Here is a 288,358-nt window from a genome sequence, read left to right on the forward strand (position 1 = left end):
TCAGGTTCAGTCTGGGTTGGTGAGAGCATTACCCCCAGCATGGCTACATATGTGCATCTCCCACATGCTGTAGTGTCGTATGTTGGGAGGTGAGCATTGACTGTGTACATGAGACAATTGCTCTATTGCCACATGTTCATCATATTCGTCATATAGACAGGCAATAGCACTGGTACGTGACAGTTGGACATGCCTGTATATTCAACCATGTCTCACAAGATATGAGTTACGTGTGTACAACAGCTGTTGTACTGTAAGCAAGCTGGAAATATAAGGACAGGCAGTGTACTTGTAAGAAATGAGTTGGAATGGGTGCTATAGTAATTAGTAGCTCACAAGTTATGAACAAGTGCTGAGCATGAATATGCAATACAGATAGGGTGTTGGATAATATCAACCCACTGCAACCCACAAGTGGAGACGACAGTCATAACTGGAGGCACTGCACTATTACCTTGCTGAGTATGGTCTGTAAGTCTATGAACCTTTATCAATGTAGATGTTAGCAGTACAGAAGTAGATGACAGTATGGATGATTTCACACTGCATAGCATACCTGTGACAGGTCATAGGACATCATCACCCATGCCGTGTTCCAGCTACACTGAGTATACTAGATGTACCTTTGTATGTCACAGGAGTGTTCTACCAGTGGCCTGTTGACAGAATCAGCACTACAAAAGGTGTCAGAGTGACATGTGCATATCACACCAGTGACAGCTACAGTAAAACAGGGTTAATGTTTTGTACACCCCCCTCATTGTAGCCCATACCACACAGACAAATGAGAGGCATCTGTGTATGTAAGGATGTGAATGGCCATGACCTAGGAGCAATAGCTGTCTCAGTGTTGTGGAGAACATACAGAATGGGCTTTGTGGGTGAGGTGTGTGACATATGTTCACAATCTGACACCTGATAATAGCATTGTCACCACTAGGTGAATAACCCTGTACCCATTAACTACCACCTAGGCAGCGGTCAACATTATGGACACTGTGTAAGGGATGGTGCTGTGCAGTTCACCTCCCTGAGCTGGTGACGTCTCCAGGCCTATTAGGCAGTCATACGAGGCACCCATGTCATGACAGGGTGCCATCCATGAGTATGGAGATCATTGGACAGGCATACTCAGCACTTGGATGACCAATATCGGATCACATATCACCTTTAAGGGGTATTGGCCATGCGTGGATGGGCGATACCAGCCTTCACAATCCTCACCTCCACTATGCAGCATGCTGGCTACCTTGCATAAAGACATGTGCTACACTGTGATGTTGGACGTACATATCCTGATCTGAAAGACATACTTCATGGACAGCGACCGTCCTACTACAAGGATCGCCACATGCTGGACAGATACCTGTGCCATACATGTTACATACTCCTGCCATACCATGCAACCCTGTCCATCAAAGCTGCACATGTCATCTCTGTCATACATGGTGTGATGACCGCATGGTAGATGTATTATTAACTGTCTGGATCAGTAATGTGGCACTGATGCACCTCGCGGTGGCAAAATGGCTGTCGGATACATCTAGGAAACCTTGCCCGTACATGCTATAGTTGATAATCATCCCTGCGAATGACGTCCAGCTAGCCATTGTCCCATGTCTATCACATGTGCAACACAGGCGATCAGTGGCAGGATGTTGAACTGCTGTACAGTGCCGTGTAGATGTATATGGCAAAACACATGCATGTAAAGGTTCTGTGCGTATGTGTGCATTGTCACTGCTCATGTCCATTAAGGCAGTGTATGTGTTGATATGTGACATATACACAGCATCAAGGTCAACAGCATCCCTGTGAACACATCCAGGCATGTGCTGATAGGTAAGAACACCAGTACAGGCAAACAGACATGCCCACATCAAGACAGCATTCACATGGAGTATGAACAATGTAATGAGGTGACACACATATATGGTGATGATATCCAATGCATAATGGCTGTTACATGTGTGTGACACAAACATGTCAGTTGTGTCAGTGTCATGATGATTTGCAAAGATAACTGTGCAGATGTACTAGATTTAATACAGATGTATGTGCAGCTGTATCTCTGCACATCTGTGTGATACTGTGACCTGTCACCATCATTATGTCTTCCAGATAATGCCTCATTCATGCCTGCCAGCATACAGCCGCCAGGAGGATGATGTCCTCATCCCGTACCTCCATGAGAACTATGAGGTGTTGTTCAGCCATGTGCCACAGCATGCCCAGCAGCATGATGACCTGTGGCAGGACCTTCCCAGGAGGGTTAATGATGTGGGTGGCCATAACCGCACCTACCAGCAGGTGCGCAGACACTGCACGGACTTGATACGACATGTGAAACAGCGTGCCACTGCAATCACCAGGGAACAAGGTGGAACAGGTGGTGGGCCACCAACCCAGCCCCCACTCATACCCACCGAGGAGCTACTGGCCAGCCTGGGGACACCCTCAGAACAGCATCCACAAACACTAGCTGCCATCGTGGAGGTGGGTGTCTCCCAACCAATGAGCCTGGAGTTACTTGGTAAGTCACTACTGCATATATGACTATTATATCCCATTTAGTTGCATGTGACACTGTACAATATGTAACGTAACATCATATTCAAGGTATGTTTACACACATGCTGCATACTACATTATGCTACCCTGTGTATGCACACATGTGCATACTATATGCTATTGTACAGGCAAGTGTGTTAACATGCACAGTGCACCCTGTGGCTGTCATACAGTCATGGATAATGTTCAAACTGCTGTGTCACCCGTATACAGGTACCTCTGGTGTGCCGCACAGACATCAGTCCGTTGCAGGTCAGACTGTCATCAGTATCAGGCATGTTAATGCATATATCTATTCGCCATGTGGCCAGTTAACACATGTACACATGATGTATGGTCCAGTCACGATATACAGGTTGCATCTCCCATCATTCACACTGGCTACCCATGTGCAATATATAGAAATGAAATGAAACACCAACATGAAACCACAGTATCTGTCATTGCTACATGTGCGGACAGCTGTGCATACAACGGTGGAGGTGTTGTTCAATGTAGGCATATGTACTATACATTGGAACAACACATGTGTGGTACGCAAACAGTACCACACAGTGAGCTGGGATATGGGCAGCCCACAGGAATCACCATTGTGTTATATACCCCTGCAATGGGTGCACACATTGTGATGTGCCATCTGACATGTCCCAGACATGTAGTGTTCTGGCTGCAATATTGTTACACTATCCCATAACACATACCCCACATACCAAACATACAGCCCGTTGTTTGCCTAGCCCTGTGGATGGTGACATATCTGACATCTATGTGTGTATGTCATATGGGACTACACAGACATGTGAGATAGACGGACATCACAAACATTTGGCCAACACATGTTCACACATGGCCATGGAGGATGGCCAGAGACATGTAACCACACAGTAGATGTGATGTGTATACACCCTGTTGCACATTGTCCACACATGGTCCAACTATAGCCTTAGTTGACTGATTATACAGTTGATGTGGTACACTGGACATCCTAAAAGCCTGTGCACAGCTAGTGGAGGTGTCACGTAAGTCGACCATATAAGATGTGTTGAACATCACGACTGTGTCATAGCATGACAGTAGTCACCTGTACGGCTTCCACAGACATTGACACCACATCAGGCCACAGATACTGTACATTTCCCTTGCTGCTGTAGGACATCACCGTCAGCTGTGCACCTCGTGTGTGTGGTACATCAATGTCATGTGGGACATGGTGTATAGACAAGTCTGCCATGTGTGGACATGGTTGCCAGGCAGCTAAGACTCTGTAGTAGTTGTGCAGGGGTGTCATCCATAGGTCTTCCAGTGACCTGTCACATGACACAGCATGGTTTGGTGTGTATACACCTCAGCAACGTGGGTCATAATCCACAGTTATGTCATGTGTATGTACGCAGTTATGGCTATGCAATGTGTGCATATTACACACTGTATAGCAATATAGATGCCTCATGATGCCATGCAATGGCACAGTGTCTGTACTTCACATTGTATAGCAATGTAGATGCCTCATACTACCCTTCCATGCTCATGCACATTTGCTAAACGTGCATTCTATCTGTAGGGCATACAGAAAACACTGCAATGTGATACCCATTACAACACTGTACATGTGTCTGGACACCATTGTGTCAGACATGTATACATGTCAGTGCACATGTCAGCAGATTACATGTCAAGGTCACTTCAGCCATGTGTACTGCTAACCTGTGCTGGTCCACATGGTGTATCACAGGGATGCATGCTTACTACCATGATTGTGTGAACTGCATGGCTACTGATATGACACCTGCTTGCTGTTGTGTGCAACCCAGGGAGGTATGGTAACTACCACTATTAATGTCTGAGCTGCATGCTGTCTGTTGTATCACATGCATGCTGCATGTCGTCTGACAAATCACATGCATAGTGTGTCTGTGTGTGTGTGTGTGTGTGTGTGTGTGTGTGTGTGTGTGTGTGTGTGTGTGTGTGTGTGTGTGTGTGTGTGTGTGTGTGTGTCTGTGTGTGTGTGTGTGTCTGTGTGTGTGTGTGTGTGTGTGTGTCTGTCTGTGTGTGTGTCTGTCTGTGTGTGTCTATTGTAATGTAGAGTCTTTCTTTGCATTCACAGGTGATGTAGGTGCATTACCCTCCTGCGGTCCGTCTGATGCTAGTGTCCCCACAGATACTAGCAGTGATGAACATATGCATGAGGTACAGGCAGGGTTGTCAGGGGCTGAATCTGTGCCAATGGTTGCCATCTCAGCTATGTCCCCCTCTTCCCTGCACACAGTTCTCATGCCAATACATTCCCCATCACCAGTGGCCATACAGGAAGGACAGTCAACGTGTGTTAGCTTGGAACAGGAATGTGTGGTGGCTACAGAAGGTGTGTATCCACACCATGGTGTCAGTGTAATGACTGCAGATGTGCCACACAGGCATGTGGCCAGTGGTGCTCATAGGAGGACCTCTGGCAGACATGCACCTGCAGGACAGAGCGCAGCAGCTGGTGTCACCAGACGCATGTTCCAGACTGTAATGGCAGCACAGGCACTTGCTGAATGGCAGAACAGAGAAGGGCAGAGGCTTCAGAGGGCTGCTATCCGTACTCTAAATGACAACATCCAGGCATTGGCAAATGCTCAACAGTAGATTGCTGATGTTCTGGACAGGCGATTGGGTGACATGGTTGGAATCCTTGACTGTGGCATGGCAATCAGCGAGCGGGAGCTGTCTGTGCTGGAACATCTGGTAGGAGTGAGGCATAGGCCACATGGACGTAGGCCAGCTACACCACCTAGTGCAGGTCAACATGAATGAGCCACCTCACATGCCCGCTCCCATAGTGCCGGTAGCAGTAGCAGTGCAGTTGGTGCTGTGCTGTCCACATCAGGACACAGCAGGCCACGTGCACGTGGCCCTGGACATTCCCAGTGGGGACACAGTTCCAGTGGACATGTGTCATTGGACAGTAGCCAATCTGTACCTCCGCCTGGTAGTGCCCGTGCAACCCCTGGCAGGCACAGGTCACGTGGCGGTGGCCGGACACAGTGAGCTGTACATCCTGGTCTGTGCAATCTGGAGCTGTCAATAATACCCCTGTGTAGGCCTGGCAAAAGGCAGAACTGTGTGCATTCATACACGCACACAGCAAAAACATCTGTAGCGCACCGCAACATCCACATGCATAACGACCACACATGTCCAATCAAATCACCGGCCCTTACCCACACACATGATGTCATCCACTGGTGCAGCCGATGTCCCTGGCAAACATTATCACCCTGTTCATATGATGATGCCTGTGCCGCATCCCTGTCATCCACACCATCGATGCAGGGACATGCTCAAATGGTCTGATGCACAGGGTGAACAGAATAGTGAGAGAAGTGTATATTACATTAGTTGTGTACTGTTGACACGCACCAGACATACCTTATAGTACAGGTTTATAATGCATTGTTATATGTTCACAGTATGTGTCTTGGAAACAACAGTAATAGCATGTTGGTAATGATGCCCTGGTTCCCTCCTTATGGTCTACTTGCATGTGCCAACAAATAGCAGTGTTTCCAGTTTCCCATGTGTAAATGTGGAGTACTCACAGGCATGTATGGCAATACCAGCATGCTATACGTAGCCTCAACCTGACTGTTAGAAAGGCTACCATACCACAGATGCCCACACAGCTACTGATCCAGAAGTATGTGGGCTGTTTAATAGGCTACAGTGGCTAGAGACGTGACATCCATACCAGGTCACATCACAGGTATGTTGACATGGTGCAGGGGGTTTACGCAGCAGTCTGGCTGTTGATAACGTTAGGGGCCACTTGATAGCATGAAGCCTCACTGTGTAGCAGTAATACCCTATCACATTACAGGATGAGAACACACACAGACATACACAGAAACACACAGTAACATGCCCACACGCACGGGGTCAACAACACTATAACGCACACTCGATAGTGTTGAGGTGAGGACCCCTGCCTATGTGGTAATCACCCTCACAGTACTGTGCACCCACATGACGCGACACAGAGAATGAACATGTACACGTATTCAGTAACGCTGAGACCGATGGCATCAACAGGGTAGTAGACTGCATCACCATGAGAGGTTAGGGATCATGTCTGTTCTGTATGGTAGCATACACCCTCACTCCATGCACCAGACAGCCATACACACACACACACACACACACACACACACACACACACACACACACACACACACACACACACACACACTGTGGAGTCCACAAATGTCATTCACATACAGATAGCTGACATGTGTGTGATACACACACCACCCCTGCCTACATCATGCTTTCCACACTGCAGTATGTACAGATCTCTGCAACAGTCTACAGGGATGTGTAACAATTGTGATGCATTCCCCACCATATGTGGCATATGTGGTCACACAAGCAAACACACATGGCAGTACTGTGAATGATACACCTGCTATATGATGATACGTCTGACAGACATGCAGCAGTATTGGCCACATTATGTGTACCAACGCTACCTTCGGCAATTGTACTGCTATATGCACATGGGAGGATGTAAGTGTTACAGGTGTCAAGTGACTTACAGTCAGTAACACCCTGACCGCTGTGTAGGTTTTATGTCTTCACTGTCAAGTAACAGTAATATAGCATACTGTTTGCACATGTAATGGTAGGATGGCTTGTGACACACCTGTGAGCCGTCCTCGACAAACATCCATCTGCAAAGGTGGATCACCACTTTATGTACACACATCCATCCATACCTGATGTACATCCTACCGTACTGTCAGTATTTCACCATATACAGGTTTCAATGATGGTGCTGCATTGCAACTGCATGTTGTAGTAAGGCACAGATGAATTACATAGATCAGCTACTGCACATGCATGGTAGCTGCATGCACACCACTACATGTACATGTGTGTTGGTCCTACATGCCTGTCATGTAGCCATGTTTGTATGCATTGCAATTGGGGGACATGTGTGATGACATACATAACACATGGACTGTTGTATGATATGATGGGTGTCATGGGTAACTAGTACAGAGGGAATGTTTCCTCGGTCAACATTGCTACCTCATGTACTGTTAGCATTCAATAGCCATGGACCTACCTTCCATGTGCATGCGTGTGATTGCTGTAGCCACTTGTCTGCATGGAGGACAGCAAAAGCTATGCTATGTACATATGTGTTGTGTGTGTGGTCCATGCACATATCCACTGCGATTACATGTATGTCATATCCAAACATCTGTGTTCTTTGGTGTACAGTGAAAGTCATCTGTCACAGCTGTATAAGACCCAGGGCCCCGGTTATGTGTAGAGCCAACCTGGTTATGTACAGTGGTATCATTGCATTGCATAACACATGATGGAACCCTGTCAGTACATGTGTAGTCTGCACAGTTGCTGTAGACCTATGTACAGTCCACTGGACATGGGTCACACGGTGTTGTGGTAATGTATGGATGTGTGTTGCTGGTCCAAGGACATGGTAATGTCTGAGGGCTACATAGTAGAATGCGACGTTTACCACTGTGATCTGCACCTGAGACATCTGTGATGGCTCTTGAGTGTGTACTGGTCAGTACATGTGAGTGGCCTTCATGTACGTGGGGACAGTAACACCATACTGTGCCCTTCCGTGCTTAGAGTCCATGTGCATGCAAGACAGCCCATTGCTACTGCTAAGTGTGTGAGCATGCCTAGTACGCTGTTGTGTAGATGGACACACAGTACATTCCAAACTATGCCCTTCCATGTTTAGAATCCGTGCTGTTGTGTAGATGGACACACAGTACATTCCAAACTGTGCCCTTCCATGTTTAGAATCTGTGTCCATGCAAGATAGCCCTTCAGTTCTACTAAGTATGTCACTTCTACTGTGTGTGTGAGCATGCCCAGTACGCCGTTATGTAGATGGACACACAGTACATTCCAAACAGACGTGTGATACTTAGTGTGTGAGCATGCCCAGTGACACCTTGTGTCAGTGATGTGCCTCTGTGTATGGGCATGGCCATTGACATCCTGTATAGCGATGGTGGTCATCCAGGCAACAGATGTCCATACCCCACGTCAGGATGGATTCCTACATTGAACACACTGGTTGACTGTCTAGAAGGGTGTACTGTCTGTGGCGCATCTCGTATCTATGTAGTGTTGTAATAGTGCTCCATAGATAGGCAGTTGTCCTGCTCACACCACTGCCGTGTGTTTGTCTATGTTTACCTTGGGACAGTAATATGCTTTTAGACTGCTCACTCTCTATACATTCCCTATTGGCGTCTATGCCTTTGCGGATGATGTCATCCACCTAGAAGTATGCCTCTGGGTAGCGCGTTCTGTAACTGCGTAATGCTGTAGTGTGATAAGGTAGTTAGGTGTATGTTCAACTCCCAGCCCTGCTAATTGTGTGCCTGTGTGTGTGTGTGTCTGTGTGTGTGTGTTTTTCCAGCTGCCTGGGGACAGAGTAATGCTTTTAGATGGCTCACTCCACATACATTCCCTATCAGCGTCATTGCCTTTGCGGATGATGTCATCCACCTAAAAGTATGCCTCTGGGAGTGCTTTGTACCAGTAATCTTGATAGCACGTTCTGTAACTGCATGATGCTGTAGTGTGATAAGGTAGTTAGGTGTATGTTCGACTCCCAGCCCTGCCAAGTGTGTGTGTGTGTGTGTGTGTGTGTGTGTGTGTGTGTGTGTTTCCAGCTGCCTGGGGACAGAGTAATGCTTTTAGATTGCTCACTCCCCATACATTCCCTATCGGCGTCTTTGCCTTTGCGGATGATGTCATCCACTTAGATGTATGCCTGTGGGAGTGCAGTGATGCTGGAACTCAGTAGCGCGTTCTGTTACTGCATAATGCTGTAGTGTGGTAGACTAGACAAGTAGGTGCTCGAATCCAAGGCATGGCAGGTGTGTGTGTTTGGCAGTTATACCGTATGTGTTGGTATCTGTAGGTGGCTAGCTGCGGGATGCGTTCAGTGTGTTTTGTTACTGACCTATATAGTGTCCACAGCCCGCATATTCTGCCAAGACACTGGGTTGTCAACACATACATTCGCCAATAGGTCTGGTGAGTAACTGTCAGCAGCCCTACTCTTACCCTTGATACGGTCTGACCCGTGTGATGCAACATAACACACGTGCTTTGATAGTAACAACACTACATGATGCAGGTGGCACATGTAGTTTCCTTTTCATTCCTGTCTAATGCATTGCTGTCATGTGGTCCGCTGTTATGATTTAACTGCCATATCTACATATTTGTGTACATGTATATGTATATGTATATATATATATATATATATATATATATATATATATATATATATATATATATATATATGTATATATGTATACAAATAATATATATATATATATATATATATATATATATATATATATATATATATGTAGATGTAGAGGTGGACATAGATGTGAACATATATGTCTGGGGACATCAGCACTATTGAATGTTTGTGCCGGATGATCTGTACGTGATAACCTGGGATCTATGTATATCTGCCATGGCGTGGTGGTAATGCACATCATCTGTAGTGTGCAGGGCCACGGGTTGTAGTCATGTAGACACCGGTTATTTTGTTGCTGGGAAGACCATGGGACATTGAATATGGTGATACTAAGGCACCTGTTGCCAGTTGTGTACAGATCTGAGCGACACTGAGCAGTGGTTGTTAATTTGGAGGTTCGGTATGGGTCATATAACTATTCATTACAAGACTATACCATGCAGATGAAGTTGACTATAGTGTATCACATTTATCACCAGGGTGTGCTGCTGGTCCCTGGAGTGTATGCGTGTAGTCAGCCGGGTGCAGGTCTCGAATATAGTTGACAGCATGGGAGGGGGCCAGGCATACTGTACGTACATTGCAGAACTGTGCCTCGGGAGTGCTCCTGCCTTAGCACACCTAAGCTAGGGGTGTGTCTATACCTGCCTGGTGACATTGGGAGGGATGACAGCAGTGGTGGGGTAGTCAGGGTGTACAGGCTGCACAAACAGGTGTTGATCAGCACAATCAGCAGATGACTTTGCCAGCCCGCAAATGAACAGTACGGTAATGCAAGCAAGCAGCATACACACAGGTTTCGTCCGCACTCTACACCACCAGTGTATACCTGTGGGGACATTTCATGACACAGTCCAACCAAGTGAGACGGGCTGCAGCAGGCAACATATACCAACATGTGCAGGAGGCTGGGGCAGTGAGGACGTGTATGCTGCCAAACAACCCTTACTGGGGTGACAAAAGACTTTATAGACCGAAGGTGACTTACCAGGGGCTACATAGACTGGGGATGGTGGAGCACTATGGGGTGGATAGAGACCTCCTACAGCAGCTTGTTGACCTGTGCTTGCCACACCTGACACATCAAACAGGCCGAGGGAAACATATCACAGTGGATACCATGTTATGTGTTGGCCTAGGTGTACTAGCCACAGGTACCTCACACAGCACAACTGGGGATATCATGGGTATCTCACAGGCATCTGCATCCAGAGTATTGCACCAGTTCACAGACGCCATGTCAACACATGCTAGTGAGCACGTACATGTCCTCAACACACATGATTAGTAGATCAGCAATATGCATCTGTTCAACCACATGGATGACTACCCTGGGGTACTGGGTGCTATAGCCTGCACACACATACACATCGTAGCACCACCTAGTGAGTGGGGTAGGGTCTACAGTCACTGCAGGGGCATACACTCCAACAGCTAGGCCATATGCGATGGCTAGGGCATGAGATTGAATGTGTGTACTGCCTGACCTGGAAGCTATGATGTGTCCGATATATGGCTTCTGACACAGCTGTAGCACACCAGTGCCAATATGGACATCCCCTACAGTCTCCCAGTGGGGGATGCTGGGTAAACACTGGTGTCGTGGCTGATGACACCCATCAGCAATGCACACACACCTGAACACTCACACCATACTGAGTCGGATGCACAGGCAAGACATATACTTGTGCATGTGTTTGGGATGCTCAGTTCACAGTTCTGGTATCCGGACACATCCGTTGGAGCTCTGCAGTATTCACAAGCTACATGCATACAAGTTGTTATGGTATTTGCTATGCTACACAATCTTATCCTGCAGTAACAGTTGCAGCAGGAACAGCATGGGGCAGGGCCACACAGCCCAACACCACTGCCAAGTTCTGTACAGGCACAGTGTGACTTGGTGAAGGAACTATCTGAGCAGGACACAGTCGGCAAAAGCTCGTGCACAGTATGACCTGCCCTTGGCAAAGAGGCAACACAAGGCATATGCACTGACACAGTAGGTACCCACGGATTTCCTCTCTCTAACCCGCACACAGTACAATGGATGCCAAACATGACACTACCTGTGCTCGGCCATGTATAGGAGGTGCACTGTGTGCATCCGATATAGGCAGCACTCCAGCACCGTCCTCAAGTCCGGAACACACCCAGGGTATGTCTATTGACCTAACAAGTGGCAGTTGTATTAGAATGTGTAGTTACCCATTGCTATGGTATGTATGTGAGCATACAAGTGACTGCGGTTGCCAAATGTTAGGGCAGCAGACAGTAAACATCCATAGTGGCACCATGACCTCTGTAGCACATACGGGGGTCACAATGGTAGCCTCTAGTACACAGGGTGTCCTAACCCACTGCAGATTATGGGCTGACCATCATGTGTGTCCGTACAGCCCACACAAGTTCCATGCAGCTGGACAGATGTGGACCAATACAGACAAATGATATACGATGACCTATGGATATGCCCAATGAATGACCCCAACCCCCTAAGACACACACAGACTACAACAGTCCAGGCAGTTTGATGTAGGTTGTGTAAGCTAGGACATTCAACACCACTGTGCTGGTATTTAAAGCTGGGAACTGACGTACCCTGGTATCCCTCCAACCAGCAATTTAGGTAGGTCCACCCACTGACATGGAGTACCCGGCATACCAGTACAGTAGCGGCAGATGTGTACAATTGTTAGCTGTGCCCCCCGTCAAACCTACACATGTGAGAGTCATGTGCACCACCCACGGTGCTGTGTAGAACTGTGGTTGTGGTTGGATGTCCCCCCACGCTATGCAGACATGCAGCAACTGTCAATGCCACATGACCATTAGCTACCCTGCAGACACAGCATGACACCTGTCTGTGTAGAACGGAGGGGTCAGCAACACAGTACTAACTATCTGGACATGTGACACATGCAATACAGTTGACCATACTTGCTCACACACATGACGATATGACGGTAATGTTGGTCAACCACATGCGTAACAGTCATACTGGGCATGTTCACACACTGAAACACAGGACGGCCAGGCATGCATACACCAGTGGTCTGGACATATCTGCCAGTACATTGCTATACTGTTGGATGCCTGCGCTGTATGGTGTGTGTGGTCTATTGTCTGTACATATGCCATGGTCTATTGTTAATTCACATGAGCTATGTGTGCAGGGTACTGCTACCATCACGTGTATAGGGCGGTTCTTTGTTTGCGGACAGGCCGACGCCTTTGGATACAGACTGGGTAAGGCACATTCCAGCAGGTGGGAGCAGTTGTGCGTGGGTTTGCACAGTGCTAAGCACTGCTGACCTGTGGTCACAGCACCTTATACACGTTTAGACTCCACATTTCTTTGACAGTGCACTACTGGCCTACTGGTAGACAAACAAGCTTACAGCCGCTCGCTCACCGACATTTCCACTTACATTTGTTACTGACGCTGGGTGTGTGCGATCCCTTGTGATGCGTATTACATTGGACTACATGACTACAGTATCGGTTATGTGTAACCATTTTGCGATGGCAGGCGTTCGACTGTACGGACTTGGCGGCCTGTCCAGTGATGTAATCATATTATATGTGTGTTCCTCATATGATCTGCTCCCATCTGCCTGATACATGGGAACCGATACTCTGCAATGCTGACATGTGACTTGAGTTTGTTAACTCAGCTGTCCGCCAAGTCATGCTACTGCATACCTACTGCACGTTGTCCACCTTTCAGATTGCACGACGGGAGACTGTAGGGGTGACACCTTTCCCACTTTGCATGGGACAGTCCCTCATTACGCATATCTCATGTGACAATACCAAAACTCTCCACCAATCGGGGACACATTTCTACAGAATCAGGGACAGGTCAAGAAAAAAATCAGGGACAATTTTACAAAAGTAGTGCTATTAACTTTAAACATTGACAGAATCAGAGCATATGACTTAATACACATATTCTGAAGTAACAGTTGTTTATAACTCTTACTTATTGTCATTAGTCAGTAAGTGTAATTCATCACCTTTCCTTCAACAGCCACTAATTTTAGGAGGGATTAAGAGGGACAGAGTTACACTTTCAGTCAAACTCAGGGACGTACGTGACATTCAGGGACAGTTGAGTGGTATGGACAATACTCTAGCCATTGCAACTGTCCTGATTAGGGGACATTCTCATGTTGTACATGTCTGCACTGGTTGCTTGTTACAGGTCTTGTATACCTGACACGTCGATATGTCATATGTAGTAGCATAAGCAACTTTACTGCTGCTAGACTACGCTTTGATTTGTTCCGATATGTATATTTCTGTACTATGCATGGCTATAGATATGTTCTGTCCTGGTACGTCTGACATTTATACAGAGCAGGTTCCACTTTGGCCATTCAGAATGGTGGCAGCATAATAGACCCTCTATGTAGAGCTATCACATGTGTCAAGGCAACACTTACCCATAGCCAGTAGTAAACGGATGACTTCCACGGTTTGCATACGTTAAGGTTATTCATGTAGCATTATAATTGATAATACTGTTTCCTATTACATATAGCTGTTACTGATACAACAAATTGATGTCTGACACCACTACACACACTATATTGCTCCATTCCCGAACTCACAGGCCATGTGCCATAACTGTCACTTTGCAGGACACAACTGCCCAGACGGGTGTGTCCCTCACAGGCGTATGGGTGTTGAACCTCTTCTATTATGCTATCATCTACCTAAGGTGGTCAGCAACTTATGCACTTTCCATCAGTAGCAGAACTCACATACCAATGGGTGTGAATGAACACTGTATCAGGAACAATGTGGGACACATTTAGACGATTGGTTCTATTAACCAGACACATTCACAGTCACAGAGCATATGTATTCATTCACGTTTGTTGAGGTACATGCTGTTTATGACTCATACATGTTGTCATCTGTCATTACCTGTATTCCGCCACCTGTTAACCTAATATCACTAGTTCTGGAAGTGTTTAGTTGGACTTTGATACATTCTGATACATAACTATGAACGTCCATGCTAATCGGGTACACGGCACTGATTTGGTCTCTATGTATTCCCCCGATGGTTTACAGACTATCCGGTAGATGTGCTCTTCAGGTTTGGCAGGTGTAGGCATATGCTATGCCCACATAGGAATATTAATGACTTCCACTGGGCGGGCCTACTACATCTCTGCCAACCAGCACCTGCACACTTAAGCCCATTAATGCATACCCATGGTCCACCCACCTGGCACCCCTCTACAGCAGTGGTGACAAATACTTACTGCGAGCGCAGCTGGACTATGAGCACACCCCTACACATTGCCCACTCTCCCCATCTCGGGACACATGTCATACGTTTTGTCAACCCATGTATTATCACACTTGCACAACCTACTGTTTCATGTACACCTACATCCTGCTCGTATTAATGTCAGCAGATTCACACGTACCCTGAATATTTGGGGTCCCGCAAGGGACACCATTATCCATGTTTAAAGTGTAGACCTTGCAGAACTCTCCCACTGGTACTTTCCTACCGGTGGTTTGGATAACGGCAGCCTGTCTGTATGTCTGTCCGGCCTAGCTGGGCGATGTGGGGGGTACAACGTTTATTTATTGGACCTCCCAGTCACATATGCCTGGGCTGTAAATATGTTACCCCTAATTGCTGTGAAGTAACCTATTTATGTACATGTGTATATTTACACTGACATATATATGTTGTTTTGTGTGTATGTGTATATATCACTACCTGTTGTTTGTGTATATATATCTATCTATATATATCCATAGTATATCCTTGTGTGTGTATATATATATATACATATATATATATATATATATATATATATATATATATATATATATATATATATATATATATATATATATGTAGATATATGTATATATACGTTTTTATCTATATATACATCTGTGTGTCCGTTAACCTATACATTTCCCGGACATGGACACTTACACATGCGTATTTGGTTTTATCTCTGCTTCAACAGCATACTATTGCCATAGTCATTATGATACTGACACTTCACTCTGGTGAACTTGTGCTCAGTATATTGCATGTTATACAGTGGACAGATGTCGCACGTTTTTCATGTCTGGGGTGCCGCTGCTAACTGGGATGTGATACAGCGTCATTTGACCTATTACTCATATGCGCAGCCTATTATTCTTGCTACTGTGTTTGTTTCTGTGCACATTCATATTATTACTGTTGATAGGATATGTGTTTGTGTTACTGTGACTGTACGTCAACATATTGTTGTCTTCATGTAGTTGTGTCTTTCTGCTTTTCCCGGTTTGGGGTTGTCACAGCAGAACTCTGTTCCACTCATGGGTGGTGTATAAGTTTTACGTGCCGGGCAGCCAGCGCTGACGCACAACGTCCAACAACAATGCACCCATTCACGCATATATCCACGCAAATGATGCTCTATCTGGGAATCGCACCTACATACTAGCTGACCTCCATGGGCTGCTCCATTGCACCTGGCGCAACATACCCTAGCACTCCTGTGTCCATAATCGCATAGCCATAGTTTCTCCTGCACACCCGTGTTGAGTTTCCATGCATAACAGCCGTTATACACCTGATATCACAGCCATGACACAGCTTTACACATTGCCCTCTCATGAGCATTGGGACCCTACACACATTTTGTACTGCCTCGTGTATTCAAAGGCTCACCATCCATTCATATTTGCACATATGTGCCTTTCCTGGTGTTATGGATTACGAACGATTTGCGGGTTACAAATTGTAGGTGGTTGCAACATGTACTACATTCCGTCAGTTTACAATGGTGACGTAGCACTTCAACGATGTCATGGCCACTGGTATAACCCTGCATCTGGTGTGAAGAGTGGTGCTCTACTCACACTTGTGCATCTTTATGTGACATACACTGCAAGCACTTTATAATTCCTTACTTGCTCTGGATTCCCTTCACAACCCTTATGTTTGTTTTCGTCTTTTGGCATTACTTACATATATATATATATCTGTATATATATATATATATATATATATATCTGTATATATATATATATCTGTATATATATATATATATATATATATATATATATATATATATATATATATATATATATATATATATATATATATATATATATATATATATATATATATATATATATGTAGTTATATATATGTGTATATATAGATAAATATGTAGATATATAATTGCATATTCCTGTTATGTCTGTGGATATTTATCTATATACACACACCTATCTATCTATCTATCTATCTATCTATCTATCTATCTATCTATCTATCTATCTATGTATATAAAAGTTACAGCTGTACAAGACAACATACATTTGCTATGCTAATAGCTGTGTACACCCACGCAGGTGCACTTGCATCTACTTATTCTGAGTTACATATGTTTACAGGCACTTCTTTGGGATTACATGTGCCTTATTCCTTATGAAAATACCACTTTGATGCAATCCGGTTAACGGACCCATGCGAACACGGTCACCTTTACATGTATAAATGTTGGCTTTACAGCACAGAGGCATTCATTACACAATTAATATGTGCTATAGTCGTACTTGAACCGGGAATGCCTTTACGTTGGGTGGATGCTGTAACCACTACACTATTGTTGTTCTGGTTCATTTATATGTATACCCATGGTTCATAGCTACTCTGACATATGCCTCACCACTTCCCTTACACAGCAGGCATCCATTCTCCTGTTGGGAAAACTGCAGTACTACAATTAGGACATTCCCTGTTTCCTACTGCTCTGGACACGTGCTGCATGTCTACTCACTCCAAGAATATTCAGAACTCCTACGCTTATAGTCCTCGCACATATGCATGTTTGATTGTCAGGGTGTTCATGTGCTAATCTGGGTTTAGGCTTGGCTGACTGGTGATTAGAACTGCCCTGGTGCTGTTCAAAGATCAGATATAGCACATGGACAGAGTTAGTACAGATTTTAACATTCTACCTGTGTTTACTGACGCACGTGTTTGGGCACCTGTGACTACATTATTGGGTTGGTGCTACATAATTTAGGGCTGGGAGTGGTTCCACTACATAATGCTGGTTGGGTCATGGTTTCCACGTGTTTCCTTTCCCATTTGACTCTTTCATTCATTTATAGATACAATGAATATTATTCTGGACATCTGTTATAAATTCATTACGGGTATGCAATAGCCCTGTCAACAGATGTGACAGTTGGTTGGTGTACTTATGTGTACGGACCTCTGTGATACTCGGGGACTCGTTTCTACAGTGACAGGGACAAGGCTATGACAACTCAGGGACAATCACGGACACTTCTACCATATTAGTACTATTAACTTGGAATGTGTTGACAGATTCGTAATACTACTAATTTTCTGCAGTTAAATGCGTCTATTACTCTTCATTGTTGTAAGTAGTCATTCTCAAAGGTCACTGGCTTTGTGAATGGTTAATAGGCTGGCCAGTTATTGTGCAAATGCTCTGACCATTGGTAGTGTTGACATTGTCATATGTACAGGTTGGGATGTATTCTGGGGAATAGGGTTGCCACCTTTTCAAATGGCCAAGATGGGACATTTTTGGAATACACATCAGATTTTACAACCCAACACATACCCACGGTCAGTAGAAAGGATAGAACTTTACTTATTTGCCTACATAAAAGCCTATTGTTGTAGCGGTTTAGTTGCTTATTCTGTTCCTTGTAACATTTAGGTATTTTAGATACTGAAATAATTATTTTCTGCAACTATTACATAACATATGGGACATGATTATGTCCTACAATCCCAGGACATTTGCCATTTGTAATCTATTTTGTAAGGACACAACTGTCCCTCTTTGGACAGTTGTAAGGACACAACTGTCCAAAGAGGAACTGTCCCTCGCAAAGCAGGACAGATGGTAACCCTACTGCGGACACCAGATTGTTTGGGCCAACACATAGCCACGGCCAGTGCAGGTTTGGAACATTCATTTATTTCCTAGCTGTGAGCCTTATACCTTTGGCACTTTTGTTGTTTGCCTGTTTCTTCTACAAATTACATTTATTCTATCCTGATGTGACCACTTTAGGCAACTGTTACATGCAGTATGGTACATAGTTATTTCCTACAATCACAGGACATTTGGCATTGTATCATTGTTGGTCAGGTCACACCTACACACACATTAATTGTCCCTCACACAGTGGATCAGGGAGTATCCTGTTTACGTCAGTGCCTTCATCACCCTTATACCATGTGCCACTAGGCAAATGTGTGCAATATATTCTATGGCTTATTCGTGTCAGGACACGTGCATCACAGGCAGGTGTTTGATTCTGGGTAGCAGGTCCTGCATGACCATCTAGGGCTGGATAGTCTCGTGCACCACTACTGCACATTCCGACTTGTGTCCAGATATCTACAGGACTGGACTTCGTGTCTTCATACCCATTCTAATGTTTACACAGGTTACTTATCCCATGAGGGATATCCCAAAAATTGAACAAGACCAAAACAAGACAAATACCGACCATTCTTCTGGCCTTACGAAAATGTGCTGGGGGTTTTACATGCAAGGGATACATAGTTTGCAATCCTGAAACTGCCTACTACATATGTGTAGTGGTCACTATGGGTAGATGTGGCTACACCAAATCAGTAGGCCAAGTATGGCTGGATTTGGTGGATGTACAGGTATGGGAGCGGGTTGTGTGCTGTGGAGGGGATGCTGGGTAGTCCATTATGCATCCAGGTGTGTTGCATTTGATATGGCCAGTTCCATTAGGACCAATCTGTGGGTATGTGCCGGTGACATGTCTATACATTTGTCTCGCACATTTCAATATTCATATGTTTGTGAGATTGTGTTCTACAGTATGGCCTGTCTGCTTGTATTGCAGATGTGTATACATGTTTTTGTGTTTCTTTCTGCTTCACCCGCTACTCCCTCATACACCTCCAGTTCACCTATTCTGCATATGACACAGTGTCGCCTTGGAGGATTATACTATTACCCATCCTCCCACACACACATATTCCTGACACTCCATCCATCACTGCTTTGGTTGATGGCCCATGACACGGTCAAGGTAACACATTGCATACCCTACATATGTCAGGTACCTGTATGGTTGTGTGGACTACCCTGCCATGTTTGACTTTCCACATGCTATACCTCATGCACATAGGTACATGCCCATACTTAACTTTCATGACATGATTGGTATACCCGGGTAATACCCGTTCAACTGTGACACATCCTGACAAGTTCGGCTTGGACCACTGATGTGCGGATTTTGGCCGACTGTTCTAATCATTGGTAGGATGCCACCTTTTCCTATGTCCAGGATGGGATATATTCCGGACACATATCCGAATGTACTGGACAACACGTACCCACAGTCAATGGTATGGATAATACTGTTCCTTTCAGCCAACATGTTGCCTTATTGTTGTAGCAGTTTATATGCTCCTTCTGTTTCGTTTACATGCTTATTCTATTTCCTGTCACATTTGGTATGTGAAATACGGACATACCTATTGTATGTGACTATTGCATGCGTTGTAGGATATAATTCGGTCATACGGTCGCTAGATATGTACATTTATCGTGTTTTTTGTTATGGACACATCTGCCCAGCTGTGTACCCTCCGTCACAATATGGGTCAGTTGGTGACCCTGACCATTGACCTATTGGCGGCGTGCTAACATATGATGCGTGTCACTTCCACTTGGTCTAACTATCTACACTGCGTTGGACTACGGGCACATGGTTTTCAATGTCATTTGTTCGCGGGATAGGGACCTGTTATTCCCTACCATGCATTTGTGTTTGCTTCTTCATTTTGTGTTCGCAGGAACTGTCTTGCATGCTTTGCATGCCTTTCAGTACCCACGGACACTGACAGATGTGATTACTATTGCTTGCAAATTGTTATATGCAAGCATTTTAGGTTGCACGTTGACAGCTGACATTTCCATGCCTCAGTGTGGAACTTTGATACTCCCTATGCACTTGCGCTCCTTTCCTATGCACGTGGCTGTGGCGGCAGCGTGCCTTCATTAATATGCATTTGGCACTACTGTGCCATCTTTACGCCGCATGGTCGGCACAAGCCTAACATCAAGCCTTGCGCCAAGCTTCATGAATCCCGGGGACTGTCTATAAAATTTACCATTTATGATATGGACAACTTTTTTTAAATATATAGTAGAATACAAAAAACTTAACTATTTAGGGAAAACCTTAACAGACAACATTCACAATATCACAACTTCAAATTACAATAGTTGTGTAACTTCTATAAAAATCTTATTAGCAAATGAAACAAGTTTTTGTTGACTATGTAAAAGAGACTTTCCATAATTAAAATTATTATCCTACCAAAAATGTTATATATAATTAAATCCCCATCTCTTACTCTTCCTAAAAATAGTATAAAAGAGTTTAATTCATTAATCCTGAGATTTCCTTGGCATCTGAATAAGTCTAAAGTTGCTTTGAATCATCACCTTAGAGATTGGTCTTCCGGTGGCATTGGTTTACCATATTTAGAATTATATGTGCTTTCTTCAATAATTAAAACTATATTTCCCTGGTTAAATATTAATTATATAACAAGACAGAAATAGTTTCAAGAAAACATTTGGCTGACATCCACTCATTTGACAAATTTGCACTATCATTTAATATTAAACAATAATATGCACTGGCTGCTAAAAAATTACTTTTTAGGTAACAGTAAACAGTGTATCAATGTATCCTATATTTCAATGATAATGACAACCTTTAGAAATTTATATTTATAGATATCTAGAATGCAAAGCATGGCTTTTTCTCATGTTTCTCTTAACTTATACTTGGAATAGATTCTCTACTTTTAACTTATCATCAATGGCAACTCCTGAAGAAAAAAATGATATATTGGTTCCAGTTGATGGATAGTAAAAAACTGCAGTAAGTTAATTATATAATAAATACATTTGATTTAGTTAAAGACATATGGTTGGATTTTCAAAACCTTAGACAAGTAATTGAAAGTAGACTTAATTCAATGCAACCGATTTTTAGAAAATCTGTCCCTAAACTTAAAAAACAATGAACTTTTAATCATTTGGATGTAACAGAGTATACCAGGGAAAGGATTATTCTCGAAATTGTATAAAGTGGTTAATAATCAATCTCAATATTATAAGTCTTCTTATTGGGATCATTTTAAACATTAATAATACATTTACAACTGAAGATGAGAAAAAATAATGTTGATATCATCAAAGCAAACTTGGAAGTTCATGCATAAAGATTTTATCACTCCACCTAGAGTTAAAATAATGTACAATAAGAAAGTAGAATGTTGGAAATATAAATCAAATGTTAAAGCTGATTGGCAACATATATTTTTTGATTGTGTTGTAATTAAACCATTTTTGGAATAGCAGTAATCTTTTATTACAAGCTTTATTTAATGATAAATCCACTTTAACTAAATAACTAGGTTTATTTCATATCCCAATAAATGCTTGGGTTTCAAGAATAACATACCCACTCTTATGGTGGATATTAGCAGTAGCAAGAAAAGTTATCACCAGCAACTGAAAAAATAAATCTTCTCAAACCCTGAATGAATTTAAAAATCTTGCAACTGAAATTTGCCGTCAATAACTTGCAACAATTAAAACAAGAGGGGAAAATCAAATAAGTTTAGTATTTAAATAAATAATCTCAATTCAAAGAATCAAGTGTCTTTTCAATGTCTAAACCAATTGTCAAAGCTTCTTCACGTTCTCTGTTTTGGAAGTCAATAAGAGTTAAAATTCTTTTAATATTATCATGAGTATGCTGATACTGTATGAACCCAGCTTGACCATATTTGATTATTTGAGTTAATGGTTCTTTTATTCTATGATGATAGACATAAAAAAATTATAAACCTTATTTAAAAGAAAGATGAGTCTGTTTGAGTTGCAAGACTGAGGGTCTTTACTCTCTTTAAGAATAGGAGTAATGTAAGAGTATTTTCAAGAAGGGGGAACCTCTCCTTGCAGTTGTATATCAAGCAAGGTTTTATGAAAAAAAGTTATGATAGAGGATGGTAAAACCTTATAAATTTATATTATTATTCTGTGTATTCCTGGAGCTTTATTAGGTTTTAAGTTTTTTAATTTTATTTGTAATTTCATTATATGAAATTTGTGTTTGAATTTTAGAAGGTAATTCTTTTGGAATTTTCTTATTATTTAGAGAATCTAATTTTAAATTAGGAGAATTATCATCTATATTAAGAATAGTATAATGACAGTTAAAAGCATCAATAATACTTCCAATGTCATATAAAGTTTCCTTAGTGCCTTCATTCCATATTTTGTTATATTATTCATTCTTGAATGGATTTTGACCCTCATTGATACAGCATGAATATGTTTAGGTGATAAAGAATAATAGTTTTTAATCTTTCCATTACTAAATTAGTTTTATGAGCTATAATATCAAGATATTATTTGTTTAGTTCTTCACTTTCTTTGATAATTAAATTAATAGTTCCACAAAGTTTGGATCGGGCTGATAAAGTTTAGATTAGATATTTTGTAATTCAGCTTCCTATTCCTTAATTTTATTTTTAGACCAAACAAGAGTCCTACCATAAATATAAGCCTTCAAGGAGTCCCAAATCATTACTATATTAACATCAGCAGTATTATTTGTTTCAAGAAAGAAATTTATCTCTGAAATTAACCAAGGTTTAAATTCTTAGTTATATAGGCAAGGATTCTAGTTGAAATAGATAGTCATTTAAAGTCAATATGAAATTTAAAGGAAAGTGCATCATGGTCAGTTAGAGGACATGGAGTTATAATAAATAGCTATATTTTAGTGCTCAAGTCTTGAGAAACAAAAATTCTATCTATATTCTTGTTTGAATACCACATTTGTGATCCCAGTGAGAGAAGTGCAATGATTTAGTATCTTTCATTTAAAAAGTGTCACATGTTAAAAGAATCAATCCATTTTTGAGGGTTTTAGCACTGGAGGTCAGTCTTAATAATGTTTTGTTAGTATCTGAATGTCCCAAGATGCAATTAAAATCTCCCTGAATATTAAATTAGCCTTATAAATATTAGTTAGAAAATCTAGTTGCTCTTTTGCAATGTTTTCCCCATACCTGTAAACCAATAAATATTAACTATGGTCCATATTCTGTTATTAAAACTTAAGATAATAAGAGTGAAAAAAACTTCTTTGTCTTTGTACTTATAGATTATTTGGGGTATAACAGTAGTTTTCTTCCATAATATCATGACACATCTCCTCTTGGCCTTAAAGGAGGAGTGAGGTAGAACCATGAAATTGCCGGGCTTCCAGACATCCTTTTCAGGTGTTTTAAAATTAGTTTCCTGAAGAAGAGCCACTTGAGTCTTATCATTATTTAAATACCTCAACAAATTTGTTCTTTTCCTTGGATTGTTTAAAATATTGATGTTCAAGGATAATGAAGTTAAATCCTTATATTTATATGTAAATTTAAAAATTTGTCAAAATGTATTGCTAAAATCCAATAAATCTCCGTTTTGCAAAAAATAATTGTGAAACATAAATCATTAATATTTATGGGGAATATGAGCATATTTATCACTAGGAAAAAAAAAGAAAAGAAATATAGGCCTTAGGATAAAAGGGGAAAAAACAATAAATAAAACTCTAACCCCAGGATTTAATGAAATCCATGTAGGCTCTGTGAAGAGCCTACACAGACTGTATCTGTGTAAACAGCCATGGCTCCTTCTTGGCAGCATGCCACACATATTAATTATGGTTGCTGCTGAGCGAGATCACAGTAACATGGATACTGAATCCGAGTAAGCAACACTGTAGAGGCTGTCCTGGACTTGAGGAATTTCCAGAAAATGTCTGGGCAGTTGGTAAGCACAGCACGACACCTTTCAGCCCATTAACCTGGACCAAAAGGTGAACAACAGATATTACTTCATGAAATTGCAATTTAAATTTTTTTTAATGTTTATGTGCTTGTTTGCATTGTGCAGTGCATTTTTACAGCTATGGTTAGCATTGGTCACATATACAGTAGACATCTGCTACACATCTAAAAATAGAAACTGGATGTATTCAATTTTAAATAATTATTATTTTTTTCATGTGCTTTTTTGTGCAGTGTGGTGCATTGCTTAGCTATGCTTAGCTGCACTTACATACACAGCAGACATCTGCTAGACATCTAAATATAGAAACTGGATGTATTCAATTCTGGTAGTTTTGCAGTGCTTAGCAACACACAACAAAACCCACACAGCGATGCTGAGCTACACTTACATGCACCTTTGCAGTATATGTGAAGATATATGAGTTCCCTTCTCTATCCCAGTGCTTAGATAGGTTGAATTATGACCTACAGTGGAGCAGGTCCTGGGTTTGAGTCTTGAGCAGTCATACTTTTTACATTTATTGCTGCGAAAAAGTGCCAGGTGACTGAAACAGTTTGTTTTAAAATTAAAACATTGCTACAATTAGAAAAGCTGCACAATGCTAAGCAGCACTTAAACATAGTCAACAGTCTATTTCTGTTTGCACATTGCTACACTTTGCTTACACATGGTTTGTGTGAGTTTGCGTGATGCTAAGCGGTGCCGTGCTTTTTTGAAAGTTACAACATGACATGCAAGGGAAGGATGGAAGCCTATTTAAAAGCCAATAGGAGGAATTTTCACATCATTGTTTGGAGTCTTAACTTGGCTGTGGATATGCCTGGTGCTGGTAGTAAAGGAGTGTGCTTTTGTGCACAGAAGTGGGAGTGCAGGAGTCAAGAGTTTTTGTTGGACGCCTGGTTAAGAATTATGAACCCCAGCTGCTGCAGTGTGACAGTCAGGGCTCACAGTGTTAGTCTGAGGCCTGGGATCATTTGGCCAGGGAACTAACCATTGTTACTGGTATACCACGCACTGGTGACCAGTGTTATCACCACTATGACAACCTGAGGTGTAGGAAGAGGGGGACCTTGGACACTTGGGTCCAGGAGGCTAGGGCTAGACACACCCCACATATATGTAAGTATATTTTCCAGTAATTTAAAAACATACAAGCTGAATCTGTGCAAAACTGGTATGCATAATGGTTTGCTTCTCTTGCCACAGCTGCAGAAGAGAGGGCTCACAATGTCCAGTCCCATGCAGGGTGCTTGGCTACAATAAGGCAAGCATGTGGTAAATAGGAAAACATCAAAGTAATAACAATGCATAATGTAATTATACAATAAAGTAACATAGAGTTTGCAGTCTTAACAGTCAGATATGACATACCTGGGATATCTTACATCTTTATGAATGCATCACTGCCTACCTGAAATGGTAAAGCAAATTAAAGCAAGTAAGCATGCAGTACTGTGTAGTATAGCTTCCAAACATCAGTTAATGTTTGGGTCTACCCAGATTAAGAGTTACTGTTCTGGTCTGCTCTTTGTCTGAAATATGCTGTAGGTTGCACTCAATAAATGAACAGGCTATATTGGTTAGTTAACAGAAGTCATAGACAGCTATCCATGGTCTACATACCAAAGTTGAAGCAACATTAATCAATACATTTTAAAGAGTGATGGTGCTTTGATAAGTAATGTTTTCAAATAAAGTGTTTACTGTTCCTGTATTCACTGCATGTATGTTCTAATATGACACCAGTCAACTGTTAAATGTAAATGAATAAAGAATGCAGCAACAAATGCCTGAAGTAAATGTAGTGCAATACCCAGGGTAAGATTCAAGCCTATGTTATGCTCATTTTGTCTGAAATAATGCTGTATATTCCACTCCGTAAATGAACATGGTATATGGGTAAGTTAACTGAAGTCCTGGACAGCTATCCATGTGCTGAAATGCCAGATTTTAAGAAACATTATCACTAACGTTTAAAAGGAGATTGTGCTTTGATAAGTAATCTTTTCAAAAAACTGTTCACTATTTCTATATTCACTACATGTGTGTTCTAATCTGACATCAGTCAACTTTTACATATTAACTAATAACTAATGCAGCAACAAATTGCAGAAATAAATATAGTGTAACACCCAGATTAAGTGTCAAGCAATACCCAGATTAAGTGTCAAGCATCAGTTCTGATCATTTTTCCCAAAATATACTGTAGATAGCACTCAGTAAATGAACAAAGTATATGGTTAGTTAAAACAGATGTCCTACACAGCCATACATGTGTGCAACTGCCAGATTTCAAGCTGGTGCTTTGATAACTAATGTTTTCAAAGTGCTCATTATTCATGTGGTCACTGCTTTTGGTTTCCAATGTGATACCACACACAACTATGCATGTGTGAACATACGATTTCATACAAAATGTTGCTATAAAAGTATTAAAGGAAATGTTTTGAAAATTCATTATATTCAGATAAAGTGCACATTATTCCTGTAGTCACTGCTTGTGGGTTCTAATCCCATGGCAGCCAAATAAGAAATGACCAGCTGTCTAGTGTAATTAGTATACATTAACTTATCTATCAACTGTCATGATTTTTTGCAGAATGTAATGACTACTGCCCCATATGTCTTGTCCTTGATTAGCAGATAAATTACATTACTTGGAATGCAATTTAATGGCAAATCCCTTATTAGAACACCTTGCAACTAATGTATGAGCAGACTACGCAAAAATGTTCCTTGTACACGTGTTTCTGTGTCACAATTTGGTAGGGCTTGACCCATAATGTCCCATGCTAACAGGCTGAGAACTATGTACCTGCAACATCGTCTATACAATATTTGCAATCATTGTATTCACAACTGAAATCTTACATATGTAGAAGTATGTAGTAGTAGTCTGTGTAGTAATATTACCTTTGAAGTTACTAATGTTTTTTCTCTCTCTCACCCCACCCCTTTTCTTCTTTAATTTATTAATTATATTTATTATTATGATTTGATATTAACATATTATTTGTAACTACCTCTTATGTTGGTCTTATGTTTAATTTCATATTGCTCTGCTGTTAAAATACTTTCATTTACATTATTTGTTGTTCTGTTCCTCATTATATTCCTTTCTATTTCTTTCTATTAATCATTATTATCATATGTTATGTTAATACTAACATTTGTTTGGTTATGTTTATTTTTACCTTATGTGTATATTTAATTTACTACAGCACAACAAGGTAGGCTGGTTCTAACCTACCTTGGCTCCCCTGGCCACAGCACTGAGGTCCAACACATTTGGGCCACAACCTGGTGGTGCCCTCTCTACTGCCCCTGCACTAGGCTTTGCCATCGGGTAGTTCTTCCCTACAGGTTGGGAGTGGTCTCTGCTCTGGGAGTGGAAGTGGAGGGACTGATTATGTCACCTGTGAGAAACTGACAGGTATGGTGCATGGGCTCCTGCACCAAACTCTCTCTGCACACCTATACTGGACAGAGAGCAGATCATATGTGAGTATCTGTCATGGTATAAGCAGGTGTAGATCACTATTGCCACACTGTTGCATATAAGATGTGTAATCAAGCGGGGATTACTGATAGCATTCCTTAATTGCTGTATCAGTATGTACTGTACACCCACGTATGTGATCCTGACATGTGTTTCATTATTTTGTATTTCAGGTGATAACTTGCACACCAGATGTCACCCACCTTTCACTGAGATGGAATACAACCTCCTAATTGAAGCTTAAAAACAACACTACCAAGTCCTGCTGTCCAGAGGGAGGGAAATAGGCAAGAGCGACAAGCTTTGGGGGATGAACTGATCCATAACATAAAGGCTGCGGGTCATCAGAGTTGCACTTATGAGCAGATGCAACACTATGCCAAAGACAACATCCACGCAGCATGCAGACAGGCAGCAGATGTGGCCAGGGATCATCAGGTCACTGGTGGGGGACCTGCAGTGGAACAACCTCTGTCAGCCACTGAGGAATTCTGGGTGAACTTTGCAACACAGGACAGCTCCCAGGCTTCCATCACACCATATGTCATGGATGTGGGTGCCACCATTTTCACCCAAGAGGAGCGTCCAGGTATGTTTACTTGAATCAGCATTGGAATACTGTAGTATTTAGCATGTAGGGTATATATAGTCTTATGTGGGTGTCAGGTGTTTTCTGGGGTAGGGAGGACTATATTACCTGCAGTTTTAAACTCATGCAGAGATTGTGACCCACATACCTGTTAACATAGCAGCTACTGTAAATGGGGGATATTTGGTTGTAGTACCAGTGTTATACTGTATCATGTGGTGTTGTGTACATTACCTCTCCCGCAGATGTTTTTCAGGACCATCAAAAATCGGAAGAGGCCATGCCCCCGCTGCTGGTAAGCACAAAACATTTTTGTCACAGATGTAGATTTACTTCAAGGTATTAGATAAAGTGTCATTCCAGGCCTACTGGCTGGATTGCTGCACTGTCTGCATGATTGAAAAATGTAGAGATATGTTCTGACTGTACACACTTTAGGGTCATACCTAGGCTTTGTAGGTGTGACCACAGTGATTGATTTCACAGTATTGACAGGACTTTTCAGATGGCCATACCTGTAAACTGTGCAGAGCTCTGCAGAATGACAACAGTGTACATGATTTATGTATTGCTAATGAGAGTCCAGTTTAAAGAGCTGTTATTTTGAAATACTTATAAATTTGGGTTAGAAATTAATGACTTTATGTCCTACTATGTCAGATTGTGGGTTGTACAAGTCTGTAATAGTAACAGCAGTGTATAAAACTTAACATATATTGAAACATAGTACTGCAGATCATAGTAGCTCAGGTATCAATATGATGCTTTCCCCTTTATATCACAGGTGACGTGGGAAGTTAGTCTTTTGATCCCTTCACAACCTGAAGTCAGTGTCTCTTCAGGCTGTAATGATGATGGCAGCCAAAGTGAGGCACAGCTGAGGGGGTGCAGGTGCTGAATCTGTCACAGAAGTTTATATCCCTCGACTGCCCTCATTAGCATTGTACACAGTCAGTATGCCTATCCATATCTGGTCCCCTGAGGCCACAGATATTGGACAGTCGGGGGTGAGGACATTGAGCAGGGAAGTGTGGCTACTGTAGTTGCAGTGAGTGTCAACACTGGCCATAGACAGTTTCCAAGGTTCCACACAGAAGGATTGATAGGTGTGTTCAAAGGAGGCCTGCCGTCGCTCCACCACCTGTTGCAGGTGTCTCATCACATGTCACTTGGCATATTTTTAGGGCCATCATGGAGGCACAGGCACATTCCAAAAGGAACTCCAGATGAATGCTCAGGGTTATAGATGCAGCACACTCTGATATCTATGACTGCATGCATTGCATTGCTGATATCCTGGACCGGTTGACTGACACAGTGGAAAGATGCTGGTCTGAGACAGATCGCACACTATCTTCCTTGGAATGCACATTGTCTGTGTGGGAACATCTGGTTAGAGTTGAGCGTCAGATTTGTGGACATAGGTCAGCAACTACATCTGCTGAGAGTCCACATGGCCATGCACAATCACTCTCCTTTAATGACAGTATATCCAGCTCTCCAGAGGGGAGTGTGCTGTTCACACCAAGATGTAGCTGGCCATGGCCTCGTGGCCATGGGAGGTCCTGTGGAGGACATGGTTCCAGCAGACAGCAGTCCCCTGAGGTAGTAGCCCAGCATCTGACCTTGGGCATCAAGGTGCAGGGCGACTATCTGTGCAACTCCTGGCAGAGCCAGTTCTCATGTTGGGGAGCAGAGATGATGAACTGTCAGCTCTACCATACATGGCTCAAAGCTGTCCAACATACATTCATGTAGGGCTAGCACTGAGCTTGGCTGTGTTCATGCAGACACTCACACACCACTGTCACACTCAGGTCACCTACAGACCACGCCACATTTACATGGTCCTTCTTGGCTGCTCCCCTTTCTGACTCGCACACACACTTGCCAACCTATTGGGATCAGCCTAGGCCTCCTGCACCCCCATACAACACCCTGTGCAAGTGATGATACCAGTGGCAGTTCCCTGTCATCATTCTCATCAGTGCAGGGAAATAAAGCTATGTGTCTGATGCACAGGGTGACTATCTAAATAAATATATATCTGTTTCATCCATTGTTGCCTTTGACATGCTACTTGTACTGCTCAATCACACGTTTTGAATGCTGTCATTTGTAATGCATAAATCCCATTATGTTGTGTGCGTTACATTGGATTCTGTTGTAATGGCTGTGTAGTTACATAATGAAAGTTATCTCATGGCATTGTTTATGTTTCACTTTCAGGACTGTGTAGGACGCACCCATGGTTTCACATCTACAAAAAGCCCATCAACGTCAGAGCACAGGATGGAATGACAGCATAGAAGAAAAATGTCATCAGAAAGGTAAAACAGTATAGTTGCATGGCTCCATAGGTTCATATGTGTATAATAAACTAACTTAAACAAAGGTGTCTTTCATCCTAGCCATGCATCCCTAAACTCTGACAAGATCTGACACCCTTGATAAGTGTTAATAGGGTTTTGGGAACTGATACATGGACAAGCCAGGGGGTGCAAGGTGGACCATCTACAGTTCCCTGTGTTCATTAGAGAAATTTCTCCTAAAGCATCATTATCATTGTGTTCCTGATCCTGTCGTGATTTACTATTTACATTAGAGTGGAACTGTGCATGCATGCGGAGCCCCTCACATATTGGGTGTAGTGTCTGGGCTACATACCTGTCTGTCCATCATGTCCTGTTTATACCACAGTCAAGGTGTAGGTGTGTAGGACAGATAATTCTCATGCTAGTTCTTTCTTGGATGTGCAGGAGATACTCAGTGGGGTCTGACACCTCCCTGCATGGCAGGCATACACCTCCCCTCTAAAGCATGTCAGAAACAATACACAGTTACAGGCTTGACGCGGTCTGCATAAGACATATTATGTGCACTGTGTATTGGTTTACTGTAAAACCTCTGTGGATGTGACAGTTGTCAGATATGCCTGGTTAGTTACATACCAAAGGTGGCATTGCACTCAATGATAGGTGTGATGAATGTCGAATACTGTGAAACAATGACTGCCTTAGATTTACATGCCATACCTTTGTTTATAGGTTGCATAGCATAGAATGCATCCCCAAATACTACCAACCTGTGACAGTCAAAGGCTAGATCATTGTCTATGTGTCGTTAAGTCCCTGACTACTGGGTCAACTGTTGGAGATGTGCGGACAATTCGTTAGTTACGAGGGGTGGATGACTTACCAAGGGATATTATTGTGCATTCCTTGGGATTTACTGTTAGTCCATGGCTCTGAAAACAACTGAATGTTTACGTCACCCCATCCTGGATAACTGTTGAGTCAGTGTGGGATTCAATGGCAGCTCCTAATTTGAAATCTTCTGCAAATTTAGTCAGTCAGTGGCCAATGACAGTGGCCCTGAGTGCAGAGAAGTAAACGTCTAGAAGGAGCACATCTTACCCCACCCAAAACCACATCACACATACCTACATGTGTGGAGATCTTTACCAGACACATAAGTAAACACCAGATACCTCATAAACCTAAACACAAGATTGCTACACATAATCATACCTCTGTAGAACACAGTACACATAATAGCTCACCCACCACTGTCTCACCGGTTAAATACCTAAGGCAAAACACATAATCAAACATATTTCTTATAGGTGATTACATCATGAGACACATTGATGTACCTTTCACCAGGCTACATAAGAGAAAGGTCATGGTCAGCTTTCTGTGAGGTGCCAGGATACACTATATCACACATTCACTCAAGTCTGTCAACATCGGATACTATTATAACTACTCATAGTTCCTGTTGGTGTGTACAACTTGAGACATACCTCTCTGAACTGTATGCAGAGATGACTGAGCTGACAGACTATGTGTCTCTGGCAGGTATCCCCATGGCCTTGATCTGCATTTTACCATCACCTAGGATGATTTCTCAATACAAACGGAAAATGATTGACTTCAATAATTGCTGCAGTATGTAGTGTCAGTGTAAGGGGATCCACTATCTGTCAGCTTGGGATTATCTGCTCAACAGATCTCAATGCTTTGCCAGAGATGGTCTTCATCTGTCACCCCTCGGATTTTGGCTTTTGGCCAAGGCTGTTGCCACCCCTATAGTATGCATTTTAGGAAAATGTTCCAATGAGAAAACGCTATCTACAGACAACATCATGGTTGTGCTGCTAAACACTAGGAATGTCACCACTAACCTTCACTCAGCGGAATCTGTCCCCACCTTGGAAAATTTGTGCAGTCACAGACACCTGGGACATGGCTGTGGAAAGCATCACAGCCATACCAGGCTACACCTCCTTCCACACGTTCAGACCTCATATTTAAAGCATGCAAAGTAATGGAGGTGGTGCATCCATATTCATTAAGGATAGATACACATCCAGATTGGTTAGACAGTATGATTCCCTGGAGAAACTGCAGGTGCTATTGACTGCTTGTTGAACACCTAATCAAGCCATTGCCTGCTACAGGAGCAACTCCATGAATCAGAACACCAACTGTGCTTAAATGGATCTACTTGAGTCTATCAAGAAATATCAAAACAAGATGGTTTTGTTTGACTTTAACTATCCACCAACTTGGTAGATTACTTATGTTCAAACTCACTTGCCCAGAGGTTAGTTGACTTCCTTAACTACAATGCCCTGAACAAGTGGGTTGACATCTACACAAGGAGAGACAATGTACTGGATTGGGTGCTTAACAATATGGGTGACCCCTTTAGATCCTCCACTGTAAGGTCCTCCCTGGTGAGAGCTGACCACACATTGGTCTCATTCAAAGTAAGCATCACACCTGACACCTCCCCCGTTGTGGCATATAAAGTAATAAAGTTCAACAAAGCAAATTTTAACCTCCTATGGAATGGTATAAATAGCTTGAATGCCCCCCCCTAGATGGAACAGGCAACTATGCTGAGTTCTACGCCAATGTTTTATACAAGCACCTGTACAACTGCAATGACTTGCCTGTACCTGACAGGGGCAAAACAAGCTCCTCATGGCACAGCTAACCTGTCTGGTAGACAATCACCATTAGCAATCTTTACAATAAGAGATATACATTGGTGCCTCACATTAGGAGGGAGGAAGCCCCCTAAAATGATAGCACTCCCTCCTCAGCTTAAACAAGCAAATAAATGTTGTTGTGCAGTCCTGCAAAACAAAGTATGGGACAAAATTAGCCTATTTCTCAATGGAAAACCACAAAGCATTATGTAGTTACACATGTAACATAAAAGGAAAGGTCCACATAGTTGCCAAACTTGTACTTAATGATACCACATATAATGTTGGTCGACAGGTTCTGAGACAACTGCACTCCCCTGTCCCAACCACACAAACACCATGACATCCCTACAACCTGTTCCATACCTTGTGTCTCTAAAAAAGCAGGTAGTAAATGGCCTCTCTAAGATGAGAAACACAGCATCTATTGCACCTGCTAACATCCCACGCTGTGTCCTACATGGTATCCAACCTGGATTACCAACACCATTGGAAACTCTTTGCAATCATAGTGTAACCCAGTGATGGCTGGTAACTTCAAATCAAAGGGGGGCTGCAGGAGACAGCTGAATGGGTGGGGTCAATGGGAAGGTGTGCGGCCAACTAGAAAGGGGAGGGGCTATGCTCAAATCCACAAAAACTAAATATACTGCCCTGGGTGCCAAACCGTCATTATGAGAGTCTAATCAAGACAAAATGAAGTGTAGAAGAATAAAAATATTTCAATGCATTGGCTGCATGACAGCTTAATATCTAGATGGAAAAAAAAAGGTTGTGAGGCATGAAAAAATAAATTACTTTTTTTTAAATACATTAATGGAATGCCAGTCAAAATCAAGTATAAGAAAAACAAGCAGCACTCAACTCAAACCACTTCTTGCACTGCAGTTCTAATTATAATTTATATTCAGCTTTATTAAAGTACCAAGTAACATGCTGAAAGTAGAAATCTCTGATGCCCCCACTTGTAAACATGTTCCTTATCCAAAAAAGGACCTGCTGCCTGACATCTACTTGTTTCATGGGGAAAACATGATCAAAGTAAAAAATGAAAAGCAAACAAGAAATAAGCTCAAGATACATTGCTTAAAAGGATTACTGTACAGGCTATGTACCACACTAAAAGGATTACTGTACAGGTTATGGACCACACGATTGGCATTCTGTTTACGGGTAAAGCCTGCAGAGATGACTGGAAGTCTCCAAGTGTAATGAGACTCTTAAAATAATGTAATCCTGTCCTTTATTACAAATACTGGCATTTGCATTTCAATACCCAAGGCTTATACATTATCTAGTTAAGTATTCTCTACATGGCAACAGAAAGACTTTCAATGTTGGCAATTTTTTAACAGTATGCTTATTAAAGCTTACTTGCATCTTGCAATCTCAGCCAAGCTTACCTAATGGTCATTAAAGTATTGCTACTTAAACACAGAGCAACAGGCACTTTGAGTAATAAGCATAAATCAACAGTACAAAAAATATGACAGAAACCAGACCATTCTGTAAAAATCAAGGACAGATGAAAAGCCACTCTAGTACTTGTGTCTACCTTGGATGGGGATACTCTGCACATTTACACTGCATAACTACTCCTTGACTTGCTTGACACATCCAGAGTCACTACATGGGGAGTGGGGTGCAACAAGTATGTCACAGTTTGAAATGTCTCTGGCTGACTTGTGATGGCCCTGACACATTTGTCATACCTCTCAACCTCAGAGCAAGAAATCTGGACAAAGCCATACAAAGAAATGGGACAAAGGCCCAAAAATAAGGACAATTTTTATATTGCTCTTATAAACTTAGAAAGATAATAGAGGTCTTGCATTAGTATGAATTTTCTGAATGGTATGAAATCTGAAACTCAAATGTCTGTCATTATTTTCTTACTTCAGTCTTTAATGATTTGTCACTAATTTGCCAAAAAACACAATTTTATGAAAAATGGACCAAAAATGTGATGTAAAAATATAAAATAGCAACACAATACAGCTGGGAACCTGTCAAATAAGGGATACTTTAATATTAGTACTGCTAACTTGAGCAGCTGACAAAATAAAATAATCTACATGCATTTGTGAAATAAAAGTAATCTAACTGATTATTACAGTTATTTCTTAATTATAAACCCTCCATGTTTTCTTCCAAAATTGCTATTTTGCGGAGAGATCATTAAGGGAAGAGTAACATTTTGAGCCAAAATCAGGGACAGTTGAGAGGTTTGGCTATGCCTAATTCTATAAAGCAATTTATTTGCATGTACCTCTCAACCTGTTAATGCAATAAATCTGGACAAGGCCAAATATATTGGGGGAACATATAAACGGTACTAAAAATTGCTCTTGTATAAACTGAGACAGTTGATAGAACAGGTCTTACTTTAGCATGCATTTTTCTGAAGGTTATAAAGTCTGAAACTCAGTGTGTCATTATTTAGTGGCTTAATTCCTAAATGATTTGCCAGAAAACCACAAATTTTATGAGGAACAAACCAAAAATAAGAAGCAAAAAATCTATTCATTCTTTGAAAATCTGGACAGTTGGGAGGTATGGTTCAGCTGGGGCTGCCTAAGTTTGCCGCCCTCCCCCCTCACAAAACCATGGTCAAATGGAGCCTACCCCTGCAGTCATTCCAATGATCCATTACTTGGCTATTTCACTCCATTTACCATAAACACTGATGTGCATACTGATTTACTTCTATGATGATTTGAACTTCATTTGAAAGTTTTATTTTGCATTTTACAGCACAAACACTAAGACATCTGCTAAACAAACTTGGCATTAAAACTTCTCTGCCTCTGAAACTCACATTCATTGAAACAACATTGAAACCCACATTCAAAGAAAATACATTTTACCCGTGGAAGATAAAGATTAATTCTGGGCTGTTTTCAAACCATAGGCCCCTTGCATATGAAACATACATGTGTTCTTTGATACACCTTCCTATTGCTTTGAACATTTTTCCAGTAAACAATGAAACAAAACGCATGCACCAATGACAAAACTGCCCAATTCAGAACATTTCCATCATAAAAGTCTACTCAAACTTCTACAGTCCACTATTATCAGTAAATATGCACAATTCTAGAGTCCGCCATTATCGGTAAATATGCACAATCTCTGAAGTAGTAAAAAAAGTCATCTAAATAATTCCACGTTAAATAAATCTGTAATGAAGAGGTTGCTGCTAGCAATCACCTTTATATTTCAAATCATAGGCCACTTGCATATGAAACATACGTGTGCTCTTTGATACACCTTTCTATTGCTTTGAACATTTTTCCAGTAAACAATGAAACAAAACGCATGCACCAATGACAAAACTGCCCAATTCAGAACATTTCCATCATAAAAGTCTACTCAGCCTTCTACAGTCCACTATTATCAGTAAATTTGCACAATTCTAGAGTCCACCATTATCAGTAAATATGCACAATCTCTAAAGTAGTAAAAAAAGTAATCTAAATAATTCCACATTAAATAAATCTGTAATGAAGAGGTTGCTGCTAATAATCACCTTTATATTTCAAATCATAGGCCCCTTGCATATGAAAAATACATGTGCTCTTTGATATACCTTCCTATTGCTTTGAACATTTTTCCAGTAAACAATGAAACAAAACTCATGCACCAATGACAAAACTGCCAAATTCAGAACATTTCCATCATAAAAGTCTACTCAAACTTCTACAGTCCACTATTATCAGCAAATATGCCAATTTGACAGTCCACCATTATCAGTAAATATGCACAATCTCTGAAGTAGTAAAAAAGTCATCTAAATAATTCCACATTAAATAAATCTGTAATGAAGAGGTTGCTGCTAGCAATCACCTTTATATTTCATGGTTTCATCGAAAAATAAAGTGTCTGATGCCCCTGAGGAATAAATTGCCTAAATTACATTAAAAATAAGCTAGTAATATTGCAATAGGAAATGGATGGCAAACTGATAACAGGCTCATAGCTAGTATCTTAACTTTCAGTACGGCAGCATTCACCCCTTATGGGAGTAGAACCAACAACCTTTTGCATCAAAAGCAAGTACACAACCTGTTGTGGTATTAGCAATGTGTGCTGACTTAGCATAATCAGCACTAAACTTCTCTTCCCCTGCAGCTTTCAGCTCCTTGTAAAATCTACTCAATACTCAATGGCATCTCAACTTCGCAGCACAAGAAATCTGGAAAAAGCCAAATTTATTGGGGTGGGTCAAAAGGGCAAAAACCAGGGACACATTAAACATTGCTTGTATAATCTTGGAAAGCTGCTAGAATAAAATGCTGTGTTACCACCATACATTTTACTGCCAAGGCCCCTGTGCAAAAGAGTCAGAACAACATACCACTATGCCAAATCACCTACTTTGTAAAAGAAAAATGCTGTGTTATCACCATACATTTTACTGCCAAGGTCACTGTGCAAAACAGTCAAAGCAACATACCACTACGCCAAATCAGCTGCTTTGTGAAAGAGAGGAAGACTGAAACTTAAATGGCTATCATTTAATGAATTCAGTTCTCACCATAGCTGTCAACCTCTTAGCACAAAACACCTGGACAAACCCAGTAATGAGGGAATACAGCCCTCAAACATATTCAATGAATTCAGTTCTTGCCATAGCTGTCAACCTTAGCACAAAAAACCTGGACAAAGCCAATAACAGGGTAATACAGTCCCAAAAATAACGACAAATTTCAAATAGTCATCTTATAAACTTAGAAAATTGCTATAATAAAAGGTTGTGTTACTATATATTTATTGCTAGAATAAAAAGTTGTTTTACTATGTATTTTCTGAAGAATATAAAGTCTGAAATTCAAATGCCTGTAAATTTTACTTTTGACGGAACAAAAACAATTTTCAGCAGAGGCCCAGGGAGAAATACTGCAGACACATGTCTTTGTAAAATGGCAGAACAGCAGAGCAAATCCAAACAAACACAGGGATAAGATGCAGACTCCACACAGAAAGCACCCAGCCAAGAATCAAACCAGAAAACCTATAGCTGTAAGGCAACAATACTGCCACTGCACCATCAAATATGTAAGAAATTAAACATTCAGAAACCTGAAGTCTGAAATGCCTGTCAATTTTATTTAACATTTGTTAATTAGGACAGTCTGACTTGGAACAAAAAAGCAATTTTCAGCAGAGGCCCTGGAAGAAATAATTGCAGACATGTCTTTGTAACATGGGAGGACATAAAAGCAAACCCACACAAACACAGGGAGAAGATACAGACCCCACAAAGATGGCACCCCAGCCAAGAATCAAACCTGATAATCTGCAGCTGTGAGGCAACAATGCTACCACTGCACCATCAAATATCAAGCATTGCAACATTTGCAAACCACAGATATTATCAGGAACAGATCAGATCAAATATGAGGCAAATATCTGCAATTTTTTTACAAATGGTGGTGGGTAGGGAATTCAGGTCTTTAACACCTGCATACAAGGTACAGGGTTCAAGCCTGAGATATTCCCTACCACACCACCATGAGTCTAACCACCAGTATATTGCACCTGGGGCATTTTCTCACACACACACACACACACACACACACACACACACACACACACACACACACACACCTCTACCAAATCCCTGTACACACACTTACCTGCAGTAGATCTTCCAAATCCCTGTAGTAAATCCCGAGTAAGCTACGAAACCCGCGCAAATCCACATCAGACCCCATCGTGAGATCTTCCCCCGACGAGACTGCAGCAAACTCCAATCCAGACCCTGCCTGTCGCGAGATCTTCCCCCGATGAATTCCAGACTGCTGACGTTGCAGTCCGACCCTGATGCATTTTCCCAGCGAGTTCCAGGACAGTCTATGCAGTTTACAACTGCATAGACTTCTGGGAGCTCCGTTCTTCATGTTTCCCAGTCAGGACTGCTACTGAGACAATCCGCGCATGCTCCAGACTGTCTCAGCAGTAGTCCGGACTAGTGCGCATGCACAAAAGTCCGCGATTTTTAAAAATTTTTTTTTCTTTTTATTTCTTTATTTTTTCTTTATTTTACAGTTGAGGGGGTTGCAGTCCGGCAGTCCAATAGCATGGGCCGCCTCTGGTGTAACCACTGGTTGCATCTCAGCTAACTGGAAATCACCTTGCACAGAGGTGATGCGTCCACTGACCATGGGAACTATAGATCTATTAGCCTGACTAGCCATATCTGTAAGGCTATGGGGCAAATCATGGACCATATCAACAAAGATATAGGTAATCTAAAAACACTTGACCCTACACTGTTTAGATCTGAGAAAGGGAGATAATGCCTGTTAAACCTGGTGGAAATTTATGAGGCAGTCACCAATGACCTGGATGAGGGGACATCCGTGCATACAACCACCTGGACATAGCCAAGTTGTTTGACACTATCCCCCTCCCAAGAATCATTGACAAACCCACTCAGCTAGCCATCAACAGTAATATCATTAGAGGGGTCACTAACTGACTCAATGATAGCACTCATATAGTCAGACTAGGGGTATCCACCTCCAATAGCAGAGCTGTAACCAGTGGGGCTCCACAGGGTTCAGTCCTGGATACTCTAAGGTTTGGAATCCATTTATCCAGTGTACAAACACAAAGTGAATGTCTGTGGCTGACAAGGTTTGCTGATGCCTGCAAACTGGGAGTGGTCATAGACTTTCCAAATTATGTCAATATCCTACAAGAAGGTCATACATGTCCAAATGATTGTTGACACAATCATGACATTAAACTCCATGCAAATATATGTAGTATCATTTCTTTTGGTACGAGCAATGTCCCTGCTAAGTAGCACATCAATAGCAACACTTTAAGTACATACACAGGGGTAAGAATCCTGAGCACACAGACATGGCCACACAGGTTTACATCTGCCTTACCTTAGATTACCATGTTTGCACCGTGGTAAGAAGGGCATTATATCTTACTCATGTCAAAACTGAAGGCACAGTCATCTGAATATGAAGTAGTTATAACTTCCATGTCATCAGGCCAATATGTGAGTGCAATGTCCATTTTTTATGTACATTTCCAAGCACCAGTGTCAACTACAGAAACCACGTAAAAAGCTTCCCCTGCATGGAGGCAAATGCACGGCTAATGACATAACATATTCAAAAAAAGAAAAAGCCAGCAACTGTGAGCTGTAAAACTTAATTTAATGTATTATAAAGAACCACATAGACAGACCGGTTTCGACTAAGGCATTTACCTATCCTTCATCAGTGTAAAAATACAGAACTTGCTGATAGGTTCTTATATAATAAAGCTTAATTCATGACAAAGTTTCATTGGTGAGCTCATGAATATGTATACATATATTCATAAATATTCATTGAGACCAGGCTAAAATAAAGCACCCAGTTTAACAATCCATTTTTTCTCTTTTGCATTCAGTTTGGTATGCCATCCTGATTTGTTAGTTCTGTCCCCTATTATTTTGTCAATAACAATGAAATGAAAACTAGCTGTAATATGTTTGAGGGTATGTTTATATAAAGCATTATTTGGCCATTTGCACTTGACATCACTGAGATGTTCTGATATACGTAATTTGAAAGGTCTGGATGTTTGACCAATATAAAATGCGTGACAGCTACAAGAGGCCATATATATAACCCAGTCTGTATTGCAGTTTGCAAAGAACTGAACGCCATATATATTGCTTGTATTATTGCTGGAAAAGTGTTTAGTTTTTAAAACAAATTTGCAATTAGTACAATGTCCACAGGGCATACAGCCCACAAGTTTGTCACCTAGTATAGAGGTTTGAATCATGTGCAAATTTTTAGATTCTGAATGATGTTTGTAATGATTGAAATGTGCTGCCAAATATTTGCCTTTTCTGAATGAAAAAAGAGATGTTTCAGATAAATGTTGAGACAAAACAGTGCCTGCTAAGAGAACGTTCCAATGTCTGTTGATGATATCAATCAATTTATTAATATTTCTGCCATACATAGTGGTGAATCTTAAAGTGTTAGTATTTGTATGAGTTTTCTTTTTGTATCTGAGGAGGTCATCCCTATTAAGTTGTGATGCATAATTGCTAGCAGTAATGACATGACCCATGTTATAACCTCTTTCCTTAAACCTGTCAATTATATCATGACGAAAAACAGGAAATGTATTATCATCTGAACAAATGCGCCTCATTCTGATAAATTGTGACTTAGGGATATTTTTGGCTATATGTTTTGGATGAAAGCTGGATGCGTGTAGTAGGGTGTTGTATTCTGGATGTTTCCTAAATACCTGTGTACTGAAGGTGTTATCTATATTCCTAGTTATCAGTACATCTAGGTAGGTAATCTTATGTTGATCAAAATTCATCGTAAAATGTAGACCCCATTTGTTGTCATTGAGATAATAAACAAATTCCTGCAAATATTCAACATCAGACCTCCACACCATCCAGCAGTCATCCAAATACCTATGCCAAATGTCAATCTCAGTTAAGAAGAGATTGTGTGCATCATCATAGATGATTTGTTCCTCAATATATGCCATATATAAATCTGCATATATTGGGGCAAAAGATGCACCCATAGCAGTACCTCATATTTGGAGATAACATTGTTTCCCATAGTAAAACACATTCTTGGTAAGAACATGTTCAGTGAGACATATAAGGAAAGTATAGAATCCAGGTTTATAAAGTTGTGATTTGTATAACCAATATTCAATGGCATCTAAACCTGCACAATGTGGTATGTTAGTGTATAATGCACTAACATCCAAGGTGCAAAGTCACCAATCATCTTCGATTTGCATGTCATTCATGATGCCCAAAAATTCCGTGGTACCTTGGATCCGTGATCTTACCAACTTAAGCAAAGGCTTAATATATTTAGTTAAAAACTCGGAAAGAGGTTCAGTAAGAGAACCATTTCCAGCCACAATTGGTCTGCCTGGTGGATGCAAAGGATCTTTATGGATTTTGGGAAAAAAATAAATGTATTGACTGGCCGGATCAGTAATTGTAAGATGGTTTAGGGTATTAGATGAAATGATGCCATTCTCCATTGCTGAGTTTAAAAATGTGTCTATTTGTTTTTTAAACATGGATGTCGGATCTAAAGGCATTTACGTGTAATATCTAGCATCATCTAGCTGTCTATGGGCCTCAGCATCGTAATCTATCCAGTTCATAACCACCACAGCACCACCCTTATCAGCAGATATGATTACCAGTTCTTTGTTATCAGTAAGTTCTTATAAACTGTTCAAATCATTCTGAGAAATGTTGTTCAGCATAGGTGGAATCATATGGGAAGTGAAATGTAGATCTCTGAGAACACTATGTTGAAATAGACTTACACTGGGATGCATGGGTGGAACAAAGGTGGATTTATAGCATCTGAAGTTGTCAGCTGACTGATCTTGCTGTTGTTTGTCCTGAAAATGCAACTTAAGATTAAGCAATCTGCAAAATGCTGTGACATCATGTGCAAAAGTATCTTCAGACACAAAAAAATGGGAATAAAAGGAAGGCCTTTATTCAACAGAGCAATTTGTGATTCGGATAGTGATGCATCAGAAATGTTTAAAACATTGGTTTTGGCATGTACATTTATTTGTTGGTCAACAATTCCATAAGATTTTCCAAACTTTTGACCTTTACGATGTTTCCTGCCTTACCTCCTATATGGCCTAAAGGGGCCCCACTGTTGTTGCATTTGGGGGTGGGGGAGTCTGTGGTGTGTTGTATGTCTAAATCAGTGCCAGATGAGGACTCACCCTCTGATGAGTCAGTTAAAGTATTACGTTTTTTAAGAATGGACCTTGGACATTTCCGTTTTGGGGCAACACTGGTTTTCTGATAGCTATCTTCAAATCTCATCATGTCTGGATTGTCTGAAAGGTTGACCTTTCTCATAATCAGTAAAATCTCTATGGAATTTCTTGAGCTTTCTTTCTTTTAGTTGGTTTTCAAAATTAAGTAAATCTGAACTTAATTTGGACAAAAAAGTAGAAAAAAATAATTGGTCTTTGTGTTTATTATAATCATCACATAATTTGCTAACAACAAGTGTCTCTTTCTTGATGGTGCGTTCATAATAGTTAGCTAATGTTTCTACGAATTTCATAGAACAATTTTGTTGTATAAGAGCCCATTCGTTAGTTAGCTGTTCATCAGGCTCAGTTATTAGAGGCTGAATTTCCATCCTAAGTCCTCTGGGAGTTAGACCTTTAGCCATGTATGCTTTAAATAATTTCAAATGCCAAACATTAGATCTTAATGTTTTCATAATTTTATTTAGATTTTGAAAAAGTTTTTCACACTGCTGTTCTGGATGATCTATATGTATAAGATTGGTATTGTTGGATTGTTGTCCAATTCCAAAAATGGCTAGATCTTCTTTATCAGAAGAAAGACCGAGGAGTATTCTATTTAAATCCATCTTAAAAGATAGTTTAGATATAAACAACCACAAAAGGTTGAATAAAAAATCTAAACTCAATAATAAAAAGGTTAGTTATGTAAAAACTGGTTAATAAATCTATATTAAATACAGCACCATGTCCTTAAGTGATATAAAGGTGGTAATTATATTCCCAATAATGAATCTGGACAATAATGGCCAATGACTGTAAATAAGTAATATTTTACAGCTATTATGTTAGTGACATTCAATGAAGTGTCATAAGAATGTACAATAAATCTCAATAATATATTAAAGAGTGCCACATTCAGATATAAGATAAATAGGACAATGATGGTAGCTGTGATAGCTAATTCAAAAGAACAACAATGAAAAAACACCTGAAAAAAATCATATACTAAAAAGGAACAAAAATATAATGATACTACAACCGTAGTTAGATACAGCCCTGCAGCATTGTTGAAAATTTGTAATAATACCCAATTAAACACTAAATTGTGACACCAATTACTAAATAAAAGATATATATTTGAATTTAGTCTATGTATTGGCATCTGAAATTTGTGGATTTGTCAATATATAAATCAGTATAAAAATACAGAACTTGCTGAAAGGTTCTTATATAATAAAGCTTAATTCATGACAAAGTTTCATTGGTGAGCTCATGAATATGTATATTGTGTTTAATATAGATTTATTAACCAGTTCTTACATAACTAACCTTTTTATTATTGAGTTTAGATTTTTTATTCAACCTTTTCTGGTTGTTTATATCTAAACTATCTTTTAAGATGGATTTAAATAGAATACTCCTCGGTCTTTCTTCTGATAAAGAAGATCTAGCCATTTTTGGAATTGGACAACAATCCAACAATACCAATCTTATACATATAGATCATCCCGAACAGCAGTGTGAAAAACTTTTTCAAAATCTAAATAAAAGTATGAAAACATTAAGATCTAATGTTTGGCATTTCAAATTATTTAAAGCATACATGGCTAAAGGTCTAACTCCCAGAGGACTTAGGATGAAAATTCAGCCTCTAGTAACTGAGCCTGATGAACAGCTAACTAACGAATGGGCTCTTATACAACAAAATTGTTCTATGAAATTCGCAGAAACATTAGCTAACTATTATGAATGCACCATCGATGAAGAGACACTTGTGGTTAGCAAATTATGTGATGATTGTAATAAACACAAAGACCAATTATTTTTTCCTACTTTTTTGTCCAAATTAAGTTCAGATTTACTTAATTTTGAAAACCAACTAAAAGAAAGAAAGCTCAAGAAATTCCACAGAGATTTTACTGATTATGAGAAAGGTCAACCTTTCAGACAATCCAGACATGTGAGGTTTGAAGATAGCTATTAGAAAACCAGTGTTACCCCAAAACGGAAACGTCCAAGGTCCATTCTTAAAAAACGTAATACTTTAACTGACTCATCAGAGGGTGAGTCCTCATCTGGCACTGATTTAGACATACAACACACCACAGACTCCCCCACCCCCAAACGCAACAACAGTGGGGCCCCTTTAGGCCATATAGGAGGTGAGGCAGGAAACATGATAAAGGTTAAAAGTTTGGAAAATCTTATGGAATTGTTGACCAACAAATAAATGTACATGCCAAAACCAATGTTTTAAACATTTCTGATGCATCACTATCTGAATCACAAATTGCTCTGTTGAATAAAGGCCTTTCTTTTATTCCTGTTTTTTTGTGTCTGAAGATACTTTTGCACAAGATGTCACAGCATTTTGCAGATTGCTTAATCTTAAGTTGCATTTTCAAGACAAACAACAGCAAGATCAGTCAGATGACAACTTCAGATACCATAAAGCCACCTTTGTTCCACCCATGCATCCCAGTGTAAGTCTTTTTCAACATAGTGTTCTTAAAGATCTACATTTCACTTCCAATATGATCCCACCCATGCTGAACAACATTTCTCAGAATGATTTGAACAGTTTACAAGAACTTACTGATAACAAAGAACTGGTAATCATATCTGCTGAAAAGGGTGGTGCTGTGGTGGTTATGAACTGGATAGATTACGATGCTGAGGCCCATAGACAACTGGATGATGCTAGATATTACACGAAAATGCCTTTAGATCTGACATCCATGTTTAAAAAACAAATAGACACATTTTTAAACTCAGCAATGGAGAATGGCATCATTTCATCTAATACCCTAAACCATCTTACAATTACTGATCCAGCCAGTCAATACATTTATTTTTTGCCCAAAATCCATAAAGATCCTTTGCATCCACCAGGCAGACCAATTGTGGCTGGAAATGGTTCTCTTACTGAACCTCTTTCCGAGTTTTTAACTAAATATCTTAAACCATTGCTTAAGTGGGTAAGATCACGGATCCAAGATACCACAGAATTTTGGGGTATCATAAATGACATGCAAATCGAAGATGATTGGTGGCTTTGCACCTTGGATGTTAATGCATTATACACTAACATACCACTTTGGGCAGGTTTAGATGCCATTGAATATTGGTTATACAAATCACAACTTTATAAACCTGGATTCAATACTTTCCTTATATGTCTCACTGAACATGTTCTTACTAAGAATGTGTTTTACTGTGGGAAACAATGTTACCTCCAAATACAAGGTACATCTATAGGAGCATCTTTTGCCCCTATATATGCAGATTTATATATGGCATATATTGAGGAACAAATCATCTATGATGATGCACACAATCTCTATTTAACTGAGATTGACATTTGGCGTAGGTATTTGGATGACTGCTGGATGGTGTGGAGGTCTGATGTTGAATATTTGCAGGAATTTGTTGATTATCTCAATGACAACAAATGGGGTCTACATTTTACAATGAATTTTGATCAACATAAGATTACTTACCTAGATGTACTGATAACTAGGAATATAGATAACACCCTCAGTACACAGGTATTTAGGAAACATCCAGAATACAACACCCTACTACACGCATCCAGCTTTCATCCAAAACATATAGCCAAAAATATCCCTACATCACAATTTATCAGAATGAGACGCATTTGTTCAGATGATAATACATTTCCTGTTTTTCGTCATGATACTATTGACAGATTTAAGGAAAGAGGTTATAACATGGGTCATGTCATTACTGCTAGCAATTATGCATCACAACTTAATAGGGATGACCTCCTCAGATACAAAAAGAAAACTCATACAAATACTAACACTTTAAGATTTACCACTACGTATGGCAGAAATATTAATAAATTGATTGATGCCATCAACAGACATTGGAACATTCTCTTAGCAGACACTGTTTATCTGAAACATGTCTTTTTTCATTCAGAAAAGGCAAACATTTGGCAGCACATTTCAATCATTACAAACATCATTCAGAATCTAAAAATTTGCACATGATTCAAACCTCTATACTAGGTGACAAACTTGTGAGCTGTATGCCCTGTGGACATTGTACTAATTGCAAATTTGTTTTAAAAATGAAACACTTTTCCAGCAATAATACAAACAATATATATGACATTCAGTTCTTTGCAAATTGCAATACAGACTGGGTTATATATATGGCCTCTTGTAGCTGTCACGCATTTTATATTGGTCAAATATCCAGACCTTTCAAATAACGTATATTAGAACATCTCAGTGATGTGAAGTGCAAATGGCCAAATAATGCTTTATATAAACATACCCTCAAACATACTATAGCTAGTTTTTATTTCATTGTTATTGACAAAATAATAGGGGACAGAACTAACAAATCAGGATGGCATACCAAACTGATTGCAAAAGAGAAAAAATGGATTGTTAAATTGGGTGCTTTATTTCAGCCTGGTCTCAATGAATATTTATGAATATATGTTTACATATTCATGAGCTCACCAATGGAACTTTGTCATGAATTAAGCTTTATTATTTAAGAACCTTTCAGCAAGTTCTGTATTTTTACACTGATGAAGGCTAGGTAAATGCCTTAGCCGAAACCGGTCTGTCTATGTGGTTCTTTATAATACATTAAATTAAGTTTTACAGCTCACAGTTGCTGGCTTTTTCTTTTTTGAATTGCAGAGACCACAAAGGTTCCTTACAAGGGAAACTCAAGTCTTCAGCATCTGTCCTGTGGGGATCATCTGAAATGACTGTAACTTTAGTCTGTGTCATACAGGCTACTCAGAGGGGATCTCTGCCTTGCATACGAAGCAATCTATGACCCTGCTTTTTTGGTAATGCTGCATGTCAGTAAGTACAACGGTACATAGATTAATCGTTGTATGGACCTTAACCTGGTATGTGACAGCAATAAAACATGCTGGATGGAGAGATATATCTACAAGGGCTTAACAAACCTTCACAACAGACTTCCACTTAATGTCAAACAGCACACCTCATTGCCCCTCATCAGATGCAATCTGTATGACTGGATGGGTGACCACAAGTTCAACACAGGGATAATGCCTGCACCCCCCCCCCCATAGACAGGAGCAGCAGGTGCTGATTGTGTAAATACAGGTGAGAACTTAGCTAGGATTGTAAGGGCCTTAGGGCTATTACCCTAGTAAATTCTAGTGATTGTATGATCCCACAGGCCGATGTAAAATGCTCTGATTGACATCCACATACACCAACTTGGCTACAGTGAGAATGGTATCACTACCAAATAATGTTTACAGAACACTGCACAAAACACACAGACTCCAAGTTGGCTACAATGATATTAGAACCCGTAACTATCTAGTCTTACACAGTACAGATCACAGTATGTAACACATGCACCACGGATCAAGGCTGGCATTAATAAGTCATTGGGTACTCTTATACTAGATGAAATAAGCAGACCTTGTGGAGGACAGGAATTTTGAGGTCTATGTCACCTGTTACACCCAAAGTAGTGCAAAACCTTGCCTCTTTCTAAGTCAGTCTGGTAATCATATTTTTTGTAGGGAAATGCACACACACACACACACACACACACACACACACACACACACACACACACACACACACACACACACACACACACACACACACACACACACACACACACACACACACACACACACACACACACACACACACACACACACACACACACATAAGTGGTCTGGAAGGAGATTAGAACCCCTACCTTTCTATATCTAGTCTTGCATACTACAGATTACAGTGCATAACACACATGCTGTGGCTATGGCTGACAGTAAGATGGCTGCTGCTAGTCTTATGGTAGATGACATCAGTAGGACTTGTGTAAGACAGGAGTTTGGAGGCCTGCATCAAGTGCAAGGGCCAAAAAGTGCATATCCATTGTAATTTGGAAGTCAATGTGGGATTCACACTGTTTTGTATGGGGATGCACATACACACAAACCAAGTGGACTGGAGTGAGATTAGAAATCCTACCTATCTAGTCATACACACTACAGATCACAGTATTTAATGCACGTGCCACTGCTTACGTCTTACATTAAGATGGTTGCTGGTAGTCCTATGGTATATGGCATCAATGGGCCTTGTGCAAGACAGGAGTTTGGAGGCCTACATCAAGTGCAAGGGCCAAAATGTGCATATCCATTGTAGTTTAGAAGTCACTGCAGGATTTACGTACACAGCAAGTGAGCTGGAAAAAAAATAGAACCCCTACCTATCTAGTCTTACACACTACAGATCACTGTACTTAACACACACACCATGGCTTAAGCTTAATGTGAGGATGGCTGCTGGTACTCTTATGGCTTGTGTAAGATAGAGGTTTAGAAGCCTGCATTAACTGTAAGGGCCAAAAAATGCATACTCATTGCAGTTTGGAAGTCAGTGGGAGATTCACACTTATTTTGTAGGGGGATGCACATACACAAACACACCAAGAAGGCTGGAGTGATAGTAGAACCCCTACTTATCTAGTCCTACACACTACAGATCAGCATACACAACACACACACCACGGCTTAAGTCTGCTTTATAAATAACTGCAGATGAACTACTCTAACAGGATATATGCAATGTCTGTGTTGAACAGAGTGTGTGGCCTGCAGAGTGAAATTGCTTTTGACTGTTATCTGCAACTAGTCGCCTAGCAGTCAGACAACTGTTTTTTTATCCTAGCTATGTGGCAACAGTAGTCATTTTGGCCATATGTGTTTGTTTGCAGTTGGGTGAGCAAGCCTGTGGTCAAAAACAATTTGCTCTGTCAATGCATGAATACACAACATTATATATTACACAACTTGTTCACTTGGTGTATGTCATTGTCCATGTTGGAGTGAATGACTTGAGACGTACCTCCCTGGACTATATGAAAAGAGACGTGGAAGAGCTCTCGGATCATGTGGCCCAGGCAGGTATGACCCTAGCCCTGAGTAGCATTCTGCCTTTGTCCAGAATGATACCACAGTATAAGAACAAAATAATTGACTTCAACAATTGGCTAAGCTTCTGGTGTCATTCAAAGGGGATCCTGTATCTGAGATGACATGATTGACAGACCACGATGCTTTGCCAGAGATGGTCTGCACCTGTCGCCCCTAGGATTCAGGTTACTGGCTAAGGCTCCCTGTAGTGCCTTTTTTAGGCAAAGTTCAAAGGACAAAACCACCACTGTAACAGGTACAAGCATGCAGAATCTGAAGGTAATACTACTCAATGCTAGAAGTCCAAACCTCAAAATGCACTCTCTCGAGGCACTCCTAAAAATGGAGAACATCGATTTGTGCAGTAACTGAGACCTGGTTCAAGGTGCCAGAGAGCACCACTACAATACCAGGCTACAACTCTTACCACACTTTTCGGCCACCAAACCAGGACCGAAACACTAAAGGTGGAAGAGTGTCTATATTCACCAAGGATATTCACACCACCAGGCTAGTTGCCCAACACAATCCATATGCAATTCTCCAGGTGCAACTAACACTTTACAACAAAAGGAAGAAACTGTTGCAGAAAATAGAAAAATCCCAGGATGCAAAAAACTCCCTTACCAGCCTCAGTAAGCAGCTGAGATCCCTCATAAAAATTTCCAAAGCTAGTTATGAAAATAAAATTGCCAAAGATTCCAAAGACAACCACAAGGCATTCTATAGCTATGTCAAGAATCTAAATGACAATGCTCAGATCTGCTCTGAGCTACAACAGAATGGCATTAAATATACTGATCCCAAGGATATTGCCAATATCCTGGCAGATCAATTCAGAACCAACTTCACCCCCTCTCACCCCCTAAAGGGCCCATCTCAATACTGAAAGATTGCCAAATTCCAGTAATAATGGCCACATAGGTAAAAATCACACTCTCCAAAGCTACGAATACAGCATCCATGGGACCAGACAACATCCCGGGCTGTATACTACATGAACTACAGAATGAACTGGCACCTCACTTCAGTGTCATGTTTAATCATAGCCTAACCTCAGGCTCCATGCTCACTGAGTGGCACACAGCTACAGTTATCCCACTATCCCTCTCCACAAGGGGGGATCCACCTTGGATCCTGGGAACTACCGCCCCATCAGTCTGACGAGCCTGATCTACAAGGCCATGGAATGTATTATCATGGAACTTATAAACAAAGACATTGACAGCCTTCAAACACTGGATGCCACCCAGTTGGGGTTCGTGAAGGGCTGATCCTGTCTCCTGAACCTGATTGACTTCTTTGAATCAGTCTCCAGAGCTGTGGACGAGGGTAAGATGCTCCAAACAGCCTATCTGGACCTTGCCAAGGCCTTTGATACCATCCCCCACTCTGGAATCATAGATAAACTTACTATGCTGGGCATTAATCCCTACATCACTCGATGGGTTGCCAACTGGCTTACTGACAGAACCCACACTGTAAAAGTAGCTGACTCCAAATCCAGCTCCAGACAAGTGACAAGTAGAGTACCTCAGAGGTCAGACCTGGGACTGCTCTTGTTTGGCATCTACTTCTCTGAAGTACAGGCCAACACTAAGGGACTCTAGCTAAAAAAGTTCGCAGATGACTGCAAACTGGGAGCCATTATTGAATCCCCAGATGATGTGGATATTCTACAAAAGGGACTTACAGAAACAGATGCTTGGTGCCAGATGCATGGGCTCAAGCTCAATGCAAGAAATGTAGAGTTATCCACTTTAGGAAAAAAATGTACCCATGAATTACCACATAGGTGGCAGTACACTAAACACCGAAAGTGTGATAAGAGACTTAGGGACACAGTTGCACAGTGGTCTCACCTTTGATAACCACATTGCCACAACAGTCAGGAAATCCATCTATGTGGCACATCTCCTCACTAAGGGATTTTCATCCAGAAAAAAGAAGGTCATTGTTCCACTGTGCTCATCCTTCATTAGACCCATTATTGAATACAATGCCCCAATTTGGTATGTACCTCTCAAGACATCTACAACAACTGGAAAGGCCACAGAAATACCTCACTAAAAGAATCACAGTCCTAAAGCAGATGCAATATGCTGACCATCTAAAAAAAGTCCAGCTATACTCTGTCGCATATGATCTCTGCTTAACATACAAGGCCATGTCAAACCCAGAGCTGTTGGACATGCTACACTTAAATGAAATCCCAATCCCTCAGAGCCACACGCTCCAGGGATCTAAACCTTGTCATCACATCACAATGAACAAAATATGCTGGAGGGATAGGTTCCTGACCCAGAGACTCCCCAGACTCTGAAATAGACTGCCCTTATATGTCAAGCAGAGCGCCTCTTTGGCCCTGTTCAAAAGGAACCATGATGATTGGAGGGGAGATATGAAATTCACCCTGGGGATCACATCAGGAGCCCTGCTAGACAGGGGTCCAGGGAAGTAAATATTGTGGGAAGAAATAGCCAGGGAATTGTTATGGCTAGGCTTGTATAGGCCCTAGGGCTGATAGCCTAGTACCAACTTATGAACCTATGTATGGTGACATCAAGCAAGCACGGGGGTGTGTAAGTAAGTACATTATCTACTGTTAAGTACTTACTTTTGGACCTTTGATCAACATTATATATGTGTCATAGTGAAGCTTTAATCACCACAATCTGGGTATATATGTATGTAACAGGGATATATATATATATATATATATATATATATATATATATATATATATACATATATATATATATATATATATATATATATATATATATATATATATATATATATATATATATATATATATATGTGTGTGTGTATATACATTATAAAAGTCATTGTGCAAGGAGCAACAGATTTGCGCTTGGCTTAACTAAGTGTAGGAGCATGCCCAGTTGGAGTTTTGGCTAGTTATAAACTGACTCTAGCCCACACCTAGTTGTACTCCAGTCCATGATTCTGTGTATTACACAATATGACATCTGTCCCTGCTTCTATACTGTTGCACTTTTCTGAAGTTCTCTTATGTAATTAATATCTGACAGCTGTTAAAATAGTATGGCACAAACAGACTGACAGTCTGTAGACCACAAATTATTGATACTTCACATCCAAAACAAGTGGATACTTCTAGATAAGAACCATGAACACCACCACCCAAGGTGATTGCCTTAGTCCTTTAAGCCACAGAAGCTTCTTGACAGATCGAGAGTCATTCATCACAAAATCACCTGCATAAATATGTACATTGGTTATTCCTCTGTTACCTAAGACACACAATGTATGATCAGTTTCTGTAGTACTGTCCTGAAACTGAGTGAAATGCTCATATACCACTGATTAATTACTGTTACAGCAGTTACAATGGAGCACTACTTTGCTGTGGGTGGGGGAACAACACCACATGTTCTGCTGGGACACACAATAGTCTGACTATCATTTAACCCAACTGCCTAACATCTTCCTTCAATGATGTATCAGTAATCTGTTGCAGTAAGACTGCATGAATATTCCATGCATGAGGCCTACTGAATAGAAATGGAAACATGTTAGTGGAATGGGTATCTGTAGTCCCATGTGGATTTAATTTTTGTCCAACTAGCCCATTATAGTTACTTGCATAATGTACCCATTCCATATGTTCACTGACATATCATAATAATCCAGTAAACTACTGTGCAGGTTATGAACTTACCCTGCAAATGCAGCAGTTGACACAACTGTAGTTCAGCGCTGACTGTCTGATGCAAGCAGTATACAGCTAGTACATGGATAAGTACAGGATGTGTGAGTTGCCTGGCATCAATTGAAATATCTGTATGTGAGTAGGAGTAAGGTGTTAGTCCCTAGGTTGTCAGTGAATGTGCTATGCATTGTCTCTTAGCCAAAGCCAGGGTGTAGTGAGCATGCCTATGACTGCCTACAGGGACATCAACAGTGGGTTTCTCCTGCAAGTCCTCTTGTGACTGTGGCTGCGGTGACCTAGGCACTGGTGGGGGGCTGTGCATCCCTTACCTTTGCTGATCCTGCTCAGCTGTTTCTGCAGGATTAGATTGTGTAGCATAATACATCCTGTGAATATCTGTGCACATGTGGCTGGAATATACTGCAGGGCTCCACCAGATATATCAAGGCACTAGAACAGTGACTTCAGAAGCCCAAATGCATGCTCTATAATGTTCCTAGTTTGTGTGTGTGCCTCATTATGGCATTTTCCATGGGTGTGTGTGTGTGTCCGTGGTTTCAGGGCATAGCCAGCATCCCCCAGTAAATGGCCCTGTGGGATGTCACCCCTAGCAAATATCTGGTACAGCTGAGATGTGTGCCAAACATGGGAGTCATGATAACTGCCAGGGTTGCCAGAACACACATTCAGGATAATCCCCTGGGCATGGCACATGACCTGGCAGTTGATTGAGTGGTATCCCTTGCAGTTAATGTAGATTGTACCCTGCTCACCAGGCATCCAGTACTTCAGGGTAGTGTGCTACATGGCAGAAGTGTTCCATATTGCTGGCCCTTGCCTCAGGGTTAAAGGGAAAATGTGCTCACTGGCATGTGGAAGCATAACATCCAGGAATTGGTGGAGTATCCTGGATGCAGATGCCTGTGACACCCCCATTATGTCCACAGTTGGTCTTTGGAAAGTACCTGCAACTAGTATCCTAAGAGCTATAAATATCTTTGTCTCCACTGGGATTGGTTCCTCTCTAGCACTGAGTTGAGGGCAGCAGAGCTCAGTGAGTTCTTGTAATATGTCCCTGTCCACCCTGTAGTGATCTACAATCTCCAGCTCACGCAGCTGCTGGAAGGTTACCCTGGGCCTGAACACTCTTCTTCTTCTTGACCTAGGCCTATTGTCAGCAGCACCATGCAAACATACTAAGCTATCTGGAGTGCCACGCAAACACACGCACTGTGAACAAAAAAATTCTAAAAATAATAATACACACCCACCTGATGTCATCCATATCCTCTGCGAATATCAGCAATGTGTAGGAGCCTACATGAAGTGGATATGCAGTCATGGTTGCCCCTTTTAGCAATTGAGGAAATCCACCTCATTTGCATACATATCCATGCTGATAGCCCAGATACTATATGGTCCATAGCCATGTGAGCTTGGTAACAGCATGTATGCATTGTTGTATGGACCCAACACAAGGCCCTACAGTATATTTGTGAAAACCATTTGAGAAATGTTATTTTTTTTTATTCCTGTTAAGCATGTTTGCGAACTGTGGTGCATAGTACAAACATGCCGAAATTATTAAAAAAATGTATTATTAATTTTACATACTCACTTCCTTTTTCAGACATCCACGATGTGCACATATATGTATGCTAGCTAACATTTTCTAGGGAGTTGTGTCCATATTTGCAGACGTTTACTTCCCCTTCTGTCCGTGTAGACTCCTGTATGAGGATTCCACGTACACTACAGACACTGATATGGAACCTAATGGATGCCTTTTTGCTTGTTGGATCACTCCTCCTGAGTCATTTACATAAGATTCATAACTCCTTATGAGGTAATTTGCATTCCACAGAACTTTCCCTGTTTGCGTGTGCTTGTAAGCCGCTAAGTGAAGCTTACTGAATCTAAAATTGTTTGTGCTCATGTACACATTGAACTAAGATGCGTACACTAAACAATATTTGTGTAAGATTTATTTCATTCCCAACTAATGCTATAAAAATATGTAAATTTCACAACAAACATGGAATTGTCTAAATTCCTAGTCCAATAGTTTAGCAACAAATCTATCAGACTAACCAGCATAATTCGTTACCTATGCCAGGATGAGCTCTTTCTGATAAAATGATTAATGGAAATTATATTAATTTAATAAAATGATTATAAGATGACACAACACCAATAGACATAATAGAAAGAGAATTAGTATACAAGTGTGGTTAAAATAGATCTAAATAAGTGTATATATTAGTTATAACACACATACACAAACGATTCCCCTTAACTAGATTTCAGAGTACTGAGAATAAATCTAATGTTAAACCACAAAATACCAAATCAGTCTGCTTTTTTCCAGTTCCACAACTAATACTAATACAATCATTATATTTGTAAACATCAATTATACATACATAAACAGAAGTTCATTTATGTAACCAAGTCCTGTAGTCAGAAGGCCTCAATAAACTTCAAAAGTAAGACAAATTATTGAATACCTATCTAAATCTGACTTACATGTACCGTATCTAATTCCAGCAGACACATTATATTGCAGTTACCTGTTCCCCAACCATAGTCTTTGAATATTTATCATATGAATTTATTCACAGAAAAGATAATTGTATAGTTTTTAATGTGTTTGCCAATAGGAATGAGAAATAAGGACATAAGCACATTTCACCAGGTTGTATAGTTGTATAATAGATCCAAGCACAAAATTCAGAAGAACAAACAAAAATGAATATTCTTTCCTGGACAGATATCACTAATTTACAAATTAAAGGGCCATGATAGCCCTTGACTAATTCCCTAAATTATTTATAAAACTCATTGTAGAAATCAGATAACCAGAACTATAAGTGTTAATTGAGGACTTTCCCAGTACTCTGTTACCTAGACTTTAAGCACATTGATGACTGCTACTGTTAAACTTGTTTTATGCCAGAAATGTAAATATCAAAAAAACAAAATGAAATTGCAACAATGTAGAAGCTGTTATTGCTCTACTATAATTTACATAATTACCTCTATATACTAAACTTCTAATAAAGGTAACTCAACTTCTGCAGAGTCACAGTTATGAAATAAACCTATTAATTTCTATTCATCTCTAATGGTTCTGAAAACAGCACCACCCCCTGCACTATTCGACAACTTGATGGCACTTCAGTACTGTATTTGTATTGCACTGATCTAGATTATCCTCCAAAATTTAAGTTTGTTACTTAAACATGTGTATTTATTCTCATGTCCACTCCCTCACCCTCTCTCTCTTTCTTCTTCTTGGCTCCTATCCTCCTTCTCTAAATCCCATCTAGACTGCCTTTCCCTGCCTTTTTCCCCCTTAGCTAGAAAGGCTGCTCACAACAAGGCTATTTTAAAGTCATAAAATAAGATGACTGAAGAAAATACCATATCACAAAAACCTGGCATTTTAACAGGGGTGTGTACACTTTTTATATCCACCGTATGTAAATAATATGCAAGTATTACTTAATTATCCTATTTCTAAAAGCTCGCTCACTTGTATCCTTTTAAGTAACTTCTTATCCCATTGCTGCAGTTTTTCTATTGGTTTTAATGTTTATATACAATGCTCATTTATAAGGGGAAAGAATAATGGAACGATCCGTTACACAGGAAAAGGTACTGCTACAGTAGCACCAGAGACTTTGTCTGCACACTCTACTATGCAGCAAGAGCTCTGCACAGCCCAGAGTGGAAATAAAAGAAAAAACAAACATGAGAAACAGTTGCAGAGACAAAACATGGATCATCTCAAGGTAAGTGTAGAGATTCTCTGTGGAAATCTCTTCACAAAATAATGGTCAAGATGAACAGAAAAAAATGATAATATTCTTTTTACCTCCCTCCCTATGCTACTAGTCTTCCCTTTTTCTGCCCATCCACTCCTTATTTTACTCCATACAGTGAATCAGTAAAATACCAGCAATACAAGAAAAACAAAGCAGATGCCCGGAGAGAAATCTGAAAGTATTGAGAAGTCCAGATAGGAAAAGAAACACCAGTAAACAGACACACATTGCATACATCTGTTCAATACTCCACAAAAATGCCCGCAGTCAGCAAAACAGAAAATGAGACAAGAAACATCAGAAAATACTCCTACATCACTCATTTAATCTCAGTACTGCATACACCCCTTGAAATTAATAATAAAAAAAAAAAACAGGCACCAGCAAAGAAGACAGAAAGGAGAGGAGAGAGAAATACAGGGAGGAAAAGAAACATCAGTAAACATACATCACACACCTCTTTGATACAACATAGAAAATGATCACAGCCAACAAGACAATGAATAAAGAAGCATTAGAAAACACCTATAGAACACTTGTTTCATCTCAGTACAAAGCATACATCGCTCACAATTAGTAAAAGAACACAAAAAATAGAGCCATAGATAGCCACAAGGTGCATGCAAAAGTGGACATTACATGCATAGAAACCTAACATAAAAAGAGACTAGTAAATAGGATGCAATCAAGGACTGCTTTCAAACTAAGCAATTAGGTATGAGTAATAAAGCACTATAAGCAAATGACTAAATACAATTGTTAAACAAGATAGCTACCAAAAAATTTAAGATTGTGTTAGAGATGCATACAATGACTGCCTGAATGACATAAATAGAAAATGATTCAAAAATATATATTGTAATCAAAAAAGGATAGAATGACTATTGTTAATTTGAGCTTTACCCAACTTCATGACAAGAAACAAGTTCTAATTGTTAATTTTATAACCCAGAAAGGATATTGTATGCATGAAAAGACTATATAGGTAAAGTCATTTGGATGAAGATCATCTTATTGTATTACTATGTTTCAGAAGGGTACTATTCTGTTTTTTTTTTTTTTAAGGTCAGTCCAAGTGTTTTTCTGTGAAGCTCTTTTCATGGAGATTTATGACCAGTCCATGTCTTCTGGAAGGGGAATAATGTTGCTACTCTTAATATAAGACAAAGCATCCTCAAAGCTGTTAAAGATTTTTGTTTCATTTTACAGGTAAATTTTGATTTTTAGCAAGATAAATTATTTGTGCTTTAATGTTATTCTGCTTGAGAGACTTTACCAGGGGCCAGCACTTCTTTCTCATATCCAAAACTTTAGTTGGAAAGTCATTATCAAATCTAATTAAGTTCTGTTTATACCTCAATGGGGCTTTCCTCCAGGCAGTTTTCAGAACTAATTCTTTGTCAATGTAATATAACAACTTTATCACAATGGATCTAAGTGGAGAAGAAGAAGATGAAGACAAAGGTTTGCCTAATGCCCTGTGAGCTCTATCAATTACATAAAAAAGCCTTTCTTGTAAGTTTAAAATCTCAGGAATCCAAGTAGTCAAAAATGAAATTATTTCCTCACCTTCTGATTTCTCTGGAAGACAAAAATCCTGATGTTGTATCTCCTTTCCTATTTTCCAAGTCTTCAATCTTATTAAGTAACCAGATGCTCTGTTTGAGAAGAAAATCTGTTTGTGATTCTTCCTCTTTAAGACTTCCATCTATGTCATTTAATATTATTTCCATGTCAGAGATTTTTGTTTGCTGTTGCTGAAGCAATTCTTTAAAGATGTTTGTTTGTTTGAGATAAATTTCTATTAGATTTTCTAAGTTCTCTTGAAAACCATCAATGTTCAAAGACAGTTCCTACAGAGTAGAAGTTGCCATTTTTGGGAGCATGCTCAGATTATTGTGCACCTGATCACTGTCATAAGCCCAGTTTGCTCTTCTACTAAAATGTAATGCCCAATTTCAAAAAACTTGCTCTCAGTCTGTAACTAGTTAGTAGACCATATCTCAAGAACATGGGTTGAATCTAGTTATTATTTATTGGCTGCTTGTGGTCGGTACATGTATTGTTTCTATGTCATGAGCTTAATAATTCATTAATATAAGGTGGTCTTTGTCGTAAACTCTCACAAGTCAGCAGCTAACATTTGCCAAGGACCTGATGATAAGGGTATTTGTAATTAGTTTTCCCTTTTGAGATGGTTTATGAACAAAACAGAACTAAAACTTTGTCATGATATTTACAATGTTTTGTTTGATGTTTGGTCACAATATTGGCATTTTGGCTCTTTCTTGACATTTTGTAAGATCTTGATGACTTGACATACCAGATCAGATCACTTTGATGAGGGAAAACAATTATGTCTTGATGCAACAAGACACCATCTTTTTTGGATCGTTTCAATCTGGCTACATAGTAGTTTTGCACGAGGGGTTTATTTTGTGACAAGGGATTCGGCACATTTTGTTGAAGCATTTCTAGTCTACTGCCATTCACTTGTGTAGATATTTTATACTCTTTACTTAGGTGGGTAATGTCTTGCTTGGTTTTGGATATTGGTTAGTTGTGTATATGGTTTCTGGGTAAGCACATGTGAACTAACTGTTTTCCAAGAAAATGTATCACTCTGGCATATCTTCTCAGTTTTATGAGCAGCATTTGGCATCTGAGTGGCACCTTGTTTAAACAGTAAACTTTAATCAGTGGAATCAGTGGTTTGTTGTCAGTCTGGGCCTGGCCATTCTCAAGCACTAATAGATATATGGAGAATTCTGACATGGACACAATACTTGGAAGGCAATCTTTTTTGATCTGTGAGTATCTCTTTTTAGCATCAGTTAATATTCTGAAAAAATACACAACAAGACTTTATAGCTATTCATCCATTTGGAGTAATGCTGCACCTAAGCGATAGCTACTGGAACCTGCTCTCACTGTTATCACTTTAGTGACATTATAACATGCTATCACTGGAGCTGTAGTTTGCATGTGGAAACCTTGGGCTTCAACCTTTCTTTATGACCAGAATATACCTTTCTCTAACAAGATGGTTAATGGACGTAGCACAATTGAAAGGTCTGGCATGGATTTTTCTAATCAATTAATCTTGCCTAGGGATTGTCTTAACTCAATTACACAAGATGGCTTTTGTAAATTATTTATTGCTCACACCCTACTAGCATTTGGCCTCATTCTCAGATCAAAGTACTGAAGCTTAGCCTTTCTAAAACAGCATTCATTGTGGTTTAGATTTAACGTAGAAGTTTTGATAGTTTAGAGCACTGTCTGTAACCTTAAATCATATATTTCTTTATCTGAACCAAAAACCAAGATATCGTCCATAACAACAACACATTCTGGCTTGTTGTGTAAATCATTATTTTATTATGAAATATTTCAGATGTTGAGGTTATAATAAATGACAGCCTGTTGAAATAGAATATTTTCATTGGACTCTTCAAAAAGTTGCCAGCTTTTGATTATTTTTTCTAGAGATATTTGCCAGAACCCATTTGGATGCATCTAGCATGGAAAACATGCTGGTATTGACTGGTTAACATACTATGTCTTTTAATATGTCCAATGAACATTTCTTGTATGACTTCATTATTATTCATTTTTAAAACAATGCATATTTATACCAGGACAATTTTCTTCATCACTGGAACCTTTGGAACACACCATTCAGTCATCTCACCTATACCTTTTATTATGCCAAGGCTTTGCATTCTTTTCAGTTCTACCTCTACACCATTGGAAATCACAACCTTCTAGGAGTTATCAAGACATATGGAACATATTTCTGTTTTAATTCAATATTTACTAGGTTACAGTTAAGCTGATCAACTTCACCAAAAATCTCTGACATGGACTTATTTATTCTGGCAATTAAACCTATTTCTCATATCACAGTACTGCTGCACAGATTATTTATGCATGGACCATTCAGCATATAAACCCAAAACATAAGCTCATGCCTCTTTTACTCAGACATGAATAACAATCTACCACTCCAGCCACAGAGAAAGAATGGGTGTGAATAGCCTATGTTGGTTCACTTATCTTGGGTTGGGGGATGCAGCCTATGGATCTGGTGAGTTCTGTGCTGCATAAGCCATGAGATGCTTAGTAGGAGACTGTACATGTGCATGAGTGGACACGCACCTCCTGAGGGCAGTAATAGAACAGCAGGCAAGTGTTCTGTGAGGTGGGGGGACTAGGACACACTCCTCAGCAACAGCAGCAGCATCCGTGTGAACCTGTAACAGTGTCATCAGTTTCCACACTGGCACTAGACATGGGTTGGATTGACCTTGGGGAGGCTAGAGTGGCTTTGGTAGAGCCGGTAAATGAAGAGAAGAGCAGATGGCGACCGATGGTCAGCTGCAGTGTAGAAATAACTCTGCCAATACATTTGAGTTTGCCTGCAGGGATACAACATTTCATCCTTTACTTCCTGAAACTGTGTACACTTTGAGAATCTCCTATAGGTAGCACATGTTATCACAACAATATCATCCCTGTATTCATCTTGAAACTTTTGTTCAGTGAACAGGAAGTTTGCTAGTCTTCTTATGTATTTGCTTTTTGGATTGTGTACATCTTTCTGGCAATTTGTATGCCATTTCTAATTTTAAATTTGCTTTAAGTTGCAACTTTGGAAACACTTATGCATTGGCCAACCAAATCATAGTTTTGTCTGTGATTTGTTCATCATTTGTGTCATTAAACCCACAATTTTCAGCCAGCTGATCCAAGCACCTAAAAAAGCTTCAACTCTTTGCTTATACATTCTGTGAAAGTAAATACTTTCATGTATTATTTTTATTTTTAGCTCAAAATGTTCACTGAGTTTTTTAATAACCAGCGCATATGTAACACGCTGGCTCTTGGAGAATGAAAAGGCAATGTATATTGTCTCCACCTCCTTAGTCGTGGAGTATAGTAATGTGTCGACCAGGATTTAATCTGATTCTTTATCCAGCTTTGTTGTTACTCTAAATAATAATAGTATTCATGTCCAAACCATATAATCAAATGTATTTAAAAAAGTCAAAAAGCTAAGGTGAGTTAAACTTTATAATTTTTATTAAAATTGATTTTTTAGACTGATCGGTTTAATATCAGTAAAACAACCATTTTGTGAGGCAAAATTGCTTTTATTTAGTAAAACAGTTTTCTCTGGGCTTTGCAGATTCACTTGATTCCTTGGTGCAGTTGTGAACTGATATGGCATTTTTGATTTGTATTAGAAAATAATACTGCAGTCCTTACACAGTGTCATGATACATACCTCTTTAACCCATAATAACAAACTGCAGTGCAAGTAATGCCAGATTACACCAGCATTTTATTCAAACATTTAACTTGTTTCCTGAAAATGGGAGCATTGTAGTCACAGTGCTAACATATCAGACATCTTTAATACATTGGCCTTAAGTTCAATAAACAATGCATTATGGGATATTTTCCCTTCTGAAATGGCAATGCTACACAATAGTTTTAAAGTGGGAATGGCTGTAGCATATATTCACAATATATGCAAACTCCAGCAGCTTCACTTTACCTATCACCACAAGAATATAATGCAAAAATCATATAACATTGCAGCAAACAGATGAATGTGGTATATATCTTTTAGACTGATTGCAGTTACTTTCATTTTATCCTGTAGGCTCATTAACTAGACTGATTCTCAGCTGCAGACCTTTTCTTCCAACATTAGCATAAATGCAAGAATCAGCCTAAGTAGGTACTATTAGCTTCCGCTGACCAGATACAATTGATTAATTCTGTTGGGAAATCCACCAACAGCTCTGACCAATTTAACATTAAAGTGCTATAGGACAATACTTTCAAACTATCTGCATCAGTGGGTGGATTAAAAAAAATCAATTCCATTTGCAAACAGAAAGAGAAACTAATCAATATGGTTTCTTTCATATATTCAGTGGTTGGAAGTGATTTATAGCATTTTGAGACCTGTTGAACAAATAAGAGCCTTTCATGAACTCATGAAAGTTTATTTTTCTTCTGTAAATTCAGTTTTCTTGATAATGTCTATTCAGAAAGCATACATGGTGTTTTACCTTTTTAATTGTCTAATATGATGTAAGACTTCAAAGAGGTTTGGAACAGTTTATGTTCACTACATTGTTTACAAACAACTCTTCCAACTACATATTACAGTTTTCCAAATAATCTGCTTGTATACAATTGATTACTGGGATTATTGTTTATATATATATATATATATATATATATATATATATATATATATAGTAAATACATAAAATATGGTGAATATATTTGTATAATTAAATGTATTTGGTGCCAGAATTAATATAGACTGCCTGCCGTCTGATCCTAAAGAATTGAGAACTACATTATGACATTTGAATAACAGTGAACTATAAATAAGGTTGATCGATAGAGTATGCAACTGTTTGCATTACCTTAGATGATATCATTTTTTTGTTAGTGATATGTTTTTGGGGAAAAATCTAGCAACAATCCACAGCAGCAGAGACAACCCATGATAGAATCAAAAATAATTAGATGCATAAAAGTTAATTAATTCATTCATGGTTTGCAGACAATCTTTAGAAAAAAACTCTTCCTCTCCTCCAAATGTGCTCCTACATATGACTTGTTAGTTAAAGTTCAAGGACTGCTGTAGTATGTAGACGTTTGTTCTACAGAGAGTGTTACCACCTCCAAAAATGAAATAGCGATCCTCCCACCCAGAAAATATTTTTGTCGTTGTTATTATTATTTTTATTTTTTTTTCCATTTTAAAAACTTGTGTCAGACAATTATATCTGGAAAATATCTTAATGAAGAGTATTTACGCAATTGTAGTAAGTCTGTAATTAATGTAATTATGTCTTGGCAGCACTTTTGTTACACATTTACTCTTATTATCATGGACTTGTTAAAGAAAGACAGGTATTCCCTTGCATTGTTTCACTGGTGACATTGTCTGAGAATGTAAACTTACAATGCGGATAAACTGTTTTGAATAAGTGAGAGCTATGACATTTATTAAAATATGGACAGTGTGAAATTTGAAAAAATTACAAATGCTCACCAATAATATTTTAAACTAATTAAGTTCATTTGGGCCTGTGTCTCTCATAATACATTTTTTTTTTGCTGATTTTGAATGTAATTCCTTTTGGAAGCTAAATAATGAACATTAAAAGCAACCAGATACATATGTTTCTTGACACCTTTTTTAAATAAAACTGTAAGATTTCCTCTCAGATAGAAAGCAGTTGAGGGCAGATGATAAATTATGAACAGAGTAAAAGTCAGCAGTTGGTCTGAAGAGATATTCATCTCAGTAAAATTAGTCACAGTCAGTCAAAAACTTAGGACATGTTCAGAGCTTAGGACAAGTTTTCAGTATCTCTGTCACAGATGGACTAGGGCTGCCACCTTTTCAAATGCCTAAAGTGGGAAATTTTTTGTAGAAACTTGCAATTTTGCAGGACAGACATACCCACGTGGAGTGCAAAGGACAGAACTTCACTGGTTTTGTCCAAATAACAGCTTATTCTTGTAGCATATGAGTTGCTTATGCTATTTCATATAATATTTAAGTGTTTCAGATACAAAGTAACTGTTTTATGCAACTATTAAAGAAAACTTAGTAAATATTTTTTGCCTTAAAATCGCAGGACATTTGCCATTTGTTAGATTTTTTTCTCAGGACAAAACTGCCCAAAGTGGGACTGTCCCTCGCAAAGAGGGACAGGTGGTAACCCTAAGATGGACTACTGTGATTTCCTTCCAAAATCAGTAAAAAGATACACTTTTTGCAAGTGTCACTAGTGCGAGACCCCATCTTAGCAGTATTTGGAGTGTTTAACAAAAGTTTGTTAAGCACACCTAAATGCTGCTAATATCAGTTTCACATTAGCATTGGCATATGGCAAAGCAGCATTTAATGGGTCTATATTATAAGATCAATGTTTTAAAACGTTGAACAACATATGGTCGACACCATATGGTCAATGTCTTCAAACATCGACCTTATAAAAAGACAAAAAAAAAAAAAAAAAGAAAAGAAAAAAGTACCCTAACGAGTTTAAGCAGTGGGGGGCAAGCTCCCCTGCACTCCCACACCCCTGCTACTTAAATATACCAACTCCGAGACCGCACTACATTGCAGTAAATGGAAATGTCCCCTTTCGGCGATTTCCGTTTACACGCTCGAGATTCTGAGCGTTCGATATTCTCATGTCGACAATGTCAGATTCGACATTGTTGGCTTTCGAGAATATAATATAGACCCCGTTTAACAAAAAGTGTGACTGAATGATGTATCTAACAGATTTTAAAACCGTTAGTTCTGCAAATGTGCACTTTTCTTCTACCTCTGCAGTACCAACTGCTTTACAAACTTTCAAATGCTTTGAAACCCAATAAAACACTTTGTACATCTACACTTTTTTTTCTGTAACTTGTACATGGAGAAGATAAAGTTTCATGCTATATAGACAGTTACAACTGAGTCAATGATCATTAGCCTTTATTATGTGATCGTGAAATGAATGCCATAATTCACATCTTGGGCTTTGTTCTTGAAGTGAAATTCTTGACATTCAGGTCTGAAACATATAATAAGCTGGCTATGATCAGAGACCCAGTCATAATCCACTATTACAAATAACTTGCTTTCACACTGCATAATAAAGCTAGAATGTCTAATGGTATTTATTTAATACATTCACCTCAGTCTATGGTTAATTTTCTGGGTAAAAAAATTTGTTTGAACTCTGATACTGATAGCAGAGGTGTAAGACTGACATTAGAACATGCCAATCAACCAAATACACTCCAGTGCAGGGATGGACCACCGCCAAGTACTTTTAACTAAACTGTAGCAACTGATGTAGTCCAAAAATCCTTTACTAATTCAGTACTGCAGAAGTCCTGTCTGAATTAAAAGGATGAAAGATTTAAACAATGAATAAATTCTTTTTTTGTTTAATTGGACTGTTGAATTTTTTATACTTGGCGGTTGTCCGGCCCTTCACTGGAGTGTATTTCTTTGGTTTTAATACAGTTTTTACATTCCTTTTGCTGTCTTTTGGGTTATTAGTGATCTCTAATGCAGCCATCTTCCACCTGCCTTATACCTGTGCAAGTCATTTTTGTTAAAGATTGTGCCCTAAATATCTGTGTAACTTGCAGTCAGAGCTGTCCTTCTCACTATCTCAACTTGAGAGCAGGTCCACTATGAAATTTCAAAAGGCACAGCCCTAAACCTTCCAAAACACCTGAAAATAATGCCCTGAAAAAGAAGAGTGAAAAAAAAACAACTTTAAGCTGTTTTGAATCACATCACACCTCTTAAGTTATATATATATATATATATCAGCTCCACAGTGTCATCATCCGAATGAAAGGAAAAGTCTGACCTTGTGGGCCATTTTAAGCCTTGCCAGTTTCCTTTTTTTTGTGCTAGAAGTAACCTATCCCATTTAGTTATAGATTGGCCTTACCCATCACATGGCCAACAATTACATATTACTTACAATGAGAATAACTGGGATCATACCATAGTTAATTTGGGGGGGAACAATGCATGGGCTAAAGCATGTAGGAGCTGCCTTTGTCCATTATTAGTACAGGGGGCAGTCCTGGGGTAAATTTTCTGTTTGCCATCCATAGATCTAAGTAGTGCTTGAATATGGACAGGGATAAACTTTGTTTTATGTGGATGGGGAGTCTGTTCTAGAGCAGCAGTATCCTCTGTGAGATACACCCATCTCTCCAAACCATTCTATTGATGTTGTAGAAGAGATTTAGATCCCTGGACTGAATATTTATGATGTCATTTAACATGCTGTCATGCAGTAAATCCTTAAGTAAAGGGTCAGAGGATGTCTTGTATGCCAGACACAGATCAACGCTTAGTGGTCTGTGGGATACTAAGAATAGTAACTGGTCTTTGAGTCAGTCCATATAGGAAATGTTGTTGTTTAAACCTTGTATCCTTTTAGTAAGATTATCTCTTATTAAAAAAAAAAAAAAAATCACCTTCCTACTGTGACTATCTGTAGCTTCCTTCCATCTCACTTAATTGTTTATTCACAGATTTCCCTGGCCTATATACCTTTCTTACATATTTCTAGACATTATGTATACCTTTTACTGTGTACGTAAGTGTCTGTGTGTCTGTGTGTATGTGTATGTTTGTGTCTGCATGAATGTGTGTGTGTGTGTGTGTGTGTGTGTGTGTGTGTGTGTGTGTGCGTGCGTGCGTGCGTGCGTGCGTGCGTGTGTGTGTGTGTGTGTGTGTGTGTGTGTGTGTGTGTGTGTGTATGTAGGCAAAGTTTATTTAGAAGAAAAGGAGAATATCATATAACATGCTGAGTCAGCACATTGCTCAAGAAAGGCTTTAGATCCAAATAGGATGCTCAGTAATTGAGACACTGGTGGGAATTCAATAAAGCCTACACATTTTTATTTTTTGTGTAAGCATTGTGTTGCAGTGCCTACATGTCTGCAAATATTTTTAGATTCAGTAAGCAATGCTGAGCAGCGCGCATGCACATGCAAACATGGAAAATTCTGTGGCATGCAGATCACCTCATATGCAGATGAATGTCATGCAAATAAGACAGGCTGAGTGATCCAACAAGCAGAAAGGCTTCTGTTCAGACTTTGTGTCAGTGTCCGTAGTGTACGTGGAAAAATTCCACATACAGGTGTCTGGACAGACAAAAGGGGATGTAAAACTGCAGAAATGTGGACATAAATCCTCTCAAAATGTTATACTAAATACACATATGAGCAAAACTATTATTGTGGATGTCAGAAAGAAGAAGGGAATCAGTTAAATTAATATTTTTAAATAATTTCAATATGTTTGTGCTATGTGCCTCAAACATGCTTAATAGAAAAAGAAAAAAAAAGAAAAAAAAAGGATTTTATAATATCTAATAGAAATGTATTAATAGACCTTGCGTCAGGTCCATACAATGGCTGCTGCTGCTAAGGTCATAGGGCTATGAAGCATATAGTTTCCAGGCTGTCAGCACTGATATGTATGCAAGTGAGGTGGATTTACTGAATAGCAAAAAGGAGTAAACATGTCCGCACATTCCCTTTGTGTAGGTTCTTAGACCATGTTGATATGGCTGACATCAGTGGGGTGTGTCCTATCACTCCTAGGCTCTTTTAAGCTCAGGTGCTCATGTTTGAGTGGTGCTCATCATCAGGCACTACAATAGGGCCATTAAGTGATGTCAATTATACTGCAGGCAGGTGGAATGCATCATAGTTAGCCAATCACACATTCTGGACCTGCAGCAAACCTGCATAAAGTATGCAAACATGCTGCATTCTGAATTTTCCCCAACTGTGGACCATTGGAGATTATAGATTTGCAAAGTAATTCTTTTGTAACTTTTTTTAACTGACCCTAGCCAAGAACTCTTAAAAACCCCAGCAGAACAGAAAACTTAAAACAATACAAATGGAATACTAGAATAAATAAGTGTATTTCATCCAGGAACAAGGAAGTCATTACATCCCTGTACTCCTCCCTTATCAGACCAATTATTGAGTACAATGCACCCTTCAGCATGTACCTTGCCAAGCACATGCAGCAGGTGGAGAGACCAGAAGGTTCCTGAAAAGGAAAATCTAGGGACTCAAACACCTATCCTATACAGATATGCTAAAAGCCCTGTCCTTCTACTCAGTCTCATACAGACTGCTCAGAGGTGACCTGTGTTGGACATACAAGGCCATTTCAGACCCAACCTTGATGGAGTTGCTGCATGTCCGTAAGACAAACTACACTCATGCAACCCACATGCAAGGCCTTTACTTGATCTATGACATTAATAGAACCTGTTGGCAGGATAATTGTGTGTCCCAGAGACTCCCCCATCTGTGGAATAGACTCCATCTCGATGTCAAGCCGAGTACCTCTCTAGCCCTCTTTAAGAGGAAACTGGGCAACTGGATGGGAAACAGAAAATATACCCCTGGGATCCCACCTGTGTCCTTGATGGATAGGGGAAACAGGTGCTGACTTTGAGGGAATATGGGCAAAATTCTTGGCTAGGCTTATAAGGGCTTACGGGCAAATAGCTTTGTATCATCCTATGAACTTATGAACCTATAAATTGAGATAATGCTAGGGGCTGCTGCAGGTCTGCTACATCTGTGTATGCTAGATGCTGAAGTCAATGCTGCTGGTGCTGCTGACAGTAGGCCTAGGGATAGAAGGAGGATTGTTCAAACCCAGAGTAACCTTCCAGCAGCTACATAAGCTGGAGATTGTAGAGTGCTACAGGGTGGACAGGGACATACTACAAGAACTCACTGAGCTCTGCCATCCTCAGTCCAAACCCAGAGCCAACAGAGGGGAACCCATGCCATTGGAAACAAAGGTATGTGTAGCCCTTAGGATACTAGCTGCAGGTACTTTCCAAAGACCAACTGAGGACATGATGGGGGTCTCACAGGCATCTGCATCCAGGATACCCCACCAGTTCCTGGATGCTATGCTACCACATGACATGAGCACATATCTTTTTCCCTCTCCTCTGAGGTGAGGACCAGCAATATGCAACAGTTCTACCATGTAGTACACTACTCTGAAGTACTGGGTGCTGTAGATTGCACTCATATACACATCAAGACACCACCTGTTGAGCAATATAGAGTCTATGTTAACTGCAAGGGGTACCACTCCATCAACTGCCAGGTCATGTGAAATGCCCAAGGGATTATCCTGAATGTGTGTGCTGGCAGCCCTGGCAGTTATCATGACTCCCATATCTGGCTCACATCACAGCTGTACCAGATGTTTCTTAGGGAGGGGCATCCCACATGGCCATTTACTGGGAGATGCTGGCTACGACATGGAACTGTGGATGATGACACCCATCAGAAATGCACACACACTCATGGAAGAACACCATAGTGAGGCATATGCACAAACTAGGAACATCATAGAGCATGTGTTTGGGCTTCTGAAGTCACGGTTCTGGTACCTAGATATATCTGGTGGAGCCTTGCAGTACTTCCAGACACATGTGCACATATATTCACAGTATGTGCTATGCTGCACAATCTGATCCTGTGGAAACAGCTGCAACAGGATCAGCAAAGGTAAGGGAGTACACAGTCCCCCATCAGTGCCTATGTCACCTCAGCCATAGTCACAGGAGGACTCGGAGGAGGAACCCCCCGCTGATGTCCCTGTAGGCAGACATATACATGCTCAGTATGCCCTGGCTTTGGATAAGAGACAATGCATAGCACATTCACTGACAACCTAGGGACCTTGGGACTGACACCTTAATCCTACTCATATACAGTAATTAAAACTGATGCTAGGCAACACACACAACCTGTACCTATCCATGTATTGGCTGTGTACTGCTTGCATCAGACAGAGTCAGTCATGAACTGCTTACATTTCTGTCAACTGCTGCATTTGCAAGGCAAGTCTCTAACCTACACAGTACTTGTAAGGATTATTATGAAATGGCATTGTATGTATGAATCTGCTACATTTATGCAAGTAAATATAGTGGGCTATTTGGACAAAAGTAACATCCACATGGGACTAGAGATACCTAGTCCACTCTCATGTGTCCTTTAATATTCACTAGGCCTCATGCATGGAATATACAGTACAGCAGTCAAGGGAGATGTTAGACAGTGGGGTGACATGATATTCGGACTACTGTGTATCCCAGCAGAACATGTGATGTTGTTTCCCCACCCCCAACACAGCAGTGTTACCACATAACTTCTTTAACAGTAACTCATCAATGGTATAACAGCAGTCCAGGCATTCTCAGGGCAGTAACATAGAAATTGATCATACATTGTATGTCTCACTTAATACAGGAATAACAACATACATATTTATGCTGTTGAATGTGATGGATGACCTTACTCTGTCAGGCAGCTTGTGTCGCTCAGTGGACTTGGAAAGTTAGCATGTGTATTTGTGTTGATGGTTCTAATCTAGAAGTATCCACAACTTTTGCATGTGAGGTATTATTGTTGTTTTCACAGACGGTCAGGATGTGTGTGGTGAAACATTATGAACCTCTGTCACATATTAATTACATCAGACAGCTGAAGAATGCAGTGGACAATTTGAGTGAAGTGCAGCACAGCAGAAACAAGGACAGATGTCAGTGAATGTAATGCACAAAATCTTGGACTGAAGTACAGGTAGGTGTGGGCTGGAGTCAGTTTATAAGTAGTAAGAATCCCACTGGGCATGCTCATACACTTAGTTAAACAGAGCGTAATTCTGTTGCACCTTGCTGTAAATGACCTGTTATATATAGATATGTCTATACACACATACATATATGTATACATATCTGTCACAATCTCTCTCTGCCACAGATAGTATAGCTATTTCTATGTATATACAAATAGACATATACCTATACATATATATATATATATATATATATATATATATATATATATATATATATGTGTGTGTATTTATATATTATTTATTTAGATTTGTTTACTGGGATATTTCATCTGAGTATAAGCCCATTTTCAGCGGAGTCTTGGGGAGAAAAGCTCCATAAATGTAATATATAGTTAATATACAGAAAAAAGATACATTAATAAAATGAGAGAAATACAAATATACATTGACATTAAAAACATAATATGAAGATCATAGAATAGTATCATAAGCATTGTTCACAGAGTTTAAAAGTTTCTTTTTTATAAGGTATATAAAGTTATATTAGGTTAGTATAGACAGACAAAGAGAAAGAGGTAAATAGAAAAATAATTCTGATAAAGTTAATAACAGGTCAGAAAAGGTAACTAATCTGGTGGGCTAAAGATATATATACATACATATATATATATATATATATATATATACATTATATAAAAACATACATCTCAGTCTCTCCCCATATAAAATGGCTATTGCACTAGAATATTGGCATGCTGAGGGAAAAATACATGGAGTTTATGACTACATTAACTTTGGTTGACAGTGCCTTCAGGCATGACATATGATTCCCTTCTTGCCACCATGACATGGTTATCTAAGATACATTAGGTGTAAGCATGTGTGGTCAGGCCTGTGCACCCATTTCTATCACCTCTGAGTATGTACATCAGGTGTTGCTACTGATGTGCTACTTACCAGAAACATAGGTGTTACCGATGGAAATCATACTACATAGATATTTGCATGGAGTCTAAGGACATTAGTATGTCAACAGGCATTTGGTCAGCAATACTGTCTTGCAGGGTATTGACTTAACTCACAGATTCTATCACCACTCACAGTTTGCAGGCATCAGCCAATGTTGTCAGCCACAGACATTCAGGTATTGCTTGTACCATGGTTAAATGGATTCCAAGCAGTAGAGGACCCATGACTGAGCCCTGTTGAACACTAGTGCTTACAGATCAGCTATTGCAGGAGGATTCCCCTATTTTGAGTATGTGTTCCACCAGTGAGCCACTTAGTTACCCCTATAATGTTATTACCTATGATGCCTACTTGGGTGATTTTGTCAATGATGCATGAGTGGGGGATAGAGTTACATGGCTTGGTTAAGTCCAGTGGGTTGTATCCCCTGATGTCCTCTCATCCAGGTCCTTGGTGACTGCCTCAGACATGTCCACCAGGTTTAACAGCCATGATCTTCCTTTCAGAAATCCAAACTATGTACGATCAACTGTTTGCAGATTACATATATCTTTGCTGATCAGCTTCTTGATGATTTGCCCCATGGGCTTACAGATATGGCTACTCAGGCAACTAAGTCTATAGCTGCAGTGGTTGGTGGATGCACCACCTCTATGCATAGGGGTAACACTTGTTGTCCAGTCAGCTAGGATGCAGCCAGTGGTTACAGTACAAGTGCAAGGAGTTCCTAATGGTGTTAGTAATCCTTGTTGGATCCCATGTAGGACAGAGCCTGGGATGGTAGCATGTCCAATAAATGCTGTATTTCCTCTATAGAGAGGCCAATTACAATCTGCTCTTTAGATACAGATGGTATGGGACAGGTTGTAGGGATGACATATGGCACATGTGGTGGAGACAGGGGAGTGACGTTGACTCAGAACCTGTGGGACAACAGGTTAGCTATGAGTACAGACTCATTATATGTATTATCATTAAGTATGAGTTCACCAACAATCTGGGCCTTTCCTTTGAGGTTACACATGTACCTACAAAGTGCATTGTGGTTGTCCTTGTGGGGGAGGCTAATTTTGTCACATACTGTGTCTGCACGACGTCACAACAACACTATGTGCTTCTTTTAGCTGAGAAGAGTGTGCCTTCATTTTAGGGGGGCACCCTCACTCCAACTGCCACACAGCAATGGTCACCTCTTATTCTCCAGCCTGCGAATGGCAGTTGTCCTCCAAGCAGGTTTGCTGTGCTATGAGGAGCTTGTTTCCCCTGTCAAGTACAGCTTAGTCTATACAGTTGTACTGGTGCTTGCATAAAGCATTGGTGTAGAACTCTGCATACTTGCCTGTCCCATCTGAGGGGGTAAGGTGCAGTCAGGCTATGTAAACTATCTCATATGAGGTAATAAATTGCTTTGTTTACATTTATTACTGTATTTTCTGCAGGGGGGTGTAGGTGTGAAACTTAGTTTTAATGAGACTGATCTGTGATCAGATCTCACCAAGGAGGACCTCACAGTGGAGGGGCTGTAGTGGTCACCTATATTGGTAAACACCTGATGCAGTCCATTGGCTCCCATTCAGGGCATTGTAGTGAAAGATGTGGACCAACCTTTGGGCAAGTGAGCTTATCCATAATTAACCAACAAAGTTGTGGGTACTTAATGTAACTAGACCGAACAAAATACAGCCAGCTCCATCAATCAGTTTACCAATTAATATTTTAATGTATTAATACTTCATGTTAAAACACAACCTGCATACCGGTTTCGGCTATAAGTCTTCATCAGTGCATAATCACAGTCCCATTCAATCATATTTATATATCCAAGCCCCAAACCCCATTGGTCATTACAACTGCTCATTAAGCCCTGGTGTAAATAAAGCACATAATTTAATAATCTGCATTTGTCCCTTACAGTTTAACCAGTCCTCCCACATTATTATTAGTTTTAAGATAACCTTTATTAGACCATGTTTATTTGCAAGAATTTGTGAACTATTTAAATGAGAATAAATGAGGATACAATTTACTATCAATTATTACTCTAAAACTATTATGTTCCTGGATGTATTAGTTAGAATGATGCAGGATGGTACATTGCACAGCTCAATATTCAGAAAGTATCCGAGGTTTAATACCCTATTACATATTACCAGTTGCCATCCTAAACATATAATCAATAATATTCCTAAATCTTAATTTTTAAGTCTTAGGAGAATATGTTCTTCTTCCTCAGATCTTATCAATCATGAATAAGATCTGGTTCACAGATTTAGTGAAAGGGGATATCCTGTTGGTATCATCAATCAAGCATGGGTTTCAGCTAGCCGGGTGTGTAGACCTTCCTTGTTATTAGATTAGGCATAAGAAGAATATACAGCCTATTAGACTTATTACTAGTTGTGGTGAGAATGCTGCTTTAATTAAAGAGGTTATATCTAAACATTGGGATATTCTGTGTATGGAAGACAGATTAAGGGAAATTATACGCTCTAAATGTCTCTTTTCTTATAGAAAGGGGAAAACATTGGCTGGATGGTTTAACCACTATAAAAGGAGTCATGAGGAAGGTAGGGAGAAGCATCAGTTAGGATTAGATGGACAGACTAGTGGGTTGTTTTCCTTGTGCGCATTGTAATTTCTGCAAATTTGTTAATAAAGATAAATATTTTTCTTCTAGAAATAGCTCTACAGTATTTGACATTTTAGTTTATGGTAACTTTTAATACAGACTGGGTAGTATATTTGGCTACTTGTTCGTGCTCAGCATTTTATGTGGGGCAAACGTTGCGGCCTTTAAAGTTAAGGATGTCTGAACATCTGAGTGATATTCGGTGTGCTAAGTCAAGCAGTGCTTTGTATAAACACACTCTAAAACATGCTTCAGCTAGGTTTATGTTTACTATTACTGATAAAGTTTATCTTAAAACGAATAATAAATTTGGAGGGCACCAAAGATTAAATTGTAAGGAACAAATGTGGATTATTAAATTATGTGCTTTATTTGCACCAGGGCTAAATGAGCAGTTGTAATGACCAATGGGGCTTGGGGCTTGGATATATAAATATGATGGAATGGGACTGTGATTATGCACTGATGAAGGCTTATAGCCGAAACTGGTATGCAGGTTGTGTTTTAACATGAAGTATTAATACACTAGAATATTAATTGGTAAACTGATTGATGGTGCTGGCATTTTTGTTTGTTTTTTTGTTCGGTCTAGTAGGAAGTTTGGCCTTTGCACCTTTGCACCTTTCCGTACTTGTGTGGGATTGTGTTTGCATTCTGGTTACTTAATGCAACTCCAAACCATGGTGTACTGATGCATTTTGATAGATACATATACATTCAAATAAGAACAATGGGTGTCTGAATTCATGGAGCTGCTCCTGCAGCTGGCAGTGGCTTGATTAGATACCCTTCCAGTCATGAATAACACCTGCAGTGTCTCTAGGAAATCACACTGTTCACCAATCTGCATGTATATCTACCTTAATGAATATGTATACAGAACCTGCGTTACCTTGCACACTGTCAGTTTGAGGTCTGCATGTGTGGAAGGATGTGTTGTCTGGTATGGGTGTGGTGCTGTCCACAGCCTTGACCCAGGTGTCTGTGAGTGCAGAAATGTCTGCATATTCCAAGGTGCTGACACCTTCCACAGAGTGTGGTTTAGTGTTGTCATTCCTAGCATGTGGCAGCATAACCGTGATGTTAGATGAAGATGGCGTTATCACTGGAATGTTATCCCTCCAGATATTGCCTATAAGATGCACTGTGGGGGTGCCAGCAATCTTGGCCAGTACTCAACATCCCAGTGGTAACAGATGAAGGCCATCTCTGGCAGAACATAAAGGTGTGTTGAGCAAGTCATCACAGATGAGCATGCAGTGGATCCCCTTACAGTGACACAACACGCTTAGGCAATTATTGATGTCCATCATTTTCCACGTGTATTGAGCCATCATCCTAGCTGAGGGTCAAATGCAGCTGGAAGCTATGGGCATACCTGACAGCAGCACAGAGTGCCTAAGATCAGTCATGTGTCTGCATATACTCTGGTGACATATGTCCCGAGTCATACACACCTGCAGGAACTATGATATCATCAGTGTGTTACCTGATATTTATTGACTTGCAAAAATGTGTGGTATGGCATACTGTGTCAACCCACAGACAGTTAATTGTGGCCTCTCCCATATGTAGCCTGGTGACACAGACATCAATGTGTCTCATGATGTAATCACCTATGAACAATAGGTGTGATATTGTGGTTTGCCTCAGGTGTTTGACCAGTGCGACAGTGGTGCATGAGCTATTATGTGTACTGTGGTCCCCAGAGGTATAATTATGTGTACTGAGCTCGCATATGTTTTTCTGAGGTGTCTGTTTGGGATTGTGTCTAGTAAGGAGCTCCATACCTACGACTGTATATGCTGTGGGTATGGGTGGAGCAGTAGGTGAGCTGTACATGTTGGCAAAATTCTCATTGCCATATGTGCCGACTGGTGTATGAGACACCATGGAATCAAGGTTTGTAATACAGTCACATGTCTCACACTTTGTGTTTGTGTGGCATGAGAGTACAGGGGTGGAGACACTTTCCACATCTCATCAGCAGTCATTGATAATGCCATTAGTAATATAGTTAAGCTTGTGTGTACATCACAGCAGGGCATCATGAGGCAGTGTCATGACAGATGGTAAAATGTAACATGTTGTCACCTTTATGTAGATCCCTTAAGGTAACATAGCACCTGATTATGTGCCATAACATGGTTGTGTGATTAGAATGCTTTGCCAGGCATGTGGCTCTTTGATTGGCTTGGTCACAATACTATACCTACAAATGTGTCACTGTGCAAGTCTAGCAAAGTTAGGGTCATGCTGCTACACTCCTGGGGTTGACGTCCTGAAACACAGTGTTTGTAGGCACTCCTTGCAGTGAAGATGTGGATGTCCATGCATACAGATAGGACTTGTTCAACTTTGCAGACATGACTTTGGCCTTGCAAGTCTACAATGTCTGTCAAGCAACCAGACAGCAAAGCAGATGTTGTGTGACATGATATGGGAACACAGAAATGTGTTCTGGGTACATAACTGTAAAGTATGACATACTTAGGAGTTGTGACAGATTGATACACTTTGGCCAAAGGTGGCCACACCTTTGGAGTAGGCCTCAAAGCCATGTCATTCAGATATCCACCATTAAGCTGCTGAAGAGTGGGATGTATGAATTGCAATGTCAGTTTCACATAACATGGAGCACCGCCACTGCGGTGCTTGTTTGAGCAACCTTGGACATCTATGTCACCGGACATTGCACATTATATTGTGCCACTGCAGCAGTGCTCCCAATCACCATCTGGTTAGTACCCTAGTAAAACACCACCATCCCTGGAACAGAAGGCATAATACATGCACAAGTCAACTGATTTTTCAGGTTGCTAATCAAGCCATCTACCTGGAAAAGGCTATGTGAAGCCTACAGAGCCTTGCATGACATGGGACAACTATGTGGATGAATGAGCTTCATAGTAATGTTTTGTTTCTGCTGAAAGAAAAAGTATTGGAGCATGGTATTCCAGGAGAGAGTGGTTATGGTGAAAGCTGCATTAGTAGTAGCCAGACACCATCAATTCAAGGGACTCCCCCTGCTTTCCTCATTCTTCACAAGGTAATTGTGTCCTTTCAGTACACACTTCTTGAGTATTGTCCATCTGTATAGAACCACCCACCTTATCTTCATAGGGTGTACATATTACCTTTCCCTCCATTGTTTGTTTGTGCTCTGTACAGACACAGACACTTTGGATGACTATTTTTTGGAGAACATGATGTAAGTACCTGCAATAGTAAGTTGCACAGGGAACAACTAACATGCAATGCCATGCACTGTCCCCAGAACTCTCAGTTATCTGATATTTAAAACCATGGCATGAGTTATCATGGAATTGATCAGTAACAATGTCATATACCTACAGACACTGTAACAAACACAGTTTGATTTGATCAAGGATAGATCATGCCTACCCTAACCTGCCTGCTGTTCCCTGTTTTGCCTTCCTCTGGACAATAGGAGTCCATGGTGTTGATGGAGGCCTTCCAGGATTATATAATTCACGGTATCCATAAAAGAGCCCCAGCATCTTACAAACATTTTCCTGAAAGACAATATAATGGGAACACATATCAGGATCACATATGTGGGAGTACACTATGTAGAAATACAACAATAAAATAATGGCTGGCAGACTCCACTGCTTGATTACACATCTCATATTCCACAGTGTACAAACATACTAAGGGTGTGGATGCACCTAAGATACTAGCAATAGTCAGCTATTCCTGTTTGTGACATGACAGATACTGCTGTATGATCACACACCCAACACAGGAGTCCATCATAGTGTGGCCCTTAGGGGTAACCACCCTGATAATATGTCAAAACAATAGTGCCAACCAAATAGCAGTGTGTTATTACAACCAGTATAAAGGCACATTCCCAGGAGACCAGTGTGCCACATTGACAAACAACATTCCACACTTGTTGCACTGTACTTCCTCTGTAGATATAAACAATCTGGAGATCAATAGTATGTACTCATTAGTTTTCTCAGAAAGGCTTATGCTGTAATCCCCATTTCCCCTTAGTATATTCACACATACGCATCATGTTGTAAACAAAAGGGTTACATACCTGATGGAGTACAATAATCCTCTGTTGATAAGCACAGATATATAAAGGTTGTGACAATGCATTTACTGTGTGAATAAACTCTCATACAGAATGGTTCCCCTAGCTAGCTTTTTGCCTTTTTAATATGGTTGTTATTACCAGGTAATTATCTCTTAACCAATTTGTGCTTTTGAACTAATTGCAGCCAACACAGCTAATTTTCAGTATAATCAGCCAATGACATGCAACCCCTGAACAAGATATAAGGCCTCCATGTAGCCAAGAACTCCTTTCGCATGTGTTGTGCTGAAAATTACTGGGGTAAAGATACATCATCACAGAGAGTATGTCTGAAGCAGCTGCATTTTACATGCAGATGTGTGTGCTACTGGCTGAAGCTGAAGCTGGAGCTGCTGCTTTAGGCAATAGGCATAGACAGAGAGTGTGAACACTTTGGAGGTCAACAAGCTGTAAGAGTAAGTGTGGGAGCTGTGACAGCATTGTTGTTGTAAAGGCAAAGCCGGATTAAGGGTACCCATTCCACTGCAAATTCATGCATGTGTTTAAGGTGAGTATGTTAGCCAATAGCAGCAGTACCACAATTGAAGGCAAAATGGTTAGTGTGTCTTAGGGAAAGGTAAGGGGGTGGATTAACCATTATATCACACAGTTGGACAGGTGCCAAGTCATGTGGGCTGCAGTGTCATATTACTGGGCCACAATTTCAGTATATACTTCAAAATCCTGTGGAAATTCAGGATAATGTATGACCTGACATTCTCTGCACTTTCTAGTGCTGTATTAGCAGTTGTTAAGAGTGGCCATAACTGTAGTCCTTTCTGTTATATTACTTAGATGCAGACATTTCATCTTTACTGTTTTGGATGAATATATAGGTGATAAGACAGACATACACATGAAAATATATAATGTTGATATCCACCTACATGTGTTTTCATTGGTAGTGGCAGCTGTAGTTGAACCCAGGACCATGTGTACCAAAAAGTATTGTTTGCAATGCATTTTATAGAGTGAGGTACAGCGTCACTGAGATAGAAAGTGTATTTTTACATGTAGATATCATTCCACAGTTATCTCCTGTTACATACTGCACCTACATGCATACCTTTCATCTGTACATATTTTTACAGAATGTCCAGATTTTGACCTCATATTTTATGCCTGTTTTTTATTGCATTGTAGTTTTCTTGCAAATTAGTGTTAAACATTAAAGACTGAAGCCAGAAAATAATGATAGAAATTTGTGTTCCCGACTACAATGTACTTCAGAACATTCATGCTAAATCAATATCTGTTAGTCTAGCATCATTCTAAGTGTGTAAGAGCAATATTGAAAACTTGTCCCTTTGGGCCTTTGGTCCAGTTTTATTTATGGATTTGTCCAGATTGTATGGCTTTAGAATGCTGTACTTCTGTATTTTACATTAATGTTTTAGCAAGAATTTGTTACATGTTGTACATATACTTGCATGCTTACCTGCCATTGCATATCTTATGTTCATTCATTGCAGTGTGTATGGCTTTATAATAATGTATTTCCCTAGTAGAGTACTAATTACAGTAATATTTTTCCATATTTCTTAAAGCTGGTTTGCATGGTATGGTGCAATGTGCAGCAAACACATGTGATAATTAACAGCTGTTTGGCTTGGGGGGGGTTGAGCCACTGTCATGCAGGTGCCACAATCCTGGGTTTGAAATAGGGCACAAGTGTACATTTAGACTGTGATTAATATTTTTATAAGAGAATATATCAATGTAGTGGTATTTAGCATAGCTAAGCAATGCGTCACTCCGTGCACATCGCACAAAAACATTAAAGATAGGAAGAATGGGGAGATAGGATAGTCATGAAAAGGGGTGCAAGCAGGACTAAAAACATAGTGAAAGACAGGTAGGGATGTACAGGATGGGTGTAGGAAAGATCCATGGCTATTAATTTCTTCATCAACAACTGTGCACTGTGAAAGAATTTTCAGCTGAATTTGGATTGTCACCCCCCAGAGATGAGTGATGACAACCTAACTGCATTGTCAAGCCAATTGGGACAAATTAAATGTGTTCAGTGGGCATCTGTGCAAAGTGGAGAGCTATGTATGGGGTGATAATTTTTTTGTGGGACAGGTGTTCATTTTTTTTAAGGTGAGAGTCGAATGTTGGGGAAGGGACATAGGTACATGTGGGGGAGGTACTTTGGGAAGGTGAGGAAATGTTTTCAGACAGACAAGACAGCAGAGAGGGTTGGTGTGTGACACAAGAGGGGGGAACACTTTGGACAGGAAGGGTGTTTTGGAATTGCAGTCTTAGGAGCATCCACACTGTAGCAGTGTGACTCAAGTCCTCACCCATGGGGCTGTCAGCACTGCTCCTTCACTGCCCCTGGGGTGGCAGTGGTGGAGACTGGCATGCCAGGTGAGGCTGCCCCACCAGGATTTTGAGCATGTCCTCCATCCAGCGCAGGAGTGCACCAAACATTCTTACAACCACCCTTTGTGCCATACCTGGCAGTTCTTAATGGGTGAAAAAATCACCCCCTCCACCTCCACCCTCAGAGAGGGTCTCAGCTTCAGCTTGTGGGGCAGAACTACCCAATGCCACAGGTAGTGCAAGGGCAGCAGAGGGGGTAGCACCAGGCTGTGACCCAGACATGCTGTGCCTTGGTGCCAGAGCTGGTGGAGGCAAGGTAAGTGGATCACATGGAACTGGCCTACCTCGCCACACTGTAGTAAATTAGATATAAATATAAGGTAAGATAAGTAATAACCAAACCAATGTTAGTATTAACATAATGGAAGAGAATATTGATTAAGCCAAATAAAGAAACAACAATAAATAACATAATGGTAAGTATGTTAACAGCAAACCAGTATGACATAACCCATAAGGGCAACGTAACAGTTAGTTTAACAGAGCATATTAATATCAAACCATAATAACCAATAACAGTAATAAATTAATACATTTCATATTAATAAATTAGAGAAGATAAGGGGTGAGGTGAGAGAGAAAAACATGCCATCAGTGACTTTGCAATTGATATTACTACACAGACTACAAATGCATACTTCTACAAGTGTGCAGTGTCACTTGTGTGTGCAGTGACTCCGATTCTTGTATAGATGATGTTACATGTACATAACGCTCAACCTGTTAGCATAGGACAGTATGGGCCAAGCACTAACAGATGCAGGTACACAACTACAGGGAATTGTTTTACATAGTGTGGTCATACATTACTACCAAAGTATTCTTTAAATGGATTTGTCAATAAATTGCATTCCAAGTAATGTCATTTATCTGCTAATCAATGACCAGATATATGGGGCACTAGTCATTACATTCCGAAAAATCATGACAGTTGAGAGGTATGTTTGGCACAGTGGTGCAGTGGTTGCATTGTTGCCTCACAGCAAGAGGTTCTATGGTTCAATTCTCAGTTGTAGTGCCTTCAGTGTAGAATCTGCATGTCCTGCTTGCATCTGTGTGGGTTTCCTCTTGGTGGTCTGGTTTCTTCACATGTTACAAAGACATGCACCTGGAGCATTTCTCCCCATGCTTCCTCTGAAAATTGGCTTCACTCCAAATCAGACTTTCCCAGTAAACAAATGTTAAAAAAATAAATAAAAATGTTTGTGTACACTAATTGAAGTAGGCAGCTAGTGATTTCTTAGTTGGCTACCATGGGATTAGAACCCACAAGCTGTGACTCAAGGAAACGTGTATTAAAGTTAACAGTCGACAGCTGTCAGATTAAGAAAGAGATGGCAGTGCATACAGGAATACTTAACACTTATTGGAAAAGAGTATTTATCAAGGCACAATCCTGCTTTACACTTTATTAATACTGCTCCTGAAACTCGGGCACATATACACATGGATATGACCAAATTATTATGTACATGTCTTAACTGAATTGTGTTATCTGAAAATGACCTATCCAAAATGTACTGTATACATTGTATAACTCTATATATATATATATATATATATATATATATATATATATATATATATATATATATATATATATATATATATGTATGTGTGTGTACACAGCTATGTATAACTGTCTTATCTGAAATTTATTTCATGTATTTGGTTTTCTTTCATTGTATTTGCATTTGTACTTCCTCTCATTATCTATTTGTATTTTTCTTTCTGGAGCTTTTCTCCCCAGGACTCCATTGAAAACGGCCCCAGTGACCCAATGGACTATCCTGGCAAACAAACTACAAATAAATAAATAAATAATGCAATAAATAAATATCTGCCTAGAACTTGAGGTATCTTACCCATATACCTTGTTCCTGGAGTGGGAGGAATAAACAACATTATTTGATTAGAAATGGTCATAAAAGAGGCTTAAAGCTTACTGTGGGTATTGCATTACATTTATCAGACAATATCATATGCGGTCTTTATTCAATTTCATTTTACAGTTCACTGGTGTCAGATTGGAATACTCATGAAATGAAGTAAGCTGTACTGCACAGTTATTTGAATAGATTACTTCTGATGCAGAATCCTGCTTTAAACTTTTATTGTAAATGTACCTTTACATCTGCCATTTATACACATGCATATCTGGCTATAACTCCAGCTACCTTACCCATATACCTTGTTCTTCAAGTGGGTGGAATGTACAGCATTATATGGCATAAACTGGCCAGAACACAGACTTGCAACTTACTGTGGGTATTGCACTACATTTATCAGACATTTTCTTCAGCAGTCTTTATTCATTTCCTTTGTACAGATGACTGGTGTTACATAAGAACACACATGCAATGACTACAAGAATAGTGAGCACTTCTTATTTTGAAGCAGTACATATCACAGCACCATCACATTTTACAATATATTTATTACTGTTGCTTTAAGTCTGGCATGTCCAGCATGGATAGCTGTGTCAGACCTCTAAGTGATAATCCATTTACCTTTGTCATTACCTGAGTGCAATCTACAGCATATTTCACACAATGAGCATAACAGAACAGCGACTGTTAATCTCAGTAGACCACAATCTGAACTGATGATTGTAAGTTATACTACACAATAATGCATGGTTACTTGACGTAACTTGGTTTACCATTTCAGGTAGGCATTGACATTACTAAACATATTATAGTTCCCAAGTATGTTATACCTGGCTGTTAGAACTGCAAACTCTGTAAATACGTTTTAATCTTGACAGTACATTATACATTAGGTTATTGCTTTGCTTTTTTCCTACTCACCACACTCATGCCTCATCCTGGCCATGCACCATGTATGAGACTGCACATTGCAAGATTGCTCATCTGCAACTGTTGTAAGAAAGAGAAAGTATTAGGCATACCAATTTTGCACATATTCAGTTTGTATACTTTTACATCACTGGGAAACATACTTACATATCTGTGGGGTGTGCCCAGCCCATGCCTCTTGGACCAAGGTATCCAAAGTTACCCTCTTCCTTCACTTCAGGTCATCATAGTGGTGATAATACTGCACACCAGTGCGGGGATACCAGTAGCACTGGTAAAGTTACTGGCCAGCTGATCCTAGGCCTCAGACTTACATTCTGAGCCCTGGTAATTGCCCTGCAGCAGCTGGGGTTCATAGTTGTGAACCAGGAATCCAACAAACACAGCATACCCCATCTCTGTGCCTGAAAACACACTTCCTCACCAACACCACCAGGCATATCAGCAGCCAAGTGAAATATGCAATAAATGGTGTAAAATTCCTGCCTATTGGCCTTGATAAGGTATGCATGCCTGCCTTTGCACGTCATACTGCAACTTTCAAACAAGCTGAAAGTTGCTTATCTTCACGCAAACTCACACAAACCCTTTTAAGCGAATGTAAGCGAAGCTGCGCAGTGCACAAATGGGGTGGACCATTAACCATGTTTCTGCAGATCTGAGCACCATGCAAACCCACAGAGACCATTTAACCAAGGCTGAGCATCACACAGCTTTGCTAAATATTACTATATTTTAGTTTACTAATTTATTAGTTTATCAATGTGTACTAAATCCTAAATAAACAAAACTCCTTCTCTTCTTTCCTAGAACACTGGCACAACACAAATCATCCTTTACTATTACCTCCCTCAACAATACCATCATTAAACCCAAACCTCATGCCAAACTACTTGGCACCATTATTGATGATGAACTAAAATTTGACATGCACATTCAACAATGTATAAAAAAACCACCAGAAATTTGATTTTCTCTATCGAAATTGAAAATTCTTTACACCTTCCTCCAAACTCTCTGTAGCTCAGTCACTCCTCTTACCTTTGTCTACTGCATGCTGCCCCTGTCCTTACAAGTATTCAATCTACACTATGATCCAAACTTGAACAAACATACAATAAGATAGCCATATTTGCCACTAATCTTTCTTACAGTTTCCATCACTGTCTCACCCTCAGGACACTTCAATGGCCTGAATACTCTAACCAGAACTTAAACACTATTGCCAAAAGACTTGTTCCTGCCCATGTCCGGACCCCACATGACAACTATTTCACTTACTCATCTTCTATTATTTCTATGTCACCTCTTTTTTGTCTCTTTCTGTCTGTCATGCAATTTTATTTTATTCCCTACAGTATTAGAAACATAACAATTATTCTATTGCTATGTGTCTTATGTTTAAATACTGAGAGAATATCTCATTTATTGTATACTTTTCTAATTGATATTTTCATTGTGTTACAGAGTACTGTGCTGTTAATTGTATCTTATATATTTTATGTTATGTGCTTGTACATTTGACTACTTTGTATTTGCTTTATCTTTTGTAAGATTGTTAATTGTCTGAAGCTTTTCTCCTCACGTCTGCACTGAAAATGGGCCACCCATTTAAATAAATAATTAAAAAACATTGCTGTTGTGTACTTAATACCTGTCCAGACCATTTTCTAAACAGTTCACAAGTATAGGACAGCCTCTATACTGCTACGTGCATGGATTCAATATATGTGCACCTCTGATCTCCCTCAGCAGCACACCTTAATTGATATGTATAGTGTGCTGCCAGGGAGGAACCATGGCTGTGTACACAGATAAAGTCTGTGTAGGCTCTACACAGTGCCTACATGGATTTTATTGAATCCTGGGGACTGTGATTGTGAAATGTGCTATATTAATATTTCTCAGTTTCATAACTTAACCATGGAGGAGTTTTTTGAGAGATCTCATGGATTAAATGAAAGACAGAATTCCCAAAACTTGCATTAACAACTGGTATCTAAGTACCACCATTTCCAGATATTCATACTTGCCTAGCAATAAAATATGCATAATTATAATATCTATATAAATATCTTAGGTGATATCCACAGAATTATTGTAGAACAGCATTGCACAGACCCAGTCAGCACCCAGATAATCAATGCCTCCTGACCCACTTTGTATACTCAGTAAGTGACATGCAGCAATCTGCTTTCTTTCATAATTTTAAATATGCGCCATGTTAATACTTATAATATTTATATTAAAAACTTGAAAAAGAAGGAGTTTAAGCACCGAAAGATGACATAGTGCTGGAAAACTGTGCACTGATACATTTTGTCTAACAATCACTACTTTGTAAATGTTTGTGCTTTTTTTACCAAAAATATGCATCATTATTATATTTATCTAAACATCTTTGACATGTAGAAGCACTGTGGAATAAAATTTCACATTTCTAGTTAGAGAAAAAGATCTGGAATGCCCTGAGACAAAAAATAGATGGACAGTGCTAAAATAACATTATTTGTTTCATTCAAAGTTATGAATATTAATAATCTGTTATTTAAAGTTCCTTTAGGAGATGGAAAGCTGAGATCCATAATAATATGAGCAGTGGACTTCACAGAACTAATTTTGATTTCTGTGAATCAAGGTGATGTGACTGGATGCTGTGCATTTTAACAGATCTGAAATAAATTACTGGGGCCATTTTTTTATTTCTTTTATTAGATGGTTTCATTTTTCCAAATCTTTTGGGTTTCTAGTACCATTATGGGAATAGACCTCATTCCTAAGTCAAAGTATGATTGAAGTTCATGAAATTAGAGTTGTTTCTATCTTCAGTGTTAGCCAAAAATGCTATTTGCAGCACCTGGCAATGTGCCCAGATTTGACTCCTTCTGGAATCCATACAGAATTACATGTATTGGTAATATATCTAAATATTATTGTAAATTATTTTTTATGATACCCATTGCTGTTACTACTATTGGAACTGTCTGGGTATCCTTCTTCCACCCTGTCCTTGTTTATGCCTGCAAATCCTGGCATTTTATGACTTGGTGTCTCTGTCTCTCTGTATGTAAGACACTGTAATCACTGGGTGTAGCAATTTCAATAATCAATGATACTTCTGTCTTCTTTTCATGGACAGTATCTGTTTTACTTGCATCTATTTCTGAACTGTTGGTAATGGGTGATTCCATATGATATAAACTTAATCATTGTATATAATGCTTTGTGGCTTATGATTCCAATGCTTCTCAGCTACATTATATTATAATGTTTGCAAAATCTCCAATGCAACAGACATCACATTATTATGCCTTTCAGTATACAGGCCTTCTGCCATTAGTCTATCACCCTACTATTCTGTTTTACAAAACCTGCATTTGTCTAATTCTCTGACATGTTCAATGGACTTTGCAAACCACTGTGTATGTAGTCCACTACCCTGGACCACCAATATTGACCTTTTGACTTTTGGTTTAAAATTACTTCTTCGTAATTATTCCTACATCAGGTCTTGATCGACATGAGGTTGTTCCAGAAGTTTTCTGTACTTGTACCTATAATTATGTCTTTTCCACATTTCTTACCTTCTCATCTGATCCTTCATCTTATATTCTTTCTTTTGCTTTTTATCACATTCAGTTGCTGCCTGATTTTTGTCTGCTTCTATTTTGATTTCCATTCCTGCTTGACACCGATATGCTTCTGCTAAATTAAGCAGGGAAGCCATTTTAAACTTGTTCTCCTCATTGTTTTAAAACTTTGACAATGTTTGGATCTGGTGAGGTCAGCAGATATGTATGTATTCTTGTGATTGCAGATCTAACCATGAAATCAATTTTGAGTGGGCCCATACCTTCTTCAGAATGGGGAATATACAATATTGATATACAGGAACCAACTAAAAGCACATGTGAAGAACCAGGCAAACTTGGATCAGACAGAATTGTCACTTTTATTCATAAACTTAAAAACACATATCCTGTCTTCCTCTGTGACCTCATTTCCTGCTTTCCTGGTATAGAAACTATATAATAGTTTGTAGCTATAGTGTTACAAATGGGGGTAAGTAAATCAATTAGCTGTGTGAGTTGGCTGATCATTGGCCTGCATTTACCAGCTTCAACATCCCTGTTTGTATCTTCACTGGATAGTGTAGCCTGGGTCGTCAAATCCTCCATAGTACCAGAATCAACTTAAAAAGTAAATTGAGGACAGCTGAGTGCCAACCATCACAAAGTGTAGTAACCAGGAGCCAACTAATGGTATTTGTGAAAAAAACAGGCAAACCAGAACCAGGCAAAATTGTCACTTTTATTCATAAACTTAGAAACACATTTCCTGTCTTCCTTCATGACCTCCAAGGGCTTAAGCGTGACCTCATTTCCTGGTATTGAAACCCTCAGTTTACTTGTGTTAGTCCCTGCCCTCAAGCTCCAAGCATTGAAATATTAAAGTCTTTTTAAAGTTTTTACAAGCCGAAAGACAACAACAACAACATTGACATGTGATTGTATTTTATTAAATTTTGTAATACTTTTATCTGTACTTTTTACCTAGATGAACATTTTTAATAGATTATCATGTTTCATTGGATGTGGCACTTTATTTTTTTAATTATTTAATTGTTGTTTTAATTGTTCACCCAGTCATTATTAACTGATAGCTACTGTATTTAATTTGTTCTGCTTTGGCAAGATTTTTATTCTGAAGAAGTCTCCGGTTGAGAGACGAAAGCGCTTAATCAATAAACGTTTGGAACTACTATTATGCAGTGTGTTTTACTCCTTTTTTGTGTTGCTGCCTTGCCTGGGCATTTTACTATTGGTTTATTTGTGTGTGTTTTAATGTCTGTGCTTATACAGTTCCTATTTTCATTAGCATTTGCTTTTTTTTAACAAACAGCCCAAGATTTTTTGGTTTGTATAGTGTTTTTCATAAATCTGTTGTATTAATGAACACAAATTTGCATTTGAAATGTTTGTCAGCTTTTTTGTGCAATTAGTTTTCTTTCTTCTAATGTCTCTCTTAATATTTTTGTATATCTTCTATCTTGAAGTTCTGGGCTTCTTGAATAATAGTAACGATACACAATTTCCTTATTATCCTCAATAGTCTAGTCTGTCATCTTTATTGCTCTTATTGTGGCCTGTCAGCTTTTGTGTTTTTTGTAGACTACTATATCCTTCTACAACAGGGGGCCATCCTCCTCCTGAGACTGGCTTAACCTCATTGTAGGAATGTTTCACTGTCTTTAATATTCTATACTATCATTTTTTTCAAGTCCTGGCACCAGTGTACCTGCCAGGATTTGGCACTTTTTATACTGGGACTTGTGCACCCAGCTGCCTTTTTTACTTTTTAATCTACTTTTGTCCATGACATATGCTATATAAAATACAGTTTATATATCAGTGTCATCTTGGTGAAATTTTGTAAAAACAGGGTCAACCTTATGAAGGTACTCACAAAGACTTTTAGGATGAATTAAATTCTATTAAAACTGCTCTCCTTTGCTTGTTGATTTTATCATCTCTCCATTCAGAAAGACAATGAAGATGTACACAAAGTCCCTATAGTTACTGGGTACAGGGGCAGTCTATGGATGAAAGTGACTGAGCCTGGCCTGCTGCTGCTTGTCAATGTTAAGCAGTCATTATTCTGGCTTTGTAGACCTAATGTTTATTTGTGTGAAGTAGGCCAGAATGTTTTACTGTGGTTGGCTTGTGCATTTATAGAAAACAGAGATGGAATAAATTGCTATACTAATCATTGTTTATTTATATTACAATCAGACATCTGAAGTGTATACAATTTACAAAGTGGCTCTGACTCTGTGTATATGAGCTGTTTGTGAATGTAAATGACTGGCCCTGCTATTGCTTGATTAAGGTAAACTGACATTAATATGGCCTTGTAGGACTGGTTTGAGAGAAGCAAGTTGGAATGCTTTCACTGTGGTATTTTTTTTTAATCACAACCAAACATCTGGGATACATGTACGCAGTCAAAAAAGTAGATGCAGTTGATGGGTACAGAGACCAAAAAGTGACTTAACTTTGGGCCAGATTCACAAAGGCTTGCATGGAGTCTTAGAGTAGAATAAGACTCCATGCAGCCATCATGTCTGACGAGCGATCCAGGAACAGCCTGTAGGGGTGTGTAAGAGAGCTCCTAAAACGGCTCTTACACGGACAGGGCTGGGATATGCAAATTACCTCAATTGCAGACGAAAGGCATGCAAATGAGGTAAATTTGTGATTCAGGAAACCCAAACCTGCCCGAGTAAGAACAGTGTTATTTGCAGAAATGTACTCAGTTGACAACTGAGTACCATAGCAAAACGGAGCCGTGACAGCTCCAAATAAAGGTTGCATCCAGTGCAGGAAGCATGCCAATGACCAAATATATGGCCATGTGAAATGTTTCCTGATGCAATATGAAAATTAAAAAAAATGTTTTCACCGATTTCCGATGTTTAAGTGTAGCGCAGCGCCGCGCAAACGGGCTGCGCTCTAAAACCCAGAATACTAACAATTAAAACCCACAAATGTGTATTTTATTGAAATTGTCAATGTACAATGCAAGGGAATGGCAGGCTGAAGACAACATGGCCACCGAATAGAGGTTGCCAAGGGGGGAAGCTCAGTCTAAGAATGTAACCAAGCATTAGTAGGCAATCCTATGTAAATGAGTGTTAGGATAGTGAATCACAAGTTTACATAGCAAATGAGCACAGTCAGTGGAGTGTAGGAGTAGGATATGGGGAGTAACAGAGTAAAAGATAGGTGACATCATGAAGGGGGTATGTATTAAAGAAGTGAAGCTCATTGGAGCAGGGTGGCATGTGTCAGTCGTCATTTATACATCATGGAAAGAGGTGTGTCAACAGGTAGGCTAAGGAAAGGCAAGAAATGGAAGGTGTATGGTGTGGATAACACCAAAGTTTCTTGCTGAGCAGGTGTGCACGTGTGTGCGTGTGTAAACCTGAGAAAAACAGAGTGCGCACGTGTAAGCATGAGTGCTTGCGTTTAAGCCGGAGTAAGCACGTATAAGGCTGTTTAAAGAGTTGTAAGCACGTTTGCGCTGGTGTGTGCACGTTTTAACCCGAATAAGCAAGTTTTACTCCATGTAAGCATGTGTGCACATGTGTTAGCTGCTGTGTGCGTGTTTGCCCTTGTGTGCGCGGCGCTCCTCCCCCTCAGGAAACAGAAAGGAAAAAGGAAGCACAACAAATAGTAGGAAGCTACCATGGAGTACTACCAGAGCTAGCAGGTGAAAACAATCAGAATCAGGCAATTACACAGGCAGTACATAAGCCCAGCCCAGCCTAGCACTTAAAACTCTGCAAACAACAGTCCATTATGTTTCTCACAACAGACACTGCAGTAAGCTAATAGAAGTGAAAACTGAAAAAGCTTTACTGAGACAAAGAAATGTTAGGGGCTGCCATTGCTGTTATAAGGTGACATATGCAACATGCTGAGGGTGGTGACAATGGACAACCCTCAGTGAGGAGACGGAGAAGAGTGTACAGGCCCAGGGTAACCTACCAGGGGCTACATGAGCTGGAGATAGTGGAGCGCTATAGAGTGGACAAAGACCTCCTGCAGCATATTGTTGAGCTGTGCAGGCCACGCCTCACACACAGAACCAACAGAGGGGATCCCATCCCAGTGGAAACCAAGGTATGTGTTGGCCTAAGAATATTAGAAACAGGTACCTTCCAGAGACCAACTGGTGATATGATGGGGATATCACAGGCATCAGCATCCAGTGTACTACATCAGTTCCTGCCATGTCAGCACATGTCGGTGATCATGTATATTTCCCCAATTCCCGTGAGGTATTGGCCAGCAATATGCATCTCTTCCAGCAAATAACGAAATACCCTGAGGTAGTGGGTGCAATAGACTGCACGCACGTATGCATCAAAGCACCAGCCGGTGAGCGGGGTAGGGTCTACTTCAACCGCAAGGGCTTCCCCTCCATCAACTGCCAGGTCATGTGTGATGCCCAGGCATAATACTGAATGTGTGTGCATGCTGCCCTGGAAGCTACCATGATTCCCATATCTGGCATCTGACACAGCTGTACCAGACATTTGCCAATGGGGACATCCCACATGGTCATCTAGTGGGGGATGCTGGCTATGCACTGGAGCCGTGACTGATGACACCCATCAGAAATACACACACAGCTGAACAGGAACGCCATAATGAGGCACACGCACAAACACGTAATGTAATAGAGCATGTGTTTGGGCTGCTCAAGTCACGGTTCCGGTGCCTGGACACATCTGGTGTAGCCTTGCAGTACTCACCCACTACATGTACCCAAATTGTCATGGTATGTGCTATGCTACATTATATGATCCTGCAAAAACAGCTGCAGCAGGACCAGCATAGGCCTGGGCTAAACAGCCCCCCACCATTGCCAAGGCCATCACAAGCAGAGTGGGACTCAGAGGAGGAACAACCTGAGCCTGCCCCAGTAGGCAGAAGGAGGCGTGCCCAGTATGCTTTGGCCTTGGCAAAGAGGCAATGCATAGCACATACACTGGCTCAGTAGGAGCTCTGGAAATTATACCTGTCTCTGACTTGCACATATAGTAAAAGGGATGCCTAAGTTGACACTACCTGCTTTCAAACATGTACAGGGAGTGTAGTATGTGCATCTGACATAGGCAGCACTGCAGCACCACCTAAGGCATGATTGCCATGTGTTAAGCAATATAAAGAACTGCTAAACAGCATTTACCACATAGTATATGCAAACAAAATCCCAAACACCAACTAGCACAACTGTGGTCAATATTCAGTAATATTGGGCAACGTCCAGCAATGTTGGTGAATATTGAGCAATGTCGGACAAGCCTGGTCTAAGTAGGGCATAGCTGAACAAAAGCCAATGTGTTCATATTTGCTTAACTGGCCCTTAAGCAGTCTGGTCTGCTCAATATGAAAATATAAAGCAGTGATGGGCCTCAAACCCAGGATACTATGCACTATAGCCAAAGCACTGAACCAATAAACCATGACAGTATTGCAGTGGTCAGCCTGTATGAAGGAATGTTGATAAGTCTATGCAAAATATTTCATGGAAACCTTGCAGGCACAGCATAATCCTTGTCAAGTTATGACACAAAGGTGAGTCCTGCAGTGAGAACAGAACCTGACTTCCAACACACACTATATAAATATTAATATCGGTCATGTTCGTACACATCAACAAATGTAGTGGACCTCAGATAGCAACATACTGAAAGGTCACACTGGGCATGCTCACACACTTAATAAATGAGACAAATGTCAGGCAACAAAACACTGAATGGCAGAACTGGGCATGCTCACACACTTAGGCCATGTCTGAGTACAGCAGTGGGCCAAGCATAGTGGAACTCTGTCATAATCAAATATGTTCAGCAGATACCGAAGTTGTTCATAGAAACTGGTAAAGTAAAGATGATAAAGACCTGCAAACAGTATCAGCAATAAACATTCTGCATCTTGAACATTAGCATAGGTTTAGAGGTCGATACTAGGCTATCTGCCCTAGGGCATGTACAAGCCTAACCAGAGTGTGTTTGGCTTTCGCAACCCTGTCAGATTACTACACTGTGTGTGTGAATAGTAGGTCACACAAGATAGCCCATGTACATTTAAGCTAGTGTGCCTCTGTCTAGCAGGGACACAGAAGATATCCCAGGGGTAAACATACGATCACACATACAGTCGACAAGATGTCTCCAGTAGGTGGTCAGTGGGTGGCTCTCCCTATGTGAAAGTGGGATTACATTCTGGAGTGAGTGGAGCCTCTGGGATAAGAATCTGTCCCTCCACAATGTCCTATTAACATCTGTGCTGAGGTATACATCCCTGGAGTGTGTAGCTCCAAGGGAGTCAGATATTCTGAGGTGGAGCATGTCCAGTAATTCTGGGTTGGGTATATCTGTAAACAACAGGCACACATCATATCTGAGTAGGTGGTAAGTGACTGAGTAGAACTTGAGTTACTGCATCTGAACTGTGCAGGGCATCTGTGTGAGTCCCTAGATCTGCTTGGTGAGGAACTTCCATGGCCAGTACAGTTGCTGCAGGTGTCGAGTAAGGTACACCCCAAATGTGGCATTGTAACCAAGCATGGATGTGATGAGTATAGGGACACAATGACCTCACTCGATCTAGATGTGAAACCAAATGGGATAAGGTGGCCCACGTAGAAGGTGTGTCCAACCACTTTGGCAACGTGAATATCAAAGGCGACAGTACGAACATGTCATATCCCCAAACCCCTAACAGCTCCTACCGTATATAATGGAGTACTACCAATGTGGTAATGCATGGGCATGTTGTTATTCCCAAAGGGGATGACTATGCAACTAATGGCATTTAGCTGTAGGCCATGGCTCAGGTACCAGTTATCCATCTCTGTGAGACCCTGTTTGAGTATGCATGTGGCAGCTGGAGAGTTGATCATGGCACCCAGTTTGCAGTCAAGTACAAACATGTTCAGCCATGTTCCCCCTGTGGTAGCCTGTATGTCAGACAAATATATACTGAACAAGAGAGGTCCCAGGACTGAGCCATATGGGATGCCACGTGTAACTGGTGTATAGTCAGACATGGCACCTGCAAGTCTGACCATGTGTGTGCTATCCCTGATCCAGGTATCAATCCATTGTGCGAGATATGTGTCCTTATCGACGCTGGTGAGCCTATGCATAATGGCCCAGTGGGTTATTGTGTTGAAGGGTTTGCAAGGTTCAGGTAGGTTGTGTAGACAGCCGTCCCTATGTCGATGAACCTGTTAGCCATTTAAAGAATGCAAGCAGGTTCAAGAGGCAAGATCTGCCCTCAACAATGCTGAAATGTATAGGACACAGTGTCCGTAGGTTCCCAATGTCTGTGTATGAGTCCCATGACAATACACTCCATAGCTATGCAGAACAGGCTACTTAGGCTTATAGGGCAATATTGTGTGTGGTCCATTGTGCCACCAACTCTGTGGAGTGGGACCACTGTCGCTGTATGCCATTCTTTGGGTACATATCCTGTGCTAACTCCGATATTGTACTGTGATGTAATGTGAGGGTTACGTCTCTCATGATGCTCATGTAAGATGCAGGCTGGGACACCGTCTGGTCACATTGATACTGTGATGTATGCTTTGGGGAGGACAGCACTCACCTGCTACTGTGTGATGTCAGGGAGATTATACTCTGTTGGGATGGATAGTTGCTCCTAAGGGGGGATGGGTGGGAGACATCTGCACTGATCCTGTTTGCCAGGATGTTGGCAATGCCAGTGGGTTCAGGGTAGGTTTAGTTAGTCTGCAGTAACTCACAGCATATCAGTGAGTGTCCACCCAGGTTCCTGACATACCTGAAGAAGGCCATGTGATAGTCCTACATGTCTGTTGCCATTGTCCAGTAGAAGTGGCCCTTAGAAAAGTTCATAAGTAATCGTAGCTGTCTGCTAGTACAGATTACAGATGCATTCCCAGTCCGGGATCATGCTCTATCATGTAGTAGCTTCCTCCTGACATTGTACAGCTTATTAATGGCTGGTGTCTACCAGACAGGTCCCCTGCCATTGGAGTAGTGAGTCCTGTTGTTATTTGGGATAGCACAATCCATGCAGTCCACTAGGTGTCCATAGAATGTGTATGTAAAGGATGCAGCAGTGTGAGCCGTATTTGCCACTGTCTCAGGGTCTCTGAAGGATACCACCTTGCTGCGGTGAAGTGAGACGTTGGCTCATGAGAAGTTCACCAAGATTACCCAGGATGGGTGTGTGAAGGGTATATGTATATCCAGTGAGATACATGTATTTTCTGACCTTACCAATGAGGGGTATATCGCTGCTGTGGAACATAGAGTCCCCATGTTGGTGATGATCAGGTCCAATATGTATTCCCCCTTGTGGCTGTGCTGACTGGTTGTGCCATAGCATATGAGTCTACAAATTGTAGCGACTGTTGGTTGAGGGCGTCGGGGCTTGAGTAGTATCCCCAGTCAATATTTGTGTATATGAAGTCGCACAATATAATGGTGTTTGTGGAGACCTTCATATTCTTCATAGTTCCTACGAAAGCCGAGTGTGGTTCCTGAGTTTGGGAGTGTCTTCTGTAGCAGGCAACAAACTGAAAGGTAGTATTGCACAATGGTGGTTTTATATGTATGGTCTGTGATGCTTTGTGCAGTGCTACTAACCTGGAGGTGTGTGTTTCTGTGATGTATATGAATACTCCCCCTAGTTGTGTTGTCTGTTCCAAGGCTTGTTGTCAGACAGCATGGTATGAAACATAACCTGGTAGTGCTGATGTGCATAAGCGAGCCTGAACCAGACGTCTGTCATTGCACAGATATCGCTATCCTCCATACTGAGGAGAGTCCTGAGTGTCTGCAATATGAGGTTAACACAACTGTTGTTGAGCAGGATTACCCTTAGTTTCATTTAACCTGTAATGTCTATGGAGGTGGGTTTGTCTTCTGAGCCCTGCTTAAAAAAGGCACTATGGTGGTAGCAAGAGCCTTAGCCAGCATTCCAATGTCCAAGGGTGACAGGTGCAAGCTGTCCATAGTGAAGCTATGTGGCATGTTGAGCATGTCACCATACGCTGACAGACACTGTATCCCCTATGAATTAAACAAATTTGTTAGGCAACTGTTAAATGTGATATGTGTGTCCGTTTACTGTGACATCATAATTGGTGGGTGTAAGATGCTAGACAAGGTCAGGGTCATACTGGCCTGGGCTACATGATCAGAGTGTTCCTCCATGTATCATGTCATGTGGTCCAGGGAGTAACGTCTGTGGTTATACACACCAGCATGGACAATGATGGTGCCAGTCCTGTACTTGCTTTCTAGTGACCTGACTGCCTGTGTTATGCGGCAGATCCTGGCACCCAACAGACAGCCCAAAGTGACTATTCCCTTGTTAGGGCTGGTGAGTGGTACGTCAGTGTGTCTGACAATAAGTGTCGCCTATTACAAGTGTATTAGGTGTGTTGTTTAGCCTGAACGGCAGTGACTGTGTAGCACACTGACATTGTGAACTATGTGATATGTGGGTATTGTAGTGGGGTAAGAGGTGTGTGTCTGTCTGCTTTGGAGGTCTCTGCTGCTTAGGTAGAGTACATTTCCAGCATCCGAGTATGTCTATGTGTGATAATGTGGATTGAGTGCTATTGCTAGAGGATATGTGAGACTGATATGTGGTGTGTGTGGTTACCTTCATCACCTGATAAACTGTGCCAGTCAGGGGTCGAGAGAGTTCAGCACCATGTATGTCTATATAGGTGCATCTCACACATATATCTGAGTTTGTCGGGAGGAGGAGAGGGTTGTCTGTGTACATGAGGCAGATGTGACATTGTGTCAATATCACAATATCCACCAGCTGGACTGGAGAGTACACACAAAACCGACCCCTGGACATGCCAGGATATTATCATGACATACTCTGTAGCCTGATCACAAAGGATCAGTAGGGTGTTAAGCATGTAAAAGAGTTTAACAGGGATTAGTGCTCATGTTCGTTGGAGTTTTGTAAAGAGTAGTTGAGAAGGGGTCCAGACTGAATGATGACACCTCCTTCAGCTATGTCATAAATAGCAATGTACACCGATATATGTCCTGAGTTAGGGCCAACTGTACCTGAGTGACAATGCCGACATCATGACAGACAGGCCCATATGTACATACCCACCTCCCACTGACAATAGTCCATATCATCATACCAGGAGATATCACATGTAGAATGGATGAGCATCTAACCTCACTGCCAAAAGCACAGCAGCAAATGGAATACATTGATTCCCAATATGTGTCATGCACAAACTATAGAACAAACACATCATGCACCTGAACAGTCAGTTGAGCCTCACCCCCTACACAGGATGTGGAACCATTGAATGTGTCACAGCTACATATGACACTCCCCACAAGTGTTGGTGCACAACACGCCATGGGAAGTCAAGTCCAGTATGCCTAGGACGTCTGATCTGCAAGGTCATGGAGTCCATCATGGTTGCAGTCATAAACAGAGCTATTGGAAGCTGACATACACACAACCCTACCAACTATGGTATGTTCATGTGCAGATCATGGTTCCCAAACATGCTAGACTGTTTGCAAGGCAGCCACCCAAGGCATACATCAATGAACACATCTACACATGTGTCACATAGACTTTGAATAGCCCTTTATTAACATCCCAGACATATGTGTATCCACAAAACCAACACGTTGTGCATAAATATGTGTTGACATATGACGGAATGTCAATGTGTCCACAGATAGATCACACAAGGTAAGGATTCTGAGGTCTTGTTCAAGCTGTTGACACCTGATGACCCACATGGACCATTCCTGGAATGGCAGAAGACAAAGTGTGCACACATCACCATGTCCAGTCTGATGATGTCACCATCCTATAAATACAGCAGGAGAAGGGAAACCAGCCAGTAAAACAATTAGTGTGCTGTGTTAATGCATTTTTCTCTAGTATCATAACATAGTTAGGTAGTTGCTTGAATCCTGCAAACTGTGTGTGTGTGGGGGGGGGTGTAAGTGGGCGGTTTCCTTTGAGAGGTGTCCCCTTTTTGGAGACTGGGAAAACTCACTAAAAGAGGTACATTCCTTTTTGGAAAGTCCAATGATGTCACCATCCTACAAATACAGCAGGAGAAAGGAAACCAGCCAGTAAAGCAAATAGTGCGCCGTGTTAATATGTCTCTCTCTAGTATCATAACATAGTTAAGTAGGGGTTTGAATCCTACAAACAGTGAGTGTGTGTGTGTGTGTCTGTGGGGGGGGGTTGTATGTGTGCAGTTTCCTTTGAGAGGTGTCCTCTTTTTGGAGACTGGGAAAACTCACTAAAAGAGGTACATTCGTCTTTGGAAAGAATGATGATGTCACCATCCTACAAATACAACCAGAGAAGGGAAACCACCCAATAAAGCAGATAACATGCCGTGTTAATGCATCACTCTCTAGTATCATAACATAGCTAGGTAGGGGTGTGAATCCTGTAAATGCTGACTGTGTGTGTGTGTCAATGCGGTGTGGGTTTTGCTTTTACTATGGTATGACATAGTATGATTCCAACAGTAAGTGCATTGCACACATCAGGTATCTGCATGGCAAATATGTATGTGTACATGTCCCCTCAATCAGTACATAGGTGTGAAGCCTGCATACTACATGTATACATTTGTTTCCATTGACAGGTTGGGCCGCTGCTTCTCAGATCATAGGTCACATATGTATGTATGTGACAAGGCCATTCACTGTCGTGTTCTGTGGCCAAGGTCATCTGTGGCACACACACCCATGACAGTTACTTAAAAGTAATGTGAGTGAGGGTATATGCCTGGGGTATATGTCAGACATGGTCATACACAACAAAGACTGCCAAGAATGGACAGTTTTTATAGGTGCACAACTGCCTTGTGGATATGCAGTCAGGCCTCTAATGTCTTATGTGATACACCTTGGGACTCCACAATACCTATGGATATGTGGATACCAAGGGACACATGACATACCATGAGGCTGTATGTGCACATTGGTACCCAACATACATGTCGAGGGCTACCACCTGTGTGGTACTGACGGGATAGTATGTATAGTACATGAGGATGACTATGCCATAGTCGGCTTACTGCTATACAGCATGTATCAGACAACAGGTATCTGTCTGTATGATACCCTTGTGTAGGATATGCGTCCCATCCAGGGAATGCATTGTAGGCCAATCCATGCATTTCCAGATTTGGATGGACATATCCCTAGTGTGTCTGCATATACCTAAGGGGGCTATATGTCAAACAGGTGTGGTCACAGGAATGGGTGGTGGTCATTACCACTGGTTAGTGTTATAGTGTAGCACCGGAAGTATCCAATTGTTACTGGGTTCCCTACTACTGTGTGTCATTTGTCAGGACATCATCCAATGATTGCTTAAAGTCATGCTGTTGAGGTTGTGTATACTACCAGACCACAAATCATTGACAGATATTAATGGTATCACCCACAGCATAGTGTCAACCCATGTCATACACACGTCTACCCATGTTAGTACATAACTGTAGTAGAATGCATGCTGGCCATTGAAAGATACTATGAGATGTTAACAATGTGTACGACAGGGTATGCCACACATCCCATGTGTCCACTATGCACGTACATGCAGACAGTGTGCACCCACCATGTTCACAGATGTACACTTGCTAATCTGTACTGCACACATCACACACGTACTGTACACTCACTAACACATGCTGGCAGCACATTACACTTCAGCCAAGTGGCACATGGGTGGACAATACATACTCAGATCTAACAGTGGTGTAAACAATGCTACATTGACAGTCAGAGCTTTGATGCATAATGTCCGCTCAGATATACTTACAAGGATGTCGTTACACTTCCTTGTTGACAACTTTCTATTATTGCTACACTGCTATAGTGTCACCCTATGCATCAGCACCATGTTAGCCTGTCCCTCCATCAATGATGCAGATGACAGGAGGCAACACAGGTATCATCATATGCACAGGGCGTTATGTTGTTTGCCAGAGCCTGACATTGACCCATCCAATCGACATGTCTGCGTGTGTGTGTGTGTGTGTGTGTGTGTGTGTGTGTGTGTGTGTGTGTGTGTGTGTGGGACAACAGTACAGCATGGGCCAATGTTGATGTAATGTGTGTGTGTGTGTATGTGTGAGCCCTAGTTGTTTGGTTAATGTGTGTGTGTCTGCATGCACACAGCTCTACCATGTGGCTGCCACTGCCATATACGTTAGTTTGTGGGACAGCCACAGACTGTACGTGCTAGGGTGCACAGATCACTGTCTCTGGCCACAGACACAGCACCTGTGCCTGGCAGGGGTGCTACGGACAGTATCGGGTACCAGCCCTGACTGGTTACTGTCATCAGAGGCAGAGGTATGACGACTGGAACCATGTCCCTGTTGGGACTGGCCAGAGCCATGTTCACGTGGTCTACTGGGACGGTCAATCAACAGGCCAGCCCCAGCATTGTTGGGGCTGGTACTGCCACTACGGGAGTGGCTGTGAACTGGGGGCTGTCCGCGACCACTGCCAGCTGTTGCTGTTGCTGGCATGCATCCGCGTCGACATGGCAACCGTCCCACACAGTCCTGGCTCATGGAAGACATGTTGTGGAAGGCATCTAATGTCTCCCCCCAATGTCTGTCAACGACCTCAGTGTAAGTCTGGATGGCACCGGCAAGGTCACGGATGCTGTCATTGATAGTGGTGTAATGTGCCCTCTGCACCCTAAGTCCCTGCCTGGTTTACCGTTCCATACGTGCCTGAGCCTGCATTAAAGCCTGGAACATACTGGTCGTCATAAGACCTGTGAGGGCACGCCTGCCAGGAGCAATACGACCAGTGGTGCTCCCCCGAGAACCCCTGGACCTCTGCCTATGTGGTACCATTCCAGGTCTATGGCTAGGGCCGCTGTGAGGGGATGCAAGTGCCATGGGTACCACACTCTCCTGGTCAATGCCAACTGCATGCTGTCCCTCGCCTATGGCCATTGGTGGTGAGGGATGTATTGACAGTATGAGTGTGCGCATAGATGGGGTTGAACGCTGTGTACTGTTGATTGGCAGACCAATGACAGACCCTGTCAAATCTTCCTGTGCCAATATACATGTGTCATCATCACCACTATTCGTGGCAGTGGTTCAGGTTGCCTGCTGCTTTGGCTAACCCCTAACTCAGCACCTGTGAGAGGAAGACAGAAAACACACGTTACGGTCTGCACATGCACACATGCACACATGCACACATGAACGCATGCACACATGCACACATGCACACATGAACAACCATACACACCTCACTACAGCACATACACACACATACCAGCAATCCAACACATATTCTATAGTGGGTGAAGGTGGGTGTCAGTATCACAAGGTAGACAGTCACCACACATGTGTCAGCATGCAGAATATGTGTTGCACAAGACCATGCAGTACAAGTGTAGATGCCCCTATTAAATGGCAGTATACATGGATTTGATGCACCTGTGTAGTTGTTCACTGATTGGCTACACCCTGGAGCACAATGTGTACTTGGACACAACAATGCTGTGCAGGTATTATCAGCTCTGCAATGGCCTGTGCACCATCACTCACAAGTATACATGCCATGGCTGCATGTGTTATCTGTGTGACACATAGATATCCATGTCTGAGTGCAGTGTCTATGTCCATAGCAGATAATAGTGGGTACGGGTGTAGCACATGCATACTATGTACACACACGGGATGTGCGGTGCATGTTGACATGAAGGAATCCCAATGCTCGACATGGCCAGTGTACAGTGGTTATGGTGAGTGTGGGACATATTGCAGATATGTGGGTGCCAGACATGGCATGGCATGCTACACGACTGCAACATTAAATACCACACATACCCAATGTGTGTCAATTGACCTATACACCCATTAGCTTTCCAGGACATATATGTGACACTTTGTGTGGATGGTGACTGCTGTGCATATTGTGTATACTGGCATATGTAAGCAAACAGACAACATGCTATGCATATTGTGTATAGGTACATATGTTTGCACACACACAACACTGAGGTGCAAAGCAATGACTGCTACGAGTAGTACTGTAGTCACTGTAACTGGATGGGGTGTAGTACCCTGTGCCATCATCAACATGCATCTTGTGGTCACTCTCAGCTAATAATGTGTGCAAGACCACCGCCTAGCATGCTGGACCTGAACTCCAGTGCTGTGGCTACATTTACAATTACACAGCCACCTTGTACATGGGTGTGTGAGGTGCCCAATCGGGAGCATTGCCTAACGACTGTGTTATGTGTTGCAGAGTGTTGCACAGCCCCATGATAGGCCTCTACCCCTGAGGTACATCATGTGTGTGTGCATGACATGTGGGATACTGAAGTGTGACCTTACAGCGGGTGTGTGGTAATGCCAAATGTAGCATATTTTCGTGTACTGAGTATGATAAACATGTTCTGTTGTGTACAGCTGTAGCAACTATGCATATCCAATGTGCAGTGCAGTGTTGCCACAATTGTGTCTGCTGCACTGTGCATTGCATGTGATTGAGGCAGCTACTGACTTTAATGAGATGATTGATGTCTCACAGCAAACATGCACAGCATGCATTATGCGTAGCGTGTACATGGCCTTCACCTCACCTATGACATGCACATTTCATTACCTATATTAAAGTGTTAACACACTCACCAGCATGTATTGTCTGTCCTGCTGTCACACCAGAGTGACCTAGAAGAATATGACACAATTTGTCAGTGGCCACAACTGTAGCATTGCTACTGTGAGTATGCTAAACAACAGTGGAACAACAGTCAACAGTCACATGTGTGCAGACACTATTCCAAATATCAGTATTGCACACATTAGACAGCACAACTGCTAAACACACAGTACACATCTCACATATGCATATTCTAACCATACAGGTAACAGTAGACTACAGCTAGGGTGTATTACCTGTATGCTCCATGTCATCCTGCTGGGCGGCTCCAGCCTCCATGATGACACATGTGTGACACTGTTGCTGCTGTAGGCCAGGAGCCACCACGCTTAGGAGCAGCTCCTCCACTCTGGTGAGGGGGGGATGTATGGCTGCCCCACCACCTGTGGCAAGCTGTTGCCTATGGATATCAGAAGCATGCCGCCGGACATGTCTAATTAAATCACTGTAGTGATGGCGTACCTGCTAATATGTCCGGTTATGCATGCCTATGTCATTTACCCGGCGAACAAGGTCTTAAAACAGTGCAGTATGGTCATGCTGGTGCTGGCTGGCCCTGGAAAAAAGCAGGTTATAGTGCTGCACCAGAATGTTCTGTATTTCCTGCTCCTCCGCAGCTGAATAGGATGGGTTACGTTGATGAGCCATAACCCTGAAAGTCAATTAAATGATATGTGTGAGCATGTCATGTGGCACACTTAACATTATGAATTACAGATATCACTTAACTGCCACATATAGCATCTATCTGTCTATCAGAGGATACACACATTCAATACCACATATCAGTTCTCAGCCCACAACTGGCTGACAGTGCCTGCAATCCTCCATATAACACACCAGTATACACCAGTAGTCAGCACACTGTTTGGGATACAATGCACAACCTCACCCCGGAGGTATATATCAAGCTAATGCATGAAGAAATATGTCATCCAATGGAATGAATGTCATGTACATTTACAGTATTATCGGTAAACCACCCTAGTCTTTGATGCCATACCCCTACCTAACATATGTGCACGGTTGTTAATATAGCTGGCAGACTGCTGTAACAGAGTATACATGCTGCTAGGTACACACACATACCCTGTGACACACATGTCATTGCGAGCATGGTACAGGCATCATTAAACACACATCAGACATACATACAACACACAGATGTATGCCGACACAGATGAGCATTACATGTGTACCATATAGTACTGTTTGAACCAACTTACAGATACCTATGCCTGTGGTATGTAATCTGTGCAGACTACAGGAAACACACAAGACAGTGTTACCAGGGACTGTGAACATACACCATACTGTGCTGTTTAGGCCTACAGCTTCAGGTAGTACAACAGTTCATATGTGAGCTGGAGTCACCAGCAGTACCACATACTGAGCATACATGTATTGCTTCAGCCTACATTGGGACACCACAGTCATACACAATGAACTACATCACAACATATGCCATCCTACTATGTCTGCATCCCAATAACTAACACATCTTTCATCGGCCTCACACCTAGGACACAAACTACCATGACAGACACAACCTCACACTAAGCTATCACACCTTTACAAACCTTGCACACAATCACTGTCACACTCATTCCGCCTCACATAGCAGGTATTGCACTGAGTACATGTGTGTGTGCATTGTGTCATAGGTAGGTAATATGTTATTGGCCCTAGGGCCTAGAGCAGCCTAGCCATATGCTACCCTGCCCTTTGACACACATGTAATGTGATTTCACTTGCTCCTGTCAACCGGATGCACAGAGGTGACTCCCAGGGCATATTACCTATCTCCAAAACAATCATCAGGGGTATGTATGACATCTGCTAATGAGGAGCCTTATTTGTTCATGCTGGGTGGTTTAGTCTAGAATATGGCATATTTGTGGATAGGAACCTGTACCTCCAGCATGTGCTGTTTAGTGAGGTGACAAGGATTAGGGCCCTAGGTCATGTAGCCCAGAGGGATTGTGAGGTGTTGTCATGGTGGTTGGCTGACTGCTTTGGGTGTGACATACCTCTGTATGTCCGGCAGTGGTAACCTCTGGGTGGCCAGTATGCAACGCACTCTAGCTGTGGTTTGTGAATCAGTCTGCATAGGGCATGTGTTTGAGGGCAGTATTACTCTTTGTTAGGTATGTCTGTGGCCTTTCCACTTGCTGTAGCTCTCATGTGAGGTACATACCACATGGGGCATTGTGATGAGTAGCAGGGAACACTGACCTATATTTCCCTAGATGACACACCTTTTGTGATGACACGTACCACGTAGACAGATTACATTAGTACTGTTGTCACTGTGATTATCAAAGGGGAGCCTACTGTCCACCTGTGTCCCGTGTATCCTTCTGACACCTTCAGTGTTAGGCAGGCTACCACATATGTGGAAGTTACTGCATAAGATGTTTTTGAATAGGGTATGGCACTGCGGTATCAACACTGGTGTTCAGTCCATGCCTTGGACAACAGGCACCTGTTGCAGTACATATGACCCCGTGTCTCCCTCACTCTCTCTCATATATATATATATATATATATATACACACACACACATACATACATATATACATATATACATATATATCCATATCTATCCGTATCTAGCTGTATCTATCCATATCTATCCATATCTATCTGTATCTATCCATATCTATCCATATCCATACATATCCATACATATCCATACATATCTGTACATATCCATACATATCTATATATTTCTATATACATCTATATATATCTACATATATCCATAGATATCTGCTGTCCTCAGTCTGTATAGCTGTTGCAGGCCTCACTGCCTGTAGCTCAGTCCCACACAGCGTTTAACACCACATGACATATACTGGCACTGCTTGCTTTCTGCAGTAAAAAGGCCAGCACCAAGAAAGGTTCAAAAGTAGTTTAATAAAACTGAAACTAGACCGGTTTCAGCAGCAAGGCTTTCATCAGTAGTATAGTCAGCAAAAAGCACTTAGTCATCATCTTATATAATGTTCTTTAAGGCATCTATATGACATCACTTCCTGATAAGTCAAAAATGCTAACAAGGCAAAAGTAATTGAAAAATACAATCAAGGCAAAAGTAATTGAAAAATACATAGTTCAGTAAACAAAAAAGTTTGCCTGAGTTGCATACATATCTCCAGATTATAATGAAAAAATCCAAAGAGACACAGTATACTGGTATATCAATGATAATAAACAAACTTAATAAAAAACATGCAATAAAGGGTAAATGCCCAAAAATAAACCCGAAACAAAAGTCAGGTTATAAGAATTCTGGTGTTGAATACCAGCCACAGTATCCTAAAATGAGCTGAAATGCAAAAACCTAAGCAATGCAACCTGATAAGAAATAAGTACATATACGTAATGCAAGTGATGGTTAATTACAAATTATTAATCATTTTTATTTTTTATTTTTTATATCTTCTTCCTCCGGTTCATTGCAACTTATTGTCATGGATCTCAGTAAATTGTTATCTGGTTTATGCTCCGACAAGGATGACTTAAAAATTTTTGGCATAGGAACTGAACATACAGAAAAGGTGGATTTGGTAATCATGGATCCAGTTGACGGTTGCGAAAACTTATTCTTTCAATTAGGTAAACAAATTAAGATGCTTAGAACAAACATTTGGCACAGTAAATTGTTTAAAGCTTACCAAATACAGAATATATCCCCTAGAGGATTGAGATGTAAAATCCAACCACTAGTGGGCACACGGATGAAACTCTGTTGAAAGATTGGCAACAAGCACAACAGGAGGCTGCCATGATTAGAGTTAATATTTTGGCCTCTTTCTATGAGAGAACAATACAGAGTAATATTATTGAAGTTGAAAAAACATGTAACAACCTGAAACGGTTTGAACATGAGGCTAGTTTTCAGGGTTGTCTTGGCAAATTATCTAAAGAAATCTCTATTTTGGAAAACAACCTTAAGAAAAAGAAATTGCATAAATTTGCCCGGGATAAGGAAGATTATGATAGGGGCAAACAATTTGATTCACAAAGGAGTGTGAGGTTTGCTCATGGTACCAAGAATGCTTCATTTATACGCAAAAAAAGACCAAGGTCTATTTTAAAAAAGACTGGGCCTAGCTCTATTACCTCTGGTGAGGATTCTTGACTACTGATACTGAGACACCTAATATTGGTGATTCTCCAAATGCTAAAAGGGGTCAAGGACTGAGGATCCTTTAGGGGGAAAAAACACAGGGCAGGAAGGAAACACAGAGGTCAAAAACTTAGAAGAGCTCTTCATGTCGATAGTGAAGTAAATCATTCATGTACTAATGTTTTAAATATTTCAAGTCATATTTTGACTGATGATCAATATTCCCTTCTTAATAAAGGCCTTGGTTTCATACCTGGTTTTTTCACTGATGAAAGTATTTTGGTTTCTGATACAATGGATTTTTGTAGGAAAATTAACTTGAAATTATTTTTTCAACAACAAGATCATACTGACAATGCTCAAAGATCATCTGATTTTAGATTTCACAAATCTACATTTAACCCTCCCATGGATAAACATGTTGCTGTTTTCCAGCAGGCGGTTATAAAAGATATACACTTCAATTTGGGTTCTGTTGACAATATAAAGCATAACATGTCTAGGAAGGAACAAATAGCACTCACACAACTCAGAAATAATATGGATATTGTTATTATTTCTGCCGACAAAGGGGGTGCAGTGGTGGTGATGGATACTGAGTACTATGTGAATGAAGGTCTTAGACAACTTTCCAACCATCATCATTACATGAAGATGGAGATTGATCCTACTCCAGGTTTTGCCTTGGAAATTAATGAATTTTTGGAAAAGGCTGTAGAATCTGGAATTATCTCTGATAAAACCAAAACTCATTTGACGGTTAAGGATCCTCTGAAACAACAACTTTATCTACTTCCTAAGATTCATAAGTCCATTGATCAGCCACCAGGCAGACCGATTGTATCTGGCATTGGGTCACTCACTGAACCCTTGTCTGTTTTTCTAACTGAAAAATTGAAACCACTGTTAACATGTGTTAGAGCAAGAATCAAGGACACGACTGAATTTTTGCAGATAGTCTCCAGTCTCAATTGGACCCTGAATGGCTTATGTGTACCCTTGATGTATCCTCGCTTTATACCAGCATCCCTCATTGGGCGGTATTAATGCCTTGGAATACTGGCTAAATAAAACCAATTTATACCCCCAGGGATGAACACCTTATTGTTGTGTATGGCTGAACACATTCTAACTAAAATGTTTTTATTTCCAACAAAACTGCTATTGGCAACTACAGATGCGGCTATGGGTGCATCCTTTGCACCCATTGATGCTGATCTTTTTATGGGCTATATGGAAGATATGATTTTATATGACCCTTTGCACAACATATATCTACCTGAGATTGATATATGGAGAAGATACCTGGACGACTGTTGGCTTATATGGAAAGGAGGTGAGGAATACCTCCAGGAATTTATTCAACATTTGAATGGGAACATCTGGGGTATCGAATTCACTGTGGAATATAATAGGAGTGCAATCAGTTATTTGGATGTCAATTTAATTCGACAGGAGGATAACACTCTTAGAACGTCCGTACACAGAAAATTCTCACAATATAATACCCTTCTACATGCTGATAGTTTTCATCCGAAACATATTATTCGGAACATACTGAAATCACAGTTTGTGTGGATGAAAAGGATTTGTTCCTCAGTGGATGATCTTCAGAATCATCAAATGGATCTAACCAAGAGATTTTTGTCCAGAGGTTATTCCACTCGTACTATTGAGTCAGCAGTCCAATTTAGTAATGCTAAATCCAGGGATTCTCTTCTCCAATACAATACTAAAACTCATAATGAGGAATCAGATGTATGTAGATTTGTCACCACTTATGGCAGGAATAGTGCCAATTTAGTAAATATTATTAATACTCATTGGAATATATTGAAGTCTCATCCATTGTTGGAAGATTATCTCGGAGAACGATGTTATTTTTCCTATAGGAAAGGCAAAACTTTAGGGAATTTATTTTCACACTATAAAAAAAACAGGGTCATGGATCACACTCCAACTCAAAGAACACTTACTGGAGATAAACTTTTAGGCATTTATCCATGTGGACATTGCAGTTTTTGTAACTATATTTTCAAAACTACTTCTTTCACTAGTAGGAACCCTGGACAAATATACGACATATAGTTTTTTGGTAACTGCAGTTCAGACTGGATTATTTATCTTGCCACATGTACATGTCATGCATTTTATATTGGCCAAACGTCTAGACAGTTTCGTGTCAGGATCTCTGAACACCTTGGTGACATTAGAAACAGAAGATTAACTAATGCACTATATAGACATGTTATCAAACATCCCACTGCCAAATTTACATTCACCATCATTGATCATATCATAGGGAATCGATCTTTTAAAACAGGTTGGCATGATATCCTAAATACCAAAGAAAAAGGTGGATCATTAAACTTGGGGGCTTTTCCTCCTGGATTAAATGATAAATTATAATTTGTAATTAACCATCACTTGCATTACGATATGTACTTATTTCTTATCAGGTTGCATTGCTTAGGTTTTGCATTTCAGCTCATTTTAGGATACTGTGGCTGGTATTCAACACCAGAATTCTTATAACCTGACTTTTGTTTCGGGTTTATTTTGGGCATTTACCCTTTATTGCATGTTTTTATTAAGTTTGTTTATTATCATTGATATACCAGTATACTGTGTCTCTTTGGATTTTTTTCATTATAATCTGGAGATATGTATGCAACTCAGGCAAACTTTTTTGTTTACTGAACTAAGTATTTTTCAATTACTTTTGCCTTGATTGTATTTTTCAATTACTTTTGCCTTGTTAGCATTTTTGACTTATCAGGAAGTGATGTCATATAGATGCCTTAAAGAACATTATATAAGATGATGACTAAGTGCTTTTTGCTGACTATACTACTGATGAAAGCCTTGCTGCTGAAACCGGTCTAGTTTCAGTTTTATTAAACTACTTTTGAACCTTCCTTGGTGCTGGCCTTTTTTCTGATTTTGGGTCTAACAAGTGCTCTTGCCGTGCACCAGCCTAACTTGCTAGCTCCTATACACTACATTGCTTTCTGCAGTGCCACACACTACAACCTACATATATATGTGCACATAGCAGCCTTCAACAACATACTTATGTCCAGCCTTCACTAAAAGTTGCAGTATGTCCCTTGCCCTATGCAAATGTGCATGTACATATAGATACGGACTGCTGCCACATATAGATGATTCACAGTATGTAGAGTACCCTTTAGACACATCTTTCGGATGTCACCAAATACATATCTGTTACATACCTTACCTTTGTATTCCTCACCTCCGTCTGTTGTAGCTGTTGTTTTTTTATTTTTTATACTTTTTTTTAATTTTTTTTTTTTTTTTTGGTTTTGTTTCCTCTGAGTGTTGCTGTTTGTTTTCAGTGTCTGTCTCCTTCTGCCTGTTTGTGTCTGTCTGTCTCTGTCTGTCTCTCTCGCTCGTGCTCTCTCTCTCTCCCAGTTGTTTGCAATGATATTATTGCATGTGTGGACAGCAGATACAGTCTGCTTTTCTAGGTATCTGCACATGTGCATGTGATGGCCTCTGCACCAATTGGTGCCCACCATTTAGTAATTGCATGCAGCCTGCTGTGTGGTAATTGCAGTTCTCACTGTGATTTCAGGACACTGCTATAAAATGATAGGTTTGGTAGGTGTAGCCCTTTCAGTTTTGCAAAGTGGGGACCATGCTTGTTTGCTGTGGACATTGTTGTCTCAGTCAGAAGGTTGGTATATGTCTCACATCTGAAGCTGGGTTGTAGCCAGTGAAATGCATGTTGTACTGAAACCTGACTGTTGCTTCTTCCAGTACACTGTTCTCAGTGTGTAAGTTTACTCTCACCTCCTACTGCTAACACTGGATACATGGGAGTATGTACTTTCTTTTCCAATTAGAGAATTAACTGGCATACAACAGTAGTTATTGCAATGTATTCCTATGGCTTTCCTATTTTCCCTTTAAATTCACTCGTAATGCATGTTATATTTCTTTCAGCACCAAGGCATTGTATATCTGCTGTGGTGTAGTGGTACTTCATGCAGACTGGTGAGTCCAAGGTGGAGACGGACAAGGTTTTTTATTTTGCTGCTGAGCAGTACAAGGGCCTTGTCATGGGGAGTGACTAAGGCACTTTTAAACAATTGTAAGCAGGTTTCCGCGGGTTTGCATGACACTTAGCTATGCTAAGCTAAGCTTAGCTTAGCTTATTTTATTTTAGCAATACCAAGCCAAGCTTGGCTTAGCTTATCATATCTTAGCAATGCTAAGCTAAGCACACACATGCGCACACTGGTGCAAACCCGCTTACTGCTGTTTACAAGTGCTCACTCCCGCTAACCCCTGTGCTCATTTCTTTTAAAGAAAAGAAAATGGGGAGATAGGAAAGTCTTGAAAAAGGGGGCACAAAGAGGGAAAGACAGTAGGGAAACCAGCTCAGGATGTGCAGGATGGGTGTAGGGAAGGTCCATAGCTGCCCATTTCTTTACCAGCAACAGCTGTGCATATGTATGAAATTTGGTGTGAAATTTGAAACCTTCCACCCCTGAGAGAGGGGTGAGGACAACAAAATATGTTGTACTGCCAATTAGAATTATCAGTTTACATGTCCAGCGGACATGTGTGCGAATTGGGCAGCTATGTATGGGGCGTAATTTTTTTGTGGGACCAGATTGCCCTTTTTTTCTTTTTCTTTTTCAGTTGAGAGTGGAATGTGAGGTAGAGGATGTAGGTATATTTGGGTAGGTAGGTTGGGGGGTAAACAGACAAGACAAACAAGACGCATACAGGGGCGGAGTTTGACACATGGGGTGGGTGAACACAATTAACGGGAAGGTTGTTTGGAAATTGCAAGCCCATGAGCCCACAGATGGTAACAGTGAAACTCAGATCCCTACCCATGGGCAGTCACCACTGCACCTTCACAGCCCTGAGGGTGGCTGTGCTGGGGGCTGAGTAGGACGGGCAGGCTCACCCGAGAGACACGCCACTCTCGCCTCAAGATGGCGTAGGGGATCAGCGACTGAATGCTGGATCTCCCTACGCATCACAGCCCGGACCCTTTGAAGGGTGACAGGTGGCCCTTCTCCACCCATGCTTGCATAGGGGGATGAGCCCCATCCTCTGCAGCACTTCCACCCAAAGGTGGCACAGGACCAACGAAGGAAGGGAGCCCGGGCTGGGCACCTTAGCTGCTGGTGCCAGGTGCACTCGCCAACTGAGGAGGGACAGGTGGGTCCACTGGGACCGGCCTTCCCATACTTTCTGTGATTAGGTGTGTTTAATTACAACGTAAACAACAGCATTCCAGATTAGTTGTAACAGCATGCAGTAATATTCCCATTAACCCAACACACCAAGGTTCCAACAGTTGAACAGCAAGCATAACACATGCATATATTGAATGACAGTGGATATTCCAACAGCATGCAGGGATGTTTGGTAGCAACAGGCCACCATAAACATAGTGTTTGAACAAGGCACATGCATCAACATCAATGCAAATATTTATTAAACAATAGGACATATGTCCCAACAAATATTTAAGGTTACACATACCCATTGAGGTGTGGAATTGCATGGTTTATGCACATACGGTAGGGTGTAGAAAAAACCTTGGTTAACATCTTATAATGACCTTTTAGTCTACACTACATTCCCAGTGACTGCAAGTGTATATCCCCTACCTGTTTTATTACACTTGCCACCATACATTAGGTTGTGTCATGGGTTTGGCTAGTTCAATATATGCCTGACCTATATCTGACATACTAACCATCCAGGATGCAGGTGTTACTGCTACATATTTCTTGTTTGCATTTATATTTCTTTATCTACATATCTGGGGTGTTTTCTCATGACATTTTCACTTTGATTTGTACAGAACCCTGCATTTCTTAACACACACTCACATTTCTGGTGAATAATTACATGCTACATGTGTGCCAGGTTTACTTATTCATGCCAGCCAGTAACTGACTATTGTGGACTGTATATATGTTTCACAGCTACTAGCACTTCCATCACCCACTTTATATGGGACTGCATAACTCTGGGTTGCCAGCACATTTTCAAACAGTACTGTTTGTATAATCCAAGGGTACAACAACATTTCAGACTCTGTGACACAGACACACTCTGGGTTTTAGACCTGTATTAATGACATTGCACACTTTTCCACAAGCTCACTCTTTTATTTGTTTTAACGGTGTTTATGGCAGACATGTTCAAGACATATTATACCTTTATTAATAGGTTAGAACAATCTTTTTTCAGGCTCACTCACTTATGTTATATGACAGTGCCTGCAGAGATATTATTCCAGACATATGTTACCTTTCTTAATGGGTTACTACACTCTTTTTCTGCCTCTCTGACTTTTTTATCTTACAGTACATGCAGAGGTCTTATTCAGGCAATTCTATGGCTGTTTTATTGGACTCCAACACTTTCTTTCATGCTCTCTCCCATATTTTACATAACAATACACGCAGAATAATCACTAACCTGCCTGGTGGCGCAGTCTTAGGAGCCTATCAGCATAGGCTTGCTGATTCATAGCACGGTCACCTGCAGCTGTAAAGTAAATGAAGGGATATTGAGACATACCTATCCGTTATTCATACTCCATTATCAATTCTAACATACTGCATTCCATGGCTACATACTCAGTTGTGGGGCATTCTGCATCCCACGGGCCTCCTGTATCCACTGGTTCAGGTGGTTCTGCTTTCATCTCTTCAGGTCTGCATGGTGGTGATGGACCTGCTCACCAGTCCGGGGAATGCCTGTGCCACTGGTGAGGTCACGAGCTAACCGGTTCCAAGCCTCTGCCTTGTACTCCATCCCTTGGAACTGGCCCTGCAGGAGTCTTGTCTCGTGATGGTGGACAAGGAGCCAAACCATGTATTTGGACTCCTCGATGCCCCAACGTTGCACTCGGAAGCGTGAACCCTCTCCTGCACCTGCCATTCTGACTGCAAATGTGAGCTATAATCAGTTATGGTGAGTATTCCGGCCTATGGGGCTTAAATATGCCGCATTTCCCACACTTTTTTGTGATTGGCCATTTTGTAATATTCTCGGCTGACTGCAGACCTGCTTAGTAATGGTTAAACTACCATTCGTAAGTATATGACTGTTAATCGTGGCTGCTTCCCCTATGTTGTCATGACTTAGTGGTTCTGTACTTTGATTATGATGCACAGGGTCCTGGGTTTGAACCTTGTCATTGTTTTATTTTAATACTGTCTAGACAGGCTAGGCGGTGTGGCTGCGTTTAAGCAACTTAGCTCTACGTTGCTCCCCGGTGCCCTACGGTGCCCTGGTTGGCACGGCGCACATGTCCGCGCAAACACATTGTGCTGGGTAAAGTGCTTTTAAACTTTGGGCAACTCTATTGCGCTGGGTAAAGTGCTATTTAACTATGGGCACCTGTGTTTAGCTGGGTAAAGCGCTATTAAACTATGGGCACCTGTGTTTCGCTGGGTAAAGCGTTGCTTAACAGCAGCCTATTATATATCTGGGTCCTTTAAAAATATATATTTTGTTCACTGATACATTGACCATGTCACTGCTTTTAATAAAATGTTATTAATATATGTCTGGTATTATTTCAAATACTGATTTAAAACATAAATAAGAAGGGGAGAAGTGGGACTCGAACCGTGAATGCCTCCTCTTTGTGCATACACTCTACCATTACGCTATTGCAATTTGGTGTGATTTGCATAAACATTCTTTCTTATGCTCTTCCATGTTGGAATTGCTTACTATGGCTAAGCAATGGGCACACCCGCGCACACACGCATCAATACGAGCAGCTATATCATGGATTTAAAAAAAATAAATAAATATTTTACTTTTTATAACTGTGATGGGGGTTTACAGTGTCAGGGAGTGTGGTGTTGGGTGCAAGTACATTTGCGCGAACTCGCTCTTGTGTGTTGACATTTTGCTTTTACTACACTTGCAGGGGCGTGGACATTTAGACTGCATGGCAGTCGGACATGCCCTCTACTTTCATACTTGGTCCGTGTAAGAGTTACGGTTGAGTCAGCATGCCTTCATGAATATTCATGGCACGCTGATATCATACCGTTCAACTGCAGCCTCCGAGTAATACTTATTAAGTCTTACACGGAGGATTCGTGAATCCGGGGGTTTGTTATTTATCACAGTTATATTGTTACTGTAGATGTTGAATTTGGTGGTAATCCAGGAGTTCATGTTGAGGAAGAGCTTTTGTGCCCATTGAGATGGGTAGTATTGTGGTCTAGAATGCATGTTTATAGAGGAGATTACTTCTTTTCTCAAACTACTGCAAGTAAGGCAGTTGCACCAGGGCAGTTCATTCATTTGGTCTGGAAGATGTTGAAGTGTCAGGGTATACAAAATAACACAAGGAGCAAAGCGGAAAGCTGCAATACCATTTAATGTGAACTGCTATGGTACCATTTAATACCATTTAATGTGAACTGCTAATGTTATTGCAGCTTTCCACTTTGCTCCTTGTGTTATTTTTTGTTTTTGGAGTGTTCTGATTAGTTTTTTGGTGTCAGGGTATACAAACAGAACATTTTTTCCAGCCTCTCCTTTTGGATTCTCAAGGCATCAAATTTGGCTTTATCGGGGTTATTAACTGGTGTCATTAAATGGCAAGGAGATAGGCATTTAATGCAGATTTACATATGTCAGATAGGTTTGGTTGATGAATTTATTTTAGCTTGTTTTACATAGGTTCAGTTTATTATCACAGGTAATTTAGAGTTGTAGAGTTCAGCTTCTGCTATTGTTAGTTTATTTTTAAGGATGGGATAGTATGTTGGTGTAATTATTTGATTATTTTGCACAAGATAGCCATTCTCAGACATTCCTTTGTGTACTGGGCAACAAGATATGTGAAAATGTGTCTTTGTGGAAACATGTTTGGTCTAGACTGTGTTACATAGTTGGTGAACTGGTATGGTTATAGAGGCATTAAATGGCACAAGTTGCTTTAGAAGATGAGGTCCTTGCAGTTGCACCAAGGAAAAGTTAAGACAGCGTTGATTCATTTAGGAGGGAGCAAACTCTGGTGATTCCAAAGCATAGTCTGTTAGCCCAGATAATTATTCATATGATGTAGTTAAGGAAAAAGTTTCCAAAAGTTTTTTTTTTGTCTGTCTGAAATTATACCTAGGATTGTTTGGAAGCAGGTATACTGTTTTAAGAGTCTGGAAGTGGTGAGATGTTTCATTAATCATAGGATGTCTAGGGCAGCAGCTTTCCTGGATTTTAAGATATTGCCCCATTCAAAATTTGCAGGTAAGGACCCTGACTGGTTAAGGTCAGATGGTGTCCATTTGAGTGAAGTTGGCCACAACCTATTTAAATTTAACATTTCTATTGTCTGACCTCTTGCAAGGTCAGCAAGCTGGGTGGACAGTGGAACAAAGAGTAATAGTCTCAGGCTGGTGGACTTTTTGTTGGGGGTCTTCAAAGGAAACCCCTCTAATTCTCCTTTCTTTGTGATTGGTTAAGTTATTTGAGTAGGGGGGGCGGCACACTTCTCAGGCTAGTATATGTTGCTACAGTACGAGGAGGTTTAATGCTGCTGTCATAATCAGTGGTGAGCAGTTAATGCTGCCCTTTAATATGTTTATGCAAGTTGTAAAGTCAGATTTGTGTTTAAAGAATCCATGTTGTATGTTATTTGCTGTATGGACTTTGAATAAACTGTTCACACTGGCTTTCTCTGGGTCTCATTCTTGTGTTTCCAGGACCAACTGTACAATGGTAGGTTAAGTTGTAGGGACTGTGGGCCGGATTCATGATGGCTTGCATGGAGTCTGAGTAGAGTAAGACTCCATGCAGCCATCCTGTCCGACGAGCGATCCAGGAACATCCTGGAGGGGCGTGCAAGAGCTCTCCTAAAACGGCTCTTACATGGACAGGGCCAGGTTATGCAAATTACCTCAATAGCAGGCGAAAGGCATGCAAATGAGGTAGATTTGTGATTCAGGAAACCCGAACCTGTCTGAGTAAGAGCAGTGTTATATGCAGAAATGTACTCAGTTGACAACTGAGTGCCGTTCTGCAAATAGCAAAACGGAGCCATGACAGCTCCAAATAAAGGTTGCATCCAGTGCAGGAAGCATGCCAATGGCCAAATATATGGCCGATGGCAATGTTTCCTGATGCAATATGAAAAAAAAATAATTTATTTTCTTTCTCAGATTTCCGATGTTTAAGTGTAGTGCAGTGCCGCGCAAATGGGCTGCGCTCTAAAAATCAGAAAAATAAAAATTAAAACCCACAAATGTGGATTTTATGTAAATTGTTAATTTACAATGCAAGGGAATGCAGGCTGAAGACAACATGGCCACTGAGTAGAGGTTGCTAAGGGGGGAAGCACATTCTAAGAGATGTAACTAAGCATTAGTAGGCAATCCTATGCAAAGTAGGGTTAGGATAGTGAATCGCAGGTTTACATAGCAAATGAGCACAGTCAGTGGAGTGTAGGAGTAGGATAAGGGGAGTAACAGAGTAGAAGATAGGTGATATCACGAGTGGGGTATGTATGAAAGAAGGGAAGCTCACTGGAGCAGAGTGGCATATGTCAGCTGTCATTTACACATCATTGAAAGAGGTGTGTCAACAGGTAGGCTAGGTAAAGTCAAAAAATGGAAGGTGTATGCCATGAATAACACCAAAGTTTCTTGCTGAGTGGGTATGCGTGCGTGTGCCTGCCTGTAAACTCGAGTAAGACAGTGTGCATGCTGGTGTGTGCGCGTTATAACCGAATAAGCAAGTTGTAGTCCGTGTAAGCATGTATGCGTGCATGTGAGCTGCTGTGAGCGTGTTTGCACTTGTGTGCGTGGCGCTGCCCCCGAGGAAACTGAAAGGAAATAGGAAGCACAACAAATAGTAGGAAGCTACCAGGGAGTACTATCAGAGCTAGCAGGTGAAAACAATCAGAATCAGGCAATTACACAGGCAGTACTCGAGCCCAGCCCAGCCTAGCACTTAAAACTCTGCAAACAACAGTCAATAATGTTTCTCACAAGAGACACTGCAGTAAGCTAATAGAAGTGAAAACTGAAAAAGCTTTACTGAGACAAAGAAATGTTAGGGGCTGCCATTGCTGTTATAAGGCAACATATGCAACATGCTGAGGGTGGTGACAATGGAAATGCTGCTGGACAACCCACATTGAGGAGATGGAGAAGAGTGTGCAGGCCCAGGGTAACCTACCAGGGGATACATGAGCTGGAGATAGTGGAGTGCTATAGAGTGGACAGAGACCTCCTGTAGCAAATTGTTGAGCTGTGCAGGCCACCCCTCACACACACAACCAACAGAGGGGTACCCATCCCAGTGGAAACCAAGGTATGTGTTGGCCTAAGAATATTAGCAACAGGTACCTTCCAGAGACCAACTGGTGATATGATGGGGATATCACAGGCATCAGCATCCAGGGTAGTGCACCAGTTCCTGGATACCATGTCAGCACATGTCGGTGATCATGTATATTTCCCCAATTCCTGTGAGGTATGTATTGGCCAGCAATATGTGTCTCTTCCAGCAAATAGTGGAATAACCTGAGGTAGTGGGTGCAATAGACTGCACACACATACGCATCAAAGCACCAGTCGGTGAGCGGGTTAGGGTCTACTTCAACCGCAAGGGCTTCCCCTCCATCAACTGCCAGGTTGTGTGTGATGCCCAGGGCATAATACTGAATGTGTGTGCTAGCTGCCCTGGAAGCTACCATAATTCCCATATCTGGCATCTGATGCAGCTGTACCAGACATTTTCCAATAGGGACATCCCACACGGTCACCTAGTGGGGGATGCTGGCTATGCACTGGAGCTGTGGCTGATGACACTCATCAGAAACGAACACACACCTGAACAGGAATGCCATAATGAGGCACAGGCACAAACACGAAATGTAATCAAGCATGTGTTTGGCCTGCTGAAGTCACGGTTCCGGTGCCTGGACACATCTGGTGGAGCCTTGCAGTACTCACCAACTACATGTGCCCAAATTGTCATGGTATGTGCTATGCTACATAATATGATCCTGCAAAAACAGCTGCAGCAGGACCAGCATGGGACAGGGCCAAACAGCCCCCCACCATTGCCAAGGCCTGCACAGGCACAGGGTGACTCGGAGGAGGAACAACCTGAGCCTGCCCCAGTAGGCAGAAGGAGGTGTGCCCAGTATGCTTTGGCCTTGGCAAAGAGGCAATGCATAGCATATACACTGGCTCAGTAGGAACTCTGGAAATGATACCTCCCTCTGACTCGCACATATAGTGAAACTGATGCCTAAGTTGACACAACCTGCTTTCAAACATGTACAGGGAGTGTAGTATATGCATCTGACATAGGCAGCCCTGCAGCACCACCTGAGGCATGATTGCCATGTGTTAAGCAATGTAAAGCAGTGCTAAACAGCATTTACCACTATGTAGTTTCTGCAAACACAAACAGAATCGCACACACCAACTAGTGCAACTGTGGTCAATGTTGAGTAATATTGGGCAACGTCCAGCAAAGTTGGTGAATATTCAGCAATGTTGGACAAGCCTGGTCTAAGTAGGGCATAGCTGAACAAAAGCCAACATGCTCATATTTGCTTAACTGGCCCTTAAGCAGTCTGGTCTGCTCAGTATGAAAACATAAAGCAGTGATGGGCCTCGAACCAAGGATACTGTGCACTATAGTTAAAGTACTGAACCACTAAACCATGACAGTATTGCAGTGGTCCGCCAATATGAAGGAATGTTGATAGGTCTATGCAAAGTATCTCATGGAAACCCTGCAGGCACAGCATAATCCCTATTGAGTTATGACACAAAAGTGAGTCCTGCAGTTAGAACAGAACATGACTTCCAACACACACACACACACACAGTATAAATGTTAATATTGGTCATGTTCACACACATCCACAAATGTAGTGGACCTCAGATCGCAACATACTGAAAGGTCACACTGGGCATGCTCAAAGACTTGAATAAATGAGACAAATGTCAGGCAACAAAAGATGGAAAGCCTGAACTGGGCATGCTCACATACTTAGGCCATGTCTGAGCACAGCAGTGGGCCACACATATCTGGCAGTTGCATGTGTAAACCCAGGAACCTCTCACTATCCAGCAATCCGCCCTGTGCACACAGTTACATGACAACAGACACATATATAATATAGTGGAACCCTGTCATAATCAAATATGTTCTGCAGATACCTAAGTTGTTCATAGAAACTAGGAAAGCAAAGTTGATAAAGACCTGCAAACAGTATCAGCAATAAATATTGTGCATCCTGAACATAAGCATAGGTTCAGAGGTCGATACTAGGCTGTCTGCCCTAGGGCATGTACAAGCCTAGCCAGAGTGTGTTTGGCTTTTGCAACCCTGTCAGATTACTACACTGTGCCAGTGAATAGTAGGTCACACAATATACCCCATGTACGTCTAGGCTAGTGTGCCTCTGTGTAGCAGGGACACAGAAGATATCCCAGGGATAAACATACGATCACCCATGCAGCCGTCAAGATGTCCCCTGTAGGTGGTCAGTGGGTGGCTCTGTCTATGTGAAACTGTGATCTCAATCTGGAGTGAGTGGAGGCCCTGGGATAAGAATCTGTCCCTCCAGCATGTCCAATTAACATCTGTGCTGAGGTATATGTCCCTGGAGTCCGTAGCTCCAAGGGAGTCGGATATCCTGAGGTGGAGTATGTCCAGTAATTCTGTGTTGGGTATTCCTGTAAACAACAGGCACACATCATATCTGAGTATGTGGTAAGTGACTGAGTATAGCTGGAGTTACTGCATCCGAACTGTGCAGGTCATCCGTGTGAGTCCCTACATCTGCCTGGTGAGGAACTTCTGTGGCCAGTACAGTTGCTGCAGGTGTTGGGTAAGGAACACCCCAAATGTGGCATTGTAACCAAGCATGGTTGTGATGAGCATAGGGGCACAATGACCACACCCATTCTACATGTGAAACCATATGGGATAAGGTGGCTTATATAGAAGGTCTGTCCAACCACTTTGGCAATGTGAATGTCAAAGACGACAGTACAAACAAGTCATGTCCCCAGTCACCTAAAAACTCCTACTGTATCTATTGGAGTACTACCTATGTGTAATGTGTGGGCATGTTGCTTTTCCCAAAGGGGATGACTATGCAACTAATGGCATTTAGCTGTAGGCCATGGCTCCGGCACCAGTCATCCATCTCTGTGAGACCCTGTTTGAGTATGCATGTGGCAGCTGGAGAGTTGATTATGGCACCCAGTTTGCAGTCAAGTGCGAACAAGGTCAGTCATATTCCCCCTGTGGTAGCCTGTATGTCAGACAAATATATACTGAACAAGAGAGGTCCCAGGACCGAGCCATGTGGGATGCCACGTGTAAGTGGTGTATAGTCAGACATGGCACCTGCAATTCTGACCATGTGGGTGCCAACCCTGATCCAGGTAGCAATCCACCATGTGAGATATGTGTCCATATCGACGCTGGTGAGACTATGCATAATGGCCCAGTGAGTTATTGTGTGGAAGGGGTTTGCAAGGATCATGTAGGCTGTGTGGGCAACTGTCCCTATGTCGATGGACCTGTTAACCGTGTAAAGAATACAAACATGTTCAGGAGGCAAGATCTGCCCACAACAATGCTGAAATGTGTAGGACACAGTGTCTGTAGGTTCCTGATGTGTATGTGTAAGAGACCCATGACGATACGCTCCATAGCGTTGCAGAACAGGCTAGTTAGGCTTATAGGGCAATAATGTCTGTGATCCGTTTTGGCACCAACTCTGTGTAGTGGGACCACTGTCGCTGGGCGCCATTCCGTGGGTTCATAACCTGTAGTAACTCCGATATTGCACAGTGATGCAATGTGAGGGTTATGTCTGTCATGAAGCTCGTGTAAGATGCATGCTGGGACACCATCTGGTCCCATTCATGCTGTGATGTATACTTTCAGGAGGGCAGCACTCACCTGTTACTGTGTGATGTCAGGGAGGTTACACTCTGTTGGGATGGATAGTTGCTCCCTAGGGGGGATGGGGGGAGACATCTGCACTGAACCTGTTTGCCAGGATGTTGGCAATGCCAGTGGGTTCAGGGGAAGCTTAGTCAGTATGCAGTAACACACACCATATCAGTGAGTGTCCACCCAGGTTCCTGACATAACTGAAGAAGGCCTTGTGATAGTCCTACATGTCTGGTGCGATTGTCCGTGAGAAGCAGCCCTTGGATAAGTTCATGAGTGATCGTAGCTGTCTGCTAGTGCAGATCACAGATGCTTTCCTGTTGTTGTACAGCTTATTAATGACTGGGGTCTACCAGACAGGTCCCCTGCCATTGGAGGAGTGAGTCCTGTTGTTATTTGGGATAGCACAATCCATGCAGTCCACTAGGTGTCCATAGAATGTGTATGTAAAGGATTCAGCAGTCTGAGCCGTATTTGCCACTGTCTCAGGGTCTCTGAAGGATACCACCTTGCTTTGGTGAAGTGAGACATTGGCTCATGAGAAGTTCACCAAGATTACCCAGGATGAGTGTGTGGTGGGTATATGTATGTCCAGTGAGATATATGTATGTTCTGACCTTACCAATAAGAGCTATATCGCTGGTGTAGAACATAGAGTCCCCATGTTGGTGATGATCAGGTCCAATATGTATTCCCCCTTGTGGCTGTGGTGACTGGTTTATAATTATAATATATTATAATATTGATAATGATAACAATAAAAATACGACAGAGAACAATGATATTCACCGAGAAAACGTTAAAAATAGTTTTGAAGGATTTTCAATATATAATTTTAGTAATTATATTCTTAACAAAAACATTTTAACTTATTGAGTAAAGGGTTAAAATATATTCCATCTAGGAAAGGAGATACAGCTAGTACTATCATAGACATGAAGCTTTTCTTAAGGAAAATTAATTTAACTATTTTGGCTTCCAGAGCAGGATTTAATAAAGAGAATAAAGAAAATAAAGAAATTATAGAATTGACTAGGAAATCAATATATAACCCCCCCTATTACCACAAATTAAGAATTTCGAAATGGTGTTGGAAAATGAAATAAGAAAGAATCATACTAGGAAAATAACTTATTTCCACCAGAATTTATCAAAGGATGAGAAAGAATTATTAAAAGAAATCACAGAGGACAAAACAGTGAGAATCATGAAACCTGATAAAGGGGGTGGGATAGTAATAATGGATAAAATTTTATATGAAGCAAAAATGCGTACTATTTTAAATGATGAAGACAAATATTGTGTAGCTTCAAAACAGGAGGTTGAGATGGCGCATAAGAAAATAGAATTAATAATTCATGATTTATTTTTAGAAAAAGTTATTGATATTAAAACTGTCAACTTTTTAAAGGTGAAAAAACCAAAGGTGGCCACAATTTTCGGCATACCCAAAATACACAAAAACCAGAAAACCCCCCCCACTAAGACCCATAGTGTCAGCAGAGGGAGCAATGACTGTCCCATTAGCTAAATATGTTGATACAAAAGCAAAGCATATATGGGTTAACAATAATATTATATTAAAAGATTCCTGGGATTTTCTAAGGGAATTAACACCTAATGTATATAAGGAAGATATTACCTTCATTACTATAGATATTATTGACCTATTCTCTTGTATTCCACATAAAGAAGGAATGAAATTGTTTGAAGAAAGTATTTTTTTAGATAGTATCATGACACATGAAGAAAAAATAGCCACTGTAAATTTTATGGATGTGATTTTGAAAAATAACTATTTAATTTTCAATGGCGAATATTATAAACAAAAATCTGGAGTTTCAATGGGAGCAGCATGCGCCCCTACATATGCGAATTTAGTACTATCCAGATGGGAAGAGAAATATATCACAAATTCCAAATACAAAGATAATTGGGTATTATACCATAGGTTTTTGGATGATATAGCTATTTTCTGGATAGGGGGCGAAAAAAACTTCCAAGAATTCATGGAGTATTTAGATACTACTACAAGTTTTTTGAAATTTACTTACACCACAAACAAAAATGTGCTTAACTACTTAGATGTGGAGATCTATAAATACAAAAATAGTTTTGAAACAAAAGTATACAGGAAATCAACCTATGTTAATTCCTTTCTACACTTCCAAAGTGCACACCCTTTTCACAGTAAGAAAAATATCTTAAAAGGACAATTTGTGAGGGGGTCTAGAATGACGAGTCGACAAGAGGATTTTTGCATAGAATGTGATAGACTGGAAAATATGTTTTTGGATAAAGGTTATCCTATTGAGTTTATAAGAAACATAAGGAAAGAAATTGAGATAGGTAGAAGTGGAAGATTCCACCCTATTAAAGGGGTGGAACAAACTACCACTAATGTAATAGGAAATGAAAAAATAGAAAATACAGGAAAAATAGATAATGAAGGAGAAAATTATCAAAGAAGATTGATACTAGAATATAATTCCTCCAATAAAAATATAGGGGGAATAATTAATAGAGAATGGAACAAATTTTTAACCTTTACTGACATAGAAGAAGTCAAGAAGATAGTACCTAAAATTGTTTATAAAAATCCTCCCAACATTAGGAATATGTTAGAAAGAACAGGAATGATAAAGAGAAAAAAACCTAACCAGACAGTAGGAACTTTTAAGTGTGGTAGGTGTGCTCAGTGTATCTTTATAATAAACAAGAAAGAAATATATTTGGAGAGTAGAAAGAAATTAATAAAAAGTTATAGTTATTATAACTGTGATACACAGCGGGTAGTATATTTAGCGACATGTCAGAAATGTCACTCTTTCTAACGTTGGAAAGACAGAGAGACCCTTAAAAAGGAGGGTCTACGAACACACCTATGACATTAAAAAAGAAAGAGAGACTAATGCACTTTATAAACACACTAAAAATTGTTTGGGAGCAACCTACTTGTTTTTTGTATTAGAACAGATCCAGATGGACCCCAGGGGAGGTCCATGGGAGGACATATTAGAAAGTAGGGAGCTATGGTGGCAGATACATCTTGATGCTAGTAAAAGCCCAGGATTAAATGACCATATATCCATAAGAGCTATTTTAAGGTTAAAATCAAACAAAATTTAAGTTAATGAATTCCAGTTTTTAACACTAGAGGGTAGTAGACCTTCACAACATCATTAAGAAGAGGGAGAAATTAATTTTATACATAAAGAAATTTTTAACTAGATTTTATTGAATTTTATAAAACATTTTCTAAGTGTCCCTTAAATACAAATAGACAGTATGAAGTAGTTTTTATGTTATACATAAGATTTACATACACTAAATGCACTTTATATTTATATATTTATACACAAATATATATATTTTTATATTTATACATTAGAGAAGACAATAAGGAAGCTGTCATAATTATGAATTTTTAAGGACGGTTTTTAAATGTATTTATGTATATATTTATTTATTTATTATAAGAATAGGTACGTGAATTCATGGGTAGAAATGTCAGTGTGGAAACACATTGTTGTGTAACCTCCATTTCATTTTATATATATATAAAAAAAGTTTTGTTATGGAACGGAGCTTTGTAACACTAAGAAGATCTTGAATAATGTATGAATACTCATGAATATTCATGAGGAAGTGAAGCTGATTTGTCAATTCAAATTATGAAAGATCAGCTTTTAATTGGTAAATTACATCAACTGTAAAGGAATTAAGGTATTTAAACGTTATTAGCACAACTTCCTAGTATCTGATGAAGTCCCACATAGTGAGACGAAAACGCAATTGGTACCTGTGTTAGAAGAGCGTTTATTATTTTTATCGTGTGGTTTGTTAAATAAACTGTGAGTTTCATCCATTTGGCTGCCTGGAGGTACTTTCGAGCACTTAGCATCATATTTATTGGTATTTGTTGGTGGTTTTCCTGTGGATGCTATCTCATTGCTACGGCCAATATGTATTCCCCCTTGTGGCTATGGTGACTGGTTGTGCCATAGCATATGAATTAAATTGTAGTGACTGTAGGGCAAGGGTGTTGGGGCTTGAGTAGTATCCCCAGTCAATATTTGTGTATTTGAAGTCACCCAATATAATGGTGTTTGTGGAGACCTTCATATTCTCCACTGTTCCCAGGAATGCCGAGTGTGGTTCCTGAGTATGGGAGGGTGGTCAGTAGCAGGCAACAAACTGAAAGGCAGTTTTGCACAATGGTAGTTGTGTATGTATGGTCTGTGATGCTTTGTGCAGTGGTACTAACCTGGAGGTGTGTGTATCTGTGATGTATATGGATACTCCCCCTAGTTGTGTTGTCCGTTCCAAGTCCTGTGGTCAGAAAGCATGGTATAAAACATAACCTGGTAGTGCTGGTGTGCATATGTGAGCCTGAAATAGGCGTCTGTTAGTGCACAGATATCGCTAACCTCCATACTGAGGAGAGTCCTGAGTGGCTGCAATAGGAGGCTAACACATCTGGTGTTGAGTAGCATTACCCTTAGAGTCATTTAACCTGTAATGTCTATGGAGGTGGGTTTGTCTTTTGAGCCCTGCTCAACAAATGCACTATGGTGGTAGCAAGAGCCTTAGCCAGCATTCAAAGGTCCAAGGGTGACAGGTGCCAGCTGTCCATAGTGAAGCTACGTGGCATGTTGAGCATGTCACCACAGGCTGACAGACACTGTAGCCCCTATGAATGACACCAATATGTTAGCCAACTGTTAAACGTGATATGTTTGTCTGTATACTGTGACATCATAATTGGTGGGTGTAAGATACTAGACAAGGTCAGGGTCATACTGGCCTGGGCTACATGATCAGAGAGTTCCTCCATGTACCATGTCATGTGGTCCAGGGAGTAACATCTGAGGTTTGAAGCACCAGCATGGACAATGATGGTGCCAGTCCTGTACTTGTTTTGGAGTGACCTGACTGCATGTTTTATGTGGCAGATCCTGGCACCCGACAGACAGCCCAAAGTGACTATTCCCATTTTTGGGCTGGTGAGTGGTACGTCAGTGTGTCTGACAATAAGTGTCACCTATTACAAGTGTATTAGGTGTGTTGTCTAGCCCGAAGGGCAGTGACTGTGTGGCACACTGACATTGTGAACTACGTGATATGTGGGTATTGTAGTGGGGTAGCAGTTGTGTGTGTGCCTGCTGTGGAGGTCTCTGGTGCTTAGGCAGAGTTAATTCACAGCATCCGAGTATGTCTATATGTGATAATGTGGTTTGAGTGCTGTCACCAGAGGATATGTGAGACTGATATGTGGTGTGTGTGGTTACCTTCACCACCTGATCGACTGTGCCAGTCATGGGTCGAGAGAGTTCAGCACCCTGTATGTCTCTATATGTGCATCTCACACATATATCTGAGTCTGTCTGGAGGAGGAGAGGGTTGTCTGTGTACATGAGGCAGATGTGACATTGTGTCAACATCACAATATTCACCAGCTGGACTGGAGAGTACACACGAAACCGACCCCTGGACATGCCGGGATATTATGATGACATATACTGTAGCCAGATCACAAAGGATCAGTAGGGTGTTAAGTATGTAAAAGAGTATAACAGGGTTAGTGCTCAGGTTCGTTGGTGTTCTGTAAAAAGTAGCTGAGAATGAGTCCAGACTGTATCATGACACCTCCAACAGCTATGTCATATATAGCAATGTACACCCATATATGTCCTGAGTCAGGGCCAACTGTACCTGACCGAAAATGCCGACATCCTGACAGACAGGCCCATATATACAGACCCACCTCCCACTGACGATAGTCCATATCATCATACCAGGAGATATCACATGTAGAATGGATGAACAGCTACCCCCAATGCCAAAAGCATGGCAGCAAGTGGAATACATTGATTCCCAATGTGTGTCATACATAAACTACAGAACAAACAGATCCTGCACCTGAACATTCAGCTGAGCCTCCCCCCTACACAGGATGTGGAACCGTTAAATGTGTTACAGCAACATATGGCACTCCACACAAGTGTTGGTGCACAACACACCATGGGAAGTACAGTCCAGTATGCCTTTGAAGTCTGATCCACAAGGCCATGGAGTCCATCATGGTTGAAGTCATAAACAGTGCTATTGGAAGCTGACATACACGCAACCCTACTAACTGTGGCATGTTCATGTGTGGATCATGGTTCACAAACATGCTAGCCTGTTTGCAAGGCAGCCACCCAGGACATACATCACTGAACACAGCTACACATGTCTCACATAGACTTTGAATAGCCCTTTATCAACATCCCAGACACATGTAGTACCCACAAAACCAACAAGCTGTGCATAAATATGTGTTGACATATGAAGGAATGTCAATGTGTCCACAGATAGATCACACAAGGTAAGGATTATGAGTTCCTGTTCAAGCTGTTGACACCTGACGACCCACATGGACCATTCCTGGAATGGCATAAAACAAAGTGTACACACATTACCATGTCCAGTCTGATGATGTTACCTTCCTATAAATACAGCAGGAGAAGAGAAACCACCCAGTGAAGCAAATAGCGCGCAACGCTAATGCATCTCTCTCTCTAGTATCATAACATAGTTAGGTAGGGGTTTGAATCCTGAAAATGCTGTGTGTGGGGGGTTGTGTGTATGTGTGCAATTGTCTTTGAAAGGAGTGGCCTTTTTGGAGACTGGCAAAACACACTAAAAGAGGTACATTCCTCTTTGGAAAGACTGATGATGTCACCATCCTACAAATACAGACGGAGAAAAAAGACCACCCAGTGAAGCAAATAGTGCACCATGTTAATGTGTTTCTAGTATCATAACATCATTAGGTAGGAGTCTGAATCCTGCATAATGCTCTGTGTGTGTATGTGCACAATTATCTTTGAAAAGCATGGCCTTTTTGGGGACTGGCAAAACACACTAAAAGAGGTACATTTCTCTTTGGAAAGATTGATTATGTCACCATCTTTCAAATACAAACGGAGAAGACAAACCACCCAGTAAAGCAAATAGCATGTCATGTTAATGTGCCTCTTTCTAGTATCATAACATAGTTAGATAGGGGTTTAAATCATGCAAACGCTGTGTGTGTGTGGGGGGGGGTGTGTATGCATGCAATTCTCTTTGAAAGAAGTGGCCTTTTTGGAGACTGGCAAAACACACTAAAAGAGGTACATTCCTCTTTGGAAAGACTGATGATGTCACCATCTTTCAAATACAAATGGAGAAGACAAACCACCCAGTAAAGCAAATAGCATGTCGTGTTAATGCACCTCTTTCTAGTATCATAACATAGTTAGATAGGGGTTTAAATCATGCAAACGCTGTGTGTGTGGGGGGGTGTGTATGTATGCAATTCTCTTTGAAAGAAGTGGCCTTTTAGGAGACTGGCAAAACACACTAAAAGAGGTACATTCCTCTTTGGAAAGACTGATGATGTCACCATCCTACAAATACAGACGGAGAAGGGAAACCACCCAGTAAAGCAAATAGCACGCCGTATTACTGCATCTCTCTCTAGTATCATAACATAGTTAAGTAAGGGTTTGAATCTTGTAAATGCTCAGTGTGTCTGTGGGGGGGGGTGTGTATGTATGCAATTGTCTTTGAAAGGAGTGGCCTGTTTGGAGACTGGCAAAACACACTTAAAGAGGTGCATTCCTCTTTGGAAAGACTGATGATGTCACCATCCTACAAATACAGACGGAGAAGGGGAACCACTCAATAAAGCAAATATTGTGCCGTGTTACTGCATCTCTCTTTAGTATCATAACATAATTAGGTAGGGGATTGAAGCCTGCAAACTCTGACTGTGTATCACTGTTGGTTAATGCAGTGTGGGTTTTGCTTTTACTATCGTATGACATATTATGATTGCAACAGTAAGTGCATTGCACACATCAGGTATCTGCAGTGCAAAATATATATGTGTACATGTCCCCTCAATCAGTACATAGGTGTGAAGCCTGCATACTACATGAATACATTTATTTCCATTAACAGGTTGTGCCGCTGCTTCTCAGATCATAGGTCACATATGTATGTATGTGACAAGGCTGTCCACTGTCGTGATCTGTGGCCAAGGTCATCTGTGCCACGCACACACATGACAGTTACCTAAGTGTAGTGTGAGTGAGGGTATATGCCTGGGGTATATGTCAGACATGTTCATACACAATGACTGCCAATTATGGACAGTATTTATAGGTGTACAACTGCCTTGTGGATATGCATTCAGGCTTCTAATGTCTTATGTGATACACCTTGGGACTCCACAATACCTATAGATATGTGAATACCAAGGGACACATGACATAACATGAGGCCGTATGGACACATTAGTACCCAACATACATGTTGAGGGCTTCCAGCTGTGTGGTACTTTCTGGATAGTATGTATAGTACATGTGGATGACGATGCCATAGTCAGCTTACTGCTATACAGCATGTATCAGACAACAGGTATCTGCCTGTATGATACCCTTGTGTAGGATATGCGTTCCATCCAGGGAATGCATTGTAGGCCAATGCATGCATTTCCAGATTTGGATGGACACAACCCTAGTGTGTTTGCATGTACCTAAGGGGGCAATATGCCAAACAGGTGTGGTCACAGGAATGGGTGGCGGTCATTACCACTACTCAGTGTTATAGTGTAGCACCGGAAGGATCCAACTGTTACTGAGTTCCTACAACTGTGTGTCATTTGTCAGGACATCATCCAATGATTGCTTATAGTCATGCTGTTGACTTTGTGTATACTACCAGACCTCAAATCATTGACAGATATTAACAGTATTGCCCACAGCAGAGTGTCAACCCATGTCATACACACATGTCTACCCATGTTAGTACATAACTGCAGTAGAATGCATACTGGCCATTGAAAGATACTATGAGATGTTAACAATGTGTACAACAGGGTACGCCACATGTCCCATATGTCCACTATACACGTACATGCAGACAGTGTGCACCCACCATGTTCACAGATGTACACTTGCTAATCTGTACTGCACACATCACACACGTACTGTCCGCTCACTAACACATGCTGGCAACACATTACACTTCAGCCAAGTGGCACATGGGTGGAAAATACATACTCAGACCTAACAGTGGTGTAAACAATGCTACATTGACAATTACATCTTTGATGCATAATGTCTGCTCAGATATGCGTACAAGGATGTCATTACACTTTCCTGTTGACAACCTGCTAATATTGCTACACTGCTATAGTGTAACCCTGTGCATCAGCACCATGTTAGCCTGTTTCTCTGTCAATGTTACAGATGACAGGAGGTGACACAGGTATCATCATATGCACAGGGCATTTTATTGTTTGCCAGAGCCTGACATTGACCCATCCAATCGACATGTCTGTGTGTGTGTGTGTCTGTGTGTGTGTGTGTGTGTGTGTGTGTGTGTGTGTGTGTGTGTGAGGGACAACAGTACAACATGGGCCAATGTTGATGTTATGTGTGTGTGTGTGTGTATGAGTGAGCCCTAGTTGTTTGGTTAATGTGTGTGTGTCTGCATGCACACAGCTCCACCATGTGGCTGCCATATACGGTAGTTTGTGGGACAGCCACAGACTGTACCTGCTAGGCCGTACAGATCACTGTCTCTGGCCATGGACACAGTACCTGTGCCTGGCAGGGGTGCTATGGACAGTATTGGGTACCAACCCTGACTGGGTACTGTCATCAGAGGCAGAGGTATTATGACTGGACCCAAGTCCCTGCTGGGACTGGACAGTGCCACGTGCACGTGGTCTACTGGGATGGTCAATGGACAGGCCAGCCCCAGCATTGCTGGGGATGGTGTTGCCGCTACGGGAGCGGCTGTAAACTGTGGGCCGTCCGCGACCACTGCCAGCTGTTGCTGGCATGCATCCGTGTCGACGTCACAACCGTCCCGCACGGTCCTGGCTCATGGAAGACATATTGTGGAGGGCATCTAATGTCTCCCGCCAACGTCTATCAATGAACTCAGTGTAAGTCCGGATGGCACTGGCAAGGTCACGGATGCTGTCACTGATAGCGGTGTAATATGCCCTCTGCACCCTAAGTCCCTGCCTGGTGTATCGTTCCATACATGCCTGAGCCTGCATTACAGCCCGGAACATACTGGACATTGTAAGACCTGTGGGGGCATGCCTGCCAGGGGCAATATGACCAGCGGTGCTCCCCCAAGAACCCCTGGACCTCTGCCTATGTGGTACCATTCCAGGAATATGGCTATGGCTGCTGTGAGGGGATGCAAGTGCCATGGGTACCACACTCTCCTGGTCAATGCCAACTGTATGCTGTCCCTCGCCTATGGCCATTGGTGGTGATGGATGTATTGACAGTATGAGTGTGCACATAGATGGGGTTGAAAGCTGTGTACTGTCGATTGGCGGACCAACGACAGACCCTGTCAAACCTTCCTGTGCCAAAATACATGTGTCATCATCACCACTATTTGTGGCAGAGGCTTCAGGTTCCCTGCTGCTTGCAGCCACCCCTAACTTAGCACCTGTGAGAGGAAGACAGGAAACACACTTTACGGTCTGCACATGAACACAAGCACACATGCACACATGCACACATGAACACATGAACACATGCACACATGCACACATGCACATATACACATGCACACATGAACACATGAACACGTGCAAACATGAACATGTGAACACATGAACACATGAACACTAATACACTCCTCACTACAGCACATACACACACACACCAGCAATCCAACACATACTCTATAGTGGGTGAAGGTGGGTGTCAGTATCACAAGGTAAACAGCCACCACACACGTGTCAGCATGCAGAATATGTGTTGCACAAGACCATGCAGTGCAAGTGTAGACGCCCCTATTTAATGGCAGTACACATGGTTTTGATGCAACTGTGTAGTTCAGTGATTGGCTACACCCTGGAACACAATGTGTACATGGACACAACATTACTGTGCAGGTATTAACAGCTCTGCAATGCCTTGTGCACCATCACTCACAAGTATACATGCCATGGCTGCATGTGTTATCTGTGTGACACATAGATATCCATGTCTGAGTACAGTGTCTGTGTCCATAGCAGATAATAGTGGGCACGGGTGTAACACATGCATGCTATGTACACACACGGGATGAGTGGTGCATGTTGATGTGAAGGAATCCCAATGCTCGACATGGCCAGTGTACAGTGGTTATGGTGAGTGTGGGACATATTGCAGATATGTTGGTGCCAGACATAGCATGGCATGCTGCACGACTGCAACATCAAACACCACACATACCCAATGTGTGTCAGGTGACCTATACACCCACTAGCATTCCAGGACATATATGTGACACTTTGTTTGGATGGCGACTGCTGTGCATATTGTGTATACTGGCATTTGTAAGCACACACACAACATGCTGTGCATGTTGTGTATAGGTGCATATGTTTGCATACACACAACATTGAGGTGGAAAGCAATGACTGCTATGAGTAGTACTGTGGTCACTGTAACTGGATGGGGTGTAGTACCCTGTGCCATCATCAACATGCATCTTGTGGTCACTCACAGCTACTAATGTGTGCAAGACCACCGTCTAGCATGCTGTACCTGAACTGTAGTGCCGTGGCTACGTTCACAATTACACAGCCACCTTGTAGATGGGTGTGTGAGGTGCCCAATAGGGAGCATTGCCTAACATGACTGTGTTATGTGTTGCAGAGTGTTGCACAGCCCCATTATAGGCCTCCATCCCTGAGGTACATCATGTGTGTGTACATGACATGTGGGATACTGAAGTGTGACCTTACAGCGGGTGTGTGGTAATGCCAAATGTAGCATGTTTTCATGTACTGTGTATGATAAACATGTTCTGTTGTGTACAGCTGTAGCAACTATGCATATCCAATGTGCAGTACAGTGTTGCCACAATTGTGTCTGCTGCACTGTGCATTGCATGTGATTGGGTCAGCTACTGACTTTACTGAGATGATTGATGTCTCACAGCAAACATGCACAGCATGCATTATGTGTAGGTGTGTTACGTGTACATGGCCTACACCTCTCCTATGACATGCACATTTCATTGCCAATAATAAAGTGTTAACACACTCACCAGCATGTATCGTCTGCCCTGCTGTCACACCAGAGGGACCCACAAGAATATGACGCAGTTTGTCAGTGGCCACAACTGTGGCATTGCTACTGTGAGTGTGCTAAACTATAGTGGAACAACAGTCAACAGTCACAGGTGTACAGATGCTATTCCAAATATCAGTACTGCACATGATAGGCAGCACAACTGATAAACACACAGTACACATATCACGTATGCATATGCTAACTATACAGGTAACACGAGTCTACAGCTAGGGCATATTACCTGCATGCTTCATGTCATCCTGCTGTGTGGCTCCAGCCTCCATGAAGACACATGTGTGATGCTGTTGCTGCTGTAGGCCAGGAGCCACCATGTTTAGGAGCAGCTCCTCCATTCTGATGAGGGGGGATGTATGGCCGCCCCACCACCTGTGGCAAGCTGTTGCCTATGGATATCAGATGCACGCCGTCGAACATGTCTAATTAAATCACTGCAGTGATGGTGTACCTGCTCATATGTCCGGTTATGCATGCCTATGCCATTTACCCAGTGAACAAGTTCTTGCCACAGTGCAGTACGCTCATGGTGGTGCTGGCTGGCCATGGAAAAAAGCAGGTTATAGTGCTGCACCAGGCTATTCTGGATTTCCTGCTCCTCTGCAGCTGTGTACGATGGATTGCGTTGATGAGCCATATCCCTGGAAAACAATTAAATGATGTGTGTGAGCAAGTCATGTGGCACACTTAACATTATGAAGTACAGATATCACTTAACTGCCATGTATAGCATGTATCTGTCTATCAGAGGATACACACGTTCAATACCACATATCAGTGCTCAGCCCACAACTGGCTGACAGTGCCTGACACACTCCGTTTAACAAACCAGTATACACCAGTAGTCAGCACACTGTTTGGGATACAATGCACAACCTCGCCCCGGGGGTACATATCAAGCTAATGCATGAAGACATATGTCATCCAATGCAATGAATGCAATGTACATTTACAGTATTACCAGTACACCACCCCAGTCTTTGATGCCATACCCCTACCTAACATATATGCACGGTTGTTAATATAGCTGGCATACTGCTGTAACAGAGTATACATGTTAATAGGTACACACACATACCCTGTAACACACATGTGATTGCGGGCATGGTACAGGCATCATTACACACACATCAGACATACATACAACACACAAATATATGCTGACACAGATGAGCACTACCTGTGTACCTTATAGTATTGTGTGCCCCAACTTACAGATACCTATGCCTGAGGTATGTAATCTGTGCAGACTACAGGAAACACACGACAGTGTTACCAGGGAATGTGAACATACACCATACTGTGCTATTTAGGCCTACAGCTTCAGGTAGTACAACAGTTCATATGTGAGCTGGATTCACCAGCAGTACCACTTACTGAGCAAACATGTATTGCTTCAGACAACAATGGGACACCACAGTCATACACAAGGAGCTACATCACAACATATGCCATCCTACTATGTCTGCATCCCAATAACTGACACATCTCTCTCTGGCCTCACACCTAGGACACACACTACCATGACAGACACAACCTCAGACTAAGCTAACACACCTTTACAAACCTTGCACACAGTCACTGTCACACTCATTCCACCTCACATAGCAGGTATTGTACTGAGTACGTGTGTGTGCATTGTGTCATAGGTAGGTAATACGCTATTGGCCCTAGGGCCTAGAGCAGCCTAGCCATATGCTACCCTGCCCTTTGACAGACATGTAATGTGATTTGACTTGCTCCTGTCAACCGGATACACAGATGTGACTCCCAGGCCATATTACCAATCTCCAAAACAATCATCAGGGGTATGTATGACATCTGCTAATGAGGAGCCTTGTTTGTTAATGCTGGGTGGTTCAGTCCAGAGTATGGCATATTTGTGGATAGGAACCTGTACCTCCAGCATGTGCTGTTTAGTGGGGTGACAAGGATTAGGGCCCTAGGTCATGTAGCCCAGAGGGATTGTGAGGTGCTGTCATGGTGGTTGGCCGACTGCTATGGGTGTGACATACCTCTGTATGTCCGGCAGTGGTAACCTCTGGGTGTGCGGTATGCAATGTAGTCTAGCTGTGGTTTTGTGAGTTAATCTGCATAGGGCATGTGTTTGAGGGCAGTATTACTCTTTGTTAGATATGTCTGTGGCCTTTCCACTTGCTGTAGTTGTCATGTGAGGTACATACCACATGGGGCATTGTGATGAGTAGAGGGGAACACCGACTTATATTTCCCTAGATGACACACCTTTTGTGATGACACGTACCATGTAGACAGATCACAGGACTACTGTAGCACTGTGATTATCAAAGGAGACCCTACTGTCCATCTGTGTCCCATGTTCCCTTCTGACACCTTCAGTGTTAGGCAGGCTACCACCTATGTGGTAGTTACTGCGTAAGGTGCTTTGGAATGGGGTATGGCACTGCAGTTTCAACACTGGTGTTCAGTCCATGCCTTGGACAGCAAGCACCTGTTGCAGTACATATGACCCCGTGTCTGTCTCCCTCTCTCTCTCTCTATATATATATATATATATATATATATATATATATATATATATACATACATACATATCTATCCATATCTATCCATATCTATACAAATCCATACATATCCATACATATCCATGCATATCTATCTATATCTATATATATCCATATATATCCATATATATATATATATATATATATATATATATATATATATCTCCATATATATCCATACATATCTATATTCATCCATATATATCCATATATATCTATATATATATATATATCCATATATATATCTATATATATATATATATAAATATATCTATATCTATCTATATATGTATATATGTATATATCTACATATAGATCTATATATCTATACTTCTATGCATCTATATATGTATATATATATATATATATATATATATATATATATATATATATATATATATATATATATATATATATATATATATATATATATATATATATATCCACATACATCTAAACATCCATTGCTGTACATATAGCTGCACATATAGGCACATATACTGCCCACCTTTCATGGTGGGGATGTCAGTTATGCAACAGTTGTGAGACATACGGTTATGTAATACTATTGCACAATGTTGTGCAGAATGCATTCTGCTGTCCTCAGGCCATATAGCTGTAGCAGGCCTCACTGCCTGTACCTCAGTCCCACAGCATTTAATCACCACATGACATATACCGGCACTGCTTGCTATCTGCAATGCCACACACTACAACCTACATACATATGTGCACATAGCAGCCTTCAACAACATACATATGTCCAGCCTTCACTACCAGTTGCAGTATGTCCCTTGCTCTATGCAAATGTGTATGTACATATAGATACGGACTGCTGCCACATATGGATGATTCACAGTATGTAGAGTACCCTTCAGACACATAATTCAGATGTCAGCAAATACATATCTGTTACATACCTTACCTTTGTATGCCACACCTCCGTCTGTTGTAGGTGTATTTTTTTTTTTTTTTTGGTTTTGGTTTCCTATGTGTGTTGGTTTTTCTTTTCAGTGTCTGTCTCCTACTGCCTGTTTGTATTCGTCTGTCTGTCTGTTTCTGTCTGTCTCTCTCGCTTGCTCGCTCTCTCTCTCTCTCTCTCTCTCTCCCAGTTGGTGCAATGATATTATTGCATGTGTGGACACCAGATACAGGCTGCTTTTGTAAGTATCTGCACATGTACATGTGATGGCCTCTGCACCAATTGGTGCCCACCATTTAGTAATTGTATGCAGCCTGCTGTGTGGTAATTGCAGTTCTCACTGTGATTTCAGGTCTCTGCTATAAAATGTTAGGTTAGGTAGGCATAGCCCTTTCAGTTTTGCAAGGTGGGGACCATGCTTGTTTGCTGTGGACACTGTTGTCTCAGTCAGAAGGTTGGTATATGTCTCATATCTGCAGCTGGGTTGTAGCCATTGGAATGCATGTTGTACTGACACCTGACTGTTGCTTCTTCCAGTACACTCTTCTCAGTGTGTAAGTTTACTCACACCTACTAATGCTAACACTGGATACATGGGAGTATGTACTTTCTTTTTGAATTAGAGAATTAACTGGCATACAACAGTAGTTATTGCAATGTTTTCCTATGGCTTTCCTATTTTCCCTTTACATTCACTCATTGTAATGCATGTTATATTTCTTTCAGCACCAAGTTATTGTATATCTGCTGTGGCTTAGTGGTACATCATGCAGACTGGTGAGTCCAAGGTCTGGGTTTGAGACTGACAAGGGTGTTTTATTTTGCTGCTGAGCAGTACAAAGGCCCTGTCAGACAGAGTGAATAAGGCACTTTTAAGCAGTTGTAAGTGGGTTTGTGCGTGTTTCCACGACGCTTACTGATGCTAAGCTAAGCTTAGCTTAGTTTATTTTATTTTAGCTTTACTAAGCTAAGCTTGGCTTAGCTTATCATATCTTAGTAATGTTAAGCTAAGCGCATACATTCACACACTGGTGCAACCCCGCTTACTACTGTTTACAAGTGCTCACTCCCGCTAACCGCTGTGCTCATTTCTTTGACAGAAAAGTAAATGGGGAGATAGGACTGTGGTGATAAAGGGTGCACAAATTGGGGAAGACAGTAAGGAAACCAGCTCGGGATGTACAGTATGGGCGTGGAGAAGGTCCATAGCCGCCCATTTCTTTACCAGCAACAGCTGTGCATATGCAATACATTAGGAGGGATATTTGAAAACTTCCACCCCTGAGAGAGGGGTGAGTACAACTAAGTATGTTGTACTACCAATTATGAATATCAGGCACATGCACTGTTTGTGGACTGCTATACTGTCATTAGTACGTTACTCACATCTGAACAGTTTGTGGTTTGTTTGTGTTGACATTAGCACAGTCTGCTCAGGACAACTGGACATAATTCACTACTGTGTATGCCTACCTACACCCTTGGTTGTGCCTGACTACACGGGTATATAGTACCTTTGGGTAGGGGTACAGAACTGCAGAGTGCATTATTTATTATCGTGTGATGTTTAACTTGCTGAACATGCAGAGTTGCTGTGTACCTGTAAGTCTATAAAGGCTAGTAATCTGTCTGAGTAGCTCCCACCTGTGGACATATCCTGATGGTAGTCAGAGGTTAGCCTAGTATTCATTGACTGTGCACCACACCAGTCTTTTCAGCACCTGAACAATGGCATTGTCACAGGTGGTTGCTAGCAGTACATGGCTACATCCTTTGATATTTCTGTGTTGTACTCCTACATAAGGGCATGCTTGTGGAATTCATTCTACAGCTATTTGCAGAGTGTGTAACAGCAAACAGGCTGATATGCCTGTGTGTTTCTGACTCTTCCAGGCCTCAAATACTCTCAGGTATATATTTGAACAGCCTCAGGGAAAGGTATATATCAGTGGGATACACCTGTGATATATTTCAGATATTTTGCAGTTGCGACTTTGGGGGATTCTGAGCATATGTATTACTACACCTTTTCTGATGTGCAAGCAGTGTCTTCTCTCACTTATTAACAGTTATCATTAAGTGGGATTCCCCATATGTCTGCCTACTGTTGCTACATTTCACAGGGAGTCTGAGGGGCACAGCTAACATCTGTTTGCTAATCAGGGACATCCCTGTAAACCAGTCACAGTTGGGAGGTCTGGCCTCTGACCTATTCCAATATGCATATGTTTATCCTACTCTGATACTGTGTTGGGTTTGTAAGGTGCTACTGTAACATTATTCCCTACTAGCATGGCTGGTTCTCTTTTCACAGTCATGTCATGCAATTCCACAACACTTGCTGGTTAAGGGCCACAGAACATGATTTGTGTTATGCCATTCCTATTCTCCCTTTACATTCACTCATTGTAATGCATGATATATTTCTTTCAGCACCAAGATATTGTATATCTGCTGTGGTGTAGTGGTACTTCATGCAGACTGGTGAGCCCAAGGTCTCGGGTTTGCGACTGAGAGGTGTATTTTATTTTGCTGCTGAGCAATACAAGGACCCTGTCATACAGAGTGACTAAGGCACTTTTAAGCAGTTGTAAGCGGGTTTGCGTGGGTTTGCACGATGCTTAGCTATGCTCAGCTAAGCGCACACATGCGCACACTCGCTTAATCCCGCTTACTACTGCTTAAAAGTGCTTACTCCCGCTGACACCCACGCTAATTTCTTTTAAATAAGAGAAAATGGGGAGATAGGAAAGTGGTGAAAAAGGGGGCACAGAGAGGGAAAGACTGTAGGGAAACAAGCTCAGGATGTGCAGGAAGGGTGTAGGGAAGGCCCATAGCTGCCCATTTCTTTAACAGCAACAGCTGTGCATATGTTGAAAATTTGGAGTGAGATTTGAAACCTTCCACCCCTGAGGGAGGGGTGAGGACAACATAGTTTGTTGCTCTGCCAATTAGAATTATCGGTGTACATGTCCAATGGACATGTGTGCAAAATGGTAAGCTATGTATGGGGCATAATTTTTTTTTCGGGTACAGATTGCCCTTTTTTTTTCAGGTGAGAGTGGTAAGTGAGTTAGAGGAAGTAGGTATATGTGGGGAGGTAGGTTGAGGAGGTAAACAGACAAGACAAACAAGATGCCTACAGGGGTGGAATTTGACACATGGGGTGGGTGAACACAATTGACAGGGAAGGTTGTTTGGAAATTGCAAGCCCATGAGCCCACAGATGGTAACAGTGGAACTGAGATCCTCACCCATGGGCAGTCACCACTGCACCTTCACAGCCCCGAGGGTGGCTGTGCTGGGGGCTGAGTAGGACGGGCAGGCTCACCCAAGAAATATGCCACTCTTGCCACAAGCTGGCGTAGGGGATCAGCAACTGAATGCTGGATCTCCCTACGCACCACAGCCCGGACCCTTCGAAGGGTGACAGGTGGCCCTTCTTTGCCCACGCTTGCACGGGGGGATGAGCCCCATTCCCTACAGCGCTTCCACCCGAAGGTGGCACAGGACCAACAAAGGAGGGGAGCCCGGGCTGGGTACCAGAGCTGCTGGTGCCAGGTGCACTCGCCAACTGAGGAGGGACAGGTGGGTCCTCTGGGACCGGCCTTCCCATACGTTCTGTGATTAGGTGTGTTTAATTACAACATAAACAACAGCATTCCAGATTAGTTGTAACAGCATGCAGTAATATTCCCATTAACCCAACACACCAAGGTTCCAACAGTTGAACAGCAAGCATGACACATGCATATATTGAACAACAGTGGATATTCCAACAGCATGCAGGGATGTTTGGTAGCAACAGGCCACTATGAACGTGGTGTTTGAACAGGGCACATGCATCAACATGAATGCAAATATTTATAAAACAATAGGACATATGTCTCAACAAATATTTAAGATTACACATACCCATTGAGGTGTGGAATTGCATGGTTTATGCACAAACAGTAGGGTGTAGAAAAAATCTCTGTTAACATCTTTTAAACACTTTTACTCTACACTACATTCCTAGTGACTGCAGGTGTATATTCCCTACATGTATTATCACACTTGCCATCATACATTAGGTTGTGTAGTGGGTTTGGCTAGTTCAATAAATCTACTTGACCTATATCTAACATACTAACTGTCCAGGATGCAGATGCTACAGCTACATATTTCATGGTTGCATTTATATTTCTTTATCTACATATCTGGATGTTTTCACATGACATTTTTGCTTCAATTTGTACAGAACCCTGCATTTATTGAAGCACACTCACTTTTCTGGGGAACATATTAGCATGCTATTCGTGTGCCTGATTTACTTATGCATGCCAGTCAGTAACTGACTGTTGAGGACTGTATATATGTTTCACAGCTACTAGCACTTCCATCACCCACTTTATATGGGACTGCACAACTCTGGGTTGCCAGTACCTTTTCAAACAGTACTGTTTGTATAATGCAAGGGTACAACAACATTTTAGACTCTGTGACACAGACACACTCTGGGTTTTAGACCTTTATTAATGACATTACACACTTTTCCACATGCTCACTCCTTTATTTGTTTTAATGGTGTATATGGCAGACATGTTCAAGACATATTATACCTTTATTAATAGGTTAGCACACTCTTTCTTCAGGCTCACTCACTTATTTTATATGACAGTGCCTGCAGAGATATCATTCCAGACATATGTTACCTTTCTTAATGGGTTACTACACACTTTTTCTGCCTCTCTGACGTTTTTATCTGACAGTACATGCAGAGGACTTATTCAGGCAATTTTATGGCTGTATTATTGGACTACAACACTTTCTTTCATGCTCTCTCCCATATTTTACATAACAATACATGCAGAATAATCACTAACCTGCCTGGTGGCGCAGCCTTAGCAGCCTATCAGCATAGGCTTGCTGATTCGTAGCACGGTCACCTTTACAGTTGTAAAGTAAAGGAAGGGATATTGAGACATACCAATCCGTTATACATACTCCATTATCAATTCTTACATACTGCATTCCATGGCTGCATACTCAGTTGTGGGGCATCACACATCCCACATGCCTCCTGTATCCATTGGTTCAGGCAGTCCTGCTTTCATCTCTTCAGGTCTGCATGGTGGTGACGGACCTGTTCACCAGTCCGGGGAATGCCTGTGGCACTGGTGAGGTCACGAGCTAACCGGTTCCAAGCCTCTGCCTTGTACTCCACCCCTTCCCTTGGAACTGGCCCTGCAGGAGTCTTGACTCGTGACGGTGGACAAGGAGCCGAACCATGTATTTAGTCTCCTCGATGCCCTAACGTTGCGCTCTGAAGCATGTTCCCTCTCCGACACCAGACATTCTAACTGCAGATGTGAGCTACAAACAGTTATGGCATGTATTCCTGCCTGTGGGGCTTAAATATGCTGCATTTCCCGCACTTTTTTGTGATTGGCCGTTTTGTACAATTCTCGGCTGACTGCAGACCTGCTTAGTAATGGTTAAACTATCATTCATAAGTATATGAATGTTAACAGTGGATGCTTCTTCTATGCTGTCATGGCTTAGTGGTTCTGTACTTTGCTTCTGATGCACAGAGTTCTGGGTTTAAACCTTATCATTCATTTTATTTTCATACTGTCCAGATAGGCTAGGGGGTGTGGCTGCATTTAAGCAACTTTGCTCTACATTGCTCCTCGGTGCCCTACGGTGCCCTGGTTGGCATGGCGTGCACGTCCGTGCATGTCCTCGGAAACACATTGCGCTAGGTAAAGTGCCATTGAACTATTGGCAACTCTACTGCGTTGGGTAAAGCGCTATTAAACTACAGGCGACTCTACTGCGCTGGGGGAAGCGCTGCTTAACTGCAGGCAATTTTATATCAGGATCCTTTAAAATATTTATTTTCTTCACTGATACATTGGCCATTTCACTGCTTTTCAGTAAAGTTTAAACATATTTGTCAGGTATTATTTCATATACTGATTTAAAACATAAATACGAAGGGGAGTGGTGGGACTCGAATCGTGAATGCCTCTTCTTTGTGCGAACGCTCTACCATTACGCTATTGCTATTTGGTGGGATTTGCATAAACATTCTTTCTTATGCTCTTCCATGTCTGAATTGCTAACTGCAGCTAAACAATGGGCACACCCGCGCACACACGTGCAAATACGGGCAGCTATTTTGGGAATTTAAATAAATATATTTAATATTTTGCATTTTAGAACTATTATAGGGGTTTGCAATATCAGGGTGTGTAGTGTTGGGTGCAGGGACATTTGAGCGGACTCGCTCTTGTGTGTGTGCTTTTTTTACTTTTGAAACACTTGCAGGGGCGTGGACATTTAGACTGCTCGGCAGTCCGACATGCCCCCTGCTTTCTTACATGGTCCGTGTAAGACTTAGGGTTGAGTCAGCGTGCCCTCGTGAATATTCATGGCACGCTGACATCATACCGTTCAACTGCAGCCTCCAAGTAAGACTTATTAAGTCTTACATGGAGGATTCGTGAATCCGGGCGTGTGTTTATGTAAACTGGAAGCAAGGATGGAGTAAAATGGAGATGTTTTTATCATGCAGATAGAGTATTAGTAAACACTTTATGTGCACATGTATGTGTGTATTGGGGGGGTAATTTTCTTGTGTTAACCTTGACTTAAGACTTTTGCTCTACTTTACATTTTAAGAAATAGTTTTCTTTTATTCTAGAGTTTATTTCTGTAGCTGTTTTATGTTTAAATTTCACATATTTCACTCTTTATGGGAATGGCAGTTATACACAGATAATTGGGCACTGAATTATTTTGTGAAGATACTTACTGTGTCCCACATCTGAGGTTATGCTGCAATGAGTGACATCTGAAATGTCATCATAGACATTAATGAGATTTGTACATCAGAAATCCTTGAATTTCAAAATATTGGTGTCTACAAGTTCAGTGATTTTAAAGGTTAAGTCACTAGGTTATGATCCAGGAATAGGAGATACCAGGGGAATAGCGCATGAAGTAGCTATATTTATAAGAATCAGGTCAGGAATATTGTTTCTTCTGGTGAGTTTGTCAACAATTTTGTCCAGGGAGGTTTTTTTTAATTAAATCTAAAACTTTGAGTTAGAAGATCACATGGAAAGAATAATCAGAAAAAAATAAATGAAAACTCCAGCCAAGCTATAACTTCCATTGAGTGATCTGCCAAACCTCCGGTAACAGAAACACATGGGACATATGCAAAGAACCCTTATGAACATCAGGCATTTCAACTGTATGCCAATTCTGATTGTCCATGACTTTTATATTTGAAGTTGTTTTAATGGACAATTTCAGGTCAATAAAACCAAACCCCACTAACTACAATTATGCATATTTCAGCCTTATTATGATCTCATCAAGATAGCATAAGCAGAGTGTTTGATTAAGCATAAGAAACATAGGGTTGTTATACCCAGCTGATGTCCATTATCATTAAAGTGACTGCAAAATATCCCAACTAACAAATTAAAACAAAGCGTTAGAAGATCACACTGAAAAAACAATCAGAAAAAAATTAATGAAAATTACAGCCAAGCTAGAACTTCCAATGAGTGACCTCCCAAACCTCATGCAACAGAAGCACATGAGATATATGCAAATGACCCTTATGCACATCAGGTGTTTCAGCTATATGGCGATTCAGACTGCCCATGACTTTTACAATTAAAGTCATTTTAATAGACAATTCAGGCCGATAAAGTCAAACCCCACTAGCTACAGATATGCATATTTCAACCTTGTTAGGACTTCTTCAGCATAACAAATCAGAGTGTTTAACTAAGCATAAAAAACACAGGGTTGTTATACGCAGCTGATGTCCATTATCATTAGGGTGACTGCAAAATATCCCAACTAACAAATTAAAACAAAGAGTTAGAAGGTCACACTGAAAAAACAATCACTTCAAATGTAAAAAATCATGGGCAATCAGAATTGCCATTTAGCTGAAACACCTGATGTTTATAATGGTCATTTGCATATATCCCACATGCCTCTGTTACAGGAGGTTTGGGAGGTCATTCACTGGAAGTTCTAGCTTGGGTGGAGTTTTCATTTAGTTTTTTTGTTGTTTTTTTCAGTGTGACCTTCTCACTCTGTTTTAATTTGTTAGTTGGGATATTTCGCAGTCACCCTAATGATAATAGACATCAGCTGGGTATAACAAACCTGTGTTTCTTACGTTTAGTCAAACACTCTGCTGATGAGGTCATAGCAAGGCTGAAATTTGCATATTCATAGCTAGTGTGGTTTGACTTTATTAGCCTGGAATTATCCATTAAAACAACTTCAAATGTAAGAGTCATGGACTAGCAGAATCACCAAATAGCTGCAACACCTGATTTTCATAAGGGTCATTTGCATATATCCTATGAGCGTCTGTTACAGGAGGTTTGGGAGATCACTCATTAGAAGTTCTAGCTTGGCTGGAGTTTTCATTTAGTTTTTTCAGTGTGACATTCTAACTGTTTGTTAAAATTTTGAGTTGCTGAAAACTTGAGATTCTGAGCTTGAACTTATGAATTTCGTTGGGGTGGGTACAGCCCCCCATGTGGGGGGTGCTGGGGGATTGCCCCCCTAGAAAAACATTGTAAAGACATTTTTGAATGACTTTTCTGTATGCCTTAGAATTTTGAGCTGCTGAAAACTTAAGATTCTGGGCTTGAGCTTATGAATTTTGAGCTTTCAGCAATTTGAGATTCTAAAGGGGAACAATATATATATATATATATATATATATATATATATATATATATATATATATATATATATGTGTGTGTGCGTGTGTGTTTACAAATATATATATACATATATATATATATATATATATATATATATATATATATATATATATACTGTTTTATATATATATATATATATATATATATATATATATATATATATATACATATGCACACACACATACACAGTATGTGAAGATATCTACTCAACATTCATATATGAAAGTGCGTTTAAGTATTATAAATTATACCGACTCAAAAGATAAAATCTAAAAAAAAGTAGACTGCATTATAAAAAATAAAATGCAGTATAGCAAAATATTCTTTCCAAGATATCACAAATTTTAGTCTGTTGTAATATAACAGAGACTAGCTTGGAAGCATTATTTCTAAACTAGTAATATCAGATAAAATAATTCTGCCTCTCTTGTCTGTGCATACCTTTTAATCTCTTTAATATGATTTTTTTTGGCAACAGTGGCAGCAGAATTCTTTAGGGGTGGCAGTTAATGAGCAACATGTCTCTCTCTCACAGTTTCCCTGTTTTTGGATCATCTACACTAATTATAGGCAGGCCATGAAGAACTTTATGTAGTTTCTGCCAGCACATTGCTGAAGTTTGTGCTATTTAGCATATGACAATAATAACAGTGATTGATTTTGGTCTTTTAATGACAACACTTCCATCTGTAGTGTCAGTGTTATTGACTTGCTGTGAAGATGTACTCTGTGTGCAATGCTTTAATTTTATTTTATTCTTTTGGTCAGCAAGGTAACTCTCAAAGGGATAATTTTGCCTTTACAGTAGTGAGCCATGGGTTGTCTTTTTAACTGAGTTACTCAGAGCCACAGTTTATAAAGTAGCTACTAAGAGAATCAAATCCGCAACTGTAGGCTGACGCTTGTTTGCATGCTAACTTTTGTTTTCTGTGTCAAAATGTTAGGGTTCTGAGAGCATTATGTATTGTTCTATTAGCTTTATTATACTTTTACATCTGCATAAGCATATTGGATGTGAGGTAAAACTGCGATATTCTTTGAGTTTAGATATTATTTGCAGGATAGTTAGCAACAATTGATAACTTCTGACACTAATATTTAATTCTTTGGTCAACTTGCCATAGTCATTCATTGAATAGCTAATAATTATTCTATACATTTTCACCAAATTATACTTCACAGATAATTTCAGTTTCTTAACTCAAGATATATACTTAAGTTTTCTTGAATTTGCAACCTTGAAACATTTTACATTTTTACTACCAGTATCATTTATGTAATCCAGGAAGGATACCATCTTTTTAGCCCTTTTTATTTGTGTGTGTGTGTGAGGGGGGGGTAAAACTTGTCATTTATAAGATGAAAGGATATGTCTGTGATGAAACATATGAAAAAAAGTTATTTTATCAGAAATGAGGATGCTTCTTGGTTCAAAAATAAATAAAAACAAGTGACTCATTAAATAGTCCAGTTATCAGTTGTGTTTTGACTTATTTCAGCCCATTGCCTAAGCAATGCCTGGAACTGATAACTAACATTTGCAGCAGGACAGCTATCTAGCTACAAGTTTAAATTATAAACCTTTACAACTTTCTAGGCATTTGCATTATGGCTTGAGAGTTGGATATACAATACCCCATGTCTTAATGCAGTAATTCATTCTGGTGTGGCTTCTTCTGTCATAGCATCCTTATCTGCTCATTTTCTTTCTCTGTCTTTAGGGAAATCCTTAGTCCAATCATCTCTAATTGTTTCCTTATTTTTGACAATCCTATTGACACAAGCAACATCAATATAAGTCTTATGAGAGAGTTGTTTATGACTGCTTTATTCACCCTTTTCCCTGCATTGTATTCTCTGCTTCAAAGTGAGAATGTGTCTTTTCAGGCTTTCCATAATTGTAGATGAGTATCTAAACTGCATGATAGCAATACTTCTAACAGAGTGCCAGTATAATGGCGACATAATTAGGCACTAATGAGCTTTGCAGACTAGCTTAGGTATTCTTTGTGTTTCAGAGTGATTCAGTGCAATTCAAAGAGGTCTTAATTACCAGCATTTAAGACCAAGGCAGCCTCATCACATGATGCAGCTAAAATGGTTCCAAAGGGATTAAAATTAAATATTGTATGCAATCTGTTTGTTTTCTATGAGGAGCACAGGGAATGTTTTAGGAACTGATGTAGTTGTATATTAATTGGGACATTTTAATAAAAATGTAGGCAGGAAGAGTTTATTGTTTCTGTGTCAGACAAATCTATGTGAAAGAAGTGTAAAGAAAAGATTGCAGAAAGTTTACATATGAGGAAAAAATCACCTGACATAATTATTATCAGACAGGTAAGGAGTAACAATAGCACATTTACTGAATTATGTTAGCCAAGGCCTAAGCCATTCTTTAAAGATGATGACAGTAACATTTTAAAATTGGAGGAAACCACTGGACACAATTATTAAGCAGATAAACTCCTAACGTAAGTATCTGATCATGTTAGCCCTGGTCTTACAAGCCTTTCTAGTGTGATTACGAGTTCACCTAGCCCCATAACAAGGATAAAAAAAATCACCAAAAATAGACACCATGCTGTTTAGTAGCCTATTTATTTCCTTCCTTTTTTCCTACAAGGACTGGCATAATTTAACATAAGGTCATCTGTGAATCTGTAGGTGACAGAGAGAAAGTTGTAATTTGTACACTTCTTGACACACTGAGCTATTACTGACACATAGATAAAGTATGTCATGTAGCAGCATAAAGTATTTAAGCTAAATAAAAGTTTTGATGCACATGCAGGCATAGCCACACGCACACACACACATACGTGTACATATAAATCTGTATCTATATATATATATATATATATATATATATATATATATATACACACACACACACACACACACACACACACACACACACACACACATATTTATATGTGTGTGTGTGTGTGTGTGTGTGTGTGTGTGTGTGTGCGTGCATATGTAGATAGATATGTGTGTATGTGTACTATCTTAAAAATATTTCTACACATATAATATCTATATAAATATCTATATACCTATATATCTATTTATGTGATGTTTGCAGATGACATTGTGATCTGTAGTGAGAGTAGGCAACAGGTGGAGGAGACCCTGGAGAGGTGGAGATATGCTCTAGACAGAAGAGGAATGAAGGTCAGCAGAACTAAGACAGAATATATGTGTGTGAATGAGAGGGAGGATAGAGGAATGGTGAGGATGCAAGGAGTAGAGGTGGCGAAGGTGGATGATCAGTAGTTCAGAGTAATGGTGAGAGTGGAAGAGAGGTGAAGAAGAGCGTACAGGCAGGATGGAGTAGGTGGAGAAGAGTGTCCGGAGTGATTTGTGACAGACGAGTACCAGTAAGAGTGAAAGGGAAGGTCTATAAGAGGGTAGTGAGACCAGCTATGTTATATGGGTTGGAGAGAGTAGCACTGACAAAAAGGCAGGAGTTAGAGCTGGATGTGGCAGAGTTAAAGATGTTAAGGTTTGCACTGGGTGTGATGAGGTTGGACAGGATTAGGAATAAGTATATTAGAAGGTCAGCCCAGGTTGGAAGGTTTGGAGACAAAGCCAGAAAGGCAAGATTATGTTGGTTTGGACATGTGCTGAGGAGGGATGCTGAGTATATTGGGAAAAAGATGCTAAGAATGAAGCTACCAGGTAACAGGAAAGAGGAAGGTCTAAGATAAGGGGCAGGATTCACGAAGCCTCCGTGTAAGAGTTAGCAAGTCTTACACGGAGGCTGCAGTTAAACGGGGTGATGTCAGCATGCCATGCATATTCATGAGGGCATGTTGAATCACACCCTAGGCTAACACGGTCCGTGTAGCAATGTAGGGGGCGTGTCCGCATGGCGAGTCCTGCAAAGGGACATGCCCCCAGAAGAATCACAGTCCCAGAAATGTCAAGAAACACAACAGCACACATGCCCCTACAGACTATTAACCCAATTGAAATGTAAAACTTAAAAATGAACAGTTTAATTTTTTTTTTAATTTCAAAAATGTTTGCCCGTAATTGTGCTTGTTTGCGCAGGTGTGCCCTTCGCTCAGCCACAGTTAGCAGTCATTGAAAAAGCATATAAGATCTAAATATGCAAAATAAGCCAAGTAGCAATAGTGTAGCGGTAGAGACGTCAGCCAAAGAGGAGGTAGTCATAGTTCGAGCCCCAACAACATCATTTTTTATTTTTAGTGAAATAAGCATGAAACAATCCCCTGACATATATGTATATATATATATATATATATATATATATATATATATATATATATATATATATATATATACAATTATAATTTAAGTAAAATGCAAGGAAATGGGCCATGTTTTTATGAAGAAATCTGACACAATAAAAAAATAAAATAGTTTATAAGTGCCCATAGCTGAGCAGCGCTCTAGCAAGCTGAGTATGTTTGCCTGTAGGTGACCAGTGGTTTAGCAGGTGTAATATGCGTGCCCGGAGTTGAGCAGCACTTCAACACACTGAAACTGTGTGCCCGTAGCTGCGCAACATTTCTCATAGCATAATATGCGTGCTCATAGCCAAATAACGCGTTAACCAGCGTTACCCATTTGCGTGGAGCTGCGCAGCATGCCAACCGGCTTACCGGCGGGCAACGTTGAGCAACCTGTATGAAAGCCACCTTTAAACAGACACACCTCCTAGCCTGTCTAGACAGTAGTAAAATAAAAAAAAAGCAATGCCCAGGATACTGTGCCTCTTAGTCAAAGTACTGAACCACTAAGCCATGACAGATGTACTGAAAAATGCAGTATTAGCATATATATAGGAATGAATGGAAATAGAAGCATGACAAAGCAGGTATTGTGAAGCTGATACAATTCCAAAATGGCCAATCACAGATAAGTGCAGGAAAAACGGCATATATAAGCCACATAGGCGGGAATACACAGCATAACTGATTGTGGAACCTATTTGCAGTCAGGATGGCAGGTGTAGGAGAGGGTAGTCACTTCCGAGCACAGAGGTGGGGTGTTGAGAAGTCCAAATACATGGTTTGGCTCCTAGTCCATGATCATTTGGCTCAACTCATGCAGGGCCAGGTTCTGTGGGGTGCATATAAGGCAGAGGCATGGAACCAGTTGGCACATGATCTCACCAGTGCCACAGGCATACCAAGGACTGGTGAAAAGGTCCATCACCACCATGTGGACCTGAAGAGATGGAAGCAGGACCAACTGAATTGTTGGATCCAGGAGGCCCGGCAAATGCCCAACACCCCACTACTGAGTAAGTATCCATGTAATTATGTATGTAAGGAATTATCCTAGCTGATATTATGGAGATGTATGCTCCAATATTACGTCATTTATATTACAGCTGCAGGTGTGCATTCTGTGAATCGGAGAGCCTATGGTGATAGGCTGGAGTGGTTGTGCCATCAGGCAGGTTAGTAATTATATTTCCGTAATTGTTATACAATATAAGTGAGACAGCTTGTAAAAGAGTTCACTGTAGTTACATATTAATAAAGTTCAAATAACACTAGAAGAAAGATTCTGCTAGTACTGTATGATTAGATAAGTGATGCAGCCTGTAATTCAGAAATAAAAATTAAACAAGTCTGAAATAGTGATTACCCACCTGAAGTGTAATATCAGATAACCTGCTGCAGCCTGAAAATCAGTGGTAAACAAGCTAAAGACAATAGACCTGTGCCAAATACATCCCCTTAGAAAATCTGCCATGTGAAACAAGTGAGTCTGTTGGAAAGGATTGTTGTAATCAAGTATGACATGTTAATAATGCCTAGAATAAAGTACCATCTTGAATTGTAAAAATAAAACAAGTGAGAGTGTGAGAAAGAGGTATGAATCGACCAAGAAAGCTGTTATAACTTCTGAATATAGTATACTGCAGTCAGTACATAATGAAATGAATGAGACAGCCACAACCAAAAAGTGAAATGTTTGAAATAAAGTACTGAAGCTGGAATGTGTCTGTCCCACAATTTGGATATGTTGCTGTACCCTTGCAATATGGAGATAGTATGGTTTTATGAAATAATGAACATCCACAGTTGTCTAGAGCCATATAAATGAAATGTAGCAGGATGCTGTACCTGAACATAGCCAGATATGAATGTGTATGAATAAAAATGCAATGTATATTAATGTAGCAGTAACAGTCCCATCACCAACATTCCTAAGGTTACATATAGGAAACTGTACTAAGACGTGTAGGGTATATATATCTGCAGTTACTAGAGGTGTACAGCATATGTATAGGTAGTTGAAGTTGTTAATGAAATATTTCTTCACACTACCCTATATTCACAAATAATGCCATTCCACAACAAACTGGGTATGTGTATTCACAATTAATTCCTATGGACATTTGTCCTGTTGGTTCAAACATATTTGCACGTACGTTGCCACATGTGCCCTGTTCACATATCCAAACCTGATGGCCTGTTGTCATCAATCAACCCTGCATGCTGTTGGATTGTGTACTGTTGTTCAAAATATGCATGTGTTATGCTTGCTGTTCAATGTTTGGAATACATGGGTGTTTGGTTAATGGGAATACTGATGCATGCTGTTACAACTAATTTTGAATGGTATTGTTTGTTACTAACCCAAAATGTCATAAAATATTTCTAAACATAGGACAACAGGGAAGGCGGGTTCCAGCGGACTCACCTCTCCCACCTTAGCTGGCGAGTGCACCTGGCACTAGTGCCCAGGCTGGAACCTCCTCCGGTGGCCTTGTGCCACCTTCGGGTGGAAGCGCTGCAGGGGATGGGGCTCATCCCCCCTCTGCAAGCGTGGCCTGAGGAGACTGTCCACTCACCCTCCAAAGTGTCCGGTCTGTGGTGCATAGCGAGATCAGGCATTCTGTGCTTGAACCCCTACGCCAGCTTGAGGCTCAGGTGGCACAACTCACGGGTGTCCCTGCTGTCCATCCTACACAGCTCCCAGCACAGCCCCATCCTGGGCTGTGAAGGCACAGTGGCAACTGCCCATGGGTGGGGATCTCAGTTCCACTGTTGCCATCTGTGGGCTCATGGGCTCGCGATATCCCAACATCTGTCCCCGTCAATTGTGTCCCCCCCACATGTGTCATACTCCGCCCCTGTATGCGTCTTGTTTTTCTTGTCTGTTAACCTCCCCTACCTACCTCCCCAAATATATCTACTGCCTGTACCTCACATTCCACTCTCACCTGAAAAAAAAATAAAAAAAGGGCACTTGTTCCTGCAAAAAAATTACGCCCCATACATAGCTGCCCATTTTGCAGACATGTCTGCTGGACATGTGAAGTGGTAATTACAATTGGCTGCACAGCATATTTTGTTGTCCTCAGCCCTCCCTAAGGGGTGGAAGATTTCAAATTTCACACCAAATTACAGACATATGCGCAGCTGTTGCTGATAAAGAAATGGGCAGCTATGGGCCTTTCCTACATCCTCCCTGCAAATCCCGAGCTTGTTTTCCAACTGTCCTACCCTCTTTGTGCCCCCTTTTTCACCACTTTCCTATCTCCCTATTTTCTTTTCTTTCAAAGAAATTAGTGCGGGTGTGCGCAACAGTAAGCACTTTTATGCAGTTGTAAGTGGGTGTGCACTTGTGTGTGCTTAGCTAAACGTGTGTGCATGAAGCTAAGCGGCACTGCGCATGTGTGAGCTCCGCGCAAACCAGCGCTAACCCACTTACAACTGCTTAAAAGTGCCTTAGTCACTCTGAATGACAAGGCCTGTAGTCTGCTCAGCAGCAAAATAAAATTCCTCTGTCAGTCTCAAACCCAGGACCGTGGAAACACTAGTCTGCATGACTTACCACTAAGCCATGACTGATATACAAGAACTTTGTGCTGAAAGCAATATATCATGAAATAGTAGGACTGAATGTAAAGGGAATATAGGAAGGCTATTACCCAAAGCTTTTCTTGTATCTTTACTGGCAATTCTTGTGGATTTGTATAACATTAGTGTGAGAAGAGAAACAGCCATGCTAGTCGGTAGCTAGTAGGTAATAATGTGACAGCAGCATCTTGAAAACCACACACACTATCAGAGCAGGATAAATGCTGCCATATTTGAATAGGTAAGAGGCCAGACCTCACAACTGTGACTGGTTTACAGGGATGTCCCTGATTTGAAAATAAATGTTAACTGTGCCCCACTGACTCCCTGTGAAATGTACTAACAGTAGCAGAAAGGTGTTTTATCCCAAGTAATGGTAACTGTCAACTACTGAAAGTATGCACTACTTGCATGTCAGAAATGGTGTATTAATACATATGTTCAAAATACCCCACAGTCACAACTGCAGAATATCTGAAATATATCACGGGTGTATCCCACTGATATGAACCATTCCCTGAGGCTGATAAAAGATACACCTGAGAGTATCTGAGGCCTGCAAGTGTCACAAACACAGACATTTCATTCTGCCTGCTGTCACACACTCTGTGAATAGCTGTAGAATAGCTTCCACAAGCACACCCACATGTAGGTGTACAACCCACAAATATCAAAGGAGGTATCCAACTAATAACATAAGGCCAGTATAGTAGTTTACAAGCACTGCATGTGCCTGCTATCCATAACTGTTAGTACAAAGTACAAGGCGCCACTACTGCTCAGCAGCAAAATAAAATACCCTTGTAGTTGTCAAGCCCCACACCTTGGCCAGACCAGACTGCATGCAGTACCACCAAACCACAACAAACATATAAGGAATTGCTGCTGAAAGAAATATAGCAAGCATTACAAGGAGTGAATGTGAATGGCAAATAGGAAAGCCATAGCAACACATTCCAGTAAAGACACCTAGCAGGCATTCAAAGAGTGAATGTAAAGGCCAAATAGTGAAGCCATAGCAACAAATTGCAAGAGCCACTGCTGTAAACTAGTTACTCCACAAGTCCCACAGGAAAGCACATACTCCCATTTAAACAGTATTAGTATTATTAGGTGTCAGTTAAAATACACACTGAGAAGAATAAACTGAAGGAAGCAATAGTCAGGTGTCAGTACAACATGCATGTCAGTGCCTACAACACAGCCTGAAATATGAGAGACATACCAACCTTTACACTCACACAACAGTGTCCACAGCATACCAGCATGGTCCCGACCTTGAAAATCTGAAAGGGCTACGCCTACCTAACCTAACATTTTATAGCACTATCCAGAAATCACAGTGAGAACTGCAATTACCACACAGCAGACTGCATGCAATTAGCAAATGCTGGCTAACAATTGGTGGAGAGAGAGAGAGACAGAGAGACAGAGAGAGAGAGAGAGAGAGAGAGAGAGAGAGAGAGAGAGAGAGAGAGACAAAAATAAACCAATACAGAACAGCAAGCTAACCAGCAGCAAGCCATCACAAACAGCAGTGTCAAACAAAGGTAATGTAAACTAATAATGTAATATTCTACATACTGTGAACCCTCCATATGTGTTAGCAGTCTGTATCTATATATATGAAGATGTGCATAGGGCAGGGGAAAACTGCAACTGTTAGTGAAGGCTGGACATACATATGTATGTGAAGGATGCTATGTGCACATATCAATGTAGGTTGTAGTGCAACGTACAATGTAGGTTGTACAGTAATCGATGTTTAGCAGTATGTTAGTGTGTGTATTCGTATGTGTAAATAAAAAGGTATATATATATATATATATATATTTATATATATATATATATATATATATATATATATATATATATATATATATATATACATATATACATATATATTATATGTATATGTATGTATATATATGTATCTATATATAATATTCATATATGTATACATAGATAGAGAGGGATGTAGAAATAGACCCAGAATGATACCACAGTACAAGGACAAAATGATTGACTTCAACAATTGGCTAAGCTTCTGGTATCATTCTAAGGGGATGCAGTATTTGTCTGCCTGGGACGACATGATCGACAGTCCACGATGCTTTGCCAGAGATGGCCTGCACCTGTCGCCCTTAGGATTATGGATACTGGCTAAGACTCTTGCCACCCCTATAGTGCCTTTTTCAGGCAAGGTTCAAATGACAAATTCACCACCATAAACGGTGACATCTGTGACATCTGTGCAGTGACAGAGACCTGGTTCAAAGCTCCAGAGAGCACCCCTGCATTACCAGGCTTCAATTCATACCACACCTTTTGGCCACCTAACCCAGAAAGAAGCACTAAAGGTGGAGGTGTGTCCATATTCATTAAGGATATCCACACCTCCAGGCTAGTTGCACAGCATAATGCATCTGAGATTATCCAAGTGCAACTAACTCTGGGCAAGACCGCAATTCAAATTGTAGCTTGCTACAGACCCCCCACCATGCCCCAGGATTCACATCCCTCATTTCTTGATACACTGGAAAGTATTAGGGTATAACCCAACACCCTAATAATGGGTGATTTCAACTACCCCACAATTAACTGGGAAAACTACTCATGTACCAACTCTTTTGCTCAACGTTTTCTAGAATTCATAAATACCAACACCTTGGATCAACTTATTCACACCCCCACCAGGGGCAGCAATATCCTAGACTTGGTCATCACCAACATGGGAAACTGGTGTTCCACACCAGAGGTCAATTCCTCATTGGTCAGATCCGACCACAAGGTAATCAGCCTAGACATCCACATTCCACCCCCAGCCCCAGTTAGGGAAACCATTGTAACAAACTTCTCAAAAGCCAACTTCACACTTTTTAAGACAGAAGTGGCAAACTTCATGACACCCATGCAGACGGACAATAGAGGTATGACTGCCAAATCCTACACAAATGCACTGTATAAGCACTTACACGAGTGCATGGATCATGCTATCCCTAATAGAACCAAGATGTTATCCTCCAGACAAAGGAAGCCAGTCTGGTGGTCCTCTGCCATAAACAAGCTCTACAACAGAAGAAATAAACTGTTGCAAAAATAAGTAAAATCCCATGACTGGAGGAACTCCCTGGTCAACCTCAGTAAGAAGCTGAGATCCTTCATAAAATCCTCCAAAGCTAGTTACGAAACAAAATTGCCACTGACTCTAAAGACAACCACAAAGCATTCAATAGCTATGTCAAGAATCTAAATGGGAACACTCAGATCTGCTCTGAATTACAGCATAATGGCACTAAATATACAGAACCAACTGATATTGCCAACATCCTGGCAGATAGGTTCAGTGCTAACTTTACCCCCCTCTTACCCCCTAGAGGGCCCATCTCTATACTGGAAGAATGCAAAGTTCCTATAATCACAGCTGCACAGGTAAAAAACACACTCTCCAAAGCCAAGAACACAGCATCCATGGGACCTGACAATATCCCAGGCTGCGTTCTACATGAACTACTGAATGAACTGGCACCCCACCTAAGTACCATGTTCAATCATAGCCTCACCTCAGGCTTTGTACCCACTGAATGGTGCACCGCGACACTTATCCCACTCCACAAAGGGGGAGCCAGGATGGACCCCGGTAACTACCGCCCCATTAGCCTGACGAGCCTGGTCTGCAAGGCCATGGAACGTATCATCATGGAACTCATAAACAAAGACATTGGCAATCTCCAAACTCTGGACCCTACTCAGTTTGGATTTGTAAAAGGCAGATTATGTCTCCTAAACCTGATTGACTTCTTTGAAGCAGTCACCAAAGCCATAGATGATGGTAAAATGGTTCACACAGCTTATGCAGATCTCGCCAAGGCTTTCAACACCACCCCCTACTCTGGAATTATAGATAAGCTCACTAAACTAGGTATAAATCCCTATGTCATAAGATGGGTTGCCAACTGGCTCATGGACAGAACCCACACTGTGAAAGTAGCGTATTCCAAATCCGACATCAGACCACTGACAAGTGGAGTACTACAGGGTTCAGTCTTGGGTCCTCTCCTGTTTGGTATCTACTTTTCTGAAGTGCAGGCCAACACAGAAGGTCTTTGGCTAACAAAGTTTGCAGATGACTGCAAACTAGGAGCCATAATCGCAACTCCTAACAATGTGAACAAACTACAAAAGGGCCTCACTGAAACAGATACCTGGTGTCAAAGGCATGGCCTGAAGCTCAATGCCAAAAAGTGTATTGTCATCCCCTTTGGTAAAAACTCTGTACCCATGAACTACCACATAGCTGGTAGTCTACTTAATGCTGAAAATGTGATAAGAGACCTTGGGACACAGGTGGACAGTAGTCTCTCCTTTGATAATCACATCGCCACAGTGGTCGGGAAATCCTTCTACGTGGCTCATCTCATCACAAAAGGATTCCCATCCAGAAAAAAGAGGTCATTGTTCCCCTCTACTCATCACTTATTAGACTCATTATAGAGTACAACGCCCCTTTTGGTATGTACCTCACAAGACAACTACAACAACTGGAAAGACCGCAGAAATACCTCACAAAGAGGATTACTGGCCTCAAACAGATGCCCTATGCAGACCGTCTCAAAAATCTACAGCTTGACTCCATGGCATATCGCCTACTTAGGGGTGATCTCTGCCTAACATACAAAGCTATGTCAAACCCAGAGCTGTTGGACATGCTCCACTTAAAGAAATCCCAATCCCTCTGAGCTACACGCTCTAGGGACCTTAACCTTGTCACCACAATAAACAGAACATGCTGGAGGGATAGATTCCTGTCCCACAGACTTCCCATACTCTGGAACAGACTACCTATCTATGTCAAACAGAGCTCCTCATTAGCACTCTTCAAAAAAGATCTTGATGATTGGATGGGAAATGGGAACACTTCTGTGGCTATGCTCGACAGGGGCATAGGAAAATACTTTTCTTGGGTGGCGAAAGCCAGGGTACATTTATTGGCTAGGCTTGTATGAGCCCTAGGGCCGATAGCCTAGTACCTACCTATGAACCTATGAACATATATAGAGAGATGGATAGAATATGTATATACATATATTATGTAATAGACACATACATATATAGATATATATAGATACATACACATATACAGACAGATATGAATGTCTACAGATATGTATGTATATGAATATCTCTCTCTCTCTCTCTCTTTCTCTCTCTCTCTCTAAATATATATATATATATATATATATATATATATATATATATATATATATATATATATATATATATATATATATATATATATATATATATATATATATATACTGAGAGAGGCACATGTGTGCAGATGTATTGCAACAGGTGCCTGGTGACAAAGGCATGGACTGAACACCAGTGTGGATACAGGAGTACCATACCCCATTCCAAAACACTTACATCACTAACCACCACATATGTGGTTGCCTGCCTACTACTGGATGTGTCAGGAGGGAACATGGGAAACAAGTGTACAATAGCCTCCCCTTTGATATTCACAGTGGTACACCAGTCTTGTAATACCTGTACATGGTACATGTCAGCAGAAATGGTGTGTCAGCTAGTGAAATGTAGGTCACTGTACCCCTCTACACCTCACAATGTCCTACACGGTATGTACCTCCCATGACAACTACAGAAAGGGAGAAGGACACAGTCATACCTAACAAACAGTGATAATGCTCTCAAACACATTACCTATGCAGAGTGACTGACAAAACCACAGATAGAGTGCCTCTCAAACTACCTACACAGAGGTTACCACTGCTGGATATACATAGTTAAGTCACACCCATAACAGTTGTCCAACAACCATGGTAACACCTCACAATATCCCCAGCATAAATGACCTATGTCTGTCATCCTTTGCACTGCAGTAAAGAGCACATGGTGGAGGTACAGGTTCCACCCACAAATAAGCCATACCCTGGAGTAAACCACCCAGCATTAAGAAGCAAGGCTCCCCATTAGTAGATGTCAGACATACCCCTGTTGAATGTTATGCAGATAGGCAGTATGCCATGTGAGTCACCCTGTGTAACTGTTTGACAGGAGCAAGTACAATCACATTACATGTGTCCCAAGGGGCAAGGTAGCATAACAGTATGCTGCTGTAGGCCCAGGCCCAATAGCATACTACCTGCCTATGACACAATGCACACACACATGTACTCATTGCAATACCAACTATGTGAGGTGGAATGAGTATGCTACTGACTGTGTACAAGGTCTGTAATGGTGTGATTGCTCAGCATGACTTTGTGTCTGTCATGGTAGTGTGTGTCCTTGGTGTGAGGCCAGAGAAAGATGTGTCAGGTATTGGGATACAAACATACTACATTGCCATATGTTGTGCTGTGGTTCCCTGTATGTGACTGTGGTGTAGGTATGGTTATGGCAACAAAGACTATGGTGCATTACCAGTGACATTTGGACTGTGCATTGCATGGGTTGACAATGTTCCCCATACATTAACTTGATACAAACCCCCAGTGTGAGGCTGTGCATTGGACCTCAAACAGTGTGCCGACTGCTGGAGTATACTTGTTTGTTGTATGGAGTGTGCCAGGCACTGTCACAGAGTTGTTGGCTGAGCACTGATATGTGGTCATTTACATGTGTATCCCCCAATAGACAGACAGATGCTATATATGGCAGTTCAGTGATATCACTACAGTAGAGTATTATGTGTGCCATATCACTTGCTCACATATTTTTCTTTTCCTTCCAGGGCAATGGTGCACCAGCGCAACCCCATGTACTCTGCTGCAGAGGAAGAGGAGATACACCAGAGCCTGGTGCGGGATTTTGACACACTCTTTTCCCACACCAGCCAGAACCAGCAGGAGAGGGCTGCACTGTGGCAAGACCTTGTCCATCGGGTAAATGACATAGGCATGCATAACTGGACATATGAGCAGGTACGCCATCACTGCAGTGATTTAATTAGAAATGTCAGTCAGTGTGCATCTGATATCCACAGGCAACAGCTTGCCACAGGTGGTGGGGTGACTATACACCCTCCTCACCAGACTGTAGGGGCTCCTCCTAAGTGTTGTGGCTCCAGCCCAACAACAACAACATCCGCACACATGTGTAATGATGGAGGCTGGAGCCACCCAGCAGGAGGACTTGGAGCGTGCAGGTAACATGCCATATCTATAGTTGACTGTTCTCTACACTGGTAGTTTATGCATGTGTGAGGTGTGTACTATGTTTGTAGCTGTTATCCTGGTAATTATTGTGCAAGAGTGATATTCTCAATATCGGCAGTAGACCTGTGAAAGCCAACTGTTGTACTACTGAACTGTATCATACTCACAGTATCAATGGCACAGTTGTGCCCACTGACAATAAATGTCTTATTTGTGCAGGTCCCTCTGGTGTAACAGCAAGGCAGCCAATCCATGCTGGTGAATGTGTAATAACAATCCTTTAATACTAATGATAATAATAGTAATAATACCCTAAAATGGTATTGCTATGTGTGTGATTGCAGGTGTGTTTGTATCTCATGTACCGAGGAGTGTGCATGTGTGCATGTGCGCATGTGTGCATATGTGCATGTGTGCATGTGTGCATGTGCCCATGTGCCCATGTGCGCATGTGTGCATGTGCCCATGTGTGCATGTGCCCATGTGTGCATGTGTGCATGCATGCATGTGTGCATGTGTGGTAACATTGTGTGCACATTGTAAACTGTGTTTCCTGTCTTCCTCTCACAGGTTCTGGTGCTGCTCTGGTGGTGTGCAGCAGGGAACCTGAATCTGCTGTTGGGATAGTGATAATGATGATACCTGTGTAATGGCACAGGGAGGTGTGCCAGGGTCCGTTGTTGGTCAGCCAATCGACAGTACACAGCTGTCAACCCCATCAATGTGCACAGTCATCCTGCCAATACATCCATTGTCACCAATATCCCTAGGTGATGGACAGCATACAGTGGGCATTGACCAGGGTAATGTGGTATCAGTGGCACATGCATCCCCTCACAGCAGCCATGGCCAGAGTCCTGACATGGTACCACACAGGCAGATGTCCAGGGGTTCTCATAGGAGCATCCGTGGTCATACTGCCCCTGTCAGACGTGCCCACAGAGGTCTTTCAACCTCAGCTATGTTCCGGGCTGTAATGCAGGCACAGTCACGTATGGAACGGTACACCAGACAGGGTCTGAGGGAGCTGAGAGCACATCGCACTGTTATGAATGACACTATGCGTGATGTTGCGGCTGCCATCCATAATTTCACCGAGGTCATTGACAGACGTTGGGGGAACACATTAGATCTGTTCCACAACTACATGTCCATGAGCCAGGGCAAATGCAGGACAGTTGACGCGTCGACGTGGACGAATGCCAGCAACAGCAGCAGCTGTCAGTTGTCGCAGACGACAACAAACCCACGGCTGCTCCCATAGTGCCAGTACCAGCCCCAGCAATGCTGGGTTTGTGCTGTCATCAGACCGCCCTAGGAGACCACGTGCACGTGGCTCTGGACAGTCCCAGCAGGGACATGTCTCCAGTCATCAACCACCTGCTTCTGATGACAGTACCCAGTCTGGCTTAGTACCTGATACTGTCCGTAGCACCCCTGCCAGGCACAGGTACCATGTCCGTGGCCAGAGACAGTGATCTGTATGACCTGGCAGGTACAGTCTGTGGCTGTCCACAAACACCCGTATATGGCAGCCACAAGGTGGAGCTGTGTGCATGCATACACACCTGCATAATGCTAACACCTAGGGCTAACACATACACGCACACACTGCATCAACATTGCCCCATCTTCTATGGTTGTCCCTCACTAACACACACACATATACATGTCGATTGGTTGTATCAGTGGCAGACTCAGGCATACCAAGTACACACCCTGTGCATATGATGAAACTGTGCTACCTCCTGCAATCTGTAACATCGATACAGGACTGATTAACATGGTGCTGATGCACAGGGTGACTACATAGATGTGTAGTAATATTATCATGTTGTCAACTGTACAGTGTAATGATATCATTGTAGGTATATCCCAGCATGCCTGATGCATTAACAGTATGATTGTCATTGTATTGTTTGGTACACCCCTATTAATTACCATAGTGTAATGTCTGCACATCTTTGCATTCTGGTGATAAGGCTGTAAACAGAAGGCCACCTACATAGGTAGCACAGGGGATAAGAAAATGGAAGTAATGATACTCAATGGTGGACATGTAAACCACAAGATGCATGCAGTACAACCTCTACTCTGCATGGAGAATGTTGATATCTGTGCAGTAATAGACTACAGGTTCAAGACTCCCAAGAGCACCCTAGCACTACCAGGTTACACCTCATACTTGACAGCCCCAAAACACACAACTAACTATGACAGGAGGTGAGTCTCATTAAATGTCAGGGATACTGTGGTGGCAGGACAGGTAGCATACAGCCTACTATGGGAACTGCTGATTGAGGGCTCAGTGTCTGTTATTCTAAATGTGTATTAGTTCTGGTTTAAGCACTTGGGCTTCAGGCCAGTTATTTGACATTACGAAGGTTCATGGTCTGCACTCTTGTGGGAGAAGAGGCTGTACTCTGCCCATCTGAGCTGGGAATTTCTGGATAAAGGCTTATAGTGCCTGCATATTTGAACTGTTTCTTACTGAAATTGGTCCACCTTGTTTGCTGTAGCATAGACTAGATCCATGCCTGCTGAATGTAGCTTTGTTTGTATGCTTGTTTGCTTATTTCCCTGAAACACTAATTCCACCTGAAACGCAGCTTTACAGCACCTCTGTGGATCCCTAGTGACATCTGCATTGCTTACTGTACGTATGTCCTTGTTTCACTTGACAGAAAGTTAGTGTTTGTCATTTATGCAATTAAGTTACCTGTAACACATTGCATTTGAGTTACCTGGCACTTGCTCACTAAAGCATTTATATATGCCAGCACTAACAAATTAAAAGCACTACACCCTCACAAACTCACCTTGAGTACCTTGTTCCCCATTGGCCCTTTTTGTTGTTAATTATAAAGGAATTCCCAATACTATTCTAGCATGTCCAAAGGTCAGTTGTCAATCTCCTCTCCGGTCCAGCTGGTGAATCTGGGAATCTAGAGGCAATGTTACAACTGCCTCATGTACACAGACAACCCTCTCCTCCTCCCAACAAATTCCAACACATGTGAGAGATGCAACCATATAGCCAAACTGCAGGCTAAGCTCTCTCAACTCAGTAATGGCAAAACCTGTCAGGAGGAGAAGGAAACCACAGTCACTACAATTCCAGTCTCACATAGACCTACCACAACAGCAATCCAAACAAATAAACACACAAAAACATACTCAGAGTTTCTAAATAAAAGTCTGCCTAAGCAGCAGACACCTCCAAAGCAGACACGGTAGCAACCTCTACCCCAGAACAGAACACGTGCAACACAAAGCTCACAAAGCCAGTGTGCTGAACAATCACAGCACGTAAGGCTAAACAACACACCTGCTACACTTGTGATAGGTGCCTCTATCATCAGGCTCACCAGGCTGAACAAGGAGAAGGTCACGGTGAGATGCCTGTTGGGCGCTATGATCTGCCACATAACACAAGCACACAGGTCACTCCAAGGCATGTACAAATATGACTCAGTCAGTGTCCATGCCAGTGCGAATGACCTGAGACGTACCTCCTTGGACTACATGATAAGAGACATAGAGGAGCTCTCTGACCATGTGGCCCAGACTGGTATGGCCCTATCTTGAGTAGCATCTTACCCTCACCAAGAGTGATGCCACAATATGCAGACAAGATGATCAATTTCAACAATTGGCTTATGTTTCAGTGTCATTCAAAGGGGATCCAATGCCTGTCAGCCTGGGATGACATGCTCAACAAGCCACACTGCTTTGCTAGGGACAGCTTGCACCTGTCACCCATGGACTTTCGGATATTGGCAAAGGCTCTTTATATCCCCATAGTGCCTTTTTTAGGCAAGGCTCAAAAGACAAGACCACCTCCATAGGTATCACAAGGGATAGGAAACGAATATTAATGCTACTCAATGCCAGCAGTGTAAACCTCAAGATGCATGCACTGGAAACTGCCCTTAGCATGGAGAACATCAGTATCTGTGCAGTAACAGAATCCTGGTTCAAGGCCCCCAAAAGCACCCCAGCACTGGCAGGTTATACCTCATACCATACTTGTCGGCCCCAAAACTTGCACCGAAACAGAACAGGAGGGGAAGTATCAATATTCATCAAAGATACACACACCTCCAGGTTGGTGGCACAGCACGAAGCATCAGAGACTATCCATGTGCAACTAACAGTGGGTAAGACTGCCTTCCAGTTCATATCCTGGCACACACCACACTCCCAAACCCAGGTAACCCACTTGGCCTACTTAAGAATACATAAATATCTGCAGGTGTCTCCAAACAACAATATATTGGGCAGCTTCATTTACCCACACATAGACTGGGAGCATTACTGTAGCTCCAACACCCTAGGTGTAAGGTTCCTAGAATCCATACACTCAATTGCTATGGAGCAACTTGTTACCACTCCCACAAGAGGGGAAAACATGCTGCACCTGTTCATTACCAACATGTGGACTATATACTCCAGACCAGAAGTGTATCCCTCGCTGGTAAGATGACACCATAGACTACTCTCACTGTATATTCACATACCAAATGCAGCCCCTGCACAGAAAACCACGGTCATAAAGTTGTGTAATGCAAATTACTTGTATTCACATGTGGCAGGCTTCACACATGGGAACTACTTAAGGTCACCGGTACATATGTCTATGTGGCACACACATACCTCATGTGTGTATTGACATTACTGATATGATCTATGTTATACAATATTAAGAGCAACACCCCACACACATGGACAAACTGTGTGACAAAAACACACACGGCATTTGTAAGATTCAAGCCCCTACCGAACTATGCTATGACACTTGAGAAAGACGCATTAGCAGAGCACGCTATTCACATTATGGGGAGGTGTTACTTCTCCTGCTATACTTATAGGGTGCTGACATCATCAGTGTTTAGAAAGAGGAATGTGCATCATGCAGTGTGTTCTTCTAGTTGCCAAAAGGGACATTTCTTTCACACAGAATTGCACACACACTAACCCCTCTCACCCAAACACACACACACACTGAGCATTTGCAGGATTTAAACCCCTACCTAACTAGTTATGACACTTGAGAAAGACACATTAGCAGAGCACACTATTCACATTACTGGGAGGTTTCCCTTCTCCTGCTGTACTTATAGGGTGCTGACATCATCAGTGTTTAGAAAGAGGAATGTGCATTGTACAGTGTGTTCTTCTAGTTGCCAAAAGGGACATTTCTTTCACACAGAATTGCACACACACTAACCCCCCTCACCAAAACACACACACTGAGCATTTGCAGGATTCAAACCCCTACCTAACTATGACACTTGAGAGAGATGCATTAGCAGAACGTACTATTTGCATTACGGGGAGGCTTCCCTTCTCCTGCTGTACTTATAGGGTGCTGACATCATCAGTGTTTAGAAAGAGGAATGTGCATCATGCAGTGTGTTTTTCTAGTTACCAAAAGGGACATTTCTTTCGCACACACTAACCCCCCCTCACCCAAACACACATACTGAGCATTTGCAGGATTCAAACCCCTACCTAACTATATTATGACACTTGAGAGAGACACATTAGCAGAGCGCATTATTCGAATTACTGGCTATCTGTAGTTCTTCTGCAGTATTTATAGGGTGCTGACATCATTATTTATATAGAAGTATGTACATCTATTACTATCTGTCAGTTAGGGGGATAGCATATATATGCATTAACAGCCGCCTACTTCAGGGTCAGATATGCACATCAGCACTGCCAGATTATGTTTTATACCATGCTTCGTGACCACAGGACCTGTAACACACAACACAACCAGTTCAGACCCCCCCTCCCATATCCAGGACACACACGTTGCTTCCCTGGGAACAGTGTAGGATATGAAGGTGTTCACATACACCATTACAGTGGTTAACATCAGGTACAGGTATATTGTATGGCGGAACTATTCAGGCCTCAACAACATCACCCTACAGCCACTACAATTTGTGAATCCATGTGCTATTGCAGGACCACTCACCACAGCCACAAGGGGGAATACATATTGGACCTGACCATCTGCAACATGGGGACTCTATGTTCCACACCAGAGGTAGACCACCATTGTTAATATCTGACCATACCCAACTTTCCCTGGACATCCATATCCCATCCCCACCCCCAGGCAAGGAAGTCACTGCAAACAAAGTATTTATCAAAAGCAGACTTTGCACTTGTGAAGACTGGGGTGGAAGACTTCAAAGGACCCATGCTGGGGGATTATACAGGCCACTCTGCATAATCCTTGACAATAGCATTCTATGAGCATCTGGAAGGTTTGCATTGATCATGCTATCCCAAATAAACCCATGACTCCTCCACAACAGGAGACCTGTCTGGTGTACACCAGACATATATAAGCTGTACAACAGAAGGAGGGAGCTAATACATTACAGAGCAATATCCCACAGAGGGAGGATGCCTCTGAACAGTATTGGCATGACACTTCAATCCCTCAAACTCATTGCGTCAAGGTGTTGACAGTGACATTGTCCAGACACTGCAGATAAGGCTCCCCTCAGTCTGTAATTGACACCCAATTACTGTTATAAGTCCTTGCCAACCATCGTCCAGCAAACACCAGCCACATGGTTGTGACATTGCAAATTCAACCCCTGGGATCTCCACTGTGTCCCTGCTTGATGGAGGCACAGCACACTAGCCTTAAACGGTGCCTTCTGTGACCTACTTTACAGAGGCACAGTAGCCTACTGTACTGGGGAGGCAGATGCCAAGCACACTCTGGCTAAGCTTGTATTCCCTAGGGCAAACAGCCTAGTATTGACCTCTACACCCATATGTTTAATTTTCAGATGCACAATATTTGTTGCTGATAAACTGTTTGCAGGTCTTTATTGCCATAGCTTTCCCTGTTTCTATGAACAACTTGTGTATCTGTGGAAGATGTTTGAATATGAGAGGGATCCACTATTTAACTTATGTCTCTGTAGTCATTTAACTGTGTGCACTGGGCAGATTGCTGTATTGTGGTTGGTTCCTGGATTAACACATACAAATACCAGATATGTGTGGCCAACTGCTAAACTGAGACATGGCCTAAGTGTGTGAGCATGCCCAGTTCAGGCTTTCCATGGCTTGTTGCCTGACATATGTCTCATTTATCAAAGTGTGCGAGCATGCCCAGTGTGTGCTTTCCATATGTTGAAATCTGCAGTCCACCACATTTGTGGTTGTGTGTGAACTTCAACAATATTTCACATTTATAGTTGTGTGTTGGGAGTCATGTGGTGTACTTACTGCCCAACTGCTTTGTGTCTGAACCAACAGGGATTATACTGTGCCTGCAGGGTTTCCATGGGATAGTTTGCATACAGTTGTCAACATCCTTTCATACTGACCAAACACTGTAATATCGTATAGTGTACTGGTTCAGTACTTTCACTGTGGTGGACAGTATCCTGGGTTTCAGTCCTAGCACTGCTTTAAATATTCATAGTGAGCACACCAGACTGGTTAAGGGCCAGTTGTGCACATATGACCATGTTGCATTTTGTTCAGATACGGACTATTTAAACCAGGCTTGTCCAACATTGGTAGTGTATTCCACAACTTGGGTAGACATTGACAAACACTAGCGATGTGCCCTAGGCCATTTCTACTGCTAGTCAGAGAGTGTGTTTGTCCTTCAACACACATTGTAACTGGATTTTGACATGACATATTTCAAGGTTAGTATACTGTGCCTCTGTCTACCCATGACATAACAGTGATACCCAGGGTAAACCTACCATCTCCCATCCACTCATCAAGATTCCTGTTGAGGAGAGTCAATGAGGGACTCTCTAGCTAACCTGTACTGGGAGTTTACTCAAGAGTGGAGGGAGCTTCTGGGTTATGGGTCAATCACTACAGCATGTCCTATGTATGTCAGTGCTGGGGTTCAGGTCTCTCATGTGCATAGCTCACTGGCATTCAGATTGTACAAGGTGCAGCATGTTCATTGATTCCAGCTTGGACATGGCTTTATACATCAGGCACAGATTGCCTCTGGGCAGGCAGTATGGCACTGTGTGGAGCTGCAGTTTGTTTCATCAATTAACACATGGCATCTGTTTGAGCTCTTTGATCCTCCTGGTGAGGTACTTTTGGGGTCTTTCCAGTTGCTGGAGGTGTCTGCTGAGGTACATCTCACAGGGGCCATTGTACTCAATTGTGAGGCTGATGAAGGATGACTGAAGAGGCACGATGAACTCCCCTGATCTAGATGAGACTACCTTCATGATTAGGTGGGTATATGGTATGTTTCTGTAACCACTAAAGTCACATGGTTGTCAAATGCAAGATATCTATCCCAGGACTCTTATTACTTCTAAAGTATTTAATGGGTTAACACCTATGTGGTAATTGGTGGGCACTTACTGTTTATCCACAGGGGATGACTATACACTTTTCTGCAATTAGCTTGATGACATGGCTCTGGCACCAGTTGGCTGTTTCTATGTGGCCCTTTTGTAGGATGCTTGTGTCAGCTGGAGGGTCAGATATGGTTCCCAGTTTGTAGTCCTCTGCAAACTTGTTCAGACACAGTCCTTCCATGTTGGCCTGTACCTATGGGAAATATATACCAACAAGGGAGGTCCCAAGACCGAGCCTTGTGGGATGCCAGTTGTAGCTGGTTTGTAGTCTGCCATGGCTGCAGCATTTCTGACCATGTCAGTTCTGTTCTTGGGCTGGTTTGCAACTCATCTACTGACATAGGGGTTTATATTTAAGCTGGTGAGCTTATCTATAATGAACTCGTGGGGTATTGTATGGAAGGCTTTTGCAAGGTCAAGATAGGCTGTGTGGACCACATTCCTCTCATCAATGGCCTTTATGACTGTTTCAAATGAGTCAAACATGTTTAAGGGGCAGGATCTGCCCTTAAGAAAGCCACACATTGGGTAGGGTCCAGTGTCTGTAGGTCCCCAATATCTTTATTTCTGAGGTCCATGATGATCCTTTCCATAGCTTTGCAGACCAAGCTTGTCAGGATTCTGGGGTGATAGTTTGCAGTATCCATTCAGGCACCACCTTTGTGGAGAGGGACCACTGTTGCTGTACACTGCTCTTTGGGTACATATCCTGTGGTAAGGCTGAAATTGAGCAATACTGTTATTTGGCATTCCATTCTTCTTGGAGTTCATGTTGGACACAGCCCAAGACACCATCTCATACCATTGATGCTGTGTGTTTTGCTTTGAAGATGCTGGCTGTTACATCAGCATCTGCAATGTCAGGGGGCCAGCATTCTGCTGGGACAGATATTTGGCATTTTTTTGGGGGGGGGTTGCACTGAACCTGTCAGGTTGGATGTTGGCAATGTGTGTGGGTTTGGTGTATTGTTTGTAATATTTGGTAATTCAGAGCATATCTGTGAATTCCCAACAAGGTTCCTACCATCAGTTAAGAAAGCCTTGTGTTTATCCTTAGTGTCCTGTACAATTTGTATCTTCATAGGTTCATAGGTTAATACTAGGCTATCTGTCCTAGGGCATTTATAAGCTTAGCAAGAGTGTGTGTGGCTTTCACCACCCCTTGCTATGTGAATATTATGCCCATTTAGGGTTTACTTTACTGTGCCTCTGTCTAGACGTGACACAATGAAGACCCCCAGTGTAAATCTACGATCTCCCATCAACAAGTTTTGTGAGGTTTCAGCCAGTAACTAGTAGTTTATTGGTCGTTTTGGGCCAGTTTCTAGCTTTTTCCAGCCCCCTGGTATAAAACGCGGTAAACGCGCGTTAGCACGATTTAGCGCGATTTAGCACGATTTAGCGCGGAGCTGCTACCGTTGCACACTAGGGCAGTGCCGGTTAAGCAGGTTTAAACTATTCGGGCTACCTAAAGTCCACTCTTCAAATTTTCCCTTAAAACTACCTTCCTCGAACTATACTACTGATCAAATCAGCGTATCCTATAACTAAAAAGATCATCTCTACTTGACTCCAAGTAGACTATTCTCTATCTGTTAAACTTAGCACTTGCTCCTACAGTACTTATTACCTTGATACGGCACTCTTGTCATAGATAGTACCCCAAAAAGGCAACCCCCCATTTCTCGGTCACCCACGTCCCCCGGAATCTTTTTTAAAGTTTTTTGTCTATCCTTCTAGCATGTCGAGGGATCAGTTGCTAGTGTCCTCTCCTGCTCAGCTGGTGAACCTGGGAATATTGAGGCAATGTTACAATTGCCTCATGTACACAGACAACCCTCTCCTCCTCCCACAAAACACAAATACATGCGAGAGATGCAACTATACGGCCAAACTGGAGGCTGAGCTCTCTCAACGTAGGACTGGCAAGACCTACCTACCTTCACCAAGAATGATGCCACAATACAGAGATAAGATGATCAGCTTTAACAATTGGCTTAAACACTGGTGTCATTCAAAGGGGATCCAGTATCTGTCTGCCTGGGATGACATGCTGGACAAGCCACGCTGCTTCGCAAGGGATGGCTTGCACCTGTCACCCCTGGGATTCCGGATATTGGCAAAGGCTCTTGCCACCCCCATAGTGCCTTTTTTAGGCAAGGCTCAAATTCTAAACCTACCACCCTAGAACACAAAAAAGGAAAAAAACTAAGGGTAATGCTGCTCAATGCCAGAAGTCTAAATCTCAAAATGCACGCACTCGAGGCCCTTCTCAGTATGGAGAACATTGATGTCTGTGCTGTGACAGAAACCTGGTTCAAGGCTCCTGAGAGCACCCCAGCTATCAGGTTTTACCTCATATCATGCGTTCCGCCCCAAAATCCGGACAATACCAAGAAAGGAGGGGGGGGTATCCATATTCATCAAGGACACCCACACCTCAAGACTGGTGGCAACGCACGATGCATCGGAGACCATCCAGGTGCAATTAACCATAGGCAAGACTGCTCTGCAAATTGTAGCATGTTACAGGCCACCCTCACAAACTCAGGAACCTCACATGGCCTTCCTGAAAACACTGGAGGGATAAATGTATCACCAAACACCATCATACTAGGTGACTTCAATTACCCTAATATAGACTGGGAACACTACTCAAGCCCAAACACCCTAGCCCAAAAGTTCCTGGAATTCATAAACTCAAATGCCATGGAACAACTAGTCACCATCCCCACAAGAGGAGATAACATACTTGATCTCATCATCACGAACATGGGAGCACAATGTTCAACACCGGAAGTATACCCCTCACTGGTGAGATCAGATCACAAACTAATCTCGCTGGAGGTCCTCATCCCACCCCACCTGAAATAAAAAAGACCACAGTAAAGAACTTCTCAAAAGCCGACTTCACACTTCTAAAGACTAGTGTGGTCTCCTTTAAGGCCCCCGAGCTGGCGGAAAACAATACTCAAGCCGCTGAATCACTTACAAATGCCTTCTACCAGCACCTGCAGGACTGCATGGATAAGGCAATCCCAAGCAAAACAAAGACTCTTTGTACCAAAGGCAAGCGTCCAGTCTGGTGGACCCCAGCCATAAACAAACTCTACAACAAAATGAGGAAGCTACTACAAGATAGAGCAAAATCCTTAAAAGGTAAGACACCCTTGATCACTATAAGTAAAAAACTAAGAGCTCTCATAAAATCATCCAAAGCAAATTTCGAGAGAAAAATAGCTAAAGACTCAAAAGACAATCATAAGGCCTTCTTTAGCTATGTTAGAAACCTAGGAGGAAACTCCCAGATATGCTCAGAACTAGTTCAAAATGATGTGAAGATTACTGATCCTACAGACATTGCCAACATACTGGCTGACAGGTTCAGTGCAAACTTCTCCCAAAAGGAGAGATATCTATACCAAACGAGTGCAGCCCCCAAACATCTCCAGCCCAAGTGAGAACTGCTCTCTCCAAAGCAAAAACACAGCATCCATGGGACCTGATGGTGTCCCCGGCTGTGTGCTCCACGAACTCAATGAGGAATTAAACCCACAGCTAGGACAGCTGTTTAATCAAAGTCTTACCTCTGGATCATACCCAGGAGTGGCGCACTGCAACTGTGGTCCCACTTCACAAAGGCGGTGCCTCCACAGACCCTGGAAATTACCGCCCATTAGCTTGACAAGCCTTATCTGCAAAGCCATGGAGAGGATCATAATGGACCTCATAAATAAAGACATAGGAATTTGCAGACTTTGGATCCAACCCAGTTTGGCTTTGTCAAAGGCAGATCATGCCTTTTAAACTTGGTTGACTTTTTGAAACAGTCACCAAAGCCATTGATGAGGAAAGGCAGTCCATACAGCCTACCTCGATCTGGCTAAGGCCTTCGATACAATACCCCACTCGGGTATCATTGAAAAACTCATCAGCTTAAATGTTAACCCATACATCACAAGATGGGTTGCAAACTGGCTGAGTGACAGAACCCACAGGGTCAGAGTTGCTGGCACCATGTCAGACTCAAAGCCTGTCACAAGTGGTGTCCCACAGGGCTCAGTCCTGGGCCCACTCTTGTTTGGCATCTACTTTTCCAAGTACAAGCCAACACAGGAGGGTTATGGCTGACAAAGTTTGCAGATGACTGCAAACTGGGCGCCATAGTAGAAAACACATCTGACACAGATATCCTTCAGAAGGGTCTCACAGAAGCGGATAACTGGTGCCAGAGCCACGGCCTAAAGTTAAATGCCAAAAATGCATAGTCATAGCCTTCGGGAAAAACAAGGTGAGCCCTAGCTACCAAATAGGTGGCAATCCAGTGAGCACAGAAGAAGTTATCAGGGACCTGGGGACCCAGGTTGATAGTAGTCTGTCATTCGACACCCATGTAGCTAAAGTAGTTAGGAAGACCTTCTACATTGCCCACCTTATCATGAAGGGATTCTCATCTAGATCAAGGGAGGTCATAGTCTCCCTTTACTCATCACTCATCAGACCAATGATTGAGTACAATGCCCCATTCGAATGTATCTGACCCGACACTTGCAGCAGCTGGAGAGGCCACAAAAGTTCCTCACCAAAAGGATAAAGGGTCTCAAAATCTGTCCTATGCTGCCCGACTGAAAGAACTCCAGCTCTATTCAGTCACTTACGCTGCTCAGAGGTGACCTTTGCCTAACATACAAGGCCATGTCAAACCCAGATTTGATGAATATGCTTCACCTCAAAAATCTAGATCCATCAGAGCCACAAGGGCGGAGACTTAAACCTCGACACGGCTATTAATAGGACGTGCTGGAGGGATAGATTCATCACCCAAAGACTCCCTATGCTGTGGAACAAAATCCCGGTACATGTGAGGCAGAGCACCTCGCTGGCCTTGTTCAAGAGAAATCTTGACCAATGGATGGGAGATCGCAGATATACCCCAGGGATTACCTCAGTGTCACTGCTCGACAGAGGCACAGCAAAATAATGGGTATAGTTCCCCATACTAAAGGGGTGGCGTAAGCCACAAAACGATGGGCTAGGCTTGTAAATGCCCTCGGGCAGATAGCCTGGTATGGACCTATGAACCTATGAACCTATGAACCTAAGAGAGTCAAAGAGGGGCTCTGCCTAACATGGAGTGGGATTCTGTTCCAGAGTGCAGGGAGCCTCTGGGTTATGAATCTGTCCCTCCAGCACATCCTATTTATTTATGTGTTGAGGTTGACATCTGTCTCTGTCGCGGCTCTGATGGATTTGGATTTTCTGAGGTGGAGCATGTCCATCAATTCTGTACTGGACATGGCCTTTTACATCCGGCATACATCGCCTCTGAGTATGCAGTATGTGACTGCATACAGCTGGGGTGTTGTCAGCCAGGCAGCATATGACAAATGTTTGAGACCCTTTATCCTCTTGGTGTGGTACTTTTGAGGTCTTTCTAACTGCTGCAGGTGTCGGGTAAGGTACATCCCAAATGGGGCATTGTACTCAATTATGGGCCTGATAAGAGAAGAATATAGGGGCACAATGACCTCTCTTGATGTAGATGTGAATCCTTTCATGATAAGGTGGCCAATATAGGTGGTCTTCCTAGCCATGTTGGCAATGTGAGTGTCACATGTGGGGTTACTGTCCACTTGGGTCCCTAGGTCCCTGATTACTTCTTCCATACATAATGGATTACCACCTATGTGGTGATTTGTGAGTACCTTGTTTGGTATTTGGGGAGACATTCATACTCTCCAGTGTCTTTAGGAAGGCTGAGTGGTGTTCCTGGGTCTGAGAGGGTGGTCTGTAGCATGCTACAAACTGTACAGCGGTTTTGCCTACAGTTAATTGCACATGGATGGTCTCTGATGCTTCATGCATTGTCAGTAACCTGGACGTGTGGGTATCTTTGCTGAATATGGATACTCCCTCTCCTTTTGTGGTTTGGTCCAGGTTTTGCGGCTGAAAAGCATGATATGAGGTATAACCTGGTAGTGCTGGGGTGCTCTTAGGAGCCTTGATGCAGGTTTCCATCACTACACAGACATCAATGTTCTCCATACTGGGGAGGGCCTCGAGAGTGTGCATCTTGAGGTTTAGACTTCTGGCATTGAGCAGCATTACCCTTATGTTTTTTCCACTTATGTTTTCTAGGGAGGTGGGTTTGTCTTTTCAGCCTTGCCTACAGAAGGCACTATGGAGGGGGCAAGAGCCTTAGCCAATATCCAGATGCCCAGGGGTGACAGGTGCAAGCCATCCCTGGCAAAGCAGCGTGGCTTGTCAAGCATGACATCCCAAGCAGACACACATTGGATCCCCTTGGAATGACACCAGTAATTGAGCCAATTGTTAAAGCTGATCATTCTGTGTTTGTACTGTGGCATCATTCTTGGTGGGGGTAGGATGCTGCTCAGAGTCAGAGTCATACCGGCCTGGCCTACATAATCGGACAGCTCCTCTATGTCTCTTTACATGTAGTCCAGGGAGGTACGTCTCAGGTCATTCACACCAGCATGGACAATGACTGAGTCATATTTGTACTTGCTTTGGAGTGACCTGCATGCTTGTGTTATGTGGCGGATTGTAGCAGCCTACAGGCAGCTTACTGTACCCTTTTCCTTGTTCAGTCTGGTGAGCGGGACATCAGTGTGTCTGACTATGGAGTCACCTGTTACAAGTGTATCAGGCATGTTGTTTGTCCTTACGGGCTGTGACTGTTTGGCACACCGACTCTGTGTACTATGTGTTGCATGTGCTATGTTTGGGGGTAGTGGTTGTTGGGTGTCTGCTTTGGAGGCCTCTGTTGATTTGGTGGTTTTTAATTAGAGCCTCCAGGAATGTTTTTGTGTGTTTATGTCTTTGGTTTGCAGTTGTGATAGGTCTATGTGAGACTGGGTTTGTGGTGTGTGTGTGGTTACCTTCTCCTCCTGACTAGTTTAGACAGTACTGAGTTGAGAGAGCTCAGCCTCCAGTTTGGAGACGTGCTTGCATTTCTCACATATATTTGTATTTCTTGGGGGGAGGAGGGGGTTGTCTGTGTACATGGGGCAGGTGTAACATTGCCCAAGATTCACAGATTCAACTTGTTGTAGCTGGTCTTAGTGGATTTTATGAGTGGCCATATTTTATTGCCATAATACTGATCAGAGATTACTTCCCTTTTTGGGATTGCTCTATCATGTAGTGGCTTCCTCATTCTCTTGCATGGTTTGGTAATGGCTGGGCTCCACCATGCCAGATGCCTGCGTGTATGGTATTGGGCCTTAGTTTTATTTGGGATTGCGTAATCCATGCATTCCTGACAGTGTTCATAGAATGCATTTATAAAGGGTTCTGAGATGTGGCCCATATTTTCCACAGGCACAGGGCCTTTAATGGATTCCACATCAGTTTGGAGTAGAGCAACATTTCCTTTAAACATGTTTTTCACTGTGGTTTTCTGGCCAGGGACTGTGGTCAGGATGTGAACATCCAGTGTGATTACTCTATGGTCTGATCTTACCAGTGAGGGATACACTTCTCATCTGGCCATAGAGTACCCATGTTGCTGATTATCACATCCAGTATGCTTACCCCTCTTGTGGGAGTGGTATGTTGTTCCTGAGCATTTTGGTTTATGGATTCTAGTAACCTTTGGCCTAGAGTGTTGGAGCTGGAATAATGCTCCCAGTCTATGTTTGCGTATTTTCAGTCACCCAATATAATGTTGTTTGGAGAGCTTGATATTTCCATGTGTTCCAATGTAGGCCAAGTGCAGTTCCTGGCATTAGGAGGGTAGTCTGTAGCAGGCTACAAACTGGCAGGCAGTCTTAGCCACTGTTACTTGACCATGGATAGTCCATGCTGTTTCTTGTTGTGGTACCAACATGGGGGTGTGATTATCCTTGACAATTATTGCTACTCACCCTCCTTTTGTAGTTTGTTCCATGTTTTGGGGCTGTAAAGCACGGTATGAGGTGTAACCTGGTAGTGTTAGGGTGCTCTTGTGAGCCTTAACCCAGTTTTCTGTTACAGGACAGATATCAACATTCTCCATGCTGAGGGGAGTTTAGACTGCATGCATCTTGCAGTTTAGACATCTGGCATTGGGTAGAATTACATCTAGGTTCTTATCCGTTGTGATACCTATGGAGGTGGGTTTGTGTTTTGAGCCTTACCTATTCAAGGCACAGTGGGGGTGACAACAGCCTTTGCCAGTGTCCTAAAGGCCAGGACTGATAGGTGCACACCATCCCTAGCAGGTGGAGCATCGTGTCTTGCTCAGCATGTCATCCCAGGCTGGCACGCATTGGATCCCCTTTGACTAACAGCAATACTTAAGCCAATTATTGTAACTGATCATCTCGTCTTCATATTGTGGCATCATGCTTGGTGAGGGTAGGATGTTAGTCAGGGTCATCAAGTTTGCATATACTACATGGTGTTACATTGCTTAACACATGACAATCATGCCTCAGGTGGTGCTGCAGGGCTGTCTATGTTGGATACACATACTACACTCCCTGTACATGTTTGATAGCAGGTTGTGTCAACTTAGGCATCCCTTTTACTATATGTGTAAGTCAGAGAGAGGTATCATTTCCTGGATTCCTACTGAGCCACTGTATGTGCTATGCATTGCCACTTTGCCAAGGCCAAGGCATACTGGGCACACCTCCTTCTGCCTACTAGGGCAGGCTCAGGTTGTTCCTTCTCCGAGTTATGCTCTGCCTGTGATTGGCTTGACAATGGTGGGGGGGCTGTTTGGCCCTGCCCTATGCTGGTCCTGCTGCAGCTGTTTTCACAGAATCATATTATGTAGCATAGCACATACCATGACAATTTGGGTACATGTAGTTGGTGAGTACTGCAAGGCTCCACCAGATGTGTCCAGGCACCAGAACCATGACTTGAGCAGCCCAAACACACGCTCGATTACATTTTGTGTCTGTGCGTGTGCCTATTTATGGCGTTCTTGTTCAGGTGTGTGTGCATTTCTGATGGGTGTCATCAGCCATGGCTCCAGTGCATAGCCAGCATCCCCCACTAAGTGACCATGTGGGATGTCCCCACTGGCAAATGTCTGGTAGAGCTGCGTCAAATGCCAGATATGGGAATCATTGTAGCTTCCAGGGCAGCCAGCACACACATTCATTATTATGCCCTGGGCATCACACACAACCTGGCAGTTGATGGAGGGGAAGCCCTTGCTGTTAATGTAGGCCCTACCCCGCTCACCGGCTAGTGCTTTGATGTGTATATGCGTACAGTCTATTGCACCCACTACCTTAGGGTATTCCGCTATTTCCTGGAAGAGACGCATATTGCTGGCCAATACCTCACGGGAATTGGGGAAATATACATGCTCACCGATATGTGTTGACATGGCATCCAGGAACTGGTGAAGTACCCTGGATGCTGATGCCTGTGATATTACCATCATATCACCAATTGGTCTCTGGAAGGTACCTGTTGCTAGTATTCTTAGGTCAACACATACCTTGGTTTCCACTGGGATGGGTTCACCTCTGTTGGTTCTGTGTGTGAGGCGTGGCCTGCACAGCTCAACAATTTGCTGCAGGAGGTCTCTGTCCACTCTATAGCGCTCCACTATCTCCAGCTCATGTAACCCCTGGTAGGTGACCCTGGGCCTGTACACTCTTCTCCGTCTCCTCACTGTGGGTTGTCTGGCAGCATTTGCATAGTCACCACCCTCAGCAAGTTGCATATGTCTCCTTTTAACAGCTATGGCAGCCCCTAGCATTTTTGGTCTGAGAGAAGCTTTTTCAGTTTTCACTTCTAATAGCTTACTCCTCTGTTGCAGTGTCTCTTGAGAGAAACATTCTGCACTGTTGTTTGCAGAGTTTTAAGTGATGGCTGGGCTACTGTTCTGACTGTGTAATTGCCTGTTTCTGATTGTTTTCACCTGCTAGCTCTGCCAGTAATCCCTGCTAGCTTCCTACTATTTCCCATGCTTCCTTTTTCCCATCTGTGTCCTCAGGGGGGAGCAACGCGCATACCAGCAAAATCACGCTCACAGTGGCTAACACGCGTGCACACATGTTTAGACGGACTAGAATCTGCTTATTCAGGTTAAAACGCGCGCACACCAGCGCAAACAAACTTACAGGTGTTTAAACAGGCTCCTACATGCTTATTCTGCCTTACACACGTGCACTCATGCTTACACGCGCACACTCTAGCTTACTCATACCCACCAGTGTGCACACGTACGCATGCATGCCCAGCAAGAAACTTTGGTGTTATCCATAGTGTACACCTTCCATTTCTTGGCTTTCCCATTCCTACTTGTTGACACTCCTCTTTCCATGATGTGTGACTGACAGCTTTCACATGCCACTGTGCTCCAATGCGCTCCATTCCTTTCATACATCCCCCCTGTGATGTCACCTATCTCCTACTCTGTTAATCCCCCTTATCCTACTCCTACACTGCACGGAATGTGCTCATTTTCTATGTAACAGTGCGATTCACTATCCTACCACTCATTTACATAGGATTGCCTACTAATGCTTAGTTACATGTCTTACACTCCGCTTCTCCCCTTAGCAACCCCTACTTGGTCGCCATGTTGTTTTAGCCTGCTATTCCCTTCCATTGTAAACTCATGCTTTGCATAAACCCACATTTGTGGGTTTAATATTTTTATTTTTCTGTTTTTTTATGGCGCAGCCCATTTGCGCGACGCTGCGCTACGTTTAAACTTCGGCGATCGCCGATAAAAAAATTATTTTTATTTCATGTTTGCATCAAGGTACATTGCCAGTGGCCACATATTTGGCCATTGGCATGCTGCCTGGGACATTTGCAACCTTTATTTGGAGCTGACAAGGCTCCATTGTTTTATTTGCAGAACGGTACTCAGTTATCAACTGAGTACATTTCTGCAGATAACATGGCTCTTACACGGGCAGGTTTCTGCTTCCTGGATCGTGAAATTACCTCATTTGCATGCCTTTCGGCTGCAAGTGAGGTAATTAGCATATCCACGCCCTGCCCGTGTAAGAGCCGTTTTAGGTGCTCTCTTACACGCACATTCAGGCTGTTCCTGGATCGCGATGGCTGCATGGAGTCTTACACTACTCTTAGACTCCATGCAAGCCATCGTGAATCCTGCCGAAGGTTTATGGATGCGGTGAGAGAGGACATGCAGATGGCTGGTGTGACAGAGCAAGATGCAGGGGGCAGGAAGAAATGGAAATAGATGATCCGCTGTGGCGACCTGCAACGGGAACAGCCGAAAGATGATAATAATATACACACACATATATATATATATATATATATATATATATATACACACACACACAGTATATATATTATATGCATGTGCGTTTGTATCTATATGTATACATACAGATATATTTCATTAGATCAAATGTCCAGATAACCAAAATTCTAATTCACGAGATGAGAAGACTGCAAGTTTAGAATAACGAAATCCCACCATATTGAAACTTGTATAATTGAAGTATCTACTGGTCATGTCCTAAAACACTCAGACTTTCTGAATGGAGATCATGGAGCAAGGAGAACAACAGCTGCTCCATTTAAACACTTGATTAAAACTAAAATATACCATTATCAACCTTTCTGAATGAGCTCGAGCTGCACTGAGGATCAAAAATGTATACTTTTCTCCACTATAGTGCAATCTTGGAGTTGGTATATATAATTATTGGCGGAGATGGGGGGCTGTAACATTGAAAATGGTATATTTTAATTTTAAACAAGTGTTTAAATGGAGCAGCTGTTGTTATCTTTGTTCCGCGATCTCCAATTAGAATGTCTGCTTGTTCTCAGACATGCTCAGTAGTTACTTTGTTCTTATAAGTTTTGATATGGTGTAATTTTGTTATTCTAAACTTGTGGTCTTCTTGTCTTGACAATTAGCATTTTGGTTATCTGGATGTTTGATATACTAAAATAGATCCATACATGCATACATATATACTGTGTGTGTGTGTGTGTGTGTGTGTGTGTGTGTGTGTGTGTGTGTGTGTGTGTCTCTCTCTCTCTCTCTCTCTATATATATATATATATATAGTGAGAAAAAAAAATATGACTCAGACAGAACAGTAAGAGGAAAATGTTAGTCACACATCTGTTATACCAATTATACAATATGTGAATACACACACATACACACTCACACACACACTTAAACATACACACACACACACACACACACACACACACACACACACACACACACACACACACACACACACACACACACACACACACACTTTCTCTCTCCCACTGTTTTGCACAGACCTTGTGGATAGTAAATATGTATTATTTACTGAACTATAGTATATTTATGCTGCATCAAAACAAAATATTTTCAAGCAGCTATGATAGACTTCTTAACATGGCTGTTCATCTGCATATGCAGCAGATGCCTAGAAGTATTTCTCTTGGCTCAGATATGCATGTTCTACCACCATTTGCTGGCTATAAGATTAAGACATTACTGCCAGAACTTTCAGAGGAATCAGTAATAGACTTTGTAGTAGTGTTACACTGTCCCAGCCATATTGTTTCTCTCCCTTGGAGTTTTTCACCAAGGTTTAAAGGTTTTTGAGGTGCTACTGATGTTCAGCCTATCATACTCTGTTTCCTTCATTCTCATTTGTCTACTGCATAACTATGATCAACATGGTACTTACTGGTCATTCCTAAAAAAGGTGATTATGTCTAGCATGTTTTCTCAGTTAACAAACAAACTGCATATGAATAAACAAATCAAGCAAGCAGATGAACAAATAAACACATATCGTGTATAATCAAAAAGATAAGACAGAAAGTGCACAACATACCACAAATAAACACACCTGATATTTCAAAGCATCACAGCTCTAGGCAGCAACCAAAGCCCTTTAAAGACCCAAAAATAAAGTTAATGGCAGGAAGTACACTGCTAACAGCCAATCAGGACACAAGATAGTGACAACGAAGCAGGTCCTATATTGGTATGCCATAGAGCACAAGATATGAGGACACATTATAAACTAGTCCAAGAAGCAAACAAGCCAAATAAGTACCACATGGAGGCTTGTTGCCTAGTGACAGCTGAACAGTGAGTATATTGTACCACTGCTCAGTGAGGCATATCCTGCTGAGCACAGGCACTTCACTGTATACTTGTACCATGTACTTCACTATATATGAAGAAAGGTAATTCAGTGTAAACTTCTAACATGCACTTCACTATATATGAACCAAGGTAATTCACTGTATATTGTAGCAACCACTTCACTATATATATGAATGCAGGTACTTCACTGTATACTTCTATATTTTTTTTCTGCAGTGTAGTTCCCTATATGTGAATGCAGGTACTTCACTTTATACTCGTACCGTGTACTTCACTATACATGAATGCAGGTATTTCACTGTATACTTGTAGCATGTACTTCACTATACATGAATGCAGGTACTTCACTATATGCTTGTACCAGGTTCTTCACTATACCTCTCAACTGTACCTAATTCCTCAGTATTTACCGGTTTTGAAGTCCAATTAATGGGGTGCCATGAATTCCTGAGTGGCTCCCTTAATTCCTGTTTTTTTTCTTTTACATTTTTTTTAAGTTGTCACTGATATCTTCATGTGCAGGGCATGCGCAATGATGTCAGCTTCATGAGGGAAACTGCCAGCCTGTCGGAATAAGGACTGGACTGTCTCTAAAGTCTGTTTACTTTTTTTTTTTTTAATGTGCATTCATTCATAGACTTGGACTCATACACCATTCATTTTGATTGAATGAACGTTCATTCACAGCAGCAGCACAAGATACATAGCAAGCATAGCGACCAGGCAGGAGCTGTAAAGTTGAGCCTGTTTTCTTTTAATATTTAATAACATAAGTAAAGTTAAGTAACTTAGCTATTTAAACTTCTACCTGTGTTCTGCTTCTGCCAGTGGTTGCCAAACAAGCCAAGAAGGAGGAAGTCATAAGTGATGCCTTGTAAGGCAAATTGTACAGAGTCCAAAGTCCCGAACCTGTCCGCCGAGTGTCTGCTGCCTGCAACTATAGGAATCCCATTCCCATCCCAGACCCCAGAGACCCAGACCCAGGAAGATCAGGAGGACAGGAATGGTACACACACACAGCAGTAAGGAATCAGGATAAGAAAATTTCTCTCCGGTTGCTTGACTTCTTCCTCCTGCTGTTATAGGCAAGAATAAAAAAAAAAAAAAAGGAACTGATATTATGTCAAAACACTCAATCCTTTGGTTAAATTAAATAGTATTGCAGACTTACAGTTGAGAGCTGTAAATGAGGGGATGTTTGTAGTATTGCTGTAGATATACCATTTTAAAAGACTCGTGTTACTTAATGAGTCACAAAGCCATCGAGCAATGATTTTTAAACATCTAAACATTGTGCATTACTCTAATATTCTACTCTTGTGCTCAGCAGTATGCGACAAGTGTTTTGTGTTTGAAGAACAGGAACTAGAGTGGAGAAGAGCATAAGGAGTTGTGACATTGGGTTGCATTTAATAACAGCTGAAACCGTTTTTGCAGGTTAGTGGTATCCAATTCGTTTGTTGATTTTTTTTATGATTATTTGGGTAATCCAAGTAATAGGTCCTGGCACTCCATGGATGTTGTAAGGCAAAGTAACTATTCTGTGCAGTATGCCATTTTATCTCAAGACTGTGGATGATTGTTAGTTTTTTCTGTGGGGAATATATGCCTCTCAATATCTTTGCTAAAGAATTCTGGACAAAGCAAAAATGGCTGGGGGTAAAGGGGTAAAAATCAGGGACAGTTTGAAATGCTTAATTAACTTAAAAAGTTATTAGAACAAAAGATGTTGCATCAGCTAGTATTTTCTGAGAAAAGTATCAAGCCCTATTGTCTGTCATTAAAGTCTGCTTATAATCTTTGGTGATTTATAAGAAATGTTGTTTCTTATTTTGCTTGATGTGACAAAAATGTGAGGCAAAAGCAAGGACATTCTGCAACATTTTGGACAGATGAGAGATGTAAGATGAAAGCGAATGTAACAAGACTGCAGGATACTTGCAGAATGCACCTCAGCGGAGAATCTGGTAGTGAGGCGGCAGCTTAACCTTGGTTACTGCTTCTTTCATTCAACTTGAAGACAAAGTAGATGGAACTAACGTGATAGCTGCTATGGAGGGGGACTCCCATTACTCCTACCTGTTTTTCTGACTAGGAGGCAGCAGTAGGAAAGGCTGATGGTATTTAAGGTTGTTATCACCTTTTCTGAAGTCTAGAGGAAGATGTTTCTTACTGAGATATTTTTTTTCCAAAGGCAGTGTAAAGTCTCAAAGGATTGTTTGTTTTTTATGACATTAGTGTGTTTCAGTTGGGTTATAACAGTTCACTGTAAATATTAGTGGTATTATGTCAGGATATTTAACATTTCGATTTAATTTCATAGTATATAGTTTTACCCATCTCAGGTTTGTAATGGGATAGTCAGAATACAAGGTAACTCTAAGGTCAGAAAAGAATTAGATATGACTTAGCTGCTGCATCATGGAAATAAAGCTGTGTAGCCCATTTATCTCTAACAAGGGAAGTCTAATGGTTGTAAAGATGATTTAAAAGTTCAAAATGGCCAGTGATTAGTGCACTGTGATATCTTGTTTCTAAAATGAAAAGGGGGAAATGGCAACCACTATTTTCCCTGCTTGAGATTAGGTACACAACAGAAGTGATGCCACAACATCACTGACCATGGGAGTAAAAGGCATGTCAGCCTGACAAATCTTATTCGTAAACCCATGGAAAATATTATAAGTAATTTGAGAAACTGAGACATTAAACATTTAATTAGGCTAGCCCTACAGTAGTTCTGTTTTGTCAAAGATAGATCCTATCTAATGAATCTGGTCAACTTCTTTAAATGAGTAACACAGGCTGCAGTCTTGCTGTGCACATGGCATACCCTGACCTGGCAAAGGCACTTGATATCATATTGCTTAATGTAAACAATAAACAAAAAAATGGAGACTAGTCATGTTGTTACTGACTGAAACTAAACCTAGTGCCTAGTAACACAGTTGCAAAAGTTTAAATTTGCAAAATTTGTATTTTTTCTGTAGCAATACAGAATGATATAGTCAAGCAGAGCAGTAAGATAATTAGTGTACTAAATGGTGTTATTCGCTGTTGTCTAGTGATGCATGACAACACTGAAATATCAGGAGATAATCATAGGAATGGTGAAACCACAAGACCATTTTAAACTTTTTTTTCATGTTAATGTCTACAGCCTTGGCTGTTTTTCTTTGCACAGACATTTCATTTTGTATAGTAAGTTGACAGCATTCATTGTCACACCATTTATGTTTGTCATTTAAACAATGAGACTGCTGTTTCAGACATACAGAATGATTAATGATAATGAATTGATCATTTTTGTAAACCTTATATGTACATTATGTCTCTGAGTTCTGAGTTTGACTTTGGTTTGTTTGAGTTTGCCTAGATTTCTTTCTGTTCTCCCAGATGTGAGTGGGCCTTATGGTATATATCTGAGATGAAGGTGTCCATTCTCTTTCACTGGTAGGACCAGTACTGTAGGGGTTATGACCACTCAGAAGATAAAACGTGCCCAAGCTGCTTGGAAGTTCCTAGTAGTTAATGTTACTTTTATAACAGAAGATTGTATTTTAGTTTTATACAAGTTCAAGATTTTATAAAAGTTCAGAATGTTAATATAAACAAGTTGAGATGTTAATATAAGTAAAACATTTTTTTGGGTTGTATTTTGTGTTATTTAATGTTGGTATTGTAGAAGCAGTTACATTTTATTTTTATAAAAGAAAACTGTATTTTAGTTTTGCACAAGTTCAAAGTTTGATACAAATTCAGATAGTAATATAAATAAAACATTATTGTTCTACTGTTTATTTTGTGTTTAATATTTTGTCTGTTCTTTAGTTTGCATTTAAAGGTTGGTATCCCATAATTCCAATGGGGTGAGTGGGGTTTACATAATTATGTGTACAAACTTTATGTTAATCAGTGTACATATTTTTGACTAGTTGTACCTACTTTTCATGGACCTTTGTCCAGACTTTTTATTATACCAAGTTGAGAGGTATGTTCTTCACTATATCTGAATGGAGGTACTACACTGTATACTTGTACCATGTGCTTCACTATACATGAATGCAGGTACTTCACTGTATACTTGTACTAAGTACTTCACTATATATGAATGCAGGTACCTCACTGTATACTTGTACTAAGTACGTCACTATATAAGAATGCAAGTACTTCAGTGTATACTTGTACTAAGTACTTCACTATATACTTGTACCATGTGCTTCACTATATATAAATGCAGGTACTTCACTGTATACTTATATCTTTTTTAATTTCTCCAAGTCTTTTGGGTTTCTAGTACCATGATGGAAATGGACCCCATTCCTAAGTCAAAGTACGATTAAAGTTCATGAAATTAGTATTGTTTCAGTCGTTGATATCAGCCAGTAGTGCTCTTCGCAGCACCCAGAATGTGCCCAGTAATGACTTCTTCTGCAGTTCGTATGGAGTTACATGTATTGGAAGCATATCTAAATACGATTGTAGATTATTTTTTATAAGACCCGTTGCTCCTACTACTATTAGAACTGTCTGGGTATCTTCTACTTCTACAATGTAGTTCCCTATATGTGAATGCAGGTACTTCACTGTATACTTGTATGTGCATTTCACTATATGTGAATGTAGGTACTCCACTGCATACTTGTACTAAGTACTTCACTATATATGAATGCAGGTACTTCACTGCATACTTGTACTAAGTACTTCACTATATATGAATGCAGGTACTACACTGTATACTTGTACTAAGTACTTCACCATATATAAATGCAGGTGTTACACTGTGTTCTTGTACAATGCACTTCACTATATATGAATGCAGGTACTTCACTGTATACTTGTACTAAGTACTTCATTTTATACCACACATGGACCACTGAAGAAGTTCAGACCTGATGACCAAATGCACAAGGCAAGCACTGTCGAGTGCACTCTTTGACAATGTGTCCAGGATGGTGTCCCTTCATCCCACCCAACCTTAGCTATGTCACTGTGTGTGTGTGTGTGTGTGTGTGTGTGTGTGTGTGTGTGTGTGTGTATGGATTTTATCTGGCTACTCCAGTTTCCACACATGTTTCAATAGCATGCTGATTGAATGACTACACTAAATTGTTCGTATATTTATGTGGTGTATTTTACCTTGTTGTTATTACCCTTGATCAAGATTGAAATGGACATATGAATCAGTCAGCTTATCCTGTTGAAAATATTAAAATAAAAAAAGATATAGAGATAATGATATCAGTACATCATATAGTGCCATAAATGTTGTACCAAATAGTTCTAGGTTGTCTTGCACCATGAGTGTATACAGTGAAAAGTGAGACAAGTCAAAATGGTACAGCTCTATAAGTCACTTTACTTTAGACACATGAGCAAACAAAAATTCGTCATCAAACATTTATTTGAGCAGTATACTTTGCAAAAAAAGGTGTAATATTCACCTCTCGGTACTCCAAAATTAGATGCCTTCGTACCACCTGAGGTTAAAAAATATACTCAGTGTAATGTTCAGAGAATTTGCCTTAATATGTGCAGTGCCTTGATGTCTGTCCTTCACTTTCTTACACGAGCAGCCACAGATGCCCATAAAAGTTATTTTCTTCAAATATGCAAGGTGCATCCAATGTAGTGTACATCATTTATGCCACCAACAACTGATCTGTTATGCCTGGCCTTATTGCTACAACTTCTGATACATTCTAGCTTATACCATGAATTTAATCAAATAACATTTGTTTTTCTAGCGCTTAGTCTTACTGCATACACTCTGGCACAGGAGCGTTAACACCACCTCCTCTTTAAAAAAAAAATCTACAACTTCTTTCTTTAAGTAATCAACAAGAAGGAACATAAATGCTCACGATAAAATATCTGAAAAGAAATACAGTTCATTGTCATACTTTCTGATAAGAAAACACAATTTATAATGTAGTGTAAATCTTACTGTCCAAGTGATAATATTCAGTAAAAAACTGATAAAAATCATTGATGCCCACAATAACTGATTTTCATTTATGTGGTAACAAACTCAATAAAGCGTAAGCCGTACACAGTACAAGTATGTACTATTTAAATGTAAAAATGTACACACATACACACACACACACACACACACACACACACACACACACACACACACACACACACACACACACACACACACACACACACACACACACAACACACACTTGCCTATCTAAGTCTTTGTGGAGATTGTTTAAAATGCCAAGGAGTGCTTTCATCTGAAACTCTCAACCACTAAGGAGAAGAAATCTGGGCAAAGTCCAAAATAAGTAGGGGACAAAGAACTAAAATCAGGGACAGATTTTAAATGTTGCTTATAAATTTAGTCACTAGACTAACAGGTTTTATTAGCATGAATTTTCTGAAGGTTATGAAGTCTAAAACTGAAATGCATGCCATTAATTTTTGATATCAGTCCTCAATGATTTGCCAGAAAACCACGCATTTTATGAGAGACAGACCAAACATATAAGGCAAAAATCCGGGCATTCTGTGAAAATCTGGTCAGTTGAGAGGTATGCTTTGATTTTAGCACAACTGATCCCTCTTACTAGTGGTTGGTCAATGATCTTCAGAGTGACAGAACAACATTTAGTTTAATATCTTGTCATAAAACTATTCAGTAACAGTGGTGATATAAACTAGTAATTAAAAATATATATCCAGTAATATTGTTTATAAGGCTCGGTGCTACGCCTAAATGGGAATACATTGGGTAAACTGACAACAATTTCAAAGAACATGAATTTTGCAGATGTGTGTATTTGTCCTTGTTTAGTCAGTTATTGTGGTTTGAATTTGTTATAATCACAGACGTTTAAGGGAGGGTGCAGAATTCATCTGCTTATCCACAAAGTTGTGTATTCATGAAGTTGCTTTATTTAGATATGTGGGGTTGTGGTACAGGGATACTATCTGATTTATAAAAACATTTTCTTAGTATTGTAAGGTGACAGCAAAGCATGAAATATCTAATATATAAGGATATGGGGGGTCAGCCCCTCTTTCAAACAATGTTAAACAGAATACAGGTTGCATATACTGTAGATGGGATGCATACTTAGTGGAAAGTATCGGGAGCGTTTCTGTGAACAATATTCAAAAAGTATAGATGGTCACTGTTCAGCTATTTTCACTATTGCTATCAATGTAACTTAGGCTGACTACACAGGTCTGGTGAGACCCTAAACATAATGTGTGATAAACTTCCAAAAGGAGAGCTAACACAGAGCTTACATGTAAGAGAATGTAGAAGTCCGAAACATATTTTACAAAATATGTACAAGTCAGTGAAACATCTGTAAACAACCATCTTCATATTTCAATTATGAGAAAATGGTATTCCAAGGTTGCATGCTTATTTGGACAAAGCCTCCAGTGTCCAGGTTCAGCCAGATGTGAAAATCATAAAGTAGATACCTACACCAAATTAAATGAACTTGGAATAAATTACAAATTTAAAGCAAGCTACGATAATGCACAGCATAAGACATGATAAAAGACATGAATTATGACATACAGCACCGTATAGCCATCTTAAATGTAATGTAAGATCTGATTTAACAAACAGTAATGATTTCCCTATAGCACTGTCACAGTCGCTAACATACAGCAAGCATGAAAATATAAACTCCAGGTGAGTGTCCTGTAATATGCAGAGCATACCTTCTTCAGGGTGCCAAGTGAGCATTGCATATGTCATGTGCATGAGCATCATAATCACCAAACAATATCCGACTGAAAAACCTGTAGAGTGAACATCAGAGAAGTACATGCAACAAATGCTGTCTGGAAGTGCACAACTTTCATAGCTCTTGTATATGCTTTCAAATTCTAATACTTAGTTTACATATTTCAGAGTGATGAACAGTATCTTTGCAATGGACTGCTGGTCTGTCCTAGCTTGCACCATGCATGTGAATGAGCCCTAATTAGATGTATCTCTAAACTGTTGCCATTTGAGCAGTCTGTTCAGAATATGCAGCATTGCACTTCAGCAGTCCTTTAATGCTAAACTGATTATGTGTCTGAACACAAAGAAGTAAGAAGATTTGTATTTTGTTTAGTGTGCATTTTCATTTGTCAGTTTCAAGTTTGTAATAATGCATGATGCCAATAAAAGCCATTTTGTTGCAGTTAGATTTTCAGCATGAAATCTTAAGACAGATCTCTGTTTTCTATAGCTATACAAGAAAAATGTACAAAACAGCCTGCACATGAAACTCATTTTTTAAATCTTTGAATATTCAGCAAGCAAATCTACTAACAACAATCTATCAGAAATTATTAGATTCCTGTCCATCATTTAAGTGTGTGTGTGTGTGTGTGTTATATATATATATATATATATATATATATATATATAAAATATATATATATATATATATATATATATATATATATATATATATATGTATGTATGTATCTTTGCATGCAGTTGTGTAGTGATAATTATCCAGCTGCCAAATGCTAGCATATGTGACTCAAGCTTTCATGTTGTGTGCATTCTCTGAAGCTGTACTCTATGCATGTACCAAGACAGGGTCACCATAGCTGATAGCCTGCCACATACTTAACACAATTTATAGAGTACTGCAAGATTTCTGGGAAAGTCTAGAATGATCTATTACTGTTTAGTATTCCCATTCCACTGCCTTCACAGCTGATAGCCTGTCACATGTTTAACATGACTTACACAGCACTGCAAGATTCCTGCGAAAGTCTGGAAAACATATTACTGTTTAGTATTCCTATTTCACTTTCAGCAGAGCTGATAGACTGCGTTTCATGCCTAAAATAATTTGTACAGCAATGCAGCGTTTCTGTGGGAGTGCAGAATGATGGATAACTGCTTGATATTCCTCTGCTGCTGCTGCCAGCTAGCTGACACACTGTTCCCCATGCCTAACGTAACCCAGAAATAGTTGCAGCATTTCTGTGGGAGTCTGCATTGATGTAAAACTGTTTGATATTTGCTTGCTTCAGCCAGCAAAGTAGAATGTGTATCATGCTAAATATAATTTATAAACAGCTGCAGCATTTCACGGATAGTCAGCTGTGATGTAAAACGTCTTTATAGTCCTCCCCCCTCTGCTGGCAGAGCTGATAGACTGTGTGCTTTGCCGAATACAATTCATCAACGGCTGCAGTATTTTATTTATTTATTTATTTATTTTTTTGCAGTGGGGGGGGGGTGAAGGAGTCTGGAATGCTGGGTAACTGCTTACATTTTTTTCTTCTGTCCTTCTGTGCATAAGACAATGTCATGGTGTATATGCTATAAATGTATTAGCAGTGTTTGAGATGGCTGTGCTATATACATGCTTAATGATGCCAAATCTAGGGCAGACGTTACACTGCATGTGTCTTCACAGATATGACTGAGGTAGAGGTGCAGTAATAATGTATTAATCTGTATGGGAAAGGGTTTCTGATCTGTAATTCCCTGGCAATGCTATGTCCTTTACAGCTGTGCTGTTAGAGCATCTGCATATCATAACATGCATTTTGTAAGGTTTGAGCACATCTTCTTGCTACAGTAACCTGCCATTGTTTCAGTTTCCTTTGTAGGGATACAGGTAACAATACTTTACATGTAATACTTGTAAACAATTAAGTTCAAATGCAGCATCTGTGTTCTTGAGCAGATTATGTTATAATTCTCCCAGTCATGTACAGTGACAACTGTCATAATAAGCATGGGTGCTTGGTCGGTTCTCCTAAACCTGAGGTGTGATGCATTAGCTGTTTATATTAAATAAGGCCCAGAATGATAGATATTCTCTGTCATCCATAATGTCACTGATTTGCAGCTGTAGCAATAGAGCAGTGTGGGGGGGGGGTCATTTTCATTTTAAATGGAGTTATGTATCTCTTCTGTTACCTTGCTTGTCTGGACTGGATAAATACATAAGAGAGATAGATACCATGATTTGCATGTGTTCCTTGGCACTATAGCAAGACTGACTGATCAAATACAATGTCTAGTATCCTTGTGATGAGTAATGCTCAGGTTTTTCTAGTTTGTGACCTAGGTATGTGTAAGTGCATTGCACATCACATTTGAGCATTGCTCTGTATCATGATAGAGCTATCTTTCCTGTTCATCTGTAATACTAGCAGAGACTGTGGGGGAGACAGAGAGGTGTTAGCAGCAGGCGTCATGACATTGCACTGGCCTGTCATTGCACTGCACATCTGATACTCACATCACAGCTGTCTTGGTGCATATCTGGTGTTAAATGACAATGGTTTTTGAGGGCATATCAATGAAAAGTGTGGCTAACACTGTAATACTGCAGAGATTTGAAATGTCAAGCTGTACATGTGGTGGAGGCCTTGTCAGACTGTTATTAATTTGTTTATGTATGTTTCCTAACTAGTTAATTCTGACTGTGTGATGGATATTTTTATAGGATACCTGGGAGAAAAACTCCACAAATAATCCACAGTTTATTATTCTTGTTATTCTCTGCAGGATAACATAAGATGCATAAATAAGGACATTGTACTGATTATGCAACATAGTAACACTTGCACAATTAGCATAATGTTTATCAAATGCAAAATCATTAGGTTCATAACATCAACTTGAGGAATGAGTTGTCTTCAGAACTGAGATATCCATATCAGCTTCAAGATCAACTTTATTTATAACAAAACCCTGCGAACACATGATAAAAGATGTTACTGTTCAATGTGTATAATAACCTAACTCAGAGCCCTGTTTAAGGCCTTTGTTGAGTTTACACCCTATCATTATGGGGTTGTACACCTTGATCCCAAACTATCCATGCACTATATCTTTAAAAGATCTAAGTGCTTCGGCATTTCTCATTCTTAATGGGTGAGCATTCCACAACACACCAGCTGCACCATGAGAAGGACAGACACTCCCAGTGCCATTGATGTACTAAATTCTACAGGACTGGGGCTTGATAAGCAAATGAACAGCCACCAGAGGTATCAAGACATGCCTGGGGAAATAGGAGTGTACCTGTGTGGCAGAGTAGAAATCCTGAGCAGAGTTAGAGGGCACTACCAGCTTCTTCAGAGCAGCATGACCCCAGTCATGACTGGGCATATATGCCTATGCCCTGTATGCACTAAATAGACTGGAAGACATAAAGATAAGATTAGATATGTAAGCAATTTATACTAGGGAGCTATAGATGTGTCAACACAAGATTATAGAGTGTGGGAAAATAAGTTAAGGACAGGAAACAAATTGGAGAGGGAATGAGAATAGGATTAGGGGCAAACAACAAAGGGCAAACAGGTAAGAGATTAGATAAGGCAACACATCTAGTGCCTGCCAAGGAAGGAGAAGGAAGGGGTAATAGTTAAATGAATGCACGGTGAAGTCGGGAAGGGAAGAACAGCTAGGATTCGACATCAGAGACAGCTGCACTTAAGCATTCAGATTCTTAAAAAATGAGAGACTTTTCTTTGAAAATTCTTAATGGCACTGCTGCTGTACCTAAGTCATAATGATTATTGCAAAGCTTTCTTGGTACCCTATATATATATGTATATATATATATATATATATATATATATATATATATATATATATATATATATATACTCTGCATTATTTATTATTTATTTATTTATGTTATTTTATTTTACATTTGTTTACCAGGAAAGTCCAACTGGGAATTAAGCCCATTTTCAGAGGAGACCTGGAGAGAAAAGCTCCATAACATTTAATAGTAACACACAATGGTTTAAAAACAAAAACATGCAATATACCGACTAATAATGTATAAAAAATAATGTACAAAAACTAGAATTACTTACAAGTAGGTACAGGATATGTACAGTGTATAAATATAGGACATACAGTGGTTATGTTTTTCATACTGATGCTTACAAAGATTAATAATGAGATACTGAAATTTTCAAAGAGATTAATTATATCGGCTGCAGGGTGAACTGTGTGAAGAAGCAGACATCAGAGTATCACTGTACTTGAGTTAGGCTGCAATATTAACAGTAATAAAGTTAAATATATTCAGTATGGCATGGGAGGCTGTAGAGAAAAATAAGATGGAAGGGTTTCTCTTATGCACTATTTATATAAAAAAGAAAGAGATGTAGAAGAAAGAGAGGGAAATAAAGGATTATTATGTCTTACAGCACATATGGTATTTCCCAGACAACTGTATTATGTTGCTAAAGTGTAGAGATAGAATGTATTTTGGTAAATATAACACTTTTCATTGCCATATCCTTTCAGTACCACAAGATAATCAACTAAACTGGTTAATTAAGTTACTGACCAGCCAATTGCTTTGTGCACTTTCACCAGAGTATAAAATAACCAGTAAATGGGCAACACATTGCATGCATAGAATTATACTCATATCAAAAAATTTCATGATGTAATAAACATAAACATTCTGACTTATGCAGGAACCGTAATCCTAAACAATGCTATTTTCATGTAAAAGTTGCATTTCTAATTCAATCTTCAAAATGTAAAGAAAAGAACTGAAGGTAACCTTTAAAATGATTTAACATAAAATGAGCACATTCAAAAGTGTATATGACATCTCCCTTCCCATCCTCTCAGTGAAACCTCCCTTCCTATCCCCTCAGTGTTTCAGTGGTTTAATTAGTGCACCTAACTGCCTAACCTTTTATTGTTCTGTACTAAACACATCTGTTTTAAGTAAGATCTGAGATTTAGCAATCAATATAACTTCATTATAACACTGGGGGAGGGGTAAACAGACACATTAGAACCATACCATTACTAGTGCATTGCTGTTTTGCTCTAGTAATGTTATAGTGCTAGAAAAAATTCTGAGTGTCTCATAAGACACATTGTGCAAAAGGTCATATGCAACTCATTAGCATGTATTTAAATCAGAAACAGGATTGCAAAGTGCATTATGTGATTCTGAATGTCCCCCATTGGGCTAGATTCTGTAATGTTTACAGAATTTGGTGTATTTTGCCAACATCTGCGCAAAAGTTATGAATAAGCCTCTAATATTCAAATTGCCTCAGTGAACTTGGAATATGTCTGCGCAAAACAAAATTGTCTAGCAGCACTGGTGCACTGTCTAGCAGTTACAGCCACTTCCTAATTCAGGAAAAATGTCTCATAAATCATGGCATGAGTAACAAAGCTGCAGAAATTATACAAACCCAATGCAAGGTGAAGGACATTTATAGTAATACATATCTACAGCAATCCCTCCAATAGGTCCAGACAACTACGGATGTGTCTGTAATTCATGTATTAATAAAATGCATTCTCTAGAAAATACAGAATCTGATGGAATCCGTAAAATTTCTGATAAAAAAATTAGTAAAGGTGAAGGGCAATCATGGCCCCTTCACCAGGGCTAACAGTACATAACAATGGCTGCTGGACATATGCGGAGAACACAAGTAATTTACACACCCAAGGAAATGGAGAGATAGAAAAGCAGATGGTGGGTATGGGTAAAGGAGAGGGACACACAAGAGGAAAGTCTGAATAGGAAAATCTGAGGTACAGTCAGAGAGGGATGGACAAGTTATTTTTATTTTTTTTTTGGTGTGAATAGGCCACTTTTTAATTTTTTGGAGAAGAGAAGGAAAGGAAAAGACCGAGAAAGAGGAGGAGAAGGAAGAACAGCAGGTATATACTTATAACAAATATTGCAAGATATGGCAGACAAAGGTCAAAATAACATAAAGGAATGGAGATGATTGTCACTGTTGAAGTGACACCCTGACCCCATGTGCAAAATGTGAAAAAGGGGTTGAGGACAGATGGATGGATGAATGGTAAGAGACACAGACAGCATGCTCTACAGCATGGGCAATGGAAAGTTGACAAACAGGGTAAAGATGTATACTAGCCATGATGACATGTAGAAATACATATGTACCTATGCATTCTTATGGCGTTTATATCACATTATCGAAAGATGAAAATAGCGAACGCTATTTCATCGAACCTAAAATATCTAAACCACATAATAGTGAAGATTCAGAACAGCAAATTTTTTCCTTGGGAAAAAATTTGCTATTCCGAAACACATACACACAACACAAGCACACCTAAAAAACATCAATACACACACATACACTTAAAATCCTACGACTAACCCTATACCAAACTATACATGCACTACTATCTATCCACTTACCTTAACCCAAACCCTAACCCTAAGGTCCATCACTATCACACACTCACTTAACCCATGCCCTAACCCTAACTCACTTAACCTGCCCCTAAACCTAATTCACCTAACCCGCACCCTAACCCTAACTCACCTAACCCGCACCCTAATCCTAACAACCACACAATCGCACACTTACCTGAACTTGACACGTAAATCTCCACCACAGTGCTGAAAATAGCAAAGCCACAGAACAGGTCAACCAAATTCTTTCCCTAGTAAAGAATTCGGTGTTCTGCAGCTTTGCTATTTTTAGCATTTGATTAAAACGGGTCAATATTAGAACATTCAAAGTTTTAAAACTTTGATGTTCTGATATAGACCCTTCTTATGTAATGACATATTGTAAACTGTGGGACAGTCATACCTGTATGTGGAATCATCTATCAGCAGGATGCATAGGTATCACATACATGTATATACTGTCTTGTCAATGTACAACAACATGTGGAATAAATACCTTTCGTAGTATATATATCACTGACCATGGGTATGACTGAGCAAAGGACAGTCCTGTGAACAACAGTACAGCACATGAACATGGATTCAATGAATGCTTACATTCCCAAGGTACAATGGGCTTACTCTATTGATCAGAATATGTGCAGAGACATGTACATTGGTTCAGTGCATATGATCACCAGTTGCCAAAATATGTGGATGTATGTCAATAAGTAATGCATGTGGAAATGTAACATAAGCTAAAGAAGGCATACTAGAATTTTTCTTATAAATCAGCAACCGCACAGAGTATACATGAATGGTACAGTGGCAGTCTATGCATTATGTAAAGGGGGACTGCCCATATGTAGCAGCCACAATTAGATGATATAACATGGCACCATCATTGCAAATACATGCCACACACAACGCCATTATGCTAGTGTGACAGCAGGACACAACAGTGTCATACAAAGCTCAGGGGCAATGATAAGTCCTGTTGTTGAACAGACAAGACATGACAACCCATAAAGCATACCCATTTCACCTAATTCACCTAACTGCTCCTGAACCCAGTAGGCTGCTCGTGGCATGGTGTTTACCCCTGAATATTGCTTTCTCCCTGAAAGGCCAGGAATGCCAGAAGGACACCACCCTGATGAGGTTCTAAATGGACAGCATACTGCTCTGTCCTTCTACTCTTAAAAAGATATTCTGCCAAGCTGTTAACCCCTGAATACTGCTCCATCAGTATGTAACAATTCCAACTGCTAATATAATAAATACAATAGATTTATGTTAAAAGACATATGAAAATATCTTGGTGTACTTAAATCATTATTTTACTTCCCAGTTTACTTACATTGCCCTCACAGGCTGTAAGAACTGTTTGGACTGGTCTCTCTAATTAGCTGCTTAACCCCAGCCCATTTCTAACCTATGCAAGTGAGGCTACTTATCTATCCTCTAAACCCATGAGCTACTCGTGCCATGGTATGCATTGTGTATACCTGTCTTAGTGTGAAAAAACTGTTTTACTGCTAACAGATGTTAATCTTGTTGTTGTTATACTTTAGATGGCTAAACGATTGCATAACTGAGCTAGATTGTTCTTGTTTTTGTAAACGAACAGCATTTTTAAACTAATAGTGCTAACTTCTCAGAGAAACTGATTATAGCATTATATGTATTATAGTTGCTGATTTCAATGATAAAAATATAGAAAACTGCTTACAGGAATTAATCATCTTGCTGTAACACTCTGGATTGCTAATATGATCGCATAACTGATCTAGCCTGCTCTTGTCTTTTGCAAAATGGACAGGGTTTACTGAGTAGTAATGCTAAATTGGTTGAACTCCTAAAAGCATTTGCGCTTATACATTCACATTACTGTGTGAGTTGCTGAAGTATGGAAGGTATATATTGAGAAATACAGAAACTAGGCTATTACTTGTAACAGTTGTTATCCTAAAAGTTGTAAAACACTGCAACTTGGTTGTCACTAATATTTATTCCTCTGGTTAACTGCTGCAGTCCATTGAATAACTGTAAAGCTACATTTAGTTTAAAGTTATACATTGCTATCTCTGGAATTGTGAGTTTAAGTATAGTTAATAAAGCCAGTGTACTAATTATAATATCCTTTACCAGGTGTTAACCCCTGAATATTGCTCCCTTCCTGAAAGGCCAGCAATGCCAGAAGGACACCACCCCGATGAGGTTCTAAATGGACAGCATACTGCTCTGTCCTTCTACTCTTAAAAAGATATTCTGCCATAGTTAATATTTTTTATGCCTAAACGCTAGTTATATTATAGGTTCATAGGTAGGTACTAGGCTATCTGCCCGAGGACATTTATAAGCCTAGCCAGAGTGTGTCGGCTTTCGCCACCCCATTGATTAATTAACTGATCCTCTGTCAAGCAGAGCCAATGAAGTGATCCTAAGGGTGTATTATCTGTTACCCATCCACTCGTCAAGGTTTCTCTTGAAGAGTGTTAGTGAGGGGCTCTGCCTGATGTAATTTGGAATTTTGTTTCAAAGCATGGGGAGTCTCTGTGGCAGGAATCTATCCCTCCAACATGTTCTATTTATTGTTGTGGCAAGTTTTAGCTCACTAGAGTGCGTGGCTCACAGTGACTTGGATTTCTTTAGGTGGAGCATGTCTATCAATTCTGAGTTGGACATGGCTTTGTAAGTCAGGCAGCGATCACCTCTGAGTAAGCAATATGCCACTGAGTACAGCCAGAGTTTTTTCAGTCGGGCTGCATAGGACATATGTTTGAGGCTAGTAATCCTCTTGGTGAGGTACTTTTGTGGTCTTTCCAGCTGTTGGAAGTTTCTTGTGAGGTACATTCCAAATGGGGCATTGTACACTATGATGGGTCTGATGAGTGATGAGTATAGGGACACTATAACCTCTTTATTTCTAGATGCAAACCTTTTAGTAATTAGATGGGCCACATAGAAGGATTTTCTAACTACTTTTGCAATATGATTGTCAAAGGAGAGATTACTATCTACCTGGGTCCCCAGATCTCTTATTACCTCTTCTGTATTAAGGGGGCTGCCACCTATCTGGTAATTCATGGGTGTTTTGTTTTTCCCAAACAGGAAGACTATGCATTTTTTTGCATTTAGCTTGAGGCCATGACTTTGACACCAGGTGTCCGTCTCAGTAAGGCCCTTTTGGAGGATGTCCATGTCAGCCAGAGAGTCCCAGTTTGCAGTCATTGGTGAACTTGGTTAGTCATAGTCCTCCTGTGTTTGCCTGTACTTCTGAGAAGTATATGCCGAACAGTAAGGGTCCCAGGACTGAGCCTTGCGGGACATCACTTGTGACTGGTTTAGAGTCAGACCTGGAGCCAACTATTCTTACCGTGTGAGTTCCGTCTGTAAGCCATTTGGCAACCCATCTCGTGACATAGGGGTTTATGTTCAGGCTGGTGAGTTTTTCTGTAATACCCGAGTGGGGAATGGTGTCGAAAGCCTTGGCAAGGTCAAGGTAGGATGTGTGAACCACCTTTCCCTCATCTATGGCCTTGGTGACTGTCTCGAAGAAGTCAACCAGGTTTAGTAGGCATGATCTGCCCTTAACAAAGCCAAACTGGGTTGGGTCAAGTGTTTGGAGGTTCACAATGTCTTTGTTAATTGCAGACCAGGCTAGTCAGGCTTATGGGGCAATAGTTACCAGGGTTAGTTGTGGCCTCTCCTTTGCGGAGAAGAATAACCGTTGCTGTGCGCCATTCTATGGGCATGTAGCCTGGGGAGAGGCTGAGGTTGAACAGCATGTTTAGGTGGGGGGGTTAGTTTGTTCTGTAGTTTGTGCAAGACACATCCTGGGACACCATCTGGTCCCTTTGATGCTGTGTTTTTGGCTTTTGAAAGGGCTGTTTTCACTTGTGTGTCTGTGATTTTTGGGACACTACACTTTTCCAGTATTGTTGTGGGCCCTTTTGGAGGTGAGAGGTGGGTGAGGTTTGCACTGAATCTATCTGCCAGGATGTTGGCAAGATCAGTAGGTTCAGTATATGTTGTGCTATTTTGCACTAGTTCAGTGCATATCTGTGAGTTGCCACTTAGATTCTTAACATAGCTAAAGAAGGTTTTGTGGTTATTTTTTGAATCCTTGGCTATTTTTCTTTCAAAGTTAGCCTTGGATGATTTCAAGAGGGACCTCAGTTTCTTACTGATACTGATTAGGGATGTCTTTCCTTCTTGGGATTTGCTTTTTTTCTGAACTAGTTTCCTCCTTCTGTTGTATAGCCTGTTTATTGCAGGGATCCACCAAACTGGTTTCCTTCTCTTAGAGGAGTGAGTCTTGGTTTTGCTAGGGATGGCATGATCCATGCATCCTTGTAGGTGCTCATAGAGTGCATTTGTTAAGGTTTTTGCATCTTGGGCAGCGTTATCCTTTAGCGTGGGGGCTGTGAAACTTACCATCTCTGTCTTAAGTAAGGTGAAGTTTGCTTTAGAAATGTTTTTTACTGTGCTTTCCTTAGTTGGGGGTGGTGGTGGGGTATGGACCAGTGACAGGTTGACCTCTGGTGTGGAACACCTGTCGCCCATGTTGGTGATGACCAGGTCCAATATGTTTTCACCTCTGGTAGGGGAGTTTACCAGCTGATCCAGGGCGTTTGAGTTGAGGAATTCCAGGAAGCACTGTCCCTGGGAATTTGTACTCGAGTAGTTTTCCCAGTGAATGGTAGGGTAATTGAAATTGCCCAATATCAGGGTGTTTGGTAGGACCTTCATGTTTTCCAGTGTCTCCAGAAAGGTGGAGTGGTAGTCCTGGGTCACGGAGGGTGATCTGTAGCAGGCCACAATTTGCATTGCAGATTTGCCCGATGTTAGTTGAACATGGATGATCTCAGAGGTATCATGCTGGGCCACTAACCTGGAGGTATAGGTATCCTTGATGAATATGGATACACTCCCTCCTTTTGTGTTTCGGTCCATGTTCTGTGGCTGAAATGTGTAGTATGAGTTGTAGCCCAGTAATGCTGGGGTGCTCTCTGGAGCCTTGAACCTGGTTTCAGTTACTGCACAGATGTCGATGTTCTCCATACTGAGGAGTGCTTCGAGCCCGTGCATTTTGAGATTTAAACTCCTAGCGTTGAGTGCTGTTTACGGGGGTGGGTTTGACTTTTGAGCCTTGCCTAAAAAAGGCACTATGGGGGCAGCAAGAACCTTGGCCAGTATTCGAAAGCCTAGGGGTGACAGGTGCAATCCGTCTCTTGTAAAGCAATGAGGCTTGTCGAGCATGTTGCCCCAGGCTGACAGACACTAGATCCCCTTTAAATAACACCAGAAGCTTAGCTAATTGTTGAAATTGATCATTTTTTCTTTATACTGAGGTATCATTCTTGGTGAGGGCAGGATGCTACTCAGGGTCAGGGTTATACCAGCCTGGGCTACATGATCAGAGAGCTTTTCCATGTCTCTTTTCATGTAGTCCAGGGAGGTACGTCTCAGGTCATTCACACCAACATGAACAATGACAGAGTCATATTTCTACTTGTTCTGGAGTGCCCTGAGTGCTTGTGTTATGTGGCGGATTCTGGCTCACGACAGGCAGCTAACAGTAACCTTCTGCTTGTCCAGTCTAGTGAGAGGGACGTCCATGTGTCTGACTATAGAGTCACCTATTACTAGTGTGTTAGGTATGTTATTTCGCATTAAGGGCTGTGATTGCATGGCACACTGATTTTGTGTTTTATCTGTTGTCTGGTTTGTGACAGGAAGTGCAGGTTGTTTGGGTGTCTGTTTTGGAGGTCTCTGATGCTTTTACAGGTTTTTATTTAGAGCCTCCGAATATGATTTTGTGTATTTATGTGTATTTTTTGCCAGTGCTGTTTTAGTAGGTTTGTGTGTGGCTGGAGTTGTGGTGCAAGTGTTAACCTTCTCCTCTTGCCTGTTTGTTCCTTTCTTGGGTGGAGACAGCTTAGCTTCCAGTTTGGCTGTATAATTGCATCTCCCACATATATTAGTGTTTTGTGGTAGGAGGAGAGGGTTGTCTGTGTACATGAGGTAGTTGTAACATTGTCTCAGGATACCCAGATTCACCAGCTGGACTGGAGAGTGCACCTGAAGTTGCCCTTTGGTAATGCCTGAATAGTAGGGTGATCTGCTTAGTCGCTTGGTGGGTGAGGGGTGAATAAAGAGCCTTGCCCTGCTGGACAGTCAGTGTCAGTGTATATTAGTGCTTGCTATTAGGTCTGAGCAAGTGCTGGGCTGTAAGATGCTCTTTGAGTGCTTAGTTTGAGAGTTAGACTAGTTTCAAGTGGTATGTTTGTTAGATGGCTCCTAGGTCTGTAGCACTGTTAGGTGTCCTCAGAAATCTCTTAGGGATAAACCCCACTCTACTAAAAACTGGCAATAGCCTAATGTATAGTGGTTAATAACAAAATATAAAAATGGCTAAACATAAGGAACTGTAACAATTCTAACTGTTAATATAATAAATACAATAGATTTGTGCTAAAAGACATAGGAAAACATCTTGGTGTACTTAAATCACTATTTTACTTCCCAGTTTACTCACATTCCCGTCGGAGGCTGTAAGAAGTGTTTGGACTGGTTTAGCACCACTCCGCTCACCCTCGCTGTGCTCGGTCCACCCTGCCCCCTATTCCCACAAACGCCCAGTAGTACTAAATTTATAACAAGAACACCACACCCCTTCCTATCAGAACACCTTACTAATTACCACTGCTCCATGCCTCCCTTTACCATTTCTTTATCCTCCTAAGATATCCTACTGATACTGCGATTAAGATTTATAGACACTGCTATTTACAAAACAGTCACCGAGTACAATGTTACAGTTATCTATAATACCCCTTATGCTTATTCCATATCTCCTCACCTTTTATAAAAATCAGTATTACCTAGATTTTTACTACTCAAAATCCCAAGCCACCACCTCAATAGCAACAAGTGTGACAGACCACCTAATAAATTGCCCTATATCTAGTTCCTTATCCTGTACATACTATCAACCCATTACTTCCAGATACATGAGCTCCAAATCCAGACATTATCAAAAGCTAGTAAATAAATTCTTGAAGCTTATAATAAGCTTACAGTGGATGGGGACATCCACCCAAACCTTGGATCATCTGCTCTTGATAAATCTACATCCTGTATTACTAGCCCAACTGAAACTGGATCGCACTACCAGAAAGGGGTGCACAGTAGCTGTACTCTGTAAATCCACACTAAATGTAACTATGGACCCCCTACAACCACCCCAAGGTAATAATACAGAAATTCTTTCTACCAAATTGAGAATTAATAAAAACAAATGTATACATATTGTCTGCATGTAAATTCCCCCAGGGAATAATGTACGTACCCTAGAAAATATACTCTACTGGTTATCTAGTACCTACCCTCAAGAAACCATGGTACTTGGGGATTTTAACATAGACTGGAACACCTGCTCTTCAGAAGCTCCAACCACTCATGCAAACCTATATGGGTTTACACAGATTATATCCTCCCCCACCAGGATATCATAAAAAAAGTATATTGGACTGGATACTCATCAACAGTCTTCCTCAACAGTACATATCAGGGACCCTCCCTGATGAGTTAAGCAACCACTTTCTTACCTATATAATCCAACACAAAGTCATTAACCCCCATCAGCCCACCATAAAAACAGAGAGAAACAATAAGAACTTTAACCCTACCAAATTCCAAGAAGAACTCGCATCATGTAATTGGTCAGTCCTAAAATACTTGCCCCAGGATGAATAACAAATTCCTAGCTCTCCTTGGTTCTCATGCTCCTGCTCGCTCCATTTTAACTAGAATAAAAGTTGCATCATGGCTTTCTAAAGATACCAAAGCTAAAATTACACTCAGAAACAACATATGGGCCATATGGCGTACCGCAAAGGCCCCCCTAGATCAAAGCAGATATCGACAACTAAGGAATGAGACTAAAAAATCCATTTTATTAGATAAAAAACTACTACTGTCAACTACAGCAGAAAAATCAAACTAACCCTCAAAAGTTTTGGGCAGGTATAAATAAACTGTTGCACCCAGGTAAAAACACTATTCCAATCCCTGCAGCCTCTATTGATAAACTACCGGAGGATGTTCCAAACACCTTTAATAGTTTCTTCACTGAGACTATATAGTCCCTCACTAGTCAGCTACCTCCAAGATGTCCCAGTTCAAAGATCACCACTCCCAGTACCCAACTCTCCTTTAGCTTTCAACCAGTGGCTACATCGTTCATTTGAGGTCTAATCAAACAACTAAAACCAACTACACTATCAGCTGATCTTCTCCCTGCTGAGTATCTGCAAAAAGCTGCAGATGCCATAGCATACCCCATCTCCATTCTAATCAATCAAACCATAGCAGAAGCTTCCATTCCTTCCTTCTGAGCAGTAGACAACAGGCCGTCCTATGGCAAAACAAAGTATCTAACCTCCTACCCAACACCTTGAGAGTTCCCCAGGGTTCTATACTAGGACCTCTCTTGTTTTCCATATTTATCAATGACCTCTACACTACCATCCCAGATGCAAAATGCATTTACTATGCGGATGACTCCACCTTGATTTGCTCTGCTACCTCCCAGTCTGATGTACAGACATTATCCCAGAACACTTTTAATACAGTTGAAAATTGGCTAACTGATTGTCACCTGATCTTAAATCCCAACAAAACAAAGCTGCTCCTCTTTTCCCCTGCACGCAGGTCCTCTGTATCATCCTTCTCCATATAATCTAACGACGGCACCATAATCTCCCCAGACACCTACACAAAGTTTCTAGGTGTTATTGTAGACAATAACCTCAAACTGGATATGCATGTCAATCTAACTATCAAAGCCATCAATAAAAAAACTTGACTCACTCTATAAGATCAAACCTTTCCTAACTCCACCTGCTAAAATTGCCATTGCATGATCTCATCTTCTCTCAACTCTGCTATATGCTTTTCCATTATTCACCAACTTAAGCAAAACTGAACTTAAGAAACTCTCTAGCTGTTATAATCACATTGCCAGATTTTCCATACAGGGCACACCACTGTAAAAACCTAAACTATCTAGGATGGTTAGAATTGCCATGCCTATTTCAGTATAACCAGCTTTTAGTGGCACACAAAGTACTTAACAGGCCAGAAAGCATACCTGCACTTAAAAGCATTATCAACCCCTATAGCAACCTCAGACCACTTCGCTCCCCTAACAGATTGCTAGTTTATACTGTCAAAATCAACAATTCAGCCAGTGACTGTCTGTTTGCCAACTATGTTGGTAAAACCTGGAACTCACTGCCTGCTGACATTAGTCTAGAACCCACCCTAAGTCAATTCAAGAAAAGTCTCAAACAATATTTTAAATCACACTGGCTATGTCCTTGTTCCAATCCTGACTTACCTCTTCCTTCTCCTTCCTTGTCAGATACTAGCCTTGTTGCCTTATCTAATCTCTTACCTGTTTGCCCTTTGTTGTTTGCTCTTAATTCATTTGTCACTTAACTATGTGGCATTTTTTTAGGTCTTTTAACTGTGTGTAATCTTAATCCTTGTGTGATTGTATTATGTGTATAGCTGAACAGAACCTGTAAACTTTGTTTAACAAGAATTATGTTATATTATTGTCTGTACCTTGGAGCTTTTCTCCCCGGGCCACCGCTGAAAATAGACATGTATCCAGTTGGACTATCCCAGTCAACAAATGTAAAATAAAAAGTAAATTAAAAATTTCACTGCGTTATTTGTGAAATATGAGCAAAATGCTGTTTGTGAGTTGCTGTCAATCCCACACATGTATACAGTGGAACACTTGCATCAGTAGCAACATGTTAACTGTAAAATTCATAACTGTAAAGAGAAGAGAACTCCAAAAACTGGCAAACTAATCCAAATATACGACAAGCACAGGGAACAAAAAATTCACACAGGTATTTATTAAGTGCTTTTCAATCAGTCATTTAACCAGAACTTCATCAGATAAAATAACAAAAAAGCATCACATTTAAAATCCTTCCACTCATCATGTGTTCTAGTTTCAACCAATAGAAAAATAGATATTCTTACTCCTCCCCCTCCCCTCATTTTATGTAAAAAAACAAATACATGTACTTAAACGTGAATAATCATACTGCAGAACAGTAGTAAAACTTTGATAAAAATATATAGGGAAACATAAAAATATAAAAACAGCCAACATGATGTTATCTAACAAGACTTTTGAGTTTCAACAAACATAATATAGAACAAGCATCATTTAAACCTGGATAACAATGTGCATTCAGGTGTATTTGCCAAAATAATTCCAGTTCTTCTAGCTTTAGGAAACTAGGGCCCCCTCTAATATCAGTGACAATCTGATCAATAATTCAGAATTTAAAAGAATGGTCTTGTTGAACTGAGATATGGTTTGCAAGAATATTTTCTAATTTGCTCTTATTAATACAGTAAAGGTGTTCATACACCTGTTCTTTAAATTTCCTCTCTGTCTTGCCTATATATAATATGCTGGGCACCATTGGCACATGGCTTAATAAACTACCATTCTCAAATTACATGTGTACCTCTTATTAGTTTTAAATTTAACACCTTTAACACTAAAGGTACAACTTAAATCCATAATTTACAATATGCATGCACACATCTCACATTTAAACAGTCCTAGGTGTCTTACATTACAAGGGGCTCTGTTTTCTAACAAATTTTTCATATTAAGTCCCCTTTTAAAAATCATTTTTGGGCATTCACCCACGTTTGTTGCCATAGATGTATCATTCATTAAAAGGCTCCAGTTTTTATAAATGATGTTACTGAGAAATCATGCATCTAAGCTAAGGGGCATAATAAAACTCACCATAAAATTGGTAGTATTGGAAAAATGTATTGTAGAGGTTATTTCATTCATGGTACTATCAAAAAGTCCCACATCAGGGGGTTTGTATTGTCTAAGGATAGGTTTATAGACCCCAAAGGATCTCTTATTCTTAACCCTGTCAATTAGATTCAATATTAATGTGTCAGGGTATCCTCTTCAGGGGAACATCCCTCTCAAATTGTTACATTCAAGGATAAATTTGGCATCATCAGTTACCATTATTGCTGCACTTACTAATTGACCTTTAATGCTGATAATTTCTGATAAAACAGGTGAGAACTACAGAAGTATTATAATGCATTTGAGTACGTACTTTTTCTGTATATTTTAGCCATGTACCTACCAGGCACTCTGTCCTTTCTAAGTTCATTATCTAAATATGGCATTACTTCCTGATCAAAGCTAAAGGTAAATTGTCGAAAACTGGTTGTATTATTGAAGTAATTCACTAATTCAGAAGCTACTTTACTATCCCCTTTTAGAATAATAAAAATGTCATCCAGCTATCATGTGTAAAAGTAAATATATTCCTGTACTTGACTACCCCAAAACAAAAACTCTGACTCCCAATGCGCCATAACTAGAGTTGCAAAGCTTGCATCGCATGGTGGCACCATTGCTGCCCCAATATTTGTAGGTAGTACTCATTATCAAAAATAATAAAATTGTTAGTGAGGATAATACCCAGGTGTTCTTCCATTAAAGACATTTCTGACTGGGGTGCACCTCTGGACTTTAAAATCAAAGAAGCAGATTTGATTCCTTCAAGGTGAGGGATAGATGCATATAAATCCTTAACATCAATTGTTAAAAAATTATATTCAGCATTAAAGTCTAAGTCATTGATCTTCTCTAAGAATATCCAGGAAACTTTACTAATTTGGGTTTCATAAATAATATACTTTTTTAAAATGGTATCTACTACTTTGGCACATGGATATGTTATGGAGTTCCTACCATTCACTAGGGGTCTCATAGGTAGGTTGACTATAATTTTGTGGACTTTAGGAATTCTGAATAAAAGTGGAGTTCATGGAGCCAACGTTGTCAGGAAGGTCAGCATATTCACAGCAATTTTTGCTTCAATGAATAAATCATTGATGTAAGATTTAATACACTGATGCACTATGTTCATCTCATTTAAAGGAACATGTTCATAAGCTTCACCTTCCAAAATCTGCTTCATTCTAAACACATAGTCATTTAAGTCCATGAAAACTAACCCACCCCCTTATCAGGTTTGGTCACTTTAACTGATGACATACATAAGTTATTCAATGCTTCCCATTCAGCCTGTTGACATTGTTAAGGTTATTAGGGTTATTAACAATTTTGTATTTATTTGTGTTGTTAAATAAAGTACAAATATCTAACTCACAAATACATCCAAACAAGCTCAATACTGGATGCAAAGGAAGGTTGTATGTACTTGTTACTCTAAAATCAACATTACTGTCATCATTATTCCCTAGTAGTACCATTAAATTCAATTTTTTTATAAACAGTTTAAAGTCCATAACTAAACTGGCCCGTCATGCAGGCACAAAGTTAAGACCTTCAGCCAGAAGTTCAATTAATTCCGGATCTACTGTGAATGAAGAATAATTGTACATTTTTAAATCACCATCATTATTGCTTAAGATAACACAGTTATTCCTACCTAAAGGCAGTTCACCAATCAAGCAACCTATCTCCTCCGTTTGTTCCCTTTGCAGGAGTTGTTCCTGTGTTGCTGATTCTGGTGACTCGAGTTGGAGTTGGTTCCTCTGGGGTTGTGAAAATTTTCTTGCTGATTCGTATGAACTGTACTATTCGTGTTATTGTTCTGATTTGCTCTGCAATTAGAAATCCTCTCACTCCCTCTAACCACAGGTGAATCTGCTTCCTCATTACCACTAGCTGAGCTCTTTTCAAGTGTAATGATGTCCATAAAGTCACGGGCAATAGTTCCTCCAGCATTTGGTGGGTGTGTATTGTAACCACCAATTGAATTCCATACTTGTGAGGGAGGTGAGCAGGGATAAGCAACCCTTTGTCATAGTCTGCCTGGTCTCTTTGTAGGTTTTCATCTTAGTGTTTTTTTTAATTTTATAAGTAATTGATCAATACTACTAAACACTCTGTTACACTCAAATCTATACCGTTCAAAATCTCAATCAGTTTTAATCACATTATCAAGCACAGTTACTTCCTTTGCATTATCATCAATGGAATGTTGGTAGTGCTTTATCATTAGTTGAAGTAGTTTATCAAATAACTTAATGAGATTATGGGAAAAAGTTGAGTCTGCTTCCAACCCTGTAGGGAACTGCCAAACTCGCAGCCCCTTAGGGACCAACTGCTGTCATATACAGTCTTGGAAATATGCAATTTCCAACTGTAGTTTCTTATGCTTTAATAATTTGTGAACTAACATTTTCTAATTAGTAGCTATGTTGTTACCTCCAGCTGGATGCCCCTGCCAAGTGCCGCTATTCTGCTCAATGAGATACAGTGGCCTGTTCAACTAACTGGCAATGTCAGGAAACCCAGTAAGCTCTGAGGATGACACAAAATTCTGGGCTACTACAGAAACATGAGGAGCATTCACATTACGTTCCCTAGCTGTGACTGCAGGTCTAGGGTTATCCTGTGTAATGAAGTGCGCTCTGTTCACTAACCTGTTAGAAGGAGGGAAGGAATGGTCTTCTGTACTATGCTCAGGCACTGTGGCTCTATTGGTGCATTCACCATTACGAATGGTATGCTGTTGACCAGTTCTATAAAGAGTCTCCAATCTAATGGATAAATCTTCCACTCATTGAGAAAGCATTTCAACTAGTGCTATCAGGTTACATATATCACCATTCGATTGCTGAGAGGTCAAGGTCGGAGACCTGTTCAAATCTTTGGTTGTCATACCAAAACAAACACAAGTAAAGAGAAGAGAGCTCCAAAAACCGACAAACTAATCCAAATGAATGACAACCACAGGGAACAATCCACACAGGTATTTATTAAGCACTTTTCGTTCGGTCATTTAACCAGAATGTCATCAGATAAAATAACAAAAAAGCATCACATTTAAAAATCCTTTTCACACTCATCATGTGTTCTAGTTTCAACCAATAGAAAAATAAACATTCTTACTCCTTCACCTCCCCTCGTTTTATGTAAAAAAAAATACATGTACTAAATGTGAATAATCATGCAAAACAGTAGTAAAACTTTGATAAAAATATACATAGGGATATATAAAAATATAAAAACACCCGACATGATGTTATCTAACAAGACTTTTGACAGAGACAACATTTACTGTCTTGAGGGGCCCACCCTGATGGGGATGATCATCATGAATGTTCTCACAGGCAATTTCTCTGAATGAGTTATGCTTAGCCTGTGCCATATCTTGCAAAGAATTCCCCATCATGTCCTTTATCATTAAGTTTTGCAATGTACAACATTGGCTAGACATGCCAGCTTGCACTGATCTTAGATTAATGTATTCAACAAACAGGTGTTTAACAATAATGTTCATTTTCTAAAGCAGAGTTGACTAATGGAGCTCTGTATGAGTCAGTACGAACACATACAGAAGTATACTGTGTAATGATCTCAGAGTGTTTATTTATTTAACATTTGTTTACCAGGAGAGTCTGACTGGGACAGAGTCCATTTTCCGTGGAAGCCTGGGGAGAAATGCTCCAAATGCATGTCTTTGAAATGTGGGAGGAAACAGGAGTACCAGGAGGAAACCAACTCAAACACAGGGAGGACATGCAGACTCCACACAGAAGGCTCCCCAGCTCAGAATTGAACCAGAGAACCTTTTGCTGTGAGGCAATAATGCTAACCGCTGCACCACTGCACCACCGAATAATGGAAAAATGAGTAATCATATGCAGTGTCGACTCTGTAGGTGTCAGTGAAACACAGCCACACTGAAAATGTAAAATGATTTACTGTATAATTTGGAAAACAAACAGGTGTTATGTTTAATAGCATAGATTCATAGGTTGGTACTAGGCTATTGGCCCTAGGGCCTATACAAGCCTAGCCATAACAATTCCCTGGCTGTTTCTTCCCACACTAGTTACTTCCCTGGACTCCTGTCTAGCAGGGCGACTGACGTGATCCCCGAGGAGAATTTCCTTTCTCCCATCCAATCGTCAAGGTTCCTTTTGAAGAGGGTCAAAGAGGCGCTCTGCTTGACATGTATGGGCAGTCTATTCCTGAGTCTGGGGAGTCTCTGGGTCAGGAACCTATCCCTCCAGCATGTTTTGTTTATTGTGATGACAAGGTTTAGATCCCTGGAGCGTGTGGCTCTAAGGGATTGGGATTTCTTTAAGTGTAGCATGTCCAACAGCTCTGGGTTTGACATAGCCTTGTATGTTAAGTAGAAATCACCTCTGAGTAGACGATATGCAACAGAGTATAGCTGGAGTTTTTTTAAGGCGGTCAGCGTAGGGCATCTGCTTTAGGCCTGTGATTCTTTTAGTGAGGTATTTCTGTGGCCTTTCCAGTTGTTGCAGATGTCTTGAGAGGTACATACCAAATGGGGCATTGTATTCTATAATGGGTCTAATGTGCATCAAGAACAATATTAAAGAAATGACTTAAGGGGTGAACAGTCATCTTGACTTCAGGATTGCTCAGATGAGTTAATTCTCAGAACAGCTAAGGCTTCTTCTTTCTTTTGGCTTTCCCAGTTAGGGGTCGCCACTGTGGATCACCGGTCTGCTTATGATTGGCAGTGGATTTTTACAGTGTTAGATTGCAGCCCAGCACCTAACCTTTAGACAAGCCACACGCACTCACACACCTACCTACATGTCTTTTAATGTTCAGTTGATCACAGGGAGGACATGCAGACTCCACAGAGAAGGCACTCCAGCCAAGAATCGAACCGGAGAGCCTGTTGCTGTTAGGTGACAACGATAACCTCTGCACCACTGCGGCCGACTGTCAGATCAGCTAAGTAATGAGTTTCAAAGGAATATTTATGGAATATGGGTCACAGCTATATGAGTGATTTCCATAGGAATGTACAGATATACTGGGGATTATAAAACTTACTGTGGGCAATCGCTGGCTGTCTCCACACTTGGGTGACCCTCCAACAAAGATCCTCTGTGTCCTTCCAATGCAAGACATTGTAATGGTGGTGAATCTGCACTTCAGCCTGGTGCATTCCAGTGCAACATCAGTGCTCCCTTGCAATCTTGTTCCAGATGTCGATCATAGCGAAGCTCTGTGGTCTTCCTGACATGTGATGCTTCACTCTAGCAGAGATGATCAGCATCTGGGAGGTCTTTTCATTGGCCCAATTGGTCAACCAGGCACATTGATGCCTCATTACAATAGCCATGTCAATGATAATCTTAAGATAGCAAACTTTCAAAAATTGCTCACTGAGGTCCCGCTTAGTTCACAGGTAGGATTGGTCTGATCTGTAAATGTATTAAAATCAAATTTTAAAGTGGCATTAATAGGATGGAATTAGTTCTTTGGAGAGTAACAGGCACACACGGTCCCATTTAACAATACCTATTGGGTATTTGCAGAGAGCACCTTCCTGTTATGCTGAGCTGTCAGTTAATGCACCAAATTTTGAGAACTTATGTGAATGTGCACAAGTGGAATTTCACAACCATGAATGCTAATGAACCTCATTAATTATGTATTGTGAAAATAGGACTATAATTAAATTGATGTTTTTAGGGAAATTTGTCTGCAATACAAAGTGTTTGTGACTTATCAGGGTAGTTTAGGATTGACCTGTATGCATACAGTTGGTACCTCTGCATCACTAATAAGCAAAGATTCCACATATGCACATATACAGATAAATGCAAAGTGCCCCAGTGAACAGTACATATGGACGGACTAACAAAACATCTGTATATATTGCTGGTGACACTATACATTTTGTAGTATACTTACAGAACCCAACATGTTCCAAGAGTATCAGTACATTGCTATATAGTTATGTAGTATGTAGTTTGGATATTCATTGGTGTTTAGTAATAGATGTACTATAAATACTGTCTCAATAAAAATATCTCTGTGTTTATGTTTGGTTACCTTTTTCTTTGTGTGGTATGCTTATGGATAATGAGGCTTTCCAACATTTTCTGTAAGCTGTAAGAACACTACTGTACAGATACTTTGTGCTAAGCATAATATAATAGTAGTTGTTACTGAATTTCACCTCATACAGATGTAATGAGGGTAGTATTGATTGCTCACTATTGATTGTGTTGATATGTCATGTATAACAGTTCATGTTAGTATGACTGCATGTTTTCCACACACTGTCAGTTTAGGCTCATGTTGCACATAACATCTATTGACAGTACGTTTAAGATGTATTTCATGAAATGTGGTTGTGTCTGACAGCCATCCAGCATTATTGGTTTACAAGTATGTTCCTTGATGATTATGCTAATGTGAAGTGCATTCAGATTGTAGCAGAAATAAACATTCTGGTAATGAACTGTATGGTATAAACAAGCCACCAGAAAAATAATGATAACATCCATGCAGTAACACAGCTGAAGTAATGTACCAAAAATTATATAAAAGCTGAAGTAACGTATCAACAATGATATGGTGGCTTTTATATCATTGTTAGTACATTACTTCAGCTACGTTACTGCATGGATTTTATCATTATTTTTCTGGTGCATTCAGATTGTACTGAACGTGGGGTACAATGGTGTTGTGGTTGGCCTTCCACTGTTGTGATATCCACTGTAATGAGTTTCAATCCCACATACAATCTCTACAGATAATCTCATGTTATCATGTTATTCCATGTTTTACATATTCCAACATTGTTTTCATACCACATATGTTGTTTTACTTATATGTCATAATTGTATGCAGGACAGGGACTATTTTATATAAGTTTGCTGTGCACATGAATGCAGACAAAGTCAGCTGACATACGCAGTCAACATAATCATCTCCATATGTGGGCCCCCATATGACTCTAACTATGTGGATATAACTGTTTTCCAGATGTCAAACACTTCTAGGGGTGACAGTTTTTTGCCACAAAATCTGAAATTAAAATTGATGCTCTGCACCAGAATGGACATAGACTCCTTGGACAGGCAGGGAATACAGTTTGGAGGAATGAAATGTGTACTGACCTTATCAACATGATTAATGCTGTGGGAGTTCACAATAGATCACAGGAGGCCTGTTGCCAATGGTGCTCTAACGTGATCCTTCATGCAACAAATAGGATATGTTGGTAAGAGATTTCATGGGATGTCACCAGTTTTGGCCCACCATTGACTCCCACAGAGGATGTAACACAGTTTCTGGCTTCCCTGCATACAGCAAGTGGTGAGAGATGTGTAACCTGTGTTGGGATAGAAACAGGTGCGCCAGATTGCACAAGTACATGGTACTTTGCATAACATTGTTGCATACAGAGTACCTTAGTACAGACAGCTGCTGCACACATATTCATGCACTGTTATTTTTGTGTTGCAGTAGCAGAACTGTATCATACCCATGGAGGCATACATGCTGACGATGACCAACGTATGTGTAATGACATGTTATTGTACAACTGCAGTACATACAACATGTGTAATATTGTCTGAATTCATTTGCACAGGTCCATCCAACTTCTGTACAGCAGCAAGACATGACAGGTGAGTGTTTCCATATACTGTTACTGTGACCATTACCTGTTATTACCTCTGCCTTCTGTCATGCAAGTGGTTTATACTGATATTTTGAAATTTCCCTGGCATTCTGACCTACAGATACATCTCCAGGAGACATGAACCATGCAGTTTCACCTAAGGACAGACCAGGTATGGTTTTTCACCCATGTTCATAGACTGCAGCACTGCGTAGCACATCTGTGTTGTATGAAATTATTTTGCTATTTTTTTCATACACAGGGCATCAGGCCAACATGTGCACCATATGTCATGTGAGTATCGCCATATCCTGTTACTATATTGTATATGTCATCATGCACCTCTGCCTGCATTCATGACTGTGTTGCTTTAACACATGTTGTGGTTTGTTTCTATTTTCCTGCTACAGGGTCTGCTTTATAGCAGATGACACACTCAACATGTCGGGAGGTTGTAACTATTATGCTATTTCCTCTGTTTCCTACATGTCAGTGTTGTTACTCCTATTGCTGTCCTGCATTAATACTGTGTCCTTCTACCCCTACATAGGACAACTACCATTGGCACCTCAGTGGCAACTAACCAGTATGTGTATATATTACCTACTGTGTGTTGTACCTCTGTTGGAGAAGTGCATGCTGGCTTACTAATACTGTGTGGTGCCTTAGTTTTCCTACAACAGTTGCATTTCAGTCCTCACCTCTGATGCTGAATTCCCATTAGGACATGTCAGATGTGTCTTAGGTTGTTATTCCTCAGATATGTCATGTATGTTGCATATGTAACATAAGAAGGAAGCTACTGCACGTCAGAGCGAAATCCCTTGAAGGGAAGACGTCTCTGATCAACATTAGCAGAAAACTATGTTCTCTCATAAAAACATCCAAGGCAAACTTTGAGAGAAAAATTGCTAAGGACACTAAAGATAACCACAAAGCCTTCTTCAGCTATGTTAGAAACCTGGGCGGAAACCCTCAGATATGCTCAGAGTTGGTTCACAACAACAAAAAATACACTGAACCCACAGATATTGCTAACATTCTGGCTGACAGGTTCAGTGCAAATTTCTCGCCTCCTTCACCCTCAAAAAAAGAAATACTTATCCCAGCTGAATGTAATCTCCCTGTCATCTCAGATGTCCAAGTGAGAACTGCCCTAAACAAAGCAAAAAACACAGCATCAATGGGACCTGACGGTATCCCGGGGTGCGTGTTACGTGAACTCCAAGAGGAGCTAAACCCACACATAAAAATGCTATTTAACCTTAGCCTTACTTCGGGATATGTACCTGTACACTGGCGTACAGCAACAGTGGTCCCACTCCACAAGGGGGGTGCCTCTACAGACCCTGAAACTACCGCCCATAAGCTTAACTAGCCTGGTCTGCAAAGCTATGGAAAGAATCATTATGGAACTCATAAACAGAGACATAGGGGACCTACAGACACTTGACCCCACCCAGTTCGGCTTTGTGAAGGGCAGATCCTGCCTTTTAAACCTGGTTGACTTTTTCGAAACAGTCACTAGAGCCATTGATGAGGGCAAAGCAGTCCATACAGTATACCTGGACTTGGCTAAGGCCTTCAACACAATACCCCACTCAGGCATCATAGATAAGCTAAACAGCTTAAAAGTAAACCCCTATGTCACTAGATGGGTTGCAAACTGGCTAAAGGACAGAACCCATAAAGTTAAAATTGCTGGAGCAATGTCAGACTCAAAGCCAGTCACAAGTGGTGTCCCACAGGGATCTGTCCTGGGACCCCTCTTGTTCGGCATTTATTTCTCAGATGTTAAAGCAAACATGGGAGGGCTGTGGTTGACAAAGTTCGCAGATGACTGCAAACTAGGTGCCATAGTCGATACACCAGCTGACACACACATCCTACAAAAAGGCCTCACCGAAACGGACAACTGGTGCCGTAGTCACGGCCTTAAACTAAATGCCAAAAAATGTATAGTCATCCCTTTTGGAAAAAACAAAGTACCCACGAATTATCACATAGATAGCAACCCACTGAGTACGGAAAAAGTAATCAGAGACCTAGGGACCCAAGTAGACAGTGACCTCTCATTTGACACCCATGTTGCCAAAGTGGTTAGAAAAACATTCTACCTTGCACACCTCATCATGAAGGGATTCACATCCAGATCCAAGGATGTCATTGTACCCCTATATTCCTCCCTCATCAGACCCATGATTGAGTACAATGCCCCATTTGGTATGTACCTCACCCGGCATTTGCAACAGCTGGAGAGACCACAGAAGTACCTCACCAAAAGGATCAAGGGTCTCCAACATATGTCTTATTCCGCCAGACTAAAGAAACTTCAGCTCTATTCAGTGGCATACCACCTGCTCAGGGGTGATCTCTGCCTGACGTACAAGGCCATGTCCAATCAGGATTTGATGGACATGCTCCACCTCAAAAAATCCAAATCCATCAGGACCACGAGAGCTAAAGACTTAAACCTCGGCACAAGTATGAATAGGACATGCTGGAGGGATAGATTCATAACCCAAAGGCTTCCCATGCTTTGGAACAGGATCCCAGTTCATATTAGGCAGAGCCCCTCACTGACTCTCTTCAAGAGAAATCTTGATGAGTGGATGGGAGATCGAAAGTTTACCCCAGGGGTCACATCTGGGTCACTGCTAGACAGGGGCACAGCAAACTAATTCTATTATATAAGGGGACCTTCATTGTGTCACTACTAGACAGAGGCACAGTATTCTAGATTTATTCTGTACATTTTTGTACCATTTCATGGGGTGGCAAAAGCCACATCACTATGGCTAGGCTTACAAATGCCCCAGGGCAGATAGCCTAGTACTATACTATGAAACTATGAAACTAATTGTCAACTTCATGTTATATAGATTCCATGGGACTCACTTGTACATGACCTCCTGGAAGTTCTTAGCATCTGTACCATTGTAATGATATAGCTGTGCCATATATCAGTACTGATCTCCAGCATATGATATATGTATATATATATATATATATATATATATATATATATATATATATATATGTGTGTGTGTGTGTGTGTGTGTGTGTGTATCTGACTTGTGTCATCTGTCTCTTTTTTTCAGCATGTGCACTGCCTTCATCCTCCATTAGCCCATACCATGATCTTGAGATGGTATCTGATGTGTCTCACTGTGCTAGAATGACCCTTGACACACAGGGCACAGATATGGTGATACAGTCCAGCCCAGATGGTGACAGTCATGTGGATTAGACTGTAGCCTTAGATGTGGTGGAAAATATGTCCAGCCACTCTGGTGATGTGGGGACTTTAAATGTTGGGCAGGATGAGGCCTGTGCACCACAGTCCCATGTTGAGTCTGCTGGTGATGCTGATGCTTGCCCACATCAGAGAGATATTGCCTGGTGCAGTACATGTACGTGTATAGCTGGTGTGTGTGGGTGCATGTCAGAGGGTGTCTGCCTACTCCTACAACCAAATGAATGTTCCCAACAACATCATGGATCTGACATTTGTGCACTTGCTTATGCCACAGATTGTGTTGCACAACAGCTATGTGTGCTGTGTGAAGGACAGGAGTGCAGACACAGTGAGGTCATGGCAGCATTGGCTGCTCAGTATGACAGCATGTTACCTGTGGTACAGTCCATTGAAACCCTGGTTATAGTAGTGCTACAACAGTGCTGTAGAAGAAGTTGGGTTTTACATGCCCTGACTGTGCTTAGCCAAGTCCCACATGGAAGAGGAAGGCCCCCTCTCAGTCAAACAACCATTGCCCATCAGATATTGATACCTATGCTGCAGTGTGTGCTCACATCTGCTGCTGGCCAATTCAGTGTGGGCCAAGCTGTCATGACCAGACAGTCATCTCACACTCATGCTTCCTCCCACAGTGTGTCTACACATGCTGGTGTCATCCCATCAGTCTCCTCTGTAGAGCAACATGGGCTGAGTGTTTCCCTATGTGGAAGTCACAGCCAGGACCATGGTGTGAGCTGTCATAGTTGGCTGCTTACACTGCATTACCGTAACAGTGACAGTTGATCCCACTATGTCCTAAAGTGTCAGTCTGACCCTGTGATGATAATGAATGCTGTGCAGACCACTGACAATTTCATCTCTCTGTAATTGTTGTGAAGTCTAATGCCATGGAATTCTGTCACTGACTTGTGACTTCATTCAGTACGTGATCATTTTCCATGCTTTATATTTCTATATGTTACCATCAGTAGTGACAACAGCTCTGTAGCATGTCCTAACTTGCTTACATGTCTGCATCATTTGCTAGTGAAGAGACAGGGATGGGATTCACATAATTATGTCCCTTGTTGTTTGCCATACACACATACACCACTATGAGTCTGTATACATACTTGTGTCAGTTATGGCCTGATATGATGGCACCTATCATAATAGATTTGTATATGTTCATACTGTTATATGTTACAATTATGTTGTTATTTCTGAGGCTGAGTGTGTACATCTACTGGGTGATTTCCATTCAATGTAATCTGTGCTGCTGTGGTGGGGCAACACCTGAACATCAATGTTTAATCTGTGAATGTCTGTGCATGTGGCTTGTCATGACTTGAAGGTGTGTGTAAGACTCTACCATGTTGCCAGAGTCTGGACTTGTGGTCACATTCTCCATCAGTCACACCTGTTTCTACTGCCCCCTGTGTTCTCATGTTCCTTCTCTGATAGCTGTAGAATGTCAGCATTTGGGGATCTTGGGGTAGGTCACCCATACCTGCAGCAGGTAGACTGCCATGTGTCATTGTTAGCATATTGTATAGTATGAAGCACATAGTAATTGTCTGTGCTGTCTTTCTAGACGTGTTTTGAGGTACATCCTGGATTTGAAAAGACATCTGAATCTGGCTTTCTGTACACCAAATACATGCTCTATGGTGTTTCTTATTGTGGTGTTCATTCTACTCTAGGCCTGCTCTGCAGGTTTAGAAGGCTATGTGTACAAGGTCATTAGCCATAGATCAAGTGGTTAACAACAGTCACCTGTTGCTGGGGAGGGGTCACATATGCTGTCATTATGCATAATTTTGACAGGGATGTATTTAGCGTATATCCTACCTGTGATCTTGTACTTACTCAAAAGGTATTTCACCATGTTGGAATGCAGTCCTTAGACCACTTCCCCTCCATATGGCAGCATCATGGATACTCCCTAGGTGTGTTGTCATCGTAATATTTGTTATACTACTATCTGCTTGTGCACACCACATGACAGTTCAGTGATGGCCACCCCTTTTCTTTTATGTATCTTGCACAGGGGTCTTAATAGAGATGTGGTTGCAGTCTATTGCACCAAGAACATGAGGGAAGTTGATGATGTTACAGAACTGTTACATGACACTTCACTGGTCCATGTGTGTAGATAGGAAGTGTATATTTCATCTGCCTTGGTACACACTGTTGCAAGAACCTGTGTGGGGATGCAACTGGCAGCTGTCTGTGACACTCCTACAGCATCTCCCATATGTCATTAGAATGTACCAGACACCAGTACATCTAGACTCAGACAGACTTTGTTTTCAAGAGGTATAGGGCTGCCTCGCTATGTACACCCAGACATGTGCGGGACACACATGTTGCACACAGACTGCAGTGGTTGTCTGTCAAATTGGTACTTGTCAATAATTTCTTGATCTGAGAGTTGGCTTAGTTGTAGGCTGGCTCTCTGACTAACTTTCTTCTAGCATGCAAATCCAGATCCTCCTGCATGACTTGCAGCACTACAGCCTGTTGTAGTTCATTCACTGAAGGTTGCATTTTTTTAGTTTTTCTATTCAGTATTGCTATGGATTCCAAAGATGATAGCTTCCTTTCCTTGTATCACAGTATGGCAACCACCAAGGGGTTTGGAAACAGAGTTGGCGTTCCACTTTATCACATTTAAGTTGCATTGGACATACATTGTGTTTTGGAATCTGATGGGTGGGCATGTGTGGAGTCTGTAATTATCCTATGCTGAATAAGTAAGTACTCAGACTGATTCTGGCAGGGCCTTCTAAAATTATATCCATAGCTGGTACACTGAAGTCTTCTTTACTTCAGTCTGCAACTACCTTTTGGTAGTTACCTAGGTCAATACTGTCAGTAATTTCAGGTAAGAGCCAAAGCCAAAGACAGAGTGACTTAAGGAAAAAGATTGCTGGCACCAGAGTTTACAGTTTAAAAATCTACAATTTATAGTTTATATTGCTTATTGTTTAGAATGTATGAATATTCTGTTGCTTATATTCATATATATCTATCTATCTATATATATCTATATATATCTATATATATATATATATATATATATATATATATATATATATATATATATATATGTGTGTGTGTGTGTGTCTCATGCAGAATGTCGAAGCTTAAAACTTTTAATTGCATATGGTCAGAGACCATATGATCTAAGTTTTAAAACTTTGAAATTCTGCACAGAGATCAGCATACAGCGCGGAACGGGAGATTTCCCTTTTCCCCACTGCAGTGAGATCTCGGAGTTGGTATATTTAAGTAATGGGGGGTGTGCGGGGTGCTGGGGGGCTTGCCCTCCTGCATATATTTATTTTAGGTTGCTTTTTTTTGTTTGTTTTGTTGAATGATCAACATTATAAAATTCCATCATATGGTTTCGACCATATGTGTTCGATATTTTGTATTGTCGATCATTCCACATAGACCCATATATATATATATATATATATATATATATATATATATATATATATATATATAAATATATATTCCTACTCACTTTAAGTTCAACTGTACTCTATTTATAATTCAGCAATTAATGCGCCTAAGTAGTTGTAATGCATAACTTTGGTTCTTATTAAGTTGTTTTCATTTTATTGGATATTCTTTCATTAATTATTGCAAGCAGTAGCCTGCTTTTATAGGTTCATAGCTACTTACTAAGCTAGCTGCCTTAATTTGTCATTCTAAGCCTAGCCAATTTCCCTTCCAAAGATGAGGATCAAACACTGTACCTTGTGGCGGTGAGTCAAACACCTTAACCATTAAATCAGCACCCTATCAAATTGTATACATACTTTTATGCAGTTTTAATCTTTAAATAATAAAAGAAAGAGCAAAAGAAATTAAAAAAAAAGATTGCTTAGTGCAAAAAATGAAGGAAACTTGTGCAAGGTGTATAGCAAAATAAAAAATATATAAATATGGATACAGATTAGGATGGGTTAGCTAAAGTTTAATAAACATAATAGTATTGCAATCACTGGAAAAGGGGCAATCATTAAACAATAAGTCATAAACAAGCTGAACGAGTTACTGTGGAGGATAACGGATGGTGAGATAGTTAGTGGAAGAATGGTTGAAAAGGAAGGGTAACGGGCAACAAAGATGTAACAAGAAAAGTTAATTTATGAAATATCAGTGTGCTAAATATAAATAGACAAGACAGGGCAGAGGAAAGATTGGTAGAAAGGGGTTCTGGGTGAAAAAAATGAGAGTCTCCAGAAGGGATTGTTCAGGGGGTATAGGAGAATATGGTATAAGCAATAAAATTAAACTAGAGTGTAAGATCATGACAGACAAGCTAAATAGGAGTACTTTGAAATTCTACAAATTATTTGGGAGATAAAGACTAAGGGAATCCAACAGTAAAATTATGAAATGCTGTCCAAAAATATGTCTTTCATCCTATGTTTTAAATTACTTAACTTTTGGAATCTTTGCAATTTGTGAGTCAAGCCTGTTTAAATGATTTGCAAAAATATTTTTTAGATTTCTTAACTTTTGACATTTGTTTGCAATTTGAAGCTGAAGATTATAGTAGGGACATAATCCTGCAGGATGGGCTGGGTTGCAAAGCATTGCAAGACTTGTAGGGAATAATGTGTGCTATTTCCAGATGAGTTAGAGCTTGAAAACATGAGATGCTTCACCAGATAATTTATATGTGTTTTGCAGTGGTGTCTCATTTTAGGGAACAATTATCCAAATTTAGTAACTTCATGAAATTTTTGTCAAATCCAGTCAGCTGTGAATTTTGGAGGATAGTATATATTGATCCAATGTGCAGTAGACCAGCTAGTTTGTATGACTGTGTGGGTAGTCCTGCGTGGTCAGCCAAAAAAAAATGGCTTAACCCAATACAAAAGACTGAGCTTTGTGTTAGATTTTTGGCTACTCTCTACAGATGATTGAATTTTTTTAATTATAGGCAATGACAATTTCTATGAAATTAATACTTCTGACTTCAACAAATATAATAAAAAGGAATCACATATGATCTTAAATTCAAGAGCTTTTATGCTGCACACAATACTGCTTAATAAAATATAGCCTTAATTTAATTGCTATTCTGTTACAATGCCATATATGAAAGGCATTCCCGGTGTTACTCTGTATATTCTTTTGCTCTTACCAAGAGTAAGGCATTTCTTGACATAACCCTAGGATTATGACTGACAAAACCTTCAGATGGGAAATACTGAGCAAACTCCTCCATTCATCCAGTCCTGGAAGGGTGCCCTGCTTTCAGGCCCTTACTGTATCTTATTGGCAATCTCATATCAGCCCCATAAAGTGGAACCTGAGCTGGAGGGATCATTTCTAGAATAGTCCCTATCTTATACAAGCTAGCAGGTTTACTACACTTAATTTCTTTAAGGTCCTGGTGTATTGTGCAAAAATATACAAATAGTCTCATTTTACATCTGTCGGTCAAAGCCAGCACATATTGTTACTTCCTAGAAAGATAAATGCTTCTTTTAGTAAGAATATAAAAAAAGGGTGAAATAGTCATGTGAATTATCTAAGATATAAGGAGGAAGTGTAGAAAAGGTAGTCCAGAACAACAAATCCCAAGCCTACAGTTGCAATGCCACATTGTGTCCTTTGATCCACCCTGTCAAAAAAAAAAGAGAAAAAAATGGAGACCAGTGTAACACCAATCTCTCAATATTAAGTAGAGGTCAGAAACCATATATCCTTCTGGTGTTTTTATGTGTATGACCTTGGAAAAGGTTTCAGTAACTGAAGCACATAATGATCCAATATTTTAAGTCAGAACAATACTTTAATGCAATAAAGATCACTTTGAGAAGTCCAGCTAATCTTCCATCAATCTTTAAACCAAAGATAGTATGGACTTCTGAAGGTATAGTAACTTATCTTGTTCAAATAGTCGAATGCTTCCTTTCAGTCCTTGCACAGGCAATATCTGGAATTTGCTAAGCCTGTTCACTTCATGTGCCTATATGCCATATACCATATACCATATAAAAACTACCCAGCATGGCCCATTATCCCTTTTCTAATGGTGCATGGAGTATATGCCTCCTAACCTTTATAACAGTAATGCTAAGAAAAGTTGTTTATTGAATTACTAGTGTGTTTCTCATCTACCTTTGATCCATTGACTATTGTTAGTAATACTATTCATTTGCAAATAATATTGCAAATAGGCCTACAGTATGGTTTCCATTGTATTTATCATTTCTATATTACCCATAACATCAGCCCTATGTTTTGGATTTCTTTCTCCAATCTGCATTTAACAGGGTCTTGGTCCTACATAAATTTTTTACAGACTACCTCATCTTATTCCAATTTATTTTAGACACCACTCAAAACACCTACAGTAGTTCCATAATAAACATGGAGCATCAATATCTAGATGTTCTTCGTGTTTCACTGTTGCAGTCATTAAATTTAGGTAATCTGCTTGCAGGTTGCCCTCAGTCAGCCTGATTAACAAAGTCTTGGGTCCTGCATCAGTTGCTGTCCCTTCTTCCATGATGTCAGGTCATCAGGGGTATAAAGCATGCAGCTGATGCCATTACATCAGTCTTTCTTGCCGTGCGGTGCCTGAAGCAGAAGCAGTTCACAAGTGCCGGTCGGCCGACTTTTGAAATTTTCATTTTCGAGTTTCAGAACCGAAGTCTTCAACTTAAAGCTAAGTACCCCATTGGGGAAACTTTTTTTGCTCCTTACCGATGCCAGTAAAAGTTAATACTTGCATTACTTGTGGAAAGCAAATACCTCATAAAGATTTTCATTCATACTGTATTCCTTGCCTTGGCCCTGACCACGATGTACCTTGCTGTTGGTTTTGTGCTTTATTTAATCAGCACACTATCTGTCATCGGTATATTTTTGCCTCTAAATATTTCAGTTCTCAGTTTAATTATCCAGAATTGTCATCATTAGCCATCCAACTACCGGGATTCCGAAAAAATGCAAAGATAAAGAAAGAGACAGGCCGCCGAGGTCCAAAACTGTCGACGACTCTTCTCCTAAGCCAGTCGCCAGTTCACCGGTACTCAGTGAGGCGCTTTTGCAGCCCCTGATACCCGCTACTTCTGATTCGCAGGCCTCTACTGAGACCCATTCGGAGTCCGGTATGCTGCGAGATACTTCAACTATGGAACCCATGGATGTCTCTACCTTGGATGGGTCTGGAGCCACTGTGCAGGCACCAGCTTCTGAGGATGTATTCAGGCCTACAGACTTGCATATTAAATCGACTCCTCCTTCATTACTAAGGCCTAAATCTCGATCCATGTCTAAAAAACCAATGACCAGGCCACATGCTCAGGCCCCTATGCCTAAAAAATAAATGATAAAAATGGCTGAAGATCTAATAACTCTAATCAGGGGTATTCAAACCCTCCCCCTCCAAGAGGCCTAGGGCTGAGCTTAATTATGAATCTTCTGATCAGGATTCTGTTTCTTCTGACTCTTCTGATGACCTGGATTTGTCCTTACCTACTTATGAGGATTCTGATACAGAGGATTCTATTCCCTGTTTCCCCTCCTGTGGATTTTTCTTTTGGGGAAACTTTGCATACTTTAAGGGAGCATTTTCACAGGGAAAGCCAGGAATTTTCTGATTCAAAAAAGAGGCTTAGGGATTTCCTTCTCCTTCCTCAGCATAGGCCTTTGGCTATACCTCCTGTACTAGACATTGTTGATGATGTTTTCTCGGAATCCAGTTTGGCCCCTGATTCCCTCTCTCCTGCTCTTAGTAAACCTGACAGTTACTACAGGGTTCCTGAGTCCCACAAGTTCCATTTCAAAAATCCTGGTGCATATCCAGAGACTATTTCTCAGGGGTCCAAGGGCATTAAGGCTTCTACTGCTAAAACTCCTACCCTTTCTGATAGAGACTCCAGGGCACTGGATAGATGGGGTAAAATGATTTATACTTCAGCAACCTTGGCAATCAGAGCTTTAAACTGCCAATTTCATATGTTAAAATATCAGCAACATGTCACTGGACTGCTTAAACAGAAAATTATGTTGATTCCTGACCGTGTGGAAAATAAAGATTTACAGGACTTAGTGCATTCTGATGAACAAGTTGGAAAACTGCAATTACTGGGTCTGTGCTTATAAGGCATGCTTGACTTAAGGAGCAATCTTTGCCTGATCATGTTAAAACTAAATTGTTGGATGCTCCTTTAAATCAGGACCGCCTGTTTGGCACCAAGGGTGAAGAAGTTCTTAAAAAGATGGAAGATAAAGCTAAATCTATGCAAACTGTTAAAGATTTTTTACAAGTGCAACCTCCTAGATTTAGTAGGCACTGGCCTACTAAGAATTGGTCCTTTCCAGTCCCTTCCAGGTCTTCTCAAACTAAACCCAGACACAGCAAAAGCTCCAGGTTTCAGTCCCAGGGGACTCTCAGAACTAAGCAGTGGGGGGCCTCCACTTCCAAATCTGGGAATAACAAGTCACCCCCCTATGGTAAACAGTCTCAATGACTTCCTTTTAAAATTCTCAAGCACATATCTTTTGACCGCCCCTTTGGGGGGAAATATTGCTCTTCATGCAAAGAACTGGGAACTCATAACCCAGGACAAATGGGTTTTAAATATAGCGTCCTAGGGATACAGATTTCATTTCCACACATTGCCAACACCAAATGGGTGGCCAGACCTGCCTCCAAATCAGTGGACAGAGGCTCAAAAACAAGTACTTTCCCTCTTAAGCATGGGGGCTATTCAACTGGTACCAGAAGAGGAAAAGGAACAAGGTTTCTACTCCAGACTTTTTCTGGTACCCAGAGAAGACAAATCATGACATCCAATCCTGGACCTGTCTACTCTAAACACCTTTCTGGAGATTCCAAAATTCAAGATGCTGACTCTTCACCAATTACTTCCTATGCTAGGCAAAGACACCTTGTGGGCAACACTAGATATGAAGGAAGCATACCTGCACATCCCAATCAGGGAATCTTGCAGAAGATACCTGTGCTTCAAAGCAGGCTACATGCATTATCAGTTCTCTGCACTGCCCTTTGGCTTGTCTACTGTGCCAAGGGTATTCACAAAGTTTCTGGCTCCAGTTATTGCATTTTGCAGGCAAAGAAGTATTCAAATATAACCATACCTGGACGATTGTCTAATTCAGGCAGAAAGCCAGGGCATACTTTTGAAACATCTGACATTTGTAAAAAGGGTTCTAACTTGTCTGGGGTACACCATAAATGAAAAAAAATCACAACTGGTACCTTGTCAACAAATTACATTCCTGGAAGCAAGCTTGAATACAACTTCCCAGATGACTTACCTCATGCCAGAAAAGCAAATTCATTTGGTAACCTATTTCAAACAAATGGCCACAAAACCCTGCTATCTGCAAGACAAATACTGTAAGCCTTGGGGTTCATGGCCTCCTGCATTCTTCTAATTCCATATGCAAGACTGCATATGAGGAAACTACAGTGGTATCTAAAAAGCCTATGGAGTCAACATTCTCACAGCCTAGAAACAATGATTCCTATCATACCTTGCCTACACCTAGAGTTCCTCTGGTGGGCAGAGACCTGCCACCAAAACAAGGGACTACCATTCACACTACCCCCTGCCACCCAAACCCTAACATCAAATGCATCAGACTATGCATGGGGGGATCACCTGGCAGGGAAGTGCATTCAGTGCAAATGGAACCCAAGTCAAATGCACCTACATATCAATCAAAAAGAAATGTTAGCTGTACAGAATGCTCTGACAGCCTTCAAGGACTACATTCTTCCAGGACAACTAATGGTAAAGACGGGCAACACCACAGTAATGTGGTACATAAACAAGCAGGAGGGTACACATTCCTACCCCCTCTGCAGACTAGCCATGGCATTGTGGAACACAGCCTTGAGCTACCAAGTGCACCTACAAGCTCAATTCCTGCCAGGAAAATTAAATACACTGGCAGATGGACTAAGCAGAAACCTCATGGACCCACACGAGTGGAAGCTGTAACCAAAGATTTTTAACATGTTGACAAGTGAATGGGGGAGCCCAGGCATATATTTATTTGCCTACCCCCAGAACTACCAGTTGGACAAGTTTTGCATAAGGACTCCCCTCAAAGAAGCCTGGAAAGTGGATGCTCTGTCCTTCAGCTGGAAAAACCTATCAGTCTACGCATTCCCCCCACTGCCTCTGCTCTCCAAAGTTCTACTAAAAGTCAAACAGGACAAACCAAGCATGATCTTGATTGCTCCAGACTGGCCGCACCAACACTGGTACCCCCTCCTGCACAGTGTGTCACATTTATCCCCATGGCACTTGCCTCAGACCCCTTCCCTGCTGTCTCAGCAGGAGAACCAAATTCTGCATCCTCAGCTTCCAACACTGAATCTTGCAGCCTGGCTAATTACTTAAACTCACCTTTATCATCCCTCAGCAAACCTGTGATGGATGTCATCCTAGAGGTAAGGAGGCCTAGTACTAGAAAATCTTATGCAGAAAAATGGAAAAGATTCTGTGCCTGGAGCCAGTCTAAAGGGATGAGGACAGCAGCACCCAATTCACCTCAGATTTTACAATACTTAACTGAGATGCTTCACAAGGGCCTATCTTTTTCCTCCATTAAAATTCACGCCTCAGACATTTCAGCTCATTATAACAAAGAACCTCCCCTCTTCTCTCATCCTCTGCTCAACCAGTACTTCAGAGGGTCCAAAAACTTGAGACCACCCAGGAGAGCTCCAACCCCTGCCTGGGACCTTAACTTTGTATTGGAGAAACTCACTCTGCCTCCTTTTGAGCCAGCTGCTCCTGCAGACTTAATTTTTTTTTCTTGGAAAACAGCTTTCCTTTTAGCAATCACTTCAGCTAGAAGGATATCTGAATTACAGGCCCTTATGGCAGTGGAGCCTTTTATCATCTTTCATGCGGACAGGGTGTCACTCAGGACCAATCCATCCTTCATGCCCAAGGTGGTATCCAGTGTGGCTCTTAATCAATCCATTCATTTGCAAACCTTCTTTCCCAATTCACTGAACAAAGGGGAATGGATTTTGCATTCCTTGGATGTGCAGAGACAACTTAGATTCTACTTGGACAGGACTAAACCTCAAAGAAAATCTGAACAACTGCTGGTAGCATTTGCTGCAGGGGCAGAGGGGAAGGCTATTTCAAAACAAACCATTTCTAAATGGATAAACCATTGCATTAATTTCTTCTTTAAGCACCATGGAAAACCTACCCCCCAGGGGATCAGATCTCACTCCACCAGGGCTGCATCTACTTCTGCAGCCTTTATCAGAGGTGTTCCTACCAGGGACATCCTAGAAGCTGCTACCTGAAGTTCTGTTACATACTTTCACCAAGCATTATCATTTGCCAATTTTCTCTAAATCCAGAGCTGGCTTTGCCACTGCTGTCTTGCAGGGCCTTATAGCTAGCCCTAATGCTATATAAACTCCTCCTCCCAACCATAGCTTTGGGAATCTACCCAAATGTAATGACTGCAACAGTGAAACACGAAGAACATAGTACAGTTGTGTACACTTACCATAAATGTAGATGTTCGAGTGTATTCACTGTTGCAGTCCTGGTTACCCTCCCTCCAGCCCCCAACTTCTTCTGACTATACCTCTGCTTTCCTTCACTATGCTCAAAAGCCTTTTTTGTGTATTTGCTTTTTGTTGGAGGTATACTTTTGTGTTTTTTTATGTTTATTTGCTCACCATTAGGGGGGCACCTGACATGTGGGCCAAGAAAAACTGATGTAATGGTGTCGGCTGCATGTTTTATACCCCTGACGACCTGACGTCATGGAAGAAGGGACAGCAACTGACGCAGGACCCAAGACTTTGTTAATCAGGCCGACTGAGGACAACCTGCAAGCCGATTACCCAAATGTAATGACTGCAACAGTGAATACACTCGAACATCTACATTTATGGTAAGTGTACACAACTGTACTTTCCCCAGCTTAAAAAAAGAGAATCTGAGATTTGTATCCCTAACCTAGATAGAATACACTGTATATTCATATATCTTCTTTATGTCAAATATAATGGTTTGAAGGAGCACTGAAAAGATACATCTCCATGAAAGGTGATCACATGATTTTCAACTAATGTTATTTTCATTGCACTGTTATAAAACATATGTTCTATGTTTTTCTCATTACAACATTCTTTCACTCTTATGTTTGTACTCTAACATGATGCTTTGTGATTTAAAATATCTGTACTTGATTTTTGAAGTATTGTGATTGTGGAGCATTTCTCCCAGGGCCTCCACTGAAAACGGGCACTTTCTGGCCCAGTTGGACTTTCCCAGTAAACAAATGTCAAATAAATTAATCAATGACATTTTTAAGCATCAGTTTCTCAAAAGTTTAATGAGAAATTTCAAGATATGCCAATAAACAATTAACCAATGAAATACCTTATGTGTTAAAAAAAAATAGTAAACTCAATTCACACAGGTGTAAACTAAACTACAAAAAATGCTGGGCCGCAAGAGACAATTGAGAAACAGATTGCTTACAAAAGCTGTTTACAAAAGCACTCCTTTTCTTTTTATTAGTTTAATGCTTTCATCTTTATTGGCTTGAATCACAGGACTACATCAGGCCTGCGTGGATGTGGTTTACAAATTTCAAGATTTTGTGGCAGCTATAATCTCAAACAGCCTTCATATTTAGGCTCATAAATCCAGTTTTACTTCTTGGCTTGTAGATGAGAGGTAAGGTTTTAATGTCTTGACCCATGACCACACAGAGCTGATAATCTACTTTTAAAAATCATATTATTTACATTACTAAATCCTGTGATCTTTATTCACATTTGTTATCAGTCTGTAGTGAAATGAATGACTTAAAACCTTGTTGGAGTTTGCCAGTGGTGACATTAAGACATTTTTACTAGATATGTAAGCTCTCATTTCACACTTTTTATGCCAGGACAATGTTCCAAAAAATTACACAATACAATTGGGAAGTACATTTTTATATATTTCAGCTACTAGCCCATCAGGCCCTGCAGCTTTTCTTTCCTCCACTTAAAGGAGGTAACTAATGCCATAACTTTATCATCTATGATTGTTTTCAAAGGAATATCTACCAAGGCTGTTTATATCTCCTCCATGTCTCCATATAGACAGGATGAGTTTAGCATAACAAAGTGGTCAAAGCAGATTATCTTGATAGCCATTGAGGACACAGCTTACTTATGGGTTAGTAAATGAAGCAAGTTTTGTTATCTAACAGTCCTACTAGGCAATGTTACTGCTCTCACCAGAAGTGTCAAAGTTCTTGATGTACAGTAAACTCTCAGTTAACCCAAATTCAAGCAACTAGCAAAAAATATTGAAGAAATACAGTACAATGTTCATGTTTTGCTCTTTCTGTTTTTCCCCCCATAGAAACATACCTTAAGTTTTTAGAGTTTTAGAGTTTTAAAAAGGAAGATAGGAATACATTCCCTCTCTTCCCAACCTGAGAACATGTCAAACCAAACAAATAGTGTAGGGTACAGTATTAGTCAGGCCTATTTTTAATAGTAATTTTCAGGCAACCAGAAACTAAAGTTATCTGGCATTTACCAATCCCTATGGGTGCCGGTTAAGTTTACTGTACTAGAATTTAAAAAAAAAATGCTACTTAGTCTTTTAATTGCCATTACCAACCTAAATCTCAAAGTTGGTGGGCTCAAACCTTTATAACTTGGCTAAAGGAGGTATACAAAGAATTTTATTCACTTTAATGACAACAGGAAGTACTTAATGATTGATTACTTGACTGACTGCTTGTCTGTTTTTAGCTGGTCAAAAGATCACTTTCAGTCTTAACTCAAGCGATAGGACAACTACACAGAATAGCATAACAGTTACTTTGAAAGACTTTACAAAATACAATTATAACTGGAGCAATATTGACATCATACAAGACTTTACAAAATAAAAAGTTTTGTAACTGGGTAATATTAGCATAATATACAAGTGACTAGGGCTTGCCTGACAAACTAACACAAAGTGATATATTTTATACTTATTTACATTACAGGAACATGAAACAAATTAACAAACCACAGCATTGTTCTGCGGTTATTATACGCTTAGCTTGCTCTTGTAGCAATACAGACAGAGACATATTTCTGGTATGACAGGTAAGCCATGATTTTCAATGCAGGTATACTTTATTTTTTTAAATGATAAATTTGTTTTCCAAAAACATTCTAATTGTGTTATTTATTTATTTATTTGAAGGATGGAATTTCAAGTCATTTTGCGTAACTTTTAGTTTGTCAGGAAGATAAGTACAGTACAAAGTACAGTAAAAGCTGCACTCTCTAAAGCCAAAAACACAGCATCCATGGGACCAGACAACATCCCAGGCTGCGTTTTACACGGACTTCAGAACAAATTGGCTCCCCACTTAAGCACCATGTTAAATAATAGCCTTGCATCTGGCTTTGTGCCCACTGAATGGTGCACAGCAACAGTTATCCCACTCCACAAAGGGGGACCCACCACTGATCCTGGGAACTTTCGACCTATTAGCCTGATGAGCCTGGTCTGCAAGGCCATGGAATGTATTTTTATTTTTATTTTATTTTATTTTACATTTGTTGACCGGGCTAGTCTAGCTGGATACATGTCCATTTTCAGTAGAGGCCCGGGGAGAAAAGCTCCACAATAAAAATGGGTTAGTAAAATCAAGTATGTTATAAATTCAAATAAGAAATATTATACAAAAGTAGGTGTTACAGAGAAAAAACTGGTTCATAAGTATTACTAGCAAAAATACTTTACAATAGTGAAAATAAGCAGGCATAAATATTTTTTTTTTTTTTTTTTTTTTTTTTTTTTTTTAAGGGAGAATATAAAGGGTGAGAAAATAGAGAATAGAAAGTTTTAGTCAAGGTTTGTAAAGGACAGAGCTAATAAGAATTAAGCACAGGATTTAGCTGATTGTTGAAGGTTCAAACACTAATACTATACTAACCTAGAAAAGGTTTGAGGGGGTGAAAAGGATAGAGGGAATAATAGTTTAGTCAGGGTTAGTACAAGGACAGAGCCATTGAGACTTAAGCAGAGTTTTTAGCTGATTCTTCTAAGTGGGTAGAGAAATAATAGTGGTGAGTTCATGAGGGAGCTTGTTCCAGATAGGTGCAATTCAGTTGGCGAACAAACAGTCTCCAGCTTTGTTGTTGGATTTATAGGGTGCTGCTAGTAGCTTTGCAGCGGAGCGCAAGGATGATAGATTTCTATAAGGAGTAATAAGGGTACTAAGTATCGTGGTGTTAGAAGGTTGATAGAAGATTTTGTGGGTGATGGTAAGTTGCTGTAGTCGTATTTGATTTTGTAGTTCCAGCCAGCCTAGTTGTTTAAGATTAGAGCAATGATGGGTTCTAAAAGGGGCTCCTGTGGCAAATCTTGTAATATTATTATAAGATACTGCTAGTTTATTGAAATTAGATTTTGATAAGTTTGTGAAAATAGGTGAGGCATAAAGAAGGGTAGAGAGTAAGTGTGTTTGAGCTAAAGTACTTCTGGCTAAGGTAGTTAAGAAGGGTTTGAGCCTGTAGAGAGATCCAAGTTTTCTATTGACTGACTTGATGGTTAAGTTAATATGGGCATCAAAGTTGAGATTATGGTCTATTGTGACACCTAAATGTTTGGTAGTTGAGTCAGGGGATATTATTGTGCCATTGTTTGACATTATATCGAAGGTAAAGGTTAAAGATTTCTGTGATGGGGTAAAAAGTAATAATTTAGTCTTTTTGGGATTTAGTAAGAGGCCATGCTGATAGAACCAGTTTTCAGCTGCTGTGAAGACTTGTTGTGTAGTGGTCTGGAGCGTTATTGGGGAAGATGCTGAACATATCAGAGTTGAGTCATCGGCATATTGTATACATATGGATTGAGGAAGGGACATATTGTTAATAAAAATAGAAAAGAGGAGAGGTCCCAGTATTGAGCCTTGTGGCACTCCAATTGTGATGGGAAGAAGAGATGATATTTGATTATCCCAAAGGACTGCTTGTTGTCTATTATCTAAGTAGGATTTAAACCACTGGATAGCTTGACTGTCCAAGGCAAATGATTTGAGGATGTTTAGTAAGAGGGAATGGTTGACCATATCAAAGGCCTTAGAGAGGTCTAAGAATAGTGCTGAGGACAGCAGGTTGTTGTTCCGATGTTTATTAATATGGTCTGTGAATGACAAGAGTGCTGTAGTAGTGCTGTGATAGGGTCTAAAACCATGTTGGTAGTCTGCTAGTAGGTTGTTTTTGAGAAGATGGTCAAGTAGTTGACGATGTATGCATCTTTTCAAGATTTTAGCTAATGGAGAAAGTAAGGCTATGGGTCGAAAGTTAGCGAGCTCGAAAGAATTACCACCCTTGTGAAGAGGAATGATATGAGAGACTTTCCAGAGGGTTGGAATAAAGCCTTCAGTTATGGTTTGATTAACTAAGATGGAGACCGGAAGGGCAATTGCTTTGGCCATAATTTGTAGGTATTCAGCTGGGAGGAGATCAGCTGAGGGGGTACAAGGTTTGAGTTTTGTAAGAAGAGTAAAGATAAGATCAGTTGAAACTGGTTGCAGTTTGAAAGGGGGGATTTTTGTTGAGGCTATAAGGTGTTGGCGTGAACTGTTGAGATAAAGTTAAAGCAAGGGAGGTGACAGTGTCTGAGAAAAATTTGTTGAAAGTATCAGCGATTTGGTTAGGTGTGCTCTGAGTGAGGTTAGAAGGAGTGGGTGTTTTAGAGTTACCTGGATGTAGTAATTTATTGATACTTGTCCAGAATTTTTGAGGATTTTGGCATTGGGTATGTTGGAATTTACAATAATAATTTCTTTTATCAAGGAATATAAGTTTCTTTGTTGCATTCCTAAGTTGTTTAAAGGTTTGGTGGTCAGCTGGGTTTTTAGTACTACGCCATTTGGCCCAGGTTTTATTTCTATGCAAAATTTTTTGTTTGGTTTCTTTTGTTAGCCAAGGAGCAGGCTTTGCTTTGGTTTTAATTAATCTAGTAGGGGCATGGAGGTTGAGTATTTAAAGGAATTTATTGTTAAAGTGTGAGACTGCATCGTCTAGAGGCAAGTATTTTAGTGGAGACCAATTACATGCTTTGCGTTCTAATAGGAAGTTAGTTTGGTTGAAATTGCTTTTGTTCCTGGTAGTTCTAACTTGAGTATTATTGGAGATGGGGATTTTGTTTTTGGTGATAAAAGTGATTAAATGGTCACTGATATTATCAGGTAGTGTGCCTGTAGTATAAATCATAGAGCTGCTATTGACTAGAATCCAGTCAAAGATGCTTTGTTTGGAGCTGGTTTTGTTATTTCGAGTGGGGACAGTAATGGTTTGATTAAAGCCATAGAGGCTTATGTGAGAAGTGGGTTTTTGGGAGATGCAGGAATTCCAATCAATATTAAAGTCACCTAGAAGTATAGTTTCCTGAGGGAAGGAGTTTGAGAGCCAGTGCAGTAAGTTTTCAAGGGTATTAATATTGTTACCTGGGGGAATATAACAGAAAATGATATAAATGGATTTGTTAATGTTAATTTGTAGTTTGGTGATTAAGATTTCACTATTGTTTTGTAAGGGTGGTTTTGTATCTAGTAGGGTAACCAGTAGCTCAGTTTTGTAAAGTATAGCAACACCTCCACCCTTTTTGGTGTGCCGGTCAAGTCTAATGATGTTATATCCTGGAGGTAGTATGTCATTATCCTTGGTATCTGCTTTTAGCCAGGTTTCAGTTAGGCAAAGGATATCGAAGGAATATAGGTCAAGGAGGGTATGCATTTGTGTTGTCTTATTATTTAGGCTGCGAATATTTAGGTGGGCTATTTGGAGAGAGTTCTGATTGCGGGTATGAATTGTAGAATTAGTTTGATTTACTATGGGGAAGGTAGGTTGGTGATTCTCTGGGCCGGGATTGGGATGAATGTCACCATATAGGAATAATAGCTTCTGGTGACTATGTAGGTATTTGGAAGGTTTGGAAGAGATTGAAAAAGGTTTCTTGTTTAGAAAATAATTGATATGAGTTGCTCTGTGGTAATGAGGCATGAGGTAGGAAGCTGATGAAGTTATATTGATGTGTGGTTGAGAGATATGGAGAGAGTATAAAGTAGTTTGTTTTAGTGCTAGTTGAGATTCAAATAAGTTTGTGTTTTCATAGAAGGTAAGGGAGTAAGCAAAGAGAAGAGTGTTTAGGAGTAGGAAGGAGGAGAGTAGGATGTTTTTCTTAGAGATGTGTGGGTTATACATTGTGGGAGAAAGTTTGTATTAAGAGACAGTAAATAAATAGGTATAATGAAGGGGAGTGAAGGTGAGTAGTTGATTTAAGGGAGGGAGTTATTTAGAGGAAGAACAGATAAGAGTATCAGTGAGTGGGCGGAGTTGCAAAATTCCTTAATTAAAGGGGAATGGCTATGGGTTGATGGAGTGGGGTGTGGCTATTGAGCTATAAGTCTAGGACTCCTGGGGGTGGGTGGGAATTGGGGGTAGGGTACGGGAGCGGAGTGAGCCGGCAGGGCGAACGGAGCGGGTAGAGCAAAGGAGAAGGAGAGCAAGAAACTGAAAAAGGAAAAACAATCAGTCAGTGTGTTTGGGATCATTCTCAGGGTCAGGTAAGCTATCCTAGAGAAGGAAAGTAGTATGATGTAAATAAGGCAGAACAGAGAGACTTACAGGGAGATTAAGCGGGTAAGACAGTGTTACAACCGTTCATCTAGAGTCCATTTAAAGAGAGCTCCAGTGCTAAGAAGATCGGTAACTAAAACCGCTTATCCTCCCACATTAGTATGGATTGTCGGGGGTGAGGCGATAACTATCCCAACAGTATTCAGCCTCTGGCCCGTTGCCTATAGTTCTAAGCTGCTATCATTAATACGTACTGGCTCAGTAAGACGCTAATAAGAGTGTTATCACAGGTATCTGAAAAAAACTGCAATGATGAACATACAATAAGGTATAAAGCAGACCAATTACAATTACAACAGTTATAGGAGGTACTCACCTACGGCCAGGCCAGCAGCATGCAAGACGGGTACATAGTCTAGGGAAATGGTCCTTTAAAAATGGCGCCGCGTCTACTGGGGAATCTATAAATATATCAGAGCGGGAAAGTTGGGAAGCAAGTAGGCATGGGAAGGGATGGAGGGGAGGGGCTAAGCGTAGAAATGAGAGAGCGGATGTGGAGGTAACAATATGGAGGAGGGTAGAGTCTGGAGTAGAAGCTCCAGAACTAGAACAAAGGAGAAGGAGAGCCAGAAGCTGAAAAAGGAAAAACAATCAGTCAGTGTGTTTGGGATCACTCCCAGGGTCAGGTAAGCTATCCTAGAGAAGGAAAGTAGTATGATGTAAATAAGGCAGAACAGAGAGACTTACAGGGAGATTAAGCGGGTAAGACAGTGTTAAAGTATTGGAGAGATAACGAATTACTAGATTCGGGTCAAAGTGGGGAAGGCAGGAGGGCTTATCGGGTAAGTAGGAAGATTAGTTGTAGGATAAGAGACTGGGTAGGAAAAAGTCCCTTAAATTTAGTGGGTTTGGGAGAGCAGGGGTCAGGAGAAAGCCTCAGATGGGAACAATAACACTACGAAGGAGTAGTTACAAGAACCTAGCTTAGGATGTTTCTCTATGTAGGGGAATAGGGAAACAACAGAATCCTATACTGCCACCTAGTGGCCTTCGATAGGAATTACTACTCTAGATTGTAAAGGTACTAGGAAAGCAGGCACAGGTTAACAAGGTGGGCAGGAGAAAAATAAGAAAGATAGGACTGTGGCATGCTGCTGGCAGACTCGAGGCAGAGCCCTATCCTAGGACAATAAACCACAATCCAGTGGCTCAATAAAATTCATTAAGTAGACAGGAGCAATAGACAGTACATATATGCAGCAGTCCTTAGGGAGGGTGCTGTATAGGGTTCCGTGAAGGAACTGGTATTCCACTTTAGCTTGAGGAGCTTCCAAGGAGGGTAGTCCGCTAGGCAGGTGGTCGCAACAGGAGAGGACTAGGAAATAGTACAGTGGACGAGCTGTAAGGAAAAGATTAGAATGCTGAGGTTACAATAAGCACTTAAGAGAGAGCAGGTTAGTAGCTAGCGAGTATTCAATAACAGTTCAAAGGGAGACCAGTACAGTAGATTAACAGAAAGAATGAACTAACTAAGAGTGTAGATGTGATCAAGACTGGGAGATGTAATTAGATGGGTAAAAGGCCAGGAAGGGGGGCAGGCTACAGATTACACACACCAGGTAAAGCACTGCCAAGGGGGGAGACCCTGATAGCCTCTAGGGTTGGGACAGCTTCTTTAAACAATTAGATAAATCCTTCTGCAGGGGTCCTATACCTTGACAAAGGTATAAGCTTAAGAGGATACTATGATTCCACAGTCGCATTAGCGTTAAGGAGTCCAATATACATATCTCAGGCTACAAGCGACTGAGCACTAAAGTAGTTTTAGCTAATAAAGTGACTAGAGTAATGTGTTCAGCAACCATAGAAATACATTATGGCTATAAATGTAAATGCGCGGGAAATTGAGGGGTTTGTAAGAAATTAAATTGCTGAAAAAGGAATGCTCTTGGGAGCAGAGTTTCCAACAAGTGGTTAGAAATCCTCTACTTCCTTTAAGAAGCAGGCCATTGGAAGGAGAGTAGGTGTAATAACTACTTTAGAGTAGGTATCTGCAAGGACGCCAACTATTGTTAGCCCCATAGTCAATCATCTTTAACGATACAGCTAACAGCGTTAAATGAGTTTTAAATAGTCCTATAGTATTACCTGTTGCCTCCACTAGTCTATGTTATGGCTGCTACAAGAAGGGCAAGGAAGGATAAGAACATAAAAAAGGACAAGAGTCTGTAAGAAAGGTACAGGATTCGAGGAGCAAAGACAGACGTAATGTCAGGATACACAGTTTGGAAACAGTAGCACTGAAAGAGAAGAGTACAAAAATCTGTGCGATACAATGGTCGACAGTGTAGTGAGCAAAAAAAGAAACAAGTCTTAATATGAAGTACAACACCTTCTAATTATATAGGTTCACACAGCGACATGAAAACAAATAGATACAGTTTACACATAATCTCCTCAACACATCTGTGCGCAAGAACTTTATATTAACAAACTAGGTTAAATGCATTTAAGCATTCAGGCGCCAACTGAGGTAGACATGTACAGATCAGTACATCCGACATCAATAAGCTATATAAAACTGTTGTTCTGAGAACGCTAAATAAAGGCAGGGATATACACAATATTTCCTTCACTAACTACTCTACAACAGCTTAAAATACAAAACTATGCAGAAATCTAAGGTGAGGCACAGTACAATAGCAACAACCGTTCATCTAGAGTACATTTAAAGAGAGCTCCGGTGCTAAGAAGATCGGTAACTAAAATCGCTTATCCTCCCACATTAGTATGGATTGTCGGGGGTGAGGCGATAACACTCCCAACAGTATTCCGCCTCTGGCCCGTTGCCTATAGTTCTAAGCTGCTATCATTAATACGTACTGGCTCAGTAAGACGCTAATAAGGGTGTTATCACAGGTATCTGAAAAAAACTGCAATGATGAACATACAATAAGGTATAAATCAGACCAATTACAATTACAACAGTTATAGGAGGTACTCACCTATGGCCAGGCCAGCAGCATGCAAGACGGGTACATAGTCTAGGGAAATGGTCCTTTAAAAATGGCGCCGCGTCTACTGGGGACTCTATAAATATATCAGAGCTGGAAAGTTGGGAAGCAAGTAGGCGTGGGAAGGGATGGAGGGGAGGGGCTAAGCGTAGAAATGAGAGAGCGGATGTGGAGGTAACAATATGGAGGGGGGTAGAGTCTGGAGTAGAAGCTCCAGAGCTAGAGCAAAGGAGAAGGAGAGTCAGAAGCTGAAAAAGGAAAAACAATCAGTCAGTGTGTTTGGGATCACTCCCAGGGTCAGGTAAGCTATCCTAGAGAAGGAAAGTAGTATGATGTAAATAAGGCAGAACAGAGAGACTTACAGGGAGATTAAGCGGGTAAGACAGTGTTAAAGTATTGGAGAGATAACGAATTACTAGATTCGGGTCAAAGTGGGGAGGGCAGGAGGGCTTATCGGGTAAGTAGGGAAGACTAGTTGTAGGATAAGAGACTGGGTAGGAAAAAGTCCCTTAAATTTAGTGGGTTTGGGAGAGCAGGGGTCAGGAGAAAGCCTCAGATGGGAACAATAACACTACAAAGGAGTAGTTGCAAGAACCTAGCTTAGGATGTTTTTCTATGTAGGGGAATACGGAAACAACAGAATCCTATACTGACATCTAGTGGCCTTAGGTAGGAATTACTACTCTAGATTGTAAAGGTACTAGGAAAGCAGGCACAGGTTAACAAGGTGGGCAGGAGAAAAATAAGAAAGATAGGACTGTGGCACGCTGCTGCAGACTCGAGGCAGAGCCCTATCCTAGGACAATAAACCACAATCCAGTGGCTCAATAAAATTCATTAAGTAGACAGGAGCAATAGACAGTACATACATGCAGCAGTCCTTAGGGAGGGTGCTGTATAGGGTTCTCTGAAGGAACTGGTATTCCACTTTAACTTGAGGAGCTTCCAAGGAGGGTAGTCCACTAGGCAGGTGGTCGCAACAGGAGAGGACTAGGAAATAGTACAGTGGACGAGCTGTAAGGAAAAGATTAGAATGCTGAGGTTACAATAAGCACTTAAGAGAGAGCAGGTGAGTAGGTAGCGAGTATTCAATAACTGTTCAAAGGGAGACCAGTACAGTAGATTAACAGAAAGAATGAACTAACTAAGAGTGTAGATGTGATCAAGACTGTGAGATGTAATTAGATGGGGAAAAGGCCAGGAAGGGGGGCAGGCTACAGATTACACACACCAGGTAAAGCACTGCCAAGGGGGGAGACCCTGATAGCCTCTAGGGTTGGGACAGCTTCTTTAAACAATTAGATAAATCCTTCTGCAGGAGTCCTATACCTTGACAAAGGTATAAGCTTAAGAGGATACTATGATTCCACAGTCGCATTAGCGTTAAGGAGTCCAATATACATATCTCAGGCTACAAGCGACTGAGCACTAAAGTAGTTATAGCTAATAAGGTGACTAGAGTAATGTGTTCAGCAACCATAGAAATACATTATGGCTATAAGTGTAAATGCGCGGGAAATTGAGGGGTTTGTAAGAAATTAAATTGCTGAAAAAGGAATGCTCTTGGGAGCAGAGTTTCCAACAAGTGGTTAGAAATCCTCTACTTCCTTTAAGAAGCAGGCCATTGGAAGGAGAGTAGGTGTAATAACTACTTTAGAGTAGGTCTCTGCAAGGACGCCAACTATTGTTAGCCCCATAGTCAATCATCTTTAACGATACAGCTAACAGCGTTAAATGAGTTTTAAATAGTCCTATAGTATTACCTGTCACCTCCACTAGTCTATGTTATGGCTGCTACAAGAAGGGCAAGGAAGGATAAGAACATAAAAAAGGACAAGAGTCTGTAAGAAAAGTACAGGATTCGAGGAGCAAAGACAGACGTAATGTCAGGATACACAGTTTGGAAACAGTAGCACTGAAAGAGAAGAGTACAAAAATCTGTGCGATACAATGGTCGACAGTGTAGTGAGCAAAAAAAGAAACAAGTCTTAATATGAAGTACAACACCTTCTAATTATATAGGTTCACACAGTGACATGAAAACAAATAGATACAGTTTACACATAATCTCATAGGTTCATAGGTTCATAGGTTTATACTAGGCTATCTGCCCTAAGGCATTTATAAGCCTAGCCCAAATTATTGTGGCTTACGCCACCCCTTATATGAAAAAATACTGTGCCCATTAGTTTGTTGTGCCTCTGTCCAGCAGTGACCCAGAGATGATTCCCGGGGTAAACCTACGATCTCCCATCCACAGGTCTAGATTTCTCTTGAACAGAGTCAGCGAGGTGCTCTGCCTCACATGGACCGGGATTTTATTCCACAGCATAGGGAGTCTCTGAGTGATAAATCTATCCCTCCAGCACGTCCTATTTATATCCGTGCTAAGGTTTAAGTCGCTTGCTCTAGTGGTTTTGGTGGATTTGGATTTTTGAGGTGGAGCATGTCCATTAATTCCGGGTTGGACATGGCCTTGTATGTCAGGCACATGTCACCTCTGAGCAGACGGTATGCGACTGAATAGAGCTGGAGTTTCTTCAATCTGGCAGCATATGACAGATTTTGGAGTCCCTTTATCCTTTTGGTGAGGAACTTTTGGGGTCTCTCCAATTGCTGCAGATGTCGGGTGAGATACATCCCGAATGGGGCATTGTACTCGATCATTGGTCTGATAAGTGAAGAGTACAGGGGAACAATGACCTCACTAGATCTGGATGTGAATCCCTTCATGATCAGGTGGGCAATGTAGAAGGTCTTTCTAACCACTTTAGCAATGTGAGTGTCAAAAGAAAGGCCACTGTCAACCTGGGTCCCCAGGTCCCTGATAACCTCTTCTGTGCTTAGTGGATTGCCACCTATATGGTAGCTTGGGGTTACCTTGTTTTTCCCGAAGGGTATGACTATACATTTTTGGCGTTTAACTTCAGGCCATGGCTCTGGCACCAGCTATCTGTTTCCGTGAGTCCCTTCTGAAGGATATCAGTGTCCGATGCACTTTCCACTATGGCCCAGTTTGCAGTCATCTGCAAACTTTGTCAGCCAAAGTCCTCCCATGTTGGCCTGTACTTCTGAGAAGTTGATGCCAAACAATAGGGGCCAAGGACCGAGCCCTGTGGGACACCACTTGTGACCGGCTTGGAGTCTGACACAGCGCCAGCAACTCTAACCCTGTGGGTTCTGTCCTTAAGCCAGTTTGCAACCCATCTTGTGACATATGGGTTTACATTTAAGCTGGTAAGTTTTTCTACAATACCCGAGTGGGGTATTGTGTAAAGCCTTTGCAAGGTCAAGGTAGGCTGTATGGACTGCCTTTCCTCATCAATGGCCTTGGTGACTATTTCAAGAAGTCGACCAAGTTCAAAAGGCATGATCTTCCCTTGACAAAGCCAAACTGGGTCGGGTCCAATGTCTGCAAGTCCCCTATATCTTTGTTTATGAGCTCCATTATGATCCTCTCCATAGCTTTGCAGACTAGACTTGTTAAGCTTATGGGGCGGTAATTACCAGGGTCCGTGAGGCGCCACCTTTGTGGAGTGGGACCACAGTTGCCGACGCCACTCCTTGGGCACGTATCCTGTGGTAAGGCTGAGATTAAACAGCTGCCTTATGTGCGGGTTTAATTCCTCACTAAGCTCGTAGCACACAGCCGGGGACACCATCCGGTCCCATTGATGCTGTGTTTTAGCTTTAGAGAGCAGCTTTCACCTGCACATTTGGGATGTCCGGGAGGCTACACTCGGCTGGGTTAGTTATCTCTTCTTTAGGGGAGAGGGGTGAAGTTTGCACTGAACCTGTCTGCCAGTATGTTGGCAATGTCTGTGGGTTCAGTGATTTTGTATCATTTTGGACTAATTCTGAGCATATCTGTGAGTTTCCACCCAGGTTCCTAACATAGCTGAAAAAGGCCTTATGATTGTCCTTTGAATCCATGGCAATTTTTCTCTCAAAATTGGCCTTAGTTGATTTTATGAGTGCTCGTAATTTTTTACTAATAATGATCAGGGGTGACTTCCCTTTTATGGATTTTGTTCTATCATGTAATAGCTTTCTCCTCTTATTGTAAAGTTTGTTAATGGCTGGGGTCCACCAGACTGGACGTTTGTGTGCAAGAACTTTATATTAACAAACTAGGTTAAATGCATTTAAGCATTCAGGTGCCAACTGAGGTAGACATGTACAGATCAGTACATCCGACATCAATAAGCTATATAAAACTGTTGTTCTGAGAACGCTAAATAAAGGCAGGGATATACACAATATTTCCTTCACTAACTACTCTACAACAGCTTAAAATACAAAACTATGCAGAAATCTAAGGTGAGGCACAGTACAATAGCAACAACCGTTCATCTAGAGTCCATTTAAAGAGAGCTCCAGTGCTAAGAAGATCGGTAACTAAAACCGCTTATCCTCCCACATTAGTATGGATTGTCGGGGGTGAGGCGATAACTATCCCAACAGTATTCAGCCTCTGGCCCGTTGCCTATAGTTCTAAGCTGCTATCATTAATACGTACTGGCTCAGTAAGACGCTAATAAGGGTGTTATCACAGGTATCCGAAAAAAAACTGCAATGATGAACATACAATAAGGTATAAATCAGACCAATTACAATTACAACAGTTATAGGAGGTACTCACCTACGGCCAAGCCAGCAGCATGCAAGATGGGTACATAGTCTAGGCAAATGGTCCTTTAAAAATGGCGCCGCGTCTACTGGGGACTCTATAAATATATCAGAGCGGGAAAGTTGGGAAGCAAGTAGGTGTGGGAAGGGATGGAGGGGAGGGGCTAAGCGTAGAAATGAGAGAGCGGATGTGGAGGTAACAATATGGAGGAGGGTAGAGTCTGGAGTAGAAGCTCCAGAACTAGAGCAAAGTAGAAGGAGAGCCAGAAGCTGAAAAAGGAAAAACAATCAGTCAGTGTGTTTGGGATCACTCCCAGGGTCAGGTAAGCTATCCTAGAGAAGGAAAGTAGTATGATGTAAATAAGGCAGAACAGAGAGACTTACAGGGAGATTAAGCGGGTAAGACAGTGTTAAAGTATTGGAGAGATAACGAATTACTAGATTTGGGACAAAGTGGGGAAGGCAGGAGGGCTTATCGGGTAAGTAGGAAGATTAGTTGTAGGATAAGAGACTGGGTAGGAAAAAGTCCCTTAAATTTAGTGGGTTTGGGAGAGCAGGTTGGTCAGGAGAAAGCCTCAGATGGGAACAATAACACTACGAAGGAGTAGTTACAAGAACCTAGCTTAGGATGTTTCTCTATGTAAGGGAATAGGGAAACAACAGAATCCTATACTGCCACCTAGTGGCCTTTGATAGGAATTACTACTCTAGATTGTAAAGGTACTAGGAAAGCAGGCACAGGTTAACAAGGTGGGCAGGAGAAAAATAAGAAAGATAGGACTGTGACATGCTGCTGGCAGACTCAAGGCAGAGCCCTATCCTAGGACAATAAACCACAATCCAGTGGCTCAATAAAATTCATTAAGTAGACAGGAGCAATAGACAGTACATACATGCAGCAGTCCTTAGGGAGGGTGCTGTATAGGGTTCTCTGTAGGAACTGGTATTCCACATTAGCTTGAGGAGCTTCCAATGAGGGTAGTCCACTAGGCAGGTGGTCGCAACAGGAGAGGACTAGGAAATAGTACAGTGGACGAGATGCAGCAGTCCTTAGGAAGTGTGCTGTATAGGGTTCCGTGAAGGAACTGATATTCCACTTTAGTTTGAGGAGCTTCCAAGGAGGGTAGTCCGTTAGGCAGGTGGTTGCAACAGGAGAGGACTAGGAAATAGTACAGTGGACGAGCTATGGCCAGGCCAGCAGCATGCAAGACGGGTACATAGTCTAGGGAAATGGTCCTTAGCCTGATGAGCCTGGTCTGCAAGTCCATGGAACGTATCATCATGGAACTCATAAACAAAGACATTAGTAACCTCCAAACTCTGGATCCCACCCAGTTCGGGTTTGTGAAAGGCAGATCATGCATCCTGGACCTGATCAACTTCTTTGAGGCAGTCACCAAAGCTGTAGATGAGGGTAAGGTGGTTCACACAGCCTATCTTGACCTCACCAAGGCTCTTGACACCATGCCCCATTCTGGAATTATAGCTAAACTCACTAAACTAGGTATAAATCCCTATGTCACAAGATGGGTTGCCAACTGGCTCACTGACAGAACCCACACTGTAAAAGTTGCAGACTCCAAATCTGACCTCAAAGCAGTGACAAGTGGAGTACCACAGGGTTCTGTCCAGGGACCTCTCCTGTTTGGTATCTACTTCTCTGAAGTACAGGCTAACACAGAAGGCCTCTGGCTAATGAAGTTCGCAGATGACTGCAAACTAGAAGCCATAGTCAAGTCCCCAAATGATGTGGACATCCTACAGAAGGACCTCGCTGAGACAGATGCCTGGTTTCAGAGCCATGGCATCAAGCTCAGTGCCAAAAACTACAGTGTCATCCCCTTTGGTAAAAACTCTGTACCCATGAACTACCACATAGGCAGCAATCTACTTAACACCGAATGTGCGATAAGAGACCCTGGGACCTAGGTGGACAGTAGTCTCTCCTTTGATAGTCATATCGCCACAGTAGTCAGGAAGTCCTTCTACGGGCACACCTCATCATAAAAGGGTTCTCATCCAGGAAAAAAGAGGTCATTGTTCGCCTCTACTTGACACTCATTAGAACCATAAACTGGCAAAAGGAACGAAAAACAAAACAAATAAATGAAGAGCGAACCAAAGCCACTAGGAAACTCAGGCAAGAAGAAATATTGTAAACGTATTTTAATAAAACCGTTTTCACTCTTGCAAAGCAGGAGCTTCTTCAGACAAATTAAAAAGTACAAAGACACTTCTTTTAAAAGTAACAGCTGCTTAAATATACATCTAATTCTGTATTTAGTAGTATTGAACAGAATTTTTCAAAATAGTATAAAAAGTACAAAAGGTTTTAGTATATGTATTTTAATATACAGTCGTGCATTATTCAATACTACTAAATACAGTATTAGATGTATATTTTTTAATATGTAGTTTATTGTTGTCCCCTCGGGGTATTTAGTATGCTTAAGATAAAAAGTTCCGGTGTACCATACGATTTTTATCTGTATTTTTATAAAATATTGTTCACATGGATGTGAACACGGTTTGAGTTCAGGAAATGTTATGAAGACTTTTACAACATCTATTACAAATTTGTCCTTTTATTATATATAAAAAGTGGTCCGTAATATTTTCAGCTGGAAAGGAAATGACATCGTAGAATTAAGCAGCTGTTACTTTTAAAAGAAGTGTCTTTGTACTTTTTAATTTGTCTGAAGAAGCTCCTGCTTTGCAAGAGTGAAAACGGTTTTATTAAAATACGTTTACAATATTTCTTCTTGCCTGAGTTTCCTAGTGGCTTTGGTTCGCTCTTCATTTACTCATTAGAACCATTATAGAGTACAATTCCCCTTTAGGAATGTACCTCACAAGACATCTGCAGCAGCTGGAAAGGCCACAGAAGTACCTCACAAAGAGGATTACTGACTTCAAACAAATGCCCTACACTGGCCACCTCAAAAAACTCCAGCTTTACTCCACAGCATATCGCCTACTCCGAGGTGATCTCTGCCTAACATATAAAGCTATGTCAAACCCAGAGCTGTTGGACATGCTACACCTAAAGAAATCCCAATCCCTCCGAGCTACATGCTCTAGGGAAATAAACCTTGTCACCACAATAACCAGGACATGCTGGAGGGATGGATTCCTGTCTCAGAGACTTCCCATACTCTAGAACAGGCTATTCATCTATGTCAAGCAAAGTTCTTCATTAGCACTCTTCAAGAAAAATCTTGATGAGTGGATGGGAAATAGGAAATACACCCCAGGGATCACTTCTGTGTCTCTGCTCGACAGTGGCACAGGAAAATAACTTTCTTGGGTGACATAAGCCAGGAAACCTTGTTGTCTAGGCTTACATAGGCCCTTGGGCTGATAGCCTAGTACCTACCTATGAACCTATGAACAATTCGCATCTCAGTTGAAAAGTTATTGAGTTGAGTAGGGAGACTCTCTGCAGCAGGTAACCTATTTAATCTGTTAATGGTCAATCATTGATACAGCTTATGAGAGGAAAGTGAAATAAGGTAACATTTTTCCAGATATTTATAATTGGGAACCATCTTGTGGAGAAATCAGTGTGAATAGGTAGCATGTATTCCATGCTTAGAGTCAGAACATTAATTATAATTGAATGTGTTAATTCTTTCAGGTGAAGACGAGTGATGTTATATGAGAATTTAATTTGACTTAAAATACATTGTTCGCCTGGATTACTGAATGTTGCTGGAAGAAAAGGCAATAAATGTACCTTTAATTGCTGAGCATGGTGGCTTTTGGTTGGGTTGTGGCCGTCTGGACAGGATGTGTGCCACAGCAGTTGATCACTGTCACAGTGAGGGGTGAGTACCATTGATGTCTCACTGCACTTGACTCTCTGGTTGAGTTTTTCAATATGATTCCTTCTGACTGGAGTATTTATGTGTTCCCTGTTTATAGGTTTTATCCAGGTGCTCTAAAAGTCATCAATTAAGGAGCAGACCAATGTATTTTACTTTGTTTCTAAGGGTAGTGGACTCAGTAATGAATATTTAATTGAAATCATTTGGGCAGAGCTAAATCTTTGAGGAGTGTAGCATCATCACTGCTGCCTTTTTATTATTATTATTATTGGTTAGTCAATTCTTGAGTTAACAAAAATACTCCTGAATACATTTTTCCAAGGTGCCCAATGGTTTGTAAATACTTTTTTCCTCGTGCTCTGTGTATATAAAGACTGCATTTGATGTGTAGTAATTCAAAGCATGGTTGCTGATGAATAAAAATAGTAAGACCTCTAGCACTGATACTTATTAACTCCCTTTGTTGAAGCACTAATATTGGATGTAGTATTATTGCAGTTTTCTTGGCAACACAGTTGGAAAACTAGTTAAAGAAATTTTGGAAGAAATTGCAGGTCTTAATTAGGAATATATGGTCGTTTCTTTCAAATACTCTCTGCTGTACTGTTTAATAGACCTTATTCTTTGTTAGTTAATATCTGGATTGCTAAAGGATGAATAGCATAGACTGTACTGTATTTTGGCCAGAAACCATGATTTTTTTTTTTGGTGTACAAGTCATATGAGGTTTAACACAATTTAGTTGTATATAGTATTTTTATAATTTTTTTTGCCAGGAGACAAATGTTTGCTATTAGTTGGTAACCATTTGCTGACCAGGTGGAGGAACCTCATGAAGCATTCAGATGTCTCCACTCTAATTGTCCTTGTGCATTTTACCCATTGTCTAAGTGCAGTACTTAAGACATATTTAACTTAATCCCATAGGATGTTAACTGTGATATCAGACATCCATTTAATTGGAGTCACTTTAGGAGTGGAGTTCAAATAAATTCACCTAGCCGTGCACTATTGGGTAATGATCGTCTATCCTGTAATGATCATCTATCCAAAGCAAATCATTTATGGTATCAGATCCGTTTGGAGGGGAGTTCAAATAAATTCAGATAGCCATGCACTATTATACAATAATCGTCTATCCAAAGCAAAGATTTTATGGTATCAGATCCTTTAGGATGGGAATTCAAATAAATTCACATAGCTATGCACTATTGTACAATGATCATCTATTCAAAGAAATATTTTATGGTATCAGATCAGTTAGGAGGGGAGTTCAAATAAATTCACATAGCCCTACACTACTGAGTAATAATCACCTATCCAAAGCAAAGATTTTTTATGGTATTATAGGTTCATAGGTTCATACTAGGCTATCTGCCCGAGGGCATTTACAAGCCGCCACCCCTTTAGTATGGGGAACTATACCCATTATTTTGCTGTGCCTCTGTCGAGCAGTAACACTGAGGTAATCCCTGGGGTATATCTGCGATCTCCCATCCATTGGTCAAGATTTCTCTTGAACAAGGCCAGCGAGGTGCTCTGCCTCACATGTACCGGGATTTTGTTCCACAGCATAGGGAGTCTTTGGGTGATGAATCTATCCCTCCAGCACGTCCTCCCTTGTGGCTCTGATGGATCTAGATTTTTTGAGGTGGAGCATATTCATCAAATCTGGGTTTGACATGGCCTTGTATGTTAGGCAAAGGTCACCTCTGAGCAACTGAATAGAGCTGGAGTTCTTTCAGTCGGGCAGCATAGGATAGATTTTTGAGACCCTTTATCCTTTTGGTGAGGAACTTTTGTGGCCTCTCCAGCTGCTGCAAGTGTCGGGTCAGATACATTCCGAATGGGGCATTGTACTCAATCATTGGTCTGATGAGTGATGAGTAAAGGGAGACTATAACCTCCCTTGATCTAGATGAGAATCCCTTCATGATAAGGTGGGCAATGTAGAAGGTCTTCCTAACTACTTTAGCTACATGGGTGTCGAATGACAGACTACTATCAACCTGGGTCCCCAGGTCCCTGATAACTTCTTCTGTGCTCAGTGGATTGCCACCTATTTGGTAGCTAGGGGTAACCTTGTTTTTCCCGAAGGGTATGACTATGCATTTTTTGGCATTTAACTTTAGGCCGTGGCTCTGGCACCAGTTATCCGTTTCTGTGAGACCCTTCTGAAGGATATCTGTGACAGATGTGTTTTCTACTATAGAGAACAGTTTGCTGTCATCTGCAAACTTTGTCAGCCATAACCCTCCTGTGTTTGCTTGTACTTGGAAAAGTAGATGCCAAACAAGAGTGGGCCAGGACTGAGCCCTGTGGGACACCACTTGTGACAGGCTTTGAGTCTGACATGGCGCCAGCAACTCTGACCCTGTGGGTTCTGTCACTCAGCCAGTTTGCAACCCATCTTGTGATGTATGGGTTAACATTTAAGCTGATGAGTTTTTCAATGATACCGCCTTAGCCAGATCGAGGTAGGCTGTATGGACTGCCTTTCCCTCATCAATGGCTTTGGTGACTGTTTCGAAAAAGTCAACCAAGTTTAAAAGGCATGATCTGCCTTTGACAAAGCCAAACTGGGTTGGATCCAAGGTCTGCAAATTCCCTATGTCTTTATTTATGAGGTCCATTATGATCCTCTCCATGGCTTTGCAGATAAGCCTTGTTTTTATCACAAGTTTAATTATTTTATATATGTTTTTCCTAGTTTATCAACTCAGCTAGAATTCCCAGTTCTCCTCTTCCATTATGACTTTAACTCATTCTTCACAATGTGTTTCAGGAGATGATATGACTTAGGTGATACAGAAACTTTCTGAATGATTAGAGCATATGAAGGTTATCAGGCCACCTTGTTTACTCTTTCTTCCCAGGAGAAGTTGAAGTAACTAAGAAGATTGGAGATAATCTGTTGATCAAACAGGCTCTGAACTGAGTCACTGTGATGGACACCATGTGAGCCATCACATAGAAAACAACATCAATGCACCATAAATACTTTTATTCAGAGGGGTAATCTCTCCTTCCTGTCTCCTTACTTAAACGTAGAAACACACATTTTCTCCCTAGCTCACTGCAAGCTCCTAAATAACAATACAGCCACAAACTGAGTTGATAAACTAGGAAAAACATATATAAAATAATTAAACTTGTGATAAAAACACATTGATGTTTACATGTCTGATATTATAACATTAGGTACAAGAGGATAACAAGAATTATCATGCTGAAGATTAAATAGAAGAAGCAAAGCAACATGTGAAGACAGTAATGCAAATAACTACCATGCATAAAGTTTTAGTACTTGTAGCTTACCATTATTTGGTACAGAAAGGCTTGCACTCTTCCTGGGAATATCATTATATAATGTACAGTGTACATACAAAATGAGAAACAAAAACAAGGAGAAAACAAAAATCCTCTGCAAGAATCTCATTAGGATGAGCATAACTTATTCTTTTACATGATAGCATTCATGAAAATGATTAAAGGACAGAAGAGCTTACCCCCACACTTTTCTCCATAATTGCATAAAAAGCAGAATGTAGGATCCGCCATGGTGCAGACAGAGAACAGGCAGCAGCCAGTGTGCTCTGTGCCATTCATTACATTAACTGCTACATCACCAGCAGTTCCCAGGTCTGCATCTCTGCAAAGTGACAAATTTTGCCCAATGGAAGCTGACTTGGAGGGTTCACTGGTAGCCTCCTCATCACATCTCAGGTTTAGAGTGGTGGAAAGGGTACCTCCTGTATCACCCATCTTGAAGGGCAGTGGCTGTTAATAGAAAAGTTGGACTGGTGAGTTGACACCAGTTCTGGCACCCTGGAATGCCTCCTCAAATGCACAGCCTGTTAGGCCTACCTATGAGACCAAACGAAGTAGAACCCATGAAGTCTGCCAGACAGGTGAGAGACATTCTGGGTGGGATCCTTTTAGTTGATTTGGCAGTACAGTCTCACCCCCCCTTTCCTCCTTTATTGTTTTCCCCAACACTTTCTAATTCCCAAGCCCCCACAGGTAGTCCAATCCTCCCCTTCACTAATTGTCCTCTTGCTATAGTTCTGCATCTCTCATGTGTTCCCCTCTCCACTATCAGTCTTTGCCAGCACTCTGAGTTTGTTTTCCCTGCTTTCTTCACTTCCACCCCTTCTCCTTCCTATCTTCTTCCTACCATTCTTTGATAAAACAATGGACGTACTCAAAGAAAAGTATAACCTTCTCCTTCTCACACCAGCCTTTCCTTCTTATTGTTTTCTTATTGCTTTTCTGTTTGTTCTTCTTCTGGCTCTTCTCTATTTCTGATTTTCCTGCTTCCCATCCCCTTCCCATGTATATGATAAACTGAGTTGGCACTATACTGTTGTATAACTGTATGGGTTGCTCTTGCTCACCGTGCTGGAGTAACAGCTGGGGGGCACTTTGATACATGTATGAAAGTGCATTACATGAGTCATGCCACCTACATGCTGCTTTCCATAGTCATGTGACCATTCACTGAACAGTCATCCAGCTGGGTAGCTGCTGTTGTTATCTGGGTTTAAAGATTCACTATACAGGGCATTCCCTGCTTGATTGCACTATGCCATCAATCATGCATGCCTTATCTCTTTTGGACAGCATTATACAAACTTATCAATCATGCATGCCTTATCTCTTTTGGACAGCATTATACAAACTTCTTCATCCTGCACAGTTATGTTATGCTTTTTTCTCTGATGTATTGTTTTATGTTAACTGACATTTTCATCAAGCTTGATGATTATAAATTTATATTGTGCACAATGTATATATTCCAATTTCATTTATTCAACAAATGTCAAGGATGTGCTGTTCAATCCTACAATATCACACACACACACACACACACACACACACACACACACACACACACACACACACACACACACACACACACATGCACACACGCATGCACACAGACACAAACACACACACACACACACACACACACACACACACACACACACACTCAGTCTCATACTCATACAAACCACAGCCATAACAAGGACAGCTGCACTGGGTAAGAGTTGTTAGGAGGTGCGGTCAGTAGGTTCCAGTGGAGCAGGACTGCAATTCTATCATTCATTAATACAGCTATGAGAAAATTGTGGTTTCATAAATGAATGCTGAAACTGCATTTTTGGTTCATGGTGCTCAGCGTGAGGTGATTTAAAACATGGCCGTAACTTTGCGGTGATGGTGTGAAATTTTGCAGAAAAGCACAAATAACACAGCTACAGTTGTCACTCAGACACACACATACACACACACACAAACACATGCAAGCACACATGCACATGTGCACACACACACACACACACACACACACACACACACACACACACACACACACACACACACACACACACACACACACACACACACACACACACCATGTTACTGTATCTGTAAAACCTCCTTTAATTTGTGTCCTATCTTTGTTGTTAAGTATAATATTGAATGCATTAATTTTCATTTCTTTATCATTTATGGAAATGTGTACCCAGAACTCCGCTGAAAGTAAATTCCCAGTAACAAGAGAAACTTCATATGTGGACATTGCTGCTTAGCAAATGCAAGTATATAAATACATGTATATCTGCATAAATATACAAATCAATAATAAAAAAAAATGGGTACTTATATTTTTACATCTGAGTTTCCTCAGAAATCTGCTTCTATGATACGTGTTTATGTGTGCATTCTGATATAACTTCTTTAGATTTTACAGGACTTGACAGCACATCACCCTGCATTAATTTCAAGTGGTCGTTAGCTGTGGAGTAGACTGCTTCACCTCTGATCCTTGCTTTAACATGTGGTATGTTGCCAGTTCCCCATATTTGTATAGATGTGCAAATTCAACTCTTATGCCAATGAGTTGCAGCTAGATCTTATTCTATATCAAGTGCATCCGTCTTGTTCCATCTGTTGGCATTCTCAGTTTCTAACTATAATATTGATTTTGCACTAAATATTCTGAGAAGCTCAACTGTCAGAAGGATGCAATAATTGCTGACATTCTAAGACTTCATGACATACGGTTTCTGTATAGTGGTAACCCTAGGTGGTAAATCTATAGCAGATCTATACAGTGCTGTGCTGAACACTATGTTGGCCAAGTAACATACTGACTTTATGTAGTGAAACTGCATTTTTCAGAGGGTAATAAAAATAGGCACATGAAACTAGTTTATATCCTTATGATTATCACTGCAATAAAATTAGTTCTCCTGATATTAGTGTTTTATACCCCCTTTTATTACATTACTGTTAAAAACACTTTTTTCATGGTATCTGTTTTTTTTTTTTTGCACTCTGTCTTCTTTGCTGTAGAGCAGTTAAATGTTGTGCAACTAGACTTCTGCATGCCCTACACTTCTTGGAAAGTCTTGCTGAGGAATATAGTGGCCTGTTGCACATTCAGATAACTAGTGAAATTCAGTGTCACTGATTACCATATTCTATTGCACCATTTTACTGTGGAGTTATTTTCTTTTAAATGTTTTCCTCAGTGCCTGACCATCAAGATGAAGATGCCTTCCTGCTTGGTCTTTTAGCTCATTTGTTCTTGAATGCAAGGAATGAGTGGTGGCTGTTGTGGAATCATTTGAAGGCAACTGGTGATTTTTCTTTCTTAAGCTGAAACTCAGTGGGTTGGCATGCAAGGGGAATCTGATGACAGCATGCCTTTTGCTTCCAAGAGTGATATCCCCTCAGTTGTCCTTGCCCTCTTTGAAGGCAAAAACATATAAGGATTCCTTGACCCCCTTAAATGGAGATAATCTGAACATGCAAACCCAAACTTTCTCTCCAGAGAGAGAGAGAGAGAGGTGAGTAGACACTGTTTTATGACACTCCTCTCTCTCTCTCTCTCTCTCTCTCTCTCTCTCTCTCTGTCTCTCTTTCACTGGCCAGCACCTTCATGGATGGAGTCGCTAATCCATTTTAGGATGACAAAGTTTAATGTCTGCCCTTTCATTCCAGAAGGAGGTATGGGACTTGTCATGGTTTCAAAGCACTCTGGTGGAAGTTTTAGGCTGTGCATTTATTTCCTTTGCATGGATTACATCTGACTTGCACATAATCATGTCTCAAGTAGGTAGGCATACATCTCAACCACCCAGAATTTCACATTTTTTCATCTGTTTCTTATTAAATTTGTAGTGTTTCTGATAAATCATTGAGGGTTGACATCACTAAATAATGACAGACATTTGAGTTTCAGACTTCATATCCTTCAGAAAAATACATATTAATGCAAAACTATTATTCTAGCAACTTTCTAAGAAAGAGACTCAGTAGATGGCACAAAATCTTTTATCAGGTTGCAAGGCAAAGACAGAAAGATAAGAAGATAGCCATCAGACACCCTTCATAAGGGATATCCACAACAACCTGCTCACCTGTCTACAGGATATCAAAGACATATAGAAAGCGTACTTCTAGCTATTTCTGAATGAAGAAAACCCCATGGAAGCTATACTACTCCAGACACAGCCTACAATGAAAGATGAGGTGCCCACCCTAGAAGTAGTAAGTGTCACACTACTGAAAATGAAGTCAGGGAATATAGCAGTCTCAAATTAAACCACAGCACACATGATCAAGGTGGGTGAGATAAGGGAGAAATGGCTACTGAAGGTACTCATAGCAGTATGGATAAAAGGAGTAGAAAAGGTGGCGGGAGAATAAGCATACTAATGCTAATGTACAAGAACAAAGGTGACATCTACACTTGGGCAGTACAGAGGTATCAGACTCCTGTCATGCTGTATGAATATTCTGGAGACGGTAACTGATAATCAAATACAGAGAGTAGTAGAAAGTAAGATAGGAAAGAAGCATTTTGGATTCAGATAAGGATGCAGCACAACTGACCTGATGTTTGCAGTGAGACAGATATTTAAAAAGAACCCAGAGATGAGGAAATAGTTCAATTTGACATTCCTAGACATGGAAAAGAATATGACAAGGTCCCAAGAAAACTGAATTGGGCAGTCCTACTATAGTTCAAAGTCCCAGCGACATTGGTAGAATTAGTGCAGGCAATGTACGGAGACCCAAAGACTGAAGTATGAACATTGTTCAGTCTCACAGAAGGGTTCCCAATGGGGTTGGTGTTTATCAGGGTTCATCTCTGAACCTACTTCTGCTCATATTGGTGATGGACTACATTAGCACACAGGTCGTGGAGACAGATCGACAAAGTTGGTGTATACAGATGATGTGGCATTACAGGCAGACTCTGAGCAAGAACTTCAGCAAAGGACAGGGGAATGGAATTAAAAACTGGAGGCATGTAGGGTGAAACTGATTACAGATAAGACTGTTGTAATGGCAACACATGGGAGAAATCAGAGGAAGCTAAGAACTAAGAAAGAAGGGAAAATAGTGAAACAAGTTAACAGCTTCAAGTATTTGGGAAGGGTGATTGAGATGAAGGGAAGTCTGAAGCTAGTATCAGAGGGGCTGCAGCCAGCAGTCACAGAATGCCAAGGGTGGTGTATGATAGAAGAATGCCAAAGAAGCTGAAAAGTAAGTTGCACATAATGGTGCAACCAGTATACTGTATGCTTCAGAAACCTGGGCAATAAGGCAGAGCATTTCAGGAAGCTTGAGATGATGGAGAGGAGGTGTCTGATATGAATGGCAGGATGCATAATGTGAGAGAAAAGAAGAACTGAGGAAATCAGAGCAGAAGCCAGAGAAGCAGCAATTGCAGAGGAGGTCAAAGTCAACAGATTAAGGTGGTTTGGGCACATGCAGAAAATGCATAAGATAATGTGGTGAAGAAGATTTGGGACAGACAGGAAGAAAGCAAGAGGAAATTAGGGCAGCCAGTAATGAGGTGGCTGGATTGTGTGCTAGAAGACCTGCAATCGTCAGGCATGACTGATGAAGAAGGTAGGAGAATGGCATTGAATTGTAAGAGATAGGAACAGTTGATATCACACTCTGAGTGCATAATGAAAATGGGAAAAAGGAGGTTGATGAAGATGATGATTTCTAAACTTATAAGAACAATATTTAAAATCTTTCTATGAATTAGGGCATTTGTTTCTCCATTAATTTTGGCCTTGTCCAGAATTATACTGACAGGTTAAGAGATATGCAGTTAGGTGTATGAGAGTAGGAAATGGTTCACAACTCTTTTAAAGTCACCGCATGCAATAAGAGATGTTGCAGATGGTTCAAGTGTTTACCTTACAGACATGAGGTGCAGTGTTTGATTCTCACATGGGCAAATTTGCTAGGCTTAAAATGGCCCACATAGGCAGCTAGCCTAGTACTAATCAATGAACCTATGAACTTATGAATCATCCTTGGCCAGTTAAGACAACTTTCATACTGCTGTCCTACTTCAGAATAAGGGGTTACCCAATAAGGACTACGCTCATAGTAGTGGCAGTGGGGTATTACTAAAGGGTGATAGGATTAGAAAGGAAAATAAAGCTTTTCATTTTAAGGCTTCTGACAGGGAAAAACAATTATACTGACATGAAATATAATGATCACATTTATCTGCATCTGTTGTGTAAAGTGCATGCTGTGTTCTACAGCTGCTATATTCCTTTTTAACATGTTAGTTGTACTTTATGGGACTATTCTGACACAGCTTTGATGTGTAAATATACTTAATCTGTATTGATGTATCACTTTGTAATATTTAAATCAAATTACAAAACTTTTTTCAAATAAATTCATATTGCTGGTTCCTTTGGAGTGTAATGCATCTGTCTGTGTAGGACATCTTTTTAGAATCATTTATTCTTTTTCTGTGAACTGTTGAACTTGGCAAATTGATCTCATACCAGTAAGACTATGCCATGCAATACATTCACAAATCCCATCCAGAAACATTAAAGGAAGACAATAAATAGGTAATAAATCGAAGGTAATTATTAAATAATAAAATGTGTACAGTTATTCATTTTGGGGCAAACAAACTGTTCCATTTCATTAAATATTTTTGTCTGATCTTAGATCTGTAATTTATTTTTTCTTTCAGAAGACATTTTAAAATCCATTTTGCAGAGAAATGTGTTACTCTGATTCTGTAACTGTTCTGTGAAATAGGAAATATACTAATTATCGCAGCTCTTAAAGTAAACTTTTATTACACAAATCTCACATCATAAATTAAACTCCTCATCCTAGGAAAGGCAGCTTGCAGTTTTGTACACTGTACTTGAGTTTCATTTGGTGTGTCATTAATGATAAGACAGATGTTGTTTTATGGGATGCTTAATTTAGACATGTTTATCCTAGAGGCAGAGTTACCTCTCTGTACACATTCCATCTATATACATTTATATCTATCACCTTTGGTTGTGTGCCAAGTAGGTGATAAATGAATAGTAATGAATTGTATTGCAAAACAATAAAAGAGACAGCTGCAAAGTGGAAATAAACCTGCAATTAACTTATAAGACATAACAAGCCTCATGCTGTTGGTTATTATACACATTCTGACAGACATCATTTAGGACTGGTGCTTTGAGATAACAGCTATGGAGATGTACAAACAAAGAAAATTTCTTAATGATAGATGGCAAAAGTTTGCAATTACACTGAAAATGTGACAGGTTATGTCAGCTGAAATCAAATAAAGCTCTCTAGCTAAGCTGCAGGCTGCTGTGCACCAGCTACTTTTAGTAGAAAAAAATCCCCATGAGATGTTGTGGCCATGAGAAATGATGAATCTTACAAAAGTCATACTGATTCACCTCATTAAAGACATACTATGCATATATTGTAAAGATGTTGGTTATCTACAGAAACGACTGAACATTTGCAGATTCAAGGTAAGGGAACGTGCGTCCAGCTGCTTTTTGTCTGAATGAATTCAGTACAGGATTACTATAGAGACACAGAGACTTGTAGAAAATATTTGGGGAACCAAAGCTGGAATCATATGCTACACAGTAGGCATCCATTTTGCATGGTTGCATATCAATTTCTCAGATAATGGTGCATAACTGTCATCAAGTCTACTGTAAGTGCTCACATTCCCTGCTGCAATCTCTCGTATAAACAAGTGCCCTAACTCCCACTACCCTTATTCCTGTACACTATCACTAAGCTAACTATCCCTACCAGAACCATGACCCTAACCCTAAGAACAACTCCCAGTCACTCCATACCCCTGACTTTAAGCCATAAACTGATTGTTCCCTAACCCGAACTATGAACTCCTGATTTCTCCCTAACTCTATCTTTGAACTAACACCTGATCATTTCCTAAGCCTAAAATCCCCTCTCCTCTCTAAACCTAAAGCTCCTCCTCTCCATTTCCCTTCTCTGTTTACCAGTTCTTCATCGAGACTTGATGGCATCTGACTGCTGCAGTAGCTGTGGCACTGAACTCACATTCAAGTTCAAGCAGTTGTTGGCCAGGTAGAAATATGGGGTCTATATTAGATCACTGAAATGGCATTCCAGTGAACACCTAATCATCGATCTGTAATCAGCGAAAATTGCTTTAGCGATTCTCTGAATTCACTAAGGGCAATAAAATACTTGCCCAAAGCACAACAGACAAGTACAGACATTTGCCCTTTTCTCAACGGTAGTGCGATTTCGTAGTTGGTATATATAGTTGGGTGTATGTGTGGGGGGCAAAGCCCCCACTTGGGTGGGTTTGATTTAACTGTACATTGGTTCGTTGTGCTTCGGGCAACTATTTCATTGCCCTAAATAAATTCACCAAATTGCTGACACAATTTTCACCGATTATGGGTCGATGATTAGTTTTTTGCTGGAATGCCATTCTGGAACTAATACAGAACGAAGAATGAGGAAATACTGTAGCTACTCAAGTCCATGGATTCATGTTAATGCATTTCAGTAGCCTAAGACATCAGTTATTGTAATGGTATTGACTTTTTATCCCCAAATCTATAATATTGCAATAATTATATGTCAGAATATACAGATATGCAGATTTCTATATACAGAATACAGACATTACAACAAAACATTGTTTCATTGACATATATAAATGCTGTTACAGTTGATTGAAAATCAGCTGATCAAACAATGCCAGCTTTTCCTGAATGAGATTGCAGTGCAGTGAGCCTTTCCTCACTGTAATGCGATTTCAGAATTCGTATGTATGTATACAGTGGGTATAGGGGCACAGCCCCCCACAAGGTGGACTTGTCTTGCAAAAAAGATGTTTTCTGTTTTTTTTTTTTTTTTATGTTTTCAGGATTGACCATTCGGGTTTGATCCTCTGAGGTTCAGTGTCATGACATTTTGTTGATATGTTATGCACTCGTGTGTGTGTGTGTGTGTGTGTGTGTGTGTGTGTGTGTGTGTGTGTGTGTGTGTGTGTGTGTGTGTGTGTGTGTGTGTGTGTGTGTGTGTGTGTATATATATATATATATATATATATATATATATATATATATAATTTTGTTTTCTCCCTTTGTAGATTGTAATGCCTATTCCAAAAGTAGACACAGATAATGCTGACTAATACAGTTAAGTGAATAAAAAGCAAACAGCTGATTTTTTGCAACTGCTTTCAATTTGGACAAAGGTGGATAAGTGAATATTATGTGTAACTCAAATATCTGTCTTACTGCTGACACAAACTAGATTATAGAAAAGAGTCAGCACATTTTTGCTGCTAGGGTTCCAGTGGTCAGTTCTTATTCATACAGACAAAAATGTTGCTTCATGTAGCTGACGGCTTGCTAATCCAGGCTGATCTAATTATACAACTAAATTTCTGCTAACATGGACAATGGAATGACTGTGTTTATAGTGCATATTCACTTCAGAAATGTTTTCAGAACTGTTCTTCATATAAAACTAAGAGATAAACTGTAGGGTGTAATGTCAGGGAAAAAATGCTAAGGTAGAAAAACTAACTGATTGTTTAACTAGAGTCATACTTCTGCTGCAAGCTCAGAAATTGATGGGACTATCCTTAAACAAATTTTATTAAGTAGTGGATTGCCAAAAGAATGTGGCAATGTTCCTAACTGCTTTATGGGTTTCTGATATTATACTGATGTTAAAAAGCAAAATAAACCTACTTATTGAGTTGAAGTCATAAGTTCAAAATCCAGGTTCAGGCTAGAAGTGTTGGGGTGATATGATAAGGTGAAAAATCTCAAAAAGGTGATTTGGGGTCTAAATGTTCAACAATGCCAAGCAGCAGTACCCTGGTTGCAAACACTGCAACTGCCTTCAAACTACTCCTAATAGTATCAGCATCTGCACACTGATGATTTACATATAATTAGTAAGAGGTTATTAGTGTGTGCATCTGTGTGTACATGTTTGAGCATGTCTGTAAGGACATGAACAAAGCTACTTAAATGAGTGTGTGTGTGTGTGTGTGTGTGTGTGTGTGTGTGTGCTCATACATGTCTGCTTGGGGTATCAAGCTTGGGGTGTTAGACAGGAAACTGAGAGTCTATATGTGTGTTTGTTTAGGAAAATATGTCTGGGTGAATGGATGTGTGTTTCTGTGATGGTGATCAACTGTTCAGGCTGGGTTGCCTGTTAATGTGTGTGGGGGGGCATGGGGTTTATCTTGGGATTTCGTTTATATGTATACTTTGGAATATGAAGGATTTTAATGGTAGTCTAGACTTAATTAAGAAATACATTTGTTTCTTGCTATGTCTGTGAAGGAGATTGTGAGACTGGTACATTAGATACATTAGATGCTTTGATAAGAGTTTGCAGTAAACAGTATGTCATCCTGCATAATTCTGTATGGTTGTCAGTTTGCTACTTGTCAGTTCAAGATTCTGCATGCAGTGGTTTTCTTGATGTATATCAGAGTACAGTTTGCATAGCAATGGTGGAATCATAAATGATATTGGGGTTGTAACTATAATTTTTCCTGATTTGAATGTCAGAAAAACAGCTGAAGACTTACTTTGGAATTCAGAAAAAGTATTATCTATTAGGTTGTTACTACCACAGGTTCGTTAATTTACTTGATGTTGAGAAATGCAATTCAGATTTTGATCACAATGAGAAGGACCTCATTAACCACTCGTTAACTTGTCTCTCAATCACATTAGCCAACATTAATACTGGTAGACTTGATGGTGGCATTCTTCTGCCTAGTGGCCCATGCATCAGTTTGGAAAAGGCACTCCCTATACTGAAGCACACACACACACGCACACACACACACACACACACACACACACACACACACACACACACACACACACACACACACACACACACACACACTTATTCTGATTTTAAATCCCTAACTAACCTCCCCCTCCAATATGATCATATAGGAAGATGTATACACACACACACACACACACACACACACACACACACACACACACACACACACACACACACATATACACATGTCTACACACACAAATAAACACTAATACTCCTCAACCCTCACATCTATGCTAAACCTACTTGCACTGTGAGTATTCTCATAGGAGTGAATGACTGACAGCCATGTTTGTATGGCAGTCACTTTTTCTTCTACCAGTTAACTTTTATACTGCTGCTGAAAGCAGTATCCAAAGGCATATCTAGGGTACAGTACATGTTTAATTCAAATTTGCTGCTGTCTATGGACTGCCACATCATCATATATGTCTGCCCATGAGACTGCTCACCCCCACAAGGTTCCCAGAAGTGGAAATCCTCAATAGAAAGGATTATAGGATTACTGCAATGAGGAAAATGTATGAGAAGATGTCTATTTACATGGAGACATGTATCTACAAGAGTTTGAATGTGGAGCAGACATTAAACAATCATGAGGGTCTATTAACTGACTTGGATAGTGCAGTATCTGACTTCTCTCATCCGTTTGCAGTTTTGGAGGACAGAATGGATAGTTTGGAGAACAGATGAGTTGAAGAAGGGACAGCACCTGCCATAAAGAGAAAAAAAGGGAAAAAAACTTTGCTTGTATGAAGTTTTTAGCAAACAAGTTAGTCAAGTGGGATAACATCTCCAATGAGGAGATTCTCATTGAATAAACACACAGGGCTTTTGCACCACAAATGATTAGAGCTGAATTTCCTAGTCCTTTTCTAGCCTGATTTAAATCGTGCATGTTAAAAGAAAGAATAGTAGCTTCTATGCAATGCCGTGGCAAAATAATGAAAATCAAGGATGTTTATATTTTATGTGATCAAGACTATTTGTCTGAGACTAAGAGGAAAAGAGAAGTGTTTCTTCCTGATATAAGGGCATGCAGACAACAGAAGTAGAAAGTAAGATTGCTTTACCCTGCTCAGTTAGTGATATGTTTCCCTACTGCTATGGCAATGTCTGTCTCATCTCCCCAGTATAGATGAAGAAGAGAATTCAGCATCTGAGTGGGGAGAATCAACATATAATACTCAAAGCCTGAATGGAGAAGCCCAGCAAGATATAGGTATTCAACAACGGAATAGAGACAGGGTTGAGTGAACATACCTGGTGTCTAAGAAGAGGCACCAGCCAAAATAGATCTATGACTTGATTTGGGACTAACATTTGTTTGAAGTATAAGCAATGAGATGGACTGAAACTGAGCAAAAAAAAAAAAACTGAACGAATTTTCATTTCTTTCTGGAAAGGATATGCCAGTATTAACAATGCACATAGTATTTTTAAGTGAGTCCAGGAAAAGGGAAGAAAGTATGCATTTGCTACACAAATGTGGTCTGAAATGAGAGGAACATTTGAATTCCTAGGCTGATAGGTGGAATTAGCATTTCCTCATTATTTGGCTAGTCCTATTAAAGGCCTATTGCCTTCTCCATGAAAGATGAATAGTTTTGCAGACAGTTATTCATGCTTGATTAAAATGGTTAATGCTTACTTTATCAAGAAGATTTTTTGGTAATAGACTGCTAAGGGATATATTTTATTATGAAATGGGAAGTGGTAAGTTGTGCTTCCTTGAATTATTGTCAGCCTGTTTGTCTCTAAACAAAAGATAACTGGACTTTAACTTAGACTATTTGAATAATAACATGAAAACAAATTGACTCCTTTGCATAATTAAAAGGGAAAGGATACAGGTATACTTAAGGAAAACTTATTTAGTCATTTTCTTTCTATAGGAGCTCCTTCAGATAAGGAAGCTTTATTGTCACTTGATTGCTGGATGGGTCTTTTTAACTGTCTGGTAAGTGCTGTGGAGTAGCAACCCTAATAAAAATACACATTTAGTTTGATTTAATGATTGTAAAGCAAGATGATAAGGGGAGGTATGTATTAGCAAAAGGAATAAAAGGGCGTAAGGCAATTACTCTGGTAATTTGAATGCTCCAACCAGTGTACAATTGGAAAGTTTATGAAGAATATTAGGTACATGGTGTGATGGCCTCTCTTTACCCCAGGCCAAAAATCAAGGAGCCTCAATCCTCACCACCAACACCAGTGAGAGATAGTCACTAAGAACAGGAAATAATTTACACAGTATTTTCAGATGCAGCTCTCAGCATCAAGCACAGTTTCCCCCAAGAGCACACAGGGAACACACTCCAAACCTGGGACTGGACTCTCTGTCTCTTCAGATCCCAAACAAGACTCACTTTACAGCACTGTGTCCCAGTTCCAAGTAGCTGACACACCCATACTTGGGTATTTGATTTTCACACAGACACTCCTGGGAAATGCTGGCACAGATTTACTAGCTGTACCCCTCCTGCCCAGACTATAAGGTAACCATACTGCCATCAGTCAACCGCTCTAAGGCTCTTACAAGGGTATCCAATTATACTGAGTAAAATGATACTAATATAAATGAATCTAACCAACACTGCAAGGCTTTTCGAGTGGCCAAGATATCGCTAAAATAAGCACAAGTACTCTGAAGATGCTAAATGGATTCTCTAAAAGACCAGTCACAATGAAAGGCATAAAAGTATTTAATAATAAATAATAAAATAGAAAACATGAGAATACTAAATATCTAAGTACAATAAACATCAGAATTTCAATCACAGGAGAAATAAAAATAACACATCTTGACAGATTCAAACAGATGCAGAAAAACAATACTTAACCAATCTCTCTGTATTTCCTGACTGTCTAAAGAATAACTGTTCACTAGCCAACTTATTACAGCAAGGGAAAATTAGATGCTGAGAAGCTTACTTCCACAAGGCATGGTGATGAGCTTCTCACTGAACTAACTAACTCAACTCACTAACTGTGATAACTGATGTAGATGTTTATATCTGGTTTCAAAGAAAATCAAACAAAACAAACAATTGTGAGAGTTCCCTCCTCTCAGTGCTGGAGAATGACATCACATTTGATCACCTGACTCTGGTATAATACACATTCAGAGCATTGCTAAGAACTGCTGCAGTATTTGAAAATTATAGAACACTTTCAAAAACTTCTACTCTTCCCTTACAGAATTCTTTGTTTAAACATAGACATTTAATCAGTTATAATAGCACTGTTGATACATTTTTAACACAAGCATCTGTACAAGTCAGTGTGATAGTCAAATGACACAAAAATATTTACAAAACTCCAGCTAACTATGCTGGCATAAGTTACACATGCACCGCCTTATTCTCCTTGGCACAGATGGCAATACCTCACATCATCACACATGGATTGCTTTTTGGGAAGCATATGCTATTTAAGGAGGTGACACAAATTGTCTTGCATCCATGTTTCTCTACAGAACAGATGTGCTTTTCTCTAATTTTTTGCAAAATATGGGACTGGCTCATGCACATCAATTGCTCTGGAAAAATAAACAAGAATTTATTTATTTTTCAAATAGGCATGACTCACTGACACTTGGACAAATTTATTATTTTGAGGGAATATTATTATATATGACAAAAATTAGAGTGTTTTCCTTATGTTATTTCTGTTCATTTCCATGTGTCAGTGGAGTGGCAAGAATGTTTACTTAACTCACAGAAAGGCTAACATATATTTATGTGCAGTGCAGGAATTTAGGAAAGGATCATGCTGTTGGTTAATAAGAAATTAGCTGAATACCTTTGCTTTGAAGATAATTCACTAGCACTATGAGAGAGTGTTAGGGAAACAGTAAAGGGGTAGATTAATGAGACAGGTGGTGCATGAATGAAATTTACAAGTAGCAGGGTAAAAGAAAAACAGAATAGACTACTGATATTGAGAGAGAGACATTGAAAGGGAGGCTTATACAGGTAAAACAGTATACAAAATGTAAATTAGAAATAGTTAAGATGCTTTATATAAAATTAAACAGACTCACATGAGGTTGAACTTAATAGAATTTGAGGAGTTACCACAGAATTTGAGACAGTTAACATATAGACCGAGAACCTCTCAAGTTGAAAGGTTAGTTACAAGTTTAAAATGTTTGAAGAAGAGAAGTAACATTTTTTAACAAGCACAAATTTTAGATGAGTTTAGGGATTTTTATGCTAATATATTTTATGAAGCAGATGGACAACAGCAAGACACAGATAACATACAAATTCTAAAGCTGAATCAGAGAGAAGAAATGAAGATCTGTTAGTCAAAATATTAACAGTTGAGTAACTGGAGGAATATTAAAATCTTTGGGTAGGATAAAACACAAGGGCTTAATGGGATGCCCTTTGAGATTTATTTAAAGTTAAAGGATGTTTCTTGGTGAAACTTGGTAAACCTGTGTAATTATGGGTTAGATATTGGACAGATGCCTTCATCATAGAGGGAGGCCATTACTTCAGTAATCTTTAAACAAGGTAAATATGCTTTTTTTGCTAGATTCATACTATCCTATCTCAGTTATAAACCATGATTATAAAATCTTTTACTGTGACTATAGTGAAATAAATAAATATCTTTCCAGCAAATCAAATGTGCTTGTATCAAATGAGTACTGTAAAAGGAAGTGGTACACAGAATAAATGTGTAAGACCCATGGTGATGAGCGACTTCAGGAATACAGCATTTTAAGTTTGCCCTTTTAAGTTTTGATGTGGAAAAACCATTCACTATGTTCAACTGGCAATATCACCATGACAGATTACAGCTCATAGGGTTCCCAGATAAGCTGTTCAATATGCATGAGCTCATATACAAATAATACTAGATTATAAATACAGTCACAATTCAAAAAGGAAGTAGATAAGAGTACCTCTTGCCCCCTTTTTATTTGCCTTTTACATGGAACCCTTAGGAAATCTTTTGAGGACAGCCCCATATTCAGAGTAGTGACTGAGTGATGTAACATAAATTAACATTATAAGCAGATGATTTACTAATATATGCCTTTAACCCTTATTGACACCTGCAAGTAATACATCAATTCCTGGCAGATTTTGGCTGAATTTTGTGGTATAAAATTAATAAGGGGAAGAGGGAGACTGTGAAGATAAATTAACACCTGGGGCAAGACAACAATAATATGTATAATTTTATACATAAGATGGGCACCTTGAAGTATCTAGGTATTGTAGCGGGCTCCAAAGTGGAAGAACCATTAGAGATAACCTTCCATATTATAGTTAGCAGAATGCAGGAGTATTGTAAGATTTGGAACAAGATTATACTACATAAAATACAGTGGCCCAGAGTATTACAATGATTTGTTCTTCCTTTGATCATTTACCCGACCTTTTTGTGAGGCCTTCCGAATGAGTCCTAGGCCTATATTAACAAAACCCAAGTCTATTGCAACAAGATTCATATGATGTAATAAGAAACTCAGGCTGAAGTGGAAAGTCTTGACATTAGCAAAAGAGGATTGAAGGCTAGGACTTCTAGATTTTGAATTGTATATAAGGTTGGCTCTTCTTGTCCTCTTATATAGGATATTTTGAAATGAGCCTAGCATAGAGAAGAACATGATGTACATAGAGGAGTTTAATGGGTTATGAGGTATGTTTAGAAGAATCTTGAAAAGATCAAGGAGTTTGGACTAGATAAAATTGTCCTTTAGTCAACAGCATGACAAAATTATATCACTATGCAAAACTACAATTGGATGATGGATCTAGCCCCGTTTTTGGAACATCCAGAAATAGGTCTGAAAAGTATATACCCAGAGAGGTAGTGGAATGAGGGAGAAAGATATTTTTGGGAAAAGTTATTTGTTGTCACTCACTTTATTACTATTGATAATTTTCTCATTAGGTTTGGAGATGGAAGGTAAGTAGATTTTTGCACACTGAACTTCAAAATTTCTTTTGTAGAATAAAGCTTGCTGATGTATTCTCAAAGGCTAGACCTGAATAGGTAACTTGGTTACAGGCAACAAAAAATGGTGAACCCTAACAGAAAAGATTTAATCAAAATGGTGTATAAAATTATCTGGAAATTCAAGAAACATTTAACCAATAAATATAGAGTGTTATGGTAGTGGGATTTAGAATGTCAAATAGATAAGAGACAATAGGGAACTTTGGTATATCTTCCCAGATATGTGACAAAAGTCTATCAATTTAGATTTTTTTTTGCTTTTCAGTGCTTTTAAAGTTTTCTTTTTACACTCTGGCTAGACTAACTAGAATATTTCTGGCAATGGGTCAGTGCTGTTGGATATGTATGCAGCAAGTCATAGGAGACTGGTTAGATATTTTGGGGCCATGAGAAATTGACTCAGTTTAATGAAAGTTTGCAGGGAAATATTAATATATCTGTTTGACTCCTGTATTACCCTGTTCCCACTCTTCTTTTGGTTTCACTAAACATTATGGAGTTTGAGTTTGGTAAAAACAGGATTCTTCATTTGATTATGCTGGTAGCTGAGAAGGCTGTCACCAAAAGATGGAACTCAGAGATCCCTCCGAAGTCTGTCAAGTCTCTGAACTATGATGTAATCTGTATAAGCTAGAACTGTAACCATTTACAGATAAGACTATGTGTGTCTGTGAGTGTGTGTGTGTGTTGTGTGTGTGTGTGTGTGTGTGTGTGTGTGTGTGTGTGTGTGTGTGTGTGTGTGTGTGTGTGTGTGTGTATGTGTGTGTGTGTGTGTGTGTGTTTTGGAGGGTGATTCATAGTTGGTTGCCAAGGATACATTACCATGCTAATAAAAAAGGTTGTAAGTCTATAATGAGGACTGCGTGGACACCATACATGTTTGAAAGGGATAATGGTTTGGGTAATTAGGCCTTTGTATATGATTTCCAGTAATTAAAAGGAGAAATTAATATTGATACGAAGATTTGACTTTTTTTTTCTGTTTATAATAGGGTTTGACTTTTTTCTTCTATCTATTGTCAATATTCATTTTTAAAGTGAATAATGTGAGAAATGCTATTCTTAAATATTTTTTTTCTTTTTCTTTTTCTTTTTTTTTTTTTTATACGACAGTGCATTTCAAGGTGAAATTTGAATCAAGATATTTGCCAAGTAGAATATTATGGCTAGAACCTCTTCCTACAAGGCTTCCACACTTTGGACAAAGGGAGAAAAACTTATATGTGTGGACTGGTAAAGCCTCCATCAGACTGTTGTCAATTTGTACAGGGTTTTAATTTTGAGTTTCTTTGCTTTATTCTTATAGTTATGCTGTATAAGGACTGGATTTTATTAATATATGAAGTAAGGGGAATAAAAATAAAATAAAATGTATAGCAGTAATGGCTGAAACAGTGCAGGAATGTAGATTCAAGCATTTATAGACAATGTTACATAAGATAATTGCTTTAGGGCATGTACATAATACAACAGATAGTACATATATAATATGCAGACAAGCTATATAATTACACACACGTTCTGCAAAATGAATGTAGTCTGTGTGTTAGTGTTTCACTATTACAGCATTCTGGTCTAATGAAACACATTGATATTTAACATTATTAACACAAATTTCTAAACACTGAGGCCATGGCAATTCCTTTTTTTATTTAAAATGTTTACCCCCCCCTTGGTCTTGCTCCTCTTCCTATACCCAACTCACTTGGTCATCTGTCTTCAAGTGGGAGACAATCTAGTTCTAGCCTGCACAAGACCCCTATGTCATATTCATAGGTTCATCGGTAACCACTGGGCAATCAACTTCACCAAAAACCCACAATCAAGAGTTCCGTCCAGACTCAAGGAGGGTCAACACAAAACAGACAATTTATACAGGCTTACCTTGCAGGTGGCAAAGGTACTATTCTTCTTGACATGTAGTCGATGTTTGTTCCACAGGTGATATATATATTGTAAAATTAAGACATCATGCTGCCATGTCTTATTTATCTCCTGATGAAGGTTTATAGGTTCATAAATTCAAAGGGTCAAACTAGGCATGCAGTCTAAGAGATCATTGAAAGCCAAGCCCATTTTTCCAGGTGACCCAAAGCACTCAGAGTTTAAATGACTAGCTGAAAGTCACACAATAGGCAAATGGAGGCTGAGATAATGAAACCATGGACCACAGGAAGACGCCCGTTAATGGCTCATAGCCTTAATCCTCTACACCATCTTCCAGGCCCAAAGTATTTGTGAAACTGTTTGTCCTGTCTGTGTCTTAAGTTCAGTTTTAAGGAAGGTCAAATGTTTCATGTCTCAAACAGCTAGAAAATGTTTCTTGTGGAGCAGTCTATAAGAGGCTGAGTGCAGAAAAAGGTTGCCAGTCTGTCTTGAAAACTAAGATTTTTGGGGCCACATATCTTTTTAGTTACAAATCTCTATGGTCACTCAAATTGAATGATATGTTTAGACAAATACAAGTAAAGTGGAATTAAAGTTTCTTTTAATCAAAACAAAATGCCTTTAAAAATTAGATGAGCCAGATAGAAGGCTTTGTAAATTACTTCAGAGACATCACAATCAAAAGATAAGAAATTCCCAACAAGTATGCCCACTTCCATTATGACAGAACCTGACTGGAGGGTGTGTGAACTATATGAAATATAAACATTTGGTTTACCAAAACAAACTATACTAGATTTTTTTTTCATATTTAATTTGAAACTATTGTGCATTCCCAGATTGTTAACATGGTCTAACCCATGTTGGAGCAGTTGTTAGTGGACGCACAAATGTCAGTACCCAGTTTGTAGTCATCTGCAAGCATAGATAACTACAGGCCAGGAGTGTTGGACAAAGAGAGAGAGTTGCAAACAGGTGAGGTGTCAACACTAAGCCATGTGATACAACACTTGTATCCTTTAGCTTTTAGAAATAGAATTTGGGACTCTGTCTGCTCAAACACTGTCAGACTACCAGTTAGCTATCCTCTACACAGCATAAGGCTGGTTACCAAGATAGACTGTACTAGATTTTTTTCACATTTAATTTAAAACTATTGCCCATTCCCTAATTGTTAACATAGTCTAACCCATGATGGAGCAGTTGCGAGTTAGTGGAAGCCCAAATAACAACACCCACTGTGAAGTCTTCTGCAAACGTAGATAACTATGGGCCAGGATCATTGGTCTGAAGGTCTGCAAAACGGATGACAAATAGAAGAGTCCCAACTCACCTGTAACTCTAACTACTTGGGCACTGTCAGACAAACAGTTAGCTATACACCGCACAGCATAAGGTGTATCAATAATGCCTGCAGGAGGACTAGTGCCTGAAGTCTTAAACAGGTGTAGTTATGTGTTAGGTATTCAGAACCACTATTCACTGCTTTAGTGAACATTTCAAATAGATTCATGAGATTAAGGAGGCAGAACCTACCTTCGACAAAGACAAATTGATGAGGGTCCAAAGTTAACATATTTTAATATCCAGGTTAATGGAATCTCTGATAACTCATTACATAACTATACATATGAGAGTTACCAGGGTCACTGGTTGGTTGGTCCACTCTTGTGTAATGGTGAAGCACTGGTTGGTTTCCAGGCTTCAGGAATGTAACCAGTAGAGAGGCTTAAATTAAAAAAATAAGTAGGGGTTCAGGTTGACCATATTTGGCACTGGTAATTAGGCAACCTGGTATACTATCAGGGCCAATGGATGAGATCTTCTTGGATTTTTTTAGGGCTGTAAGGACTTGTTCTATAGTAATTAAAGGGGTGCTTGTGATTGTCAAATCTGTTTAATAACTATAAACTATGGGGTGGGATAAAATTTGCCCTAAATTTGTCTCCTGGAATATTTGCTGTTTTGAGCTCCAAATGTTGCTGGATGTAAGTTTATAAATGCCTAACAAAGTTTAAAAAAAAAGAAAGATTTGTTGTTGGTTTTGGTTTTAATGGCTACTTTATGTTCATATTCAGCTGTAAGTGTCCTAATGGCTCCCTTAAGCTCTTTACTAGTTAGCTTATGTGTGATCTTAATGTAGACAGAAAGAAAATCTCATAAGCATTAAGTAATTTATTTCTTTTGTATTATAATTTACTTATATGAGCATTCCACCATTGTCTTGTTTTTTTAAATTTCTCATTATACTCGTAGATAAGGACTACCTTATAGATACAACTCTTTAAGTAGGAGTAAAAGTCAGAGGCATAGGCAGTGGTTTTAGCAGTGGTATCCACTGGAGGATTACAGTGGGCTTCAAGTCATCCAGAAACTGAAGCTGGTTTATGTTTGAGAATTCCCTAAACTTATAGATATTTGCAGGGGAGAACCAGCAGTTTTAAAGGAAAAGGTCACCGATTTATAGTCTGATTTAACATGGGGAGATGATATGTATGATCATAAGCAAGAAGAAAACATATGTGATGACAGGATCAATAAGAGGCCACTGACAGAATGGTTAACTAATTGTAAAAGTTATTTAGCATGTATAGTCATACCTGTCAGCCTTACAGACTTTCACAGAATTCCCAGATTTTTGTTTAATATTTTTGGTCCATTTCTCATAAAATTGTGGTTTTCTGGCAAATCACTGGCAAGTCACTGAGGGTTGAAGTCAGAAAATGATGACAGACATTTGAGATTAAGACTTCATATCCTTCAGAAAATTTATGCTAATGCAAACCTGTTATTCTGTCAACTTTCTAAGTTTTTAACAGCAATAGTGTCCCTATTTTTGGGCCTTTGTCCCCCCATTATTTAAGGATTTGTCCAGATTGTTTGCTCTAAGAGGTTCAGAGGGATGTGTATAGTGTCAAGGAATCATCGGTCATGTCTACTAATGGCTATGTAGTTTAACTAGTTTATTAAAGAATAGTTGAAGTCCCCACAGTAGAAAGATGCTGGATTTAATGGGGATTTCAGTAAAGGTGTTAAATTTATTGGCCATCCTACTGTATTCGGGTCTATATCAGAAAACTGAAGTTTTCAAAACTTCGAATCTGATATGGTTGACACCATATGATCGAAGTCTTGAAACTTCAAATCTTTTAACAGAGATCTCCGTACAGCACAGAAAGGGAAGATTTATCATTTCTGCACTGTAGTGCGATCACAGAGTTGATATATTTAGGTAGCAGGGGTTGTGTGGGCCCCCCTGCTTAGAGCATTTAAATGGTTTGTTTTTGTAGGTTGTTGTGTTTTATTACATTTTCTATGTTTCAAGACTTCGATTATATGGTGTCGACCATATCAGATTAGAAGTTTTGAAACTTCGATAATGTAATATAGACCCCTGTATTCCACAGTACCAGAATAAAAAAGTGACCACCCCCTTTCAATCTATCTTGCTGTTTTAAAAATAGCGACTCTCCACTAAAACTTAATTTTTTAGACAGGTAAAACTTAAGTCACCTACTTTCACATCTAACTCCTCTAGTGTACACTGCAGTGTTTAGGATAAATCATTTTTTTTCATCTTACCTTTAAGCATCTATTGCAAGACCACCAGTTATTGGAGAACCCACATTCTGCCTCTCAGTAGTCATCTTGGGATTAGTGCTTCTGTTTTCTCCTGGTGAGAGAAGGAGTGCTGATCACCAGAAAGCTTAATAACTGCTTTATAGGTGACAGCTTGGAATCTGTGCTTATATTCTGATCCTGGTGAGAGTAGGAGCAGAGTGCATTGATTCCTGATGCTTTCTGGTTGGAAAGTGAGTGTTTGTGCTTAATGTACCTGATTGGTCTGGTTGTTATTCGAGGCATCTACCAGAAAAAGGCTACAAGCCTGCAGACCCTTGCATCATCTGGGACAAGACTGTGGATCACCAAACAGGCCATGGCCTGCTTCTCTTCTTTGGATTGGTGATAATATTTTGCTTCTGGTGAGAGAAGAAACAAAGGAGTATTGTATCCCAACAGAGTGAAGCTGTGCTAAGACCAGCATTAGTAGTAGCCAGGGAGTAGCCATTCATGCGACTCCCCTCTTTTTATCATTCTTGACAATCTAATTCTTTATTTTCAGTAAGTACTGCTTGACTTCTTTCTTATTTTAAAATATCTGCCTAAATACTTCATCTTTAAATTTTCAGGGTCTACGTATTAGTTTCCCCTCAAGTGTTTGGCAGTGCTCTATACAGACTCAGGCACTTTGAGTGACATTTTCCTGTGAAAAGCTTCAGTACTTAATATATTGAGTTCATATCCAGGCATGTCTAAAGGTCAGTTCTCTGTGTTTTCTCCTATCAACCTGGTGAACTTGGGCATCCTGAGGCAATGTAGCAACTGCCTCATGTACACAGACAACCCTCTCCTCTTACCTCCCAACACTATGACTTGTGAGAGATGCTCATATATAGCCAAATTGGAAGCCAAGTACTCTGCAGCCAAGACTGGGTTAGCCAGTCAAGAGGAGAAGGTTAACACCTGCACCACACCACATTCAACACATAGCCCTCCAGAACATAGACCACCACAACTCTCACATAGTAACACAAAACACACACCTACTTTCGCGGAGCCTCTCACTAAAAATCTGCCCAAATAACAGAGACCTCTGAGGCAGAAACGCAAAGAACCACCACATCCCAGCACAAACCATGAGACACAATGCTCACATAAACAGTGTGACACTCAACCAAAGCCCATAAGGCAAAACAACTTACCCAATACACTAGTCATAGGTGACTCAATAGTAAGGCACACTGATGCCCCACTCACTAGGTTGAATAAGGAGAAAGTTATGGTCAGTTGCCTGTCTGGTGCCAGGATCTGCCACATAACGCATGCACTTAAGTCACTCCACAACAGGTACAAATATGACTCTGTCATTATCCATGTTGGTGTGAATGACCTGAGATGTACCCCCCCTGGACTTCATGAAAAGAGACATAGAGGAGCTCTTGGATCTTATAGCCCAGTCAGGTATGACCCTAGCTCTGAGTAGCATCCTAATGTCAACCAGAATGATACCACAATACAAGCAGAAAATGATTGAGTTCAACAATTGGCTAACTTTCTGGTGTCATTCTAAGGGGATCCAGTATCTGTCTGCTTGGGATAACATGATCGACAGACCTCGATGCTTCACCAGAGATGGCCTGCACCTGTCACCCCAGGGATTCCGGATACTGGCCAAGGCTCATGCCACCCCTATAGTGCCTTTTTAAGGCAATGTCCTGAAGACAAAATTACCACCATAACAGCTACAAGCAACCAAAATTTGAGGGTAATGCTACTCAGTGCTAGAACTCTAAATCTCCAAATGCACTCACTCAAAGCACTCCTTAAAATGGAGAACATCAACATCTTTGCAGTGACCGAGACCTGGTTCAAGCCTCCGGAGAGCACACCAGTACTACCAGGCTATAATTCATACCACACCTTTTGGCCCCTAAACCTGGACTGAAGCACTAAAGGTGGTGGTGTCTCCATATTCATAAAGGATATGCACACCTCCAGACTAGTAGGCCAACATAACACATCAGAGATACTTCAGGTACAACTAACACTGGGTAAAACTGCAATCCCAGTTGTAGCCTGCTATAGATCCCCCACCATGTCCCAAGACTCCCACTTCACATTCCTAAACACACTGGAAAATATTAGGGTACAACCCAATACCCTTATACTGGGAGACTTTAACTACCTCTCCATTAACTGGGCAAATTACTCATGTACCAACACACTTGCTCAACGTTTTCTGGACTTTATTAATTCCAACACCCTGGACCAACTCATTCTTACCCCCACCAGGGGTAGAAACATCCTTGACCTGGTCATTATTAACATGGGTCACCATTGCTCTACACCAGTAATCAACTCCTCCCTGGTCAAATCTGACCACAAGCTAATCACCTTGGATATCCACATCCCATTCTCACCCCCACCCCCCAAAGGAAACCGCTGTAAAAAACTTCTCCAAAGCCAATTTTGGACTTCTAAAAACAGAGGTGGCTAAATTTACAACACCCATGCAAATGGAAAATAGGTGCATGACTGAATCATACACCAATGCACTGTATGAGCACATACACAAGTGCATGGAACGGACCATACCAAACAGAACCAAGACTCTCTCCTCCAAAAAAAGAAGTTAATCCGGTGGTCCCCCACCATAAACAAACTCTACAACAGAAGGAAAAAACTGTTGAAGAAAAGGGTGAAGTCTCAAAACTAGAAAAACTCCCTTGTCAGCCTCAGCAAAAAACTGAGATCCATCATCAAATCCTCTAAAGCTAGCTATGAAAACAAAATTGCTGCAGATTCTAAAGACAACCACAAGTTATTCTATAGTTATGTCAAGAATCTACATGGCAATACTCACATCTGCTCTGAGTTACAGCACAATGGCAATACATATTGAGAACCAACTGACATTGCCAACATATTGTCCAACAGGTTCAGTGCGAACATTACCCTCCTTTCACTCCCTAAAGGGCCTATCACAATAGCTGAGGAATGCCAAGTCCCTATTATCATGGCTACACAGGTAAAAACCGCACTGTCCAAAGCCAAGAATACAGCTTCCATGGGACCTGATAATATCCCTGGCTGTGTTCTACCTGAATTACAAAGTGAACCGGCACCACACCTGAGTACTCTGTTCAATCACAGCCTAATTTCAGGCTTTGTTCCTACCGAATGGTGCACTACTATGGTCATCCCACTCCACAAAGGGGGAGTGACTACAGACCCTGGGAACTACTGCCCCATTAGCCTGACGAGTCTGATATGTAAGGCTATGGAGCACATCATCATGGACCTTATAAATAAGGACATAGGGAATCTCCAAACTCTGGACCCCACACAATTTGGATTTATGAAAGGTCTATCATGCCCGCTCAACCTGATAGACTTCTTTGAGTCTGTCACCAGAGCTGTGGATGAGGGCGAGGTAGTTCACACAGCCTTCCTAGATCTTGCCAAAGCCTTTGACACCATCCCTCACTCAGGAATCATAGATAGACTCATAAAACTAGGCATAAACCCCTATGTCATAAGATGGGTTGCCAACTGGCTCACTGATAGAACCCACACTGTGAAAGTAGCAGACTCCAAATCTGACTACAGACCAGTTACAAGTGGTGTCCCACAGGGATTGGTCCTAGGTCCTCTCCTGTTTGGCATCTACTTCTCTGAAGTTCAAGCCAACACAAAGGGACTCTGGCTGACCAAGTTTGCAGATTATTGCAAACTGGGAGCCATTATTGATTCTCCAACTGATGTAGACATTCTACAAAAAGGCCTCACTGACACCAATGACTGGTGCCAGAACCATGGCCTTAAGCTCAGTGCCAAAAAGTGTCATTCCTTTGGGAAAAATTTGGTGCCCATGTATTACCACATAGGCGGTAGTCCACTAAATATCGAAGGTGTGATAAGATACCTGGGGACACAGGTTGTCACAACCTCTCCTTTGATAACCACATTGCCACTGTAGTCAGAAAGTCCTTCTATGTGGCACATCTCATTACAAAAGGTTTTTCATCCAGGAAGAAAAAGTTTATAATGCCTCTCTACTCATCCCTCATTAGACCTATTATAGAATACAACACCTCATTTGGTATGTACCTCACTAGACACCTGTAACAATTGGAAAGGCCACAAAAATATCTCACAGGACACATGCCCTACATGGACAGACTCAAAAAACTCCAGGTATACTCTGTCTCTTATCGCCTACTTAGAAGTGATCTCTGCTTGACCTACAAAGCCATGTCTGACCCAGAGCTGCTAGATATGCTACACCTAAAAAAATCCCAATCCCTCTATGCCACATGCTCCATGGACCTAAACCTCATTACCACAATAAACAAAACATGCTGGAGGGACAGGTTCCCAACCCAGAGACTTCCCATACTCTGGAACAAACTTCCCATTCACATCAAGCAGAGCACTTCATTGGCCCTCTTTAAGAGAAATCTTGATGAGTGGATGGGCAATGAGAAGTTCATCCCGGGGATCACTTCAATGGCCTTGCTTGACAGGGGCACTGGGAACTAACTTTGGGCGGCACGTTGCCATGGAATCTTCTTTGGCTAGGCTTATATAGGCTCCAGGGCCATTAGCCTAGTACACACCCATGAACCCATGATAGCTATCATGTTCAGAAGGGGAAACAGAAGATGTAATATGGTTAGCTATGAATGATAATTAGTCTTGTTTGGGGGTGACTTAGATAGCTAGGAGTTCAATTTTACTTTCCAAAAATTCTGTTATGGGGTGACTTTATTCGTGGCAAATATTAATACTCCCTGTCAACTGGCAATAGGTCAGAAAATGTGACAGGATCTAATCCCAGGAATAAAGGAATTTATTTCCTTGCTTTGAAACCACATCTCTGTAACTTCACATATTTACATGCATTCAAGTGCCAGAGAGACTCAGGTTTGTATGTGTGTGTTTTTTTTTTGTAAGACTCCTGGCATTGAGTATAGCCTCTTCAATGCGTTCCAGATAAGAATTTGCTTGGTTAGAATATTCAGAAGGCAGACTCTGTCTAAAAAAGGTACCAGTGGGGCACCAAAAGCCAGAATGTGAAACCCTTCATAAAAGAAAAACAGACCAATCCTGGCAAAGCAGGAAGGCTTGATTGATATCTCCTCCCAAGCTAACACATACTGGATTCCCACAGAATGACATCTGCCATTTATCTTATCACTGAATCTTGACATCCAGTTATATAGCCAATAATTAAAGTCAAATATCTTGATATCACTTTGGTAGATCAACTCAGAGCAAAAGTTGTCATCACTAAATATTAATCTAGAGAGACAAACCATCTAACCTTTAATTAGTTTGTTTTTTATTTTGTTTGTTTGCTTGTTTAAGTAGGTGGCAACTCATGCAGGAAGTTGACTAATTTAAGTTTTCCATTTTTCTCATGGAAAGCAGCATTCAGTGTTAATCCATTTGGTAACTCTCACACTGGTGAATCAACGGATTCACTATACAATCTTGAAATACTGAAATGTCGAATTTCAGTATTTCGAGACTGAATAGTCAAAAAATCACATACACGAAAACCCACAATCACAAATACTACAATCACGACCATTCACACACACACACACACACACACACACACACACACACACACACACACACACACACACACACACACACACCAGTACAAAATCACACACACATATACACCTACCTAACTAAACAAACATAACAACACACACAAACACACTTAACTTACATATAAGCAGGGGGGCAAGCCCCCCTGCACCCCCCACTCCCCTACTTATATATTCTAACTCTGAGGTTGCACTAAACACACAAACACACAACAAACACCACCGCACACACTCACACACACTAAAATCCCTACCCATTATCCTCAAACACACAACACTTACCTGAAACCCCAGATAAATCCACAAACCGCACCACACGTCACGAACATGGCACCACTATATCAGCAGATTCGACATTTGTGGATTCGGCATAGTGTAGTTTCGGTTAACTGCACTTTCCACTATTCGGTCTCGACGTACTGAATTTCGACTTTCAATATGTTGAGATTGTCTAGTCTATCCAAATCAACGTACTTGATGATTTGTGACAGTAAAAGCAGCTGTCAACATTCTTTTGATGTGATAGAATGCATGCAAAGCATATGTGTGAATAGATAGATTTAAACCAAAGGGTAAAAAGGTCACAGAAACAAACCATTCAGAAAGGCCAAAATAACCTAGAGTCTTCACTGTCTAGTATGTTAAACCTTTCTGTACTGGAGACCTATGGAATATATGCAAATGATCTCTTAAAGACATACAATTGTCATAACTACATGGTTTCTAAATGCCTAGGGCTTTCTACTTTTTAAGTTTTTATGTGTACATTTAGGTCTATAAAACCAAACCCCATTTGCTGTAATCAAACATAGGAACACTAAGTTTAAAATCAAGCCTGATATCCACAAACATTAAGGTGCCTGCAAAATATCTTCAAAAAACATCCAGTCCTAAGGGTAAAAAGGTTACACAGACAAAACATTCAGTGAAAAGTACAAGGAAGACCCAGGCAGGCTAAAAGTTTTACAATATAATACCTTAAAACTCCTACAGTGGATATATGCAAATGACCTTTATTCACATAACCAGTGTTTTGGCTACATGGATTCTGAATGCCCATGACTTCTTATGTTTTACTCATACACACACACAGAGACACACACACACACACATATGTATATATAGACACACACACACACACACACACACACACACACACACACACACACACACACACACACACACACACACATATATATGTATATATAGACACACACACCACACACACACACACACACACACACACACACACACACACACACACACACACACACACACACACACACACACACACACACACGCACACACGCACACGCATATTTACTTATATGACAAGTGGTTAATGGAGCTATTATCAAGTTCCATTCCACTGATTGCATGTCATCACTGCCTTTCCATAAAATTTAAAAATATGCTGCTTTTGTAGAGTGGGTAAGTCCATCTGAGCCCCTCACACCTCTTCATCTCTCTGTATATATACCAATTGTGTTGTCCTTCAATTATCCAATAAATAATAACTGTTTCTGTTTGTCAGCCAAAACTCTCTGATCCTTTTGTAGTTAACAAATGGTTATATTGATCAGTACAGAGAATATATAACATAAAGCTAGATTCAAAAAAGTCCATGTAGGCTTCATGTAAAGCCTACAGGGAATGTATCCGTGTACACGGTCACGATCTTCCCTCATCAGTGCACCATGTGAATTAATGGTGCAGCACACCTAAGGGAGGTCTGAACAACATGGATATTGAATCCATGTAACACCAACAGCACACCCACATACCTGTCAGCCCAATAACCTGACTGAAAGGGGTACAAGAAAATTTATGTCACTAATTTTTTGTGCATGCTTGTGCAATGCGCCACGTTATTTAGCTATGCTTAGCTTTGCACACGCATGCATCAGACATATGCCAGACATCTAAAAATAGAAACCAGATGCTTTCAATTGTTTTAGCTGTTCAGTGGTTAGCACCTCGCAAACCAGTGCACCGAAGTGGCACTATGCTTACAGTGGTACCTTTGCAGTATAGATGAAGATACATTCGGTCCCTTCAATTCTCTTGTTGTGAGATGGGTTGAGTGATGACCTATAGTATACTAGGTCCCAGGTTCGAGTCCTGGATGGTGATACCTTTTACATATACTGCTGTGAAACTGTGTCAGGTGACTGAAACATCAGTTCACTTTTAATTCAATCATTGTTCTATTTAGAAAAGGTGCACGCTGCTAAGCTTCACTTAAACATGGGTTTTGCATGTTTGCACAATCCTAAGCAATAAGGCGCATTTTTTAAAAGTTTCAATATGACACGCAATGGTGGGAATGCATCCCATTTAAAGGGCAATAGGTGGGAATTGCTCAGTATTCCTTGGAGCCTAATCTGCTGTGTGGTTATGGCTGTCATTGAGAAAGGATTGTGCTTTTGGACACAGTGTTGGGGTGTTCAGGAGTTTAGGATTTTAATGGACTCCTGGTACAGCACCATGGACCCCAGTTACTGTGGGGCAACTATCTTGGCTCAGAATGTTAGTCTAAATCCTGGAATATGTTGGTCAGGGACCTGACCAGTGCAACTGGTATCCCCAACACTGGAAAGCAGTGCCATCACCATTATGAATACCGCCAATGCAAGAAAATGGGTACTTTGGATCAGCAGATCCAAGAGGTACAGGCAAGGAATATTCCAAAGATATGTAAGCATGTTTTTATTATTTCTTAACAATACAAGCTGAATCTGTGCAAAACTGGTATGCATAATGGTTTCTTTCTCTTACCAAAGGTGCTTACAGTGGGTGTGCAACATGTGGTCCCATGGAAGATGTTTAGCCAGGATGAGGCAAGCTTGTGGTATGTAAGAAAATCAATAAAATACTAAATGAATGAATACATTAATATTAAATAAAAATAAAATACATATATTGCAGTCTTAACAATCATGTATTAAATACTTTGAACATCATAGACTTTCATTAGCATTCTAGTGCATATCTGAACTGTAAAAGCAAGTAAGCATGCAGTACTGTGTAGCATAGCTTTCAACCATTGCTTAGTGGTGCTAAATACCCAGATTAAGAGTCAATGTCATGTTCTGCTCCTTGTCAGAAATATGCTGTAGATTGCAGTCAATAACTGAGTAGGGTAAACATGTAAGTTAACAGAAGTCCTAGGCAGTTATCCCTGTGTGTAAATGCAAGATTTGAAACAACATGAATCAATAAAGTGTAAAAGGAGACAGTGCTGTGATAATGTAGTATTTCCAGTAAAATGTGCATTATTACTGTAGTCACTGCTTGTGGGTTCAAATCCCACACCAGTCAACTGTAAAATTGTGCTGTTTTTAATCCTGTTTTTGCATTTTATTAATAAAACATAACCATGCTTGCATGTAAAATGGACAGACATAGACCTGTGCCATGAATATTCAGCTGTGAAGTGTAATCAGTGTATATGGGCATACCACTCAACTGTCATGATTTTTACAGAATGTACTGAATATTGCCCCATATGTCTGGTCTGTTAGGTATATGATCTTGGTTTACTGGCCAGTCTCTGCCACATTCATGAGAATCAATGTCAGAATATAATGTCAGTCCTCTGAATTGTAGATATTAGACATCTCTCAAAATACATTTTAATTGCAAATCTGTTATCTGACCACCTTACTACTAATGTAAGAGCAATCTACATAAGAATGTTCCCTGCAGTTGTGGCTTTGTTTCACCATTATGTATGGCTTGGGCTATAATGCCTTGTGCTAAGAGGTTGAGAGGTACGTACATGGAACATCATATATCCAAAATAAACAACACTGAATAACTGCTGGATGTAATATGATCTGAACCATGTGTGTGTGTAAGGAACAGGGTAGTATATGAAATAATAAACATTATAGCTGTCAGCAGTGTTGCAAATAAAATCTAATATATCTAAAAGTACTTATTTGTAGTATTTTTGTTATAATATCTGTGAAGTTACTAATGTTCTCCTTTCTTCTCTCACCCCACCCCTTCTTTTCTTTTACTTATTTAATCAATATATTTCCAATTATCATTTGATATTATCATATTATTTGGTATTATCTCTTATGTTGTCCTTATGTATAATTTAATATTGCTTTGTCGTTAAATAAATTTTCATTTACATTATTTATTGTTGTGTTCCTCATTATATTATGTTTCAATTTTTTCCATTACTCTTTTTTCTTTTAACCCAGCCACTGGGGATGCACACGCCAGTGTACTTCTTCATGCCGGTCCCAAGCCCAGATAAATGGGGAGAATTACGTCAGGAAGGGCATCAGGTGTAAAACCTCTGCCAAATAACATATGCGGGCAACAATACAGATTTCCATACCGGATCAGTCGAGGCCCAGGTTAACAACGACCACCACCAGTACTGTTAGCCAACAGGGTGCTGGTGGAAATTGGGCTACTGTTGGCCGAAAGAGCAGAGGAGGGGGAAAGCATGCCCGAAAGCAGAAAGAGAGGAGGAAATTTAGGAGTGTAGTAGTGAGGGTAGGAACTTCGAATGTTGGCAGTATGACTGGTATAGGGAGAGAGCTAGCTGATATGATGGAGAGAAGGAAGGTTGATATATTGTGTGTGCAAGAGACCAGATGGAAGGGGAGTAAGGTCAGGTGTATAGGAGGTGGGTTCAAATTGTTCTATCATGGTGTGAATGGGAGGAGAAATGGAGTAGGGGTTCTCCTGAAGGAACAGTATGCCAAGAGTGTTTTGGAGGTGAAAAGAGTGTCAGAAGCTGGAAATTGATGGTGTAATGATGAATGTTGTTAGTGCATACGCTCCGCAAGTTGGGTGTGTGATGGATGAGAAAGAAAAATTTTGGAGTGAGTTGGATGAAGTGGTGGTGAGTGTACCCAAGGGTGAGACTGGTGATTGGAGCAGATTTTAATGGGCATGTTGGTGAAGGGAACAGAGGAGATGAAGAAGTGATGGGCGGGTATGGTGTTAAGGAGAGGAATGCAGAAGGTCAGATGGTAGTGGATTTTGCAAAAAGGATGGACATGGCTTAGGTGAATACGTATTTTAAGACGAGGGAGGAGCATAGGGTGACGTACAAGAGTGGAGGAAGATGCACACAGGTACATTATATCCTATGCAGGATGGCTAGTCTGTAGGAGATTGGAGACTGTAAAGTGGTGACAGGGGAAAGTGTAGTTAGGCAGCATAGAATAGTGGTCTGTTGGATGAGGTTGGTGATCAAGAAGAGGAGGACAAGTGTAAGAGCAGTGCCAAGGATCAAATGGTGGAAGTTGAAAAAAGGGTGATTGTGAGGTGGAGTTCAGGGAAGAGTTAAAACAGGCACTGGGGGGCAGTGAAGTGTTACCAAATAGCTGGGTAACTACAGCAGAGATGGTAAGGGAGACCGCTAGAAAGGTGCTTGGTGTGACATCTGGACAGAGGAAGGAGGACAAGGAGACCTGGTGGTGGAATGAGGAAGTACAGGAGAGTATACAGAGGAAGAGGCTGGTGAAGAAGAAGTGGGATTGTCAAAGAGATGAAGAAAGTAGACAGGAGTATAAGGAGATGAGGAGCATGGGAAAGAGAGAGGTAGCGAAGGCTAAGGATAAGGCATATGGAGAGTTGTATGAAAGGTTGGGCACTAAAGAGGGAGAAAAGAACCTGTACCAATTGGCTAGACAGAGGGACCAAGCTGGGAAAGATGTGCAGGAGTTAAGGGAGATAAAGGATAGTGAGGGAAACATACTCACAATCAAGGAGAGTGTGTTGAGCAGATGAAAAGAGTACTTTGAGGGGCTGATGAATGAAGAGAATGAGAGAGAGAGAACGTTGGATGATAGGGGATAGTGAATCAGGAAGTGAAACAGATTAGCAAGGAGGAAGTATGGACAGCTATGAAGAAGATGAAGAATGGAAAGACTGTTGGTCCAGATGACATACCAGTGGAAGCATGGAGGTACTTAGGAGAAATGGCAGTGGAGTTTTTAACCAGATTGTTTAATGACATCTTGGAAAGTCAGAGGATGCCTGAGGAGTGGAGAAAAAGTGTTTTGGTACCTATTTTTAAAAATAAGGGTGATGTGCAGAGCTGTAGTAACTACAGAGGGATAAAACTGATCAGTCATGGCTTGAAGTTATGGGAAAGAGTGGTAGAAGCTAGATTAAGAAGGGAAGTGATGATTAGTGATCAGCAGTATGGTTTCATGCCGGGAAGGAGCACTACAGATGTCATGTTTGCTCTGAGAGTGTTGATGGAGAAATATGGAGAAGGACAGAAGAAGTTGCATTGTGGTTTTGTGGACTTGGAGAAAGCATATGATAGGGTGCCTAGAGAGGAGGTGTGGTATTGTATGAGGAAGTCAGGAGTGGCAGAGAAGTATGTAAGAGTGGTACAGGATATGTACAAGGGTAGTGTGACAGTGGTGAAGTATGCAGTGGGAGTGACAGATGCATTTAAGGTGGAGGTGGGATTTACATCAAGGATCAGCTCTGGGC

The sequence above is a fragment of the Protopterus annectens genome, chromosome 4.part1 (genome assembly GCF_019279795.1).
Source record: "Protopterus annectens isolate FY-2018-M chromosome 4.part1, PAN1.0, whole genome shotgun sequence".
Classification (NCBI taxonomy): Eukaryota; Metazoa; Chordata; order Ceratodontiformes; family Protopteridae; genus Protopterus; species Protopterus annectens.